This window comes from Schistocerca serialis, chromosome 2, assembly GCF_023864345.2.
Source record: "Schistocerca serialis cubense isolate TAMUIC-IGC-003099 chromosome 2, iqSchSeri2.2, whole genome shotgun sequence".
NCBI classification, from domain to species: Eukaryota; Metazoa; Arthropoda; class Insecta; order Orthoptera; family Acrididae; genus Schistocerca; species Schistocerca serialis.
Window position 1 is genome coordinate 447,949,574 of NC_064639.1, and position 288,358 is coordinate 448,237,931.

Genomic DNA, 288,358 nt, shown 5'->3' on the forward strand with positions numbered 1-288,358 from the left:
CACAATCCTGTCCGTCATGTAATTACCACACACTGGTATACTAAATTCATATTAACTCTTTGTGAAGTCTTCGCAAAAAGAATAGCTGAGGGCTACTTTGATGATTACACCACATGCTCCACGTGGTCAACTTGGTTTACACAAAGCGTACAACTCCACAATAATTTTGATAATTAAAATACATTAGATCGAAAAGCAATTGACAAAAGCAAAACCTTGAACTGGTTACTAACGTCTTACTATTAACCTGATGGGTCAAACAGTTATATAAGCACGTGGTACTGGTCTCGCAAAGTACACTCCACGTGGGTTGAACATAAAGAAAAGCATAAAGAAAAGTTGCTATATTGTAAAATATTGTCAAGACGAGACGTTATAATCACACAAGCATTCACATTTAAGATTGATGAACTTAGTTAGAGTTACTCATCAACACGTGGTTCCACTTTACTCACAAAGTAGTAACAAAGCAACAACCGGAAAATAATATGAACTTCACACGAGAATTACACTACGCTGCAATTTAAGATAACCTTAGATATTTTAGAGCTAAACCCGAAATAAAGATGATTAAATTTTCAGTTACGCTGAACTTAACAAATCCATTGTCCTACGGACTTAGCAGACACGCGCTTAGCCGGAGATCTTACCACTTCAGACGCTCGCCACCGCCAGACTGCAACTGCCTACTGCCGAGCGTGTTTCCTGAGGGTGGCTCACAAAGACAAACGGAAGGGGCCAGAGGGGCAGCTTCCTATACCAACATGACAACGGACGGACAGAACCATACTAAGGATAGAAACCTCTCTGCTTTAAGAAAGCGTAGCTACCTGTTCCGACGTTGGTCCTACTGTTCTCTAGCAGACAGCCTTGTCTGCTACCCTCAAGCATGCAACTACAAATACATTTGCTCATTCATACTCTCACACAGAAGGGAAGGGGGATGACAGTATCATATCATATACAGTATATAACAGAAAGCGGATGTAGGTTCCGTATGAGACTGTGTGACATGAATTACATATAAACTGTGTTTTAAAGTGTAGTAGTGTGACAGATCGTTCTTGTTTACGTGTAAAAGTAACACGTTCCACTACTCAGTCTCCTCCCAGATAGTCAGAAACGCCACAGTAAATTTAGAAGAGGAATTTACTCCATAAATGACAACAGATTTAAGAAATTAAACATGAAAGGAATCCAACAGAGACCTTTCAGACTGAAGCAACGAATGAAAATTTGTACCGAGGTCGGGATTCAAACCTGAGTGTCCTGCTCACAAGGCAGATGCCCTAACCACTATGCCACCTTGGCAAAGTGGCTTTGCACAGCAGCAAGCATTGAGGAGGGAGGCTTGCTAGTGTAGTCCGTGCAGTTGTACAAAACGACTGTGGTGGTACGGGGCAGTACTTACTGCACCGGCCTAGGAAGCAGGAGACCAAGTTCAATTTTCATACATGCATCATAGACGTTTGAGGCTTCAAAAGATCTCTGGAACCATACAGTTTCATACGATTAGTCACCTATATTCAGATATGACACGTCGTGTCACATGACACTTTCGGTCTGTCCACACACTTTTGCTGACAAGGTCTTTCCACGCTAGGGATCTGAGATTTGTCTCACCTTGGTACGGATATGAGAAACACGACCTGCACCGGGCGCTCGAAAGCTCACTGCTACCTGCTAAGGATGGCTCACCGAGTTTGTAGGTGGCAGTTCCTTGCTTTTTAAAGCTTCCACTAGCCGTAAACAAGAATTTTGTGATCCTACATAATGTGTGTTTCCAGTGTAAGCCCTGCTAAACATTCAGGAAGCATCTCGCCAATGGAGCAGCCTGTCTTCTTCTAAGTAATTATTTTATACTAAATTCACTAATGGAAAAAATCGCAACACCAAAAGAAATTCGGTACTAATAAATAAATACATTGACGGAAAAACTCAACACCAAAAAAATAATAGTTTAGAGTAATGAAATTTCGGGAATACATTTGTCCAGGTAATACATGTAGGTGATTAGCACTGTAAGATCAGGGATAAATACAAGTGCGAGATAAGCCACTGTAAATGGGAAATTCTGATACATTAATAACTAGTGTAACCGCCAGAACGTTGAATGCAGACATGCAAATTGCAGCATTGTGTTTTATGTCAGATTGTGAGATGGAATTCCATGCCTTTTGCGTTTGGTCGGTAAATACAGGGACGGTTAATGCTGGTTGTGGAAAACGCTTAAGTTGTCGTCCGATGATGTACCGTATGTGCTCGATTGGAGACAGATCTGGTGATCGAGCAAGACGAGGCAACATGTCGATACTCCGTAGAGTATGTTGGGCTACAAAAGCGGTGTCTGGGCGAACGTTATCCTGTTGCAAAACACCCCCTGGACTGCTGTTCATGAATGGCAGCAAGACAGGTCGGATCACCAGATAGACGTACAGATTTGCAGTCAGGGTGGGTGGGATAAGCACGAGATTTCTCCTGCTGTCATACGAAATCCCACCCCAGACCATATCCCCAGGTGGAGGTCCAGCGTGTCTAGCATGCAGACAGGTTGGTTGCAGTCCTCAACTTGCCTCCGTCTAAAGAACACACAGTCATCACTGTATGCTAAAGCTTTAACTACGGCGTTTTTATAAATATGGGTGGATATGATTATGGAATTGTGGAAATTTATGCTTCGGCTAGCGTAAATTGTAACGGATGTAAAATAAGCTTAACTATATTTATATATTTGTAATAATTCAATATTTGAATAAATATTTCAAACTAATTGTGTCTCGAAATAGCAGATTGACGAAATCTGAAACTTCATATCGTAATTCTTACAAATTAGCATTTTGTGATTACTAAGCAGAATTTCTTCAACTTAATGTATCCCAATTATTCTTGATTTTTTATTTTTAAATATGAGCATGAGACTGGTTATTTTTATTACTTAAATATCACACACAACTATTAGACGTGGATTAATTAGAGGCATAACTTCTTATCATTAACTAAAAGTAAATGAATTAGGTATTTCACACAAGCAACTTTTCAGTTTTTAGAACAAAAATTATTTTTATCAGAAAATGCCCACGATACTATCGAATACATAAGATGATCACTTCACTTCATAGTTTATTCTACTCTTTATTGCTTGAAATGAAGGTCAGTGGACTTGTTTAATTTGTGTTTTTGTAATCTGCAGGAAATTTCTGACTAGCTTCTCGCCTCGCGAGAGATTCAGAATGATTTAATTTAATGTTGTGAGTATCCCGTTGTCATCGTAAGAAAAAATGTAGTAAAACGACGTCTATAACATTTATAAATTGGGAATTTGTGATTGCTACTACGAAATGAAAGTAGAAATGTTCAATAAAACAATTATTATTTAACAAAATAAGTTTTTTGTACTGAAATCTAACATTTTGTGAATAAATCTCAACAGTTTTCAACATAACAAAGAATTGTACTGTATTTCGGCGAAATGCTTAGAAATCACAATGATCTTAGCTTAACTATGGCCCGAAAGAATAAAGTATTCATAATAAGATCCTATCAGAAGTCGCAATTGGCGACAATAATGGAATGATTAAATAAATTCCTTACAGGAATACAAGTATAGTTCATTTGAACAAAATGAAAGAAAATAGGAGCCTGTTAGCGTAAGATGCTGTCGGAAAGGCGCACGATTAAAGAAGAAGAAGAAGAGACAGAAAAGACGGGCACGCTTTCTTACATAGAACAAAACACAGATAATAATACGCCGCTCACATTATTCTGGGCGTACATATTCGCTGACTTCCAGGGCAGCTCATTGACTTATTGCTTAAATTTTATCTTTAAATCTTAATACTTCGACAGAAAAAGAAAACAGTATGTTATTACGTCGCGGGCAGGGCTTGAATTTAAAAACTATTTACCATATTTTGAAATTACTGTCCATCTTTGTTAATAATAGATTCCCTGATTAGTTATTGACAGGTATCAGTTACTTCAATTCATCATAATTATAGACAGGTATCAGATACTTCAGTTAATCATAGGGTTTACATTCCCTTTACATTGTGCACTGTTTAGCCCCTACTGGCTTCCTATCACTATCATGTGCACCCTCATATTTCGATTACGGTTTCGTTAGAAGAGCAGCTCTCGCCCACTTGGTTATAGATCAACGTCCAGGGCTGACTTAGACAGGGAACGTAGTTTAGTGAACTCTTAGATGCGAACAGACAGTTGCATTTGCTAAATACTGTGAGGTTTACCTTCGATTATTTGCACTTAACCATTTAGGGTCTTTTTGTGTTATATTACGTGTAGTGTTGCAGACTTAATCATTCAACAAGTCGCAAAGATAAGTAAATGTTTTTAAATCATTTGCGTGACTTTTTTACTAATTCGTTGGAGTGTTGTGGAACCTTCGCTTTCCTGCGCTGTTACCTGACCCTGGGGCATAGCTGTGTAATAGTGGCAGGGAGAAACTGTCTTAGCGGCGTACTGCACCAGAAGCCGTTTCAGGAACTCTCAAACTCGGCCTACCTTAACAACAGTGGCAACTGGCGACGAGGGTTTACGTAAGTGGCAATGGAAACTCGGCAGTGCTCGAGAGTGGTGAATTGTAAATTGCAGAGCAGCAGATCAACTAAAAAAACATTGCCCAAGTGCAATGCAAGGAAAAGTAACTATGCCAAGTACTTTAAGTTTTTTATTAAATGTGTTCAGCTAAGTGCAATGCGGTGACACACGATTACAAAATAAAACTTCAGTGAGGGTACGGTGGAAGAAACTCAACTTACTGAATTAAATAGAAAATAATATCATTTAAAAATTCTATTATGGAGGGGAGGGGGTTGGGTTGTTTGGGTGAAGAGACCAAACAGCGAGGTAATCGGTCTTATCGGATGAGAGAAGGACGGGGAAGGAAATCGGGCGTGCCCTTTCAAAGGAACCATCCCGGAATTTGGCTGAAGCGATTTAGGGAAATGCCGGAAAACCTAAATCAGGTTGGCCGGACGCGGGATTGAATCGTCGTCCTCCCGAATGCGAGTCCAGTGTGCTAACTACTGCGCCACCTCGTTCGGATTCTATTCTGAAACTGAGTTTATCTAGTACAATAACCTTTACAAAATTGACTTCTTATATGAGAAATATTACTCTTCCACGGAATTAGCTAATGATATGGTAAAGGAACGGTGAGTGAATGCCATGTGAGCACATAATTTTGCTTAACCTCATCTCGACAATCAAACTAACCGATAAGACTCAATCAAGAAAAAGCACACCGAAAATTTACGTTTCTCAAACTCATCATAAACTACGCGCGAGCAAACAATGCAGCGACAACGATACCTGAATATCTTCACTCTTCTAAAATCAATCTTTAAAACACCGTATTTCTAAAAAATCAACATCCTCTGCGTTTGCACTCGGTATTCTGCTAGTTATTTCGAGACCGCTCAGCAGCCCGTCCAACACCAGACTCTCTCACTTAATACTCCCGGAAGCTACACAGGCAACAGCAATACTACTGACCAAAAAGATCACAATGTTTGTACTAAACACTTCTGTGACGCAAAATATCGACTGTTAAAGACTTCTGTCTGAAAAAATATCCAATCTACAAGTGTGAAGATTGACTCATGAAATAAAAAGCGAACTCACTTCAGTCTCATCGAATACTAAAAATAAGCTATAAGCATTACACAGTAGATTGAGAAAAAGCAGTATGCGATTCTCAAATCGCTTTGAGGCCTTCCCCTGTTTTATGTGCCGGACGACAAACTACGTTCTAGTAGCTGTTATAGCAGATATTTTTTGCCCTAAAGTTCGGTACTCTTTTTCCCCCGACTTGTGCACAGACAGTATTCCAAGCTGTTCCCGCCGCCAGTGCGACAATAAAACAGTGGATCAGTAATGGTGGGAGAGAGGCATCCATCACGGCAGAGTGAGGAACGCTGCAAACGGGCCGCAGTCACGACAGACACACGCGCCGGCTCGGGGTGGCAGGCCGCACAGTCGGCGCGCGAGCTCCCGGCCGCAGGTACGTGCACAGGGGCCGAACACTTCGGCCGAGTCGTGTTGTAGGCAATGTGTGGCTTTGTTCGCAGTTTATGTAGGTGTGATACGCAGCCAATCGCTCTCTGAATTCAGTACGATTTGTTACACCACTAACTAAGTTTCGAGCGACCGCAGACTCATCATCGGATGGAGGTATTGTAAGATCATTTTCTGCGCCATGTTTAGTTTCAGGTTAGGGTAGCGTTGCTGGGGAAAATAAAGGAAATTTAGCTATAAAGTCCTGAAATGTGTTCAAAACAAAAAGATCGTTATATTTATGACGCGTTACATGTGATCTTGATATCCACGAGAAATTCATGTGTGTGTCAGTAAGCTGGCTACATGTACAGTATCTAATTGAATTTCCCACGAATAACAAAATGTCATCTAATGAAATTGTCCAAAAACACCACTATCTTTTATTTCGTACACATTTCGTTAAGTTATGTCTAAATTTCCCTCACTTTCGTCAGCACCATGACCATAGTGTGTAACTGAACATGATCAGAAAATAATTTTCCTGTAACACCTCCATCTGATGGTGAGCGTGTAGTGATTCGGAAACGAGTTGATTGTCCAATAAATTATTAAATTCAAAAAGCCATAGGTGCATATCACACCTACATAATCCGCAAATTTGGATTACTCTCCCAGTTAGTCATCCACGATGGATGTAGTGAATCCGCCTTTATACTGCAAAGCATCCCAATGGTGAAATAATGGCAGGTTAAAATTTTACGAAAGGATTTCAGAATGTAAGTTAAACATTAGTATGGCAGCCCAAAAAACTTTTATTGATGCTGCACCACACTAGAAAGTGATACAGATGCACGACGGTATTTTGGCACATAGTGACGAAGTCTCTGCAAACGACGTTTCTACCAGTCGTTCAATTCCTCCACAACAGAAATCCGCTCGTGGTTCACGGAGCCATTGCACAATTGCTCTGTGAACGCCCTCATCGTTGGAAAACCTCTTTTCGCCCAGATGTTTGTCAGCTTGCCGAAAAGATGGAAATTCCAGAATGAGCCATTTCTGTAAAGTTTGGAAGGTAGAAGGCGAGATACTGGCAGAAGTAAATCAGTGAGGACGGCGCGTGAGTCGTGCTTGGGTAGCTCAGTTGGTAGAGCACTTGCCCGCGAAAGGCAAAGGTCCCGAGTTCGAGTCTCGGTCGGGCACACAGTTTTAATCAGCCAGGAAGTTTCAAGATGGAAATTGCTTGGTGCAAGAACTGGTATTCCCGATCAGCACCACCGACGCCTGTGGGGCCTTAGTCTAATAGGTAGCACCGTTTCTCTACGGCTAGACGAGACAGTCTATTTGGTCCATACATCACCAGAATCGCAGGGTGGATCTGTGTGCAGTTTAGACGTTTCCTTCCATAAAAATCGTACTGCCTCACGTACTTCAACTTTGGAGTATGTTTCCCGTTGCTGTGCCATTTCACTCGCACCCTGTGATGCACCAGTTGTCCTCACAACAGCAGAACTGTGTGCGCTGTAAATCCTGCACATCAACTCTCGTCTGACAACGTACCACTCTTGTTGATAGTGGTCTTAGCGTGGGTCCACGAGTCCAACTTACTTCCTGAAGTTGTTACGTAATATAACTAATCAGCAGGAAGTGTCGTATTTTTAACTTGTACGTAACTATGTCTAGTTTAGAGCTTACTTATTTCGCAACTTTAGTACGTACGTCATCCCGTTTTTATATTTGTTGTGCGAATATATGCAGTTTGGTATGAAGTCGCATTTTAAAACAGAAATTTCCACATGTTTCAAAATATTTGTTAAAATTCTTTTTTCGATAACACTGAGTAATCACGTTAATTCTTGTTGTTTTGGGTCCTGGCACTGAGTGTTTGGTTATATTACAGACGCGCAGCTTTTTCGTGCGAATCGTTCTTCATCAGAAAACTTGAGAGGAATGTTATTTCTGCAAACACTCCACTGAATTCATCACCTAACACCTTTGTCCGCCTGTATTTCGTTCACAATAGCGTTCTATATTTTTGTTTAGTTTTCTCTACTCTTGTTGGGTGCTGAAATGTCTTAAACTTCTTGCTCAGTCCAACTCCCCCTAATTTTCTGTATTTTGCATGTCCTTCTCATCTGTAACACAGTGGTATAGCTTTGTTTTGATTAACAATTCGTGTTTTTAACATTTTGTTCTATAAAACAGTAGACGTACATATGAGAAATGGACGAAACGCAGGAAAGTAAGCGCAGTAGGCAAAAAATTATTCACCCTCAAGCGTGTCACACTGATATCGTGTAGCACGGGCTTTAGTATTGACAGGGGTCTAAATATGTTGGCCGGCCGATGCGGCCGAGCGGTTCTAGGCGCTTCAGTCTGAAACCGCGCGGCTGCTACGGTCGCAGGTTCGAATCCTGCGTCGGACATGTATGTGTGTGATGTCCTTAGGTTAGTTAGGTTTAAGTAGTTCTAAGTTCTAGGGGACTGATGAACTCAGTTGTTGAGTCCCGTGGTACTCAGAGCCATTTGCACCATTTTTTCTAAATCGGTTGCAGAAGGAAGTGCACAAATTTCTTCGCGTACATACATCGATATGAAAGACACACGTTGATGATTACATCACGTAGAGCTACTAAATTTCTGGTTCTTTCTCAGTCCAGTGGGAGGATTAAGCCAGAGATTCGAGCGTTCTGTTTTTTTTTTTTTTTTTTTTTTTTTTTTTTTGTAGTTTAGGTGACTATCCATGTACTCCAGATAACGACAGCTGTAGAAGAAGACACGGAAGTATTATTGTGAAATCCAAAAGAAGCTCTCCCCCCAGGCGAGAGTATTAAAATCATAGTAATAAAATGCCGAAGCATTCGCAACAAACGGCCAGAACTTGAAGCACTCCTCAAAAGCAGTGAATCTCACATAACACGAGGTATAGAAAACTGATTAAAACCTGATTTTGTTAGCAGTGAGATTTTTGAGGAAATGCATATATCAAAGTCTAGGCGCTCAGTCCGGAACCGCGCGACTGCTACGGTCGCAGGTTCGAATCCTGCCTCGGGCATGGATGTGTGTGATGTCCTTAGGTTAGTTAGGTTTAATTAGTTCTAAGTTCTAGGGGACTGATGACCACAGATGTTAAGTCCCATAGTGCTCAGAGCCATTTGAACCATATATCAAAGGAACATGCTACTGGGGAATGGGAGTGGTGTATTTGTCGCAATAGACAAGAAACTCAAACCCACTGAACCAAATTCACCTTTTGATGTAACCGAAAACTTTAAACAAAGTCTCAGTTCCCTTTTATATAAGTTCCCTAGTCATACAGTAATCATTGGTGGATATTTTAACAATCAACGACCGATTGAGAAACTTATAGTTTTGTTTAAAGTGGGCGTGGTAAGACATCCTCTAAAAGATAACTAAATGCCTTCTCTGAAAACTACTTACGACAAATGGTTCAGAACCCCATTCATGATAGATATATATGAGATCTAATGGCAACAAACAGACCTGACCTCTTTGAGGATGTCAATATTGAAAATAAGTGACCATGATGCAGTTGTAGCAGCTATGATTACCCATGTACGAAGAGTAACTAAAGCAAGTAGAAACATTTATATGTTCAGTAAACTAGATAAAAAAGCTGTAGTGACATATCTCAATGAGGAACTAGAAACTTTTAGCACAGGACACGAGCATGTAGAGCAACTATAGCTCAAGTTTAAGGTAATAGTTGCTCATGCACGGGATAATTTTGTGATCAGGAGGATCATTCATGATGGGAGGGACCTTTCATGGTATACAGACAGTGCAAAGAAACTTCTAAAGAAACACTGACTACTGCATGATAAGTGAAAAACGAACTATACTACCACAGGTAGAGAAATGCTGAACAAAATACATTTGAAACTTCCTGGCAGATTAAAACTGTGTGCCCGACCGAGACTCGAACTCGGGACCTTTGCCTTTCGCGGGCAAGTGCTCTACCAACTGAGCTACCGAAGTGAGATTCACTGCTTTTGAGGAGTGCTTAGCCACAGCCTGGGGGATGTTTCCAAAATGGCTGTGGCTGTGGCTAAGCCATGTCTCCGCAGTATCCTTTCTTTCAGGAGTGCTAGTTCTGCAAGGTTCGCAGGAGAGCTTCTGTGAAGTTTGGAAGGTAGGAGACGAGATACTGGCAGAAGTAAAGCTATGAGGACCGGGCGTGAGTCGTGCTTCGGTAGCTCAGATGGTAGAGCACTTGCCCGCGAAAGGCAAAGGTCCCGAGTTAGAGTCTCGGTCGGGCACACAGTTTTAATCTGCCAGGAAGTTTCATATCAGCGTACACTCCGCTGCAGAGTGAAAATCTCATTCTGGAAAATACATTTGGTTATCTGGAGAGCAATGTGTGAAGCCTTCAGTGACTACCGTAGCAGAATGTTGTCAAATAATCTTTCACAAAACCCAAACAAATTCTCTTCGTATGTACAGGCTGTTGGTGAAACCGAAGTTAATGTCCAGTCACTAGTGGATGAAAGAGGAATTAAAAAGGAGGACAGCAAAGTAAAAGCTGGAATGCTTAACTCGATTTTCAAATATTCCATTACAAAGAAAAAATGGCTCTGTGCACTATGGGACTCAACTGCTGAGGTCATTAGTCCCCTAGAACTTAGAACTAGTTAAACCTAACTAACCTAAGGACATCACAAACATCCATGCCCGAGGCAGGATTCGAACCTGCGACCGTAGCGGTCTTGCGGTTCCAGACTGCAGCGCCTGTAACCGCACGGCCACTTCGGCCGGCTACAAAGAAAAACCCAGGAGTATTGTCCCAATTTAATCCTCATTGCACAGAAAAGATGAATTGAATAAATATCACTGACAGTGTCGTTCAGGAACAGCTGAATTCCTTAAAACTGAACAAAGATCCAGGACCTGACGGAATCGCTATCGGATTATGTACTGAATGTGCAGCTGAGTTAGCCCCTCTCTTAACCATAACCTATCTTAGATACCTCGAAAGAAACGCCGTAGCCAATAGTTGGAAGAAAGCACAGATCAGACCGATCTGCAAGAAGGGTAGAAGACATCGTTTTATTGGTAGAATATTTGGGAAACGCAATCAGTCTAATAAGGAGATTGCTTACAGACTACTCGTGCGACCCATTCTAGAATGATACTCAAGTCTGTGGGACCCATATTAAATAGGAATAACAGGGACATTGAACATATAAAAAGAAGGGCAGCACGAATGGTCACAGGTTTGATTCACCTATAGAAAAGCGTTACAGAATTGCCAAAGAAACTGAACCGGCAGACTCTTGAAGATAAACTATCCCGAAAAAGCTTTCGTATTAAGTTTCAGGAACCGGCTTTAAGTGATGATTCTAGGAATATACTTCAACCCCCTGCGTGTCGCTTCCATAGGGATTGTAAGGACGGGATTAGATTTGTGAGTGAGTTTTATTAAATAACATTTTCAAGTTACAGGATCTCTCGAAAGCACAAAAAGGAGTTCAAAGGGTCTAAAATAAATACAGCTCAAGTGTAGACATAGCAAAAATGAGTACTGTAATTGTAAACTGTCGTAGCTTTGTTGGGAAAAGGTCATAGCCCCTGGCGCTAATAGAAAGCGCTGGAGCTCAAGTAGTTACAGGTAACGAAACGTGGCTAAACCCAGAAGTAAGTGCAGACGGAATTTTCACAAAGGACCTAAAAGTGTACAGAAAGAATAGATCAAATACGATACAGTTGGTGACGGTGCGTTTATTGCAGCTAGAAGTACTTTATCTTGTAACGAAATTGAAGTAGCTATTTCCTGTGAATTAATGTTTTGCAGGGTATACTTGACAACCGGAGTAAATTAAATTAATACTTGGTTTAATTTACCGACCTCCTGATAAACTTGATCGATGCTGAATAGTTGTTCAAAGAAAAGTCGATTATCGTCTCAAATAGATAACCCACTCATACAGTTATAGTTAGTGGTGATTACAGTGTACCGTCGTTATCTTGGTGAAAAGACATGTTCAAAGCCGGTGTCAGGTATAAAACATCGTCAGAAATTGTATCAAATATTTTCTCCGAAAATTATTTTGAGCAGTTACTTGAGGAACCTCCTCGAAGCGTAAATGGTAGCGAAAACATAATCGAAGTCATAGCAACAAGTAGTCCTGGCCAAGTAGAGTGCATCAGAGCGATAAAGTGATTGATGACCACAAGGTCATTCAAGCTTGAGCCGAGACTGAGCACCGCAACATCCAAAGCCACCAAAAATGCACGCAAAATGTATTTAAAAAAGCAGATCAAAATTCGCTACACGTCTTCCTCAGAGACACTCTCCGCTCCTTCCAAACTAACTGTTTAAGCGTAGACCAGATGTGGCTCGAATTCAGAGAAATAGCATCGGCGGCAACTGAGAGATTTATATCAAATAAATGAATAAAAGATTACACTGATCGCCTATGGTGCATAAAACAGGCCAGAACATTGTTGCAGAAGTAACGAAAAAAAGCGTGGCAATTGAATACAAAATCCCCAGGATTCTTGTTGTTTACTGAAGTTCGAAATTTAGCTCAGACTTCAATGCCAGATGCTTTTAATAGCTTCCACAACGAAACTGTGTTTCGACATCTGGCCGAAAATCTAAAGAGATTCTGGTCCTGTGTAAAGTACACCGTCAGAAAGACTCAATCAGTACCTTCACTGCACAACAGCAGTAGTAATACTACGAATGACGACTGCCACTAAGGCACAGTTTCTAAACACAGTTTTCCGAAATTCCTTCGCCAAAAAAGACGAAATAAACAGACCAATTAGGTTCGTTTCAGAGTTTGCTGATGCAATAGCTGCATACTTAGCAATCATATACAATCGCCCGCTCGTCGAAACATCCGTACCAAAAGAGTGGAAAGTTGCACAGGTCACATTAGTGCTCAGAAAAGGAAATAAGAGTAATCCGACGAATTACAGACCCATATCACTAACGTCGATCTGCAGTAGGATTGGGAAGATATACTGTCTTCCAGCATTACGGATTACCTCAGGGGTAACGGTCTATTGACACAGAGTCACCAGGGGTTCACGAAATATCGTTCTTGTGAAACACAACTAGCTCTTTATTCGCACGAAATAATGAGTGCTGTCGACAGGGTAACTCAAATACATTCAATATTTCTTTATTTTCAGAAGGTTTTTGAAACCGTTCCTCGCAAGAGACGCATAATCAAATTGCGTGCCTATGTAGTATCGTTCCAGACGTTCAACTGGATTCTGATTTCCTGTCAGAAAGGTCACAGTGCGTAACAAGCGACTGAAAAATCATCGATTAAAACAGAAGTGACATCTGAGTTCGAGTCTCGGTCCGGCACACAGTTATAATCTGCCAGGAAGTTTGATATCTGTCGTTTCGCAAGGAAATGTTTTAGGCCCTCTGCTGCTCCTAAATACAAACGATTTAGGAGACAATCTGAGCAGTGCTCTTTCTTGATGTTGTCATTTAGCGTCAAGTAAAAGCATCGGAAGATCGAAACGATTTGCAAAATGACTTAGACACGATATCTGTAGGGTGCGAAAAGTGACAGTTGTCTCTGAGTAAGTAGAAGTGTGAGGTCATTCACGTGATTACTAAAAAAACCGTTAAATTTTGGTTACATGATAAATCGCACGAATCTGTAGGCTTTCACTTCAACTAAATATCCAGGAATTACAATTACGAACAATTTAAATTGGTACTATCACGTAGATAATGTTGTGGGGCAGCCAACCAAAGACTGTGTTTTATTGTCTACTAGAGAGACATCGTATACTACGCTTCTTAATCATCTGCTAGAGTGCCGCTGCTCCTTACCAGATAGTCCAAAGAAGGGCAGCTCGTTTTGTATCATCGCGAAACAGAGGAGAGAGTGTCACAGATACGATAAGCGAGTTGGGGAAACGATCTATAAAAGAATTGAGTTCTTCGTTGCAGCGAGATCTTTTCACGAAATTTAAATTACTATCTTTCTCCCCTGAAGTCTAAAATATTTTACTGTCGCCAGCCTAAAGAGGAAGAAACGATCATCGTAAAAGAATAAGAGAAATCAAGGCTCATACGGAAGGATCTGTGTGTTCATTTTTTCCACGTGCTTGAGGGAGTGGAACGGTAGGGAAATAGTCTGAAGATGGTTCGAAGAAACCTCTGCCAGGCACTTCAGTGTGAATTGCAAAGTAGTTTTGTCGATGTAGAATGGTGATTGTTACGTTTCCTCCACTGTTACAAATAGATCCAAGACGTTTCCGTGGGCTTATTGTAACTTTTAACAACACAGTCGAGGAGTGATGATATGAATTAGTGCTAAACCAAAAGCTTATAAGTGCAGCCTTGTGAATATGGCTCTTCTAGTACTGAAACCGGGAGTGTCCACAGCATAATCATCACGAAGATGTGGAAGAAAAGGTAACTCTTGGTCACCGAGAACGTTGAAATACATTGAAGAGCCAAAGAAACTGGTACATCTGCCTAAATCGTGTAGGGCCCCCGAGAGGACGCAGAAGTGCCGCAACATGACGGGGCATGGACTCGACTAAGGTCTGAAGTGGTGCTGGAGAGAACTGACAGCATGAATCCTGCAGGGTTGTACATAAATCTGTAAGAGTACGAGGGGTGGATATCTCTTCTGAACAGCACGTTGCAAGGCATCCCAGATATGCTCAATAATGTTGATGTCTGGAGAGTTTGGTGACCAGCGGAAGTGTTTAAACTGGGAAAAGTGTTCCTGGAGCCTCTCTGTAGCAATTCTGGACGTGTGGGATATCACATTGTCCTGTTGGAATTGCCCAAGTCCGTCGGAATGCACAACAGACATTAATGGATTAATGTGATCACACAGGTTGCTTACTACGCGTCACATGTCAGAGTAGTGTCTAGACGTATCAGAGGTCCCATATCACTCCAACTGCACACGCCCCACACCATTACAGAGCCTCCACCAGGTTCAACAGTCAACTGCTGACATGCAGGGTCCATAGATTCACTATGTTGTCTCCATCCGCTCGATACAATTTGAAACGAGACTCTTCCGATCAGGCAATATGTTTCCAGTCATCAACGGTCCAATGTCGGTGTTGACGGGCCCAGGCGCGGCGTAAAGCTTTCTGTCGTGCAGTTATCAAGGGTACACGAGGGGACCTTAAACTCCGGAAGCTCATATCGATAATGTTTCGTCGAATGGTTCGCACGCTGACACTTGTTGATAGTCCAGCACTGAAATCTGCAGCAGGGGAGCCACTTCTGTCACGTTGAACGATTCTCTTTAGTCTTCATTGGTCCCGTTCTTGCAGGACAATTTTCCTGCCACAGCGATGTCGGAGATCTGATACTTTATCGGATTCCTGATATTCACGGTACACGTTCAGGGTTTGATGGAGATCGTTTAAACGCATTAATCCACAATGATCCACGTCAGTTTTACTTGAGAATTGGTATATGTGACGAACTGTGATCATTCCACCATCGTGCGACATACACTCCTGGAAATTGAAATAAGAACACCGTGAATTCATTGTCCCAGGAAGGGGAAACTTTATTGACACATTCCTGGGGTCAGATACATCACATGATCACACTGACAGAACCACAGGCACATAGACACAGGCAACAGATAATGCACAATGTCGGCACTAGTACAGTGTATATCCACCTTTCGCAGCAATGCAGGCTGCTATTCTCCCAGGGAGACGATCGTAGAGATGCTGGATGTAGTCCTGTGGAACGGCTTGCCATGCCATTTCCACCTGGCGCCCCAGTTGGACCAGCGTTCGTGCTGGACGTGCAGACCGCGTGAGACGACGCTTCATCCAGTCCCAAACATGCTCAATGGGGGACAGATCCGGAGATCTTGCTGGCCAGGGTAGTTGACTTACACCTTCTAGAGCACGTTGGGTGGCACGGGATACATGCGGACGTGCATTGTCCTGTTGGAACAGCAAGTTCCCTTGCCGGTCTAGGAATGGTAGAACGATGGGTTCGATGACGGTTTGGATGTACCGCGCACTATTCAGTGTCCCCTCGACGATCACCAGTGGTGTACGGCCAGTGTAGGAGATCGCTCCCCACACCATGATGCCGGGTGTTGGCCCTGTGTGCCACGGTCGTATGCAGTCCTGATTGTGGCGCTCACCTGCACGGCGCCAAACACGCATACGACCATCATTGGCACCAAGGCAGAAGCGACTCTCATCGCTGAAGACGACGTCTCCATTCGTCCCTCCATTCACGCCTGTCGCGACACCACTGGAGGCGGGCTGCACGATGTTGGGGCGTGAGCGGAAGACGGCCTAACGGTGTGCGGGACCGTAGCCCAGCTTCATGGAGACGGTTGCGAATGGTCCTCGCCGATACCCCAGGAGCAACAGTGTCCCTAATTTGCTGGGAAGTGGCGGTGCGGTCCCCTACGGCACTGCGTAGGATCCTACGGTCTTGGCGTGCATCCGTGCGTCGCTGCGGTCCGGTCCCAGGTCGACGGGCACGTGCACCTTCCGCCGACCACTGGCGACAACATCGATGTACTGTGGAGACCTCACGCCCCACGTGTTGAGCAATTCGGCGGTACGTCCACCCGGCCTCCCGCATGCCCACTATACGCCCTCGCTCAAAGTCCGTCAACTGCACATACGGTTCACGTCCACGCTGTCGCGGCATGCTACCAGTGTTAAAGACTGCGATGGAGCTCCGTATGCCACGGCAAACTGGCTGACACTGACGGCGGCGGTGCACAAATGCTGCGCAGCTAGCGCCATTCGACGACCAACACCGCGGTTCCTGGTGTGTCCGCTGTGCCGTGCGTGTGATCATTGCTTGTACAGCCCTCTCGCAGTGTCCGGACCAAGTATGGTGGGTCTGACACACCCGTGTCAATGTGTTCTTTTTTCCATTTCCAGGAGTGTATATATGCAGTGGGGAAGGTTAAAAAATCGGGTGTATGGTACCGCAAGGAACTTCCTTTTCGGATAAAAATGTACTCCGAACATGGCTTGACGAGCTCTTCGCTTCAAAAACACCTGATTTACACAGTCGCAGAACTGAAAAGTTAACAAGCGTTCAAAGACTGTTGTAAACAGTGAAGGATAATACGAGGGTAAGTCAATTATTATCCGCAATTTAGTTGTATTTTTGTTTATTTTGGTAGCACTGTCGTTTTACGTTGATGACGCATGCTTTGTTTATTTGTTGTTACATCTTTGCAATTTTCAAACTGCTAGGTTAGTTTCATTATCGCTGCCGTGTTGTTAATCATGGCTGTTCCACTGTCTATTTACACCAAAGTACGGGAAAAGTGTTTTGCCACAACGGAGTGTCTACGAATGGATTGAAAAATTCCGAAATGGTCGCACAAGTGTTACGCACGATGAAGGAGCTGGACGATCGTTTACCGCCACAAATGAAGAAACCATTGAGCGTTCACGTTAAATGCTTCTCTTAGACAGACGATTAACTATTGAAGAAGTGGAACATTGTCTGAAAATTAGTCACGGTTCTGCCTACGAAATTATCGACAACCGACTTGGGTTTCATAAAGTTTGTGCAAGATGGGTCCCAAAACAACCCACACAGTTGCATAAACAAACGCGCTTGGACACCTGCAAAAAACATTTGGATCGCTAAGGGAACGAAGGTGATAATTTCTTAGACAGGGTCATTACTGGTGACGAAACATGGATCCATCATTACGAGCCGGAGAGTAAACGGCAGAGTATGGAATGGAAACATCCAAATTCGACGTGCAAGGAAAAGTTCAAGACCCAGCCGTCCGCAGAAAAACTGATGCTTACCGTTATTTGGGACGCACGAGTTCCAATACTGAAACATTATGGGGAAACAGACACAACAATAAACAGCATACGTTACAGTGAGATGCTTACTGCGAGACTAAAGCCTGAAATTCGAAGCAAACGCCGAGGATTGCTGTCAAAAGGTGGTGTGTTGTTGCACGACAATGTCCGTCCGCATACGGCTGCCCACACTGCTGAAACGCTCCAGAAACTCAAATCTGAAGTACTGGACCATCCTCCAATAGTCCCGATCTTGCCCCTTCTGACTATCACTTGTTTGGTCTACTCAAACAGGCATAACTATGTCCAAAAATGGTGTTCTTGTAAGTTTCCTATTTGATTACAATAAAATTTTATAACTACTTTGGCGATAATAATTGACTTACCTTCGTATATTGCTGAGGACTAAAGTCTCTGTTAAATATATATTTCGTGTTTATTAAACGCTACGAATTTATGCACCGACCCAATACAATACTCAAGTATAAATTTACACTTTTATTCTTTGATAGTAATGCATTATTTGCTTTGCCATTCCATTGCTATAGCTATGGAGCTGATGTCGTACAAGTAACGTGAATTTCTCGTTAAAGTGCTGATTGCCACGTTACAACTTAGCTCGTTCCCGCCATCACTTCAACATAGTTGAAAGAGAAGCTGTCCCGTCCCGTAACACAATTTTACTATGAGTAATAAAACTCTTCCGTTGGGAGTCATTAAACAAGAAAAGAATGGAGGAGGACCCGTAGTGTCATTAGGACACTACACTAAGGTGACAAAAGTCATGGGATAGCGATATGCACATACAGAAATGGTGTTTGTGTAGCGTATATCAGGTATAAAACGCAGTGCATTGGCAAAGCTGTTACTTGTGCTCAAGTGATTCACGTGAAAAGGTCTCCGACTTGATTATGGTCGCACCACGGAAATTAACAGACCTTAAACGACGAATGGTAGTTGGAGCGAGACGCAGGGAACATTCCATTTCGGAAATCAATATTCCGAGATCCACAGTGTCAAGAGTGTGCCTAGAATACCAAATTTCAGGCATTACCTCTCACCTCGGACAATGCAGTTGTTAACGGGCTTCACTTGAGGACTGCAAGCAGCGGGGTTTGCCTACAATTGTCAGTGCTAACGGACAAGCAGAGCTGCATGAATTAACCGCAGAAATCAATGTTGGACGTGTGACGAACATATTCGTTAGGACAGAGCATCGAAATCTGGTGTTAATGGACTATCGTAGCAGACGACCGACGCGAGTGCCGTTGCTAACAGCACAATATCGTCTGCAGCGCCTCTCCTGGGCTCGTGACCATTCTGTTTGACCCTAAACGACTGAAAACCGTGGTCTGGTCAGATGAGACCCAATTTCAGTTAGTAAGAGATGAAGAGATGATGGTAGGTTACGAGTGTGGCGCAGACCCACGAAGCCATGGACTCCAGTTATCAACAAGGCACTGTGCAAGCTGGTGACGGCTCTGTAAAGAGGTGCAATTGAATCGATCACTAACTGGAAATGGTTATGTTCGGCTACTTGGAGAGCACTTGCAGCCATTCAAGGACTTCATCTTCCAAAGTACGTCACCGGGCCACAAATGTTCAAGATCGCTTCGAAAAACATTCCGGACAGTTCGAGTGCATGATTTGGCCACCGAGATCGCCCGCCATGAATCTCATTGAACATTTACGTGACGGTCATATCGTGCACAACATCCTGCACCGGCAACACTTCCGCAATTGTGGACAAATATAGAGGCAGCATGGCTCAACATTTCTGCAGAGGACTTGCAACGACTTGTTGACGCCATGCCACGTCGAGCTGCTGCACTACGCCAGACAAAAGGAGTCCCGACACAGTATTGGGAGATGTCCCGTGACAAAAGCTACGGTATACCTTTTGTCACCTCAGCGTGTACTGATAATGTCAAAGTCAAACATATGCTGGTAGACATTTCTCGTCCTACCGTGAGACATAAAGCGATCTCCTCATCCAGCATTCAAAAACGATTTACGTACAAGAAACTCGGTGCGTAATCTTTCGATTTATCTACGCATATTGTAAATTAGAATCACCCGTTGCGTTTTTTCTGTCTGTACGTGAAGGTTAATCTCAGGAACTACTGTATGGATCTTGGTAAGGTTTTCATTCATAAATGTGGGCATGGTGATCCAGAGCTTTAAACTGCGGCCTTGGAGGTCCCGAGTTAAGTCCAGGATAGGGGCGGCGGCTTTTCCTCGTTCCGTTACCTCCTGGACGGCTCTGGATCCACTCATCCTTTTAGCAAAAGTTGCACTCCTCCTGTAGTCAGGCCAATAGCCTGGTCGCGGTCTTGCTCCACAGACTTAAGCTTTATCTCTACCTATTAGTCAATAGAGTGACTGACTCACGACAAAAGTTTGTGTATGTACACTGGTTGACAACTGCTAAAGAACAGCTGACACTTTCTAAGGAACAACTGCCAGTTCCTAAAGAGCAATCGACTATTGCTACGGAACAGCTGACTAATGATAGTAGAAGGAAATGTAGAGGGCAGGATGTGTTAAATGTAGCGAAGCCTGTGTACGAACGCTCTATATGCATTCGATACATCATGCAGTACGGTGTTGGACGAAGGTTGTTGTAGAACAGATCAGTCTGACATTCCATGTGATATCGTAATATGTCTGTAAGACATCATTTTAGTGCTTACGATCATGAACGAGAAACTGAACGGCGCGAAGCCTGTCAGAGTGTCACTACTGTGGCCGCAGCAGTAGCTGTGCCCGAAAGTGTCATCTTGCGATTAAAAGACCGCTAAAGGTGGTAATGCTACGGGAAAGCATTCAGGTGGTCATAGACAGACCACTACACCCTAAGACGACCGACATGTAGCCCAAGGGACGAAAATGAATGGACCGTTCACTCCTAGACAGATAGCTGCATATCTTGCGACTGCTATTGGCACACGTGTCTGTACCAGGACTATTTCGCGTGATTAAATGAGACTGGTTCGTATGTTCGGAAGCCCGTTAAATGCATCTAATTTATCAATGTCATCGTCGTAAAAGAGTTTGTCGGTGTAGGGAGCTCCTCTGTTTCTGATGTCACCCGTGGTTGGCCCTGCCCTGGTCATCGGGATACAGTTTTGGTCCCTATAACCTGCCGCCTCATCCGAGAAACAACGGAACGACTCACGTTAAGCCATCGGGCCACATGAGTTTGCGACTCTCCTGCTCCATTCTTCCTATGGCCCTCCACCGTAGAGAGCCTGGTAGGCGTGTTGTCTGTGCCATACTGCACCGTCTGCGGGTATGTACACAGCGATTGTGGATGTGGGACTACCCGGCAAACACTACTCTGTTTGGTAGGTGCCCTGACGTCATCAATGGCGTGGTTTTCTGTTGACCGAAATTCCACCTTCCGTGCAGAAAACTATCGTATGGACGTATGTTGACAGTTTGTATGATTATATCGTGAATTAAACACAGGACGGGGAAACAGCGGTTTGTTGCTTTAATTTTGGACACCAGTGTACGTATTTGAAAGTCATATCCAGTTCGGCCGTGCTTCTTTCCATCCCGCTGCCGACTGCCCACTGACCGCGTCTTGGAAAACAGCGGCGGCTGCCGACGGAATTTGGTCCCGTCACCATACACCTGAACCACGTAACCGCTCTTTAAGCAGCACTCCGTCTTCAGGCCACAAGTGGCCCATCGGTACCATCCGACCACCGTGTCATCCTTAGTTAAGGATGCGGATAGGAGGGGCGTGTGCTCAGCACACCGCTCTCCCGGTCATTACGATGGTTTACTTTGACCAGAGCCGCTACTATTCGGTCGAGTAGCTCCTTAATTGGCATCACGAGGCTGAGTGCACCTCGAAAAATGGCAACAGCGCATGGCGGCTGGATGGTCACCCATCCAAGTACCGGCCACGCCCGACAGCGTTTAACTTCCGTGATCTCACGGGAACCGGTGTATCCACTGTGGCAAAGCCGTTGCCTAACCGCTCTTTAGAGAGTGGTTATACAGAAACGAGTATTAGATTAAATTCTTTAGTACGAAAGAGCCAAAAAACGGTAGTAGTTTTTCAAAGTAATAGTTAGTTAAAATTTTACAAAGAGTAGATCTTCGAAATAGAATAGCGCAAAGTAGTACAAAGGGAATCCAAGGAAGACATGACAGAGCTGCGTTTTGTTTTGAATGTAATATATAAACCAAAGCGCCGGCTGGAGTGGCCGTGCTCTTATAGGCGCTACAGTCTGGAACCGCGAGACCGCTACGGTCGCAGGTTCGAATCCTGCTTCGGGCATGGATGTGTGCGATGTCCTTAGGTTAGTTAGGTTTAAGTAGTTCTAAGTTCTAGGGAACTGATGACCTCAGAAGTTGAGTCCCATAGTGGTCAGAGCCATTTGAACCATTTGATAAACCAATGCGCAGCATTGTTAGGTCTTTTGAGTTTTGGTTTCAGCGGTGGTCTGTTCGCAGTTCTTCTGTGGTAGTCGACTTTTGGGGTTAGATGCCCAATTTAATTGCATTCTTAGAACTGGATTAGACATTGGAGTGGTGGAGAATAGATTATATTGGGATAAATTCAGAGACGGAGTCAATTAGAGGTAATTGGGTGTACGAACATTGATAATCAAGTGAATGGTGATTGTACGTGTTAAACGAAACGCAACGATCGTATACTTACGATTGTGAAGAGATTTATTGACAATACGGAAACCTTTATGTTGAATTAGGACTTTATTCGCTGTATGCGAATTATTAAAGAGTATTGGGACGGAAAATAGGTTGGACCGTATCACACTAGTATCTCTGCCGATCGTTGTCAAGTTGATTCCGCTAATAAACGAGAAGTAAAAAATAGTGCCCATTAAAAGATTAAACTTGTGCTGAACAGACATTGAAAGGATTCTAACCCACAATTAATATCGAGTCGTAAGAATTGAGAAGCGTAGACATGTAAGGCCGAGAGACATATTCATAATTTATCGGCCATTAATGACAAAAGACAGTTTCATGGGAAAGCATAGCTTTGGTGATAGGTACACGAAGGAATGTAGTACTGACTGACTGTTATCATACCGAGAGAATACACATTAGGATCAACTCTCCTTTCATTGATTCTCCGGTGCCATCTCTCATAAATTTAAGAACTTAATAGTGTCAATAAAACAGAAATATACGAGACATTCCCAGTGTTTACTAAATTCCACAATCAGCTAGTACATAGACAATAATATCTATGAACATTCAAGGGTTATTGAAGGAAGCTGACAAACCTTTTTACAAACAGATTCAAAAGGAATCAACGAATGCATACAGACTACTAAAGTAACTAAATCAACTCACTTAGGCAAACGAATTAGTAAAAATAGACTGGAACTCAACTGATATGTTACTCCAGAGTAATAAAAAAAACTGTCTTTGGATCCGTCATGGTTGCAAGTGTATGAAATATTTCTCGAAAAACGCGATCCATTTTCAACTGACTAGTTCACACGACTAGATTCACAACGTGATTCAGAGATGTATTATACCCGGCCCATACGGCAGGGAATGGTTCAAAACTAGCCGGGACAACCGGGACAATATATACACACTAACTTTTGAGATCAGTTCCGCTGCCGAGGGGCGGAGGGGGAGGGGGTGGCGGCGGCAACGGCGAAGCGATATCTGTGCGGTGGGTGTGCAGGCATAGCCAGCAGGTAGCCCCTTACGCCATGGGGTGGAAGGTACATTACTGGTCATTAAAATTGCTACACCAAGAAGAAATGCAGATGATAAACGGGTATTCATTGGACAAATATATTATACTAGAACTGACATGTGATTACATTTTCACGCAGTTTGGGTGCATAGATCCTGAGAAATCAGTACCCAGAACAACCCCCTCTGGCCGTAATAACGGCCTTGATACGACTAGGCATTGAGTCAAACAGAGCTTGGATGGCGTGTACAGGTACAGCTGCCTGTGCAGCTTCAACACGACACCGCAGTTCATGAAGTGTAATGACTGGCGTATTGTGACGAGCCAGTTGCTCGGCCACCATTGACCAGACGTTTTCAATTGGTGAGAGAGCTGGAGAATTTGCTGGCCAGGGCAGCAGTCGAATATTTTCTGTATGCATAAAGGCCCGTACAGGACCTGCAACATGGGGTCGTGCATTATCCTGCTGAAATGTAGGGTTTCACAAGGACCGAATGAAGGGTAGAGTCACGGGTCGTAACTCATCTGAAACGTAACGTCCACTGTTCAAAGTGCCGTCAATGCGAACAAGAGGTGACCGAGACGTGTAACCAATGGCACCCCATACCATCACGCCGGGTGATACGCCAGAATGGCGATGACGAATACACGCTTCCAATGTGCGTTCACCGCGATGTCGCCAAACACGGATGCGACCGTCATGATACTGTAAACAGAACCTGGATTCATCCGAAAAAATGACGTTTTGCCATTCGTGCACCCAGGTTCGTCGTTGAGTACAGCATCGCAGGCGCTCCTGTCTGTGATGCAGCGTCAAGGCTAACCGCAGCCACGGTCTCCAAGATAGTCCATGCCGAACTGTCTTGCAAATGTCCCCATGTGTTGACTGAGGGATCGAGACGTGGCTACACGATCCGTTACAGCCATGCGGATAAGATGCCTGTCATCTCGACTGCTAGTGATACGAGGCCGTTCGGATCGAGCACGGCGTTCCGTATTATCCTCCTGAACCCATCGATTCGATATTCTGCTACCAGTCATTGGATCTCGACCAACGCGAGCAGCAATGTCGCGATACGATAAACCGCAATCGCGATAGGCTACAGTCCGACCTTTATCAAAGTCGGAAACGTGATGGTACTCATTTCTCCTCCTTACACGAGGCATCACAACAACGTTTCACCAGGCAACGCAGGCCAACTGCTGTTTGTGTATGAGTTAGGAACTTACCTCATGGCAGCACGTTGTAGATGTCGCCACCGGCACCAACCTTGTGTGAATGCTCTGAAAAGCTAATCGCTTGCATATTACAGCATCTTCTTCCTGTCGGTTAAATTTCGCGTCTGTAGCACGTCATCTTCGTGGTGTAGCAATTTTAATGGCCAGTAGCGTATGTGTTGCTGCCGGAGTCCGCAATCGCATCTCGGAGAGTACACCCGTGGTGATACAGATTACACATTAGCCCATTTTTAGTATCAGTATCTGTATTTCTGTGGCAGGAATAGCTAATAGATGATGCTACAGCGTAAGGTGTCGGTGGGTGCGGTACTGCACAGGTGGTGGCGACCATGTCGCGGCCGGAGTCTCCGGAGCTGGGGTCTGTGTCGCTGTCGGTGACGGCGGCGTCGGCGTCGGAGGGCGAGGAGGGCGACGCGGGGGCCGAAGCGCCGCGGCGGGGCCGGCAGCGCGACGACGCGGCGTCGCAGCAAGCGGCGCGGCTGCTGCTCAGCATGCAGCGCGAGTCCGAGGTGCTGCGCAGCTTCCTGCGCTTCGACATCGGCGGCGCAGACTCGGACGGGGAGGCGGAGGCGGGCCGCGACAGCCCGGGGCCCGCGGCCAGGGCCTTCCGCCGCGCCGCCGCCGCCGCCGTCGCCGTCTCGCCCACCAGCTCCGCGCCGCCGCCCGGCGCCGCCTCCAAGCGCGTGAGTCCCGCAGCACGCGTAGCTGCAGTCGCGCCCAGCGCCTCTTCCAACTGTGTTTCGTATCCATTTGACCGAACACAAACATCTACTACTCATCTTCCGGTTGGAGCTCACTTGTATGTCCGTTTTTTGCTTACATAAAAATTTGTTTTTCAATAGGTCTGCTGATTCGGCAATCGCTACGCTCCTGGGACGCGGTGTCGGGCGTAACCTCAGCCTCGCCGTCGATGCACTCACCGTTGCGGATTGTATGTATTAGGGTGTTAGCCGAAGGCTCCTTGTGGCGTGCCAGTAGATTATAGTGGCGCCAACGGCCACACCATGTTGAATACACCGGCTTCGTCCGATCACCTAAGTTCAGCAACATCGGGCCCGAATGACTGCCTGGAAACACCGGTTGCTGTTGGCTCCCTGAGTGAACACAATTTCATCTTGTTCCGGCGTCCGCGTTGTCGATACGATTGCATCGTATCCACCCACTCATTTCGCTGAATTTACAGCATTTTCAGCGAGTTTTCTGTTTACATGCTATCAAATAACACGAAAATTCCTTTTTGCTCTCTGTACATAACGAATTTTACTTTTAAGAAAGGTATTTACAAACTGGAACAAAGAAGTTATAGGACATACTGGAGGATTAAAACTGTATGCCGGACGAAAACTCGAACTCGGAGACCTTTATCTTTCGCGGGTATGTCCTCTACCAACTTTTTTTTTTCAGTGGAACCTTTCCGGCACAGAGGGAGAGGCACGAGCAAAGTCGGAAGGTGTCGCAACTTGAGATCTTTCCACCATCTCCCGTTCCCTTTCTCTGGAACCAAGGAAAGCGTAGGGAATCAGGACTAGTAGAAGCACAAAGCAAATCAAGGACACAAGTTTTATTTTCTTTAATTTTTTCTACACCACCAGGCATAGAAAAAAACAGACATAACGTGCGGGAGGGAGTGTCAATTCGCACACTCGGCGGGATTATCCTTGCATATGGTTTCAGAGATGAACATTCCAAGGGCCAGACAATAATCAGTACTAAGAGTAGAAAATTCGTCAATCAACTGCTCACTGCAATAACACCCCAACTCCGGTGTGCGTTGACAAAAACGCTACAAACAAAATTACAGAAAAATTTTCTGATATTTGGGATTGTGGATTACTGCACAATGTCATTCATTAAGGAATTCCCAAAAATCAAGGACATTTTCTTCGCCATCAGCACACAAGTAGTGAACTGTGTGTCCACAAATCCACTTCATAAATCTCCTCTTGTTTATGCGATGTATTCCAGATCCGGAAAGAAGAGAAAATGAGGAGGTATCTGATCAGGAGTCGACGGGTATAAAGGCTAGTAGTGTTGCGCCAACAAACAGACACCTATCGCCGACCCACACACCAGGCATTGCTCTTCTGTGTCCAGAAAATCACAGGCGTCGTACATCGTGGTGTCTGGAAGGTGAATCCCATGGTGGACTGACCAGCACACTTGCTTCCCATTCACCATAACCTAGCATGCAGACTAGACTTCAGTGGCAAGATAACTAACACACACCTACCGCCAGACGGCACTCGAGTCGATGTGGGTGTGCTTACCCGCAATCACATTCGGTATCATGTTCTGCTGAAGAAAGTCAAGGACCACCTCATAGTGATAGCTCCGTTCGAGGAAAAAAAGCGGACATAAAAGGAGGGCAGCGGTACGTCTGAAAGCTGTGTGGAGGCTGAGAGATAGCATGGAGCAACGGTCTCACAACGGGGTGATGAGGCTTGTGGGACAATGTCAAAAAATGGCTCTGAGCACTATGGTACTTAACTTCTGAGGTCATCAGTCCCCTAGAACTTAGAGTTACTTAAACCTAACTAACCTAAGGACATAAAACACATCCATGCTCGAGGCAGGATTCGAACCTGCGATCGTAGCGGTCACGCGGTTCCAGACTGTAGCGCCTAGAACCGCTCGGCCACCCCGGCCGGCGGGATAACGTCGCCACAGCACCATCTGAGAGCTGACGAAAAAGGCTATCGCTCTATCAAGGACTTGATACAGGTCTAAACCGCCGGTGCACTGTGGCAGTGTGAGGGTCTCGTACTGAGTGTTGAACAAGCCGTGGCAAACGTACGAACCTAATGATGCCAGCATGCGTCGGACCATGGAGGGTGGAATGGGGAGTGTCTGTGCCATGTGGAGCATACATGATGCCAAATATACATTAACATATTGCGTCCCTTGCAGAAGATCAAGGGCACATAAATAATGATGTAGGAGCTCAGCTCGTAATTGAGACAGTAGGCGTCGGCCGTTGAGGGCAATTGTGCGCCGCAGATCACCCACGAAATCGAGTACTAACAATCGGATAGTAGCAGCTGCACCCAATGGAGCAGCGCTGACGTCAAGAAACCTGCACCTACAGCCACAGCAGTCAATTTTTGGACATTAAAGCAGCTACTAGAAGCTTCGCCGTAGGTGGTAACACACGCCAAGGACCCCCTGACCTCGGCATCACTACGAAGAACGAGGACGAGATCATCCACATAACGAGGGCAGCAAAAGACGTGACCACCAAGAGATTTTCCAGATAAGCATTGATGGAGGCCGCAGAGGAACAATTCCATGGAAAAAGCATAGGATAGTGCTGATAGCGGGCAGCCTTGATGCACTGAATGATAGATCAAGATGGGAGGAGCGAGGTGGCCATTGTAGAGCCAGTGAAGGAAACGCACTACGACGTCGACAGTAGTATCAGAGTTTCCCATATTGCGCAGCTCCCCTTCCGGATAGTCGTGACCGACGCAGTCGAAAGCCTGTCTGTAGCAAAGGGCGACCAAAAGCGACAGAGGGCAGTGCGGATGTTACCAGCACTGATGATGGGAGGCTGCTTCAACTCCACGTACCACGCCGTTCGTTTAAGCTGTGTAGTCAACAGCCGGGTAAAGACATGCCTGTCGCTGCTGAGCAACGTCAAGGGACGATGTACTCCGAGGCTTGTGGATGGTAATGGGGAAACCGTCGACCGTCGAGGAAATCGTCGGGGATCTGCACGATAGGTGACAAAATGTTGACAAATTTCCGTCCATGCCGGCGCCAATGGGGGACGAAATGTCAGGTAAAACTCTAGTAGGAGGCCGTCAGGACTGGCCGGCTTGCTAGAAACCGTCGTGATAGCATCACGGATTTTTCGCTCCCTGACATCGGCCAGCGTATCCATTATTGCATCCCAAAAAAACGAGCCAAAGGAAAGTCGGGAAACTGCCGCAATGGTGGTGGGTTGATGACGTTGCGCAGAGTACAGCGTAACATAATGTATGTGTAGCGCAAGCCCTCTATCACGTTGGTTATCTAAATGCCGTTCACCATCAGTCGTAAAAACGTTATCCAAAGTCTTCCAGTGGTGTCGTCTTGGCACAGGTTACCATCGCTGACGCTCTGGAGAATACTGCACCATAGTACATCCCCAGAGAACGGTGGAGTAGAAATCCTGGGTTTGTCACAGCCACGCCGCGACTCCCTTCTATAACCAATCAAGGCCTTATGGAGGCAGCCTTTGTGCAGAGGATCCACCATGACAAGGAAGACTGATATGCATTGCAGCATCAACGACAAGCAGTCCACATGTTCTCGATGATCAGAAGGCAGTTGGGTGAAGTAAGATACGTTTTGTTCACTTTCCATGGGCTCTGGTCGCGCCATAAGTTTTGGCGACAGAGATTGACGGCACAGCTTTCGGCGTCAGGTCAGAAAACGCAATGGGCTGGACTTCAGCAGCCTGCATCCCACCGACTGCGTTGCTGGAGATATAAAGACGATCGAGGCGACGGGAAGAATGGCTAGTGAAACGCCTAAACCTCAGATGATCATCATGAATATGCTCCAAAGAGTCCATAAAGTTGAGGCTCTGGACAATTGCCTCTGGCTCCAACTATGGAGAGTGACGTGGCAGTTGGTCTGTTAGCTCCTGGGTGGTGTTGAAGTCGTCTCCCATGATCAGTGCATCCTGCTGACCCAGGAAGAGAGGCATGAGCATCTCGGAGGAGAAAGTGGAATGTTCGCGACGGTGACCCAAACCAGATGATGCATAGACGTTAATAATCCTGACGCCATCAAACGTAAGTGCCATACCTCGGGCATCTGGGAGATAGGCAACTGCGTGAACGAGGATACCGTCACATGAGAGGATCACCACCCCACCACCAGTAGGGGAAGCACGGGGCGTGTGGCAGAAGGGTACATCACTGTGATAGGAATGGAGTCGACCCCATCAAGGGGTTTCCCTCATCCTGTGCACCTCGAGAGCGTCCATCCTCAGCATCGACGTCGTCTCCCCAGGAGGCAGACGTCTCACCACGCTGGTTCAGTGGAACAGTTTCAAAGATGTACCCTCATATAGAATCAGGTACAGGAAGGTGGGCAACTGCGTCAGACGAAGGCAGGCAAAGGCTGGTGTCCGTTGGTGGATGCTAGCCAGAAAGAGTGATGGAGAGATATGTTACGTCGTCCGGTACCAGGGCGTCGAAGGACAGTGCACCATCAGTAGAAGGATAATCATCCGGTGCACACATTCAATGAAGGCAGGTATGAGAAGGGATATGACGCTGTCTCGTCTGTTTCCTCAACGACCGTTTCTTCCTAAGATGCTGTTTCGAGTCGGATAGTGGATGGCTTTCGTACGACATGTGAAAAGTGGAGGTCGGTGCAGCTCGACGGCCACCGTATATTGGTACTTCCGCTGACGGTAGTGTAGGAGAGGCAGGCAAAATATTCATCACCTCGATGAGAAGAGTCGACGCCAGTGCCTACTGATTCAGAATGGATGCAGCAGGAAACCCCGCTGCGGACGCGTACGGTAGAGGTAACATAGTAAGCGCCGAAGGGGGAGCTATGTCTCCAATTTGTGTCTGAAGCAGTCTGCGTCGAAGGCATTCAAAAAGGGCATGGCCTTCCAACCTACAATCTGAACAAGTGTGTGGCTGGCCATCGTACATGAGGACAGCCCTGCAGCCGACAATAACTAAGCAAGAAGGCACGTGTTCCCTAACTTGAGTTTTTATCTAATGGATGATACTGTCGTAAAGCTTAAAGGCAGCTACCCGAACGTCCGACGGCATCTCAAACGGCAGTTCGAAAACTCTCAACCTTCAGAGGCCAAAACCAGCATGCTCAATCACTACAGCCCCTATGCGGCCGTCAGAGTATCGGAACTTGAGATCGTGAGCACAGCGCCGCACAACGTTGGTGCACAGCTCTTCATTCGCCATCTTTATACACACAGTGCTACTGACGATCTAAAAGTTAATCCCGAGAACATCTTGCGGTAGAGACGCATTTCGTCCCGTATAAACCGTTCGACTTCATAATATTTGGTCGTGCATGATCTAACGGGAAAGATAATTTAATCGTGGTTTGGCGGTAGGAAAGCGCCGGGATGGTCAATGAATACGAACACAAAGTCAAGCGGAAGTAAACAAACACGCGCTCGCTCGCAAGCAGCACAACAAGCGAGGCGCAAAGAAGGCGTGCTCGCTTTATTTACTGCCGAAGGGAGACTGCCGACTGGGCTAAAAAAGAGGCGTGCTCGCTTTATTTACTGCTCAGGGGAGACTGAGCTGCCCAAGCGCAAGTCACGACCCGTCCTCACGACATTTGATTCCGCCAGAACCTCATTCCCTATCTGAAGATCTTTGACGTTTGGAAGGTACGAGACGACATACTGGCAAAAGTAAAGCTGTTGTTTCCGTAACTTTCTGTGCTTTACAATTTAGCTGTTATTCTTTTAGTTTATTATCTGCAACCGTAGAGAATCTTATAGAAAAATCTTATCTGTACCGAAAGTTGTCCCTGCAATTTGAAACTGCGAAGGTGCAGGTGTAACTTGCAATGTACCACTGTTTACAAAATACGAAAACAAGATTGCGAACAGGTGAATGAATTCTGAGTAGGAGTTGTGAATCCTGTTTTGACTATAGCTTCGAGAGGTGTATCTGTGTGTGTCAAAACAATATGTAAATAGGAGACATGTGTTACGTTCTCTAACGTTATAAATAATGAACTACACACATAAAAAAAGTTTTACATCACCTCGGTTCCGAGAGTTCCGGAACCTATACAGAAAATTGGAATATGGATCAACATAAACATCATTTCCGCCCTTTTTATTGCTCGTGAAAACCACACATTGCATGATGTGCCACCAAACAGCGAGACCTTCAGAGGTGGTGGTCCAGATTGCTGTACACAACGGTACCTCTAATACCCAGTAGAACGTCCTCTTGCATTGATGCATGCCTGTATTCGTCGTGGCATACTGTCCACAAGTTCATCAAGGCACTGTTAGTCCAGATTGTCCCACTCCTCAATGGCGATTCGGCGTACATCCTTCAGAGTGGTTGGTGGATCACGTCGTCCATAAGCAGTCCTTCCTAGTCTATCTCAAGTATGTTCGATGGGGTTCATGTCTGGAGAACATGCTGGTCACTCTAGTCGAGTGATGCCGTTATCCTGAAGGAAGTCATTCACAAGATGTGCACGATGGGGGCACAAATTGTCGTCCATGAAGACGAATGCCTATCCAGTATGCTGCCGATATGGTTGCGCTATCGGTCGGAGGATGCCATTCACGTATCGTACAGCCGTTACGGCGCCTTCCATAACCAACAGCGGCGTACGTCGGCTTCACATAATGCCACCCCAAAACAGCAGGGAACCTCCACCTTGCTGGACTCTCTGGACAGTGTGTCTTAGGCGTCCATCCTGACCGGGCTACCTCCAAACAAGTCTCCGACGACTGTCTGGTTGAAGGTATATGCGACACTCATCGGTGACGCCAATCCTGAGCGGTCCATTCGGCATGTTGTTGGGTCCATCTGTACCGCGCTGCATGGTGTCGTGGTTGCAAAGATGGACGTCGCTATGGAAGTTGGAAGTGAAGTTTCACATCATGCAGCCAATTGCGCACAGTTTAAGTCGTAACACGACGTCCTGTAGCTGTACGAAAAGCATTATTCAACACGGTGGCGTTGCTCTCAGGGTTCCTTCAAGGAATAATCCTTAGGTAGCGGTCATCCAGCACAGTAGTAGCCCTTGGGCGGCCCGACGAGGCATGTCATCGACAGTTCCCGTCTCTCTGTATCTCCTGCATGTCCGAACAACATCGCTTCGGTTCACTCCGAGACGCCTGGACACTTCTCTTGTTGGGAGCCCTTCCTGGCACGAAGTAACAACGCGGACGCGACTGAACCGCGGCATTGACCATCTAGGCATGGTTGAACTACACACAACACGAGCCGTGTAACTCCTTCCTGGCGGAATGACTGGAACTGATCGGTTGTCGGACGCCCTCCATCTACTAGGCGCTGTTCATGCATGGTCGCTTACGTCTTTGAGAGGGTTTAATGACATTTCTGAACAGTGAAACGGACTGTGTCTGTCATGCAATATCCACAGTCAACGTCTGTCTTCAGGAGTTCTGGGAACCGGAGTGATGCAAATCTTTTTTTTTATGTGTGTATAAAAGAATATCAAAAGTACACAAAACCACAGAAACAACAGCATATGTTACTTAGGTATTTTTTCCGTTTGTGAATATCCTACTTGAAACTGAAACTCTATACGAGTGTGTACAGTTACTGTTATTTGATGGAAATCAAATAAAAAGACACACTGAAGGTGCCACAATTTCAGCACGGTATTTCCGAGTAAAAAAGAATAAAAATTGGGTTTGCTCAAGACAAAACATATTCAAAAGCACATTTACTAGTTATTACCCTGGGCAGGCTACAATTTAATGGAACAGAGCACAAATATATACCGAGCGAGGTGGCGCAGTGGTTAGCACACTGGACTCGCATTCGGGGGGACGACGGTTCAATCCCGTCTCCAACCATCCTGATTTAGGTTTTCTGTGATTTCCCTAAATCATTTCAGGCAAATGCCGGGATGGTTCCTTTGAAAGGGCACGGCCGATTTCCTTCCCTAACCCGAGCTTGGGCTCCGTCTCTAATGACCTCGTTGTCGACGGGACGTTAAACACTAACCACCCATATATATATATATATATATATATATATATATATATATGTGTGTGTGTGTGTGTGTGTGTCGCTTCAGATTCAGAAGTGGAACGTAGCAGGCAAGCAGATACATGCCGACAAAAGATTTGCACAGCGAGAATAGCCTGTGTGTGGTCCGGCGGAACGCTGGCCAGTGGAAGGGCAGCGATTGGCAGGCACCAGGCGAAACCGTCTGATCACTTTGGGGTAGGAGTCAACACTGCCGCTGGCTTGCTAGAATGCGCCACAAACTGAGCTAATGAATCACAGCCTTGGGTTTAAATTAAGTAATGCGTGTTGAATATATAAGATGCTTTTTGAATTCGAGACATACAGGCAAAGAGAGTCCGTCGCCCACCGAATCAACTGGAAAAAATAATTACCACAATTTTTCAAAGCGCCATTTAACGTAAAATGACGTTAAAATCTATAGCAGCGTGTAAGGACGTATCCGCCTCTGATTGTCTGGCACAAACGTAACTTGTGCGAGCTTTTTAGAAAACGATACCGAATATAAAAGCTACTTCGTCTTGGACACTCGTGAGCAACGTGCGGAGGGGCGGGTTGGACTCTCCCCATCCTTTAAGCAATCAATCCACCTAACTAGATAGGTTTCAGGTTTATCATTTCACTCTGCGATGGTAAATACTGGTTTAGCCAACAAAAGCAGTGGTTCATGAAAATTCGACTAAATACCTAAAACGCAAAGCTCACATAACTCCATTCCATGGGCGGTTGCTGAAAGCTAGTTAGACTATCGAGCATTCTGGAGTTTTAAATGACTCATTTGAAAAAAAAAAAGGTCTAAAATTTCCTTTAAATTGTTTTATTGTCTTCAAAACACAGATAATGGCTATCAAGTGCGTATTTAATATCCCTACATCATTAGGTAATGTTACTGACGTCTCTGTTACAAGTCCACATCCGAATACAGCCTATTTAGTCCGACCCGATATTTTAAACGTCCTAAACAGTCACTGACCCACGACTGCTTGCGAGTGAACACAGGCAGTCGTTCAGTAGGCCTCCTGTAAGGAGATGCTCGTTAAAATGTTTCGTTATCTGCACTAAACACGCCACGCGGAGTTTATGGACGACGCGAATCTCTCCTTAAATAAATCACTTACAAGGTTCAAATTTTCACAAAATATTCAATACAGTACTCGCTTTTCGTCAACTACAGGAGAACCAATAAAACGCGCGAATTTCTTTATTTTGATACAAATTTGAGCAGTGCAGTTTAACATAGGTGTTTACTTGAAGATGACTACCGAGCCACTATCTCGGCTCATAGATCTGAGGCACAAAGACCTACTCAAACGCTCGGGAAACGCTGAATTCCTATTGACTAGTACGTTAAGCAGCCAATCTGATCATCACGAGCTCTTCTATACTCGCGGTACTTCTTATGTCAGCCAATCAGATTACCACAACTAGTTTAGAATAGAAATCTCGTAATTCGGAAACTAAATAACATATAATGAGCTGGCCGAACGGTTCTAGGCGCTTCAGTCCGGAACCGCGCTGCTGCTGCGGTCGCAGGTTCGAATCCTGCCTCGGGCATGGCTGTATGCGATGTCCTTAGGTTAGTGATGTTTAAGTAGTTCTAAGTCTAGGGGACTGATGACCTCAGATGGTAAGTCCTATAAGTGCTTAGAGCCATTTGAAACATTTGAACGCATAATGATAACAAAATACGATTCTATTCCACAAAATAAATTTAATACTAAATCCCCCCTTTTGGCTGCCTTTTACAAGATCAAGCTCACTCGGACGTACGTCACAAATTCCCCTATTGCACGTCAACTTTCTCACGCATACATTTACATAGTTTTAATACAATATCACATTTTCATTTTATGTCCTCCATTTACTCTCTCAGTATCTCCAAATCACTCACAACCAAAATACGATGAAACGGTAATTTTCTAAATTATTTTAAATTAGAGTATGTTTTTGTATAGGCTCCGTCTTTAGAAAAACACAACTTTGTTTTTTAACCCAAACATGTTTCACTGCAGTTGCAGCATCTTCAGTGGGCTTTTATTTTTATTCTGTTAAAGATAAAGTGTGTTCTTTGCTGTTGGTATACATGTAGCTATTAGTTTTGAAATCGTAAATTACAGACATTTGAAAAACCACACCATGTGGTAAAAAGGTATGAATTCATAATTTATGTGTTTTTTTTCAAATGTCTGTAATTTACGATTTAAAAACTAATAGCTACGTGTATACCAACAGCAAAGAACACTCTTTATCTTTAACAGATTAAAAAATAAAAGCCCACTGAAGATGTTGCAACTGCGGTGAAACATGTCTGGGTTAAAAAACAAAATTGTGTTTTGCTAAAGGCGGACCCTATGCAAAAACATACATATTGTTAAAGCAAACACGTAAAAAAAGCGCTTCAACCCCAAGATGATTATTTTTAATTACTAAAGAAAATGCCAGAATATTAGATTATGTGTACCTATGCTCTTGGTTGTAGTTTCAGTTGATATTATACACGAACACATTACAGTCCCAAGCTTAAGTTTCACAATGCCAACACGGTTATTGTGTGTTTCAGGTAAAAACTGTATCTCCAAAAGTATTGAAGTTATTGATTTGAAATTTTAGCTGTATGGTTGTGTTATCCATAGAATTTGATACACTAAGTATGAAGAAATCTATTAGTATTTAATATTGCTGATCAGATTCATAGAGAGTATGTGTGACCTACTGCACGCAGCATAGTCACGTGGACGGCTCGCCCCGCCCAGTAGCCAGTGTCAGCTGTGCGATCGTGAGAACCAACGTCTGCTCTCCTCCCGGCACCACGGCAAGCTACGCTTTCACTGCAAGGTGACAACTCGAAATAGTTTGCTACGTTACAAACGTAAGTGCAAGACGTCTTCCTCAGCACTTGTGAGATGGTGGATGGGTTTGGTTACAGTGGCGCACAACACTTGCGAGATGTTGTGTATCGATTACTTTGCTCCATTGGCGTTGGTTTTACCTGTCCAGACGTTATTCGTGCCTCAGCTTTTTAGTACACATAATTAGCGTAATGTATGAGCAGTGCTTCTAAAATATTACTCAAAGTACATTGATGGTGGGGTGTGAAAACTGCAGTAATAACAGTGTCATCCTGAGTTAGCTTTGTTTATTATGGGTTAGGGACCCTGTGACTACCTTCACTTTTTTATTAGTTCCTGCCAATGTCATTCCCAGACTAGCGCTGACAAAAAGGGCGTTCCTGGCCGAGAGAAGTCTACTGGTATCAAACATAGGCCTTAATTTCAGGAAGAAGTTTCTGGGAATGTTCGTTTAGAGCACAGTATTGTATGGTAGTGAAACATGAACTGTGGAAAAATCGGAAAAGAAGAGAATCGAAGCATTTGGGATGTGTTTCTATAAACGAATGTTGAAAATCAGGTGAACTGAGAAGGTAAGGAATGAGACGGTTCTGCAAAGAATCGGAGATAAAAAAAGCATGTCGAAAATGCTGACAAGGACAAAGGACAGGATGGTAGGACATCTGTTAAGACATCAGGTAATAATTTCCATGGTACTAGAGGGAGCTGTAGAGGGTAGAAACTGTAGCGGAAGAGAGAGAGTGGAGTACATCCAGCAAATAATTGAGGACGTAGGTTGCAGGTGCTGCTCTGAGATGAAGAGGGTGGCACAGGAGAGGAATTCGTGGCGGGCCGCATCAAACCAGTCAAAAGACTAAAAAGAAAAAAAAAAAGGTCGTTCCACGTACTGTACCCAGAGCGTAGACTTTATCCGTTGTGCTGCAGGGCATAGAGGTGAAGGTGTAGGTGGCGGTCAGTTAAGGCTTGAGTAGTACAAGGGAGACCATGGTGCACTGTTTTCCGCAGGTTTTGGTATCTACATGCACATTCACAATACAAGAATATCATTTTAAACCTATAATGCACAACACTTACACAACCGCAGTGTTATGAGTTTAACGCTTCTCAAAAGCTTCTGTCTGTCTGTAGCTACACAAAAGATGATCTCTGTGAAATATTACAATCTTTCTGTTAGGCACAAGTCCATCGTAAAGCTATCCATGTAGAGGCAAACACCAAACGTAGTCTGTGTTCAGTGGGTATCTGATAAGCAATCTGAAGTGAATATTATACTGAGTTGGCAATGTGCGGACAGCTCTTTACCACTCCGGAGGCGTAAGAATTGCACCATATGCCGTGAAGTGGCGAAGGGAGGCGTGTCTCTGACACTTTGCTGTATACTCGCTGCCGACTGCGAGTATGTGGCGCCGCCTGTTGTGGGAGCCAGTACACAGTCCCTACCTCTGAGTTCCGGCAATATCAGTGCTGCTTTCAGCCGGCCCACTCCGTGTCTCGAGCAATATTCCATATGGGCCACGGGCTATGTTACTCAACGTAGTGAACTATACACCTGGCAGTAGCAGTAATTAATTTGTCGTGTGACTACGTACAACTACATTTCACTTCAAAATACTACAAGCCTCGAAAGTGATCGCGTGAAATGTCTTCGTGGCCAGCTGCTACAGTTTGCTGATAAAGCATTCAATTTCCGGAATGAATATTCATTCTGCAGCGGAGTGCATGCTGCGATAAAACTTCCTTTCAGACTCAAACTGTTCCGGACGGGCACTCAAACCTGGAATTTTACCATTTTCTCGTTAAGTGTTCTGTTGACTGAGCTGTCCAAACACGACTCATAACCCACCCTCACAAGCTGACGTCTGCTAGTACCTCATCTCCTACTTTCACAACTTATATCCCTTATTCCAGGAAAGTTAGCGCTCCAAGCTAAAGTTGAGAACTGTGAAATATGAAAGGTAAGAGACGACGTTCTGGCGGAAGTAAAGCTGCGGGGCGGGTCCTCAGTCGTGCTTGGATAGCTCAGCCGCTAGAGAGCTTGCCCTCGGAAGGCAAAGGTCTCAGCTTCGAGTCCCGATCCGGCACGCAGCTTTAATCTACCAGGAAATTTTCTGGTGTTGTTCTGCGCCTCGATGTGCTACCATCTGGCGTCTCTACATCAGAGTGCGGTTTACACAAGTATCAACAGTAAATACGAGGTGCTGCAGTAAGATCTCCATAATAACTGTTTCATTAATATGACAGATTAACATGTTTGTCGATACAACATATTGTAGTACAGATTCTTTGTCCATTTTGCGGTATCTACTTTTTAAATCTTTTGCCGAAGCTGCCAAAAACACGGACAATGCTAGATTTGATATTTCAGAAATTCCCTGGCGTACAGTCGTACAGCCCCTTTAGATTCGCTGTGCCTGTGCTTAGCTGATATGCCCTCTCGATTCTAAGTATATATCTCTTTAAAAAGAAAAAATTGCACAGATCTGACACGTACTATTACGAAAAACTTGTCAGTTAGGGATTTGAACCATACTGTCACTTGTCACTACGATGAGGACATTCATGCATGTCTCAACGGTTTTTATCCAACCGACAGCGGAGCTTCTGATTGTTAACATTCCAAGATACACGAAGACGAGCCTCATCGTTCACCTTGATAACCAGGCCATTTGTCATCACATAAGGTATATGTTCTGAAAATGTTGCGCGTTTGGCCTAAACCTGAGTCATTAGTTACTCAACCGAGGTCATTTTAATACAGAGAAAGTGCAAATAATAATGAAGTATTCACCTAAGACTACTGTCAGAGGGACGCACACCAGAAGACTGTTTACGAGCAGGGTGGCACGAATTAGAAAATGGTTCAAATGGCTCTGAGCACTATGGGACTTAACATCTATGGTCATCAGTCCCCTAGAACTTAGAACTACTTAAACCTAACTAACCTAAGGACAGCACACAACACCCAGCCATCACGAGGCAGAGAAAATCCCTGACACCGCCGGAAATGGAACCCGGGAACCCGGGCGTGGGAAGCGAGAACGCTACCGCACGACCACGAGATGCGGGCACACGAATTAGAGATGGGAGTTATTTAGCGTAATTAATAAAACAACACTGTTTTTCAGTCATACCTATTAAGGAAATAATACGTTCCAAGCTGGACCCTGGAAGGATTCATAAAAAATAAAAACATTTTCACCATTCGCTTCGTTAATGAATAGCAATGAGAAAAATTCCACTTCATATTGCCGTGCTTTTATTCTTGCAACTACAATTTTAGTAATTTTAAACATATCATATCAACATAACATATCATATCAACACTGATACACGACTGGTGGCGAGCCCCTTGCTGAGATGTCTACAGTGGCCGCTGTCCCTTTCAAAACATACAACAACTGGTTACAGACGGAGTAAATCTACGCTACAGTCACCAAAACGAGATACAATACCTCGTAACTACAGAAACACCCAATAAATTTAAGATTAAACGACGGAAGCTCACAGACATAGGTAAGTAAGTAACTCGCTTCTACTCAGACCAATAAAGGGCCGATTCTTTAAAGAATGGAACTCCCAAGTACAAAAAACTTCAAACGTCTGATTACTTTTCAAATGACTTAATATGTTAAATATCTGACGCTAAGCACGTAAGGGAGAAAAAGTTTAGAAAGGGTTTGAAGTTATGTTTAAAGGTTGTTGGAAGCGCTCTCATTATGAAACAGTGGATGACTAAAGTCTGGGTAATTTGCGCTCCATTTTTAACGAAAGCTAGTATTTCACACATCTCAATGTTTATGACGTATCTCTTGAAGTATGTACCGTAGAATGATATAATTTTGGAGGTACGTTCAGTGTTGTACGACGATACTGTCTGCAAAATTCGTTGCGAATAAATTTGGTGGCAAGGAAGTAATAAATTGAAATGTCGTGCCTGATGCTAAAGTTCTCCTGCAAGAACAACGAAAATGTAGTAAACGATAAACTTCTCCCCCTTCATCCTTTTGGGGGTGGCGTAAAGGGGAGGTTGTCACCGTGATATAGTTTCAAAAAGGTTTTAAACAATGTTTAAAGATTTATAAAAGTCGCTAAGTGCTCTGATCTCAAATACTAGATGAATATAGTGAGGATAATTTGCGCTTAGTGATTTATCGTACTTCAAGACGCATACAAAGTTTCTAATTGTAATACTTGTACTATTGTGTTAAACCTTTAGAATGAAATATTTAAAACATAATATTACCGCTGGAAGCCGTTAGATAGGCAGCTTGTAATTAAGCAGCGGGCCATGGTCTATGAAACATAGGACCATGTACCGGTTTAGTAACATAGACGCTCCTAATATAATGTATAAACAAACGATTTACACGCTTCGAGCTGCTGGAACACACGTGAACACCTTACTGAGGTATTTGTAAAAGTCGTCCTCAGAGCTCCGTCTCGCAATCTCCATACCCTCCGGATGTCCCTAAGGAACGCTCCATTGCAGCTGTTGCCTGCGACAGCCGTGGCTCATTTACACTGAGGTGACAGAATTCATTAAATACAGGGAAGAATCATGGGGCTAAATTCTAGGTGGAAGCGAGGAGATGTACTGGAAAATCTCCTTTCCTTCCCTTTTAATGTACGGGTACCTAGCGCTCCTAACGACCACTAGTACTGCTACTACTACTATTATTACCAAGACGACGGCCGGCCGCTGTGGCCGAGCGGTTCTAGGTGCTTCAGTCTGGAACCACGTGACCGTTACGGTCGCAGGTTCGAATCCTGCCTCGGGCATGGTGTGTGTGAGGTCCTTAGGTTAGTTAGGTTTAAGTACTTCTAAGTTCTAGGGGACTGATGACATCAGATGTCCCATAGTGCTCCCATAGTGCTCAGAGCCATTTGAACCATTTTTTGAACCAAGACGACGATCAGAACTACCACGACTACTACTACTACTACTGATGATAATAATAATAATACTCTCTTTTATTTACAAACGAAGTACCATATTGGACATTTGTGTGTTATTACTCGTAAAACAAGTTTAGTCGATGATCCTTTTCTTCCCTTAACTTTCTAAGACATCATCGTACTATTTCTCTCGGCTTTCAAGTATTCGCAGTAGTGGCTTCTCAGCTAAGGTACTAGCACGAGCTGATAAGCGATCCTGGGTGGCACTGTTTCTCAAATACGCTTTTACGCCTTTAAGACGAGAAAAATTCCTTTCACCTGAAACACTTGTTGCAAGAATGGTGGCAGTTAGACAAAACAGTTTGAAAGCTGCTAGAATAATCTGGTCGGTTTCATTCGCAATCACTCTTCTGATATTTTCTCCCAAACTAACAGAGTGAAATGTTTCTTTTTGCTGGGAAGAAAATGGTCTCTAGTTCTACACGCAACCGAGAGCGGCTGTAGGACGCACTATAATGAATCCAAACCGCCTACAGGCAAACGCAGTAGGCATAATTGGCGGACTGAGTAACATCACCTAATGTATGAAAGAGCAATTTATCACGATGTGAAAGTCTTGCTTCCCCAGCTTTGTTACAATATTATCCAATACCTCGATGTACACCTGTTTGTATTTTGACATCAATGGACTGCCAGTGCATTCATCCATCACTTCGCTTCTATTCAACGAAGCTTCAGGTTGCTTATCAGCCGAGCGTTTCGTGGGATTTACAAAGTCGATCAATTTAACTTCATTTCCTAAGTTTTTTTCGTGTAAGCTATTCATTCTGAGAGAGCATTGTTACAAAACTGTGCATCATTGTTTTTTTTCTGAAGAACGTTGAAAAGCAATTCAGTTTTTAAAAAAGTTTGGAAACCAGAGAAAAGAAAAACAAAGTCAAAGTATAGGAGGCTAGTTTCGAAGCCACAAACTTCTCATGCAGTCGTTGCACTAAAGTCTTGACTGTCAATTACTCCATTTAAAATCTCACTTACCCCCGGACGGTTCTTGAATGGCATATATTATACTGGCGTTACTGTTCCATTTCGTTTCACTGTCAGAAGGAATGCCTTTACTAAGATTACTGTCGACAACTGCTGTACGTTTGGAAGGTCGGTGGGAGAAAGCAGGAATACCCTGAAGCATGGATAAAAAAATCCTTAGATACTGGTATTATACAAGAAAAGTGCTCCTGCATAACTAAATTTAAACGATGTGCAAAACAGTGAGTAGAAAGAGCTTGGGGAGGGGGAATGGCAGTTTCACAGGTCATTTAATTTTCCTGCTAGAACGGAAGCACCATCATAGATTCGGACCACCCGTTTGTTCTTCATATCACAATTCTGAAACACGCCACTCATTACAGTGAATAAAGCAGCGGCAGTCCTAGCTTGGCTAACCTCATTAACGTCATCAAAACCAAAAAAATATTCTTGAATGCCGCCGTTGGAATCCACTCGTCTCAGAACACTAGAGCATTGTCTGAAAAGTCTGTTGCTTCGTCCACAATGCAGACATAAAACGAAGTTCAGTCCAAACTTGAATGAATATATTCACAAATCTTCTTATTAATACGTTCAATCAGTTCGTCCTGCATAGGTTTTTAAATCCCGGGAAATAGCCCAATTTCTTTCAGTTTACTTTCGAATCTTCGTTTCTGTTTAGCACAAGTTAAAAAATGGCTCTGAAATTTCAGAGATTCAAGGAATCTTCTGTCTCATCATGACCTCTGAAAGCTACCTCCCGCTTACACAAAAGAGTAGTGACGTCAGATTTTTCATGACTTTCTGTTAACTTTCACTTCATTGTTGTCTGATTTTCATCGGTTTATGATGTTCATTAAGTAGGTCTGAAATACTAAACACTTGTTTGCATAGTTCTTTATATGAAGTAAAATTACTTACATGATCTTTAGAAGAAGCAAGCCATGCTAAACCTAGATTCTTCAGATAGTCGAAACCCTCAACAAATTACACAGTTTTATGGTTTTTTTATGCTTACGGGCAAACATGGTGAGCAGAGTAATTTAGTTTTGTAGGGCTAACACATAACTACTTGTGCTGCTCATACCATAAACTTCGGAAAGCACTTGTCTTTTTGAAGGTGTAGCGCCGGTGTTTGGACGTCCTTTCTTCAAAATTTTATGTCGGTTAGCTTCACATCTCCTTGAAAACGAAAGCTCTTACTAGGAAGTAACGATGTCCTCACTCCAAAACGTGACCTCAGTCCTTCTGCAAGGCTGGGCTTCATTCATATTGCCTGCACACAGGACAACTAACGTAAGAGAGAGCTAGAGATTGCTACGACAGCCTGTACCCCTTCTGCTATTCCTAGCAGTGACATCAGTTTACACGGCAACCGAGCGTTTGCAGGCTGCCCTGCCTGGCATGAGTCTCGTTTCCTCGCCATATGATTCGCGCATCAGGCTACCTTATACATTGGGGTTAAGCTTTCGAATTTGATGTAGTCTCTACTGCTGGCGATTTGGGAGAAATAACACGAGCAATGTCTTTAACTCTCGCTGACAAAAGTGCACAAAGATTTATTGTAGAAACTATTATGGCTGCTGCTGCTGCTACTACTTCCGCCACGGAAAAGAGAGGAGGCCCAACGTCTGTTGCCTTCTCTGTTCAGCCGCCGCTGAAGGGATAGCGATATGCACATACACAGACGGCGATAGCATCGCTTACGCAACGCATAAAAGGGCAGCGCACTGGTGAAGCTCTGGTGGTTCATCTGAAAAGTTTTCCGTCTCGACTATGGCTGCACGATAGGAATTAAGAGACTTTGAACGCAAAATGGTAGTTGGAGCTAAACGCATGGAATATTCCGTTTCGAAAATCGTTAGGGAATTCAGTACTCCGAGGTCCACAGTGTCAAGAGTGTGCCGAGTGTTGTGTCGGTAGCTGGGCCGACACCGTGAAGTGGAGATGGCTGAAAATGAACTCTAGACTAACGCTGCAGCAGATAGGGCACGCACGGCTAAAGCAAACGGGCGTGAAGTCTGGAACATGAGAACTTACAAATGAATAAGAAGAAAAGTATGTAGATGCTTATTACTTATCTTTTAATTGTTCTTTGGAATACATCTCTCTTGAATACTCGTAAGCTATAGGCACTGATACAACTGGCGCCTTGCTAGGTGGTCGCTATTAACTTAGCTGAAGGCTATTCTGTCTCTCGGCTAATGAGAGAGAAAAGCTTCGTACATCTGGTCGGTAGCTAGGTTCTCATACAACTGGGCGATAGCTAGGTTCTCGTACAACTGGGGCGAGTGCTCTCTCGTATCACGAGACCTGCCTTGGTGGTGGCGCTAGGTCTGCGATAACAGTGGCGACACGCGGGTCCGACATGTACTACATGGACCGCGGCCGATTTAAGCTACCACCTAGCAAGTGTGGTGTCTGGCGGTGACACCACATTCCTCCCCCGCAAATCGGCGAACGGTCGTGAGATAAGGCTTCCGCCCGCCGTGGGGAGGACCACAGGTTGACGTATGCGATGAGGTGGGGAGCCTAACAACAGGCGAGGCCGTGCCACCCGCACCCGGCCATTCGGTCCGAGGGGAGCTAGGAAACGCCTGCAAAACTAGTCCAGGGTGCACGTCAACATGCGGTGTATGCGCCCGTAATGAGACAGGAGGGGCCGTAGGGTCGATCTCCATTGCGTCGGGGTAGCCGACGCGCGATGACGTCATGTGGTCCGGAGCGGTCGGGAGTTCCATGTCGGAGGACAGCTGGTCACGGGAAGCGATCGGCGGCGCGTGACCCTGGGAGGCGCTTGGCGGCTGCAGCGAAGCGTCTAATGCGGGCGGCGCCGGCGGGAGAACAAGCGGCGGCGGCGGCTGCTGCTGCTGCTGCTGCTGCTGCGGCGGCGGCGGCGCGTCGCCATGGGGCAAAATGGAAGGCAGCGTCGGTAACACCTGGGGATGAGGCGAGCCAGTAGATGGGTCCCCAGGGCTCTGACCGGACGGCACCGTCGCTGAAAGCAGACGGGGAGCGGCAGAACCCGAGCGACGACAGAGGCGCAGCTGATTGAGATGCCGACGCACCTCACCAGAGGCCCCCAAAACCAAATACATCGCGCGGCCGAGGCAGCGAAGAATGCGCCCTGCGAGCCAACGCCGTGAACCTCGATAGTTGCGATAAAATACAACGTCGCCTGGAACAAAAGCAGGAGTCTGCCGCTGCACAGGAACCAGATGCGGCGGATGCAGCAAAGACATCAAGGTGCGATGAGGACGACCGTGGAGCAACTCAGCCGGCGAGCGACCATCTCGGGGCTGAGAGCGATACGAAGACAAAAAGAGCAACAAGGCGTCCTCCCGAGAATGCGACTCTTTCAATTTCAACATCTGTGACTTGAAAGGCCGGACCAATCGTTCAGCGGCACCGTTGGACTGAGGCGAAAACGGCGCGGATGTCAGATGTTGAATACCATTGGCCTGGCAGAATGACTGAAATTCTGCGGACATGAATTGTGGGCCATTGTCGGAAACAATAGTCTGCGGAAGACCCTCAATGCAAAAGATAGCAGACAACGCTTGGACGGTGGCGGAGGACGTCGTGGAAGACATCCGGACAACAAAAAGAAAATTACTGAAGGCATCGACCAGAACCAACCATCGAGCATTCCAGAATGGACCAGCAAAATCAATGTGCAAGCGTTGCCAAGGGGAAGTGGCTTTTGGCCACGCAAAGACTTTCCGCGGCGGTGCGGACTGTTGTTCGGCACACGCCGGGCACGAAGAACACATATGCGTAATCGCAGCATCGATTCCGAACCAAGTACAGTGCTGACGAGCAAGTTGTTTCGTTCGCACTATACCCCAATGTCCTTGGTGAAGAAGCCGTAAAACAGAGGATTGTAACGAACGTGGGACCACGACTCTGGACTGATCATTATCAGAACGCAACAACAAAACACCACGTCGAACAAAAAGTCTCTCCTTGTGAGCAAAAAATCGGCGAACCAACGGATCCTCGATCCGAGACTTTGACAAAGGCCATTGCGTAGCAACAAAACGTAAAACAGTAGCAAGGACAGGGTCAGCAGCTGTGGCTGTAGCGACACGACAAAAATCAATCGGAAACGATTCGACCACTTCATCGGTTTCCGAATCAATGAACATGCAAGCAAGTTCGGAAGAATCGAATGCTTTATCCTCAGCAACAGGCAAACGGGACAACGCATCGGCGTTTCCGTGCTTAGCAGTGGACCGATACAAGATATCGTAGCGGTACTGCGAGAGGAAAATAGACCAGCGAATGAATTTCTGCGCTGTACGTGGAGGTACAGGCTTGGTCGGATGAAAAAGCGATGTCAAAGGTTTGTGGTCTGTGATGATGGTAAAGTGACGACCATACAAGAAATCATGGAACTTAGTAACACCAAACACGAGAGCCAAAGCTTCTTTCTCTATCTGTGAATAATTTCTTTGCGCAGACGAGAGCAATTTGGACGCAAAGGCAATAGGGCGATCAGGCGAGCCAACTTTGTGCGCAAGCACAGCACCGATCCCGAAATCCGAGGCATCTACCATCAACAAAAGGGGTTTCTGGGGATCGAATGGCGTAAGGCAAGTATTAGAAAGCAACGCCGATTTCAACTGGCGAAAGGCGCGTTCGCATTCCGTCGTCCAGACGAACGGAACACCTGTACGGCGTAAGCGATGAAGCGGAGCTGAAAGAGAAGAGGCATTGCGCACATTCACTCACACCTTGTGATTCTACATTGTTCAATGTTCTTGCGACCTCCTGACGCAATGCGTGGGGAACATTGCGCGCTCTGAAAAATTTCGGTTGCGCGTTTCCGTCCAGTTCCAAATGTGCTTCATAGTTTTTAGCGCAACCTAAGCCCGGTGCAAAAATGTCTGCAAATTCGTCACACAGCCGAGAAACACTGTCTGTAGGCACAGTCTGATTCACTGATAGGACCTGATTTACAATAGACATGTTAAACAACTTAAATAAATCGAGACCAAACAAGTTCACTGCAGAAGAAGAACGAAGAACGTAAAATGACACAAGTTTTGTTTGTCCCTTGTATGTTGCAAGAAGGCTGCACTGTCCTAACACAGGAATTGTCTGTCCGGAATATGTAGTTAGCTGAACATTTGCGGAACGCAACGGAGGTTTGCCCAGTTGTTTGTACGTGTCGTGATTGAGCAATGAAACTGCAGCTCCGGTATCGAGCTGGAATGGTATCACTTTGCCTTCAAAGTCTAAGTCCACAAAAAGTTTATTGTCCTGCTGACGACAAGAGCGACTGTTTTGTGCAATTGGAACAGACACTGGTACAGAATCACTTGCTAATTGACGTGATTTCCGGCGACGTCGACGCACAGTTTTTGTGGGACGATCACAGTTACTGTTAGAGAAAGTGTCACTGGACGAAGCGGAATTAACGACATGAATGTCCATAGGCGAAGGTCCACGAACCTGAGTGTCCTGGGTTCGATTCCGGCGCGAAGCAAAGGGCCTGGAATGATTGTGATTGTCTGATCTGAGCTTTTTCTGGCAAACACTTTGAACATGTCCTTTCTTATTGCAGAAAAAGCAAATAGCTTGGCGTGACGGGCAATGTTCACGCGAATGTCTAGTAGCACACCGCGGGCATGATTTCACTGCATTTGTGGGCTGGCGCGGCACACCTGGCTTAGCACGCGGCGGTCGCTGTGTCGACGTGCGCAAGGCCCGGTTACCGGGCCGCGCAGCGCGTCCAGCGGGCCGGTTAATGTTACACACGGCTGGCGAAGTTTCAAAAGATTCCTGAGCACAGTCAAGTGTGTCCTGTCTATCCAATATGTCTATCACTTGTTGAAGGGAGGGATTAACTAGTTTCAAAATTTGCTCCCGTATGCGAACATCAGAAACGTTCTGTGCAATTGCATCACGCACCATTGTATCTGAATAAGAAAGACCACAGTCACATTCAAAGGCACAGTCCCTAGTAAGTCCTTGCAATGTTGCGACCCACTCCCTATTAGTTTGACCGGCCGTACGTTTTGTACGAAAGAACGTATACCGTTTTGCAACCACATTAACTGTTTCTTTGAAATAGGCATCTAATGCAGACAAAATTTCCTCGTAGGACAGAGTTGCTACGTCTCGTCGGGGAAACAATTTCACTATCACACGGTATGTGGACACACCGACACAAGAAAGCAAAAACGGCTGCCGCTCTTTACCTTGAATTCTGTAGGCAGCGAGGTGAAAGTGGAACTGGCGAGACCACTCTTGCCAGGTCTCATCGGCTGCCACGTATGGTCGAAAGGGAGGTGCAACAGCGTTTAGTGGCAGCGGTAGCGAAGAAGCGGCGGCGGCCGCATCGTTTTGAATGGTACGTTGACCCTGGACGAGCTGTCCAAGGGCATCCAGTAACGCCTGCGTCTGCTGATTCTGCAAGCGATAAAATTCGGACAGTACATCTGGAGAATGTGGCGAAGCCATTACACAATTAAATGTAAGCAATCAGAAAACACTTTAAATCGTCGCCAATGTTGTAAACGAATTAATACAAACTCTTTTGCTCGTCGCCAATAAATGTTGTGTCGGTAGCTGGGCCGACACCGTGAAGTGGAGATGGCTGAAAATGAACTCTAGACTAACGCTGCAGCAGATAGGGCACGCACGGCTAAAGCAAACGGGCGTGAAGTCTGGAACATGAGAACTTACAAATGAATAAGAAGAAAAGTATGTAGATGCTTATTACTTATCTTTTAATTGTTCTTTGGAATACATCTCTCTTGAATACTCGTAAGCTATAGGCACTGATACAACTGGCGCCTTGCTAGGTGGTCGCTATTAACTTAGCTGAAGGCTATTCTGTCTCTCGGCTAATGAGAGAGAAAAGCTTCGTACATCTGGTCGGTAGCTAGGTTCTCATACAACTGGGCGATAGCTAGGTTCTCGTACAACTGGGGCGAGTGCTCTCTCGTATCACGAGACCTGCCTTGGTGGTGGCGCTAGGTCTGCGATCACAGTGGCGACACGCGGGTCCGACATGTACTACATGGACCGCGGCCGATTTAAGCTACCACCTAGCAAGTGTGGTGTCTGGCGGTGACACCACACCGAGAATATCAAATTTCAGGCATTACCTTTCACCACGGGCAGTGCAGCGGTCGACGGCCTTCACTTAACGACCGAGAGCAGTGGCGTTCGCGTAGAGCCGCCAATGCTAGAAGACAAGCAATACAGCGTGAAATAACCGCAGAAATCAGTGTCGAACGTACGACGAACGTCCCCGTTAGGAGCATCCACCAAAATTTGGCATTAATGGGGTATGGCAATAGATGAGCGACGGGAGTGCCTTTGTTAACAGCACAAGATCGCCTGCACCGCCACTCCTGGGCTCGTGACCATGTCGAAGGACCTAGGCGACTGGAAAACCGTGGGCTGGTCGGATGAGTCCCAATTTCAGGTGGTAAGAACTGCCAAGGGGGAGGTTAATATGAGAAAAAGATTGAATAATCAATGGAAGCATAACGTTCTACGAGTCGAGGCGTGCAATGTCAGAAGCTTGACAGTGGTAGGGAAACTAGAAAATCCGAAAAGAGAAATGCAAAGGCTCAATCTAGATATAGTAGGGGTCAGTGGAGTGAAATGGAAATAAGGATTTCTGGTCAGATGAGTATAGGGAAATATCAACAGCAGCAGAAAATGATATAACGGGAGTAGGATTCGTTATGGGTAGGAAGGTAGGGCAGAGAGTGTGTTACTGTAAGCAGTTCAGTGATCTACATCTACATGCATCTACATCTACATGATTACTCTACAATTCACATTTAAGTGCTTGGCAGAGGGTTCATCGAACCACAATCATACTATCTCTCTACCATTCCACTCCCGAACAGCGCGCGGGAAAAACGAATACCTAAACCTTTCTGTTAGAGCTCTGAATTCTCTTATTTTGTTTTGATGATCATTCCTACCTATGTAGGTTGGGCTCAACAAAGTATTTTCGCATTCGGAAGAGAAAGTTGGTGACTGAAATTTCGTAAATAGATCTCGCCGCGACGAAAAACATCTTTGCTTTAATGACTTCCATCCCAACTCGCGTATCATATCTGCCACACTCTCTCCCCTATTACGTGATAACACAAAACGAGCTGCCCTTTTTTGCACCCTTTCGATGTCCTCCGTCAATCCCACCTGGTAAGGATCCCACATCACGCAGCAATATTCTAACAGAGGACGAACGAGTGTAGTGTAAGATGTCTCTTTAGTAGACTTGTTGCATCTTCTAAGTGTCCTGCCAATGAAACGCAACCTTTGGCACGCCTTACCCACAATATTATCTATGTGGTCTTTCCAACTGAAGTTGTTCGTAATTTGAACACCCAGGTACTTAGTTGAATTGACAGCCTTGAGAATTGTACTATTTATCGAGTAATCGAATTCCAGCGGATTTCTTTTGGAACTCATGTGGATCACATCACACTTTTCGTTATTTAGCGTCAACTGCCACCTGCCACACCATAAAGCAATCTTTTCTAAATCGCTTTGCAACTGATACTGGTCTTCGGATGACCTTACTAGACCGTAAATTACAGCATCATCTGCGAACAACCTAAGAGAACTGCTCAGATTGTCACCCAGGTCATTTATATAGATCAGGAACAGCAGAGGTCCCAGGACGCTTCCCTGGGGAACACCTGATATCACTTCAGTTTTACTCGATGATTTGCCGTCTATTACTACGAACTGCTACCTTCCTGACAGGAAATTACGAATCCAGTAGCACAACTGAGACGATACCCCATAGGCCCGCAACTTGATTAGAAGTCGCTTCTGAGGAACGGTGTCAAAAGCTTTCCGGAAATCTAGAAATACGGAATCAACTTGAGATCCCCTGTCGATAGCGGCCATTACTTCGTGTGAATAACGAGCTAGCTGCGTTACACAAGAACGATGTTTTCTGAAACCACGCTGATTGCGTATCAATAGATCGTTCCCTTCGAGGTGATTCATAATGTTTGAATACAGTATATGCTCCAAAACCCTGCTGCAAACCGACGTCAATGATATAGGTCTGTAGTTCGATGGATTACTCCTACCTCCCTTCTTAAACACTGGTGAGACCTGCGCAATTTTCCAATCTGTAGGTACAGATCTATCGGTGAGCGAGCGGTTGTATATGATTGCTAAGTAGGGAGCTATTGTATCAGCGTAATCTGAAAGGAACCTAATCGGTATACAATCTGGACCTGAAGACTTGCCCGTATCAAGCGATTTGAGTTGCTTCGCAACTCCCAATGTATCTACTTCTAAGATACTCATGCTAGCAGCTGTTCGTGTTTCAAATTCTGGAATATTCCATTCGTCTTCCCTGGTGAAGGAATTTCGGAAAACTGCGTTCAATAACTCCGCTTTAGCGGCACAGTCGTCGGTAACAGTACCATCGGCACTGCGCAGCGAAGGTATTGACTGCGTCTTGCTGCTTGTGTACTTCACATACGACCAGAATTTCTTCGGATTTTCTACCAAATTTCGAGACAATGTTTCGTTGTGGAACCTATTAAAGGCATCCCGCATTGAAGTCCGTGCCAGATTTCGCGCGTCTGTAAATTTTAGCCAATCTTCGGGATTTCGCGTTCTTCTAAACTTTGCATGCTTTTTCCGTTGCCTCTGCAACAGCGTTCGGACCCGTTTTGTGTACCATGGGGGATCAGTTCCATCTCTTACCAGTTTATGAAGTATGAATCTCGCAATTACTGTTGCTACTATATCTTTGAATTTGAGCCACATCTCGTCTACATTTGCATAGTCAGTTCGGAAGGAATGGAGATTGTCTCTTAGGAAAGCTTCTAGTGACACTTTATCCGCTTTTTTAAATAAAATTATTTTGCGTTTGTTTCTGGTGGATTTGGAAGAAACGGTATTGAGCCTAGCTACAACGACCTTGTGATCACTAATCCCTGTATCGGTCATGATGCTCTCTATTAGCTCTGAATTGTTTGTGGCTAAGAGGTCAAGTGTGTTTTCGCAACCATTTACAATTCGCGTGGGTTCGTGGGCTAACTGCTCGAAATAATTTTCGGAGAAAGCATTTAGGACAATCTCGGAAGATGTTTTCTGCCTACCACCGGTTTTGAACAAGTATTTTTGCCAACATATCGAGGGAAGGTTGAAGTCCCCATCAACTATAACCGTATGAGTGGGGTATTTATTTGTTACGAGACTCAAATATTCTCTGAACTGTTCAGCAAATATATCATCGGAGTCTGGGGGTCGGTAGAAGGAGCCAATTATTAACTTAGCTCGGCTGTTAAGTATAACCTCCACCCATACCAATTCGCACGGAGTATCTACTTCGACTTCACTACAGGATAAACCACTACTGACAGACACAAACACTCCACCATCAATTCTGCCTAATCTATCTTTCCTGAACACCGTCTGAGACTTCGTAAAAATTTCTGCAGAACTTATTTCAGGCTTTAGCCAGCTTTCTGTGCCTATAACGATTTCAGCTTCTGTGCTTTCTCTTAGCGCTTGAAGCTCAGGGACTTTCCCAGCACAACTACAATTCCGACTGTTCCTTGATCCAAGCACGTCCTGTATTTGCCATGCACCCTTTGAGATTGCAGCCCACCCCGTACTTTCCCGAGGCCTTCTAACCTAAAAAACCGCCCAGTCCACGCCACACAGCCTCCGCTACCCGTGTAGCCGCCAGCTGAGTGTAGTGAACTCCTGACCTATTCAGCGGAACCCGAAACCCCACCACCCTATGGCGCAAGTCAAGGAATCTGCAGCCAACACAGTCGCAAAACCGTCTGAGCCTCTGATTCAGACCCTCCACCCGGCTCTGCACCAAAGGTCCACAGTCGGTTCTGTCAACGATGCTGCAGATGGTGAGCTCTGCCTTCATCTCGTAACCAAGACTGGCAGCCTTCACCAAATCAGATAGCCGCTGGAATCCAGAGAGAATTTCCTCAGATCCAAAGCGACACACGTCATTAGTGCCGACATGTGCCACCATCTGCAGCTGGCTGCACCCTGTGCTCTTCATGGCATCCGGAAGGACCCTTTCCACATCAGGAATGACTTCACCTGGAATGCACACGAAGTGCACACTGGATTTCTTCCCCTCCTTAGCCGCCATATCCCAAAGGGACCCCATTACGCGTCTAACATTGGAGCTCCCAACTACCAATAAGCCCACCCTCTGCGATTGCCCGGACCTTGAAGGCTGAGAATCATCCTCTGAAACAGGGCAGGCAGCTGCATCTGGCTCAGCCAGAGACAGTACATGTAACCTGTTTGTCAGACACAACGGGGAGGCTTTCTGATCAGCCCCCGGGGACGTTTTTCGCTGCCTGCCATGCCTTGGAACGACCTCCCTATCAACCACAGGCGAGGGCTCAGCCCCACTGCAGGCAGCAACCGGGGCAAACACAGCGGCAGATCTATCTGGGGACAGACGGGACAAGGTTGACATCCCCGTGATACCCAAGTCCGGCTCCCTCTCAGTGGGGCCCATTGGCAACAGCCTCAAGCTGTGCGACCGAAGTCAGCACCGCCTGCAGCTGTAAGCGAAGGGATGCCAACTCAGCCCTCATCTGAACACAGCAATCACAGTCCATTCTAATCGATGTTGAACAACAGTTACTGAAACACGAGTCCATGCCTAGATAACGCAAGGGAAACACGCAAAGAATGTATGAACTAACCTGTACAAATGCCTAATGACTGCGCTACAATCTGCCTGAATTTACGATTACAGTAACTAAAACTCGAAATTACACCTCCTATACGAAACTCACACGCAATTTAAGTAAGAACCTACGAAGTAAATACAGAAAAGAAGCTATATACGTATCTTTCTGCGCTGTCGATGTGCACCAACTGGGAGCTCAGGCCACACTGCTCTCTGAGAGCCTACTAGACAGACAAGTGCCACTGACGTACCAAAACAAAACAAATGCCTAACGACTGCGCTACAATCTGCCTGAATTTACGATTACAGTAACTAAAACTCGAAATTACACCTCCTATACGAAACTCACACGCAATTTAAGTAAGAATCTATGGAGTAAACACAGAAAAGAAGCTATATACGTATCTTTCTGCGCTGTCGAAGTGCACCAACTGGGAGCTCAGGGTTGTTCTTATCAGAATCGACAGCAAACCGACACCGACAACGATAGTTCAGGTATAAATGCCGACGACTCAAGCAGAAGATGAAGAGGTAAAGAAAATATATCAGGATATCGAAAGGATAATACGAAACATAAAGGGAGATGAAAATTTAATAGTAATGGGGGACTGGAATGCAGTTGTAGGAGAAGAAATGGAAGAAAAGGTTACAGGAGAATATGGGCTTGCAACAAGGAGAGAGAGGGGAGGAAGATTCACTGAGTTCTGCAATGAATTTCAGCTAGTAAGAGCAAATACTCTGGTCAAGAATCACAAGAAAAAGAGGTGTACTTGGAAAAGGACGGGTGATACGGGAAGATTTCAGTTAGATTACATCATAGTCAGACAGAGATTCCGAAATCAGATACTGAATTGTAAGGCGTAAGCAGGAGCAGACATAGACCCAGATCACAATATAGTAGTGATGAAGAGTAGGCTGAAGTTTAAGACATTAGTCAGGAAGATTCAATAAGCAAAGAAGTGGGATACGGAAGTACTAAGAAATGTCGAGATACCCTTGAAGCTCTCTAAGGCTATACATACAGTAAGAAGGAACAACTCTGTAACCAGTACAGTTGAAGAGGAATGGACATCTGTGAAAAGGGCAGTTACAGAATTTGGGAAGAAAAACATACGTATAAAGAAGGTGACTGCTAAGAAACCTTGGGTAACAGAAGAAATACTTCAGTTGATCGATGAAAGAAGGAAGTAGAAAAGTGTTTACGGAAATTGAGGAATACAGAAATACAAGTCGCTGGGGATGAAATAAAAATAGAAGTGTAGGAAAGCTAAGACGAAATGGCTGCATGAAAAACGTGAAGAAACCGAAAAAGCAATGATTGTGGGAAGGACTGAATCTGCATATAGGAAAATCAAAATAACCTTCTGTCACATTAAAAGCAGGGGTGGTAACATTAAAGAGTGCAATCGGAGATCCATTGTTAAATGCAAAGGAGAGAGCGGACAGGTAGCAAGAGTACATTGAGAGCCTCTATGAGGGGTAAGACATGTCTGATGTGATAGAAGAAGAAGCAGGAGTCGATCTAGAAGAGGTAGGGGATCCAGTATTAGAATCAGAATTTAAGAGAACTTTGGAGGACTCAAGGTGAAATGAGGCAGAAAGGATAGATAAAATTCCATCAGAATTTGTAAAATCATTGGTGGGAAGTGGCAACAAAACGAGTATTCACGTTGGTGTGTAGAATGTATCAGTCTGGCGACATACTATCTGACTTTCGGAAAAACGTCATCCATAAAATTCCGAAGATTGCAATGGCCGAAAAGCGCGAGAAATATCGCTCAATCAGCTTAACAGCTCATGCATCCAAGTTGCTTACAAGAATAATATACAGAAGGATGAGAAAGAAAATTGAGGATGCGCTAGATGACGACCAGTTTGGCTTCAGGAAAGGTAAAGGCACTAGAGTGGCAATTCTGACGTTGCGGTTAATAATGGAAGCAAGACTAAAGAAAAATCAAGAGAGGATCATAGGATTTGTCGACCTGGAAAAAGCGTTCGACAATGTAAAATGGGGCAAGATGTTCGAAATTCTGAGAAAAGTAGGGGTAAGCTGTAGGGAGAGACGGGTAATATACAATATGTTCAAGAGCCAAGAGGGAATAATAAGAGTGAACAACCAAGAACGAAGAGCTCGGATTAAAGAGGGTGTAAGAGAGGGATGTAGTCTTTCGCCCCTACTGTTCAATCTGTACATCAAAGAAGCAATGACGGAAATAAAAGAAATGTTCAGGAGTGGAATTAAAATTCAAGGTGAAAGGATATCAATGATACGATTCGACGATGGCGTTGCTGTCCTGAGTGAAAGTGAAGAAGAATTACATGACATTCTGAAAGTAATGAACAGTCTAATGAATACAGAATATGGACTGAAAGTAAATCGAAGAAAAACGAAAGTAATGAGAAGTAGCAGAAATGAGAACAGCGAGGAACTTAACATCAGGATTGATGGTCACGAAGTCAATGAAGTTAAGGAATTCTGCTACCTAGGCAGTAAAACACCCAGTGACGGGCAGAGTAGAGAGGACATCAAAAGCAGATTAGCGCTGGCAGTAAAGGGCATTCTTTGTCAAGAGAAGTCTACTAGTATGAAACATAGGCCTTAATTTGAGGAAGAAATTTCTAAGAATGTACGTTTGGAGCACAGCATTGTATGGTAGCGAAACATGGACTGTGGGAACACCGGAACAGAAAAGAATCGAAGCATTTGAGATGCGCAGAATCGGGGAGGAAAGGAATATGTGGAAAACACTGACAAGGAGAAAGAACAAGATGATAGGATATCTGTCAAGACTTCAGGGAATGACTTCCAGGGTGTTAGAGGAAGCTGTAGAGGGTAAAATCTGTAGATGAAGACAGAGATTAGAATACATCCAGAAAATAATTGAGGACGTAGGTTGCAAGTGCTGCTCTGACATGAATAGTTTGGCACAGGAGAGGAATTCGTGGCGGGCCTCATGAAGCCAGTTAGAAGATTGATATCTCAAAACAAAACAAAAATTCTGCGTTTACTTGATTATGGTGTCACATGTTAAATTTGCAGAAGTCGTATCCCGATCTGAAACAGTATTCAGTGCTTCTGACCAATCTTTAGTTTAGTTTGCTCATATGAACCACGTGTAAAGAATCTGTGCCCGATTGACAGTTCGAGTTCATTGTGCTTAGTGATAACTGGAGTTCAAATGAAATTGTTACTCAATTCGGAAGTGTATTTTGAACTTGAAGAACGGTTGTGTGAGCAGAGTCACTTCCATGTGTTGGCCGCACAGTTACAGGTGCCATTTCACGAATCGCGTTACCCCTCCCGCCGACGTTTCGAGTCCTCTCTGGGGGCATGGGTGTGTGTGTTGTTCTTAGCGTAAATTAGTTTAAGTGGTGTGTAAGTCTAGGGACCGATGACCTCAGCAGTTCGGTCCCTAAGGAATTCACACACACACACACACACACACACACACACACACACACTTCCACTTGTTACCGAAAGCATGAGTATAGGCGGGCAGGCAGTACCATTGTGTATGAGTCCTTCTCAGTGAGTTCCAAAACGAATTCTACTTCGAATAACTCCCCTGGATTAAACTGATAGATAAAAGTTAACAACTGATAGAAATACCTCTGTTTCGTGGCTTCTGAACTCCTCAGCTTACCCAAGTAGTACCTAAGGCGAGGAATATCATGTTCGAGGCCTCTCTGGAGTCATGAATGAATCAGGTAGATTATTACGAGGGCGTGCTGAGAAGTAATGCCTACGACTTATTAATGTGAAAACTTAAAGCGTTTTAAATGAAACAAACTTTATTAACATTCTACATATTTATTCTTCATGTCTAAATACAGTAGGACCCCGCTTATCTGTTTGCTATGGAACCGGGAGCATGATCGGAAAGCAAAAATGGATGGATTACTAGTGTAACACTTTTATTGAACCCGTAACATCTCAGTACAGTACAGAACAACTTTAGTTTTCACCTGGAAATACTGTTTGAAACATTGTTCCATGTTAAAACAGTAACGAAACGAAAAGAAAATGTCGACAAGCGAAAAAAATTTACACCAAAGTGTAATGTACAGTAGTGCCTGTTCTGTAAAATACGCCAGTGTCGTACGATACGGTGTTGTCACTGTGAGTGAACGTTTAACATGTGTACATACTGTGACGACTGCGATTCTACCCTGTCACTAAGTATCGCCAAAATACCCGAAAAGTACCGTGTTAACTAATGCAGTCAAAATCAAGTCGTATCTAAATAGACGTTTCTCCAAATTTTACTTCCCAACACAATATCTGACCCTGCATTTATCTCAGTTTAGCATAGAATAACCATATTAAATAAGATTTAAGGACATTGACAAAAAAATTTGCTTCTAATATCAATAAACAAAAGAATACCAAAGTTGAGTGATGAACCCACAATTTTACACGGCTCTCATTCAAAGTAATCACAACCCGTGTGGTATGACAGCTACTTACCTTTGAATTACCCACTATAGAATGTTAGCACCAATAGCAAGCGAGCTTCACTGTCATTGGTCGACGTTTAAGAAATTAATGGCGGGCGCCCTTGTCCAAATAGCAAAACATTACAATACTTCTGGTAAATGTTACGGCACACGAATTTAGACACATACCCTCCAAAAGTTATAAAAAATATACATGCAGCGGCAGCGGATTTAAAATGTAAAAAAATAAAAAAATGGGAATAATTAAAAGGGAAATGGCTACTGCTAATGAAAGTCAACACTGTCTACCCAGAACACTAAAGACTAACGTAATGTGAATGTCAGCCAAAAGGAAAAGTAATTACAAATTAAAATTGTTTGCAATAATTTTGAGTCTTTGAGAGGAGAGCGCTGCTTTTAAATCTTATCTTGTGTGTTGTGGCGATAGTCGCGATATTGACGGCAGCTGTCTGGTCCTGGTGAAACGCTGAGATCTGCTCCCATGGTCGTGTGATTGCAGCTGATGATTTTTTCCTCGTAATCGGGTGGGCGGTGGTATTAATTAAGCTGCAAATCTGATTACAGTGGCGTTTACCAGGCCACAGGCTGGTCGATGTAATTGTTGTTACATATGTCCGTATGTGCACAGTTTTAATGTTTCTGGCGCACACAATTTAAGTTTACTTATGCCACACACAGTTTATAAAACTTGCCGACCGCGAAATCTGTAGAAAGTCAATTCGTATTATGAGTGCCGCGATCGCGAAAAACCGTCCTGGGCGGGAATGTACTCACACTCAGAACAACTGTTACTGATTATAGGCGTCCGGTAGTTCATCGAAACGCGAATAAATACGTAAGTTCACAGTACTTGAGTGTACGAAAACACAGTCAAAATACAAGCGCAGTTCAATTCACAGACACATAGCTACAATACCGTCCATTCTCGGATGCATTGTCATAATTACTTCGTCTCACGGCACAGTCTCAGTATTTACTTCGCCCAGTTTCTACACTCACTATTATCATATCACGTCCTGGTATAAAACATTCATTAAAAACGTACATCGCTTGCCACTGAACTCTATCTTCACCAGCTCGTAAAAGTCACGACTCCCACAGTGAAACATGTGTCCGCCTCTCTAGCTACCCAACAACACACGCCCGCTTTGTTGGATCGACTATCGATATTGCTCTCTCTCTCAATACTCTCGCCCACAGTTTATACAACATCAAAGTAAATTACATATATCTTTACGCAACTATTTTCTACCAAACTTATTACAGTAAACGATAAACAACAAAAAATTAAAGCTTTCCATAATCAATAAACTCTAAACATATTTATCTACTTACAAAAAAGAAATAATTTCCAGTTACATATTACATCTAGAAAACAACTTTTATCTCTATATTACAGGACAAACTAAAAATGCTCTACAACATCAAAGATATATGAACAGACGGAAAATAAGGAAAAAAAACAAGGTAAATATACACTACTGGAAATTGAAATAAGAACACCGTGAATTAATTGTCCCAGGAAGGGGAAACTTTATTGACACATTCCTGGGGTCAGATACATCACATGATCACACTGACAGACCCACAGGCACATAGACACAGGCAACAGAGCATGCACAATGTCGGCACTAGTACAGTGTATATCCACCTTTCGCAGCAATGCAGGCTGCTATTCTCCCATGGAGACGATCGTAGAGATGCTGGATGTAGTCCTGTGAAACGGCGTGCCATGCCATTTCCACCTGGTGCCTCAGTTGGACCAGCGTTCGTGCTGGACGTGCAGACCGCGTGAGACGACGCTTCATCCAGTCCCAAACATGCTCAATGGGGGACAGATCCGGAGATCTTGCTGGCCAGGGTAGTTGACTTACACCTTCTAGAGCACGTTGGGTGGCACGGGATACATGCGGACGTGCATTGTCCTGTTGGAACAGCAAGTTCCCTTGCCGGTCTAGGAATGGTAGAACGATGGGTTCGATGACGGTTTGGATGTACCGTGCACTATTCAGTGTCCCCTCGACGATCACCAGTGGTGTACGGCCAGTGTAGGAGATCGCTCCCCACACCATGGTGCCGGGTGTTGGCCCTGTGTGCCTCGGTCGTATGCAGTCCTGATTGTGGCGCTCACCTGCACGGCGCCAAACACGCATACGACCATCATTGGCACCAAGGCAGAAGCGACTCTCATCGCTGAAGACGACACGTCTCCATTCGTCCCTCCATTCACGCCTGTCGCGACACCACTGGAGGCGGGCTGCACGATGTTGGGGCGTGAGCGGAAGACGGCCTAACGGTGTGCGGGACCGTAGCCCAGCTTCATGGAGACGGTTGCGAATGATCCTCGCCGATACCCCAGGAGCAACAGTGTCCCTAATTTGCTGGGAAGTGGCGGTGCGGTCCCCTACGGCACTGCGTAGGATCCTACGGTCTTGGCGTGCATCCGTGCGTCGCTGCAGTCCGGTCCCAGGTCGACGGGCACGTGCACCTTCCGCCGACCACTGGCGACAACATCGATGTACTGTGGAGACCTCACGCCCCACGTGTTGAGCAATTCGGCGGTACGTCCACCCGGCCTCCCGCATGCCCACTATATGCCCTCGCTCAAAGTCCGTCAACTGCACATACGGTTCACGTCCACACTGTCGCGGCATGCTACCAGTGTTAAAGACTGCGATGGAGCTCCGTATGCCACGGCAAACTGGCTGACACTGACGGCGGCGGTGCACAAATGCTGCGCAGCTAGCGCCATTCGACGGCCAACACCACGGTTCCTGGTGTGTCCGCTGTGCCGTGCGTGTGATCATTGCTTGTACAGCCCTCTCGCAGTGTCCGGAGCAAGTATGGTGGGTCTGACACACCGGTGTCAATGTGTTCTTTTTTCCATTTCCAGGAGTGTATATCTATTGCAAATAACGATGTCTTCACAATACCTCATTACAGTAGTGCACTGATACCCAAGTGATTAGCACTGAACTGTGCAAAACATGAGGAATCATACGGTAAAAAGTGTTCTGTTATAAAGCAGGACGAATACAGTCTTTTGCTTAGCAGATGACAACCTTGATTTTTCTGCGATGTTCCGCCGTTTCCTAATCCACAAAATGTCTATTGGGGGTAGGCACAGTGCTATTTTTGATGTACTGAAGAGCTATAACAATACATTTTCAACACCTGTCCGTGATACTTGAACCGTAGGTTCATTGCCTTCGTTGTTATCATCTTTCTCGTTCTCTTCGATTGTTCGAGTTACAGCGTCAATAATTTGGTCGTCAGTTAATCCTGCTCCTGTTGTGCAGTCAACGTCAGCTATACTGATCCGCTCACTTACGTCATTGGTTCAACATCTGGTGGTAAAGACAGTGTCACATATTTGCCCTTACCTGGTACCATAATTGAGTTTGGCGCACTTTAATATGAAAGAAGAAGACTGTCACTAATTTATAAAAGAAATGGTTGCACAGTAATACTTATTGATCAGTTTAAGTAAAAGTTATTTCATACTAAAACTGATCGAACTATCGCACCTAGCAGTGGTCGACTGTATAGTGGTCCATATCGCAGACGATCAGTCATCAACAAGTGTTGGAGCAGCGTAAACAAACACCGTAAGTGGGGTGGTCGGACTAAGCGATGATTCGGACAATCGCAAGTCGGACTAGCGAGGTTCTACTGTATTTCTCAACGGTCACCCTTGCGACGCACACATTTCTCCCAATGAGAGACCAGTTTGTTGATATTGTCACGGTAAAATGTTTGACATTTTTGACGAAGCCACAACCTCACCTGTGCTTGCTCAGCTTCATCAGTATCATAGCGAAGTCCTCGAAGGTGTCCTCTAAGTTCTGTAAACAGATGAAAATCGGATGAGTCCGGACCGAGGACTGTATGGAGTATGATCGATTACAGTGAACCCAAGGCATCGGACTTCTACAGATGTCTTAGCCCTCGTGTGTGGTCTGGCATTGTCATGCTGAACATCCATGAGGGTACTCCATGTATGGACGAACTCTTCGAATTCGAAACTCGATTACATCTCGCTGTGTCTCACGCACCGACGTAGTTACGTTACACATGGCCATGTTACACGTTACAGTTCGGAGCCCTCTAGCGGCAAGAGGGTTACCAATAAGTCAACATGAAGAATAATGATGTAAAATGTTAATCACGTTGGTTTTATTTAAAAAGCTTTAAGAGTTCTCACGTAAAAATGTGGAGACATTACTTTTCAGCACGCCCTTGTAATACAGGAACCATTTTCCGTGAACCTGCCCACCTTTCTCCTAACCCCGCAATAAGATTCATAAGCAGGTTTCTTCGCTTACCATCCCCCTCCACTTCAATAATTGTTATCAGTAAGGACTGATATTTTATTTAAGTGTTCAATGTAATCCTGTATGTTCAATGCGGATTGTTGTTTCCAGCAATAAACTTTGAGAATTAATGAAATCCGTTTACTGAGAGTAAATCTACCTCATGTCACTTTCTTCTCTCCTCCAAAACGTTATCCCTCCGTAAAAAGGTAGTGGAAAAGCTAGTGAAAGACAGTGGAATATTGAAAGATGACCTTAAGTTCACATAACCCAAGTGTAATGGAGTTCGATCACAGGGAGTGTTTCCCTTGCGTTAGTTCAAATCAGCGTTCGTTTTAATTAAAATTACGATCAACTCACAACATACGCACAGGAGTAAATATTCGTGATAACGGTGCATGTGGCTTCAGGTAACTCAGTTACCTATCTCTTTTCGAAACTGTAGACGTCTTACAACAGCTGTGAAATGGCGTCCAAAATATACTTGTGGCCATCAAAATTGCAACATCACGAAGGAAGCATGTAAGTAACATCAAATTAACATTAAGTGTATTGCATATTTTAATACGTACGTTTCAGTGCAGCCGCACAAAGCAGATTGGAGTAACGGCCTGTAAAATCTGTAGGTAAGAAAATATTGCATACTACCTTTCTCATCCATAAATCGCAATTGAATGTTGGTTGTTTGTGAAAATATTGTGTTTAAGAACGAGAAACGTCTTCCACCACGTGTCGAAATACGACTGTAGAAGAATCGTGGCCTTTTAATGGTGATTTTTATGGTTTCCGCGACATTTATGCGAATATGGAATCAGTTCAGGAGGGCCATTCACGTCACCAGGCAGTGTCTCAACGACCTCCCGCGACAAGCGCCTGAGAGGAGAGAGATATTGTTCGCTCCATCATGCGGGATCTCACAGCCATGTCGCAGTCAGGAAATGGGCCTATTTGCAGTTAGACCTTTATCGACACGGTCAGTGAGGCGACGTCTGATGCGCCACGGACTGTCAGCACGGAGAAAGCAGTAGCGACTTCCGTTGATGAGGCAGCAGGGACAGGCGCACCGGTAGTGGTATGTTCAACGACACGACTTGTTACAGAAGTGCTCCATGTCGGCATCGCAGACAAATTCCGTATCTGCTTATATAGTCAAGAGGGACGTGCCCATTTGTGCAGGCTCCAAGGAGAACGAATGTTAGATCGCATTAGTCGTCTTCATATGGGTCCAACACATGGCGTGATGTTATCGACGCTATTGGTTACACAACACCATCACCTCTGGTCTGAATAGCCAGTAATTTGGTCAGCAGGCGTTATATTTATGACGAGTTAATTCGGTGGCTGTGCACTATTTTACACGTCTTCGGGATGTTATCTTCCAAAAAAATAATGCAAGACCACATGTTGCCCTTGTTGTCCTGCCCTGCCTTCAGACAGTGTATGTTTATCTGCGTCTTTGTCAGGACGATATCCAGGCCTCTCACCCGGAGAAAACATTTGGTCGTAGGTTATCGAGAGACTGATACAACCCCATTTGCCATTCACTGCGTTTCATGGGCATAGGGTTGAAGCAGCATGTTATGGCTTACCTGTATCTGTCATCCAAGTTCAGTTAGGATCTATTCTCAGCTGGGTTGGAACCAACGTCGCTTCCAGTGATGGCAGCTCTGTATTCACACCATGTATACTCACAAACCAGCTACATATACAGGGTGTAAACGGTATAAGGCGCCAAAATTATACAGATGGTACATCTCGGTGTGCTTGACAAAAAAGTCTAATTACATTTTCTTGTATCATGTACATTATTTTTGTATTATTAAAACCTAATGTTCGTAGGATGGATAGTATACGCATTTCTGTTTACGTAGTCAACCGACAGTACACGGCGTACCGAGCTTATTGCCTTCAATGACGGAGCGGCCAGAGAAAGGCAACGAGCCGACCAGAGGACTGAAATCATTAGACGTGTACAACGACGTGGTGTGGTAATCAGGTGGTACCGAAAAAAGGAATGTAAACGGTTTTTGGGTTGTCAAAAATGTGTAATTCACTTTACGTGAATTGAATACAACCAGTCTGTTTCTCAACAAGTCGATAACGAAGGTCGTAGCAGTAATGACAAGCTAATATCAAACACAATGTATTTCCATTAGTACAAATTCAATCAATCACTAAGTAGATAGTTGTGCATTAATTACAATCAACTGTTTCACCTTTTTACGGCAATGCCATAACGAATACTAAATTCACTTTATTTTCCTTCTGTACAACAACATCGTAACGAAAAGAAAACCCATTACTTCGTTTCCTCTTACACCAATACTACAATAAATGTTCGATATGACCACCATTCGCTTGTACACATGCTTCATTACAGCGAACCCAGTTTCGTCGCACTCGTTCACACACATGCAGATTGGTTGGTTGGTTGGTTGGTTTTTGGGGAAGGAGACCAGACAGCGAGGTCATCGGTCTCATCGAATTAGGGAAGGACGGGGAAGGAAGTCGGCCGTGCCCTTTGAAAGGAACCATCCCGGCATTTGCCTGGAGCGATTTAGGGAAATCACGGAAAACCTAAATCAGGATGGCCGGACGCGGGATTGAACCGTCGTCCTCCCGAATGCGAGTCCAGTGTCTAACCACTGCGCCACTTCGCTCGGTCATACAGATTGGCCTTTATGGTATTGGCAGCATCTAAAATGTTCTGCGTCAATTCGTCCACATTATTTACTGGCTCAGCACAAACAAGTTCCTTCATATGGCCCCAAAAGTAAAAATCCAGTGGATTTAAATCAGGGCTGCGTGCTGGCCATCGACGTGGACCCGAACGCCCGATCCATCGTCCTGGAAATCGACTATCCAAAAATCTGCGTACTCTGTAATCAATGTGGGATGGAGCAACATCGTGGAGCAACCACATATAATGACGTATGCCTAACGGAATGTCTTCTAACAACGTTGGTAACAATGTTTCCTCTAGAAACGTTCGGTAATAGTTACCTGTCAAACGTGCAGGTAAAACATAGGGCCCAATAACGTAATTATCGAGCACACGCGCCCACACATTTACGGAAAATCGTCGCTGAAAATGTGTTGCCACTACGTGATGAGGATTGTGTACACTCCACGCGTGCATGTTGTGGAAATTAGTTGTTCCGTCGCGAGTGAAACACGCTTCATCTGTGACGAGTATTTTGTTGACAAAATCATGCTGCGCACTGTGTAACAAAAACCACTCTGAGAATTCACGTCGTGGAGGGAAATCTTGTTCTTCCAATGCTTGTACGTGTTGAATGTGGTAAGGCCTCAGACGCTCCTCTTGCAAAGTGCGATGAACGACAGTGTACGATATACCCACGTGGCGGGAGATGCTTCTAGTACTCTGAGGAGGATCCTCCTGGATGCGGTCCAGAATTCTTTCCTCAGCTTCCAATGTACGATCGGCCCGTTGCGGGCCTCTGCCTTCTGCGCGGGGCAGTAAAGAGCCAGTATCTCTCAATCTAAGGAAATTAAATACGTACTCGTCAGTTGTATTCTGTCATGATGTAACAAAAACGGAAAGCATATCAGAACAGAAGATACGTTTCGCATACGGACGAAAATTTACAAAGGTGCAGATGTAAATGCATAATAATCGTATACAAGTAGAGAATTACAATTACCCACACCTTTGGTGCACAGCTGCATATGTCTTACGTGCAGCAAGTCGTCGTTGTGGGAAGCGTTCTCAATAAATGCGTACAGCTGCCCTCGCAACACCTTTTGCCTCACCATAAATTAAATGCATATAGCATAGTTCAGCTATAGTAAACCTTTCCATCCCAACAGTTAACAGAGTTGCAATAACATCTGCACAGGTTACTCGCCTACTGTCGTCGCTCGGTGTATTACAGTGACGCAGCCACTCAGGCCGCAGTTGCCTATGTGTTTACGATTTACGCTCGCGATGTCAATACGCGCAGCGGGCAATAACAGGAACCGATTGCTTACGTACGTGCACGGCCAAGTATCTACTTTTCCAAAACCATTATCGTGAGACGAACTGTTTTTTTTTTTTCTGGGACAACCGTAGGAAATACGCAAACATGTTACTAGACTTTTTTGTCAAACATTGCGAGATGTGCCATTTGTATAATTTTGGCGCCTTATACCGTTTACACTCTGTATAATCATGTGTTCTTCATACAATACTACGCATGCACAATAAGTAAAGTTTCGGTATTTGCCATCCTTCCTGATGTCGGCATTTTAATGGCCAACATTGTGCAGGTTGACCCAAAAGTCCGTTAACATTTGAAAAGTAAACGTTCACGGAATAACGTAGACAGAAAGGTAAAAACTGACACACATACTATAAATGACTTCGGATTTTATTGAAACCAAAGCAAGTGCACAAAATGAACAACAGAAGTCGCTTCATATTATACAAAAGCAATAATTAGTATAACAATTAATTCTGAGCAAAGATGATGTTCCTCATAACGAATGCTCAAGATATCGTTAGTCATTGATCAACAATACTTGGTTGCCAAGAGAGAATGATGTGAAGAGCACTGTACAGCTTATCAGTAGGTATGGTGAGAAATTGCGGTCGGATGTTGTCTTTTAACGTCCCTAATGAGATCAAACGATCATGGCACACTTGCGGCTTAAGGTAAAACCAAAACCAATAACCACACGGATTGAGGTCTGGAGACCTGGGAGGCCAAGCACGACGGACGTGGCGGCCCAGCGCGCGATCCTCACCAAACGTTGTATGTATAAGGTGTACAATAATTAAGTGTAATAATTACGTGTTATTTATGGTTGTTCAAAGCAGAAAAATACGTAAAGATTTATTATAGGCTAAGTGGACATTTTATAGACTTTGACACGTTTAGCCAAAGTACTCGGAAGCAGCAGCAGCCGAACGAGGAAAGCCGACACGTGTGTTGACATTGGTCACGTTTCTGCTCAACGTGAGAAGGCCGATGACTAACGGAGTTTGTGCAGCATTAGTCAGCACTTCGACAGATCAGCGAACTAGCAGACGGGCAATGCTTCCAAGGAGAATAACGACCAGCGCAGTTGGCACATCAGCGGTCAATGCTCCAGGAACTGTCACCATACTGAACTCACGTGCTTGACGTATCTGGCGATACAGAGGAGAACGACAGGGCAATGCCCGACTACGCCAGCATAGAGGTAAAAAAATGGAAAGTCGGCACGTGTGTCGCCATTGGTCACGTTTCTGCCCAGCATGAGAAGTATAGATCAACGACCGAAGAGTCAGTCGCGACATTAGCAAAAACGCCGTATAAATACCTCCGACAAATGGGCGTAGCGTGGTCCTTTGAGAGGAGAAAGGAGAGAGGAAGAAACGACGCCTGGACAGACGGACCGATTGTTAGTCAGCGGACGTCATACTTCGCTACAACGACTTAGCCGGTACGCTGCTCGGCAGAAGATGTCGGTATCATGCCAATAGATCAACGCAGAAGATGCCATCCCATATGTTACCAGGAAGAAGTTCGTGTGGTACTTACCCAGGTGGCCGGTGAGGACAAAGGGACTGCGGTCTCGCCAAATGGGTCATCTGTGAACATAGAGGTTGATGAAGTCAGCCAGAAGACGCCGAACCTGAGGGTCACTCGTTCGATTCCGGGACGGAGCACTCCGCGCCATGACATAGCCGCTTGTTGATAACACAACGAGCGAATTCACAAGGAGGAGACCGCACCGCCGCCGCAGTGCGTCACGGGTATGGTACTGAATGGAAGAATAACCTCCGCCGTTGCAACACGAGGCGTCGTCGTATCAGCGGTCACTGGAATCTGCACGCTACGATTCCGACGCTCCGCAGGCGCGAAGAATTAAGCGAGTTAAAACACGTTGTATTACTCTGTTTAAAGGGTCTTATGTCTCAATAAATGACTGTTACTGGAACCAGCAATGTTTCACTCACACCTCACCCACTGAGCCAAGGAAAGAGCCCACTCCGCCGCCCACAAAGCGTCGCTTCCTTCCCGCCATTCCTTACAACATAATGACCTTCGCTCCCCTCTATCACTGACGCTCAATATCTAGTGTCACGAAACCCCTACACGCTACATATGCAACAGATCTTTCACACGTGCAACAGTATTAAGTGGAGCGCCATCCTGCATAAAGCTTACACCTGCCAGCAGGAGTTTATCAGCCTAGCTACGGGTGATGCGATTCTGCGACATAGCAGTATACTTCGCACCTGTGACGCTGATAGTCGGAAAATCACAGCATTTCCTAAAAGAAAAAGGGTCCAATCACGATTGATGTGATAAATCCACACCACAGCGTTACTTTCCCAGCCATGCGCTGTGGTTTCCACTACAGTTCTAGGATTTTCGGTAGCCCAAATTCTGCAGTTGTTGGTGTTGGCAGACCCTTGAAGTGTGAAATGGGCCTCATCGGCCCAAAATAAATTAGACAGCCCATTTTTGAAGTGTTTACACCGCAGATGCTTTACATGTCACAAAATCGGTGGCTAACAATTCACGATGACGCTGGATTTTGCACGAATAGCATTATACGGATTGTATTGGAGAGTATGCATTAGTGCTCTCAGAACACTAGTGCGTGGAATGCCGGTGCGGCGTGAGATTTCACGAGCGCTGATTTCACGATGCAGAGTCTTCACATGCAAAGATGAACCCACTAAAGACTCCATTTCTCCCTGAACTGTCCGAGCAGCATTAGTACTTGTGTCTGATCGCCGACTGACCGTTCAAATACCTTTCTTATGGTGACAGGGTAGTAAAGTTGCAGTAGCGGATTCTGTACTCTGGTAGTTAAGCTTTACTAACAATACCTTTTGTGGCAAAGTCAACATGCCGCGACTGCTAATGTATCTCACTTCCTCTCTTATTACAGCTCATTTTATACACTATTTTCATGCGGTGTCACTGACGTGTTGATGTCCAGTGCTATTTGATGACCGCTTTTTGCATTTGGTTTTGGTTTCAATAAAACCACATGTCCTTACAGCCATGTGGTTTACCTCTCTACCTAAATTATTCTGAGACTTTGTGTATTTTCAAAATTTGATGGACTTGTGGGTCTCCCCGTACTCTGATTTGTAACCGATACTGATGCAAACACTTTGTGGGAAGCATCTTTCTGCATCCGATGGTTCTGATGCAGTTGTAACATGACTGTCACATATTGCTGTGCGATAGTCTTTCGTTTTTCTGCCACTATATCGTGGTTATTTTATTGAGAATCCTGGACATATTTTCTTCAGAGGGAAGATTTGCGTTTTTCTCACGGAGAAGGTGCGCTCCCAGGGTGATCTGTAGTTCGCGTTCGTCGGCAGGAGGTGGTTGTTGTTGTTGTGGTCTTCAGTCCTTAGACTGGTTTGATGCAGCTCTCCATTTTACTCTATCCTGTGCAAGCTGCTTCATCTCCCACTACGTACTGCAGCCTACATCCTTCTGAATCTTCTTAGTGTATTCATCCTTGGTCTCCCTCTATGATTTTTACCCTCCACGCTGCCCTCCAATACTAAATTAGTGATCCCTTGATGCCTCAGAACGTGTTCTACCAACCGATCCCTTCTTGTACTCAAGTTGTGTCACAAACTCCTCTTCTCCCCAATTCTATTCAGTACCTCTTCATTAGTTATGTGATCTACCAATCTAATCTTCAGCATTCTTCTGTAGCATCACATTTCGAAAGCTTCGATTCTCTTCTTGTCCAAACTATTTTTTCACTTTCATACATGGCTACACTCCATACAAATACTTTCAGAAACGACTTCCTGACACTTAAATCTATACTCGACGTTAACAAATTCCTCTTCTTCAGAAACGCTTTTCTTGCCATTGACATTCTACATTTTATATCCTCTCTACTTCGACCATCATCAGTTATTTTGCTCCCCAAATAGCAAAGCTCCTTTACTACTTTAGGTGTCTCATTTCCTAATCTAATTCCTTCAGCATCACCCGACTTAATTCGACTACATTCCATTACCCTCGTTTTGCTTTTTTTGATGTTTACTGCTTGCTCAGTATACAGATTGAATAACATCGGGGAGATGCTACACCCCTGTCTCACTCCCTTCCCAACCACTGCTTCTCTTTCATGTCCCTCGACTCTTATAACTGCCATCTGGTTTCTGTACTAATTGTAAATAGCCTTTCGCTCCCCGTATTTTACCCCTGCCACCTTCAGAATTTGGTATTCCAGTCAACATTGTCAAAAGCTTTCTCTAAGTCTACAAATGCTAGAAACGTAGGTTTGCCTTTCCTTAATCTATCTTCTAAGATGAGTCGTAGGGTCAGTATTGCCTCACGTGTTCCAATATTTCTACAGAATCCAAACTGATCTTCTCCGAGGTCGGCTTCTACCAGTTTTTCCATTCGTCTGTAAAGAATTCGCGTTAGTATTTTGCAGCTGTGACTTATTAAACTGATAGTGCGGTAGTTTTCACATCTGTCAACACCTGCTTTCTTTGGGATTGGAATTATTATATTCTTCTTGAAGTCTGAGGGTATTTCACCTGTCTCATACATCTTGCACACTAGATGGTAGAGTTTTGTCAGAACAGGTTCTTCCAAGGATGTCAGTTGTTCTAATGGAATGTTGTCTACTCCCAGGGCCTTGTTTCGATTTAGGTCTTTCAGCGCTCTGTCAAACTCTTCACGCAGTATCATAGCTCCCATTTCATCTTCATCTACATCCTCTTCCATTTCCATAATATTGCCCTCAAGTACATCGCCCTTGTTTAGACCCTCTTTACTCTTTCCACCTTTCTGCTTTCCCCTCTTTGCTTAGAACTGGGTTTCCATCTGAGCTCTTGATATTCATACAAGTGGTTCTCTTTTCTCCGAAAGTCTCTTTAATTTTCTTGTAGGCAGTATCTATCTTATCCCTAGTGATACATGCCTCTACATCCTTACATTGGTCCTCTAGTCATCCCTGTTTAGCCATTTTGCACTTTCTGTTGATCTCATTTTTGAGACGTTTGTATTCCTTTTTGCCTGCTTCATTTACTGCATTTTTATATTTTCTCCTTTCTACAATTAATTTCAATATCTCTTCTGTTACCCAAGGATTTCTACTAGCCCTCGTCTTTTTACCTAAATGATCCTCTGCTGCCTTCACTACTTCATCCCTCAAAGCTACCCGTTCTTCTTCTTCTGTATTTCTTTTCCCCGTTCCTGTCAATAGTTCCCTTATGTTCTCCGAGAAACTCTGTACAATCTCTGGTTTATTCAGTTTATCCAGGTCCCATCTCTTTAAATTGCCACATTTTTGCGGTTTCTTCAGTTTTAATCTACAGTTCATAACCAATAGATTGTGGTCAGAGTCCACATCTGCCCCTGGAAATGTCTTACAATTTAAAACCTAGTTCCTAAATCTCCGTCTTACCATTATATAATTTATCTGAAACCTGTCACTATCTCCAGGTTTCTTCCATGTATACAACTTCTTTTATGATTCTTGAACCAAGTGGTAGCTATGATTAAGTTATGCTGTGTTCAAAAATCTACTAGGCGGTTTCCTCTTTCATTTCTTATCCGCAGTCCATATTCACCCACTACGTTTCCTTCTCTTCCTTTTCCTACTATCGAATTCCAGCTACCCATGACTATTAAACTTTCGTCTCCCTTCACTATCTGAATAATTTCTTTTATCTCATCATACATTTCTTTAATTTCTTCGTCATCTGTAGAGCTAGTTGGCATATAAACTTGTACTACTGTAGTAGGCGTGGGCTTCAGGTCTATCTTGGGCACAATAATGCGTTCACTATGATGTTTGAAGTAGCTTACCCGCACTCCTATTTTTTTATTCATTATTACAGCTACTCCTGCATTACCCCTATTTGATTTTGTATTTATAAAGCTGTATTCACCTGACCGAAAGTCTTGTTCCTCCTGCCACCGAACTTCGCTAATTCCCACTATATCTAACATTAACCTATCCATTTCCCCTTTTAAATTTTCTAATCTACCTGCCCGATTAAGGGATATGACATTCCACGCTCCTATCCGTGGAACGCCAGTTTTCTTTCTCATGATAACGACGTCCTCTGGAGTAGTCTCCGTCCGGAGATCCGAATGGGGGACTATTTTACCTCCGGAATATTTTACTCAGGAGGACGCCATCATCATTTAACCATACAGTAAAGCTGCATGGCCTCGGGAAAAATTACGGCTGTAGTTTCCCCTTGCTTTCAGCCGTTCGCAGTACCAGCACAGCAAGGATGTTTTGGTTAGTGTTACAAGGCCAGATCAGTCAATCGTCCAGACTGTTGCCCCTGCATCTACTGAAAAGGCTGCTGCCTCTCTTCAGGAATCACACGTTTGTCTGGCCTCTCAACAGATACCCCTCCATTGTGGTTGCACCTACGGTACGGCTATCTGTATCGCTGAGGCACGCAAGCCTCCCCACCAACGGCAAGGTCCATGGTTCATGGGGGGAGGAGGGGGGGGGGGGGGTTAGTGACTCCTGTTAGGAGGGACGAGTATCCCCAGGGAATAGAGTAGTTTGACGAAGTGTGGCTGCTGCTCGCTCCGTGCTCTTAGTGGCAGTAGCTAGAGTCTGTCCTCGCTGAGGTCAGACACCGCCGTGCCGCCACTGCCGACTCCACAGAACAGTTTTATGGACATCAAAGGACAGGATGCCGTAGCGCCGCCCGAGCAGTATAAGAATGTCGGTTGCTTTTGTTACAAGTTTTTGGCGTATCCAATCAAAAGAGTCGCCGCTGCCACCGTACTCAGCACAGAGAGGATGACCTATCGTTGGTCCGCTGCTCAGGGCCAGTGCCAAGGGCCAGTACCATACTCTTGTCTGTTAAGGTGCGGGAGTTTTTGCTCCACTCCTCTGCTTTTCCGTGAGGTAAGCGGCATTTTCGTTTGTCGGACTGTTAACAGGATTGAGTCGCCCCCTCCATGTGGAGTTCTTCTTTTCTCTCTTCTTTTTATAAAAAAATTGGGAGTTTTCGAGAATGAAGTTCCAGAGTTGTTCGTCTCTTCACCGCCGACTGGTGCTGATTGGCGCAATCTAGCTTATTTTGGGGAATAGCGAGTGTCCTAATCTCGCAACTTTCTTGTTCTGCCCCACAATTTCTGTTGCCTATTTCATTATAATTTTCGTTTCGTCTCATTAACCTTGAATTCGCGATCTGCCCAGATGAGGAATTGTTCCTACGTATCTCGATATAGTCTTTCATGTATTCCGGTACCACCCCTCTCGCCCAGACACCGTGTTGGTGTCATTTCGTGTAATTTATACAGAAATTTTACAGAACTTTGCTCTCTTTCAATTTTATGTGAACTGTGTGCAATGTAAAGAGCAAATAAAGATCTATGATATTCAAACTTGATTTAGATTTCAAGATACTTTAACTGTCTTAAAACTTTTCCATGCTTAAGAGGCCCACAGATAACAGATACAACATGTAGTATATTTAAGTTGTTGTTCTTGCTATGAAGGTTTTTTCGTTGTATGCAGCTGCCAAAAGTAAGCAACTGGTATTTGAAGTTAGCCGCGCGAAGTGGCCGCACGGTTTGAGGCATCATGTCACGGACTGCGCGGTCCCTCCCGACGGAGGTTCGAGTCCTCCCTCGGGCATGGGTGTGTGTGTGTCCTCCTTAGCATAAGTTAGTTTAAGTTACTTTAAGTAGTGTGTAAGTCTAGGGACAGATGACCTAAGCAGTTTGGCCCCTTAGGAATTCACACACATTTGAACATTTGTTTGAAGTTAAAAGAGAGACCTCATTGAGTTTCAAGGTGATTCACGTTATAACAACTAACCAGCCCACATGTCCTGTCTTGAATAGGTAAGGCGTACAAACGAGGGAATTTGCGGGAAAGAATTGTCTTATTTACAATGAGTTAATTTAAAATAGTTGTGAAAATACGAATTACTTTCTTTATTTAATCTTGTAGGGTTGATAAATTCGAAATATCTTTCACACAGCACGTTTTGATTACTTTCTTTATTTAATCTTGTAGGGTTGATAAATTCGAAATATCTTTCACACAGCACGTTTTGAAGATCTATTTCTGTCGGTCCTCAACGATAATTCACCGACTTTCTTCAGCTATCCGCACAAGCCGAGGTTTCGCTCCACTGCTGCGCGCAAACCAAGCGTGCTACGCAGCCGTACAATCGACTGCAGCTCCCAGGCCGGCCCTTAGTGGTCGATTGCCACGAAACTCACGTCTACGAGGATAGGGCGGCCACATTAGCTGCCGGCGCTGCCTGAAATTGCCTCCAAGGAAGAGAAGGAATGCATTACTATGCAGCTAATAACTACTTAACACGCCACATGTTGCACCACGTCTGTGAGAGCTTAACACCTTGAAAATTATAAACTTTTTGTTTTATGTAAAACTTATTTCCTAATATAATCTCTGCCTACATTTTTTTTTTATTTCTCGCAATTTTCTGAATTCCTGTTGTATTAGTGCCACATTATTTGTTATTTCTACGACGCGTGGTCATAAAATTTTAATTATCACCTAGACAAAAGGAAACAGCGCTGCAGTGATTCGTGCTAAATTGGTAGAAGTGTACGGCAACAATAAGTGATCATATAACATAGTTGTTAGATGGCTTATAAGCTTCCACTGTGGACAAATGAGTTTGGATGACGAAGAACGAAGTGGTAGATCACCTCCCAGTGAAGAACCGGGAAACTCAAGAGAAGTGGACGCACTGTTTTCCCAAGAGCGGAGTATCGCCATGTAGGCGATAATGAGAAAAGCTAAAATCAGTCATGAATCACCTTTCAACATCTAAACACGACATTTAGAACCTGACAAACGTCGCCGCCCGCTTGGTTCTGCGACTGCTCTCATCCACTCAAAATTCGCGCCTAATCGAGTAAGTAGCGGAAACATTGCAGCTGTATCAGGATAACCAGATGACTTCCTTAGCCGCCTAATGACCAAGGACATGCGCTGGGCGCATGACTATAATCCAGAGACAAAGGAGCAAAGGAAGCAGAGAAAACATGTGGAGTTACCTACGCCGAAAACCGAGAAGACCAACCATCATGTAGCAAGGTAATGCTGATAGGTTTCTGCGACTGTCAGGAACCGGTGCTAAGGGTTTATGCCCGTAAGGGGAAAATGTACAACTTTTTGTATAAAAATAAATAGTATAGCGATTGATGTGAACTATAACTGTACTGGACTGAACTGGTTGTCTACCTTTTACTTCTTGCGTGTCTGCATTGCAACCCTGGACAATACAAGTGGCATAACTAAGTGAAACTCTGTCTGATAAGAATGAGTTGCCAGAACTATCTCAAATTGTATATCTGTATTTGAACTAATATTTACCAAACTAATGAGAGAACGTGAAACTGTATCTTAAAAAGCTGTCCTGAAAACTCTGTATTGTGCAGTGCAGTAAACTGCTACAATGCGTGAGGTTATGATATGTGATTTGCAATTCCAACAGGCAAAATTAACAGAATAAAAATGCTTCATGAAATCACAAAACTAATTTTGAAAGAATAAGTAACCAAAAATGTTTCCCAAAAACACACCATTGTGAATGATTTAACTGTGTCCTGACTGTAATTTTAAACTGGCCCTGACAAATCTGTGTGGTTACCTGTGGCAACGGAAAGTCGGTACTACTCCAAGCGATGAACGCAAAAAGCATAGTGCAGCAGCAAACCAGCCAAATAAAGAAAAAAAGCCTGCGCAAGTGCAATGCAAGCACATGTAACCATTCTAAGTATACCATGCTTCACTTTTAAGCAACTGTGTTCCACTTAGTGCAATGCAGGAACACGTAATGCAAAACCCAAACTTTCTTGGGGAGACGATGGAGGATTCTGCATTTACTGAGTGATGTAAAAGAGAGTAGCATTCAAAAATTATATTGCAACTCTGCTTCCTTCTTTAACTATTACAACCATCTTTACAAAAAACTCATTACTTCTTCTTACAAATATGATTATCCCACGAAATTATTTAGTGAATTGATAAAGGAGTGGTAAATCTATAACTTCTGAGTGCAAGCCATGTCAACCAATAACTTTCGTTATTCCCTTATGAGCAAAACTCCAGATGCCAGTAATAGACTCATTCTCCTTCATTCTTTGGTATGTCAAATTGGGACAGAATGTGTTGTTTTACCTGCAGTGTTTTGATTGCCTTGTTTCCTCGAGATGGATGTTCGTTACGTCTTTCTTCCTCTGCATAATCAAATATTACTTTGATGATCGATGTGCTTTTTTTAGATGTCTCTTCAATGACGAGCTGCATGACGCATTTTTACGTGGAGGTGCACGGTAGTCATCATAAATACGTTCAAGACCTTCTTCCAAAAATTTTATTAAAATAGTAACAGTATTGGATTTCTTTTCTGGCGAAGGTTCATAGTCATCATAGCTGTTAACTTCTCACTGGGGAGTACTGTGTTCGGCGCTGCCATTAGCACTAAAATCTTGAGTGCTATTAATTGCTTTTTCGTCTACTAAGTCGTTTTCTTCGGCCACTGTTCTGTCCAATGTAACTTCAGTTGAGCAGTCAAATGACTATTCATGTTTCTGAACAGTCAGATTCACCGAAAACATTGCGAAAGTGTCATCATCCTGTGTACGCTTTCTTCTTTTGGATAACGCCTTCTTAACTTGGATGCCACGATATTTAAAACTGATAGTACTGACACACGTATAGTAAACATGTCAACTGCTTGTTGACGTAACTGACTGGCGTTCTAGCTACCCCTCCCCTTCCTCCGAGACTGCGAGCGCTGTTTTGAACAAGCCAAGAGAAACACACAGGCGTCGCTGGCGTCGTTAGAAACGTGAGGTGGGTCTGTGCACAAATATTTAAATACAGATTCCTGTTCGAGCTGAGAGATGTCAGTAGTGTGACCACACCTGACTCTCTCACTAATTTCTTACAGAATGCTACAGCAACGACAGTGCTACTGGCAACCAAAGATCACAGTGCTTGTACTCACAACTTTTGTGGCGTAACATATCGACAATTGAAGACTACTGTCTGAAAAATGTCCACAGTACAGATATGAAGTACGACACATCGAATGGAAACATAGTGCTTACGTCATATTCCTTGAATACCAAAAATAAATTAGAAACCTTATAACTGTCCCTGGAGCACATTACCGCAACCTCCTGATGAGGTTACAGGAAACTGCCAAGTTTGCGAAGGATATTAACCAAGGGATTTTTTCTGCTTCACGATAACGGCCCAGCTCATTCTCCACAGGACAGTCACATATACTGCTTCTTTGAGGTGTCAAATTTTGCTTTACCCTCCCGTATTCTTCCGACATCTCACCTAGTGCCTTCTTCCGCTTTTCCCAGATGAAGAACCCAGAATGAGGACAAGGTGAGTTTCGACGTGCAATGTTCCCTCAACGGCCAAAAATTCAGTCTTTTACAAGAAGGATCTCCACCAAAGCATCCATCGTTGGGAAAAAATTTGTTCTATTAAAATGTGAATATGTAGAGAAGTACACCATCGCCAGATCTCGGGGTTGCAGCTTCACTTTTTCGACGCAGTAATTTGGAACTTTACGAGAACCTCTCGTGCTTCCAGAGCGCAATCTCACTTTTGGTAAAACTTTGATATTGTCACCTAAGTTGACCAACGTTGTATCACATCATGAAGGTCTCTACGACTACGATGAAACTGATCCTCCTAATTTATTTTCGATGTTGTCGTCCTGTTGTTATTATGGTCTTCCGTCTGAACCTGATTCAGCTCTCCATGGTAGTTATCGTGTGCAAGCCTCTCCGTCTCTGTATAAGTACCGCGACTTACATCCATGCTAAACTATTTACTGTGTTCGAGCCGTGGTCTCCCTCAACAATTTATACCACCCATACTTCCTTCCCTTATCAAACTAACAATTTCTTGATGTCGCAGGTTGTGTTCCATCAACCGATCCTTTCTTTTAGTCAATTTCTGCAAGAAATTTTTTCCTCAATTCGAACTCTACAGCTCTTTGTTTTTAGTCGATCTATCCATCTAATCTTTAAAATTATTCTATGGCACCACATTTCAAAAGTTGCCACTATCTTCTTCTGCATCGCATGCCAACGTTTCATTTCCATTCAAGGTTATCATCCAGGCTTCATATACCTCGCAGCTCTTTGGCAATTTCAGTTAAGTCAATATCAATGCATAGTCTCGCGGCGATATGACAGAATAAAATCATCTCGTGCTTCCAGTCGCTTTACGTGGTTATAGATCCACGAACTTTTTGTCAAGAGTCCATCGGGCATTGTCAGTTGGAGACTGTCACTATTAATAACCTGTGTTTTAGATGTAAAAAACTAAGAGTCAAAGAAGAAGATGTCCTCGTTCGTAAGAAAATACAGTGTATCAGAAAAGTTATCTGAAATTTATATCTTTGTTTTACGTGAGACACATTATCTAGAAGTGGTCGATTTTTCGTTTTAAATAACAAATCTGATTCATTTTGGGAAACAGCTATACAAAGGACACTATATGGGGAAAATGGTCAACATTTATCTCAGTGATGAACCTCAGCCATAAAAAAGGAAAATTGTTTTGTATCACTCCAGAAACTAATTTACAATATCTGTAAATGATTGCAAATCAAACTGTAAGTGACAAATATTTCCATCAGCTGACTCCTCAGTCATATGACAAGGGTTATCAGGATGGCTGTAAGTCATTTCATTGCAATGACTGAATAACAGACACAGGCAAACAACTACTCGCAATAATTTTTGAAAAAAAAACTGTGCATAGTAATGGGGACGATGTTATTGTCGATGTGGTCATCATTCCGGAGACTAGTTTGACACATCTCTCCACGGTAATTTTCCTACGCAAATCTCTTCGTCCCTGTATAACTACTGGAGCCAATATCCGTCTGATACTGCTTAATATAGTCTTCTTGTACAATTTTTACCGTTCACACTTCCCTCCAGCATCAAACTGACGATTCCTTGGTGTCTCACGGTATTTTCTACGACCTATCCCTTATTTTAGACAATTTATGCCACAAATTTCCTTACCCACCAATTCAGCGCGTCAGCTCGTAATGAGTACTTCACTCCAGCTATATAATCTCCAGCTCTCTTCAGTAACACCATATTCCAAAAGCTCTGTTCTCTTCTTGTTTGAATTGTTTATCGTCCACATTTCTCTTCTGTACAAGGCTCAACACGACACAAATACCTTCATAAAAGTCATTCTGACACTTAAATTTATATTCGGCGTCAACAAATTCGTCTTTTTCAGAAATTCTTTTCATGCTGCTGTCAGTCTGCATCTAACATCCTCTATAGTTCAGCCATCCTCAGTTACTGTTCTACAGCATATAGCCAACGAGTGTGAATATCGTCGTCGATAACGAGTCGTTCCTTCACGTCTACAACAATGAATGCTTTAATTTAGTTCTGCCAACAATGTTTTCATCTTTTCACGACGATCAAATTCCAGCGCGCCGCTTACTGAATCTGCAATTAAGTTCATCGCAAAAACCAACTGTACAGTGTTAATATATATGTTGCGCATGCAAGCGCCATTTCATAGCTTCGGCCGCAGGTTCTATGTTGTAGTCGATAACAAGTAAAATTTACAGCCCCATACCAACCGCTTTCCACACCACCCCTTTGGGATCGACGTCGCCTTTACCGACGGTTATTGCTACTGATTCAGTAGCTTGGTTTTCTAGTTCTGGCACTGCCAAACCGACAGAGTCAGAATCATAACCATCTTCGTGACTGAATGAAAAATTCAAACTTGTATCTACCGACGTTTTTCACTGCTTCTGCTTTTTGGTGCCAGAACATTTGTCCTGTCTCCAGTCTTTCCAAAATTTCTCATTTCCTTTTACTGCCTACATTATTAGTATCTGCGCCTCTTTTTCTGGCCTATCACAGTTACTGCTGCCTGTTTTACTCATTTCTTCTGCAGCCCTATTATTTGCCAAATTCGTTCTCCTACCTTCTCTGACCCCAGTCGGCAAGAATTTTAATTTCCCGGCTGCAGCCTCGATTGGGATTCGTTTCGCAGCCCACTGGCTTTATGCCTACTGTCGTCCACATTTTCGTTTCGCTGCTGATTCCTGGGATTGTTGGGTATTTGGTGATATTCCTTCAACTCCCTATAGGAATCGTGCAACTCTCGCCAATTCCTTTCTGCCCGGCAATAATTGTTCCTTTGCGACCTGTTCCCTTTCCTTCTGTGGCACATGGCGTCACCCATGTGCTCCACAAAATCAAGACACCCTTCTATCGACTCGGTCGTGCTATGTATTAAATCAGTCGAAAATATTGCGGTCTTTACCTTATTTCCGCGATCGCTACCTGGTGTTGATGAGAAGGCGAGCGGTGCGAGCATTGCGTGACAGCTGCTGCGTCGCGATTGTGATTCGAACCCCGGCGTGTGTGTGGGCGTGCTGCCGGGAAGACGGCTGCCCCGTGCTGCTGCACCTTGCTGATTAGAGCCTCCACGGCGGGAAAAAAATCGTGGCTCTTTTGGTCTGGATTTCACTCGCCACCTGCACCTACTCCTTGCGTCTAGTTGCTATGCATACTGGGTGAGACCACGATAGCGGCGCCTCGGTAATTAATCATTGACGAAACGGCTGATAAATTCTTTAGCTCGTCTAAGTCACTGCGGTCGTGATTGCACTGGTCGCTGTATATCGCTCTCAATAAATTGTTACATTAATGACTTTATATATCTAGACTGAAGCGGCCTTGGTATAAATTTTCACCCGGTACTTCAGTCTATATGCGAGGGTTGGAACTTGAATTGTGGCAACTATTTATTTACAGCTCGTACAAAATAGACACATGTTTCAAAGTTTTACTGACCTTCAAAGTAGTCACCAGCATTGTGAATAATCCGCTGCCAGCGATGAGGTAGTCGTAGGATACTCTTAGCAGTGCCTGTTGTGTTGACAGTTCGAGCGGTGCGGTCTATTTCCCGACGAATTTGTGGCAGTTCTGAATCTAGTGCCGTGAAGTGTTTGCTTCAGTTTAGAAATCGAGTTGAACTCACGATGGCTTAAGTCAGGGGAGTGCGATAGGTGGTAGCAACCCCATCAGTCAAACAAATCAGTAACAGCTTGCACTGTAGGTGCTTGAGCATTGTCCTGCAAAATGATGGTCAGATCCTGCAGAAAGTGTCATCACTCCTATCTCCAAACTGGTCGTAGATTGTGTTCCAAAACAGAACAGCATAGGGGCACAAGTGATGACACTTTCTGCAGGACCTGACCATCATTTTGCAGGACAATGCTCAAGCACGTACAGTGCAAGCTGTTACGGATTTGTTTGGCTGATGGGGCTGCTAAGTGCTATACCACCTACTGCACTCCCCTGACTTAAGCCCTCGTGAGTTCTACTCGATTTCTAAAGTGAAGAAAACACTTCACGGCACTCGCTTCAGAACTGCTATAAGTTCGTCGGGCAACGAACTGTCAACAACAACCGCGGTGGTCTAGCGGTTCTAGGCGCTCAGTCCGGAACCGCGGGACTGCTACGGTCGCAGGTTCGAATCCTGCCTCGGGCATGGATGTGTGTGATGTCCTTAGGTTAGTTAGGTTTAAGTAGTTCTAAGTTCTACGCGACTGATGACCACAGATGTTAAGTCCCATAGTGTTCAGAGCCATTTTTTTGTCAACACAACTGGCACTGCTAACACTATCCTACGACTTCCACATCGCTGTAACGGGCTATACACAATGCTGGTGACTACTTTGAAGGTCAGTAAAACTTTGAAACACGTATCTATTTTGTACTAGCTGTAAATAAAAAGTTGCTATTATTAAATTCCAACTCTCGTACATAAACTCACATCTGTATGAGATCACTAAAGTCTCTGAAATCGTGCCATTTAACACGTCACTTTAATTCTCACTGCTATGCATAATCAGGAGAATGATTCTGTTGGATCGGATATACAGGGTGATTTTTTCCATTGTTAGACGAGAGGATACGGAACAAAACAGGTCTAAAGAGCTTATGTCCGGAAATGCATGGTTTTCATGCTAGAGCCCATTTAGTCAATCATACATTGTTACGGAGACTGCGGTCTAATACGAGCTGTACCATGCAGCCACAGTTACATTATGTGTGGAAAACGGTTTCCATGTGCCTCAACGCATGCGTGTACGCGCTGTGGCATGTTCTGTCTCACACGTTCATATCGGCCAGGCAGCATCCGAACAGCGTCAAAGGCAGCATGAACACGCTGCTCCAGTGTCTCCACATCTGGAATGGGCTCTGCATACCGTACACTTTTGAGATGGCTCCATAACGAGAAATCGCACGGTCTGAAATCCAGTGAACAAGCAGGCCATGCAACTGGATCCCCTCGTCCCATCCATCGACCAGGGAAGACAGGATTGTGATGTGCCCGACGTTAACGGCGAAGTGGGCTGGAGCACCATCATGCAGCGGCCACATAACCCTTCGAAACATCAATGGCACTTCTTCCAGTAGGGTAGGCAAAGTCAACCACAAGGAACATCGATAGTTGCAGGATGTTAAGCGACGTGGAAGGAAGACTGGTCTCAGAATACGGTCGCCAATTATCCCGGGACACACATTCCGGCAGGACCAATGCTGATGATTCACCTTTACCATACCATGGGGGTTCTGCATACTGTCCCACAGATAACTGTTATGAAAGGTGAAAGGTGGCCTCAGCTATGAATAGACGGATGACACAAATCCCAGGATCGTGGTTGCCTGGTGAAGAAATCAGTGATAAAACTGCTCCCAAAGTGGAAAGTCTGTCGCTAGTAAGCCCTGCACACGCTGTAAGTGATAGGATAGTAACAATTGTCACTGAGAATGTTCCACACAGTCGTCTAGCTTATCCTGTAATGGCGGGCCAACTCCCTGGTACTGACACGGCGGTCGCCTTCCACAGAGTTAATCACATTTCCTCCAAGTCTGGTGTCCGAACATTTCGGGTTTGTCCTTTATGATTTCCTGCTTCCTGAAACGACCCTGTCTCAGACAGACGGCGAAACACTGTTGTAAAAATTGAATGTTGTGGTGACTGTCGGCGGGGATAGGTCTCCTGATACAACCTTGCTGCCCGCCGTCCGTTGCCATTTGCTATTCCGTTAGTAAACACCATGACGGCAAGCTCTCGTTTTGAATACGGAACCACTGTGTACAACGCTGTATCACATCTACTACAAGGTGAGTCAGCAAGAGAAGTGAATCGGACACAACATTACCAATTACTATAGCAGAGGAGGGCGCTAGGGCTTGACGTATGCGAAACAACACCACTCTCCAGGAGGAAACCATGCGAACTAATACTATGGCTGCGTGGTAGAGCACATATTATGCCACAGTCTGTGTGACAAAGTATGATTAAGTAAATGGTCTCTAGCATGGAAACCATCCATTTCCGGACATAAATTCATTAGAACTTTTTGGTTCCGTAACCTCTCATCGATCAATCCCAAGAGTTTGTACATGGCGGAAAAAATCACCTTGTATACAAGGAGCGGGGGCGAGGGGGTATGGGGGGGGGGGGGACACAAAAATATAGAAGCATCAAACAACAACACATTACCGTGCCTAGTATGGTGCAGGAAAAGTGTTGACTTTCAAAACCGCTTCCAGTCGTCTATGGATAGATAAATACAGGTCCTGTATTGTTTTCAAGGAAATTTTATACCATTCTTCCAACAAAATAGAGGCTAGTTCAGCTAACGATGATAAAGATGGATAGCAATCGTGCACCATTCAAGCTAGACCACAAGGCACAATAATATTGAGATCTGATGACTGCAGCGGCTAGGGGAAATGCGGCAGTTCACCCTCGTGCTCAGAAAACCAGTCTTGGACGATGCGAGCGGTTTGAAAAGGGGGATGTGTCGCCTTGGAACACACCATCACCACTGGAGAACAAACATTGTACCATGGGGCGATCAGGCAAAGTGGTCATATAATCATTTACAGTAATGCGGCCTCGCAATCTAAATGACTATTCTGCAATTCACTTTTAAGCGCCTGGAAGATGGTTCATCGAACCACTTTCACCTATATCTCTAGCGTTCCACTCTGAACCAGTGCTAACATCTCGCTCTGTAACAGCGCTAACATTTATCATAGGTTCCGTGTAATATCAGGCTAAGGCTGCCCAAATCATCGCCGAACATCAACCATGTTCCTGTCTTGGGACGTAAATTCTGCCAGAACTTGGAAATTGTGGGAAACAAAACTCATCCGACAAAACGACTTTCTTCCATTGCGCCGTAGTCTAGGTTTAATGGCTTAGCACCACGTTTTCCTGTTACGGGCATTTGCATCACTGAGGAGTGGTTGTGGCATTCCAGAGCGCCCTGTAATTCCCAGCTTATAACGTTGCTTTCGTGTGCATCCGGTGCTGACAGAGTTTGCGAGTACGGCATGTAGTTCTGCAGTGACTTTTGCGACTGTCGTCCGCCTATTTTTCGCCACAATCCTATACGGTGACCGCCTCTCACGATCACTTCACAAACAACTTCGTCCGCGTTGTGATTTAGCGGGTAATGTTTCCCCGCTTTCCCTCTATGCAGCATAAATATTCGATACAGTGCCACATGAAACACCAAACGCTTAGGTGCTCTTGATTACGGATGCAATCACCATTCGAATACCAATAATTTGCCCACGTTCAAATTCACTTGGCTATGACATAATGACTCGCAGCTACACAGAACACTATTCCAATATATAGCGGACACTGCAATGGTGACGTTCTAGGTCGTATACAACAGTGAAACTTGCAGGATTGGCTAGCGACTGCATTTATGATCATGCATACATCACTCTCCGTGTCTCCGTCCAGTCCCTGTACATATGGCGAATAAATAATTTTACGCAACTGCATGATGAGCGCTTTCATTTGGGAGGTCGATCTTCTCTCTGCTATGAGAGAGTTCCGAGGAAAGAAATGAGCAGAGGCAGCTGCAAAGAGACGACAACAAAGCGAAAATCAACAGTTTTGCAAGTCATTTATTCACCTATATGAGTTTACAACTGAAATTTTTTACTTACGTACGTTTGAAAATTAAATAAAGGAAGTATCTATTCCTCGTTGAACGCTAAGAATGTACTCTTATTTCAGTCGTTTAACTTACTATAGTTCAGACCAGATCATTCTTATCATTTTTCTTAGACCAGTTTGCCGAATAGGTGTCGTCAAGTTCAAGCAGTTAGTTGAATTCGAGAGAGCTCCAGGAACATCTACTGGTAATATTGAGTCAAAAATCCCACAAGCAAAAAAGAGAAGAGGACGTCAAGCAGTAATGACTCAGAAGCTTCCTGCTGCCATTGATACGTATGGAATCAGTGACAAGAAAGCAGTTCACATCCTGATAGCTACAATCAAAGCTCTAGGTCTACATATACGAAGGTTGTCCAGAAAGTAAGTTCCGATCGGTCGCTAAATGGAAACCACCGGGAAAATCCGCTAAAGCTTTGTACACATGTGTTGAGCAATGTCTCTAGTATGCCCGTCGATCGTCTCGCGTCGCTTTTTCCAGTTTTGAGTGAACAGTGAGCACGTAAAGATGCGTAGGGAATAGCGTCTCCCGCCAAGTATGAGGGCCTGGCTAGAGATTTCGTCTGTGTCACGCAGCCCACATAACACAACTGTCGAGCAGTTCCTTCTTCATGCCAATTCTTGGCCGCACACTGCAGGGACAATGAAGACGCTCCTGCAGCGTTTCTGATGAGAAGTGTTTGATCATCCACAATACAGTCCGTAATTCGCTCCCCCTGAGCGCCGTCTCTGCTCACAAGAACCGCTGGCTATAAAGACAAAACTTTTCCACAGACAACGAGCTGCAGACCAGTGCAGATAACTGGCCCAAATCACAGGCAGCTGCTTTCTAAGACGAGGATATTGGAAAGCTGATACAACACTACGGCAAAACTCGAAGGTGGAGCGGCGATTATATAGAGAGTAGGTGGAAGGTGTACCTAACTGTTGCAAATAAAACGTTTCTGGTTTTCACTGCGGTTTCCATTTCGCGGCCGATCGGAACTTACTTTCTGGACAACCCTCGTAGATGATTTTTCAGTGAACAGTTCTGTTCACAAGTTCCCAGAAAAACTCTCGGAGGAAAAGATTATTGAAGTCAAGAATAAATTTAGGAGTAAGAATTTGCAGGCTGCTATTGCCCATTGGAATGGAAAATTACTGCCAGCATTAACAGGTAACAATACGGTAAAAGGACTTCCATTGTTTCAAATTCTGGTACTGAGCAACTTCTTGGAGTGCCTGCATTGTGACCTGCGATTGGAAAACAGCAGTCTACAGCTGTGTTTGAAAGTTTTATTGAATAAAGTCTTCAGCTCTATATTACAACATTAGTTTTTGACACAACAGTATCAAATACGGAAATTTTAGATATTCATATGTTGCGATTGATACCCTTTTACAGAAACAAGACCTCTTGTATTTGTCTTGCTGGCATAACATATGTGGAATCATTCTGAAAAAGTACTTTTGAGGAAAATACTCACTGCAGAAACACAAGTCTGAAAGTAAAAATCTTTAAAAAAATTTCTAAATGCTTGATCTGTGGTGTTAATTAATTCCGAGCTGGAACTCAGTACTTAAAAGCCAAGAAACACTTGTATGAAATTTGTGCAGCCTGTATAGCTAACTTTTTGAAATAGTTTGAGGGAATAGCAACCTAGATGGAATTATAAAGTATTGACGAGTGGATTTCAACATTCTTTCAAAGGTTGACTTTTTGATGTATCTCATGTAGCTCTCCAAAACTGAAAGTCATTTATCTTATCGGTTTCCTGAATGGGTCCTCTCTGCATTCTTTGATCGAAATCTGTCTTTTGTTTGAAAAATGGGAAAGGGCAGTGACTTGAACCATGAGACAGAACCATCAAGTGAAAACTAAAAGAGTTCAAGCAGCAGTCAACAGAACCCCGATTTCGTCAGCAATGGAATCGGACCATTTGTTTCTAACAAAACAAGACTATTTTGTACAAATTTTGACTTGAGTTACATAAGAGAGATGAAAATAAACATTTCATCGCCGCTCTACGTGAAGTCATTAAACTGAAGGTTGTAAATAACCTTGGAAGGAAGCGGTATCAAGCTCATGGAGGGCTGCAATGCATGATTTACATAAACTGAGCAATATGAGTTTCAGGTTGTATCCGAGTATCGCCCTAAGTTTCCAAAACACAAATATGTGACTTTATCAAAGACTAATGGTTTTTGAGAGAAAAAGAAGTATTTCATAATATTTGACTCACAAATACTGTTTGCAGTAGTTACACAATTAATTCTTGAAGGTAATACTACAAACATCATAATTAAGTTGAAAGGTACTGTTTTATCAACAACTTCAATATGATATTTTCAGATTAAAGGTAAATGAAATTTTATATGATTTTTTCACTTTTTTTCGTGTTGGGGCCTAGGAGCACGATTTCACATTTTGCTATACAGTTTTAATTATATACAAGTCATTTTCTAGTGCAATAGAACCAAATTATGGTGTAGCACGAAGGAAAAATGAAATCTGAAAAATTAGGGCCACCCTACATCACATTCATAAATTCTCAAAACTCGCTTCCAGAAGATTGGGAGCTCCGTTGGAAATAACGAACAGCCATTTAACAAAGAATGTATGTTTCATTACATTTTTAAGCTCATCATTTCTGTGTAATACATCAAATTAGATTTCTGAGCAGGCACCCTCAAATATAAAACCAACAGATCATAAAAGGACACACCCAAGTGTGCTACAATATATAACGGGCAGTCAAATGAAAACGAGACAGATGGAAATTAAATAAATGAACTGTTTATTATTTGAAAAATAATCGCCATAACTGTTAATTCATCTATCCCATTGTGAAACAAGACGGTCAGTGCCTTCATGAAAACATTTTTGCTGTTCCCTACAACAACCGTGATTATTCCTAGGCTTGCGCCTCTTCGTCTGAAGCAAATCGATGGCCACGTATGTCTTTCTTCAGAGCTGCAAAAATATGGAATTCGCGTGTGGGGACTACACGGAGGATGTGTACGGGCTTTCAAGCGAAACTTCCGCAACGTAGTCGAAACAGCCTGGACAACGTGTGAGCCCGCCATTTCGAACTACCCCCTATAATATACGGAGATCAGTTAACTGTCTGTGTGGCTTGCCCGAGTCACGATTAGCTAAAGTTGAATTTTGTGCACTTGCGCTCTGTCACCAGACGTTTTTGTCTTCCGCGAAGGACGAGATTTAGCTGCTAACGTGTCCTCGTTTTTACAGTAGAAACAAAGATCGTAGCGCGTAGACCACTGACGTATAATCAGTATTGGATAGAAAAGTACTGAAAAATGTTGTGCTTCATCTTAAATGGGCTTCATCACATCCGAAGGAGAAAACTAAAGACTAACGTAATACCAGGAAAACTGAAAGAAAGGAGACCATAAGATGTCTCAGGACTAAGATGACGATGCCTCGGTCATGCACATTGATATTTGCTTCAGCGAATCGTCAAGGTCTCTCCCTTTTGAACTGCATTCTCCAAGAAGTAGTAGAGAAAGAGAGAGACAGAAACCTCAGTCAAAAATTGCTCCTGTTCAGAGGAGCATGAACAGGTTGAGAAAATTTGTAGAGGAACTGAAACTGTTAGCACAGAGAACATCGCTGTACTTGAATCTCCACAAAACATATGTTGAACCTACTGACGCCCCTCCAGCGAACAGAAGTCCTCAATAAGAACATACCATAGACGAAGTGGGTATCTAAGTCAACGATTCATTAAGTCGTTGAACAAAAGTGTGGAAACACCGCGAGAAATACATGCTTGAACATAAATGCAGATGCTAACCAAGGCTGCAGGTTGCGGTGTTGTATTTGACCATGTACGGTACCTTTGCAATGTCCTCAATATACTCAATACGTTGTTAAGTGTCAGTAGTGGTCATAACGGTGTTCTGTGTAGATGTGAGTGCGTTATGTCGGAGATGAGTGCATTCGAATGGGGACAATTTGTTGTTGCTCGTATGGTGGGTGCATCCGTAACCATGGTAGACAAAGTATTTGGTGTTTCAAGAGGCACCGTAGTGAAAATTTATACCGCATACAGGGGAACAGGAAGAACATCAATCGTTAAGTCAAACGTGGATAAGTGTGTGTGTTGAGTGATCGTGACGATGGTCACTAAAGAAGATTCTGACGAAAAATAAGAGGACGATAGCTACAAAAATCAATGTAGAACTAAATGTCCCTCTCACGAACCCGGTCAGCATCAAAACAACATGAAGGGAGCTCCGTAAGCAGGGTACTGCGGGAACACCCAGGCATTTCAGAAACATATATAACTGATTCTGAAATGCCTGGGTGTTCCCGCAGTACCCTGCTTACGGAGCTCCCTCAGAAACATATATAACTGATCCCCCCCCCATGAACCATGGACCTTGCCGTTGGTGGGGAGGCTTGCGTGCCTCAGCGATACATATAGCCGTACCGTAGGTGCAACCACAACGGAGGGGTATCTGTTGAGAGGCCAGACAAACGTGTGGTTCCTGAAGAGGGGCAGCAGCCTTTTCAGTAGTTGCAAGGGCAACAGTCTGGATGATTGACTGATCTGGCCTTGTAACAATAACCAAAACGGCCTTGCTGTGCTGGTACTGCGAACGGCTGAAAGCAAGGGGAAACTACAGCCGTAATTTTTCCCGAGGGCATGCAGCTTTACTGTATGATTACATGATGATGGCGTCCTCTTGGGTAAAATATTCCGGAGGTAAAATAGTCCCCCATTCGGATCTCCGGGCGGGGACTACTCAAGAGGATGTCGTTATCAGGAAAAAGAAAACTGGCGTTCTACGGATCGGAGCGTGGAATGTCAGATCCCTTAATCGGGCAGGTAGGTTAGAAAATTTAAAAAGGGAAATGGATAGGTTGAAGTTAGATATAGTGGGAATTAGTGAAGTTCGGTGGCAGGAGGAACAAGACTTCTGGTCAGGTGACAACAGGGTTATAAACACAAAATCAAATAGGGGTAATGCAGGAGTAGGTTTAATAATGAATAGGAAAATAGGAATGCGGGTAAGCTACTACAAACAGCATAGTGAACGCATTATTGTGGCCAAGATAGATACGAAGCCCACGCCTACTACAGTAGTACAAGTTTATATGCCAACTAGCTCTGCAGATGACGAAGAAATTGAAGAAATGTATGATGACATAAAAGAAATTACTCAGATTGTGAAGGGAGACGAAAACTTAATAGTCATGGGTGACTGGAATTCGAGTGTAGGAAAAGGGAGAGAAGGAAACATAGTAGGTGAATATGGATTGGGGGACAGAAATGAAAGAGGAAGCCGCCTGGTCGAATTTTGCACAGAGCACAACATAATCATAACTAACACTTGGTTTAAGAATCATGAAAGAAGGTTGTATACATGGAAGAACCCTGGAGATACTAAAAGGTATCAGATAGATTATATAATGGTAAGACAGAGATTTAGGAACCAGGTTTTAAATTGTAAGACATTTCCAGGGGCAGATGTGGACTCTGACCACAATCTATTGGTTATGACCTGTAGATTAAAACTGAAGAAACTGCAAAAAGGTGGGAATTTAAGGAGATGGGACCTGGATAAACTAAAAGAACCAGAGGTTGTACAGAGATTCAGGGAGAGCATAAGGGAGCAATTGACAGGGATGGGGGAAATAAATACAGTAGAAGAAGAATGGGTAGCTTTGAGGGGTGAAGTAGTGAAGGCAGCAGAGGATCAAGTAGGTAAAAAGACGAGGGCTAGTAGAAATCCTTGGGTAACAGAAGAAATATTGAATTTACTTGATGAAAGGAGAAAATATAAAAATGCAGTAAGTGAAACATGCAAAAAGGAATACAAACGTCTCAAAAATGAGATCGACAGGAAGTGCAAAATGGCTAAGCAGGGATGGCTAGAGGACAAATGTAAGGATGTAGAGGCTTACCTCACTAGGGGTAAGATAGATACCGCCTATAGGAAAATTAAAGAGACCTTTGGAGATAAGAGAACGACTTGTATGAATATCAAGAGCTCAGATGGAAACCCAGTTCTAAGCAAAGAAGGGAAAGCAGAAAGGTGGAAGGAGTATATAGAGGGTCTATACAAGGGCGATGTACTTGAGGACAATATTATGGAAATGGAAGAGGATGTAGATGAAGATGAAATTGGAGATATGATACTGCGTGAAGAGTTTGACAGAGCACTGAAAGACCTGAGTCGAAACAAGGCCCCCGGAGTAGACAATATTCCATTGGAACTACTGACGGCCGTGGGAGAGCCAGTCCTGACAAAACTCTACCATATGGTGAGCAAGATGTATGAAACAGGCGAAATACCCTCAGACTTCAAGAAGAATATAATAATTCCAATCCCAAAGAAAGCAGGTGTTGACAGATGTGAAAATTACCGAACTATCAGCTTAATAAGTCACAGCTGCAAAATACTAACACGAATTCTTTACAGACGAATGGAAAAACTAGTAGAAGCCAACCTCGGGGAAGATCAGTTTGGATTCCGTAGAAACACTGGAACACGTGAGGCAATACTGACCTTACGACTTATCTTAGAAGAAAGATTAAGGAAAGGCAAACCTACGTTTCTAGCATTTGTAGACTTAGAGAAAGCTTTTGACAATGTTGACTGGAATACTCTCTTTCAAATTCTAAAGGTGGCAGGGGTAAAATACAGGGAGCGAAAGGCTATTTACAATTTGTACAGAAACCAGATGGCAGTTATAAGAGTCGAGGGACATGAAAGGGAAGCAGTGGTTGGGAAGGGAGTAAGACAGGGTTGTAGCCTCTCCCCGATGTTGTTCAATCTGTATATTGAGCAAGCAGTAAAGGAAACAAAAGAAAAATTCGGAGTAGGTATTAAAATTCATGGAGAAGAAATAAAAACTTTGAGGTTCGCCGATGACATTGTAATTCTGTCAGAGACAGCAAAGGACTTGGAAGAGCAGTTGAATGGAATGGACAGTGTCTTGAAAGGAGGATATAAGATGAACATCAACAAAAGCAAAACAAGGATAATGGAATGTAGTCTAATTAAGTCGGGTGATGCTGAGGGAATTAGATTAGGAAATGAGATGATTAAAGTAGTAAAGGAGTTTTGCTATTTGGGGAGCAAAATAACTGATGATGGTCGAAGTAGAGAGGATATAAAATGTAGGCTGGCAATGGCAAGGAAAGCGTTTCTGAAGAAGAGAAATTTGTTAACATCCAGTATTGATTTAAGTGTCAGGAAGTCATTTCTGAAAGTATTCGTATGGAGTGTAGCCATGTATGGAAGTGAAACATGGACGATAAATAGTTTGGACAAGAAGAGAATAGAAGCTTTCGAAATGTGGTGCTACAGAAGAATGCTGAAGATTAGATGGGTAGATCACATAACTAATGAGGAAGTATTGAATAGGATTGGGGAGAAGAGAAGTTTGTGGCACAACTTGACCAGAAGAAGGGATCGGTTGGTAGGACATGTTCTGAGGCATCAAGGGATCACCAATTTAGTATTGGAGGGCAGCGTGGAGGGTAAAAATCGTAGAGGGAGACCAAGAGATGAATACACTAAGCAGATTCAGAAGGATGTAGGTTGCAGTAGGTACTGGGAGATGAAAAAGCTTGCACAGGATAGAGTAGCATGGAGAGCTGCATCAAACCAGTCTCAGGACTGAAGACCACAACAACAACAACATATAACTGATGCAAGTGCCTGTAACGGGGAAACGTGGTGCCGAAGCCACAAAAACTGGACTATGGAACAACAGAAAAATGTCACTTGGTAGGATGAGTCTTCTTTCACACTGTTTCCAGCTTCTGGCCGAGTTTACGTTCCAAGAGTGAAATAGGGTAGGCATTCGGCGATGACTTGGGCAGACATGTCGTGGTGTTCCATGGGTCCCATGAGTACTTTGCAAGGGCGCATTACTGTCAGCGATTGCGTATCCATTTTTGCTGATCAGACCCACCCTTGGTACAATATTTGTTCCCCCATGGTGATGCTGTCCTCCAAGAAGACAGGGCCCCTGTTCATACAGCTCGCATAGTTTTGTGAACACGTGGATGAGTTGTCGCATCTCCCCAGGCCACCAATTTCACCAGATCTCAATTTCATTGAGCCTTTGTGGTCTACGTTGGAGAAAAGAGTGCGCGATCGCTATCCATCTCCATCATTGTTACGTGAACTAGCCACTTTTTTTCAGGAGTAATGCTGTAAGATTCCCTTGAGGATCATACATGACAGGTATTTATCCACTCCGAGACGACTGGAAGCTGTTTTCAATGCCGGCGTTTTTCCTAGACCGTATTAGGCTTGGTAATGTTTTGTGTCTCCACATATTTGTCCACTCCCTGCACTATTCCACGACTATCTTTCTAACATCATTATTGAAGCAGTTACTATTTCATTGTAACGTTATACTGTCTAACATCTGTCATCTAATGATCTGATTTCACAACTGTTTCAACAATAGATTTTAGGTTTGAGAGTTCCAAAGAAAGCATTAGAAAATGATTATCTGGAACAGGGCCAAGGAATATATTGTCAAAGATGACTCCCACTAGATGAGTATTTGCATGCCAAACGGGCACCGATTGTGCCCGAGAAGGAGTTTATTAACTGAGGACGATTATGTCCCACAGTGGTAGCCCATAAACTCGAAAATTTTATAATTAATTTTATAACTAACATAATCGACTTGAGACTCTGTACATATTTAGCCTGGCACTAACACCTTCTGCTATTGCTTTGGGCTACTCAGATACTGGCCATGCTTTGAGTAGTGTTGTTCACTCCACAAGTACTTTATAATACAGTTGCAGCTAATAAACTCTTTTTCGCGCAGAATTGGTGCCGCTTCGGCACGCAAATACGTTACTCATTTACTGATATGAAATGGTGGTCTTCGCACACTCACTTGTCTTTTAGCTTTTTCCGTACCCACGTTACCTATCGCGACACAACTTGCTATGTCTTACTGTTTAGAGGGGTTCGTTATCTATGGATACTTCCTTACACTCCCGAGGAAATAGTATGACATTGTCGGCTGAGAACTTGGAGGACTGCCGTTAGCTAAGGAGGATTTCAGATCCTTGTTGGTTTGTTTCACAGTGGCAATGCCGACGTGTTGTATAGTATTGAACTGGGGACCTAGAAACGACGGAGAGGCTTCGTCCCTCAGTGGTTCACAACCCCACAACACGCTACAGCAGTCCACCCATCCCACCGGCTTCCCACACCGAACCCAGGGTTATTGTGCGGTTCCGCCCCCCCAGTGGACCTCCCCCCCCCCCCCATCTCCCCGAAAACTTTTCACACATGATGAGTGTAACCCCAATTTTGCGTGGTATAGTAACTATGGTGTACGCGTATTTGAAAAAGGTGTTTGCGCAGCAATCGCCGACATAGTGTAACTAATGCGGAATAAGTGGAACCAGCCCGTATTCGACGAGGGAGATGGAAAACCGCCTTAAAACCATCCACAGAGCGGCCGGCACACAGGACCTCACTAATCCGCCGGGAGGATTCGTGCCGGGGACCGAAACGCCTTCCCGACCGGAAAGTAGGGCGTTAGACCGCACAGCTAACGGGACGGGCGCCGAAGTGTTAAGTGATATAAAGGATACCAAATCATATATTTTTATTTCGATTTATTGTATAACCTAAGCCGATAAGGTGTTTGTGAATATTCTTAGCGTGCTCTTCGCATGCTGTTTTTTTCTTGATATGTTGTCTGCCGTTGGGTTTTGCGTCAAGTTGTTTTTTGATGCTTGACAACTACTTATGTCACCAGTTGTGATAGTACCTAGGCGGTAAATATGCATTTTACTGCACTTCATAGATTACTGTGTGACATTTTACTTTAAATGAAGATAAGTCCTCATAGATACTAGGGGTTTCCTCATCTATAACGTTTATATAGGATTTTATATTAAAATAAAAAACAATATTTTGTTTCAGCAGAGCTTCTGATTGTATGCTGTCTAGTTCTGATCTTTTTCATGTTTTTATATTCCTCATCTAAATCTGTGGTGTTAAATAGTTTTATGACTAACAAATATGTTAGTCATGTTGAATGAGAATGGAGGGCAGTGCATCAGATTTCGGGAATCATATTTTTCCTTTTAGATCGCAAATTTAAACTTTTTAGGGACATTCGTCTTAAATTATTTTAGTAAGGGTGTTCATGACCTCAGTGTTGGACTCTCAGTTCATACAACCAATCAACAATTATCATTAGAGAATGTAGTAAAACTGGACGTTTATCATTGATGACGACCGCAAACCAATGCGAAATGGCAGTAACTGATGTTTAGTGCTTTTCGTTATATTTTCATGTTATTTAGAAAGAAATTAATAATGCGGTCAGTAAATTGTGACCACTTACGACATGAATGTTAATGTGTATCAGGTAGCAATTCTGTTTTAATTCTTTACGTCTGCTCCTTTCATTTTATATATGAAATTATCGACATAAATAGGTAGACAAAGATCACACAATCTTTGCTTCTTACTGCGTTCAAGTAGATTTTGAATGTGGTTTACGAGCACATCGGTTCCACAAAAGAGGTTTCATGGATAGTTACATGCCGTGCAAGAAGAAAACCAGCAGAACCACGAACTGGTACAGTATAGTTTCTTCCTTCTTTATTCTCTTCGCTTGCCTCGGAACTGTCATATATTCAGACCACGTGCAAGGAGGTTTCGTAAAACTGATACGTTGCACGTCGTTACAGTATGCATGGTACATTTTTTTTATTATTCTTTCTTGTTATTTCACATACTTGACCCTCACGGGTGGGGATGGACTCGCAGAGGTCCGACATTCCGCTCTTCATCCAAAGATTATATTAATTTGACAAGATAAACGTCCCTTTTTAAACATAATAAATGTTTGATGCAATCACGATGTGTCTAGTTTTATGATATGTGATGATGGGGATGTGAGTGCTCCAGGTGCGGACAGAATTGTTCCAGAGGTTTCTGAACAAGGGAGTGTACGTGTAAAGGGATTGAATAGATGGATTGGTGGTGTCACGTCACGGGTGGGTTTTGTTGAGTATAGGTAAGGGTTGGAATGTTCAATGGGTAGGATGGCTGAGGGAAGGACATGATTGATAGAATCAGTGGGTTCCATGGGTGATCAGGAAATGTTCTCTGTTTCCAGGTCGTCGAAGTAGATAGGGTAGGATGTAAGAGTGGGTAGATCAAATTAGGGTGGGTAGGCAGTTAAATATGAAGTGTGCCTTGTTAGGTGGAATACAGACTGAGATGCTAGGGAAAGTTGTTGTGAGGACGTTGGAAAAGATGAATGTATTGTGGCGAAGAGGCCAATATCATCAGCTCTGGGAGGACGGCAGAGGGAGGTATTTCAGTGGACTGGGCTGTCAGCTGGTCGGCTTGGGTGGAAAAGGAAATGACGTAGTAGGCAGGCAATGTGTAGTGTGTTGTTGGTAGGCTGGCTCGGCCGCACCAGCGTCGAGACGCCGCCCCCGCTCGCAGCCGCTGCCGGTGCCCATGGAGGGCGGGAAGAAGCTGTCGCCCTTCCAGCAGATCATGCGGGAGATCAAGATGAAGCGCAACGCCGCCAACTCGCGCGCCTCGCGCTCCAGGAGGTCAGTGCTTCCTGTTACCTTTCTTCTGCACTAGTCTAGGCGTCAGTAGTTCCTCAGCCTCGTAGACAGCTACTGCTAATTTACAGCCTCGTCTGTTTCTAAGAGGATCAGAAAACCAATACATTTGTGTGACAGAAATGTCTGTAGATGTCTTCCAAAGCGTATGATTTACCACCTGTCCTATCCGTTACAGCCAATAAGATCAGTGGATGAAATATTAGACTGAAAAGGAGCAAACTAGACGCTTCGGAGCACTGTAGTTGATGTAGAGCTGGTGCCAGGTGACGGTTCAGCGTCAAAGCCGTTGTGCTGAAGAGTTTTATATGTGCCAGGCTGCATAATGGAATCAGCGCAGAACTGTGGGTCGACGTCGAGACATTATAGAGTGGCACAAAGAAGCTATCGTGTTTCGACGTGGCCACGACCTCACCGTGAATGAAGTTGCCCCAGATACTGGTGAATATTGGTGGACTTCCCAGTGACACAAGAATGAACTGTCACTCGCAGCCATGTAATACGTCATGTAGAAAGTTCCTACGTGACAGGGATGGTAGACGAGGGTCAACATTGACCATGAAAATAAGTTTCAACGCCGACAGCAGTTGCTCCCGTCAGTGAATGCTGGTCGATCTCAGCTAGTTTTCCAGCGAACGCTACGAAGGGAATGGCTTTCTCTGGACATTTGGAGTCGGATACCTCGCAAAAGGCGACTTCTCACAGCGGCGTATAAAGCTGCACTTCTCCAGGGGTCCACACAATACACACATCAGGCATTAGCTAACGGGAAGCGCGTCTTATGGTCCTGTGAGTCGCGATTTTGCCCCTTTTCAAATGACGCAAGGCGTCGACTGAACAGACTCTCTTCCTTGCCTAAATAAAGCCATTATCGTAGCCAGAGGTGTTATTACAGGGTATCAGCGTGATTTTTTGTCCGTTGTGTTTACTAAACTCCGCCTTGAAACAAAACTCCGCAAGGGGAAATCAAACAGTGTTGCCAGCATTCACTTCTACTACTATACACATGAGGAAGTAAATGGGACCAAAAACATTCAAAAGTTGAGGTCCCCGCTATAGTTATACAGGGCCTCAAGTCCCGAAGGAGTCCATCTCAGATTCTATGAAGAACTGACGTGTGAATTAACTCCAATATTAAGCATAATTTACCGCAGATCTCTTTACCAGAAGGCTGTACCCTTCCTTAACCACAATTTATTTCTGATAATTTGTCAACTTCTGCATTGGGCAACCTTTATGGCGGCCCAGTTGTCAGTTAGTCTAAGGGAGGGAACTTGTTTGCGTCATCTGTCTGCGACTCATGTAAACTTTGTTCTGTATGTTATTGTGTTCTAACTGTTTGTGAATTTTATGAAGCGGAGTTTGGGCACCAGGCTACCATTTGCGTAAAACGGCGTGGAAAACTACTTAGAGGCCACATTCAGGATGACCAAAGTACTAGACCTGGAGTTGTCTACCCACCGATCCGATTCGATATAGATACGACACACGCTCCCATCCCGCATGCATCGTCATAACAAGCAGAACATGGAGATCGAAAACATTGATCATACCCATGCGATTGGTAACAGTGAACTTGTATTCTGAAGAAAATGACAGCACCAGTTGTACTTTTCTTTTCTTTTTAAACCACGACCGGTTTCGGTTCCCAAAGCAGTTATGTAGAAGTATAAGTCAGGCGTCCTCAGAGGGCACAGGAGGTTGACTGCTTTAAAGAAACAGAACAGCACAACAGGTGCTGAGACATTTTCATCAAAACCATTACCACACTTGCGGAATAGTTACCAAGTGTTCCACAATCTGTATAAGAACCTACGTAAACTTTTAGTTTCAATCGATATCAATAGCAGTCACGGTAATGTATAACCAAAAATGTTCGCTCTTAGAGGCATTCTGCTGTCTAGTGTGGACACCTTTTCTGTTCCTGGTGCACTCTTCAGATTTAAATCCTTTCAACTGGTTAGGATTAATTTGGAAGATGCTGTGCAGCCAGGTCAGATCATCATATCAGACGGCTTTTTCGGAGGTAGTTCTTAACAATCTCACCTAACCCACGCCACACAGGCACGAAGCAGAGGTGCCAGTTGTGATCAGCAAACACCGTATTAAGGGAGAGTAATTACGGCTAATTTGGGTCTCCTTTATGTGACTGACCGATACAAAAGCTGTTTTTTAAAGTCTTGGATCATATAGACAGCAAAATAATTGCACCTACGCTCTATATTCAGGTAACTTATAGTGTAACTCCTAGTGTTTATCACTATATAAGAGCGAATTAACATTTTCTCTATGTGAATTGCTACCCTTCCTTTCAACCTCTATTGTTCTGACGCGTGTAATTTCTAATGGGTTTTCAGGCTAGTAACAGCTCGAGAGGGAGTTGTCAAGAGGAGAGCGAATGAAACTTACGGGCCCATTCTGCGGTATAAGGCATGAAATGCTAGAAGTACGAATATTGTGGACAGTACTGAAAATCTTAAGTGTCGGGTGGAACGAAAATTATAGATGCACGAGGGCACTCTGAAAAGTAATGCGTCCTAATTTTTATGTGAAAACCCTTTAAATAAAACTAGCGTTATTAACAATCTACATCTTTGTTCTTCATGTCTACATATCTGCAGAGCTCTGCAGATAGATGGCTCCGATCATGGCGGTGTGTAACGTAAGTATATCAGTGCGTGAGAAAGAGCGTGCTATAATGGAGTTTCGAATTCTGAGAGTTCGTCCACACAAGGAGCACCCTCTCATTCAGCATAACAATGCCAGACCACACATCGAGCGCTGCGATATCTGCAACAATCCGACGGCTTGGGTTCACAGTCATCGATCATCCTCCATAAAGTCCCGACTTGGTCTCATATGATTTACATCCGTTTCCAAAACTTAAAGAACGCCTTCGAGGACTTCATATCGATAGTGATGAGGCGGTGCAAACAGAGGCGAGGCCGTGGCTCCGTCGATGAAGTCAAAGACTCTACAGTGACGGTACTAACAAACTGGCATCTTGTTAGGACAAATGTATTCGTCGCTCGAGGTGACTAAATTGAGAAATAATTATGTAGACATGAAGACCAAAAATGTACAATGTTAATGACGTTTGTTATGTTTAAAAATCTCTAAGAGGTTTAACATAAAAATTCGGTGGCAGTACTCTTCATCACGCCATCGTAGTAAAGACCCTGATATGAAATCTAAAGGTGAAACGTAGTACTGATCCGGAACTCATTGGGTAATAACGGTCGCGTTAGCTGAACGGCCAGGTACGGAAATTTCTATGATAATATAATGGTAACATTAGACTGACTGATGAAATAATGTGATAATTAGAAAAGAGATTCAGGTGTTGTAGAGTGGGGATTAAGGTAGGTGTAGAAGGGAGGGTCGGTGACTGCAGGAGAGAGAAATGAACTGAGACACTAGTGTATAGAATGGGATGTATTGAGCACATAGGACCCGCAGGAGACACCATGCTAATGCCATGCGAAACCGCGTGTATGCTTGATAAGGGCCTCAAAAGGGCGAGGAACAGAGGTCAGAAGTTCTTCTGAAATTCAATATGCAGCTGAAATAGTTCCCTGGTAATTAGATCATGTAGAGCTAACAAGTTAGAGGGATATTGATTGCTATACTTCACTCTCTTTTCCAAATAGTCCCAATCTATTTCAGTGAGAATTTAGAGGCCTAGCTGAGATGCTGTAGGAAATGTAGGTGTACGTCCAACCAGGAATCTATGCGCGCATCGCTATCAACACGATCGTTGTCATCTTGGAAGATGAAAGCGTCGACAGCATACCCATCCTGTCTATTTAGAAGAAAGATCACCAAGAATGGTGAAATAAATAAACTGGTTCATATTGATGGTAACCTGAACGAGTGGGCCTAACTCATGGTACGGAAAACACCCCCTTAACTTCATAGAGTCCGCAGCTCTTGGTCTTGCGGTAGCGTTCTCGCTTCCCGCGCACGTGGTCCCGGGTTCGATTACCGGGGGGGTCAGGAATTTTTCCTGCCTCGAGATGACTGGGTGTTGTTGTGTCGTCTTCATCATCATTCATCCCCATTCCGGTCGGAGGAAGGCAATGGCCAACCACCTGCACTAGGACCTTGCCCATTACAGCGGTGCGGGTCTCCCGCATCGTCGACTACGCTCCTCGGAGTATGGGACCTCATCATCATCAACATGATAGAACCACCTTCAGCTTGAACTATATATCCTGTACAAATTGCGGGATCAGTGCAACATTGGACTGTGCTGGGCTGTCTGCAGGGCCAGTTCGAGAACATTTTACACACACAAGTGACATAGTATTCGTCTCCCCCCCCCCCCTCCCCCTCTGACGAGTAGCCTGCCCTTGTGCTTTTTCTCAGACTTTTAAAAATTTGCACTCGGACGCCTCTGGCAGTCTCCACAGTTTGGCACCCCAAACGGCCGCTTGTGTCTCTCTCTCCTTAAAGCGGCCCTGGCCGTCAGTGTAGTCGACGCCTTGCATCATTTGACGCGTTGGACCGGACTACACGCCTCCAGTCAGCTAATTTCCAGTTTCTGTGATGTTTGGCCCATTGAATACTTGCAGCTTCATGTACCGCTCTGATAAGTGACGTTTTCTGAGGTTTGCCGCTGGGCACTTGGTTGAGATGGCCCTGACAGCAACAACATCAGTCTCGTCTGAAACTGATCTTCATTGAGAAGGTATAACAGCCGTCTCCGGTCACTGTCGATTGGGACATTTTAGCAACCAATGTTCTTACTTCGTGTTACGTGGCTAAAGTGGTACACTATATATTGTAGACACTTTTGACAGTCTGCGTTGACACACGTACTAATCCTGCAACTTCGTTCAGGGTGCGCTAATAATTATACGCAAACGTGATGGCTTCTTTCTGCTATTCTGATACTTCTTCTCCTCCTCTCACCTCACTGCACTGATTCCATACAAACCACAAACGCTTGGCAAACACACATCACTTATGACTTTACTGCCATGATGTACGTCTGGTAGCAGTTTTACAACACCTACAGCGCACCAATGCGACCAGTGTGCTGTTTAATCGGAATGACTAATACTTTATTGGTGACCCTATGAAGAAGAAAGGACAAAGCAAAGGAGGAGAGTTCTGATGCGAAATAGCATACTTATGGATGCAAGAGCTAATGCTGACAAGAAGGTGAACATAGGGGTAAATTTGTCTTGGAGAAGAACCCTGTTGAATTCTCATTAGAACAGGGTGTGCATGCTTTATACGTGTAGGTTTAATAAAATGTGATGGTATATACGGCCAGCAAACCAGAGTTGGGAATTAGAGGTGAAACGATGGGATTATTGGAGTTGGGTGCTCACTTACTGCGGGATATGAGGAGATGTTGAGTGTGAGAGTGGAGGGATGAGACATTAATGAGATGATGAAGGATCTCTGTAGTGGAAGGAAAACGAATTTGATGGGTAAGACGGAGTTATGTGTACGCTAAAAATCGCAGCTATGTCGTAGAGTTTGAAGTACGGAGAAAATATGAGATAGCAACGGCTGTGTGTGTACTGCGCTATGAATCAGCTATATCGGCTTATGTCAGACGGAAATTAAGGGCAGTTCCAAACTGAAGCTAATGCATCAGCGGAAAAAAAGAAAAATGAAGAAGAAAGAAGAAGCAAAATGGCGCATTACTTGAGGATGGAGACACGTATCTGGTGCAGGGTATGAGGATGGGAGAGAAAGGTGCAAGAGGTGGCCCTCGCTCTCTAGAATGTTGCGTACAGACTTTTTATTCAATCCCGAATTCTCACGTATTTCTAAATATGATTGTCGGTGAATCCTACTGTAACGCAGGCTTAACATCGACTGTTGGAACAAGAAGCACTGTGACTTTAGCAACCAACATATAGTAAATCGTATTTGTTTGGTTGTCAGCCTGCTGGCAGTCCCACGCTTCTCTCTGTCGCTGCCTCATATAAGCCTTACCAAGCTGCATGAAGGAGTCGTTCCAACGCCGAGCACAAAGTAAACTTGGATGTACTATAAGTGCACGACACCTGTCTTAGATGCCCTAAACGACACCCACTTCCCCTGCTGCACAAGGTAATTACAACAAATGTTTAATATTCCTCTGTAGACAAAGAATAACTATCAAGGTTTGCTGAAAGTATATTCAGTTTTACACTGGAGAATGGTAGTATAAGACTTTGAAGAACACATGACTGTACTGCGAAGGTGCTGAGATACCCACCCGCCAAAGACGCAGACCCAGAATGGGCACAAAACTGACCAAAAAATACGATAAAAAGAGAAGGGTTGAGAATTAACCCGTAGAGGTCGTGGGTTCTATCCCATTTCTTTCTATCTTCTGACTATGAGAAGAAGCCTTTTTGTCGACCCACTACCGTAAACGAACACTGTTGTCACAGTGGCATGTCGTACAAACAACGTCATAAACAAACGACTGCTATTGAACAGAAGTCTTTCGCTAACATGGTTCATGTGGCAGCAGTGCGCTTGATTCAAACAGCGGATGCCTCCACAGCTCGCGTTGTACTACAGTGGAGTTCTTGCTGTTCCTTCGCTACGGTATTATAAGGTCACAAGGGACGGCGAGCGGATGCTGAGGCAGATTTTCTGTTTGACAGAAGGCTTTCTATTTTTGCCGGTTTCTGCCAACTGAGAACTATAGCAAGATGCGACAGTAGAGTAAGTCAGGAAAAGTGGTGTAGGGAATTTGTAATTTACCTATTGCTCGGGCCAGTACTGCTGCTCCGAAGTTTCGAGCGATACTATCTGTAGCGTAAAGAAAAAGTGTTCAAGAATAAGAGTTCTGTGATTAATTAGTAATATTATGGGAGTTCATGTGCTGGTGTGTTTAAACTGAATCAATTTTGTAAAAGTTCCCTCCATAAAGTGGTAGGTATGCTCTTGGAATCATCATTCACATAGAAACTTTCGGTATGACTTCTGCAAACAAATGTGCAGTCTAAGTTAATGACTTTACACTATCCTGTCATGCTACATCTTTCTAATTATTCGAATTTGATTTTAAATTTAAATTCACTTTCAACTCTATTCTCTGTCTTTCTTCCCACTTTTCCAAATTTCGTTTATTGCAACAACATTATTTCTGAACAAGTATGATAGTTATTAATAGACTAGTGCACAAATATTTTTCATTAGTTCATTAGACACCTATGATATCTGGAGATACAACTGCACTGGGTTGTTGGGCGTTTACACTTAACTTCATAAGTATTTGGTGACCATGTCCTTTACATAAGGGAGTCAAGACTCTGAAAAGAGAGACAATGTGTTAGAATGCAACAAACAGACCCACAAAATTGGCTAGAAATATTCGCCAGCTAAAACTGAACATGTATTATCACATATACTTCTGTTTGATGTTAGTAGAAAGAATATAATACCAAATTACTCAAGCCGTATAACATTTTCTCCTCCATAAAATGGTCAAAGCAAAATAGAAAGAAACCTGAGGCAAGGTGATTATCCATAGATAGCTATATTCCGTTCATTTGAGTTGAACCTTTATGTAAATAAGTGTATGTTCTGTTGCCAGTTTGACCAGCAAACTAAAGATGATAAATAGCTTGTGTGGTCCAGTATGGGTGAAGACAGATGGTCTTATCAACAGAATAAGACACAACTGCTGAACTTAACTCCAATGACATAATCAATGAGTTTTCTTCGCTCCAAGCAAGGGAATTCAAAGTAAAATTGTTATAAAAGAACTGTGCCCGGAATGGAATATTTTCTCAACTATTCATTTCTAATCAGTAATTTATGCACTATTAATAATTTATGAGGAGCAAAGAAAATATGTTCTTTTTCATGCATCAAATTAACATCAGTGTACTGTAGCTGACATAAAGAATAAGATATAGCTTTCGAATATCTCTCAGTTTGAGAAAGTATATACAAAAAAATTTGTGTTATAACCACTGGTTCAGAATTTTCTTCAAATTGAAGATGACACAACGGATCCTAAATCGGTCGAAAATTTAAAATATATGTGACTTAGATAGACAATAAAATTTGTCACATAACTATTCAGTGCATATTATTCATAAAACAGAACAAATGTAAGTTATCAATGAAATCGAATGGATTTCTTCTTCTACTAGCTTAATTTTTCTTTCCTTTTCAGATAATTAATTTTCATTATTCTTGTAAAATTATAGTATATAAACAAATTTTCTGTTAATATCTTATACTTTTACTATAAAACTCGCTGGATATGAGGATCCAATTTCAAGCTGTTAAATCAAAAACAATACCCACAATACTGATATCAAAAATTGTGCTTTGCTTATACTAATGAAGTATGGTTACCTTTCACATACCAATGCAACTTTTAATTATTGAGTGTATAACTAACAAAAGTTTGATATGCAGTAAGTTTTATATACTTCTAGCCAAGTTAAGATCTTAAATCATGGCACCATCTCACATTCACCAAATGAGCTATACCCAAAAATAGAAATTTTACACTTGTAGACATGTTCCTAGAATAAATTTCAGTTTAACCTCTGAGGTGCTTAAGATTTCTAAACATGCCCTTAGATAGGCAACTAGTTGATTAATTCTGATATGCATAATGGTATTTGGTATGTTTGTGCTTCTAGGCAACTTTTTTTGACAACAGTTGGCAAGAATGAGGAACAAATGAATGATGATATCCATGTGTTGCTAAGCTGTGTTTTCCAGCCAAGGTGTCTATTGTCAGCTGTTCATAGCTTCTGTGCTTCTGATATTTTATACTCCAATTTATAAATTTATTCTGTAATATATCTGAGGTAGAAGTTATTTCGAAGTGCTGTATCAGATTTCTTTTCATGAGGATACAATAGTGTTCTGCAACACTGTGCCAAATATTTTGAGGTTATGGGAAGAAGTGTGTTCGTTCTCCAAGAAAAAGAGGAAGAGTAAGGGGTTTCCTTACTGAAAAGACTTACACACAACAATCAATAGCCAAAAAATTAGGTATTTCACAAATATCAATAAAGAGAATTTTAAAAACCTGGAAATGGTGGCCAAATAAATGATTTAAACTTCTAGAATGGAGAGAAGACGTGAGATTCTTATACTTAGCACTCAAAAGTATATAACCACTGATCCAAGCAAAGACAATGTGTCAGCTGTGATTAAGATATTTCCTAACAAAGGGAATTACTCAACATCAGTTTGAAATAAAGGCTAGCTTGAAAGAACAGTAATATTACATCTTCCATGGCAGAAGTTATGTGTTCTTTCAAAGATTTCAATTGTTTTGTAATATAAAAAATGTTTATTAATGCAATTTAGTTTTATGATTACAGAAAGTAGAAAAATCCTTTTCATTGTTTGTATTACTTTGGAACTCTGTAACACAACAGCTGGTAGTGGTGCCTTATTCCTTTCATCCTGTATGCTTCACCAATGAAAGTGTCTTGTCAGTTGTAGAAGAGACCTACCACTATGTGAGACAAAGAGGTGGACAGACAAACTATGAAAGATCCCACAGAAAGTATGATGTAGTGGGTCATATGATGGCATGGTTGTGGGAAAATATGTATGACTGAAGGGACAATGAGATACGATCACTGATGGGAGCAAATGGACCATTTGTATAGGAGAGAAAGCGTGCATTTTTATGCAGATTCTGGCGATCTGTCAGAAATCAAACAAAGGTTTTATTTTTTGTTTTACTGGAAGGGTATAGAGATACTTGATTAACCTGTAATTCACCCAAAAGAAAATCTGAGAAAGATCAAAATAACAACATGGAATGAGATTGGTTCTATGGTCTGTCAAATTTGATTTGAGGACAGTGGTGTCATAAAAACATAAAAACTTTAATAAATGTAATATTGAGGTGACAGTAGTAGTAGTAGTAGTAGAAGAAGAAGAAGTTGCTTATTGTTGTTGTTGTTTTACTCATTCATGGATTACTTTTAAAATGATACTGGACAAATCTTCATATTACAATTTAAGATAAGAAATAAATCATAGTTCATGTATATTGGCATTACACATACACACAGTTCTTTTTTGACAAGGGTGGGACACATAATCAACCATGGCTGTATAGTAGGAATCATCTCAATATTTTCTAAAGTAATTCCAGAAAACCACAAAAACCCATGTCAGGATGCCTGTATGGAGATTGGAGTCTCCGTCCTTCGAAATACAAGACCAGTCTGTTTACAACAGCTCAACCTCATTCGATTTATACCTAGTGTACACTACTGTTTTCAGAGAAGTCACTTATTAATGCAAAATTGTAGATTCACACTGTCCATTCATTTCTCACTACTGATCACGTCATACACTATGTAACACTACACACACTACCAGTTGAAGTCAGGACGATAGTGACAGTGTTTGGTTTCTATTTTGTGTACTGTAGTTTCCCATTTGTTTGCCTGAAATATTGAGTCAGCTTCCCTCTATAATGAGTTGATGTTGAACTCAGAAGAATAAGGCACTGTTCTTTCACATTGCAGAGTACTGGGGATAAGGTTTGCAGAGAAAAAAGAATTGCAGTGGCAATGTCTTAAGTGAAATGAAGGAGATGTTTTATTATTATTATCATTACTATCAACTTGCGTTACATTTATTTACAAAAATTCTGCTCTTTGTTACTAAGTAATACACTAATCCTTCACTGTGTAGAATGTATGACACAACAAGTATTTTTTAATTGTTTGAACAATGCCTTTAATATCCTTGGACGATTTGTTGAACAGTTTTATTCCTTGGTATAAAATTCCATTTTTAGCTTCTGTTTGTTCTTTCTTGACAAATACAAAGTACACACTCACAAACAAACAAACAAACAAACACACACACACACACACACACACACACACACACACACACACACACACACACACACACACACACACACACATGCACACACACACGAAAAATTGATACACCACACTCTGCAAAGATTCACCATTTTACAGACAAATGTAACACCAGGCGAAAAGCAACACAAACAGCTAAGAAGCATGTGTGTGTGTGTGTGTGTGTGTGTGTGTGTGTGTGTGTGTGTGTGTGTGTTTGTGTGGGTGGGTGGACTTCATCTGTTTGTGTTGTCTTTTTTGTAAAATTCCATTAATGTGTTAAACAGTGTGCCCTTCCAGAGGACCCACCCTAAATTCTCTACCATAGGCCCATCATCAACTTCTGAAACGCTCCATCCTATCACCTAGCCCAACAGACACATACACAACTAAAAAAAATGTACTCCTTTGATAATGGAAAACACAAAGGAATTAACTGACAGAACCAAGAACATACACATGCTAGACATAGCAACCCTCATATCATTTGACATCACATCACTGTACACTTTTATTCCACTAAACGAAACAATCAACATCATCACACAAAGACTACAACAACTAGGAAACACAATGAACATACACATCAATGAAATAACAACCACACTCAAGACCATAACATCACAAAATTATTTTGTGTTCAACAAAGAATTTTATTCTCAACATGAAGGACTGCCGATGGGATAACCAATTTGTGGCCTCCCAGCTAAAATTTATGAACAACATGGAGAACACAATCTTCAGATACATAATAAAACCACAAAACTACAAAATTATTTACTGGTACTGTTATGTCGCTGACATAATATGCCTGATTGATGAACCTCATACACACATAGAACAGCTACACAATTAAATAAACAACTTACACCCAAAAGTTAACTTCACATTAGAAACAAAAACTAACAACTCACTACATTTTCTAGATCTCACCATACAAAAAACAAGCAACACACACAACTTCACAACATTCAGGAAACTGACAACCATGAGCAGCACCATTCACAACCTATCAAACCACCCACTGACACATAAGCAAGCAAGGTTGACATTCATGCTCCATAGATTAAACAGAACACCCATGAACAAACAGAATTACACACAAGAACTAAACACGACAAAACAAATAGCAGTAAAAATGGTTATGATACCCATAAGGTAGACAAGTTAAATCAAAAAATATGTAAACAGTACAAAAATAAACATACCACACACATAAATCCTCACCCGACCCAGAACAACACAAAACATAAACAATGACCACACACAATACACAACAGAGCAACAACCCACACACAGAACGAAATGGCACATACTCACCTACAATAACAAAATTGTTCACAGAATGGGTAACATATTAAAGAAACAGGGATTCCAAATATGATACAGGACAGAGAACACAACACGGAAAAACATCAGAACACAAGAAACACCCACGGATAAATTTAACAGATCAGGAATACATGAACTCACGTGCAACACTTGCCAGTCAGTGTACATAGGACAAACATGCAGAAACTTCAAAACCAGATATTCAGAACATCTCAGAGTTTTAAAAAGCAATAGCTCCCATAAAAGATTTGCTGACCACCTTATAGCCCACAAGCACCACCCAACTACAAGAGAAAAAGACTCAAGAATACTGAAACCCAGCCACAGCCTATACAGCAAACTGACCAATTGGGGAAACTTCCACATACAGAAGGCAATAGCAGAAGGAACTCAGGTCATAAATGAATACGCTACACTCTGCAGGGGCACACTATTTGACACATTAAAGGAACTTTACAAAAAAGACAACACAAACATATAAAGTCTACCCACCCACACCCACACACACACACACACACACACACACACACACACACACACACACACACACGAAAAATGGATACACTATGCAAAGACTCACCGTTTTACAGACAAATGGAACACCAGGCAAAAAGCAACAGAAACAGCTAAGAAGCGCACAGAAAACACACACATATACAAAGATAAAATGTACACAAAATTCAAATTCGGCGCCAAACTGACTGGTGAACAAATGAACACTGACTGGGCTGGGACACACAACAACCACAATAAAACTGTGTTTTGGTGAAGTGCAAAGTGCTTTTACGGCCTTATTTGTGAAATACGTGTTATATTTACGTATGCATCACGACACCTCACCATGATGCTGAGAATGAAAGGTCTTGCCACACGTAAACGTAAGTAAAAACGAATACAGGCGCAAAATATCGCGACAAACAAAATGCGTTTAGATGATAGGTCAACTCCCAACAAAATTTCTCATCGACATCGTTTGGTTGCAGATGACAAGCTACCTGTAATAAGTAATACACAAGTCGTCCTGAATAATCATACACACCAAATGTAAAGGTATTAACAAAAAGAAACGAATTATTGTTTGAACTAAACATCCACATGAATTTGTAATCATTTAATAAAAATGTTCACATTATAGATTAAATAAAACGGGAGGCCACTGATGATGGCACAGTGGTGCTAAACATGTTTTGGAACTTGGAAAAAACGGTGTTTTGCGTAACTGGAGGACCTTACATCCTACAACGTTGTTCTTGAACTGTATCTGCTAGGTATGGTCGGATCCAGTCATTAGGTACACCCCTTATTCTTAATGATCGTATTGTCAGCAGTATCGAAACATTTATGGATATACTTGTACCCCACTCATCCTCTTTTAATTCTACTGTGGATGACAACATACTTACATCGCTTCAAAAGGAAAACTATGATTCACGTAAATGGTTGTATTTTTTGACGCAGATCATTAAGCTGTCTTTGATAACAGATTCTACAATTTTTGACAGTGTTGACAGTGAGGAAATGGGTGTGTAATTTTCTGTCTTTTACATAGTCTTTCTTTAGCAGACACACAACACTTACCTGTTTTGAATACTGTGGATATGTATGACTCATTTATTATGTTTATCAAGGTAGTTTGTATGCGCTGAATGCATTGCTTCAGCAAACGGATTGATACTTCAATCCAGGCTGCTGAATTTCTGTTTTTAATGTTTCCTCTAGTTTTACTGACTTTATGCTCTGTAGTAGGTAACAAGATCATTGTATTTAGTGTACAATTATTTACCTGTGTTATATTTCCTTATACGAATTTTTGTTATAGGTTCTCTGGAATAGTTGAAAAATTCTCAGTCAGAAAATTTTCTGCGCGGTCTGGATCATTTATTTACCTTTTTGTTTTGGTTCCCACATGCTGCCTATAGAATTAGAACGCAGACTGCTTTGCTTTTATCCAATGCAACGAATATTATTTCATTATTAAATGTCATATTTACAGTAGTCAGCACGTTCATATAAATATTTTCGTACATATAGTAGAACTTTAAGAACTCTGACTCATTATTTCTTATGGAAGTGCTGTGCTGATATTGGAGGGATTTTTAATGCCTGATGTTGTTCATTTGTTTTATTTCATTTATTTATTTTTAATATATAGCTACTGATGTGGGTACTTCTAGAAAAAAAATTCAAAGTTCAGTTGAAATAAAGTTGATTTACATTGGTTGTTCTATACTACCATGCTCTCGTAGTCACTGAGAGGTATACAAATGGAACTGTGAGTGTGCCCATTTTGGGAGACAGCTACCTTAGTAGATGTACGCAGGTCTCATTGCTCCTCGTGGAACTAATGGCAATATGTCAGTATATTGGCTTTTCTAGCTTTATTCTGTAACAATGTTCTCTACGCCAGCCTAGTGCCTGCTACGTGGCTGGAGCTGCGGTGTGCTTTGCGGGCAGGTCGCGGCGCGTGGTGCAGGAGGAGGAGTACACGGACAAGGACCGCGCCGCGGCCGCCAACATGGGCTCCCGCGACATCAAGCAGTCGCTGCGGCTGAAGCGCAAGCAGGAGCGCAGCCGCGCGCTGCAGATACCCGAGGAAGCGCGGCCCGGTGCGCTGCTCGCGCTGGGCAGCCGCGAGATGCGGCGCGGCAACCTGCGCACCGCCATCGGATTCGTCCACAAGGTCCGACGCGAAGCGCGGCTGCGCGTGCTTTTATACACACGCTTATTCCTTAAGCCGACGGCACACGGACCGTGTATCCGAACGTTGAGCGTTGAGCGTGGCGAGTTTCTGACGTCTTAGCGTGGAATAGCACGTTCGGGAGTCTTTCCGAACGTGCAGGGCAATATCTAGCATGTCAGATATTGTGAGCGTGCTTCTGAGCGTTGACCAATGAGGTGGCGCTACGCCACCTACGTCACATGCACGCCACCTCCCTTCAGCACAGAATTGTGAGGCGCCATATTGGCATTCATTTGAAGCCTATATGTATATATGCCGTTTCTGAGCACCAGCAACTTGAGAGTCACTCGAAAAACCGGTTTTTAACTGTGCGATTCGTTGCAAAAAAATAATGAGAAACATCATATTCGTGACAAAAGAATTACTGTGACTTACGTATTATGAGAGTACGCCATTTTAAGACAGTGACACTCTGAGGATCTACCAAAAACACATTGTTTTTGGAACAATTTGATGTAACTAAATTTCAGTTAGTAACATAGCTAAGATTAAAGCTTCTAGGATTTCGAAACACGTTAGCATTGGCGATAGCAAATCTGTTATCTGTTTGGTGCAGTGTTTGCCGGGACGGTAGCTCAGCGTGCTCTGTCAGAGGGTTAGCAGCCCTCCGTATTAAAAAAAAAAAAAAAAAAAAAAAAAACTGAGTTAATCGATCAACAACGAACTTAAAGGGATTTCCTTCGACGTCCGCCCCCAGCAGATGCAACGAACGAAAGCGAACAAAATGAGATTTAAAAAAAAAAGTGAGTAGCGTAATTGACTTAAAACGTGTTGCGGCATGTGGTGGTGGTTCGCGTCCCGCCACATCAAAATATTTTTTCCTAACATTCCCGTTTTTAATAGGTTCTGCTGCTTTATTATTAGTTTAATGTAAGTATATACTACAATATTTTATGTTATGTACATATAAATTCACCTTTTTTTGAGAAGTGAGTTTGTCCGGTTGGGTTAATCTATAGGACAGTTTGCGCTATCTGCCTAAAGATATTTTGTTCCTTTTTCTTTTAAGTTTCGCGGTTCACATTTTGTGAAGATCCTGCTTCTGGGTAGGAAGAGTGATCGAGTAAGAATGATTTTAGGATTTCACGAAAATGTGGGAATGATAAAATAATGTTTATCTCATGTGGAGAACTATTGCAAATTTCTGTCGCACTGTTTGTAGTGGTACTTTTCTAAGCCTGCATACTTATTGATTGGAAATCGTACTTTCCTTTTTGTCTGAAAACGTGTACATGGACATTGGAGTTTTTGTTTGTGTATAATACATATAGAACAACGTGACTAGCATATGGACAGTGAAGGAAATGTGCGTTTTAATAGAGCTAATGTAGGAATTTTACGCGCGCCCGTTTGGTAAACAGTGTGATTTTCGAACTAAAAACATCCCGCAACTGTCGCAGGAGTGCGTTGGGATCGCGGACACCACGTTGGGTCCCACGTACCGTGTGTACAAGTCGCATCGTTTGTGAGCGTTCAGTAGTACGTTGAATTCGGCACGCTCAACGTTGACGTTCACAATACACGGTCCGTGTGCCGAAAGCTTTAGTACCTACTCGAATTCAGAAGATGATTCTACGAACTCTACCAGACATATAGATACATGACATATACAAATCGACAGAGCATCTTTTCGAGTTTCGATTCGTAATACAAGACGTGACGTAGTTACAGAAGTCGCCACTAGGGGACAGGTTTGTCAGAACTTGTAGCCAAATTATATGCTCCGTACTTTCGCATCCAGTTAGTTCACACCTGATGATGGGCGACGCATTGAAGTGATTTCCCAAGTGAGCTGTACTAGCGCCTTCTCCCGTAATTCGTGTCAGTGACTTGAATAAATTTCGAGCAAATATTGATGTTTGCTCCATCACAACTGCTGTCCACACTGAGCACCCGTAATGTGAGTCAAAAACTTGGTCAGATGCTCTATCCGTATTATGTTTTTATTTTCTGATACGTAATGTGTTTTTCACGAATTCGTCTTGTAAAATCCCGCCGATACTTTTTAGTAACCCTCTACTGCTGCCATTAAGATTCCAATGTCAGAAAGGACAGGTAATAACGGAATTGTACATATTGTGCGTGCACAGTATAGCAGGAAGAATACGTAAGTGATTCGGTTGAATACAAGGTACAAAATTTAGTGTGCAGGACTGCCATTTCTGGCAGCAGCAATAGCTCTAACCCAGCTGGGTATCAACTCAAAATGAGCTCAGATATCATACATGGTTAGGTCATTGCAAGCGCTTAGACTGTACGCCACACCTCATCAATCCTAGTCGGAGGCGAGTGGTAGATTTCCAGTCACTAGCCAATCCTTGGTCAGACGTTCTCAGTTGGTGAAGGATCTGGGGAACGTCTGGCCAGGGCAAAAGCCGAACATCATCTCTATGGCGATAAGTCAAGTCAGCACAGGCAACATACTATCTCCTGTAATCTCGTTGAGGGAATACGTCACGGAGATCTCGAAAATAGCGCACTCACGCAGACCTTAACACGTCAGAAAACAAGCCCTTGCTGTACAAATTACCAGCTATGCTAACAAAAGGCGATGGTTTTATATAGTCAGTGGCACTCCATTCCGTCAGGCCAGATGCTGTGCGCGTGTGAATGCAGTCTGCCAACATTCACTCTCCTCAGAGCCTCCACATGCGGATTCTTCTATCACGACACTGTACGCCGATGTGGGACTCATCGGAAAACATGGCGTGGTGCGACTACTGTGTCCAGCATTGGGCTCTTGCGCACCACTTGTCGGCAGGCTTCAGTCTGGTGCCCGTCGAGTGAAGCCACAACGGTGGCCTCGCTGAGGACGGGTTGTAGCGCTTCAGACATTATTGCGTACTCCGTTTGGACATTTGTTTTTCTACAAAAAAATTCCACATCTTCACTTGTGATGTACCGCGTGACTGTACCATCCTGCAATACTGAGCGAACAATGTGCCTGTTCTCTAGGATGTTAGTTGCATTGGGCCATTTAGACGCTGTATGGCGTGAGCTGGGATCGTTGTGAACTCATCAATATTCCATACCCACATACCAGACCTGTGCTCCCGACCAACTCGAGCAGCAGTATTGTGAAAAGAGAAATTGCTCTCTTCATAGACAACGATCCTGCTGCTGTCGACCTCCAACGCGTGCTACAAGATGTTTGTCATTCTTACACGATCTTCTATCAAACAAACCACATTCAAACAAGATTTCGGAAAGAAATATTCACTGTGCAATATTTTATTCTGCATACAGAACGTAGATACTGTCCCTCCTACATACTTTGTGGGATTGCCCTGATGTGCTAAATAGCTGCGTATCCAATCACATAGTACAGTTCGTGCGATGAAGAAACACAGACACCGTGTGTCATTCTCTACGTTCATTTATCCTAACTTAGAATGTGTCTTCCTTTCTTCATTCCACTAAAAATTGTCACGGTGTCTTCAGGCATCATATCTTCAGTTATAATACTTCAAGTCAAATAACATGTTGCAATATTAATGGCTTGCACTGTAGATGTAGGCACTTTTATGTCCATCCGAGTACTTTCGAAAGTCATACTGACTATCCTCTGATATCTTGTGTCCTTTCACGTATCAGTGCAACAATTAATGTTGTTTGGGATAATAATAATGATAATAATAATTATCATAATAATAATAATAAAAGTTATAATAGTAACTGTAGATAATGGTAAAGGAAAGATGACACGGATCGAAGAAAAAATATCCATATGGAATTACTGAGTTTTAAGAAAGAGGAATGCAGATACACTGATTCATCAGGGGGCTTGGGCACGGGAGAATGTCCGATGGTAAAACGTGGTAATTATTTGTAACAGGGTGAAGTGTGACTTTCAAATCGAGAGAAAACAATGTTGTTTTCTAATCGATAAGTCATTAGGTTCTTCTGAAGCTGTAACTGTAAGCCCCATGGTATTATGAGGAAGATACATCAAGAGTAGGTCAACTTGATTTGGAAAAGACAGCTGTTTGACTGAAGGAGACGGAAAGGCTTTCTGCTCTAATGGGCGCAAGTGATCTTGCCGTGCTGTTCAGCTAAGAGCCTTTGGATGAAGGAGAGATATGAAGAACTATGTACCTTGATCGGAAGGTAAAACAGTAAATGTACAGACATCTCTACTCAGCGTGGGCCTCTGCGGCCAAAGTCAAATAAAAGTTTTCCGGGTATGTCACCGCGTCATATTACAAATAACTGTCACTGATGAAACCAACGCTTCGCCCATGGTTACAACAGAGTCCACTACAGTTTGTCATGACTGCTGTACTGAGAATGACATTCCGTCACAATTTTTTAAAAAAGTTTATATTGTTAGTCTCTTGTGGGAAAAGAATTGGGAAACTTAATTGTAATTGATCCCTGTGGTGGAGCTGGTGGGGATCTGCTGTTGTCTACTGCCTCACACAGTTTCTGGCATAATTTTCAGTCACCGACGAATGGTGTGTTAACTCCTGTTCTCTTCATGCAGAACACAGACAGCGTGGCGGCGGTTCTCACTGGTAACACTTGCGTCCAGTCGTGTTGAAATGGTGTCAATAATTTGACCAAGGCCGCACAGACGTGAGTTGTACACTAAAATATTTTCATCTTGCCGGAAAGCTGTAAGAACATGGGGGGGGGGGGGGGGGGGGGAAACAGATTTTCCAACTATAAAAACATTCGCACAGCAGTTATGAATGGTTCAATGACCAAGAAGAGGATTTATAACGTCGAGTAATTGAGCAGTTCGTAGAACGTTCCAACCACTGTATGTGGAAACTTACTGACTGCGTTGAAAAATAGTGTCATGTGTGTGTATCCCTTTTTAAGTGTAGTGCAGCATTCAATAAAAGTTATTTGGTCTACATTATAATGTGTAACTTAATTTTGAAGTTCGTCGTACCATTACGCTTCTTACGCCGTGTAACTGGCTGTGAGTAGTTCACCAACAAGAGGGGCAGCTTCATTACCGGTGTGGTTATGGGTACAGCCATACACGGTAGTTCTTTACTACCAGTCTATGACGTCTGCTGGTCGATGCACCTTACTGCGCAGATTCCATAAAACCGACTTGCTATTACACTTCACTCCATGACACAAGTCAGCAGTTGAGGTTGACATTACCGCCTATCACCAGTTCAGCACAACTACAGCGTGTAGTGAGCTTATCAAGAGATGAAGGTAGAAACAACGGTGTGGTTGGTATCAAGTTAACTGGACTGGTAAACAACATTATGTACTTCAGTACGGATAATGTGGTGTAGGATTCGTGTTGAGAGGCTAGGCAAATGCAGAAAGTGAGATGGAGTGGATGGCATTCAAGGATTTGAAGAGGTTTGTGGGATTTTGAGGATGTAGATATCCAGGTGACATTTCCAGACGAAATTTGGAACTGATATGGCTTTTGCTGATGTACAAGACGGTGAGAAGGTAATGTTCTAGTGTTCCCAATTTATACAGTGTTATTCGTAATAACCTCTGGCGTTGCAGAAGACAACTGCGCGAAAAGTACAAGATATACAGGAAGAGTACAAAGTTTCTATTGGTAATACGCGCCGTGGCACAGTTACTGGGCGCTCCAGTAGCGGGCAGGCATATCAAAACACGGCGTGTAATTAGTCGATACGTGCGTTTGGTCTCCCTGACTTCCCTAAATATGAGTCAAATATAACGGTTCAGCGACATTTTGATGCCAAACATCGGGTGAAAGCTCCAGCACACGAAACAATCCACGACTGGTGCAACAAATTCCGTCAGACTGGCTGCCCTTGTGGTGCAAGGCAAACGGGAGAGGCAGGGCAGCCAGTAGAGAAGGTGGAGCGTGTGTTGGAATTAGTCTTCAGGAGTCCAAAGCAATGGACGACACTTGCGAGCTAGAGAACTGCAGATACTGCAGTCAAATGTCTGGATGATTCTACGCAAACGTCTATTTGTAAAAGTATGCCTGCTGCCATTGCTAAATGCGTTGACTATTTTGGACAATGAACTTCGTTTTAACTTTTGCCGGATTTGTGTTGGCTGATGAAGGAAGACGACCTTTCGCAAAAGCTGGTATTCAGTAACGAAGCCAAGTTTCAGTTGTCTGAGAAGTGAATTGTCATAATGTGCGTGTTTCACGAGTGTGGATATGCTGTGGTAAACGCACGTGCCAGAATTATAACAAGGCAGTGGAGAATTCATTCTGCAACAAGACGGTAATCCACCATAGCTTTGTTCAAACCTTCATGATTATCTCATAACTGAAGTTCTTCAGTATAGGATGGCCCTAAGTGATCCCAATGGTTACGTGACTTAACACCATGTGATTTCTATGATAGGGCTATGTCGAAGATAGTGTATTCCTGCTTCCACTCACACGTCATCAGGAAAAGTTACAAGGAATAATAATTAATACAATCGCTGGTATCTACCGTGACATGTTGGAATGTGTATGGCATGAGTTTGACTATCGTACTGACGTTGGCCAAATCACGTATGGTGTCAATGCTGTGTACCTGTAATGCGAGTTCAAAACTTGTAGAGTTGCTTTTTCCATTCATATGCGTCTATTTCCTGTGTGTCTTGTAGTTTCTGCACTGACGTGTTCTGGAACCCCAGAGGTACTTATGTACACTCCTGGCCATTAAAATTGCTACACCAAGAAGAAATGCAGATGCTAAACGGATATTCATTGGACAAGTATATTATACTAGAACTGACATGTGATTACATTTTCACGCATTTTGGGTGCATAGATCCTGAGAAATCAGTATCCAGAACAACCACCTCTGGCCGTAATAACGGCCTTGATACGCCTGGGCATTGAGTCAAACAGAGCTTGGATGGCGTGTACAGGTACAGCTGCCCGTGCAGCTTCAACACTATACCACAGTTCATCAAGAGTAGTGACTGGCGTATTGTGACGAGCCAGTTTCTCGGCCACCATTGACCAGACGTTTTCAATTGGTGAGAGATCTGGAGAATGTGGTGGCCAGGGCAGCAGTCGAATATTTTCTGTATGCATAAAGGCCCGTACAGGACCTGCAACATGCAGTCGTGCATTATCCTGCTGAAACGCAGGGTTTCGCAGCGATCGAATAAAGGGTAGAGCCACGGGTCGTAACACATCTGAAGTGTAACGTCCACTGTTCAAAGTGCCGTTAATGCGAACAAGAGGTGACCGAGACGTGTAACCAATGGCACCCCATACCGTCACGCCGGGCGATACGCCAATATGGCGATGACGAATACACGCTTGCAATGTGCGTTCACCGCGATGTCGCCAAACACGGATGCGACCATCATGATGCTGTAAACAAAACCTGGATTCATCCGAAAAAATGACGTTTTGCCATTCGTGCACCCAGGTTCGTCGTTCAGTACACAATCGCAGGCGCTCCTGTCTGTGACGCAGCGTCAATGGTAACCACAGCCACGGTCTCCGAGCTGATAGTCCATGCTGCTGCAAACGTCGTCGAACTGTTCGTGCAGATGGTTGTTGTTTTGCAAACGTCCCCATCTGTTGACTCACGGATCGAGACGTGGCCGCACGATCCGTTACAGCCATGCGGATAAGATGCCTGTCATCTCGACTGCTAGTGATGCGAGGCCGTTGGGATCCAGCACGGCGTTCCGTATTACCCTCCTGAACGCACCGATTCCATATTCTGTTAACAGTCATTGGATCTGAACCAACGCGAGCAGCAATGTCGCGATACGATAAACCGCAGTCGCGATAGGCTACAATCCGGCCTTTATCAAAGTCGGAAACGTGATGGTACGCATTTCTCCTCCTTACACGAGGCATCACAACAACGTTTCACCAGGCAACGCCGGTCAACTGCTGTTTGTGTATGAGAAATCGGTTGGAAACTTTCCTCAGGTCAGCACGTTATAGGTGTCGCCACCGGCGCCAACCTTGTGTGAATGCTCTGTAAAGCTAATCATTTGCATAACGCAGCATCTTCTTCCTGTCGGTTAAATTTCGCCTCTGTAGCACATCTTCGTGGCTTAGCAATTTTAATGGCCAGTAGTGTATAGCCCTGTACAAGCTGAGGGAACATTGTGCTCTTATTTTGTGTGTCACAAGAAATGCAGAGACGAGGAGTACGTGGCGGTGTGTGAGGCGTCGGTGTGTGGTGCCGGCAGGCGCTGGAGCTGAACCCGCGCGACAAGAACGCGCTGGTGTGCCGCAGCAAGTGCCACCTGCTGATGGGCGAGCCGCAGCTGGCGCTGCACGACGCAGAGGCCGCGCTGCGCATCGACAAGAACTTCGTCAAGGGTAACCGCACGACCTGTCTGCAGCCCGCTCTGCTGTGCCAGGGGCAGTCGATAAGTTGTAATTGTCACCTCGAAAAAATAAAATTACGTAATTCGTGGTTTTCTTTCTTTGCCGAAAGTTTCAGCAGCCCTCGTACACTCTGAAATCTCTGCGCCACAGTACCGGAGCGCACCATCAGAGCACCTATAAAAAGTGGAGCGTCGTGCGGTGATTTCATTGTCACATTTGAAGTAACATTGCAACAAACTAGTGCTGAGTTGGTGGAAGCGTATAGCAAAAATGCGCAGTAAACTCACACAGTCAGTAACGCAGACGCTTCCAGTGTGGTCAAACGAGTCTTTAGTGGTGTAGAATGAGGTGACAGGCCATCTCTCTGAGAAGAACCGGGAAATGCAAGAGAAGTGGAGGCCGAGATATCAAAGACCGCCGTAGAATACTCGGAGCGATAGTGGAACACTCGAAAAATCAGTCGTGCATCAGTTTCCGACGTTTTCCACATTTGCGACATGACAGACGTCCCGTTCGCTGGGTTCAGCGATTACTCAGGTCCGTTGAAAAAATCTGCTGAAAAGACGCAGCAGTGCAATTCTTGCAGCTCTGTCGGGCCTATCTAGATTACTTGTTTAGCTGCCTAATCATCGCTTACAGGTGCTGAGTGTATCACCATGACCCCGAGACAAAAAAAACAAACCGATCTGGCCGAGCGGTTCTAGGTACTTCAGACTGGAGCCGCGCTGCTGCTACGGTCGCAGGTTCGAATCCTGCCTCGGGCATGGATGTTATTGATGTCCTTGGGTTAGTTAGGTTTAAATAGTTCTAAGTCTATGGGACTGATGACCTCAGATGTTAAGTCCCATAGTGCTTAGAGCTATTTGAGCCATTTTTGTGCAAACCAACCAGTGGAAACAAGTCGACTCACATCCGCCGAACTTGACGAAGATCCAACCATCATCGAGAAAGGTGATGCTGAGACTGTCGTGGTGTGATGGTGACGGATATTACTCGTAAGAAATAAGCTATTAGAGAAACATGCCACCGAAGTTTTCTGCAGAGGTTAGGGGAGAGTGTCTAGACGAAGCGTCACAGAAAGCTGTCTAAAGGGATGTTTTGATCCATAATAACGTTCCTGACAGTCTGCAACAAGACACAGTCATATATGCTGCTTCTCTGGACAATCAAATTTTGCCTCACACCCCCTTCACTCCCCTGGCCTTGTATCCAGTGACTTCTTCCTCTTCTTTCGGATGAAGCAACCAGTGCATGGCAGGCATTTCCAGAATGACGAAAAGGTGAGTTTCGACGTGTAACATTCCCTCAACAGCCAAAATACAGGCTTCTGCAAGAAAAGTCTGCGTCAGGTTATCCATCCTTTCCAAAAAAACTGCACCGTTCAAAGGTGAATATGGAGAGAAGAATAACATCACATCAAATTACAAGGTCACAGTTTGAGTTTTTCGAGGCGACAATTAAAACTTTGCGACTGGCTCTCGTAATGACTTGTGCTGGCCATCAGAGTATCCCAGACGTCATCCTCCCATTCGTAGTGGCTACAGCTCCTTTTCCACTGCACATTCTTACCGTTGCCACAACCACTTTCCAATGCTGCGATTCCTTTGATTTTTTTTTATTTTGCACGTCTACTCCTGTAGCACCACGGTCATCGAACGAGTCCGTACATGAATGTAACATCAGAAACGATTAGACAAAATAAAATTACACGAATCCTACGCAGACGATAGGCTGCGAGTAGGTATTAGCATAACCAACAATTTCTCCAGGAACTCTTCGACAGAATAAGATTGAGAGTTTAGCCTTGAAAGAGCGAGGACAACCGCTAACATTTTTAAATTCTTATGGTGCTTACTGGAAATAGACGCAGCAAAATACTGCATGCTTTCCTGCACATGAGTCAAGGAGATCGATCCACAGGCAGATTGACTTTCTGCCTAGTATTAACTAAGTGAAAGCTGTTAATTCTCAGGAATTAGCTCATGTTGTTAATAACAAACTACACTACACTATATTGAGAGGCCAATATCAAAATGCCCAGGTTCCTGAACAAGGGTCGGCAGGACGCTCGCGAACTGACATCACATACTCCTCTAACTGCCCGTTTCTAAGCCAAAAATAGCCGTTGCAAATGGGAAGAGTTACCCCAAATTACAATGTCGCATGTTATGAGCGAATGAAAATAAGTAAAGTAGACTAATTTTCGTGTTGCACTGCTACTTATTGTATGTACTGTTCTGTTCTATATAAATAAAAATGTAAATATTAGTTTGTTCAAAATCGTATATCTCCGAAAGTTCTCCATCAATTGCTTTCAAATTTTGACAAAACTTTGCGTTCGAATGCCAGCTTGTTTTTGTATACCTAATTTTAATACGTGTAATATATAAATAAACTTTTAATTAATAAAGGGTAAAGGTTATTAACAAAAATTTTCAAAAGTTCTTGCCTAAGTTACTTCAAATTTTTACACAATACCCTAACGCACATTCACACCAACATAGGTTATATATCTTTAAGCTATATGATATATAAATGTACATGTAATGTGTAAAGGGGAAATACTGTTACCAAAAATGTCAACAGATACTCGACCGATTTAAATGTCAGCAGATACTCGACCGATTTACTTCAAATTTTTACCTGATACTGTAATAAACGTTTGGACACGTGTATAGTGAAAGTTTCTCAGCAGACAGGAAAGTTTTATTTGTGGTTTATCGGCTTACGATTAGAATATTACCGCAGAATCTGAATTTATAATAACAATAAAGAAGGCTCAATGTCAGAGAGAGCGGTGAAGAAGAGAGGAGTGCAGGGGTTAGAGGAAACGGATGTAGAAATGGGAAAGAAGGAGATGGACAGAGAGAGGGGACAGGTGGAGATGGAGAGATGGGGGAGGAGGGGATGGACAGAGAAATGGGGAGGAAATAATGGTCAGAGAGAAACTGCTGAAAGAGATGGAGAGTGAGGGGGGAGGAGAACATAGAGAAAGGGGGAAGGAGGTGATGGACAGAGAGAGCGGGAGGAAGGGGGGACAGAATGAGATGGAGAGCGGCTGGTCCCACCGGAGGTTCGAGTCCTCCCTCGGCCATGGGTGTGTGTGTTTGTCCTTAGGATAATTTAGATTAAGTAGTGTGTGAGCTTAGGGACTGATGACCTTAGCAGTTGAGTCCCATAGGCTTTCACGCACATTTGAACTTTTTTTGAGATGGAGAGAGGGAGGGGGAGGAGAAGATGAACGGAGAAAAAAGGAGGACGTGATGGACAGAGCTAGGTGAAAGAGGAAGGGGAGGACAAAGACGGGGAGAGGAGGACAAGGACAGAGAGAGGAGGGAGAAGGAGATGAGGACGTATATCCAATTCTCTTACATATTAGAAACATGTCCTTTCTCTTTTCTTACTTTTCCATCTAACCAGACTGGGCCACTGCAACGCGCGGCCGACTACAACTAGTTCCATATATAGAAGCATTCAATTTTTGAACAATACCCACAACACAGGCTTTCCATGTCATCTGCCATCTATCTGAACACCTAGAAATTTGAACTGTTCAGACTCTCTAATCACATGCCCATTGTCTGCTATCAAAATGACAGTTTTATTTGAATTGTGTGTTAGAAAATAAAAATGGAGCCTCACTGTGATTTAGAGTCAATTTACTTTTTGCAAGCCATGAACTTATGTCTTTAACTGCACTGTTTCATACATTGTCTATATTGCACTCTACATCCTTCATTATCAGCCTCACTGCTGTGGAGAGTGACTTTTTGCTGTCTGTTCTTGAAGTATGAGGGGTAATGTTCTCTTAGTAGAGTCCTGATCAAAGTCCGTTACCAAACACTGAGCGAGTAGTCGCAGTAGTCAGTAGGCTGGACGGACAACGGTCCAAATCGGCATCCGACCATCCAGATTTAGGTTTTCGGTGATTTCCCTGAATTCCTCCAGGCAAATGCTGAGATGTATCCTTTAGAAGGTCAAGGCCGGTTTTCTTCCCCATCATTAAAGAAACAGTTAGAGCTTGTGCTCTGTATCGAATGACCTCGTTTTCGACGGGACGTAAAACCTAATCTTCCTTCTTTCCTTCGACACCAAGAGAAGTGATCCATTTCCATAGATATTCATGGACTCTTCTGAAATAGCACAAGTTCCTCGTCGTAGAGTGTCCAGACTCTGAAATTGAGGAGAGCAGAGCAAATATAGATGGAATGAAATACGTTTCAAATTTTTCTTTACAAAGTAGATTCCGGAAGCATTGTCCTGCTTAACTCTCACACCTTTACAAAGATGAGTGATGTAGTTACATGTGCCACTGACATTCAGAAACAGGTAAACTCGCTAAAAATAATACGAAGCTCTAGGGCTCGATGGAATCCCTATCACATTCTACGAAGAATTTCTGCCACGGTTAGCCCATCTTTTAACCATAATATGACGTAGATTCTTCGAACAGAACATTGTGCCCAGTAGTTGGAAGAACGCACAGGTCACATCCATCTTCAAAAAGGCTAACAGAAGTAATCCACAAAACTACTGTCAAATGTCTTTGATATCCACCCCTTGTAGAATATTGAACTCAAAGATAATGAGGCATCTCGAACAGAACGACCGCCTACAATCAGCATGGACTCCGAAGACATTGGTCATACGAAACCCAATTCGTCTTTTTCTTACGTGGCGCCCTAAGAGCCATGGATCGAGACTGTATGGTGGATGCAGTACTCCTTGACTTCCGAAACGCAGTTGACTACAGCAGCATTTATTAATGGAAGTACAATCACATCGGGGATCAAACGAAAACTGTGACTAGATTTAAGATTTATCGGCAGGGAAGATGCAGCAAGTTATTTTGGAAAGTTATCAAAAGATGTAGAAGTAACTTCAGTAATCCTCGAGGAAACTGTGTTATTACCCGTGCTGTTCGTGTCCTGGAACTCGTAGTGTCGTGAAAAGGCGAGGATCAACACGAAAATTTCGCTGACGATTGGGTGTCTAAACGGTAATCTGTATTAAAAAGGCGCGCATGCATTTCCACGGACGTGTTCGAGACAGCAAGGAGTGTTACCTGCCGCTGTAACTCACAGAGGTAAAGCAGATTTGCCTGCTGACGAAACTCGAACGCACCGAGTGTAAGGTCTCGTTCCGTAGTCAGCCGTCGGAGAGTTCTGCATTGTTGGCGCGGGCTTTCGAAACTGTAGATGAGATCGTGGCCCGATGCAGAAACACGTTCTTGTCACCGTTCTCGTAACTATCTTTGGCACCAGAGATCCATCGAAAGTTCTTAATAATCAGGCAAGTGTGATTTGGCGCAATGCCACTAAATTTATATCGGAAGAAGCTAAAATCTCATTACAGTGCGTACTTTAAAAGATTTCAGGAACCACTAACTATTCCAGTCGCACAGTAAAGAGAATAAAAGAGAGGGAAAACACAGCTACAAGTACGTCCAGAAAGACGTAGAAGAAGGAGATGATAATTTTATAATTAGGTAATAATTTGGTAATCAGGCAAGTGAAACATCACTTTTATGTCACACGTGTTCTTCGTCTTATATTTCATTTTTTGTTTTAGAGGATTTCCTTCTGGAAATGTGTAATCAGACTTGTTCTACTTTGGCTGATTATTTTTTATGCAGGTATTTCTTTTTCTTTACTCTAATAAGAAATTGTTGACTTCGAATGTCTACATTTGTCAAAGTATAGTCGCATTTACATAACATGTTAACATCATCGTTTGTGGACTCGCTATGTGTAGCTTACAAGTTACGCTAGGTATGCATTTATGTGTGTAGCTTACATCTGTCGAATTGCGCTGCCCTTACTTCTCCGTGGCTGTTCACAGGGGAAGCCCCACAACACTTCTCTTCTCTCCCCCCCCCCCTCCACCGTACTACACGGATTTGGGACCAGCAGATTTATTTTATTTTCCCGTTTAAGGGATTCCTGAAAGACAGTCAGTCTGCGGGTATACCGATCATACAGAATGCTAGTAGGAGGAGGAGGGGTTAGTGTTTAACGTCCTTCGACAACGAGGCCGGAGCATAAGCTTGTGTTTGAGAAGAATGGGGAAGGAAATCGGCCATGCCCTTTGTCAAAGGAACCATCCCGGCATTTGCGTGAAGCGATTCAGAGAAATCACGCAAAACCTAAATCTCGATGGCGGGACGCGAGTTTGAACCGTCGCCCTCCCGAAGGTGAGTCCAGTGTACTAACCACCACAGAATGGTGAGGCATATCGTTCGATTTCAAAAGACATCTTCGCTGATGGTTAGATCAGCTATATAGTCTTCGCTAGTAGTCCATTTTGGCCAACAGAGATTACTTTGAAGGTGAGTGCATTTGTTTTGCTTGTATTCTTCATTTTTCTTATGTTAAGATATCATGCTGAGATGTTTTTCTTTTGCAACATGTACAAATGTAGCGCACGCATTGCAGTATCAACATAATTGTGGTGTTGCAAACCACTGCTGTAACCCAGTGGACGTGGCAGTATTCAGTAGTTGTGTATGAATGTGGGTCCAGGTGCCACGTAAAGTACAATGACCGCAATTCGTTATCTGTTACACAACAGAAAGATCATCTTGCTACGCACCATCCTTTGGTACTGATGGCTGAAATGTATTTACGTGTTGATCTTTTGAGGCATAGTAGTGTGGCAATCAATTATGGTCTTGGCTGACACAGACATGACGTTCCAACAACTACTGACAAGTATCGACCGTCCCTCCCTACCACTCCTAATATGCTGTCTCTGATATGCTACGCAATAATCTTAAACACTTTATCTGGCAGCGAAGAATGTCTGTTACTCGTTCTTTGCACCTGAAGCCTAAATTCACTTCCAAAAATGATAAGTTATTGTTGTCTACAACGTAAAAATCATTTATCTAGAAACTGAGGAAGAGTGATTAAAAACATAAGCAGTTTATTGTTAACATTTCGTGATTACTGCTTAGCTTTATTTGATTCTACTGCAGACTGGTTATCCCCGTTGAGTATCACAGTTTGTACACGTGTTGGTTCAAAATTTGGATAACTATCTATCCACAAACTTCTCCTATAGTAAAAAAATAATTACTTTCATCTATTTCTTCTGCTTCACAGGTGCACGTCAACAGGATATGAATTGCACACCTGCATGTCACTTAAAGTAACAAGCAACATTTTAAAAAAGCTGCATGCAGTCAAAGGTAATTAACGCTTTTGTAAAACCTAAATTCTAAAATGGAACGTATTTAAGATAAAATATAAAGTTTCGCTTGGAGTACAAGTTATATTAAAAGAAAATGCTTCAAAATACATAAAAATGTTTTCCTTTCGCCTAGATGCTCGCATTAATATCTGTACATTAACGTAGCTAACAAACTTCAGTAATTTCTTCGCAACTGTTTCCCAACTCCTATGTGAATCGAAAAGATTCATCCTATTTCTCAAGACTTTAAGTCTAGGTTCTAATTCAAATGAGCAAAAAACAGGCAAAGTTTGGATTTTTTTTTTTTACAGTGAAAAGACATACAAAGGATCTATTTGGGGATTATGCTTTATCATACTCTGAACTTTATTTTAGATTTTCAATACAAAAAAAAAGAAAATGGCGCCCTTAATTATAGTTTTATCAAGGATCTGTGAGTTTGAAGTATGCAGAGTTCGTGCAATGTAGCCGCTCAAGAGTTTTCTGAAATCAAAAATGGATAATATCATTCCATACTACATTAAATTTATGGGAGCTTATACCTAACCACGATGTAATAACCTTAAATTTAACGATATGGTATTAACATTAACTTTTGATTTTGGGTTTTTTCACTCTTTATGGCTTTACAAAAATAGTTAATATTAACAAATTTCGTATCGTATACGTGTAAGTTCCCAAGAAAAGTGCTTACTTTTCGTGGGTCAAAGGTACAAGTTAACAGATTGAACCGTTTTAATTTTATACTACACGCAGTATCATTTTTCGAGAAAAACCTGTTTAAAATTTAGTGAAAACTTTTATACGTATTATTAGTTCAATTTGCGCAAAAACTACATGTTATTACATATATTTGATCTCACTAAACACAAATCTGAAGTTAGATTTTCAAAATTCAAAAAACATAATCGAATATGTCGGACCAAAAATTATGTTTTGACCAATTTTGACCAAAATTTAACCAAAAAAGAAGAGTTTTCGTTACTTACGTTTAGTCTGAAATTCCAGGACCTTACATCAAACCTTCCTCTAACTCGAATTAATTCTGGAGAGTAATTCCCTAGTTCTTCTTGCCGAGAAAAGCCGATCTGGCGGAGCTGAATACGCTGCGTTCGGCAGCGTGCACACGTTGTTCGTCAGCTGTTTCGGTGAATATGTTTGCATGCGTACTGCAATATAAATAATTTTGTGAACGTGCGTCACGGCACGACAAATTTTCTACCCGAGCCGGGTGTCTCCGGTTGAGAGCGTGTCACGGCGGACGTGACACTGCTTCAAACAATGGGCTGTAGCAGCTTTCGCAACGCGCGGACTAAAAAATCTTTTCGTCCTAATAGTCTAAACACACATACCTTTCAAAAAATCGAATTTTCGACTGTTTTGAATGAGAACTTGACCTTAACTTGTACACGAATGAAGACAAAAACTGGAGGTTAACTTACGCACAGGACAACAAAATTTTATTTTCAAAAGATTTATCCCATTTTGCAAGGGTGTATCTTTCACATAGATGCACATATGACATCGGGGCACATTTTGCAATTACGTATAGGACCAAAGTTATCATTTATCACTCAAGGATAGTCAGTGTGCCCTTGACTCAAAGTACGACAAATGCGCACTGACTGCAGTCAGACTTATCCTGTACTTTGTAATATTTATGGCTAATCGGCCGTGACATAAAACCACATAGGCAACACAAACTGCTTCGAGATACGTCGTGATCACGCGATGGGTACGTGAGTGACAACGGGTGACGACAGAGAAGGTCCGTGGCAGATCACGTGAAAAATAGAGAAACAGGTTTTCTCGTCTCCCATCGGCTATCCCTTAAAAGGAAGGGTTGTCTTTTGTGGCCTCTGATCGGCTGTGGCCTCTGATCAGAAGTAGAGTTAGGACGATAAGGTCTCTCTGATATGTGTATTGTGAGACAGTGCTTTTGTATTTCGTGCATAATATTTACAATGTGATTGTGGTGAAGTGTAGTGGCTCACTTTGCACCATGGTAATAAATTGTTCTGGCAACCCTGAAAATTGCGATGTCATTCGGCAGCTTTAGAAAATCCTCAATCCTCATTACATTCATAACAGGTGTAATCGACAGACCTACAGCCTCGAGAGATCCTCTACAACAGGGACCAACGATGACAAAATACAACAAGAATAAACAAATCTTTTGCGACATGTCCCTGAAACGAACGCGACCAACCATAACTCCCACGTGAACTATTAGGCTGTAACGACAAGTCAACATCGTCACGTTTTCGAATGCAGTTTCGAGTGGAAATGCTGCAACTTTTGTATGTCTGGAGTTACTGCATTCTATGCTTTGCTATACGGCGATGCAGTTCCCCCAAAGTTGTTGGGAGGCACAAAGACGTGCTCATTCCAATGCCCACCTTCTCAAAAATGTAAAAATGATAACAAAAAAACACGTGCAGTAAGATCAGGCGAATTCACACAAACAACCAGTGTCTTGAAACTGCTGGTTCCATATCGAATGCTTGAACTGCAGGATGTGTATTGCTGGATTACTGATCAAAATCACGCCGCGCAATTTTGTCTCAATTGACCCTGTTGAAAAGGAGAAAGCAATGCACATTTTGTTGCTGTGTTATTGCCATCTCGACTCGACGCGCTTTGCATAAAGAACGAGGGAGTCCTCTAGCGGAGGCTGCGTGAACCGGAGACTTACAAGGGGCACTAAGGTAGGATTTTTATTCTAATGTGCAAGTTAAAATTAACGCTATATTTATAGCTACTGTACAGTAAATATTGCAACAGAATCGAGGGCTTTCGGTGCATGGTTGCTGTAAGTTATTTGTCTTTGTTTATTGTGTAGGGAACAATCAATTCATTTGTCACAACATTCTACTAATCATCGTACTTCTGTTTAACAGTTTATGCAAAAATGCAGACAGAGTTTAAAAAATGTTTCTTGAATTTATAGACCAGAGCAGCGCATCACATTAACTACATTTAGATCCGATAAACAACCAATACTGTTCATAATGCAACCACTTGTATACAAACATTAAATTCCACATTAACTAAACAGCGTGAAATTAATCATTAATCGAAGTTTAATTCGTGTTAACTCACTCAGATATTCCAAATTCAACTCTTCCCAAGATGTAAAAAATTATTACAAGTCAGAATGTTCGCTAACTAGGACAAACATGTTGGTTTAAAACTCTCCAAGTTGCGACAATTATTACAAGCTGGTAGTACTCGCTAATAAGCAGAAATTTGCATGTTCACTCGAACTTTTCCCAAAATCTTCTAAGTTTTCGCGACCAAAGTGCGAAGTTTCACAAGTCCCCAATCTCGTGGTGGTGGTGTGTGGTGTGTTGGGGATTATGGGCGCTCAACATCGAGATCATCAGCGCCCACATTAAAAGGAACGAATGTGGACAGACCTAAGAAAACTAAAGCACACACTCAAAGAAAGCAGGAAAAGAAGGAAAATGCTACATAAGAAAGTAAAACCTAAGGAAAGGGGAAACATAGCAACAAGAATGTCACAGGAAATTGTTATTGGCTGGCCACTTACATAAAATATGGGCGAGCTTGTCACACAGTGAGCAAATTAAAATCCTCTCCCTAAAATCTTTGTAAAAACATTTGACAGGGCACAGAACTTTAAAACTTTAACCACATTTGTCCGAGTGTTGCCTAAAAGAGATGGCAGGTCCGCTGGCAAGTCAGCCGCGACCCGCTGGTCAGAAAATAAAACGCAATCCAATAAAACGTGGCGCACAGTGACCTGGACGCCGCAAGCACCACACATTGGAGGGTCCTCTCGCCGGAGTAGGAAGCCATGCGTCATAGGGCTGTGGCCTATTCGAAGCCGAGTGAGGAGAACCTCGTCCCGTCGATGGGGCTGAAAGGAAGTACATCACACACGCGTTGTGGGCTTGACTATACGGAGCTTATTGTCAGTCACTTCCAGCCACTCATCCTCCCACCGACGCATGACCCGTGAGCTCAACAGCGAGGTGAGTGCGTGCAAGGGGATAGCACACTGAGATACTTGTGGGGCAAGACACGCCTCCTTGGCTGCGAGATCTGCCCTTTCATTCCCAGCAATGCCAACATGCCCCGGAACCCAGCAGAAAGCTACAACCTTCCCCAGTCGCTGTAGTCGGAGGAGGGCATCCTGGATGGTCTGGACAATTTTGTCTGCCGGATACAAACGTTGCAATGAGTGAAGGGCACTGAGTGAATCAGAACAGACGAGAAATTTAGGAGAGGAAGAATGTCTCATGTGCTCCAGTGCCCGCAAGATCGCAAACAATTCTGCATCAAAGACAGTAAAAGTCTGAGGCAGTCGGACCTTGAGGACACGATATGGAAAAACAACTGAGCAACCAACAGAATCCCCTTGTTTCGACCCATCCGTAAAAACAGCTACATAGTAGTGGTGCTCAGATAAAATGGCAGAAAATGCTGCATTAAAAACGGTGGCAGGAGTGCAATCTCTCTTGTACTGCAATAAATCTAAAATCACTCCGGGCCTCTTCAGCAACCAGGGTGGCAGGCGGTTAAAACCCTGGATTTGGGGTTGTATAGACTCCACGCCGAGGGACTCCAATACACGTTGCACACGGATCCCAAACGGCAATGTAGCCCGGGGACGGCGGGAAAAAAGGCGGTCCAGAGGTGGATGGGCAACAGGATGGTGAGCAGGCGATCTGGGAGCTGCAAGAAACTTACAAGCCTGACGCACCAGCAGGAGCTGCCGCCGGAAGGTAAGTGGCGGTTCGCCAGACTCAGCACAGAGGCTGGGTACGGGACTGGTCCGATAAGCACCCGTGGTCAGTCGGATCCCAGCATGGTGAACAGCGTCAAGGATCCGCAAATAAGACGGCCTCGCTGACCCATATACTGTGCACCCATAATCCAGCCGTGAACGCACAAAAGCTCCATAAAACTGTAGGAGACGCGCCCTGTCCGCGCCCCAAGACCTGTGGCTGAGGCACTTGAGGATGTTCAGTGCCTTCAGCGTTCTGGCTTTCAAGTCACGTAGGTGTGGCAGCCATGACAACCTGGAGTCAAAAATTAGGCCCAGAAACCGCACTGTGTCTCTAAAATGTAGTACATTATCCCCCATATCCAAGGCAGGCAAAGTAAAAAGATGGCGAGAACGATTAAAATGAACACAAACACACTTTTCGGCAGAAAACCGAAAACCCGTCTTTGCAGCCCACTCCTCTAACCGCCGCACTGTTAGCTGCAACTGACGGCTCACGGTTGCAACACTGGAGGAGGAACAGAAAACAGCAAAGTCGTCCACAAATAAGGAGCACTGTACTGGACTCCTCACTGTAGACGTTATACTGTTGATGGCTATGGCAAAGAGGGTAACGCTTAAAACACTGCCCTGGGGAACACCGTTCTCTTGCTCAAAGCGATCAGACAGTATGTTACCAACGCGGGTCCGAAAAAACCGCTGAGACAGGAAAGACCGAATGAAAATCGAGAGGCGGCCACGAAAGCCCCATTGATGCATTTGTACAAGTAGTATCATATGCCTTACTGATATCAAAGAAGATACCGATACAGTGATGCTGACGGAGAAAAGCCTGCTGAATAGCCGACTCTAGGAGGGTCAGGTTGTCGACCGTGGACCGAACTTTTCGGAATCCACACTGAAAGCGGCTAAGGAGCTGTCTGGTCTCTAACAGCCAGACCAGACGTCGGTTAACCATCCGTTCCAGGGTCTTTCCGACACAGCTTGTCAAGGCGATACTACGATAACTACCGGGACATGTGCGGTCCTTTCTTGGTTTAAGGAGAGGGATGAGAATTGCCTCCCTCCACGAGGTGGGGAACACTCCTGTCTGCCATATGAGATTAAAACATTCGAGGAGAATTTCCTTTGACGCCGCTGGCAGATGTCGAAGCATGGAGTACCGGATGCGGTCGTAACCTGGTGCAGTGTCAGAAGTCTCAGTAAGTGCCGATTCAAGTTCCCACATGGAGAAAGGGGAATTGTAGGCCTCAGAACTGTTCGACCGAAAGTCCAAGGTCGCTCTTTCGACAGTCGCACGGTAGCGACGAAACGCTGGATCCTGATTTGCAGTGGCAGTACTTTGTGCAAAATGCTCTGCCAGCGTCTGAGCAATGGCTCTGGGTGTCGTTTGGAGGCATCCCTGGTTCAGGACAGCAGCTATTGGTAAACGGCTATGTTTACCGGAAATCCTCCGGATGGCTTCCCATACTCTTGTGGAACAAGTGGAACGGTTGATGGAGTCCAGGAACTCCTGCCATGTCCTTTTCTTGCTCTCTTTAATGACACGCCGTGCCCTGGCTCTCGCGATTCGAAAGGCGGTAAGATTGACCGCTGTTGGGCGGCATTTAAATCGGCGAAGAGCCGCACGCCTGTCCCGGATGGCTGAACGGCACTCTTCTGTCCACCAAGGCACAAGGCGCCGCTTAAGAGTGCCAGAAGGCTGTGGTATGGACAGGTCAGCAGCATGATGGACCACAAGCGTGATGTGATCCACCCATTCCTGTACGTTATTGTGGCGGTCAAAGACAGCCAACCGAGTGAACAGTGGCCAGTTAGCCCTGCCAATCATCCACGATGGTGGCCGCTGCTCCAGCAATACACCATCCAGGAGATGAATGCGGATAGGGAAGTGATCGCTGGAATGAAGGTCGTCAATGACCTACCAGTGAACAGAGTCGGTGAGGGTTGGAGAGCAGAAAGATAGGTCAATGGCTGAGAATGACCCTGTAGCAGTAGAGAAATGAGTCGGAGTACCTGTGTTGAGGATGCACAACACTTGAGATGTTAGGAGGCTCTCCAAAATTCGACCTCGAGCGCAAAGAGAAGTGGAGCCCCACAGGACATGATGGGCATTGAAGTCTCCCAGGAGGAGAAATGGGCGAGGGAGTTGGTCGATAAGATCTGTGAGAGCGTCTAAGGTCATTGCATCCAGAGGGGGTAAATAAAGGGAGCAAACGGTAAGCCTCCGAGGTGAATGAATTTCAACTGCAACTGCTTGCAGGTCAGTATCCAGGGGGAGAGCAGAGGAGTGGTGGTCATTATTGACAAACACAGCGACTCCGCCTTTGGCCCTTTCTCCAGTCAGGTCATCTTTGCGATATGACGTATAGCCCCTTAGTACAGGAACATCAGATGGTTTTAAATGCGTTTCCTGTAAACACAAGCACAGGGGGCGTTGCCGTGCTAGGAGGTTCAGTTCCTCCACATGTGCCCGGAATCCATTCATGCTCCACTGTATAATGGGAGCCATCTATCAGGGTGGGAGTACCTTCATTCTCACTTTCTGTCGGGGAGGAGAGCCCACAACAGGTGGAGGCTCAGTTTTGGGGCGAGATGATTGCCCCAGTCTGACATCAACCTCCATCGCCTCAGAAGAGGAGTCGAGAGAGACGTTAGAGAGAATGACATCCAAATCAGGAGACTGTATAACTGTAGTCTCCTTTAGTGGGCGAGTCTTCACCTTTGTCTTTGGCTTCGATGTTCTGGCCTGAAGTGGCATTGGAGCCAAAACCTCAGAAGCAGTAGGGGGTGTAGCAGCGCTGGGCAGTGCACAAGACTGGACCGGGCAGGGGCAGGAAGTTCCATGATGTCAGCTACCACGGCCTGGTCAGAAGGCCGGGGGCCAGGGGGGAGCAGCAGGCTTCACAGGAACGGCAGCAGCACACGTACATTGACAAGCGCAGGTGCTAGTGCTGACAGTAGCAACCTCCGTTTGTGTAGCGGCATCGGTTTTCAAGACTGGCTGTTTGAGAACGGAAGAAAAGGAAGCAGCGAACGTGGGCGGCTGCAGGGACTTGTAGATTTTCTTCGCCTCACCATACGGGATGCGTTTTGTAGTTTTTAGTTCCTGGATCTTCCGTTCCTCAAGGAAAACTCTGCATTCCCTACTCCACACAGGGTGATCCCCAGAGCAGTTGACACACTTGGGAGGAGAGGAGCAACCAACTCCCTCATGGGCGGCCTTACCACAATTCCCGCAAGGGGCTTCCCCTCTACAGCCGAGAGTAGTGTGTCCAAAGTGTTGGCATTTAAAACACCGCATGGGGTTGGGGTAATAAGGCCGTACACTGAGACGTAGGAAACCTACCTTCACATGCTCTGGCAATTTGGTGGTGTTAAATCTAAGGATAAATGAGTTAGTCTTTATGAGAGCACCATCCACCCGTTTCATAATGTGTTGCACGTCGACAATTCCTTCCCGGGACCATTCAGCCTTCAGTTCGTCTTGGGGAATGTCAACGAGATCTCTGCAAGTCACAACACCCTTGCTGTAGTTCAAGGTGTTGTGAAATTCAGTCTCTATCGCAAACTCCCCAAGAAATTGTGCCTTCTGAAGGTTCTGGACTTGCTGGAAGCTAGATGTTTCAACCAACATGGTGCCATTTCGCAAGCGCTTTACAGATTTTAATGTGCCAGCAATACCTTCTAAGCCCTTCTGTATATAAAATGGCGAAACTTTTTCAAAACTCCCATCTTTTCTTTTAATTATGAAAAACACATTCTGCGAAGCAGCATGCGTTCTGTTACTACTACCTGAATCAGGAGGACTGGCTACACGAGCCCTCTTGTTGGATTGGGTGTTAGAACCCACCAGCGGTCCACCCTTTCCGCTGGCAGGAGAAGAACAAAAGTTCGAGGGTTCCATCTCGGTCCCACGAGCAGCTATGGAACTAGAAGTCCACCTAGACAGAGCCCCGCGTGCCTAGGTAAGCCTTATACAACTGGGGCGCGGCAGGTGCCCCAGAGGTTGCCCGCTTGCGACTGTTCCACCCCAACAGCCATGCATCTTACAGGCGCGCAGCACACCGTAAGATTGAGGGGTTTTTGTAGAGGTTTACCTTCCTCGCAATCCAGGCGATCAAGCCAAGATTACCATTCCCCGCAGCACACAACGTTCCACCGCCGCGCCATGCGGTGGTCGCTGAAGCATGTCCAGGGGTTACGGTGACAGGAGACTGGCGGCGCTGACCAGTCCCCAGCTCAGGACCCCGGCGTCGCCAAGCCCGTACTCAGCAAAAGAATGCTGAGCCCCTGGCGGGCCCAATCTCGTACTTACCTCGACTTACTCGTCTCTAATACAAACACAACATTACTTTACTCTACCCCTCAAGCTCAGCTGTTTTTAGACCAAAATGCCAGCTGGCTGTTTAAGCTCTCGTATTGTCATCGCTAAAATTCATATACATTATCTATCATACATTTCAACAAACATTTATGTAATGCTAAACGCACGCTGAGGTGACAAAACTGTACATATAGAGATGGCGGTAATATCGCGTACACAAGGTATAAAAGGGTAGCGTATTGGCGGAGCTGTCATTTGCACTCAGGTGATTCATGTGAAAAGGATTCCGACGTGATTATGGCCGCATGACTGGAACTGACAGACTTTGAACGCGGAAAGGTAGTTGGATTGGTTGGCTGGTTGGTTGATTTGAACGAGGGGACCAAACAGCGTGGTCATCGCTCCCATCGGATTAGGGAATGATGGGGAAGGAAGTCGGCCGTGCCTTTTCAAATGAAGTATCCCGGCATTTGCCCGAAGCGATTTAGGGAAAGCACGGAAAACCTGAATCAGTATGGATGGACGCGGGTTTGAACGGTCGTCCTCCCGAATGCGAGTCCAGTGTGCTAACTACTGCACCACCTCGCTCGGTAATAGTAGTTGGAGTTATAAGCATGGGACATCTCATTTCGGAAATCGTTAGGGAATCCAATATTCCGAGATCCACAGTGTCCACAGTGCGCCGAGAATACCAAATTTCAGGCATTACCTCTCGCCACAAACAACGCAGTGGTCGACGGCCTTCACTTAATGACCGAGAGCGGTAGCGTTTGCGTACAGTTTTCAGTGCTAAGAGACAAGCAACACTGGGTGAAAGAAGCGCAGAAATCAATGTGGGACATACGACGAATGTATAACTTGGAACAGTGCAGCAAAATTTGGCCTTAAGGGGATACGGAATCGCATATCCCCGCAATGTTAAAATAAGCCTACCATAGGGAACATTTTCTCACAAACTACTGGAGACAGAGAGATAAAATTTTTACTGAATATGCATTGATATGTTATAACAATATTGAAACAACTGTTTATTGTTAAAGTATTTTCTTACAGGGATATTTTATATTTATTTTTAAGTAAATTTTTTCCATCACTTTTTTCTAGATTATCATCCCTAAGTCTTTTGTAAATCAAGTAATTAAAAAATCGTTGTTTCAGTGTGTAAAAGAGACCCATGTGACTAAGTCATAAAAATTTCAGACCTTTAGGTTCACCAGTACCTGAGATAATGTTCCCAGAATAAGTAAAAAGCAAACTTACCGGAAATGGAGAAAGAAGATTAAAACATTCCCGATGCATAGTTAATACCCCCTCACAGTCTTCGTAATCATCTTCAAGTCTTCTTTTCGCACCCCTCTGTAGCTGTCTCGCTTTTTTCACTAATTTCTTGATTATATTGTCAGCAAGCCTTAGTCTGTGCTGATCTAAAGTCAACATAGCACGTGTTGTGCGGGAACGAACACGCAAACCCAACTTTTGAAGTGCCTGGCATTTTGTTATATTCCCAAGATTGAAGGTTACCACAGCATCATACACCGCAAAATGTAGTGTATTAATTCCGACAAACACTGTTTTTGGGAGACGATGCCATATCACACTATTCAAGCACTCGTTGGGATTCTGCGTTTTTCCATGAAGACATTTCATCAGAAGGCTTCTGTCAGCCAGATCTCTGAAAATGGGCTTTATATCTTCCATGATGGCTAATGGTAGACTGTGGTGGTGAATGTATTTCTCTCCATTTGTTAGTCCCCTATTGTATTTACACCAGCTCTTTTCACCTTTGGGGCACAAATCATGTTCTCGATGCTCATCTGTGGATGCGATGTGAAATACAAAGCCCATATAGCTTTCCTCATTTCTTCAAGATTGCCTGTATTTTGCCTGATTGCAAGGCCATAGCAATTCTGAATGTGGTCTATTATGGAATCAGTCAATCTTTCTTTGCCATGCAACGTTTTCCCATCATCTTGTTTTTTCCCTTTCATAACTGATATTAACCTTCTCAGCCTGGCACCCATTATCTTCTGCACATGTCCTATACATTCAAGTTTGCTTATACACTCCTGGAAATGGAAAAGAGAACACATTGACACCGGTGTGTCAGACCCACCATACTTGCTCCGGACACTGCGAGAGGGCTGTACAAGCAATTATCACACGCACGGCACAGCGGACACACCAGGAACCGCGGTGTTGGCCGTCGAATGGCGCTAGCTGCGCAGCATCTGTGCACCGCCGCCGTCAGTGTCAGCCAGTTTGCCGTGGCATACGGAGCTCCATCGCAGTCTTTAACACTGGTAGCATGCCGCGACAGCGTGGACGTGAACCGTATGTGCAGTTGACGGACTTTGAGCGAGGGCGTAGTGGGCATGCGGGAGGCCGGGTGGACGTACCGCCGAATTGCTCAACACGTGGGGCGTGAGGTCTCCACAGTACATCGATGTTGTCGCCAGTGGTCGGCGGAAGGTGCACGTGCCCGTCGACCTGGGACCGGACCGCAGCGACGCACGGATGCACGCCAAGACCGTAGGATCCTACGCAGTGCCGTAGGGGACCGCACCGCCACTTCCCAGCAAATTAGGGACACTGTTGCTCCTGGGGTATCGGCGAGGACCATTCGCAACCGTCTCCATGAAGCTGGGCTACGGTCCCGCACACCGTTAGGCCGTCTTCCGCTCACGCCCCAACATCGTGCAGCCCGCCTCCAGTGGTGTCGCGACAGGCGTGAATGGAGGGACGAATGGAGACGTGTCGTCTTCAGCGATGAGAGTCGCTTCTGCCTTGGTGCCAATGATGGTCGTATGCGTGTTTGGCGCCGTGCAGGTGAGCGCCACAACAGGACTGCATACGACCGAGGCACTCAGGGCCAACACCCGGCATCATGGTGTGGGGAGCGATCTCCTACACTGGCCGTACACCACTGGTGATCGTCGAGGGGACACTGAATAGTGCACGGTACATCCAAACCGTCATCGAACCCATCGTTCTACCATTCCTAGACCGGCAACTTGCTGTTCCAACAGGACAATGCACGTCCGCATGTATCCCGTGCCACCCAACGTGCTCTAGAAGGTGTAAGTCAACTACCCTGGCCAGCAAGATCTCCGGATCTGTCCCCCATTGAGCATGTTTGGGACTGGATGAAGCGTCGTCTCACGCGGTCTGCACGTCCAGCACGAACGCTGGTCCAACTGAGGCGCCAGGTGGAAATGGCATGGCAAGCCGTTCCACAGGACTACATCCAGCATCTCTACGATAGTCTCCATGGGAGAATAGCAGCCTGCATTGCTGCGAAAGGTGGATATACACTGTACTAGTGCCGACATTGTGCATGCTCTGTTGCCTGTGTCTATGTGCCTGTGGTTCTGTCAGTGTGATCATGTGATGTATCTGACCCCAGGAATGTGTCAATAAAGTTTCCCCTTCCTGGGACAATGAATTCACGGTGTTCTTATTTCAATTTCCAGGAGTGTATTTACACTGTACCCATATGGTTTGCTTTCCAAAACTTCTTTGAATGCTTTAGAGACACCATCTCCCAGATACTTAACATAGCGAACATTATACCAATCTGAAGAGCGATTAAAAATTTTTTTTTCACCCCATAAACCTCCATGCCACCACTACTACCATAATAATTAGCAACACAGTCATCTTTATGTTCATTTGTCAGCCTGTCCATGCATCTACAGTATATAGACATTATCGCAGCATCAATAGCCTTGCCAGTGTCAACACTAGTTGCTCTTACAACACCATTGTTGGAGCTGTGACCCCTTTTTTGCTACGTGCCATCAAAAGCTACTGTGTGGTCACGACTGCCATCATTTTCTTTCACTGTTTCTTCCACAGCTACCTGCATTGACTTCTGTGCTACATCTTCAACTGCAGATCCTAGTACATAGTTGTAAGAATCAAACTTTGACGGTATACTTGGATGATTTAGAACACCACATAGCATATCACCAGCTGCTTTGCCCTTGCCAATTGCTCGCAATCCATAAACTAAGCTAATATTTACACTATAAAGTTCAGTTTTCTTGTATCCGTTATTTACAGTTACTGAAACAGAACTTAGAAACTTACAGCTGCACTTACAAACACTGCATACTAAATTAAACTGGGCAGACAGGTGAACATGGAGTTCTACTTTCAGAGAAACGTTTCCTTGACATTTTTGCTGCACACACTGTTTTCAAGAGCTTCGCACAATATACTCATATCAATGAGTTCAAAAACTTCTTCTCCTTTATCAAGTAAATTATATTTCTCTTCCAAATTCTTAGTTTCTTGTGAGAAGCACTGTTTTCATTTGGAGTAAGTTCGTTCGGCAAATTAGTAATAAGTGGACTCACATTTTCCAACAGTGAGGATGAAGAACTGCCTTGCTTTGCTAATGAATCATCATTTCTTTTCTTTTGCCAGTTCACACGTTCCTTAAACACTTTTGCTCTAGCTCTAGGTATTTTCACTGCGAAAAATGAAGCACTAAATAAAAAATAACTCAACAACAACAACTTCCATATAGTACACTGTTTACAAACAATCCCGTCACAAAGTCAAAGAGTATCTCGAGGAAACCAGAGGGAAACATTTTCGGACAAATAGTGTATAAAGAGTCGCTGGAAAGCAGGATGTTTGAATTCATGTCACATAAATGTACTGCCAAAATGTTGATGTTCAGCCATTAGAGACGTGTATAACTAAAGCGCAATACCCGATCTCACAAGTCTATAAAAATAAAATAGTTATAATTCTAGCAGAGCAATATATGATACGTCATTTTAAAGAGGAAACTTGGAGGAATAAAATACGTTAATAAAACTAAAATCGATTTTTTAACCCAAAATCCGATTCCGTATCCACTGTGAACTAGTCAGATGAGGCCCTGTTTCAGTTGGCAAAAGTTGATGTCAGGATTCGAGTGCGGCGCAGAGCCCACGAAACCAAGTTGCCTACACGGCACTTTGCAAGCTGGTGGTGATGTCATGATAGTGTGGGCTGTGTTTACATGGAATGGACTGGGTCTTCTGATCCAACTGAACCAATCATTGACTGGAAATGATTGTGTTCGGCTACTAGGAGACAGTCTGCAGCCGTTCATGAACTTCACGTTCCAAAACAATGATGGAGTTTTTATGGATGACATTACCCCATGTCACCATCTCACAATTGTTCACAATTAGTGTGAAGATCATTCCGAACAATTCGAGTGAATGATTTGGGTAAGCTGTTCTCCTGACATGAGTGCCATTCATCATTTACAGGACATAATCGGGGGGTCAGTTGGTGCCCAAAATCCTACACCGACAACGCTCTCGCTATTACAGACGGCTGCAGAGGCGGCAGGGCTCGTTATTTCTGCAGGGGCCTCCAAAGATTTGTTGAGTCCGTGCCACGTCGATTTGCTGCACTACCCCGAGCAAAATGGGATCTGACACAATGTTAGGAGACATTCCATGACTTTTGCCAATTCATTGTATGTACAAAGTATCAGACTGGCCTGAAATTTTTCTCAGCTTTTCAATAACGTCTTTGGTTTCTAGCTGAGTCAGTTTTCTGATAAATTGTCAGCATAAAAGTTAGTATACAGTATTTTACTGTTTAAAAATTATAAATATTTAGAAATAAATACATGTATATATAAATACCTTAGTCTAATTTGCTGTACTGTCGTTACTTTGGTCAATTTATTATTATTTTGTGAGAGATATTCTGGCATATAGTTCAAAATATTTACAAAAAGTATACTGCTATGTTCTGATAGGGCTTCTCGAGCTCCATTCATTGACGCTTAGTTTATCAGAATTGTCCAAGGCGTTGGAAAGATATTAATTTTTAAAACTAATTTTATTTGCAAAACTTAGATAACTGATAACTGAAAAACCACTAATCTGATTTAGAGCGCATTTACACGCATTCACTCGTCTTGTTTTTTCCTTTTCTGTGGACGTGCTTTGTTATTTTCTGGCTGTCTTGGATTGAGTTACTTCTGTCATGGCGGATTGCCCCTCCACACTCCTCTCCAATGGCCGAGCGCCACTGGGTTTTTCCCAGCTACCAAGCGAACCCAACAGTTTAGCTGCTGCACTCGTGCAGCTGTAGTATTTCTTATACTTTACTTATGGCCTTAAATTGCATGAGAAGCATAAACCGGCTTTTTATTTTCTTCTTTTTTGTTTTCTCGCGAATAAGGAAACGTCTTCACACATGCTCTTTCAGTTCAGTTTCATAAAATATATACAGGAAAATAAAGATGGTTATACATAAAAATAAATGAATATTTGAAACAATGGAAGTACTTAATTGCTATTGACAAATATCCTATATTTTTAAAATAACTAGAAATAAATTTAAAAAATATTTCATTACCTTACGGAAGCACCATTAACTCGAAAGAAATATGAAAACAATTATTTTCTCAAAATGTTATACCATTGACAAATAAATACAGCATCATAAAGGTTTATAGCGTTGACACCTTAATACAACCTAATACTGCAATAAAAATTAATACACACCAAAGGGATAGAAATATGAAAAACTTCTACTTTCTGTCTCTACAAAACTGCTATCAACTCTCAACCACTTAACCAACTATTAGTACTGCTGCTGATCTTAATGCCTCTATGAGTAATATCGGTAGACTTTTCTTGTTCATTCACTGGCGTTGATCTAAACTACAGAATGTTTCCAGAATGAGAAGGTAGGAGACGAGGTACTGGCAGAAGTAAAGTTGTGAGGACGGGTCGTGAGTCGTGCTTGGGTAGCTCAGTTGGTAGAGCACTTGCCCGCGAAAGGCAAAGGTCCCGAGTTCGAGTCTCAGTCCGGCACACAGTTTTAATATGCCAGGAAGTTTCTACAGAATGTTGTTTCCACAAAAGGATGCGCCCTCAAACTGTCGCTGCCGCCATCTACTGTCGGCTGGATTCCTTGGGCGTACGGCAGTACCTCAGCTGCGTTTCCACTGTGACACTTGATTCCGCTATTCACTGTAACTTCTTATAACCCGTGTTTGTGTAATCACTTGCAGCAAGCGGTAGACACTCTTGAAAACTGTGCATTTCCATTCAGTTGTCACAGACTTCAGGTACCTTCTCTCAATGTGTACAGAAACTCGTCTTTACGGAATGGTGGCCTGTTGATGTGCGGATGGGCTTTTGAAATCCTCCTAGGTCCTTCTGGATACAGCAGTTGCTGTACCATTACAGATGCGCACGGACGACTCGTTCCTCAGCGCTGCTTTTGGATCCAAGGTCCTTGATACCTGACTATAGGTACTCGCTACGTCCTCGTACAGCACACAGACCCGGAATATGTGCACTTTGGTGCCCACACTTTCTCAGTCACAACTATAATTTACATTGAAAGGCAGCAGGCCACTCACCTTTCACGTGATTTCTCATCAAATTCTGCAAAGGGTCTTTTCTCTATCCATGTTTTCTATTTTATTGAGTTCGATATTGAGCATGCCATTGCGTTTAACCACCTTTCTTAAGCAAGAATGATTGCTAGATTGTATGAATGGGTGTAACTGCAAGCTCACGCCCTCTAGTAAATTCAGGTGGACTTTCTTGGTCATCGACCTGAAATTCCATTGATTACAGTAGAATTGTCTTCATTGATGGGTCATACTTCAAATTGACCTCCAGTGACCAGCGAAGAGGTGTGTGGAGACGCACGATACAGCGATGGGGTACCAATCAAACTGTTGCCCTGCAAACGGCCCGACAACCAGGAGTGATGCTATGGGGTGTCATTTCATTTCATAGCAGGACCTCTGCGATTGTCATCCGCGGCCTCCTCCCAGAACAGCGGTACTTCGACGATATTCTACGGCCCGTTTTGTTGTCCTTTGTGGCAAGCCACCCTGGGCTTACATTTCAGCAAGGTACTGCCCGCTCGCACACGGCGAGAGTTTCCAATGCTTGTCTTCGTGTTTGCGAAACCCTACCCTGGCCGACATGGTCGCAGATCTCTCCCTAATTGAGAACTCATGGTGCATTATAGACACGGCCCGTCAACCATCACGGGATTTTGACGATCTAGCGCGCCAGCTCGAGAAAATTTGGCACGATATCTACCAGGAGGACATGCAAGAACTCTGTAAATCAATGGCAAGCCGAATAGCAGCTTGCATAAGGGATATAAGTGTACAACGCGTTATTGATTATCTCAGTTTCTGAAGCTGTTTCTCTTGAATAAATCATCCCGTTTTTGAAAAATTAAATCATTTTCTTTGTCTGTACATGTACATCACATCTACCGTTTTCCGTCCCATTCGGATATTTCCTTTGTGGTTCGTCTTTTTTCTCTTAATAAATTATTAATATCACATTATTCACATAAATCTTAACCATATACTGAATAAATGTGTGTTTAATACACTGAAATAGTCAATACGTTACCTTTAAGCCACGTTCCTATGTCGTTTACGTGAACCACGACCAAGGAAGCGTTTCAGCAGCATTAGATCGGATGGTGTTCCCTCTTGGAGTTCCAACTAAAGCATTATTTTGCCCAACTGTGTTGTAGTCTCTGTGCGTCTAATAACGTCTTGCGACTGAGCGCCAATTTCGTCATCATCACCCCTACCGTCTATGTCTACAAACAAATAAACGGCGACAATTTCGGAGACACCGTTATGGTCATTTGGCAGCTAGTCATTTACGTCTATAACACCAATGTCTGAGAGTCTTCAAATCTTTGCAAAAGTCTCAACATCAAATTCAGCTGCAATGTTTTTCAACTGTTTATCTGTATTCATGGTGTGCAATGCTTTTGACTGTTTTTTTCATCTTCTTTCTCTTTGATGTCACTTTATACTCCGAACAAACGTAGGCAATACAGTTCTGTCCAGTACAACTGACAGTTGGTCCGAATCTGTTCGTGACGATTAGTTTCACTTAATTTTAATAATTCCCGTCGTAGATTGTTACCGCCATTGCGTATAGATTAATGAGGGCCGCATAAACGAGGTTCCGCTGTATCCTTCCTACTTCTGTTTGATTGCCTCTGTTTAACCAATACTGGGCTCCTTTGTTTTTGATTTCCAAGTGCAACAGGCATAGGCTCACAATTACCAGTAATACATCATTCAGGGGCAAACAGTGGGCCTCCATTTATTTCTCGCTGCACTCTTGTGACTAATGAAGCTAGCTTCACAGGCCCACAGATCGCAGCTTGGGAATCCATTAGTCGGAATAGTGCTACAGGGTATACTACTGAGATTAGTGGGAGCTTACCGTAATTCGAGATCAGGAGTACAGGACGCCTGGAATGGTTAAAGAAAGGCAATTACAGTTCAAAAACAACTCTCTCCTAAAACTGCCAGGCTAGAGCGTCCGCGATTTAAACGCAATATTACTATAATCGTCCGCAAGTAAGAAGGCTGCTGCTGATGCGCTCTGCACAGTTAGAGGCGAAGAATACTTTGCTCCGCTACCAGTGTGCTCTCTGTCCCCGACCCACTCCACACGGCCCATCTTTTGCCTACCCTGCTAACTGTCAGCGTTGGGGTAACAGCCACATTGAGGCTCTTTATCTGCTTCTCACTCTCCGTGCAAGAATTTATGTTGTCGGACAACTGTCGCTGTTGCTTCTTATTGCAATAGTCGATTTGTTTGCTCTAGACTAGCCACCAACATCATAGTAGGTAGGAGCCTCCTCCACACCTCGCACTCTGAAATCCCCACTACAGACACGTGTGGCACCATGGCGCTACTGGCTAGAAAGTCACGTGGTACAATGCCCCTTGTTGCTACGCATCGCCCCACTACCAGTCCTCGTAAGTGCCAGCCACTACAATTCCGTGCAGATTCACGCATGTTCTTAACGTACCCGGTGCTAGAAATATGTTTCCTGTCACACGAAGTAGTTGGTAGCACTTGACAGCAGCGCTGACCCAGTGTCCCTGGCGTGGCAGCTATCTTCCAGAAGGCGGAGGCGCTGTACAACACGGGCGACTTCGAGCACAGCCTGATGTTCTACCACCGCGGACAGCGCCTGCGCCCAGAGCTCGACGCCTTCCGGCTGGGCGTGCAGAAGACGCAGCAGGCCATCCAGAACACCATCGGTGAGCTGCCTTGCTCCCTCTTATAGGTCCTCTTTCGCCTACATCTGGAACCTTCATCTGTATTCTGCACGCCACCGTACCATAGGCTAAGGCGGGAGGAGTGACTCTGGGATACTCTCTTTATTCCTTGCTTAATTCTAAAGCATTTCTAGAAACGATTGTCTACGATTCTACTTAAACTTTTAAAGCGGCTGAATGAGGCAAGAAACCCTGCGGCTTTAGCAGATACTGCAGAGTGTCGAGAAATCTCTGTCCCCTTACGTCAAAACATTGTCGGAGTCATTTATAAGTTCCTCCAAGGCTCCATAAGATACCGCGTAAAAAATACAAACATACAGACAAATAACACTTATCAGTAGATACAGCATCTCTCCGAGTTTCTATTCGTAATGCGCTCCGTAGTGTAGTTGCACTAGGGGGCGGGTCTTTCAGAATACGCTATATGATCAAACGTATCCGGTCACTTAGCAATGAAGGTTAATGTGGAGTGTGTCCACGTTTCATCTTCTTGGCGGCTTGAACTCTGCTGGGGTCAGTTTCATTGCGGTATCTGAATGTCTGCCGAAGAACAGCAGCCCATTTCTTCTTCAGAGTCGAACCCAGAGCAGGTAGTGGCAATGCATGCTGGGATCTGGAGCGAAGTCGACATTCTGACTCATCCCAAAGGTGTTCCATTAGGTTTAGGTCGGGACTCTAGGCATACCAGTCCATTTTAAGACTGTTATTGTCCACAAACCATTGTTGTCCACAAACCATTGCCTCACAGGTGCAGGTAGAGTACATTGTCACGCTGATACAAACAAGCATCGCCTCCAAACTGTCCCTCTATTGCACACAGTACACAACTGTGTGAAATGTATTCATATTCTTCCACATTGAGCGTTTTCTTAAATCCAATAAGGGAGCCACACCCTAACCACGAAAAACATCAGCTCCTCTATACTTCCCTGTTGCCACCACACATGATCGCAAGTAACATTCTCTAGACATTCTCTAAACTCAAACTTTTCCATTGGATTGCCACAGAGTATAACGTGATTCGTCAGTGCAAATCATGCGTTTCCAGTCATTCATTGTCCAGTGGCGTTCCTCTTTACCCCGACTAAAGTGTCGCTTAACACAGAAGAAATGTGTGGCTCATGAGCAAGTGCTCGATCATTGTACCCCATTCTCTTTAAATCCCTACGCACACAACTGTGCTAGCTGGTCTGATGGTAGCATTTTTGAATTAACGAGTTATTCATTCCACTGATGTCAAGCTATTTTTTACAGCCATCCGTCGCAATGCTCGGCAATCCTTGCCTGTCAGTGCGTGAGGCCTGTCTAGTCTTGCTTCGGCTGTGGTTGTTCTTTCTCCTTCCCACTTCACAATTACATCAGCCTCAGAACGATTGAAATGTCCCTGACACTTTCTTAGTCAGGTGACGTCTAGTGACAAGTCCAAGTACGAAATCACTAAGCTCTCCTCACCAACCTGCCGGCCGCGGTGGTCTCGCGGTTCTAGGCGCTCAGTCCGGAGCCGCGCGACTGCTACGGTCGCAGGTTCGAATCCTGCCTCGGGCATGTATGTGTGTGATGTCCTTAGGTTAGTTAGGTTTAAGTAGTTCTAAGTTCTAGGGGACTGATGACCACTGATGTTAAGTCCCATAGCGCTCAGAGCCATTTTGAACCTCACCAACCCACTCTGCTGTTATAACGCTACACTTCCCGCGACCTGTTACACTAGCGAGTCTGCCTCTTGTGACATCTAGGGTCAGTTCTGTATTCGATAGGGCTGTCGAGATATTTTTGATCAGTGAGTCTCTGTAGACAAATCATCATTTCTGTGTTGTAGCACCGAAATAGCTCGCACCGACAGATAGGCAACCCAATAAACAGATTTCCAAAGTGACCATCCATCGCCCCTTCCCAGGCAATTCATGTCATGACTGTAATGAATTTCATTCATGTATTAATGTTCGTTACATCACAAACTGTGCCTATGCTGAGCACCTGTAGTGCGAGTTAAAGGCTTGGAGAGATAGTCCATCTCTTTTCTGTATATCTTTTAGCTGTAACACTGTCAACTTCTGAGATTCCAGAGGTACTTATGAATAACCCTGTATTGAATACTGGAGTACTTTCATACAGAAACTTATATCAGGCTGATATGTAAGCGCACAATGATGCTTTACAGAGAGATCAATGCGATTCCATGGCCTCCTTGAGACCTTTTGCGGTATCTCAGTAGTTACGCTTTGAAAGGCTTCCTCAACACTTCTGCGCAGTACTTGATTATCTTGAACCACCATTGAGCCGCATGGGACTTGATTATTTCCCATAGCGAGTTGTCTGAGATGGTGCGGTCCGGATTTTCCGGTAGCAATTTCAAAGGGTTTTAAGGCATTGCTTAAGCACGCCCAGTCCACTGGCCTCATAACTGTGCATCAAGACGCACATGCGTCTTACTATTAAAATGCGCAATCCATAATCCGCTTGTCTTAGACCTAAGATGTTAACCTCATGTCCAAATAAGAATTCCCATTCACATATCATTAAAAAAACATGATCGTAACAGAAATCAAGATGACATCCCAACCGATATCAAGCATGTGGTGAGTGTCTTTCCAACTCTTGCACGTAATAAGAACTTCCTCAGCTCGATACTCCATGCCATTCTTAAATAATTCACCGACAAACTTTGGTCTAAATCCTTTGATTGCGAAATATTTTTCTAAAGTGGTCGTAAACAGTTGAAAACGATACTTGAAGTACGGCTGCTCTCTTGCGAATGGATTTCGTTGGAGGCCGCTCACTGAGCGACGGCACCACAGGTTTCCAGCCGCGTTTTCTTACGTTAACAACGTAGCGTGTTTCTGACACTGACTGAAACAAAAGCACGTTCTCCCAATCAAGCTGGTTTGCTTTACCATTTGGGATCTTACCATGCGATATCTAAGCACACTCATTATCTCTGTCAATCTTGGCACTGTGTGTGGACATTTGCGCATCCCACACACGCCACACTCCTCATTAGTGTAACTGTGTCCGCTCATATCTGCCATTACTTCACGATGAAAACAAGGCAATAATCAGAACAGTTATTTTCGTCAGCTTCAAAGTAGGGATACCAATAAAACAGCCATTTATTTCCTCAACTGCACGAAGTCAAGATACATACTGGCACTTCTCACCGCCCTCTGCATCCACTCACGGAAATGTAAGATGATGCACCAGTCCCACTTTTACTGAACTTCGTGCTGACGTTAAAGTACCATTCTATTCGAAATTAAAGTTCGTCACCAGTGTCAATATGGGATGAATACACTGGCACGAATACACTCTTGTATTGCTTGTGGCATGAAAATAAAACAGTCTCTAAACGTCAACTCGAGTAATTTCTTGCCGTACCTGAAACACATGTGAGACAGTTCACGAACATAGTTGGCTGGAAGTGGATATGAAGTTATACATCTTCCTCTCGAATCCAAGAAATACTCTATAGGTGGAAAACTTCGGAACCTGGCAAGTCAGTCAAGGATGCGTGGATTCCTCAAGACGTCTGTGTTGAGAACTGCATTATGGGGTCTTGCATTATCCTGGTGGAATGTGGCATATGTTACGCTCGACAAGGAGGATAGAACAACGTGGCTTATCATTATTGCTATTATTGACAGCCTCCCTTCAACAGTTACCAAATCGGTCCTGCTGTCAGATCTCACAGCTCCCCACAGCATGATTCCTGGAGCTGGGAGGATGTGGCTCTCAAGAATTGCTGCTTCCTGTGATCTCTCACCAGATCGTTCAAGGGCACGTTAACGTGAATCTCGCTGCCTCAAGCAGTAATTTGACTTATCGCTTGACGTCTCACAGAATGCTACTCAGTGTCCCAATCGACTCTGGCACTTTATCATAAAAATCTGCGTCGGCTGATGTATGGTATCGGCTGTAAACGACTCACTGCATCTCGACATCTGGACCCAGCTTCCAGTAATCTGTTCCCAAAGATTCGTGGCGACACTCTGAACATAAAATCTGGGCGGATTTCAGCTGTTGTCATTCATTCAGAACCAGTCGAACAATCCTACGATATTGCCGTGGTGTAATCCTTCTGGAAGTACCGTGCCTACTGTTCTAGCTGCACCTTTGTACCCATCCCATCTAGTCGCCACTCGTTCTGCAGTCGGTGGACTGCAGTCGTTTGTCCGTGCGACTTGGCGGTATGATGTCCCTATGTCCCTCATGCCAGTGATTCGACCATTCTAACACCTGAAACAAGGCAATAAGCTGCACGTGCCTGTTCTCCAGTCATGTAGCGCTGCGATCCCCAGCTGAAACGTTCCAGTAATGTTGGACAAACCCGGCATCCAATATCCACTCACACCATTCTTCATCTGCAGAAACGATTTTTTTTCTGTATTGGAAACAAGCTCGCGTAACGACTAAATCGCAATCGACATATCCTACAGACATGTAAATAGTGGAGCATCAATTTGATAGCGTCCGATCTGTGTGTTCACGGTTCAGCACGTCCCATTTCAGCCAGTGTAACCTGGGTGTGTTACTTTTTCAGGACGTTCACGATAAATTATACCGGTCGACGGCGCTTTCGCTACTGTTTTACAGTCGTGGCGTAAGCGAACCCTTACAGAACTCTGCCGAAATAGGGTGCCTTGTGTTGTCTCTGTCACCTCGTCGTATAGCCGTTAACGCTGTTCCAGCAGCCAACACAAATTAATCATGACCATAATTATCATCCCCCCCCCCCCCTGCATCACACCGTAGTTTACTATTTTTCTCTGCACAAACAAGACCCGTCAATTCTTACTGAGACTACACTCAGTTTTACACAGTCAAGCGATTGTAGCGGTCTCTGAAGAACGTGGCCATGGCATACAGTGTATGTATTCAGTTATCTCATCTATGGATCCAAAATCATCTACCAGAAAGATGAAATGCGGTTTTCCCCTCTGGAATAGAGCAAAACTGTATATGAATTCAAGGTTGAAAAGATGTCCTCTCCAGGAGTTGTAACCTAAATAAACTGCATGGGGTGCAACACTGCGCAACATACAGTCGTAGCCGGCCGCGGTGGCCGAGCGGTTCTAGGCACTTCAGTCCGGAACCGCGCGACTGCTACGGACGCAGGTTCGAATCCTGCCTCGGGCATGGATGTGTGTGATGTCCTTAGGTTAGTTAGGTTTAAGTAGTTCTAAGTTCTAGGGGACTGATGACTTCAGATGTTAAGTCTGATAGTGCTCAGAGCCATTTGAACCATTTGAACCATACAGTCGTAGATTGATGAACTGTGCAGTACAGTTGGCATGGTTGCATAATAACGTCTCAAACTGAGGAGACAGGGGCCATCTTGGTTTAGTCCTAGGCTGTTAAGAGTTGTTTAACCAGTCAGTCATCTCATAGAACGATGTCTGCGAGTTGCACTTTACGCTAACTACAACAAAAATTAGCTTAAAAATCACATTTTTCAACTTGTGTTATGCCAGTCAAAATTAAAAAAAGGAAGCTGTGAAAATAATCCAATAAATCCATAACATTATAAAATGTTAACTTTTGTAAGATAAAGAAAGTGTTACAGATGGCATCAAAGTTGAATAAGCTTCCTAAGTTTTCAAAAATGATTCAAATGGCTCTCAGCACTATGCGACGCAACTGCTGAGGTCATAAGTCCCCTAGAACTTAGAACTACTTAAACCTAACTAACCTAAGGACAACACACACATCCATGCCCGAGGCAGGATTCGAACCTGCGACCGTAGCGGTCGCGCGGTTCCAGACTGTAGCGCCAGAACCGCTCGGCCACCAGCGGCCGGCTCCTAAGTTTTATTTCCTGTTTCTGCACACTGAGTAGTGATTAATCAGTAGTATTTTTGGGACTGATCGTTGTTTGTATCCAACAGGATTTCCTCAATCAACCTCGTTTTTTTTCTGTTTTAGCTTTTTTCATAATCAGTATCAAACTAACATTATTAGATCTGTTCGTATAGCATAAATCACTGTGCGCCAGCTTCCGAGACACAGGGGTGAACCAGAGCCGGATCTAATCCGCGTATAGGATTAACAACCCTGGGCTGCACATTTACTTGTCGTAAGTCGCCAGGGTACTGCACGAAAGTGAGAGACGTTAATGTGCCCCATATTTTCACCTTCTGTCTGTTAACAACATCGTTCACGAAAGTTGCTTTATTACTACAAATAAATTACTCGCCAAAATCATCCTCCCATACGCTGTTCCATGCGAGTAGAGGGCTGAAACGGATTCTGTCCTCGAGTTCCAAAGCTTGTAGCAACTCCAGTCAGCAGCGGTTCTGTTTCAATCTTGTCTGTAAGATCTTCCGAACGTCGTTTGTACAGTGACCAGCTCGCTTCTTGCTCTGTTTGGAGACTACTGCAAACTGTCACCAAATGGAGTTGGCACTTTGGTGCGTCCATGTGAAACCTGTTTCTGAAGTGTCGTTGTATTAGTGTAACAGATTGGCATGAATGAATTTCATGCAGAGCATACGCTTTCTTAGCACCTTTCCCACATATTTACTAACTGCTGCACTCTGGTAGAAGAAGCCGCAAACTTCTGCAACAAAACATGTGGCTGTTAAATTTCAAAATACTACGTCGAAAAGCACAGCTATAGTACATAATTGAACAAATCTGTAGTAACTGTGTATTATGTCACGCGCTTTAATACAGTGGTATGAACATAATCACGCATACACTGACTGAAATGGAAAGTGTTGCACCGTAAACACCAAACTGATACGACTGTTTTTTTTATGCCTTTGGGGATACGTTCCTTAAAATTTCATCCTTAGGTGGACTTATTTTCAGTACAGAAAAAGTCAGTCCTACAGATGAAGAATAACATAAGTACATGATGGCTATTGGGTCTGACTAACGTTACTGGAACTTTTCTGGTGGAGCTGACACTACGTCATGCAGTGGTTAAACACTGGACTCGCATTCGGGAGGACGACGGTTCAAACCCGCGTCCGGTCATCCTGATTTAGGTTTTCCGCAATTTCCCTAAATCGCTCCGGGCAAATGCCGGGATGGTTCCTTTCAAAGGGCACGGCCGACTTCCTTCCCCGTCCTTCCCTAATCCGATTAGACCGATGACCTCGCTGTCTGTTCTCCTTCCCCAAAACAACCCAACCCAACCACGTCATGCACAGAGGACGAGCACGTGCAGTTTACGGACTTTGAGAGAAGTGGAACTGTAGTGGGCGGCGAACGCGCCATGTACGGTACGCAAGCCTACATAGGACCACGATTTGCAGCTTTGGCATCAGCTTTCAGCGGGACTCAGCAGCAGAAACGTTTTCCTCAAGATCGTGGATAGATTGATTGCCGAAAGATCGAATCATGCCGATTTTAGGATGCGGCAGCAAACCCGAGGAACCTATCAAGTATTATTAGGTCGGGAAAGCCTACGAAGTCACATGGTAAACCCTGTTGTCAAACCTATGAAGTGGAAGGTACCAAACAGGATTTTCCAGTAGGATAATGCAAGACCGCACACTGTAGTTCACACCACAGATGCCTTGAGGAATGTACCGTTCATCGATTGACCTGCCCAGGCTCCTGATCAGTCAGCCAAACGTATACTAAGATACCAACCTCCACAGAGCACTATTCAAGAACTGAAACAGCATATGTTTGAAGTACTTTATGGCAAGAAATTCCTGAAGATGATATTCGGAGACTGTTTGCCACAATGAACACAGGGCTGTCTGTATTCGTGCTTGTCGGGGTTACACCTGTTTTTAAGTTGATGATCGATGTCAGTTTCAAAAGGAATGAACATGTCATTTAATACGCGGTATGTGGAGAGCAGTTCCACAAACTCTGATAAGAATCGGACTGGCGCTTCGCGGTGTAGCATCTCCCTTTCCCGTCAGTGTACTTTGTGTTGGTGACGTACAGGACAGGCGCTGACTGGCCCCGAAGCGAGACGGGCTCTGCGCTGCCAGTCGGCCCGGCGGCCGTCCGAGGAGGAGGCGAGCAGCGGGGGCGGCGGAGGCGGCAGCGGCGCCACCAGCACGGGGCCCGCCTCCAGGTCCGGCTCTGGGGCCAGCGGCGGGGGCGGCAGCCGGTCTAGGGAGCGCGCCAGGTCCCCCAGCGGCCGCCGCCTGCTGGGCGAGCTCTGCGTCGACAAGGAGTACCTGGAGCAGCTGCTGCAGAACCCCGGTCTGTGCGCCTCGGCCACACGCCGTCCGACACTTGTTTCAGTACAGTACAGCCGTATGGCGTTGTCCGTGTCTGCAGGGGGAATATTTATGGGGTGTACATTCAGAATTTTTGTCGCCGAATTACACCGACTGCTGGCTGGTGGAAGGTCTGTCCGTAAGCTCTCTGCAGATTTTAAATGCCATAACATCACTAATATCTACCGACCGTTTTGTACACACGTTTCGTAGGAGTCTTAACAATTTGCATTCGATAGCTGGAATGTACCTGGCTTAACCCTGTTGTTACCTTTGGATCAATACGAGCCGGAAAGTAGTTTGTTCTTCCATATAGTTTTTATATTTAAATACTAGCGCCAGACAGTGAATGACTTCGTATTACTGTACATTCTACGGAGAGGTTCACGATTCATGTTACACACTCCTAGAGATTGTAGAAGGGACTTAGTAGATCAAGTTTTACGTACAATCCTATGTCAGAAACGTCATCCAACGGCGCTACAGAGCGTCAAAGTTTAGGCGCCAGCGCCTGTAAATGTATGTACATACAGGATGATTCAGTAATGATGTTAGAACCTTTCTTGCATGATGGAGAAGGGGAAACGTATCAATCTGAGGTAAGTTTCCCTGTACCGGGCCGGCCGGAGTGGCCGAGCGGTTCTAGGCGCTACAGTCTTGAACCGCGCGACCGCTACGGTCGCAGATTCGAATTCTGCCTCGGGCATGGATGTGTGTGATTTCCTTAGTTAGGTTTAAGTAGTTCTAAGTTCTAGGGGACTGATGACCTTAGAAGTTAAGTCCCATAGTGCTCAGAGCCATTTGAACCATTTTTTTTCCCCTGTACCGGAAACGTACGAGTCGAAAGTTATAAGTTAAAACTGTTCTGATACTTCTGACAGTGGAATACGTGTAATGGTACTGTTGTTGCTAAGATTGTAGGGTAGCGAACTTTCAGAGGTGGCAGTACGGTCCAGAACAGAAAAAAATGTCCAGTAAACATTGGCTCTAAAATGCATAGCTGAAGATCTATGAGCAGTTGTTCAATAGGGGAGATGTTTTTCACAGTAGCGAAGATGAACCAGTACTCATAGCTCCTCATATACGCATATTAGAGCCCATGTTTACTGCACTTTTTTTCTCGTTTTGCTCCATATAACACCCCTGGAAGTTGCCTAGGCTACAATCTTAGGAACAACACTACCAGTACATGTATCCCACTTTCAGAAGCATCAGAGGGGTTTAGCTTATGACGTTCGACTCGTTTGTTTCCGGTAAAGCTACCCTTACCCCAGATTGATACATTTATCCTTCCCCACCATCCTAGAAAGTATGTAACGTCATTACGGAATCACCCTGTATATACTTACATTTACAGGCGCCGTAGCGATCTTGAATGTCGTTCCGTATATGAGTTCCTAGGTAAAACATGATCTACTAAGTCCCCTCTACAACCTCTAGAAGGGCGTAACTAGAATTCTGAAATACTCTGCATATAGCTTAAAATTCAAATGAAAAAATAGGGCCTGTATGACTCAACTGTTTAAGGATTCACAACATGTGTCAAATGCTAGTGGTAAAATTTTATTTCTGTGTCTTTCAGACATATGCACGTTTTTATAGTTGAAATTTGAAAAGTTAAACAACAAAGCTGCTCGCTCTTTATGTTCAAACTATCAAAGCTACTAGTAATGTTTCTTCAACTGCTGTTTGTTGCATTCCCGAAGCTATTTTACTCAATAATGCTTCAGTGGCGTTTCTAAATGGTTTCCTTGTACGCCAAAGTGAATCTGTTCCGAAAAACTTCAAATTGTAGTTTTGTCACACTTTGAAATATTTTTAGCTACGAACTTCTTTTGTTTTTATTTCCCGGTACTATTTTTGTTCATTCTTTTGGAAGATAAAATATTAAGCACTCATAAGCGTTCGCCATGTCGTAGGAACTTTATTATTACCGTAAAATAAACACAGTTAGTTTCAAAACTGAATAACAGGGTAAATTATGCAGATTGTCATACACAAATTTTATCTACAAGTGGGCATTGCTCGAAATGCATATACTTTCAACGGATTGACTTAGAGTACACACCGACGCTACCGAATGCATCCAGTATTTCTCTCATAAATAAGGCCAAAATATTTTGTTTCCCGTACACTGTGTCACGACATTAATCAACACATAAAGCATCTGTTACTTCTATGATAACTGTCATTAGATCTTTCTAGTACTAATTTACGAAACATAACTTTTCCTCTTTTAACGAATTTCAAGTTGCAACAGCAACAGTTCAGCGCAATTGCTGTTACTAATAAATAAATGTGTGAAAACAGGGCAAATATTTGTTCGGTCATAGCGTAAAATTTAAACAACGCCGTTATGCCAAATTCGTGTGACTATTTTGGTTTCATGTTGACGACACGTGCAGTACGCTACGCCCTCTCCATAGATATTCCCTCCCTATGATTATTTGCAAGGAGGACTGATGGACAGTTATGCACGATCCCCCTGATAGGTATGAACTAGCTACGACAGAGTTGCCATTCTTCAGTCAATTTGTTATACAGTGTGGTCAGTGGCAGTCTGAAAAGCTTGTAAGGGTGTTGCAGGGTATGTTGTGCTGAGAAGTAACTGTCAAGAAAAAAATTCGGTACGCTGGGCCGTTTCCGAGTCAATTAGCATTCAAGTTTGGCAATCAGGCTGTTCCGAGGGCAGATTCAAGCGGCTCACCAGACACAATTTGTGTTGGTTGTACTCATACGTAGATGATGGCGCACGAGACAGCTCACCTTTCGGCTCGTGTTCGATCCTTACTAACGCCCCATGTCCAGTTTCTGTATCGCTCTCTTGTTCGCTTTTAGGAAAACAAATGAAAGATACGTTTGACGACACCGTCTCTGCCGGGCCGCAGAATTTGCGCGCGCAACGGCCAGATTTACTAACTTCCCTATTAACTCGGAAACGGCCGAACGTATTGAATTTTTTTGTTAATTATTTCTCAGCAAAACGTACACTGCAACACCCTTAAAAGTTTATCACGCTGTTTCTGACCGCCTGTGTAACATTTCTTCATTAACATAAAATATTTAAAGAAGATAAAAAACAAAAGATGATAGTGATCTGATGTAAGTTCTATACTGCTTGTCAATAAATTTGAATCAAACGATAAATTTACTTTTTGTGCGTGTACAGCGTAATAGGAAAACTAGATGATTAAATTGGTATGTGATTTGTGGTTGTACGGCTTGCAAACTTTTGTACACAGAGCTGCCACCTCTGGCATCAACGACAGTTCCAACCCAGCCAAACTGAGCATGGATAAAAGGTACAAGTGTGTCATTCCATGCTAATTGAACGCAATGCCCGAGTTCATCAGTCGCAGTAGCTGCTGTGAGTTGGCGTGCGCGGGTCTTAGAACACCTCTCCGTGTGAATATTGTCTTGCTGTAGACTAGCCCATTTCACGAATCAGTGTACAGTACGTGGCAAGACCATGCGATGTTACATGGTCGAACGAACAACATGTCTTCTGGGCCGCTAATCGCATAGGGCCACTGAAATCGTGCTGCTGTCATGAGCCAAACCTCAATTGGTCCTGATGTTCGAATATTCGATATCAGTTCTCGGAAACACCAAGCATGTGTTAGAAATGGGTTTCTGAATTGCCCAACTCTACCTGGGAAACCTCAAGGGATAAAACTTTGATCTGTAATGGATGCGTAATACTGCGACTGTGATTAATGAAGATTTTTCAGAATTTACTGCAACCAGTCAACTTTTATGAAGGTTTAATTTTTATTTTTCTATGGCGGTTTCAGGCTGCCTGACGGCTCATCTTCAGACGGTACATACACGCATTTCCTCAGAAAACCCCTTTCATTCGCAGTGCTACCCACAATTCTCTCTCTCTTTGCAGATACTCAGACAAACCCCAACACCATCCTCCCAAACGCCACATAACTTAATATTATGATTAAATGAAGCCATCAACATTCTACATTCTGATATCAAGTTCACAATCAATATATAATGTGTGTTAAGCGAGACTATACCTGTTAATCGTAATTCCAGTACCAAGAAATATATACAAGTAGGAGTATCATCTTGAACTCTAGTTTTAGAGCTTTTATAAATACCTTATATTAATTATGTAATAATGAATACATGTTACCTTTATAATAATGAATGTAATTTAAATCGATAAAATTAATGTGCAACTTTCGAAAATGCGAGAGTTGAGCAAAGAAAATATCTCCTACAACACAAAATTTTGAACATTAGCTTTAGTCAGATTCTTTGGTTTGTTTACATCCTGTAGTGGATGGAGTTGCCTGTGGCACAGTTTGTGTAGAGTTGTGTAGTCTACATAGTATAATCTATTTCTTTGAAAGTGACTTACGCACGAAGATAAAATTCATGGATGCTAATACCGGCAGTCTCTCCAAGCGACCTTATGATGTAAGTAATTCCTGATATCCCACCACATTCAGTGCTTACTTGGTACGATTCTTCTGACTTGCCACAGCCACATAACGATTTGATAATGCTACAAAGAATCACTGTAGAAGCTAAGTCACGTGTAAAGTGCTTCAAAAGTACACTTTCTGTGGCCAGCCACAGCTAGTTATCAGTCTTCTTATGGTGAACGTCTACGACACAGCTCATCAGCATGCATTTAGTAGAAAACGCTACATTCTGTAGATTTACTAACCTCCTGTTTCTCAACAACAGAAATTTGTGTAATTTTCAAATTTGTATTAAAGTTATCGTATTGGATCAGTTTCCCAGTTTCGCATAGAATCTCGTATTACTTTTTCTCGTGACATGACGAAGACTCCAAAGCCATTGAGATAACAAATTCTGTCTCCACAATCTCAAATGAAAGTAGCACCATACTAAGGAAATAAGCATAGGGGAGCAGATGCAGGAATTCTGCACCACTGTTCGTAGCAAGGTCCTAGTAAAGTTGGTTTGCCGTTGCCTTCCTCTGGCCTGATACGAGGAGTCAAGTGTGTATCTTTGTCGTGTGCATGACTATGATGTGTGCGCGTGCAGTGCAGTGTAGATTTTCTGTTGTTATGGACGAACAGAAGGGAGAAGGTGAAATTCAGGCCCGGCACATAACCTGGAATAGCATCATGGGGACGCCAACCTTAAGACCTCTTCCGACAGACAGATCACCATCATCGGTACCACAAGCCCTCTCTTCATGAGAAATTGCAGGGAAGTTTGGAATTTAATCCAGGATATTGGCGCAGTCCGCAGCTTGTGGTCTCGCGGTAGCGTTCTCGCTTCCCGAGCATAGGGTCCCCGGTTCGATTCCCGGCGGGGTCAGGGATTTTCACCTGCCTTGAGATGACTGGGTGTTGTGTGGTCTTCATCACCATCATTCATCCCCCAATGTCAAACCACCTCCACTAGGACCTTGCTTACAAGGGAACCTCCCCATCGCACCCTCCTCAGATTTAGTTATAAGTTGGCACAGTGGATAGGCCTTGAAAAACTGAACACAGATCAATTGAGAAAACAGGAAGAAGTTGTGTGGAACTGTGAAAAAATAAGCAAAATATACAAACTGAGTAGGTCATGTGAAGATATGCAACATCAAGGAGACTTGGACTGCAGGAGCGCCGTGGTCTCGTGGTAACGTGAGCAGATGTGGAACGAAAGGTCCTTGGTTCAAATCTTCCATCGAGTGACAAATTTAATTTTTTATTTTCAGTTTATGTGACAAACTCTTATGTTTTCACCACTTTTTTGGGAGTGATTATCACATCCACAAGAAAACCTAAATCGGGAAAGGTAGAAAAATCTTTTTACCCATTCGCCAAATGTACAAGTTAGGTGGGTCGACAACATATTCCTGTCATGTGACGCACATGCCGTCACCAGTGTCGTATAGAATGTATCAGATGTGTTTTCCTGTGGAGGAATCGGTTGACCTATGACCTTGCGATCAAATGTTTTCGGTTCCCATTGGAGAGGCACGTCCTTTCGTCTACTAATCGCACGGTTTTGCGATGCGGGCCCCAAACACAGACACTAAACTTATTACAGTGAACAGAGACGTCAATGAACGAACGGACAGATAATAACTATGCAAAAATAAAGAAAGTAAAATTTTCACTCGAGGGAAGACTTGAACCACGGACTTCTCGTCCTACACCTGCTCACGGTACCACGGGACCACGGCGCTCTTGACCTCACATGATCCATGATGTTGCCTATGTGACCCATGGACTACTCAGTTTGTATATTTTGCTTATTTTTTCACAGTTCCACACAACTTCTTCCTGTTTTCTCAATTGATCTGTGTTCAGTTTATCAAGGCCTATCCACTGTGCCAACTTATAACTAAATCTGAGGGGGGTGCGATGGGGAGGTTCCCTTGTTAGTACGGCGGTGCGGGTCTCCCTCATCGTTCCCTACTCTCTGTCAAGAAGAAATGACATGATGAACATAATATTGGTTCAAAGTCTGGTGATCAGGAACTTAACGCCACCGCCTCTTCTCTCCTAGCCGGCCAAACACTGGCAGTGAAAAGTTTCCACAACCAGGATTTGAACCGGCTTATCTCCGAGTCGAGAGCCACCGCACAGGCGGCGTTAGCGACTTGGGCTGCGGAGGCGCGTCTCTCCACATTTTGCGCTTTTAAAATCAAACACAATAATTTTGATACACAAAGGCTATCACACGACAGATGTTTCGAACGTACAGACGGAGTCGGTCCTAATTTTTCCTATTACGAAAGTTTCAACGAATTAACGTAAGCTTTTATTTTGCAGATATAAACAGTCTGCAGCCGAACGGTGCCAACATCATAGCTGCTGAAGCTGAGGAGGCGGTCTCGTTTCTAAAAACGCGGCAGGAGTTCTGGCGACAACAGTACCCAATCAGCATTAACGCATCGAAACTGAAGACACACAGAAACTAGCCTATGTTTTCAACAATCTTAACATATCTCTCCAGTGCAAAAGAAACAAAATTATTGGATTACTAAATGAATTAACAAATAAGTCAAATTTGTCATACAATTTTCATCAATAAATTTAATATCCATGTTGAATATACCTGGCACTATCAACTTTCATGACTCTATGTTTATCACCTCGCTACCTGAAAAACATGGTTCCCTTTCTGTGTAATTGTCACCACTATGCAAGTGTTTACGAAGACGATAAGGGTTTGTTGAATGCAACTACCAATAAAAGATATAAAACAAATATTGTCGATGTACAGCGCATACAGAAAAACTCTGAGTGATTAATGAAACATCTCCTACTTTCTTACCAGATCATGTAACTTTTTACTTGTAGAAACTAACCAAACAAAAGTATAATGTCTGTCATTACTATTGTTATTGTTGTTGTAGGAAAAAAGGGTTCCAACTTTCATGTAAACTACTGCTTACTTTCATAGCTACAAACTCTAACAATGACAGAAACAAAATAATAGTCAATTGCAATTCGCATCCTCTCCGTCACACTGTAAGGAGCGGACAAAAAGTTTCCGTTCGAAGGCCGTTCAGTGTGGAATCGGTGTGCCATCGGTGTGTCACTCATGCAAAATAACCGCGATCGTTGAGACAATAGTGATCATCCCACCGATCCACCAAGTTGAAGACAACCATTTGCTAAAACGCCGAGTCCTGCTGCGTAAAGATGTCGGTAACTGCGTGCATTACATCCTCGTCCCACGCCTCAAGGCCCTTTTTAAGGGACCAATGGAGTGATAATTGCATGGGGAGAAATCAGGAATGTAGGGCGGGTGTTCGAGTGTCTCCCAATTGCGTTGGCGTAACATCTGCGTTACGACATTTGCGATATGCGGTCGTGTGAAGCAGCACCCCAATCCACAAATTCAAAAGTTACAAATTCGTGTTTTTATGTGTCTTGTTGGTATCTGAGAAATTGTAGTAAAACCTTTCTTGTGGTATGCGACAGACATACTGCTCCATATATATTCTTCATTTTCTGATGAATATCAACCGGTGTTTATCCTCCTGTAGCGAAGAAAAGAATGACAGCACGCTGGTCCTGTTTGGGCGTATTTGGTAATGACGTCGCCATAGTTCACGTTTTCACGTTTACCACTCGCATGTCGAAAAGACGCGAATGTCACACTGATCACTTACCGAAATGTCGATCCTTATATACCTGCATCGGAGTCACGCTATGCTGCGTATATGCTGCAGAACACCATAAATGGAAACTTTTTGTTCGCCCCTTACCGTTTCTCCATTAACATACAAAAATTACTGCATATTAGTTGGCTTCTCTGGTGAGTCATTCGTCTCGTCGGCAGGGAGACTTTAAAATGTCCCATCCCAATCTCATATTTGGCCATCCTGAGAATCATCCGACTCAGATGATGAGAAGGCGTAATCACTTGGTCAGAATTTCATAAATTTGGAACACGTTGTTGTAGTCCTACGATTCTTGTCGATATCATCTTTGTATGGAGAAGTTTCGTATTGACACATAGTTTTCTTCTTCAGATGTTACTTCTTCAGCCATGTAAGAGACTGGAGGTAACTTGTCACCAACTGGAGATTCTCATAATAACACAACTTCAATGTGTGTAATTCTGTATCGTATCTTTGTTGCAGATTTTTAAAACAGGATCCGAAAATGGATAGCACTGAAGTTCTGGAATGTTCGCTTCTGCCATTCTTCAAACTTATTTGCCTGATTATTTCTTAGTAAAATCGAGGATTTTGCAAATGTAGAGCAATGTGTAATAAATTTCCTAAAGTACCCCATTAGTCTGAGGAAATTTTGTCTTGGTAAAATAGTTTTAGGTTTTGGAGAGTTTTAAAGAAGAGAGTCGAATGCGTCCACACCGTACGATATATCCAAAGAACGCCGGCCGGGGTGCCCGAGCGGTTCTAGGCGCTACAGTCTGGAACCGCGCTTCCGCTACGGACGCAGGTTCGAATCCTGCCTCGGCCATGAGTGTGTGTGATGTCCTTAGGTTAGTTAGGTTTACGTAGTTTTAAGTTCTAGGGGACTGATGACCTCAGAAGTTAAGTCCCATAGTGCTCAGAGCCATTTGAACCATTTTTATCCAAAGAATTCAATAGTTTTCTTCAGAACTGCCATTTTGTAAAATTTCAAACACGTATTTGGACCAAACCTGATTCTATAGCTCCTTGACCAAACCCCACATGAACTTGTCAACAACTTCTTTCTTTACTATCCGCAATATGTTGGTTGCTCTTCTCTCACAACAACCTTCATTCTGATATCTGTGTACTTTGCCTTTGTTTGGATGTAATTAGTCACTAAGTCATCAATATGTTCGTCTGTTTCATTACTAACAGAGCTTTCAGTATCTAATTCTGGTTTTTCTGCTTCATAGATACACATAAGATGAGTTTCCCTTTGTGGATTCCTAGCACAAAATCTACACTTGTTTATTAAAACTGTAGTTGGTTTGGAAGATCCTTCCCAACCACCATATCTAGTTACATTGTGTCTATAGAAATCATATAAATATGTTTCCACTTTCACATGGTCAATGTCAACAGTGCTTCTAAAATACACTTGCACAGAGAGAAAGTTTTCACAAATCGTGCACCCTCGTAGCATCCATAGTCTGATAAACATTTTGTCGTAATAAATTAAAAAACTGTCACAGTCAACTAGCGCCCTCACCTCTCGCTTACTTATTCCATCATTTCAAAATTTAGAAGTGTCAATACTCTTCGGAAAAGCATTGGCGTTGATTGTCGCCTTTTGGTTATTCTTTTCCTTCGCGCATTCAGATGAATTGCGGCCAAACTTACTGCAACTAAAGCATCTCTTTCCCTTGTTATTGTGATTGTAAACATTTGACCTGCTGCCGCTGGCGCCACAGTTGAAACACTTTCTATATGAATCGCAAGCTGTGCTTTTAGTGTTTCTGTTACATGTGTCTTTAAAATCATTCTTACTAAAATTTTCGAAATTTTCGTTACTGTAACTTCTGTTATTTCTTTCGGCAGTGGCTACACAGCTCTTTCGTAATCCCTTGTAGTTTCCGTAATTTTTTCCACATTTCCAGCGCCTTAAAGTTGACGGTTGTGCCTGCATCATCTACAGTCCTGTCAGCCAAATACCAGAACAGCGATTTGTTATCAATATCAGCACGGGAGGCAATATCTTACGTTTAGAAACTATTCGTGTAGGCACTACTCACTTTCTTCTTTCGTCGAGACATCAGTTTGTCAGTTAGTAGATCTCTGTAGCACTTATCTTCGTGTCGAATTCTTCTTGTAAGGTTGCTTCCGTGAAGCCACGACTTCAGACACTTCTCGCTCTGAATGAAAAGCTTAGCCAAATTTTCAAGCGTATTTTTTTGGAAATAAGAACTTTTAATGGGTTCTTACCCATTAAAAACGCCGTTTCCCTCACTGCCGTTAAACGGCTTAACAGCACTCTCAAAGTCACGAAATGACAGAGAAATTTTGCAGTCAAAATTGCGTTTCGTTTTTATTGTCTGTTTTTGAATCGGAATTTATTTTTCTTCTTCTCCAGTAAACTGAGTCTTGTATCGCTACTCATTCGGACCGTATACTCTTCATCATCACTACGCTGTTCACATTCCATGCCATCAGTTATTTTCAACTCAGGTTTGCCGAGATTAGATAAATAATAACAAATTTCTGTTGTCATTTCATTTTTTCTCCCAGTATATATTTACAACATATTACAGACTGCTCCCAACTGCCCCTTTGAAAATGACGCTTCAGTAAATGGTGTCTTAGCTTCAAGTTGTCCAGCTTTTGATCGAAAAGTAAAACCAGCAAATTCTCTCAGGCGATTCAGATTTTTCTGTCATCTGGAACTGTTTAGAAAATTAGTAAATTAATTTATGTGAAGTTTTAATGGCTTTAATCGATTCAGTCGTTATATTTTTATTGACTTTCTCCACTTCGGCTTATGTTACCAATTCTGGATTTTTATCAACTTGATTCACTTTTCGCAACGTTCTAAACTAGTCCACATTAATCTTTTGTAGCGTCTCAGAATTAATAGGTAATTAAACCTGTTGTTGTGGGTTCCAGCTTGGCGTTCCACGTTGTAATTTGTTACGACTAACAGTTTTTTTTTTCGTCAAAACGTATAAAAATTTTCCTTGGGTCATTCTTCTATTGCTAATCGTCATTAAAAAGTAATTCCTCGCCATAGATCCAAACCCCACACAAACACAAGTCGCTACGTCGTCGCAGGCGAAACGGTGTTTAGAGAAGTTCGTCGTAAACTCCGCAGACAGACGGCCAAAACTGTGTCGTTACTCGTTCATTGGATTGCTGCGGGCTCTCAAAAGTTTTAGGAAAATAACTCTTCTGGATTTCAAGTAAACTATTTCTTACTTTTGCATTTACAAACTCAAATAATGAATTAACAGAAGAACAGTCCAATATACCTCGCATTTTATCCATAAAAATACAAAAACTACTGGACGTTAATCGATTATTCTGGTGCTTCACTCGTGTAGTCAGCAGGAATATCTTTAAATCTGTCATGCAAACCTCACATAATTATTTGTATTGGGTTTGTCTAGCCATACTCTTAACAGATTAGTGCAAATATAAAAAACATTTGTACAGAAAATTCACAGTAAAAAGAGTTTGGAAAATGATTTAAGATTATTTTACAGTATCCACATGGGCACACTACATACATGTAATGAGACTTAACATGATGCCAACTGTAGACCAGACAAAAAATAGGAAAGATCTCAACAGAGATTGAGGGACATACACCTGTAACTTAAAGTGTTAATTTAATAACTGATTATAAACAGTATTTCATAAACACACGAATAAAATCAAGAAGGGTTCTGTTCATCATGACACAATGAAACTGGAGAACTTGAAGGGGTACCTTCTTTGTCGGAAGATTTTGCGGTAAGCTGTTTTATTTTGCTTAAAAAAACTGCTGGAAGAAATCAAGAAGCTTACATCATCTTCTACTTTCTTTTTTAGTCACATACAGGGTTTTTTCATCGTTGCGTATGTGATTGAGTTGAAACTTTATTGCGACGCATTCGTATCAGAAGCTTTCACACCAGAGGGACTTCCCAGTTACTAGTTGAACTGCGGCCTAAAACCTTTATTCCATACTGAGAGGTGCCGACACAATACCCATTCATCCTCCGCCAGTTTCCATATTCATCCTGAAAACAGAGAACGGTCGACTGAAGTTCGTTTTATATCGTCCATGAAAGGCGTACTTTTTGTTTGCAAAAAACTAAGTAGAACATTTTATTTTTTTTATCTTGTGCTTACGGTTGAGAGTAAGTTGAATCCAAGTTTTTGATCTCCAAACCCCTCCGGACAACTTTTTGTGACCAAAAAACCACGAAATTTTGGCAATTTTGTCATGTTTGCGCCTTTAACTCGGAAACTATGCATACTGCTGAAAATGTTACGATTACCAAAATGAAGGAGCATGACATTTTACATTGAATGATCTATTTAACTGTCAAAATCGATGCAGCAGTTTGGGCGCAATCAGTTGTCAAAATTCGATGATTTTTACCAACGTGGCTAAAAAGTCGGCTACAACTCCTGCAACTCAAAATCGATTACTCCAAATGAAAAATGTCAGGTTATCAAAATTGTAGAACATGAAATTTCATGTTACAAAAGCATCTAGTTTCTCAGTTTTAGATACTATCAAGCGTTCATACAACTGAAAGCCAAAGTATTTCCATTCTGTCGTCATTTTTTTTTTTTTTTTTTAAGAAGTTATTCAGTGAAATGAAATTTCCTGTGGTCCAGTGGGAAGACAACTCTCTAATGAGTGTATTTGTGTTTTCTATGTAAATCTTTTCAATTTTCATCGTTTATGCGTATTTTTAGTCATTTTTATCTATGCCTTAATTGGTAAGAGTGGGTTGCCAAAATGGAAACCAAATATATAGTAATGACCAATACGTATTTACATATAAATGATATAAAAATCTATGCAAATGAACAAATAAGACGCCATGACAATATTAAAAAACACAATTTAATTAACTGAGATTCACATTTTACTAAATTTCAATTCCATCGAAGTCGTTTGGGAGACTGCGGCTGGTCCCGGTCCAACATCCGATCTTCGAGATCCATTGCAGCACCTTCACCAACTTTCTCATCATGGAACATATCTTCAGTCTCTTCCCCATCCTCGTAGACCTCAATTTCAAAGGCGTTCTCGCAAAATAGCCCGCAACAGCATTTGCACGTCAAGGAGCAGTTCAATCCAGATTTGCGACATCCACATACTGCTGTGCATCCTGTTTTGCATGCGCAGGAAACCATCTTCAGTAGCGTGTGTGGTGCCGCATCTTTCGTGATCTTCACAGCAAAGAAGCCTGATAAGTTTTTCTTCCAGTCCCACTGAAATGGGTCAGTTTCCTTCCCCTGCCAAGATTGCACCTGGTGATAGGATAGCAATGAGTGCCACTTTGCTGCGTCCAATGTTGGCGGCAGCCCTTCAAGTTTGAAAGATTTTCTGGGGGCAGACTTGACAAGAAGCTCGTACCTGAGCTCGTCCAAAAGTGTCGCAGTTGGAATTCCCATTCATTGTCAACATCAGCTGTTCTCCTGCCTGTACTGTTACATCTTAAAGAGACTGAGGGTTTAACAAATTCAGCAGCTTGCGCTTTGAGGTATGGCTGTTGCTCCGTAAGGTTTAGTAACTTCTCTTTTCCTTGGTCAAAAACAGGGAACGTGGTATCACATCCTGTGAAGACATTGTTTAAAAGGGCAAATGCAGGATCGAAATTGAAAGAATTACTGGACTACCATATTCCTGCTGATTTTCCTCTTCCCAGTACATGGAAGAACGAGTTGAGTTGTTTCGTCGACCTGTTAGGAGAACAAGCACATCAATATCCTCGTTTACGGTTGCCACACTATCACACTCAGTTGCTTGGGAAATAGATGATTCCACAATTAATGAATCCACATCTTCATCTGCCTGTAGCACTGGAGTACCCCCATCCTCAAATTTCCTCATGAGTATCAAAATCAAGCAGCTCTTTTTTTTTTTTATTTGCGAGAAACTTCTCCTGTGCAACTGCAGCATTTGTATCTTTATCGAAAATGGTATGTGATGAAGAGCCTTGTGTCTTTAGAAGACAAGACCGTTCAGAAGACTTTGTTCCCCTTTGTAAAGCATCACTTGGATAGCTATCGAATATAATTGTGATTTCGGATCTGTAGCGCTTTCTAAAATAGGTTTCATGTTTCATTCGGAAGACTTCAGACCTTTTTTAAATGTTCCAAACAACCTTATGGAGCAGGTGACCACCATCCACAACAAAGCTTTTTCTTTTGGGTCCTTCATTCTGTTGGAGAGGTGTGAATGCATCATAATTTTGTACCGTTATTGAAGCCGTCTTATTGAAGTTACACACACACACACACACACACACACACACACACACACACACAAAGACACACACACACACACGGACACACCTGACTACAGTCTCTAACAGTGGAAGCCAGAGACTTTGGTCATGCGTGTGTGAGTTGCGTTTGTGTGTGTGTGTGTGTGTGTGTGTGTGTGTGTGTGTGTGTATGTGTGTGTGTGTGTTGTCTAATTTCGACAAAGGCCTTGTTGGCTGAAAGCTCACTTTCTGACAGTCTTTTTGTTGTGTCTATCTGCGACTCGGCACATCCTTTCATAACATTGTTACATTCTATCCTGGCTTTTCCATTGTTTGAAAATTGAAATTATTAAATTTCGAAAATTCTAACAAGGAACCTTGAAAATTGACATATCTTCTGTATATTTGCTAACAATGCTCTTAGTACTTACTTAATTTTCTCAGAGTTGCAGATTAACATTTAAACTCCATTTAATAACATTACTCATTCTTTTTAATCCTTTCACAAAATGTTCCTGCGTCATGCAAAGTAGGTGGCTTCCTCCTTACATGAACCTTTCAAATTATTTGGACTTAGTTTCTCCAACACAAAGCAGGTTATTGAGCAACAAGTCCCCTTCAGTGAACTACTCCTACTTCATATTCGTGCAACGGAGATCTTTTGCAAAAGTTCGTTTTGAGCTGTAATGAGGTCTTCCTCTACTCTCATATATTCATCCACTGGCTCCCACGACAGTGCTGATTTACAGATCATTCCATCTGTAATGCATAGAATGTCTTGCAAGCTTCAGTCTTTTTTCAGCAACAATTTTGTGTATGCTGCATTAACTACTACTTCTCAAGACATGATCATCTGAAACGTGATCGTGATAACTGATCAAATTTCACCTCAAGCATCGCTGGTGAAAAACATTGCGCTGTGCTGATTTTATTGGCATTTTTCAGATCTCACGTGCATGTATGTTCATCCCTAGGATCATACTAAAGTACAGCCGAAGATTTATAGACCTGCTTACAGAGACTAATTGCCAAACAGACCGCATTCGTTGGAAGACGATAGAATCTTTCCTAGTTTTGCTCCCAATATCTGCATCTACATCCCCATTATTATAGACAAGGCTGCCGAGGGATCGAAATCAGTCAAAAGCTGTAGTACAGTTTAAGTAGACACATTTTCACTTGTTATACACATTTTGTTTGTCTTACCACTTATTTTTAGCCCTGCAGAACTGGTCACTCCATCCAGATAGTAGAAATTAGTTGTAAACTTCGAGGTGTTTCTCCCAGATGAACGATGTCATCAGCAAAATTCAAGTTTCTAAACCTAGACTGCTCATTGCAAGTTATGTTCATGTTGGAGTTTTCTCATCATGAAATCTATGACTAATATGAAAAGTAATGGTGATAAAATGCATCCTTGTCTGATGCCTGTCAGAATGATAAAGAAAGGGACCTTCCCATCTTCTGTTCTTATACAGCAACTCAAGTCTAGGTACATGTTTCTCGAAACATCAGCGCGATGGTCAGGAATTCCATATACAGTTACAATGTTCCACAAAAAGTCTTGATGTATACTGTCAAAAGCTTTTTTAAAAAATTGAGAGCACATATTATGTCAATGATAAATGGGTCACTAAAAATGAGCTGGTCATCTGTTCAAACATGTTTATACCGAGGTGTTTCAGGCAACCCCATCTTCCAAGCATGTGGCAGATAAAAAAATAAAGTTTTAAGCACAAGCATAAGTTACAAAAATTGTTATGCATAACGATACGGAAAGTATTACATAAATATTCACAAAATAATCGTACCACACAAAACAGTGTGATGAAGCCTGTAAGTAGAGGAGGAGTTGAATAATAAATACTAAGATTTCTTATATATAAAAAAACTCATTCATTTATTAGTAACCCACCTTCAAAGAATTTGTATATTACCTAAAGCATACATGAAACCAATTTTGTCTTCTTCACAATATATTTTCTTGAGCTGTCAAAAAGGTGGACACATATATGTTTCAAGATTCTGAATAAATTCATTCTTGAAGATTTCATAAATTTAGGACATCTTCTCATCGCCCTCAACATAAACAGTGCTGCCTGTGTGATCAAAGCAATGTTGCCATATTTCTGCATGCCATTCCATCACTGACCCACCAGTTTCTGTGGTGGATGTGCATTAAACATACCATGTTTTTTTGAGTCTTGGTACACTTTACTGTTTTGAATGACTGGGACAAAGCAACGACTGTGGAGAAGGTTGTTATTACACATCCGGCATTCGTGAATGTGATGAATACAATATCCTTAAACACAAATGGCCCACACTCATCACAAAAGCCTTGTGTGTCCGCGATGATGTCCTTGGTCTGAAGTGCCGTCATGAAATGTCTCGGATGTGAAGCAGCACCTCTACTTTTATAAAAGTAACAGTTGGTGGGGAATAATTTATCACATAATCATTATATCATTGTACTATATAAGGGGAGTCAAACAATTTCTAGCATAACAAACAAAGAATGACTGAAATTTCATAATACCTATTTACTTTTCAATATAATACCCGTGTACACTAATACACTTGTGGGCACGTTCAGATAACTTTTGCAAACCATTCAAATAAAAGGTCTTTGATTTCGAGTCCAATCAAGTATTCACAGCAAATCACTGCATCAACATTGTCAAATCATTGTCCTCTGAGGTCTTTTTTTAGGTTTGAGAAAAGAAAAAGGTCTGATGGCCAAATCTGAAGAATATGGAAGATGACATAATAATTTGAAACTGCAGCCATGCAGAGTTTCCAACAATGCAAGGGATTTGTGTGCTGGCGCATTGTCCTGTTGCAAGAGAACTCCGCACGCCAATTTTTTGTGCCTTTTTATCTTTATCTCTTCTCTCAAATGGTGCATGAGGGTGCAATAGTATGATGCATTGATATTTATGCCATTTTGCAAGTAATCCACCATAATTACCCCTTCAGCAACCCAAAAGACTGATGTCACCTTACTGGCTGATTTTTGCAAACAGAATTTTTTTGGGATGGGGTATGAAGGATGTTTCCATTGCTGTGACTGTTGTTTTGTCTCAGGATCAAGGTGGTGAACACGTTTCATCCATTGTCACATACATTTCAAGAAAGCCATCTTCATCCGCTTCAGATTGGCAGATGATTTCTTCATAAAACTGCACATGCTCTTGTCTCTGGTGGAGGAGGAGGAGATTAGTGTTTAACGTCCTGTTGACAACGAGGTAATTAGAGATGGAGCGCAAGCTCGGGTGAGGGAAGGATGGGGAAGGAAATCGGCCGTGCCCTTTCAAAGGAACCATCCCGGCATTTGCCTGAAGCGATTTAGGAAAATCACGGAAAACCTAAATCAGGATGGCCGGAGACGGGATTGAACCATTGTCCTCCCGAATGCGAGTTCAGTGTGCTAACCACTGCGCCACCTCGCTCAGTTCTTGTCTCTGATCTGCATTCAGGTCTTTTGGGACCCACTGAGATGAAACTTCCGCATTCCCAAAATATCCATAACAATGTCATGAGCATGCCTATGGGAGATTCCAGACGTGGTTTCTATGTGCTGCAATGTTGTTCGACGAGCCTGCAAAATCGTATCATGAATTGCTGTCTCTGTTTCATTAGTGGCAATGGTGACAGGCCTTCCACTCCTTGGCGCTTCTTCTGCACTTGTTCTTCCACATTTGAAGTCTGACACCCAGTTTTTCACTGTTGCATAAGACATAGCACTGTCCTTAAGTGTATTCTGCATGTCCTCCACAATTTTTTGGGTGTCACTCCCTTCAAATGAAGATATTCAATCACAACATGTTTATTGATTCTCTTGATATTCACTGTTTTGCATATGCTATGATATACAACACATCCTAGCAGCAAAACTAACAAAGCTAGAGCCACCAAATTTGACTTTCATACCCACAAAGGGTGGCCATAAAAGTAGGTGGTGTTGTTTGTGGGAGAAATTATCTCTATCTCAGGCTAGAAGCTTTTCAATTGCCCCTCATATACGTCATTCAGAAAGCACAGAATGAGGTATGTGACGTCTGTTTACAACTTTCAGACAATTTAACTCACATATCAAGATACAATAACATAATTGTTTACAAAACCAACAAATTACTTACATACTAATTTAAAATCAAAGAGAAATTCCTGTGACTAAGCTTAATGTTTTCAGACTTGCAGCGGTATTATGTAAAACTGCACACTGAATGAGGCATTCACTTGGATTCTAGACGTTAAAGAAAGCAGTAGATTTATTAGAGAAAGTATGTTGTCAATCAAAAGTATTGTTGTGCATCACCATTGTGTAATTTCTGATTTAATGGAAGTTTAAGTCAATAATACTCAAGAAATAACATTGGAACTGTTCAGAATTTTGTAGGGACTCAATCATACAAAGTACTGCAGTGCCCTATAGATCACTCAGATTAATGCAAACTGGATTGGTGGTATGAGCCTACACAAATGGTAATGCTTATTTGAAAGAAGATTATAGCTCTTCCCAAAAGTATTTAATGAAATCCTACTTGCACACCTCCCATTCTTTTTCATTGTCATTTTTCATTGTTTCATTGTCATTTTTCACTATCAGAGATCATCAACAGATTATGGCTGATCTACAGTGAGTGAGTACTGACATACAGTAAGACTCAGATTTCACCAGGAGTTTGCAGCATCATTGACAAGCAGCCAATGTCATTTTTCAGCAAGTTGTAATATCACTGCATTACTCAAAAGAAAGATATGTTTTTGCCATTTAGTAAATTATCTCAAGAAAAAATAGTGTACCACACTAGCTATGGATGTTAAAAGCTCTTTTCAAGAGTCTTCTATGTTTAAATACCATTGACTGTTTCCATGTAAAGAACTTTACATAAGAGCAGGAGCTGAAAACCAACCAATAATTAATTTAATTGCAGTTAGTGTCATTTGAGACATTTTATCATGCAGCAGAAATGCATACACTGAGGTGTATGGAGGGGGATTGTCTTATGATTCAAAATCAGTATGGATATCTATCAGCCCTGATTTTAGATTTTCATTTTGTTTTGAGCAATGAATCATGATGGGAGCTAATTCTTTAAATTTCTACGGCCTGAGCATGCATCTAAATCCATCAGTCTAATAGTAATAGCAGCAAAACCTTGCATACATGTCACACATTAGACCAATATTGTCACTATCTCAGAAAGCTTCAGATTATCCCATGGGTAAAATACAGAAGACAGGTAAACACTGATATTAGTTACCTTACAATTCTCGAATATACTGGAATCCTTCTTCACATTTCCCTCCCTGTCTATTTGTAGTGCCAGAGTAATGAATGAAGGCATTTCTAGCTGAAATGCTGCTTTAATGGCCCATGCCTGTCTGGATTTAATTGTTAGAAGTGAGTATTTGTACCATTCCCATGAACATAAATTTAGTGGTAGTTGATTATGTGCAGTCAGTATACACAAAATTTCAGACACTCCTCATCTGTTATAGAAATATGGTGCATTTTCCACATCAATTTAATAAACACAATTTTATTCTCTTCTTGTGCTCCTTGAATGTTTGAGTTATTATCCACCACACTTTGAACTAGTGAATCAGTGCTTTTTTACCATTCATGATGATGCATCTGTTATCTTCAAAGAATCTCATAAGCATTTTGAGTCGGATACATACACTAAAGTGATCACCTAATAATCTGTCTATGACCCATTCTGCATTCTGTAGACAATTCAAGTCTGAGGTTGATGCAGGAATGTATATTTTGAGGGTTGATGTGATTCCCAATATGTCTTGAGGGGTCGACATCAATTCCATTAAGTTTGTATGTTATTTCTTGAAACAGGAAGGTGAAGGCATTTGTGAAGGCATTATATTTAAGTCATGATGCTACTGCTGTACAGCTTCCATCATTCAACATAAATGTTTCTTCCAAGCATAGGAAACTGGTGCTCAAAATCTCGAGTGTTGAATGAGACTCCTTGTCTTGCAATCATTATCAAACATCGTCAAAGCGAAAGGCTTGTGGCGAGTGATCCACTCATCATACTGAACTGGGGGTGTTATATTGAGTGACATCATTTTGCACTTTCAGTTCTATCAATTTAAGAAACTGACTTCTCCCATGTTATCACATTGCACTTATGTTGCAAAGTGGTAAACTGACAGCTGTTTCATACCTTAAACACATGTTGCCCCTGCTTCAAGTGAAGCCATACCACAGTTTCTTTTCCTTGAAAATCAATTAAGATTCCCACACTCATAGTATGAACAACTTGAGGTGGTCTAATGCCTGAACAGTCACTGGGAAGTATAATGGTCTGCTCAGCACCTCAATAAGTTTATTTCCTGGTATGACTGTATGGAGGAATCCACATATTAACCTGTTGCTTGGATATAAATCTACTGTGATATTGCGCTTGACATGGATCACGCTAATTGGTGCTATATTCATTGCTTTGTCAGTATTGTTCCCCAAAACTTGATTAATTGAGAAACCCAGCAGTGGTCCTATTGAACGTCCCTGGATAAAGTCTGTTGGTACAGATGATCTGTCTTTTAATGGTGGAGTGCATTATATCATGTTTAAACCACAACTGCTGGGGTGACATTCATGCTGCTTGTTTTATGCAATCATTTGGAGAAACTGAAGTCTTGGTAACCCAAAAAATTGTAGAAAACATAGTTGTTGACAAACTAATGATGTAATTCTTCGGGAGGACATAAGTCACCACATGAGTCAAAATATTATATGGTATTTTCTTTAACATATTCAGATATTGCAGGAAGACCTGGAAATCCTGTGAGTGCTGGAACCAGAAATGGGATAATTCCACTACATGTCTTATGGATTGGCTGAACACTAGGCGTTTTAACAAGTCTTCTTCTTCCTACTCCTTTCTACTTCAAGACACTTTTAGCTGCTGCTGCTGCTGCTGCCACTGCAGATTGGATACACTTTTTAAAACTTGCCATAGGCTTTTTCTTCTGCTTCTTTAGTGTATGGTGAGATGTATTTGTAACATGTGGAAAATTCACCCCGGTACCTCGCTTAAGTTTGGCATGCACTGTCCTATTGTTGTGGCATTCAGTCGGAAGACTGGTTTGGTGCAGCTCTCCATGCAGCTCAATCCTGTGCAAGACTCTTCATCTCCAAATAACTACTGCAATTTGCATCCTTCTGAATATGCTTTCTGTAGTAACCTCTTAGTCTTACTCTACAATTTTCATCCCCTCCCCCCTCCCCCCCCCCCCCCCACACACACACACACAAACACTCATAATTCACTCCAATACTAAATTCTATTCAGTACCTCCTCATTAATTGTGTGATATACCCATCTAATCTTGAGCATTCTTCTGTAGCAATACATTTCAAATGCTTCTATTCTCTTCTTGTCTCAACTGTTCATCATCACTGTTTCACTTCCATACATGGCAACACTCCACACAAGTACTCTCAGGCTTACTAACACTTACATCTATATTCATTGTTAGCAAATTTCTCTTCTTCAGGAATGCTTTTCTTGCTATTGCCAGTCTATACATTTTATCCTCGCTATTGCAGACAGCATCAGTTATTTTTCTGTTCAAATAACAAAACTCCTCTACTACTTTAAGTATCTTGTTTCCTAAACTAATTTCCTCATCATTACCTGATTTAATTTAGCTATAGACCATTATCCCTATTTCACTTACTTTGATGTTCATCTTGGATCCTTCTGCCCGCTCCATTCCACTGCTCTTCCCAGTTCTTTGCTATTTCTGACAGAATTACAATGTCATCGGCAGACCTCAAAGCTTTTATTTCTTCTCCCTGAACTTTAATTCCCACTCCAAATCTTTCTTTGGTTTCCTTTACCAATTGCTCAATGTACTGTTTGAGTAACATCAGGGATGGGCTGCAACCCTGTCTTACTCCCTTCTCAAACACCGCCCCTCTATTCTTATATCTGCCATATGGTTTCTGTGCAATTTCTGTACAAGTTTTAAGTAGTCTTTCACTCCTTGTATTTTATCTTTGCTACCTTCAGAATTTCAAAGCGAGTGTTCCAGTCAACATAGGTTTGCCTTTCCTTAATCTACCATCTAAGATACATTGTAGGGCCAGTATTGCATTGCATGTTTCTACATTTCTCTGGAATTCAAAATGATCTTCCCTGAGATTGGCTTCTACCCGTTTTTCTATTCTTCTTTAATGAATTTGTGTTAGTATTTTGCAGTGATAACTTATTAAACTGATAGTTTGGTAACATTCATACCTGTCAGCACCTGCTTTCTTTGGTATTGAAATTATTACATTCTTCTTTAAATCTGAAAGTATTTCACCTGTCTTATACATCTTGCACACCAGATGGAATAGCCTTGTTATGGCTGACTCTCCCAAGGCTATCAGTAGTTCTTATGGAATGTTGTCTACTCCAGAGGCCTAATTTTGATTTAGGTCTTTCACTGCCGTGTCAAAGTTTTGTCACAGTATCATATCTCCCATGTTGTTATTATCTATGACCTCTTCCCTTTCTGTAATACATATGTTCATCTCCCCTGTATAGACTTTCTACATACTCCTTCTAGCATTCAGCTCCCCTTCTTTGCTTAAGACTGGTTTTCCATCTGATCTCTTAATATTCATACAGCTGTTTCACTTTTCTCCAAAGACCTTTTAATTTTCCTGTAGGCTGTATACATCTCTCCCTTAGTGAAATATGATTATAAACCCTTACATTTGTCCTCTAGATAGTCCTGCTTAACTATATTGCATGTCCTGTTAACCGCAGTTTTAGACATTTATATTCCCTTTCCCCCACTTCACTTTCTGCATTTTCATATTTTCTCTTTACATCAGTTAAACTCAGTATCTCTTGTGTTATCCACAGATTTCTACTAAGCCTTGTCTTATTCCTATTTGATCCTCTGCTGCCTCTATTCCATCTCACAAAGCTACCCATTTGTCTTCCACTGTATTCCTTTCCTCAGTTCTAGTCAATCATTGCCTAATGCTCCCTCTGAAATGTTCAACAGCCTCTAGTTCATTCAGCTTATCCAGGTCCCATCCCCTCAATTTCCTACCTTTTTGCAATTTAGTTTTAATTTACATTTCATAACCAATAAATTGTGGCCAGAGTCCACATCTGCACCTGGAAATGTCTTACAATTTAAAATCTGGTTCAAAAATTTCTGTTTCACCATTATTACCATTATATAATTTATATCAAACCTTGAAGTGTCTATAGGTCTCTTGTATATATACAGCTTTCTTTAATGAGTCTTAAACCAAAAGTTAGTGATGATTCCTCTTTCATTCATTTCTCCTTGTTCATATTCACCAACAATTTTTCCTTCTCTTGCTTCTCCTACTATCAAATACCAGTCCCCCATCACAATTAAATTTTCATCTCACTTAACTATGTGAATTATTTATGTTATTCCATCATACCTTTCTTCAACCTCTTCATTATCTGTGGAGCCATTTGGCATGCAGACTTGTACCACAAGGTGGGTGTGGGTGTCATGTCTGTCTTGGCTACAATAATGTGTTCACAATGCTGATGATAGTAGGTTATCCACATCCCTATTTTTTTATTTATTATTAAACCTATTCCTGCACTACCTCTATCTGATTTTGTACTGATAACCCTGTGCTCACCTGACTAGAAGTCCTGTTCTTGCTGCCACCAAACTTCAATAAATTCCACTACATCTAAATTCAACCTATCCATTTCCCATTGCCTTATCAATTGCAAATGCCACAATATGTTGGCCCATGTCAATGTCTCTTCTTTGATATATTTGCTTGGCTTTATCAGCTAGAATTCAATCAGCAGCATGACACTGTGCCAAACCTTGATTTCCAGTGCATGATAAAACACATTCCTTGCAGGCCTTATCTAGTAGATTAATCCCTCTAATACCATGAAACAATCCCCTCTGATGCACTTCCTTGCACTATGTTATGCTCCTGCTCTGGGGCCAACTATTGTATGATGATGGAGAGCCGACTCATTTCATTAATTGTTCCCTCAACATCTTATGTCACATTCTATTAGAAACACAAGTTCAGAGCTTCTCTGTAATTCTTCTAGGTAAAATTTTCCAGAAATTTCTTCACCGTTGCCATCTTTTAAGATCTAAGTTCCTGTGTTAGTTTGTAGCACTTTGGAAACTGCAAATATCACTCCTGACCAGTTTGCCAGGTAAAACAGTATGCATCTTATATAGTCCTATGCAAGGTTTTCTCAGTTATTCTTCTAGGTAAAATTTTCCAGAAATTTCTTCACCGTTGCCATCTTTTAAGATCTAAGTTCCTGTGTTAGTTTGTAGCACTTTGGAAACTGCAAATATCACTCCTGACCAGTTTGCCAGGTAAAACAGTATGCATCTTATATAGTCCTATGCAAGGTTTTCTCAGTTATAGCAACTTTTGTATTTACTTCATTGATTAACCTGAGAAAGATTTCATTCCTTTCTTCCTGAGCTTCTCATTCTGCAGTATTTATAGGAGTGCTTTTTATATTTCTTGATATTGTTTTTTATCTTCATGGAGATCTACAGCATCTCCCAATACTTGTATTTCTGTAGTATGATGTTTAAGAATTTTGTTGATACATCCAATAGAGTTTTTGAGACACCTGTTCATTACTCCAATTGTTCCCTTGATATATGGCTCACACCACTGGAGTCTGTCATTCAGCTGTGACACATTGGATTCATGCATCTCACTTTTTGTAGTTGCTGCCTTGATAATGCTATTCAATTATGTTAATCTCGTGCTGGTTGCTTCTGTTTTTCTATAAACATATAAATGACTGTTTGCCTGTGCATCATCGCCATAGAATGTGCATATTGCATGAGTGCAAATATGTTCACAGTCTACAATATACCAACACAATTAACTACTGATGCACTATCTGTTAAACAGAAACTCCTCGAAGTTTTGTCTGTGTTGCCTGTCACTCATTTTGTCATTTTATTGATAACCATAATGCCTTACTGCCTACGAGTCCAACAGTTACCACGTGTGGTAATAAATTCATTGGATGTTATGTCAATATCTACAAGTGCTTCATAAATATGCTTTAAATTCATATTGTACAGTTTGAAAATGATAATAACGTTTGCATTATCCATAACTCAGCTGCATTCGAATCCTGAAACATGTCTGGCTAACAAAAAAAGACATCAACCTTCATATGGCATCTTACACATAATAGTTCTGTATTTGATCAAGGTTTCCACTGAAACATTATCAAGTATGAATACACTGTTAGGCTTTACTTCTTCAAGCAGTGGAATGTCACTGCCTTTGCTGGATGTCTGGTAGGTTACTCCATTGATGTGAGGCACAATGTCATATAATAGCTGGTATTTTGGGTGCAACAGGAGTTTTCATATATGTGTGTGTGTGTGGAGGGGGGGGGAGGACGGGAGTAGGTGGAAGGGTGGGTGGGTGGGTGTTCAAAGTGGCCCCCTCAGGGTGTGTTTTAACAATGACAGAAAAACATTAGTCTTCCCATGGCCAGATGGTTCAATAATTATAGCAGGAAGGAGTGATCTATTCTGCCAGGCACTTAAATGTGATTTGCAAAGTATCCATGTAGATTAGATTCTTCTTCCAGTTTTTGATATCATTGCAGAACGAGTCAGTTACTACAAGGCGGGGCTATTTTGTCCCCTCAGTCTTGGTGAGAATTACATGTTTGGATAAGCATACAGGGGATTTTATAGGGGACACACATGTACCTATACCCGTATTTTTTATTTATAAACTCTTACATATAGCAGATTATATGTACAAACTTAAATACAAAAACAGTTCTGTGCCTATATATAGCACAGTTTGTTCACACATTTCTACGTGAATCGTAATGTTGCATGATGATTTCCTGCGATTGATGAACAGTTTTGCATGCTAACTCCCATAGATTTCTGCATATTTTATCATACAATCAGTAGACATATGTTTGCCAGCTTTGTTGACAGTCTAAAACATGTTTCATCACATACCTAGTATAAAGTGTTCTTACAGACAGGTGCTCTCTCTCTTAGTAAACAGTTTAATTGTTCATAAGTAGTCCTCAGATCAGTGAGGAAGAGTGAGCACTTCTGTGGAACACACCAGCAATTTACATTGGTGTGTCACATAGGCAAATTGCTCAACCAGAGATAATATGATTTTGATATCACTGTGTGGGGAACTTTTGAAAATCATCACTGAATTGGTTGCAGGATCCAACATCATCCCTTACTGACACACTGATTCCCGCTGTTGTCTGGACTGAATGTCACATTAAACTGTGTTAATTTCATGTTGGGCAGCTTCTCCTCACATGAGGCCTATCTTGCAGTGAGGAATGTTGCTATGCATTTTAATATGTTTAACCTTCGAGGATTCTCACAACACATGACTTTATTAACCACGGTAAATATGTATATTAGCAACAGTGCATGCAACTTTAAAAAAGTTATTTTATATCATCTTTGCTAAAGATAAATACCTCCCACTAAATTGACAAATGAAAAAATGTGTCTTTCTTTCTTAAGTTTATTTTTAAATTTGTATAGATACCACAACTTAGCAGTCTGCTAAATAGTTAAGAGCTTATATTATCTCTTATTTCACATCTGAGTACTGGCTACCACCAGAGCAGCCCTCCCTCTATGGTGTGTGTAGGTGGGCAGTGGCATTTTCTCTTGTTTGACAGCTACCTGGGACATATCAACTTCCAGTGGTCATTGGCTAAATGCTTGTTTAATGACCTAAGTGTGGACAGGACAGCTGTGTTGCACAATGTACACACTAAAATGTGTCTTTGGAAACATTGTTATAGTTTCTCTCCAGCCAAGTGTAGCTATAAAACATTTTAATAATAGGATGGGGGAAAATAAGAACAGTTTTGTAGGATATATGACTACGTATTTATTTTTATACATTGCAGTTATTCTGTTCTACAATATTTTGCAAATAATTGGTTTCTGTATGTCTTAAATTCAGCCTGAATTCTGTTCAACCTTGTAGGAGCAATTATATATGCGGGTAGTATGCCAGTATACTCTGCTTGTACAGATTTTATGCTTATGGGGACAACAGTAGCCAGATTTGATAGTAGATGAATACAGGCATTTGTACTCTGTTGTAATTGACTTTTATCTACAATATGATTACATAAATAGTGTACAAAGTCATAGAATGCACCCCTGATATATGGATGCCAGTGACACACTGTCTGTCAATCACTAATGCACAGTACAGTTCCCGTGAACTAATATCACATGAGTGTTTGATGTAAATATGTGTGTGTCTCCTGACATTCATTCCAGCACTGCTTCTCCATACATATTGACTATGGACACCTTCCTTCCATATGGATATCAATTGGTGGATGGGATGGCTCATATTCATGTGTCACCTCCTCTCAATGTACTCCATTATAATCTACAGATGCTCCCACTCATAGCACATAAATTGCACTCTTGTATCAGGCTGTTGGACATTCTTCACTTCAGTTAATATGTCAAAGTCACTCTCAGGTGCCAGGCCTGCATTCTCATATTTTGATTCACTACCGGTCTCATGCTAGGTACTGGCACATAACGGTATTTTGCAATGATGTTCCAATTGTGCAGATCTGGAAGGCCAGCTATGGGCTGCTGTGCAGACATTAGTAAGTCAAACACCTGTGTATTCTGGTCCAGTATTTCTGTGGCTTCCATTAATATGTTCACCATCCACATCAGCAAAACTGTGGATGCAAGCTCCATGTAGCATTCTACAGATGGTTCTACAGTCTATAAATCAATACAACAATAGTTTAAAACACAGAACAGTTACTTTTAAGTCCAACACCACCTGCATCCATGGACAGTTCGTTTAACACTCCTTTTCACAGACACAGTCCAAATTACTGCTCTTCCATCTTTTCACTTACTGAACTTATTAAAGCCACAAATGCTAATACACAATTCCATTATCAAATGTCTCCTTCTGCTGTTTTTTAACACAGATTATATTTATTACTAATTAGGCATAACATGTAAAATTAATTTCAAGTAATTTATTACATTATACAAATTTCATTCTAAATTATCATCAGAGTATATTTAGATGTAATAATTTACAGTTCCAAACACAAATACATACTGCAGTAATTCCAAAAAGGAAGAATACATTCAAACAGAAAGAATACATACTACTGAGATATGGAATAAAACTCTACCAACTATTGCTGTGTTACAATGAAGTACCACATTTTAAAAGAACTTAAACACTGCTGTTTCACCAAGGCACATGTCATACAGGCAATGATGTTACTGACTGTGTCGCTGAAAAATGCATATAGCACAGGCTGCCCATTCTATGTTTCGCAATATGTTTTGATATTAGTAGAAGTAGGAAGATTAAGGTACCATGTCCTGTCAGCTGATGAGGGGATTAGAGCAGAGCACAAACTCAGAACAAAGATAGGGTAGGGTAGGAAATTGACCATGTTCTTCCCAAAGAAATAATTGATTATGAGGCACAACATGACAACATGGATAACCTAAATCTGGACAGTGTGACATGTATTTGAAATTATTTTCTACACTTGTAGTGCTTTAGATACTGTGCCACCTTGGTTTATGCTGTCGTTAGAGATATTTGGAATTTTGGGTAATTTTGTAATCATAAATTATATTTTTACCTCACTGACAATTAATAAGACATGATTACTCAACATACAGTACATGATACATTTCGAATTCTACATATTTTCTTAACTGTGTCATTTACTGTAAACAGCAATCGTATATAATGCTGAAATGACACTTTCGATTATGGATGCAACTATGCATGTGAAAATATTAACATCTTGAAAGAACCATAACAATACATACAAATTTTAAAAAGTTTTCAGTAATGAAGAAAAGAATTAAGCAAAATAGACATTAATGTTTCATTAACACAGAAGTCATTGTGTATGGCTAAAGGTTGCCAGGTGGTCAAGGTAGGAGAGGAAGCTGTTCATTGTTCTAGTTGAAAACTAGATCAGGTTTTCCAGAAAGGGATTTGAACTCTGTTCTACCAGAACACAGATCGAGCATGAAAACAGGAAGAAGAGAAACTGAACTGTGATAAAAAAACAAAATAGAAACAGTGAATGGTCCAAGGACAAGAAGTGCAATATGGAGCAGTCAGAATTAGCAACAGCATCGTGCTTAAGTGGTGATGGTGTTGGTCTGCCACACAGGTGAGATGTGTTCAAACCTCCCACTTACCAATTTTTTTTCTTTTTTAATTTATTTCTCTGTATTCAAATTTGTGTCATGGCGTAGTGTAACATCCATTTGCAACAGCAAGGTGTAAAGTAGGGACCTATAATGACAGTTGATTCTTCACACTCCTCTATTAGTGGCCAAAAGGAAATGGCTTTTGTTAGGAACCGCAAATGTTTGATGAGAAGGTGACAAGTCAATTGAATCCTCCACTGGAAAACATGTCTGGTGTGTCATATACGGCATTAGTGACAATATGTGTGCCACATGATAGGAATCTCTTATCAACACACCTAATTTGTACACCTGGTGAGTAAGTGACATATGCCTCCTTACCCGATTTAGGTGTCCGTATGCATGTGAATGTGATCACTCCCAAGAAAATGATGAAAACATAATAGTTTGTCACATAAGTTGCAACAAATGAATGCAACAGTTTCACAATAATACACTTTCTCTGTGTTCTATCAGAACATATGTCTTTAACATTTTGAAGTTTCATTTCATTTTGGGAGTTTTGACTCAAATTCCTTTGTTGTAACATAGTTCCCACCCATTTATTTGTTGTTTTCATTTCTGTGAGACGTCTCTGTGGTATTCTCCCTGCTCTCACTATTCATCAAATGGTTCAAATGGCTCTGAGCACTATGGGACTCAACTTCTGAGGTCATTAGTCCCCTAGAACTTAGAACTAGTTAAACCTAACTAACCTAAGGACATCACACACATCCATGCCCGAGGCAGGATTCGAACCTGCGACCGTAGTGGTCTCGCGGTTCCAGACTGCAGCGCCTAGAACCGCACGGCCACTTAGGCCGGCCACTATTCATCACATTTAATTGAGATGGTAACATTTTCTTACCATGTGACTCATATTCTATAAACAATGTATAGTATGACAACTAGCAACACTACAGAAAGAGAACAAACATTTCAGTGACTGGACGGACAGTTCATAATATCGTGAAAAATAAATAAATAAATAGCATATGAGAGTTTTGAACGCTGTTGATCTGGTTTACAGTCCAACACTGTGACCACTTAACCACAATACTGCGGCTGCCCTACCTCTCTCGAGGTAGAGTTATTAAGCTTGGACAGTTCACTGTTTTTATTTTGCTATTTTTTCACAGTTCAGTAGACCTTCTTCCTGTTTTCTTGCTTGGTCTGTGTTCAGTTTTTGAAGGGCTGTCCACTGGGCCATCTTATCCCCAAATCTGAGGGGAGGGGGGGCGGGGGGGCAATGGGAAGTTTCCCTTGTAAGCACAAAAAAACATAAAGCAGTCCTTAACCAGTTGGTTTGTTTGCTCACTAAAGTACTTCACTAGCTTGGTCCTACTGCAGGTGGTATGGTTTTTCCTTCCTCCATCTTTTGAACTTAAACTTTAAAGTGAACTCCAAATTATGGTGCAAATTGGCCTTTTACACAATAACAAAAAGTGCAAGAGGCGCAAGCAGTGACGAGTGACAGATAAAAATCCTAAGACTGACTGGGTATTGAACCTGTGACCTTTAGATTTGTAGTCAGACACTTTACCATTGAGGAAAAAAACACATTAAATTGAGCTTCTTGATTAGTTTACATATGTATTAACTCCAATTTACGTGTTACCCAACTGGACCCTAATGAATTTTCCACAGTGTGTTTCATACCTTGTATGACTGTTAATGTCTACTTCTCATGCTAACATGCCATTATATCTTAAATCTCTTTATATGAGTCTGTTAGATCAGAATTTCAAATAAGATGTGAATAACTTTGTGATATTTTTCAGTCCAGTATTCTGAACAAAAGGGTTCCAGCTAAGCCACGCATTGTTGTTCTGAGACTTTCCCCAGAGGCACAGTTTGGAAGTACTGTGGTTCACTCAGAAAGGGGCATCCTGTTTGAAGACTGACTGGCAGCTGAGAGATGTTGCCAAGTTCCTTCAAGAACTGAGACACTGGAGCAGGATAAAGACTTTCTCATTACAAACAGTCAGATCTGCTGTTAAGCTGTAGTCTCCTTGGTGAATCAGGAATGCAGAAACAGAGACATGGGTGCATTCACAGGCGTTTCTCAAGAAAATCCAGCATGTGAGAATGCTTGGGAGCAGTGCTGAGATTGCACACACTAAGCCAACCACAGGTGATGGAAAGCCCAGCCTTGGGGTTCAGAGAGTTTTTGAACTGGGACAAAAACTCTGGCATTCTGTAACCATTATTAGAAAGATGAAGTTATCCTGCACCAATTGTTTATTATAGCCCACCAATAGCAAGATGATGTGACAAGAAATTCAGCTTTCTGACAGACAAGAGTGGCAGCAGGATAACAAAACTGAGTAGGACATTCAGAAGTGGATTCTGTTTCACACAAGGCAGTCAGTCATTCTGTTTCAGATGGATCATGTCACTTCATGTCAGTTCACTGTCATTTTACCTGGAACACTGATCTGTGACTCTCATTCTGGAAGTTGTGCCACTCTCATTCTCATTGAGAAGACCATGTTGACTCTATAATCTGGATGCATGTCAGTCTGTTCTTTACTTGGTTTTCGAACTTTAAGTCAGATTCCTGTATTCGTCCAATATCCATTGCCATTTTGTGAGACTCTCAGTTTCCATTCTGTTTAGAATGGTTTTCTTTCAGTCCAGTACTTGGATCAATGATCATTTGAATGTGTATCTGCTACCTGAGTTACATGCCATTTCTGCAATCTAATTACTGCAAACGAAAGGTGCAGCATGAGTATCAGGAGACAGCGAATGGCCATTACAGCCAGGTCAATAGAGCAGCCCTCACTGCTGGGCAGTGGTCCACCTGGAGAACAATTACACAGGGAACAGCAGGCAAAGCACGGATTTAGCTTCTCTGTGTGTCTCCAGTAAAACTGGAGGTACACAGAGATGTGGATATAAAAGTCGCCAGCTGTCTAGTAACGGCAACATGACACCCACTGGGAGCTGAATGCATCAGGCTGACATCATGCCACATGCCAGCCACCTACTTTCACTTGCGCAGCTGGCTTCATCATGTGGTGAGATAGTATTGTCGACCCCCCCCCCCCCTCCCACTCTTCCTCTTCAGTTATTGAGTTGTGTCTATGTCCAATCAAATTGGTCCTCTGAAATTTGTAATTGTAGTTTATATGTTACACACAAATGAATAATCATAAGAAGTACTGTTACACCCTACCCCTGTTTTTAATTTTTGCTACATGTTTGCAACCCAATGTGGAAGTGTCTAATTTAATTTGCATACTTCATCAGTTTACTACTGTTCTGGCACACTGTGTGAGATCATTTCATTTAATTTACATATCCTATCACTTTTACTATAAATTGGAGGCTTTTTCATCTATCACTTGAGTTGTGTCTGCTAAGGTTGTATTTGCCCCTTGATTAATATGTATGTGTCGTCAGCAAATAAAAGTTTTTGAAACGTGGTTTATATCCATTGGAAGACCATATATGTAGGTTAAGAATAAGAGTTGGCGCAGCTCTAATCCTTATGGCACTCCACATGTCATGCTCCCTCATTCTGAGTTTAGTTTCATGCTTGTGACACAGTCTGTTCATAATACCTTCTGCTGTCTGTTAGGTATATTAAACTACTAAGAAGGGTACCATTAATGCCATAGCATTTTACACTGCCATGTAAAACTCTGTGATCCACTCAATCAGCGGCTTTGACAAGGTCACAAAATATGTTTTGTTCTGCTGGCACTTTATTTATGAGATCTCATATTGCTTTGCCAGCAGCAAATTGTATATAAAAGACAAACTGAGGGGCTGTTACCAAGTTCTGTCCAGTTAAATGAGTCATTATTCTACTTTGGGCCATTTTCTCAACACTTTTAAATGACTAGAAGGAGTGAAACAGGTCTGTAGTTAGAAGTAGTCTGTTTTTCTCCAGTTTTGTAGATGAGCGTTACTAAATATTTAAGACCACCAGGAAATACACACTGAATTACTGGTTGACTATAAAGATAGTTTAAGGGTAATACTTTCAAAATTAGAGTATTCTCCTAGACACACTACCAAAGCCGACAGAATGACTAGCTTTTAGTGATCTGGTCCATTTTTTTTAATCTTCTTCAGTGTATACTGTCCATTTACACATTTCCAGCTTTTTTGTGAAATGAACGCATTTAATTGACCACCATCAAGTCACTGTGACTTCTGTAATACAAATCAGCTTAAGGGGTTAAGCTCATCCAAAGGAGAGGCATCATCCAATTATGTGATAACCAGAAATGTGCAACATTAAGTTGCAAATCATGTGACCAGGGTTCTGCTATAACAGTATAACACACAAAAATACACAAAGGATAACAATCAACAGACCTCTCTCATTTGTGTAAAAGTGCGCACAAGGCTTGCACACCACAATCATCAAGATAATCTGTTTCTTAAACACTTCTTTATCTGTAATTCACCTGGTGCCTGGAACAGAGAACACAACCTTTTCATAGCACACAGACTGCCATTGACTATTGCCATATACGTACAGCCAACAAATGGGGAGAGAAGAATTTTAGTTAGGGAGGGAGGGGAGGGGCAACAAGAAACATCTCCTTTATCCAGTGTTGGAACTAGATGCACTTTCATTATCTTCATCAACTTTAAGGAATATGTCTGTGAGCCTGTTCATTCTTCAAAAGAAATTGTACTCCCCATTTGTTGAGGGATCTTCTTACACTCCACTGTGTTATCCACCTGGCTTTCTTCAATGAGTCAAAGGTAATGCCTGTGATGGGCAATGAATTTCTTCTTCTATCATTGAAAAGAAATGGACAAACTACTCAAATGCAAAACATAGAATTCACTTACACTAAGGCTACTACAATACTACACACATTATTGTTATTGGTAGTGAACTATGAATGGCTGTGGCATGACATCACATACTAGCAGCTTGAAGTCTTCAAACATCTCCCAGTTCAGAAGCTGGGAGACCCATACAGGAACACAATATGCTATCATCAAATGAAACTACATAATAAGGTGACTACAAACAAAAAGGTCTAGGGATTAAATGAATGGACGTCAATTAGTTCTGATTACATATTAAACATTTAACTTGTCATGAATCAGTTTTTGTTCCTTGATATCAACATTTATTGAGTTTACTTCATTAACACTCAGATTAAGTGTAGGACACTCCCTGCATAAATCATCTGTAGTTTCCTTGTGAATTTCTGTTTTTGTTGAAGCATTGGGAACCTTCTCTTTAATAGTTATGAGAAATTTTACCCTGGCTTGCTCTACTGTATGATAGCGTGATCTGTAACATTAACATTCCAATTTCTAAACAAGTCATGTCAATCAAAAGAGAGGAAAAAACAATAGCAGCATTGTACATTTATTTCCTTTAATCAGAGTGATAATTCTTATCTAACAATGATATTTTTTCTTTAACTCAAATTAGACTCTGTTTTCTAGCTTTCTTCCTCCCTTACAATAATGCAAATTCTAGGATGGAAACAATGAACAAAATGATAGGAGGCGACAACTCGCCTATAGGTGGGTGACGCGTGTCACACAGAACGCAAACAGTGAGACTCACAAAACAAAAACAAACACACACCCATGCGTGCATGCATGCACACACACACAGACACAGACACACACACACACACACACACACACACACACACACACACACACACACACACAAGGTGGGGGGGGGGGGGAGAAAGAGAGAGAGGGAGAGAGAGAGCTGAGAGATGAGAAGGAGGGGAAGAAAGATGAAAGAAAATTGTTGGTCAGGTGATTATAACTTTAGGATAGAGGAGGCCACAGACAAATGGGGGGGGGGGGGGGGAGGGGGGGTAAAGAGAGGTAGAGGTGAGAGGGAGGAAGGAAGCAGAAAAAAGGGAAAGAAAGATGGCAGTTAGGGGAATATAACTATAAGGCGTAGAAGGAGTAGAGTGGAGGATGAAGGAAGAGCAAGGCTTAGGACAGGGTTTAGGACAGGGGAACAGTGAAAATGAAGCATGTGCTGCAGTGATAGTTTCATTTGCACAGTTCAGAAGAGTTATGACTCAGGTATTGAAGCAGTGTGGACATAAAAGAAGCAGGAAGATTAGGGTTTAATGTCCTATTGAAGACAAGGACCTTACACACTGAGTACTATCTCAGGTAACACAAGGAATGGGGAGGAAATTGGTCATATCCTTTTCAAAGGTGCCATTCCAGTATCGCCTTTATACGGTGTAAATATTGAGGACTCGATAGGCAGTTCATTAACTGCCATTCTAAATGAGAGGCAAGTGTAATAACCAATGTGCTGCCTTGCTTGGAGGCTGCTGCTGTTGAAGTCACTGGTGTTGTTGTGGTGCAGCAACTGGGTGGTCAAGTTTGTTGTTAGCCAGTTTGGTACAGCCAGTCTGTAAACTGAAAAGTGAGCATGAGAGATCTGCACTTGCTATACCTGTCCATCTCAAGCAATACCTACAGGCTGTTTCATAAAGTTGTACCACGTCTTGTGCAGTGCATCTTGTAAATCAGTGATGGCACAATGCTCAGACATGCCTGTTTTTAAGACAGGTGATCAAGTAAAACTATGCTACCAATAGGGGATGACCTACAGTGTGCAGGACTGGGAACATGGTCAACATAGGACATCTTACAATACTGCACAGTGACAGAATACATTCAAAGTAAAAACTCTCATTATAGCCTGTGTTTGTGAAGGCAAAATGGATTTTGTACTAAATAATCCCTCCCTGTTGACTCTAAGTCTTAATGACACACACTAATGTGAAAAGAATCAGCAAAAATATTCAGTAAACATGAAAAGATCTTGGCATGGCACAGATATGGTACCATGATGATATGTTGATTTTCTTACACTGATAGATTGCATGTGATAACGTGAGCCCAGTGGCATTTTAATGTGCAGAATAGTTTTGCTCATATGGTTATTTAAAATTTTGATGCTGTGCGTGGCTTGTTCAGATGAATAAGCAGGAGTATGGAGCCATCATTGAATTCCTTATTTTTGATAGTTATTACTAGAAGAAAGTCATCCAAAGTTGGTGAATATTTATAGCGATTATAGTTCAACAATAAAGAAATAAGAGATTGAATTAAAAAAGAACAGTCATATTTTTCTTGATAATGATTCACGTGAAGGATATTTAAATATGATATCATGGTATGATATGTTATTTCATGATTTTTTGTTAAAATAGCATAAAATAGCACATCAGAAGTAAAAGGGCATGATAGGCATCTCATTTACTGAATGCTGTTGTACAATAAATGCAAAAAGACACTGATTTGCAACTTTTGAACGACATCAAAGACTCATCTGAGTTATCGTATTGTGCTGATTTGTGGCAGATACAGAAAAACCTCAAGGAGAGTGCGCTAAAGATATCTTGAGCTACCTTTACTTTTACCGTAATAAAAAATAATCAAGTCACATGCAAAGCTTAAGGAAATTTTGTTTAAACTGATTAAACATATACAAGACAATGCCATCTTATGATATAAAAAAGTTACAATTGTGGTTCTCTTCCTTAAATGATGAATTCTAGGTGAGTTGATGCATGGAGCACTTAACACTTAACAGAAAACAGCATTAACATTAGCTTTCGAGCACTAGCTTTTTTTCCAGTAATAGCATACACATTCAAACACACCACAGAGACACCCCAAATGCACACTCCCATGACTACGGCATTACTCTTCCATCCTAAAATTCATCATATCACATGTTACAGCCATGTCTTTGTATGCCGCAATGTTGAAAAACTTCTTTCTCCTGTAGCAAAAGAAGCAGGTAGACAAGCAAATGTTTTGTATAGCGTATGCGAAGTAGGATAGTCAGATACAGGACAAACAGACAATGCTTGCATAACAGAATCACAATCAACTGATCACTCTCACTCTTGACTAAACTTCATACTTGCACTTGCTACAATTAGGAATTTTTACTCACTCATTCTTCAGTCTTAATATTTCTGCTTCTGAATGTAAACTAGCTTCCTATTGGGCAAATAATCCATATTTATAATGCCATGTATCGAGGGTTCTCTGTACAAGAAAACAGTAGAATAATCATGACTTTTCTCAAACAAATGCCAGAAGGAATAATATATCGAATCACTAGAATGGCAGCGACTTTCTCTTAGGTATGTGTTAGCTATCTATGTGCCAGACAGAAATGTATAAAATACGAAGAGGTGGACGTGTATGCTATGTAGGAAAGTACAACTACTCAATTACTCGAATCAGTGGAGTCAACTGATGAATGAAACAAATGAATAGCATGCAAGCTGAGTGGTGGGGGCAGCGCGGGTGGCAATGCGGATGGCCGCACAAGGGGGGGGACGCACACCCCACATCCCCCTCATGTATCTGCCATTGTGATGAGATGTTGATTCTTCATTTCATATCCCCATCCCTACAGAAATTATGACACAAAAACACTAAATAAATAATTAAATAAATGGTTAATTTTGGAATCACTCTCCATGAAAATGTTCAACAGAGTGCACTGATCAGAAAGAGAAGAAAAAAAGAGGATGGAAGGAGGATTAGAGTTTAACATCCTATTGATTAATGAGGTAGCTACAAACAGACTGAAAGGGGACTAAGGCCAAAAAATAATTGTACTTTTCAATTGAAGAACACTGAGTCTTCCTCTCTTAGGCTGAGTACTTTTCATTTTGCCTTCGAAAAGGCATATATGGCAATTTTATGTGTGAAATAGCAACATTCAGTACCAGTCAGTCCTAAACTGTATATTTACAGATATGAAGTGAGACCTATACAGGGTGGCACATTGTTGTAGGTATTTACCTAGGTGATGAAACTGAAAGTAGTCTGAACCATAACAAATAAACTGACATTATCAAATGTTGACAAGTGAATAAATGGAAGTGATCACAATATGTTCTTATAAACATTCTGTTATCAGGCAAGATCATGTATTTGTGTGCTATTTTGGTAATAATTTGCATCATGCATTAGCCATCATTACAGTTATACTGACTAGCACCCATATTTTAAAACACTACAAACATTAAAACTGCAAACATATCAGCGCACACTCCGCTGCAGAGTGAAAATTTCATTCTGGAATCTATGTTTTGCCATTTAACATTATGACTATTGTGCATTAAATAAAATAAACATTATCACTTCAAAGGATTAACTTTCTAACTACTAACATTGTTTACCAGAGCTTTCTTCAACATATGTCACATATCATCCATCAACTGATTTCAGTTTACCTAGGAATTATCATTTCTCCATTGTTCCAGTTTCTCAAGGATTTGTGGTATTGGCTTCTCTTACTTAAGCAGTGGTGAATGACCAAAATTGATAGCACAGCTGTTGCCTGAGTTGAGTCCAGAGCTCAATGAAGGCACCATGGATGCTTCTGAGCTCACAAAAATGACAAAATCTGCAACTGATCTACAGATCTCTATAACAGCCTCCCAGTAACTTGGATTACAGAAGTATGCCACCACTTCCACATATTCTGCCTGAAAAGCAAATGTATCTTAAATGTGAGGTGCAATAAGGATGATCAACTACGAGCAGTTCCTCAAGGTATCGTAAGCCTTTTTTTTCATATATACATTTTTTATTCTTCTTATTTAGTACTTCATATCTCCCTGCCAACACTGTAACTACACAAACATTAATTCTTCTCTCTAATGATACTACACTTGGTTTGCTGGACAAGGCAGTCAGCTGGAATATGCATGCATTGTTTCACAGCTTGCATCACTTCAAACCTTGTGGAATCTCCATATAATTTTATTTCTTGTACAATACTTTAGCCATTTAATTCCTGTCCATTCATACAAACACAAATTTCTTTCCAGCGTGTCAGTTCTTTCCCCTTTTTCAATTTGCTTCATTTCAGACAGAGCCTGGGCTATCATATGATAATGTTTACATTGCTTCACGAGTTCAGAGGTGCTCTTTTTCTGTATTATGTATGGTACTGTTGCGTGTCTGCATAGCTAAAAATGCTAATTGGCTGACAGTAGCAGCAAGTCTCATTGACTAACTGACTTAGCAGGAACAGGAACTTTCAGCTATGAAATAAGCATATGTGTTGTGCCTATGGAGGTAAAAATAAGGGGAGTTATTATGATGTCAATAACTTGAACCCAATGCGTGCCATCTTGGTTGTCAGAAAACATTACCTTCAGGTGTTTTTCCTCTACCCAAACAAGGAGGATACTAACCTCCTTGGTCCAAAACAGAAATCACAGAATACACCGAGTTCAAGCACAGAGTCAAGAAAAATTTTCCAACATAAGTGCCACAACACTGAACACTCTTCATTGTGTTCTTTGTTGCAAAGTGTTTTGTCTTATGTATAAAACACAAATTTCCCAGAAGAAATAAAATGAAGAAATAAAATGAAGGAAAAAATGGTAGCTGGCTGCAGTAAGAAGCTTTGTTGGTCGAAATATTAGGAACCAGAAGATTCCTTTTGTAATCCCTACATAATGCTTTTTTAGTCAGCAAGTTATTTACTTCCCTCTTAAGTAGTTCGTGGTGAGTCATTCAGTGTTGTTCCTGCTTATTCCAAGTTTGTATTTGAGTTACATCTCCCTCAATGTTTATCTGTAAATCAAGTTTAGAACAGTCAGCTGTAAGTTTGTCATATACTGAACATGTGTCAGTTCTGGGGTACCCATAACTTACATTGTGATTCATCACAAAAATCAGTCAATATTATTAACAGTGAAAATAATTGATTTTTGACAATACAGTGTAACTAGATAGATAAAAAAAATCTACTCACCAAGAGATGGCAGAACAATACACATATATTTTTTTAAGAAATGTTTTACTTATGCAAACTTTCAGAGACAGTGGCAGAAGGGTTGAAGGGAAAGGATCTGGAGAGATTTAGGGAAAGGGGTGGAGTTTGGAAAAGTCACCCAGAACCTTGGTTCAGGGGTGACGTACCAGACAGGGTGAGAAGGAAAGACTGATTGCTGGGGACTACACTGGACGAAATTTGAAAACCTGAGAACTCAAAGGTGGAAGATGGGGTAGTATGCAAGACAGACATTACTGTTAACACATCATGCATTAGTAAGAGTGAAAAACTAATTGCATTGTACATAACAGAGGTGAGAGGGGGACAGTGAAAAATAGCCTGGTCAGAAAATGAATAATGTGGAAAACTAAAATGAAGTGAAGAAAGAAGAAGTTACTGTGAAGAAATACTGAGACAGTAAAAATTAACGTAAATTAAGGGCAGGTGGGTGCAAGAACCAAGGAGATGTTGTAATGCTAGCTCCCACCTGCAGAGTTCTGAGAAACTGGTGTCTGGTGAAAGAATTCTAGTTAAAAAGCAGATTTCCCGGACCATCACATCCAATCCTGGTACTGCTGATCTCTCCAAACAAACAGCTTCAGACCACACCACTTGTCACTCAGTATTATCCTGGTCTTAAATGCATCGATCAGCCACTTCGACAAGGCCAAGACTTCCTAAAATCATGCCTTGAAATGAAATCCATTCTGTCTGAGATTTTGCCCACTACATGAAGAATAGCTTTTCAGCACCCTCCCAATCTTTGCAATATCCTTGTCGACCCTTTGCTCCTTCTGCACCCATCTCCCTACCCTATGACTCCTACTGCTGTGACTGTCTGCACTGCAAGGTTTGCCCTACGCACCCTCCTTCCACCACCTATACCAGTCCTGTAACTGGAAAAACATATACTATACTGTGAAATGATACATCATATACTAGCTGTTATGCAAACACTGTTCAGCCTTTTACACTGGCATGTCTACCACCAAGTGAGGCAGAGGGTGTATACAGTGTGAAAATTATTTAAACCGACAAACTCAGGGTCTCTGTAGGGGACATCAAAACAAATATTTTTCCCTAATGTCATTTTTTTCCTATGAAAAGTATTTAAACCGGTAGAGGAAGATTTCTCTGGTGACAAATTAATTAAACCAACAAACACTTTTCCATTTTTTTATGACCAAGAGACAACACATTAACACAACCCAATTTCAATTACAGTAGATTTTCAAAAATGCCTCCATTGACACGTAAACAAAGGTCACACCATCAGATCATGTTCTGTCTGACACGGGCAAAAACCCCAGGAGTATCCTGAATTGCTCCTGTTGCTGCTACTTTCCGGGCAACCAGATCCTCTTCTGATGCAACAGGAGTTGCGTAAACAGGGTTGCGCATCTCTCCCCACACAAAAAAGTCCAGAGGGGACATATCTGTGGATCATGCAGGCCATGGTACAGGACCACCTCTGCCAATCCACGTTTCTGGGAACTGTCAGTCCAGGAATCGACACAGACAATGATTGAAATGTGCCGGCACCCCATCATGTTGGAACCACATGCGTTGCCTTGTAGGGAGCGGTATGTCTTCCAGCAATTCTGGCAATGCTATGGTGAGAAAATTGTAATAGTGTCTGCCATTTAATAGCCTAGGTAGCAGATACGGCCCAATTAAACTGTCCCCAACAACTCCGACCCAAACATTAACAAAGAACCGCACTTGATGAGCACTAGTAACTGTGGCATGTGGGTTATCCTCACTCCAAACATGCGAATTGTGCATGCTGAAGACTCCATCACGCCCAAACATTGCTTCTTCAGTAAACAACACATAGGATGGAAATGTATGATGCATTTCACACTGTTCCAGGTACCACTGCAAATACTGTGCTCTGGGTGGATAATCAACTGATTCCAGGTTGTGGATACGCTGTAAGTGAAATGGATGTAACAATTACTCTCGGAGGACTGTTCTTACATTCGTCTGATGCATCCCCATGTTACGTGCAATTGCATGAGTGCTGATTGAAGGATCCTGCTCCACATGCTGCAAGATAGTTTCCTGAAATTGCAGCGTTCGTACCAAGAGACAGCGTCCCTGTCCAGGTAATCTGCTAAATGACCCAGTCTCACGCAGACATTGGTACACTGCAGCAAAGGTCATATGATGCGGGATATGGCAATTAGGATATTGTTGTTGATAAACCCACTGTGCAGCTCATCCCTAGTGGTGCGCTACGTACTACGCACCAACCATATCAGTGTACTCACTCTAGGCGTATCGCTCCATTAGTAAACAGAGACAACGCACTACTACACTGGTGGACAGCAGTTGCCTACAACTGAAGAACGTAATACACCCTCTAACAACTGAAGATCGTAATAAGTACTCTATCAACTGAAGAGCATAATATGGCCTCCAACAATTTAAATAATCCTCATAGGAAAAAATGACATTAGGGAAACATATTTGTTTTGATGTTCCCTACAAACTCCCAGAGTTTGTCGGTTTAAATACTTTTCACCCTACAGTGGCAACATATAACAGCCTGTTGTAGAACATACTCTACAGCATGACAGTCATGACCTCAACATCTGTTTCATTACATGGGCCATCAGGAGTCTTTCCTTCTCATCTCATCCAGTAAGTCTCATCTGACCTGGGGTTCTGGGTGACTTTTCTGAACTCTATGGCTTTTCCTAAACATCTCCAGTTCCTTTAACTTTACCCCTCTTCCTTCCCCTTCAACCCTTCTGCTGGAAGAAGGAGCCATTGGCTCTGAAAGCTTGTCTCCTGCCAGTGCTTGGTGAGTAGATTTTTATCTATTCCGTCAACATTATTTGTATAACACAGGGCTTGGAGGATTTTTCTCTTAATACAAAAGGCATAACGTTAGAATATTAAGTTTTTCTCATAAATATAGTTATTTGTTATCATTAGTGCTACAATGTGATTTGTGGCCTCTGTGACTGTATATGTTGATGCACTTTAAACATGGTTTCTCCCTTTAAATTTGTTTGGTCTAGCATTATTTTTCCTCTGGTCCCCATATGTGCTTTCCCTGTAGTAACAATGGCTTTTAAAGAGTAATCAGACTGTTGGCGATGCCATGGAATGCCAAGAATGCTGAGTGACATACCTGAATATCGAGCAATGGAAAATCCAGGATGGAATGTAACAATATTGGCAGTGTAGTTTCAGTTCTCTGAGACTGCAGACGTGTGTGCAAGTTGCGTTTGCATGAGTGTGTGTGTGTGTGTGTGTGTGTGTGTGTGTGTGTGTGTGTGTGTGTGTGTGTGTCTATTGCTGACAAAGGCCTTCATGGCCAAAAGCTATTATTGTGTGAATCTTTTTGTTGTGCCTATCGTGACTCAGCATCTCCGATATATGGTGAATGCCATGTATTTGTCCATCTCTATTAATATGGACCTTATAAACACAGGAAAAATCATGACATGCAGCTTCACCTGAAAATTTTCTTTGGTCTTCTTCACATCACAGGGTTTACAATTACAATTATACGTCCAGTCAAGTGAGTTTTGTATATCATAGCAAGTCATTTGATTGAATTCCTTCATTAATCTGCTCCTTTCTACAAATAGAACATTCTGAAAACATCTCAAACGTAATCACTTACAATTGTCGCCATTAATGTGACTCATGGCCTGCAATCTTTTTGAAGAATCAGAAATATCCCCCAATACTTTTCTTTTTCCTGTACTTGTATTCTCCACAGGACTGGAACATTCATCTTCATTTTCCAACATTTTTGATGCCTTCATTTCACATAAAAAATAACTTTATGCCCAATCTCGGTAAAGATAACACATGAGTGTTTCTGCTCAACTCACTAAGGAAAATTTCTTTTCCAGCCTACTTCGAATGCACTGTATGGTGCTATTTAATATCCGTCTTTGCTTTTTACTAAACAATGTAACAGTTCGAACTTTGTTTACAATGTGTGAGTGACTGGCAAGTATTGTTGGAAAGCCAGTAATGTGAAGCTACAGCATTATAAGATGAAACATAAAAAGAGGAAAGAACAGCTCTAAGGAGAAAATGAATCTTGATCTATGTTTCTTAGCTGTGATCATTTTCCCTAGTACATCAAAACTTTAGCTCTGATTTTCTGGCACCTTGACTGGTTTTACATAAAATAACCCTGGCCACAGTATAATATTTCCATTCCTTAATAAGATGGCATTATGAATGAAAATTTTAATTTTGATTGACTCTGATCATTATTAACACTTACCATTCATATATACATAATACTCCTTATTACACACATTCATCATTGTGTCTGACAAGTACATTGCATCAAATATGATCTTCTGTATGATGAATGAATGAATACATAAAAGCAGTAGTTGCTGTCATCCTAATATAATCATTTGTTTTGGCTTATATATTTTAAAACCTCAAAATGAAATTAAAAAGTAAAATCAAGTCGATTATTCCTGAAATACTGACAGAGAGACATCCTGACAAGAAATATTTTGGGGAATGAAGCAAACAGGCTACTGTTAAAAAGATGGGATAATTTGGTGTGACAACAAAATGTGAAAGTCCATGCTATTAATTAAATATTTAGTAAAATACATTGAAACAACTGTTTAAGAAGCATGTATGTGTTACAAAGGTTAGGCTATCATTACTAAAAAGATGAATTACATACTTGCTGAAGCAAAATATCCATTTTACAAGGTCCAGGCTATTGAGACCATTCCTTTATTCACAATGCAGTCTTTTGTATTGCCTAATATAGGAGGTATTAGTTTAAATGCTCATCAGTACCACAGAATTGCCTAGTGGTGACATTTATTGAATTACAAATTGCTGGATCAAGCTTTCAAAAATTATTTTATCATCTTTTTGCTATTCTGAGCCACATACTGAATGACATTTCATAGGTAAGATTTCAAAGGGAGAAGATGTGTATACTACAATAACACTGATGCACTGACAGTCTAATAAAAAAAGAGCTCAGTTCTATATACAGGTATATCTTTATGCAGTTCTGTTACTTCAACATTTCAAGAATGTTTCACTTTGCTGACATTCAAACGTCCTGATAACATTCTTTGCTTCTTCTTTCCTCACTGTACTTAGTTCTGGGATAACATCAAGATGATTGTGAATATTATTTGAAAGTTGAAAATGTAATGAATATGAATCTGTCCAGTAAGCAAACAAGCATTGTTTTCAAAATTCTAGCTCCTACAAATATCAGTCCAAATACAATAAAAGAGGTACCAGAAGGCGGGTGTGCTACGAACACTACCTCTTGCTCATTAGGTGCTCCATGGATATGCAGATTAGACTGATGCCGAATCTATTACCCCAGATCATATAAAATAACAGACTACTCCCATGAAGCTAAAAGATTACTTGAAAATCAACTATTGCACATACCAGAAAACGTTATTCACTAAGTTTCTGAAGTCGTCAGGGGTCTTGCCTATTGTTTATAGTTGGAGGACCTGGGCATTTCAACTGAGTAATTTACCTTAATTGTTGCTGAAAGATGGAATTTTATCTGGTAAAATAATATTTATTACAACAATGTATAAAAGTTACTCATAGAAGTTATAAAAAAATTTTGAGAATGGATTTACATCATTGAAATAGAACAATGATAAGAAAATGAATGATTGTTAGGGTGACCACCAGGAAGATGCTGGACAATTATTGCTGAGATGGTGCCCAACACATAAAGGACAGGGACTATGCTTTCAACGGTGAATGCAAAACTTTAAAATTACACCAAAAAGGTATGAATTCGAATAGAACACACAACAGATCAATGACTACAGGAAGAGATCAGAAAGAAATAAAACTCCTGTGAATCAAGAATCAGATTGTAGAAAAACATCTATACCAGTGCATGGAACAAGTTAGGAAGACTAAAAAACATAAAACAGGAATGAACTTCTTTTTCATCAATATATCACAGTTTCTGCATTAAAAATGTGATCTTACTGTGATGACCACTGAGTCGGTTGCCACCAACTACAGCCACTACTAACTGTTGCCACGAGGGGTAGCTGTGCGGTCTAAGGCGCCTTGCCATGGTTCGCACGGCTATCCCCCGTCGAAGGTTCGAGTCCTCCCTTGGGCATGGGTGTGTGTGTTGTCCTTAGTGTAAGTGAGTTTAAGTTAGATTAGGTAGTGTGTAAGCCTAGGAACTGATGACCTCAGCAGTTTGGTCCCATAGAACTTACCTCAAATTTCCAAATCTGCTAACTGTTGCTGGGCTGAACTGATGTGATTGTGAATTATGGATCTCATCATCCTCCTGATTAATCATCACAGGAGCAAGTAAGTTCAAAGTGAAACTTTAAAGAACTGGCAGAGGGATGGAGTCAATAAAGACACTATGAGCACAGAGTTCACTGTAGCGCCACCAAAAAGTTGTTCGAATCATAATATCCATATGAATCCCAATACAACTATAAATGCCTCTTTGAATTTTGGCAGCCTTCTTTCAGACATCGGAAAGGCAACCTGCACAATCTTTTCTAGCAAATCCCAGGAAGGACGTATACGCTCTTAAAATCATGGACCTGAAAGTCAGGGATCTGAAGGTCTGTTCCCTACCTCCCATCATAAAGTTAAAATGTGTCTGCCAATAAGATGCATATATTTGGAAATGGGAAATGTGCGTTGCCCTGTTCCCGTGTCCAGACTTGTTTCTCAGAAATTCTGGTAGTTTTGTTGGGCTTCGCACACCGTCCCACAGGAATGTCAAAGTTTGGAAATTTGCTTAAGAAAATGTGTTTGAAAACCACACACAGCAACATAATGGCAAGTGGATAACCCCGAGACTCCACACAAAGTTTACTAACAAGGTAGAGTTCTCCCCCCTTCCACAAGTGGTTTCCTGTTCTGGTACACCATTCTTCTGTTCCACCACTCAATGTTCGCAGAAGCTTAGGCACGAAGATAATCACTGCGAAGGTTCGACTATCTATGCTATACACTAGCGTGAGACCCTGCACTCTCAATGACCAGCAGTTCTTCCAGAATGTGCAAACATCCGCTCATTTTCACCCCATGGAAAAGTTCCCATAGTCAAGACCAGATGCATTTAATATAAGAAACTACTACTAGAATTAATGTTAGAAGGGTGGGTTATCTACACTGCTCCACACTATCCCCTATCCGCTCACGCAGTACAGATGGGAAGTCGGCATATAAAACTGAAACAGAAAGTAAATGAAGTTAGAGTGTCTCGTATGCAAATTCAGTATTGAAATTGGATAAAATGTGAGGACAAAAGCTTGAAATAGACCGCCGCCCCGCGCAGAATTTGAGAGAATTATGAAAGCATATTTTAACAACACATACTTCTTTTCTTGATTCTTTAACATCTATAAACAAAAAGAAGTTACATTTTCGTGGGCAAATGCGTCATATTACTGGGTCAGATTCGCACTGAAGACCAGAAACACGTTTGATAATGAATTTCTAAAACTATGTAATTAGTGTCAGCACAGTAACATTCGCTATTTAAAACAAATGTCGTGTGCATACCACAGAAATTACGAACAAAAAGTAATCATAAACACTCTCCACGTATACTATAGCTGGCAAATGTTTTGGGTGCAATTTCCAAGAAATGGTGCACTTCGAAATCGCGACCTCACTACGAGCGATATGTTTGGAACCCACGACTCTCGAGATGTTGCCAAAAGAGACGACAAAGACGAAGGTACTGGAAACACAGTCGCCAAAAACGAGAGAATAACGGCACCTTTTTGACTCACAGAAATTTATCAAAGAAATGTGTAATATCACTTACATTACTCATGAGCGCTATCGTCATCGTGCACAATACCGCGTCTGGTGTTGGCACCACCCCTTTTTCCCCATAGCCAGGACACACCTTTGAAACATCTTTTAGAATGTGGGAGTCTCACGGGAGAGAGATTTAGCAGATAGCTGCAAGTTGTGAAAATATAAAAACTGAAATATTTACTTTCACGCGACGTTCCACTACTCTTACGCGACGTTCCGTTGTCGAAGCAGACAATAATATCCGTATTTCCCGCTTCGAGAGTCGAGCTTTCGATACATATATCGCTCGCAGTGGGGCCGCGCCTTCGATGTGCACGGATTCTTGGAAATTACTGTTTTGGGGCATCTAACATGGAGGCATCGGCTTCAAAACAACATACAGCGTCAATCTGTAGCGCCATTTCCCCTCTATTGTTGCGGCCCTTTCAACAACTTCTCTGGCGGTCTGTAGGAGAGCAGAAAGCGACCGAATAGGAATAAACCTTACTGGACTTAACAACATACCGACTAAAGCTAGCGCTAGAGGCAGATTTAGTCGTGGACTGCAACTGGTGTTTACACAGGAGAACTGAATTTCACAGATTGAGGAACCATTTAACACGTATTGCATCTGACGCGTTTCCATGGCGGCATCTGTTTATAGCGTTACCGGGATACGTAAACAGATGCCATAGGGGAGCGCTGTTGTTCACGTTTCCCGGTTAACCACAGGACAGGTCGTTTTAGCTACTGTAGTGGCATCGCTGTAAATTAGACAAATATAACTTTATAAAATCAACGGTTCAAGATGATGTCGATTCCAGAAGACCCAAAGCTGGCGGCTGCGCGAGAAAGGAAAAGAATGATAGAAGAGGAAAGGAGGGAGCGCATATTCAATGCGAGAAAGAGACTGATTGGCGTAAGTACTACAGGAATCCTAATTTTCTTTTATTAATACACAACTGCATTTCGCTAATCTAATGGCAGGTTATTTACATATGGCAATTATAGTTTTATTAGTAACCCCACAGATTGCTCCCCTACATCGATAATGACGATCGGACAGAAAGCAGTTTGATTTTCAGTGGTCATTCTTAGCTTCCCACAATCAGCAAAGCACTGTCTGCTCATCTTTAATTTGCTTGTTGGATCGGTAGAAAACGAAAACACGATCAACAAATAGCGTTTATCAAACTTTGCGATGAAACACATTGCAGTGCAGCACTATCTGTATCACTGTCGACTTTTTTATCTTTTTCATATATTGTACAGGTGTTTCATATACAATATTTACACAGCACTGAGATCACAATGAATATTGATCGTGTTAATATTGTTGTTACAGTAAAATGTGCACTTGTAAATCAGATTTTAGTTGCATGCTCAACAGTCTTTCACAGATGATTGGTAGCGTCTTATTGCACGCTGGTAATGTCGTGTGAAGCACTGCATGTACACTCCTCTAGTGTCATTATGTCGTGTACACGCTGTATCTAAGACGACAGAGACCGCATGTCGACTTCCGTGTTCGTTCGATACGCTAAACTGCGGTAGCCATATTTCCAGACGAATTAAAGGAGCAGGTTATTATATTCCTCAACTGGTATATTCACTGCAATTTTGGATGCTATTCATGTGTTTATTTTCTTTGAATATATGAATTTTGGAAAAAAATGAGTTCATAGTATGCTTTGTAAATAGTAAATTGAGAGTTAATACCAATAACGGCACTGTGCTGCAGTCTGTTCAGCAAAGTAATGTGCTGGAGGTTCAATGTTCGAAACTAGTTGGGATCAAAAAAATTTTTAATGCGAAAATTGCCTTCGAAGTAGCAGCATGCAGCGTGGTGCGGAGTCGGCGCAAATGACAGATTATCTTCACAAATTATTCATTTGTCGAATTTAAAAGACTCAGTGTCTGACGCCAAAGCATATCCTCCACACTGTCAACCAATTACAAATATCATTGAAGAACTGCATCAGTGTGTTTGAAGTTGTCCCAGTACTGTTAGTTTATTAGCAAGGATTATTGAATCTGACCTCCAAACTGACTTTTGAGGTTTTAAATCTCACCAGGGAGAGAGACTGGTGCCGGATTGACTTTTGTCGTGTGACATCAGGGAGGTCACTAGAAACAACTAATGCTAAATTTAACTTCTCATTTAGTTTCTGTGTACATGATGGGTGCAGCACTTTTACTGCAAAAAGATGACCAAAGAGCTTGTTTCTCAATTATCAGTCTGAAGTGACTGTACTGTGCTGACAATATATGTAAATGACTTTTTATATCTGGAAAATGCAAAGTTTTGTTAACATTACTCATTCGACATCCAACACATTTTTAAATTTGCAGGAGTACTTTCATTGCAGTTACCAAAGGACAATGAATACTAGATTTGACAATTCTATTTTCGAGGAAAATAGGATGAAGATATTAAACAAGGTGAAAAAATAATCTGTGGTATGTTATGCGTTTCTACAATTATAAGTTGGATGTCCTGGCATACTACTTTTCTTAAACACATTGTCATTAGTCGTGCCCAAAGCTTTTAGGATTCTGATGAATAATGCTAACAAAACTTTGCATTTTACTAATGTGATATGCGTAACTGGTCGACAATATGGAGAATATACTTCGGCGTTAGACATTTCTGCCTTTAATTTTATCAACTGAATCATTTCTGAAGGCAATTCCGTACTTTCGTTGGGTTTAACGTGGACTTCTCTTCACGCTGCTACTTGGCGGCGATTTTCGCACTAAAAAACTAAAATTAATCATCACGGGTATCTATCACAGGACCTCTTTAACCGCATGACTTCATTCAATTGGCTGTGCCACTGTCACGTTGATTCGTAATTTCCAAATTTATCATTTACAAGTCATATTATGAGCTCATTTTTTTTCCAGAAGTTTGCAGGTTCACATTTTCAAAGAAAATAAACATCAATAGCTTCCAAAATTTCAGTGAATATACCAGTTGAGTATATAATTAGCTGCTCCTTTAATTCGTCCTATAAAATAGCTACCACAGTTTAGTGTCTCGAACGATCACTTAAGTCGATACGCGATCTCGGTCGTCTTCGATACAGCGTGGACACGTCATAATGAGGTCACGTGTGACATCACCAGCGTGAAATAAAACTCACCCCAGCGGATCCCATTACAGCGGCAAACTAAACAACAGTAAATGACAGTTGTTTTCGTTTTTTATCGATGAAGTAAAGTGTGAAAATGTCACATACTGTAAGTGCCATTTTTTCACAAAACTTTTTCAGTATTATTGTGTTCTCGGTACTTTGTTGTCTGTCCCTAGTTTTGTTCCAAGTGTCAGATTATGGAGAAAAATTGATTGTCAGATGGCGTATGTCTCCATACCAAGCAGTGTTCCTCTCTAGAGTTCCAAATGCCTTGTGTCAAGGTCCCTCCACCTAGGCTGGGAGTGGTTAGAAGAGTATTTTTGTGCGTTGGGACAAATTTTTGAGGTGCAACAGACATTTTGCGGTTATAGAGACACAAAGAAAGGTAAGCAAGGTCTTTGTTCTGCAAGATTTGCTCCAGTTTGTTGAGTCAGATAAAGCTATGAATCCATTCCACTTAAGTCCAGTGCATACAAATGTTTTCTTTGATTTAAAGATGCTGCTGAAACATTGTTACGCAGGCATGTAAGACTTCAAAATGCAGTATGGTCAAAGTCACACACTCAGTGGCGGTCGTTGTGTAAGAGCATATCAACACCCTGATGTTTGACATCTTGCGGATTTATTGGTTAGTTTTCTTTGAATGCTGTTAAACGTAAGATGTGGTAATTTGAAACGCATGGCACTAAATCTACCGCGCTATGCTACATTGCTACTCCTCTAGACTCCGTGAAACTTGGCATTAAGGTCGCGAGCACACCTTCAGTTGGCGCGCGTTTTAAGCTTTTGCACATGCGCAACTGGCATGACATATTGCTTTAGGGGCCTAATACATACGAATTTGATAAACAACTTTACACGGATCACGGCCTGCACAGCTAGTCCTTACCACTCAACTACAAGTTTACGTCAAATCCACCAGGTGGTAGCATACTGCAACAGACTTTTATCCATGTTCGCTTCGCGTAAATCCCGCTAGACAGTGCCACATTCCCCAGTTATGCCAGGTCACTTACTATATAGTAAAATCAGGTCAAACATCAGAGTATGAGCCGGCCAGAGTGGTCGTGCGGTTCTAGGCTCTACAGTCTGGAGCCGAGCGACCGCTACGGTCGCAGGTTCGAATCCTGCCTCGGGCATGGATGTGTGTGATGTCCTTAGGTTAGTTAGGTTTAATTAGTTCTAAGTTCTAGGCGACTGATGGCCTCAGAAATTAAGTCTCATAGTGCTCAGAGCCATTTGAACCATTTGCGCCATCAGAGTATGTCGTAGATATAATAGGAAAACATATTTTGCGGGATTCTGAATGAGGTTTTGGATTTTATCATAGAGTAATCCATTTGAGACACTGCGAACCATAAAATACATCATCGTCGATTGTGAGACTGTAGCAGTTATTTATACTTGTGACATCCGTTGATCGTATGCTGTGTCAAGATAATCTGTGTTGTAGGCCCACAATGTATATATGAACATTCTCGAAAAGATCACTGGTTTCTCTCATATTCACTTGTATGTGAGATCGAAGACGATGTGTTTTTTTGTCCCTATTTACCAGGAAAAATTATCCGCAAAGGGAATAGGGATAACAAGACCAGATTCGTTGACTGAGAAAGTGATGAAATCGAATAAGTGTGACGAGAAGCGCACATATGAAAAAGAAGTATATAATAAGCGAAGCTATTGTGTGGGTGCAACATAAAATGTCTGATTTTCAGCACGGAAGTTAATTATTAATTAATACATGTGTTAGGGGTTTTGACCATTTGTCCGAAAAAATAAAAAAGCACAAAAACTTCCACTTACACAAAAATGCAAAACAGAGAATAGCGAAAACTAATACTATTTCGTTCTTGCCCTAAACAAAATTCGATAATAACAGTTTTCTTTTTTCAACACGTTATGGGTATTATTATTATTTACAGTGGATGTAGTTGTATAAGTATGTTGATAAGCTTAACTGTTACACAGTAAACAGTTTTTGATGTTGCTGAACAATAGCCATACAACATTTTTTAAAGGAACGCCCCACCATTTGCCTGTTCTATTGTTTATTTAGGTACATCCCAGGTTTTGGCCTTTTATGACATTTTCGAGTATTTGCGAAAAGCAAAAATTGCATACAATAAGGCCACATTAAATTTCTAACATGTAAAATATTTTAAAAAATTAATGTAAAATGGTGTATAATTACGAAATATGTACTTACATTTTATGTCTTTAACATATATCGCAGAATACTTAACATGTCAGTCTCAAAGTTGGCCATAAATTAAGAAAAATATTAGCTCCCCACGAAGTGCCAGATGTAAAATCACCATCTTGTAACAGATCAGCAAATAATCGTGGGGGCACGTCATATTTAGTAAAGACAGGCTTATGTCGGTAAATTAAAGATGAGCACGTGTCCTTAAAAAGTAATGATAGTGAAATCAAAGCGTATAAGTAATAGAACAATGGTATACTAAATTGACAAAGTGTCATAGATATATGACTGTTAGTGTTAAATGTCTTCAGGCTATAAATAATTATCTTTGTGGTGGCACTGTGTACCATCATCTTTCCAATAAGCTTGTATACGTCAGATCGTCAACAACTGTAAGTGAAAAAAAGAGCATGCTGAAGTGAACCTACATTAAGTTGGTTAAGGAACTAAAGTCTAAAAGGAAGAAACCGAAATAAAGTTCAAGGACAGTGAATCACTTATAAGAATATATTAAGTGTCTTTGGAAATGGAAATGAAATCGATAATACAAAATACGAATGTTAACAATAGGAATTAAAAAGCTGGGTTGGAGGGGGGGGGGGGGGGAGATAGAGGGGTAAATGGATGCTGGCTGAAGACGGATGGGAGAGATGCAGGAATATGCATTGTTAAGCCAAGACGTAAGGAAATTAAGACGGTTAATATTAGATTAGGTTGGTATAGCATTGCTGGGAGGGCGGAGAGCGAGGGATGAGAGAATAGGAGAGAGAGACCAGAAGACACGGGAGAAACGGATGGACGGGGATTGGTGGATGGTCCAAGGTGTTTGGAAAACATGAGAGTACAGTCACAGTGAAATATTTATGAAATATAGTAAGAGTAGGAAAATATATAGCATCATAATATGCTTACGGAAACGTAAAAAATGCATTGCACTTGTATAAAATAGAGCAGTTGCCCCTTAGTAGGAAAAAGCACCTAATGAAAGCCATTTTAGTATTATATGGCATAAATAGATTAGTGTATGTGTACAACCTATCTTAATTACAACAGGTGCAGATCTTATTTATTACAAGGATGTAAACTAAGCACAGGAAGATGACTAAATTTCCAGCCTACACATTAATTTTGGGTACACAACAAGATGACCTCTGGTTTCAATAGCCGGTAATCTGAGCAGCAGGCATTAGGTTTGTGACATGTTAATGCTGGTGGCTGTGTTCTGTCTTCGAAGTCACCGTGATGTTATCTGCCAAACTGGGTAATTGAACGGTATATTGATAATTTTTACTTATGGACCGTCTGACAGCAACTGAATAAAACACAATTTTAGTGCCATACGCGTTTCGCCTTTATTTTCTGCAAGGCATCATCAGTGGCCTGGAATATGTACATATGTTAGCCATTTAATTTGCATATTTGTCACTGTGCCTATAGGTTATAAACAGTTCTGGTGGATGGTATTTCCTATTAAATAGTAATGTTTTGAACTGTACTTACAGGTTGCGTGGACAATTTCTTACATATTACGTTCCTGTTCCATTTTTGGTGTTGTTGTTCTTCTTATGAATGCCAATTTGCGGTTTTTTGCCCGCATTCCACAGCACTATGAACTGAACGCTTGTTTCAATGCAATGTTTCGGTTTCTGTTGCCGACTGTCAAATGTTTTTGCAAAGATCAAATGTTATTGCCAAACTTTCGAGTGTAATTATTGAAGTACCTGTGATCTGTTCGTGTATGCGTGTGTGTGTGTGTTATGGTGTGGTGTTTTTTTTTTGTATGTGTATTTTGGTGTGGTGTAATTTTTTTTTTGGGCTGTGTGTGTGTGTGTGTGTGTGTGTGTGTGTGTGTGTGTCCAGATGGTGTGGGGAAGAGTTTTCTTGGTTTTCTTGTTTTATGGTATCATTTCCTTTATTAAGTGTAGTAGGGAGCCTGTGCTGATGTGTGTTTGTTCATTTATCACATGTTTGTTTTCTGCTATGGCTTTCTGGATGTGGAAGTTTTCCTGCGTTTGTGTAAGATGTTTGTCATGGTTGCTTATTCTCATTATTTTCATTTCTTGTTCCATGTTTGTAGGATGATGGTTATGGTGTTTTAAATGCTCTGCAAATGTGGAATGGTTTGTTTCATACTTCCAACATCTGATATGTTCTTTGTATCGTGTTTCAAAATTCCTGCATGTCATGCCTATGTACACTGCATCACAACTTTGCCATTCAAGTTTATATATTCCTGATTGTTGGAATTTGTCCCTCTTGCTAGCTGGCTGGCTTAGTTGTGATTGGGTAATTGTGACTGGGTAATTGAAGATGGCATGTTGTCTGTGCTGCCCTGACATACCTCAAGGCTGAGGGTGGTCAGCTGATGCTCTGGTGGGCACGTTCTCCAGGTCTCTCACCAACTGAAAACGTCTGCTAATGGGTCGCCGTGAGACTACTACGTCACCATGTGCCAGCCACTAGGATGAATGTAAACTGACATACACCTGAAACACCAATCAATGACATGCCCATAACTTACATCCAAATTCTGTTCGGTTCGACTGGATGACCAGCCTGGTTGCAGCTGGTGCTGGTGTCATTGCCAGTGCTGGCAGCTATATATACTACAGTTCGCCCCCAGATCAATTACTAATTTGATAACATATAACTCCTACCATACTGTACAAGCATAATAAGCAAATTCAAGTTTCTTGCTAACTTCCTATGATCCAATTAAAATTACTTGATAGTTGACGTGACACTTGCCACTGGAGTATTGCCATGTCGGCTGCCGCTCGGTTATAGGCGACACACAGACAAGGCGGGTTACATCGCAGGTACTGTTAAGAGCCCTGTACATGTCCAGTATTTATTGACAGTACTGGTTCTTCATGTCTTCAATATATTGAAGCGACTCTACCCAGTCAATTATATTGTCAATACTGTTAGTTGGCAACGCTATCTTACAAGCTTAAGACGTCGAACACCAAAAAATAAAGCAGTTACCGCAATTATTTTAGCAATATCTGTAAAAACAACGAAAAGAGAAAATAGGTCCGAGAATGGCTGAAAAAAGGAACGACTTCTCGTGTTTTAATTCACTGAATAATATCATAACCACAGAAACAGCAGACTCCGTGAACTATTTTCGTATATATCGTGCATCTTACCACAAATTATTACTGTTGATGCGTCACAAAATACAGAAGCAGAATTCTTTAATCCGAGAGGCAATCGCAATGAACGAGAGACCGGGTGTAACTGAGATTTCTGGCAACAGGCAAGTCATTCCAGTGCTTGACGTTTAGTCCTGTGGTATCAACAAACACAGTTAACAAAACTGTTATTGAACCCTCGGAGTGAATTATATCTGACGTACAATGATATATTCAGGTATATGACACGGTGACCAAACAGCGAGTCATTGGTCCCATCGGATGAGGGAAGGATGGGGAAAGAAATCGACTGTTCCCTTTCAAAGGAACCATCGCTGAATTTGCCTGAAGCGATTTAGGGAAATCACAGAAAACCTTACTCGGGATGGCCGGACGCGGGGCTGAACCGTCGTTCTCCCGAATGTGACTCCAAGCGCTAACCACTGCGCCACCTCGCTCAGTACCTTTGCCACTGTGGAGTACCATACCTTCTCCTTTGCCGTCACTCCGACCTTTCATAACAGTATGACCCGCATTCACCCATTTTTCATCGCTCCAAATAATGTCCCCGAAATTACTGTCTTTTTATTTGTGCCCTTTCTTTCGGTAAACATTTTACGGGCTGAAATATTTTCGTATTTAAAACCGAAACTTCTGCAGAACGGACGATTTGCTGCATCAGAAAGTTTGCCCTCACGCAATGTTCTAAGTTAGCATATGTACACCGATATCTGTTGTGATAATAATTATATATATGACGCCGAATCGCTTCTTGTGCGAAAGGATCCAGATTTGTTAAGCGTTTCCGAATAGCCGTCTTCTTGCCCGGCGTATGAAGAAAAAAGGGCCCTGCTTCACTTCATTTCTTCTCGTAGTTTTTTTGACCCGTACAAAGTACGGTCGATTCATTAATCTTAACCGCGGCTGCGATTTGAGTGACTATTTTGGAAACCCATAAAACAGACAGGTCTCCCCATTTTCCGCCTTCCTCTCAAAATATTCCCCCACAGTGCGCACGAGTTGTCGGGATTGTCCTTGAAATACCATTCTTTGCCCACCTACTTTCCTGGATTGGATTGGATTGTTTGGGGGAAGAGACCAAACAGCGAGGTCATCGGTCTCATCGGATTAGGGAAAGACTGGGAAGGAAGTCGGCCGTGCCCTTTCAAAGGAACCATCCCGGCATTTGCCTGGAGCGATTTAGGGAAATCACGGAAAACCTAAATCATGATGGCCGAGCGCGGGATTGAACCGTCGTCCTCCCGAATGCGAGTCCAGTCTGCTAACCACTGCGCCATCTCGCTCGGTGCTTTCTTTCCTGATCTGTTTGCATCCCGAATCTCGGTTCTGTCCCTTCTCTTTCGCATTTCGTCAGATACGACAGCCACGCCAAAAACAGCACATCCACAACGATGGTGACGAAATACGCACGTTTCTTACCACTAGCCATACAATGGAAGTGGACTTGACCGTTTGTTGTGTCCGTTTGGCAACGGCAGGCAGTTCAGGCGTAACGCTGAGCGCTCTGGTTGGAGGAAAACCACCTCCAGTTGGTTCAAATGGCTCTGAGCACTATGGGACTTAACATCTGAGGTCATCAGTCCTCTAGAACGTAGAACTACTTAAACCTAACTAACCTAAGGACATCACACACATCCATGCCCGAGGCAGAATTGGAACCCGCGACCGTAGTGGTCGCGCGGTTCCAGACTGGAGAGCCTAGAACCGCTCGGCCACACCGGCCGGCCCACCTCCAGTGTGTGAAGTGTCAGCTGTCAAGTAATTTTAATTAGATTATAGTGTTGCTAATTTTAATACCCAGAAGCGTTCTCGGTTTTTCCTACGAAGGGAAATCCTTTCGATTTCTTCACAAGGCACTTGTGAAGAAGAGAGTCCTGATTGTTTTGGTATGGTGCCACCAGATTGATGAGGAGGCTTTGGAGAAGCAACTGGCTGAGATGAAGGAGCGCAGAGAGGCGGAGAAGAGGGAGAAGGAGGCGTTCGAGCGTCAGTGCCTCCACCATGCCCAGGTTGGAATGCTCATCGAGAGGAACATCGAAAGGGTAAGTACCACGGCAGAGTCCTCGTTTTACTGGCTTGCTGCCACATCTGGCATAGACCAAGACAATATTCTTTTTAAATTTTTTGCAGCTTTGTTTACATTAGTCACCCACCAGCTTACTACAGTTGGAGATACAAACGATGGCGGTCGAGTTTAGGCTCGTTCTGCGTGCCCACATCACGCATTCTTCAACAGCAAATGAGCGTTAAGTAATCTCCGGAGCGTTCTTTTGTGAATTTCGTACCCAGCATTAAACGTGATCGTAGCGAATCATATGGCCAATTTTTATTCCATTTGTTGCGAGTTGGCATGGCTGATGGTGGTAGTAAGCGGAAAATTTACACAAGCAAGTGAGAAACATGATTTGAAGAAAACGCGCTTACATCAAGCGTATACGCGTACCGCAACAATGCAATCCCCATCCGTTTCTCGAGCTGCGCGGGCCGCCATCGTTCGTGAATCGGACTATAGAGGCTACAACAGATCGTGCAAGACATGATTCCAGCTACTATAATACTCTGTTCACAGTTACTGTAGCACTGAGCTACGTCAGTAGCAGGCTAATGTTGACGCGGGAAGCACGGCACACATTCAGCCAACCCCACGAGGCGTGTAGCCACAGCAAACGCACAGTTGCCTTTCCTTCACCGTTGAAATGTGTTAGAGATGTTGCTTTATTAGTTGTTACTTTCGTTGGTTGTGTGATAATAACAGATTAATTATAAACTTAGCGACCTGTTCTTACAACGAACCAAACGGGCGACGCGCGACTGGAGTATCACGTAACAGCAATTAACTCGTGTCAGAAATCTCTTATAGAGATCGAGTTTGAAGCAAATGGAAGTATGATTTTTTCTTAAGATTTTGTATACATAATGTGTCCATCTACTTTCAATAACAAAAAGGTTTTTCTCTGGTCGAAAATTCGGTAATGTCATCAGGAAAAATATTTTCGGAGACTTTCCATATATGCTCTTGTTGCTGTAAATAAAACCAAAATGAAGACATAGCGAAGCTCCTTCAGAACACCTAGCTTGCAGTTCCATCTTTGTACACTGAATAGTTCGTAAGATCACCGATGGTAGATGGTGATTATGCGCAAATGTGCTACAGCACACTGTAAATATCGCACTAAAACTATTTCGTTTCTCTTCGCATACAAGCCGGAAGTCGCACTAACATTACGTTATTTGTCTCTGAATGCGAGCCGGTGCAGTAAAATCACATTAGTTCTCTATGAATGCAGGCTGGTATGCAAATAGAATGAACGAAAACATGTTTCGCAGCGCTCTTTCCGTGATAACTGGATACCATTGGCGAAAGTTGTTCCCACGCTACAAACAACTCGAAGAAGGAACGCAGCGGCGTGTTTTCGACTCCGCATGCTATATAATATGACGTCATCCCTGCCGGTGACCGCCGCCTTAGCTGGCTAGTAAAGTGCTTGTCTCCCATGCAGATGGCCCGTGGTCGCTTCACGGCCGAGTTCGAGATTTTCTCCGCTCGTGGACTGGGTGTTGTGTTGTCATCATCATTTCATCCTCATCAGCTACACGCGAGTCGCCCAATGTGGTGTCGACTGAAATAAGACTTGACTTGGCGGACGAACTTCCCCGGGTGGGGCCTCCCGGCCAACAATGCCATCCGCTCATTTCATTTTTTTTTATCTCTGGAATCAGAAAGGGTGTACATATTCCCTGAAGAATCTAGCTTGGCGCAGGTAGGAGTCCAGAAAAGATGAATTGTGGTTCCCAGGCCAAATGGATAACATGTTCAGGAATGTTCATTCGCACTCCTCAGTGCTGCCGTCCACCTCGCGTCCGCTGCCTATTACATCAATGCAAATAAGAATCGCCAACCTCTCTCCGACCCGCAAGACAGGTCTAGACTCCTCACTACTTCAAAGTAGTAATTAAAACCCCGTACCCATCGACTTACATTCAGAAAAACTCCAAGACACGAAACGGGTAAAAGTTTATATACTGCCTCTAGCTGGCGCTTAGCCACTTCCGCTGATAATTTCTACAAAAACAAAACAAGAAATACTAGGTGTGCTAAAAACTAATGCCTCTGAATTTTTAATGTGGAAGCTCTTTAAGTTTTTCTTAAAATAAAATTAACGTTATTAACATTATATGTCTTTATTCTTTGTTATCTACGTATTTGTAGCCATCTGCCGCTAGAGAGCTCCAAACTGTGGCGCGTTACATGGCGGTGTGTAACGCAACTATGTTGGTGTGTGAGGAACAGTGTGCTGTAACCGAGTTTCGAATTCGAAGAGTTGTTCCAAACATGGAGCACCGTCTCCTTCAGCATGACAACAACAGACCACACATGTGTTCTGGTACATCTGCAACAATCCGACGCCTTGGGCTCACTATCATCCATCATCCTGTGTACAGTCCCGACTTGACTCCATCCGATATTCATCTGTTGCCAAAACTTCCACATCTACATCTACATGAAATACTCTGCAAATCACACTTATGTGCCTGGCAGAGGGTTCATCGAACCACCTTCACAATAATTCTGTATTATTCTACACTCAAACTGTGCACGAAAAAACGAACACCTATACCTTCCTGTGCGAGCCCTGATTTCCCTTATTTTATTATGATGATCGTTCCTCCCTATGCAGGACGGCGTCAACAAAATATTTTCGGGTTTGGAGAAGAAAGTTGGTGATTTAAATTTCGTCAGATTTTTCCACAGCGGAAAACGCCTTTGTCTTAATGGTGTCCATCCCAAGTCATGTATCATGTCTGTAACACTCTCACGCCTATTTCACGATAATACAGGGTGGAGCAGAGGAAACACATGTTTTTTGAACCGCTAGTACGCGGCGATGAGAGGGGGTATTGACCTTGAATCAGTGTTGGCAGACTGCCCATACAGTGCAGTTTCAGTCGCTATGGAGCATTGGAGCGTAAAGCATCGTGTGTTCGTTGTCGAGCAGTACTTTAGAAACAATCATTCTGTCGTCACAGTTCAACGTCTTTTCCCTCAAAATTTTAGAGTTGGACGTCGATGTGCAGTGCCTGATCGAAATACTGTACTCCGATGGGTTGCAGCGTTTAGAAGTACTGGATCTGTGATGAAAAAGAAACCACTTGGTCTTCCTCATTCAGTTCGTACTCCAGAAACTGTAGACCGAGTGAGAACGGCAGTTATTGACAGTCCAAAGCGATCGGCTAGACGACAGGCTGTGGCGCTGGGTATGTCACGTCGTTCACTTCACCACATCTTACATGATGATCTTAAGTTTCACCCGTACAAGATCATGATCGTCCAGCAGCTTAGTGAAACGGATTATGTGCAGTGCAGAGAGTTTTGTCGCGTAATGGACGATTTTTTTTACAGAAGATGCAGATGCTACAGTCTTCGTGAGTGATGAAGCACACTTTAATGTTGACGGTTATCTGTATGTTCAAAATCGTCGGTATTGGGCGCTGGAGAACCCACATGAATTACACCAAAGACCTCTCCACGGTTTGAAAGTGACAGTGTTGTGCTGCAATTCAAAGAAGAGGATTGTTGAACGCTATTTTTTTGAAGAGTTACTGTGACATCAGTGTGCTACGTTAAAATGTTAAACAACTTTCTTCATCCAGAACTTGAAAGGCGTCAGGTGAACATGAGAGAAATATGATTGCAGCAGGACGGTGCCACAGCTCGCACGGCGAGAGCATCCATGGAAGTGGTTCGACAAATGTTCCCAGGACATGTTATTTCGAGATATGATGACATTTACTGACCCCGTCACTCACCCGATTTGTCGATATGCGACTCCTTTTTGTGGGGATATTTAAAAACATAAGTCTACATGAACAAGCCTCGCACAGTCGATGACCTGAAGAATTTCATTTGTCGGGAAATTAAAGCCGTACCGAATTAAATGTTGGAGAGATCCACGCATAACTTTTGGGAGAGGATCCAAATTTGTACCCAGCAAGAAGGACGACATCTCCAAGATATTATTTTTCGAACCTAGTTAAAGTATGTATATTTCAAAATTGCATTAAAAAATCTATCACTTAATGCTTGTTTTTATTATTTTTATCAAATCGTGTCCCAGTCATTCAATAGTGAAAAACATGCGTTTCCTCTGCTCCACCCTGGACAAAACATGCTGTACTTCTTTGAACTTTCTCAATGTAGTCTGTTAATCCTATCTGGTAACTACCCCAGACCACGCAGCAGTACTCCTAAAGAGGATGGATAAGTGTAGTGTAGGCTGTCTCCTTACTAGATCTGTTACATTTACTAAGTGTTCTGCTAATAAAACGCAGTCTTTGGTTTGCTTTCCCCACAACATTTTCTTTGTGTTCTTTCCAATTTAAATTGTTCGTAATTGTAGTTCATAAGTGTTTAGCTGAATTTACTGCTTTTACATTAGACTGATTTATTGTGTAACCGAAGTTTAACAGTTTCCTTTTAGCGCTCATGTGAATGACCTCACATTTCGTTATTTAGGGTCAACTGCCAATTTTCGCACCATTCAGATATCATTTCTAAATCATTTTGCAAGTTGTTTTGATCTTCTAACGAGTTTCCCAGGCACGAGAGCATCGTCTACAACCAACCTTGTCAAAAGCTTTAAAACTTAAAGAACACGTGCCAGGACTTCACTTTGCTAGTGATGAAGCGGTGTAGGCAGAGATGAGGTTGTAGCTTTGTTAACATGTCAAATATTCTACAATGACAGTATCAACAAACTGATCGCTCATTGGAAGGAATGTATTCATTGCCAGTGTGATTATGTAGAGAAATAAATATGTGAAGAATACAGATATAGAATGTTGACAACGTTTGTTTTATTTAAAAGAGTTTAAGAGTTTTGACATAAAAAACTCAGAGACGTTACTTTTCAGCACGCCCTCATACTTGAAAGTCAACAAATTAATGTCACACAGAAACACCGCAGTTAATGGTTCCATGGAAATAATTGTAATTTATTTAGTTCAATTAAACCTCTACATTTTGTTACAGGCCACCCCCAAGTTACTGGTGGATGCATGATCTGTGCATACTGGAAAACCCATAGCACTCCCTTAGAAAACTGGAAAATGCGCAAAGCAAAATCCACACCAGCACACAGGATTAAACCTTTGAATGCTTGTAAGCTTTCTGTGTGGGAAGAGTTAACGCCTTAATTACATGCATCATCCCCCGACTTTAGAAACTACCAGTAAAACCTACCGCCGAATCTTTAAAGAACTGAACCCTCATGCATAAAACAGTTTCAAGGGTCTGATTACTGAGTTAATACCTGATGTTGAGCATTTAAATGAGTAAAAGTTTAGAAAAAGTTTGATGTTATTTATAATGTTTGTTGCAAGTCACTAAGTGCTCTCCTTCTCAAGTGCTGGAGAATATAGTCCGGGTAATTTGTGAGCTACATGTTACTCTGCCTGAAGACATCTACACGGTTTATAACTGTAAGAAGTACCTCTTATTGAGTAGATTATTACGTCATTTTAAATTTTTATAGTCAATAATTGCATTAAATATTTAAAAAAAATTTTTTTCTTCCTCCTGATCCGTTAGACTGACATCCTGCAACTGGGACTGTGCACTGGGTTAGCCGATAACAGTTGGAAGTTTAGGTCTGTTCTGCACACCTACGTCATGCATTGTCGGACTGCCAAGCAGTTAGCGTTTGGTAATATTCTGAGCACTCTGCTGTAAATGTTGTAACCAATGCGAGCATTAAAAGCGATCATAGAGAGTTATTTACTGACTTTCTATTCCATTTGTTACGAGTTGTCATCGCTGATAATGGTTCTGAATAAACAAGTGAAATACATAATTTGGAGGATTCTCGCTTTCTTTAAGCTGAAGCACAGGTATGCACATATCGCAACTGTTGCTTGGAAGTGGCAGCAATGGAATCTCTGTCTGTGCCTCGACATGTGTGAACCACCATTCTTCATGAATCGGGCTATAGTAATATTAGTAGACCTGTGTGAATAATTCACACACTGTCCTGATCAGTCAGCAATAGGTAATACAGTAATGGAGAAAAAAGTAAATGCAAATGGTATATTGTGAGCTACATCTTTCACATATTTACACAATTGTGCATAAGTATTGTCGGCGCTGGTCTGATGTGGTCGAGCGGTTCTAGGCACTTCAGTCTGGAACCGTGCGACCGCTACAGTCGCAGGTTCGAATCCTGCCTCGGGCATTGATGTTTGTGATGTCCTTAGGTTAGGTAGGTTTAAGTACGAGGGTTGTTTTTTAAGTAAGGGCCGTTTTTATTTTTAAAAAAAGATACAAATACTTTTGTAAAAAAACTTTTATTTTCTGATTCTACACACTTTTACCTATTTTGCTACATAGTTGCCTTGTTTATTTAAGCACTTGTCATACCGTACAATTAAGTATTTAATTCCCTCTTCAAAGAATCCGGCCACCAGCTCTGACAGCCAAGAGTTCACAGCCACTTTCACTTCATCGTCGTCATTGAAGCGCTGTCCGCCAAGATGGTGTTTCAGGTACCGGAAAAGGTGAAAATCGCTAGGAGCAAGGTCGGGGCTGTATGGTGCATGGTCCAAAACTTCCCAGCCAAAAGAATCAAACAAATCCCAAGTCTTTTGAGAGATGTGAGGCCGAGCGTTATCATGCAGGAGCAAAAATCCTTTTGTCAGCATGCAGCGCCTTTTGTTTTCAATTGCTCTGCGGAGCTTCTTTAGAGTTGCACAGTAGGCATCTGAGTTGATTGTCATTCCTCGTGGCATAAAGTCCACTAGCAAAACACCGCGCCGGTCCCAGAACACAGTTGCCATAATCTTGCACTTTGACAGCGTCTGTTTGGCTTTGACCTTGACGGGTGAGGTTGTGTATCGCCATTCCATCGATTGTCGCTTACTTTCGGGAGTGATATGGGATACCCATGTTTCATCTCCAGTGACAATTTGACTCAACATGTCATCCCCTTCTTCCTCGTAACGAATCAAAAAGTCCAATGAAGTGGCAAATTTCTTCCCTTTGTGGTCCTCTGTGAGGAGTCTGGGTACCCACCGAGAACACAGTTTCTTAAAGTTTAGGTTTTCAGACACAATTTTGTACAAAACCGATCTAGAAACTTGTGGAAATTCCAATGAAAGAGTGGAAATTGTGAATCTTCTGTCCTCACGAATCTTTGTTTCGACTGCAGCCACTAAATCATCAGTGATCACACAGGGCCGGCCTGAGCGTTCTTCGTCATGGTCATTTTGACGGCCATTTTTAAACTCTCTAACCCATTGACGCACTTTATCTTCACTCATTGCATTCAAGCCATAAACTTCTGTTAACTGACAATCAATTTCTGCAGCTGATAGGCTTCTTGCGGTAAAAAAATGTATCAGTGACCGTATCTCACATGCGGCGGGCGATTCAATAACCGTAAACATTATAAAGTAGCACAGCGATGCGTACACGTCAGCTACAGAACTGCAACTTGCATCAGTGTGAATGGGAAGGATGCCGGCAAGTGGCGAGGTAGCTTGTTGCGGCGTCCGCACGAACTACGGGACTAAACGCGCGAACGGCCCTTACTTAAAAAACAACCCTCGTAGTTCTAAGTTCTAGGGGACTGATGACCTCCCATAGTGCTCAGAGCCATTTGATTGTCAGCATCAAGTACTGTTTGCAGTGTCACCATTATTTAGCTGCAACAGGCTCTGTTGGGTTTATTCTCTATTCAGTGTTGTAATGCAGTATCAAAATCTATAATAAAGAAGCCAGTATAAGTATTACAACTCCTGCAGGAGATTGGAAACTTCCTACCATATGATGTACCTGCCCATCTATTTTAAAAGGATATTGACCACTGCCAGTAATATGAACCGAGTTAAAGTGAACTGAAGCAAATGCCAGACCACTGTTAAATTTGATATTTTTTAGGTAGTTCTTAATATACACACATCAAAATAAGTTTTGCATCAGCCCAGTTACCAGAACTCCTGAAGATAGATGTTAACTATGGATATTATATAATGGGCACAGCTTCTTTGATCAGCCCAAAGATGTAAGCAACCATGCATGAGCAGCGCCTATTAGATGGAGGGGGTCCAACAGCCAATCAATTCCAGTCATTCCACCACTTTTGTACAGTTCGCCATTTTGCACTGACAGTCAAACCCTGCAAAAGTCGCCTACAGATCGTCAAATACGGAAAGACACTTGCTCAATTACGCTGCTCTGCCACTGAGTACGGAAGCTTGAATTTAGAGCACAAAACCGATCTCCAACCTGGCAGTAAATCATCGTGTACTGTGTCGATGTAGTAAACGTACGATTCCTACCCTGCACCATACAAACTCGCCCCTCTTGCATCATGCATATAGCTATCGACTGCCAGCCACTCGTACATATACCACGAAGACAGAAGCATAAGCACATACTCCTCACTGCACTAGATATTTCCCGCAAGGTCGGGTGGTCATCCACCACAGCCAATGGTCACAAGTCATCCACTCCCGATGTGTGACCAGGGTGCCCTCAGCTGACCGAACTCACTCTCAGAACAAAGTCGAGGCTTGGTTCCCCTTGGCACAGATGTGTCACCGTTTCTGGTCCTGACCAGCTTTCTTGCTTGTTTTCTATGCCAATCTCCAGACTCTAGTATTTCAAGAACACATGTATTTTCACATTGTTTGCCAGTATATTATACCATTTATGTGATACTTCTCGATATCAGGCACATAGCAATACCGCTTGCATAGCAGTATCACTCATAAATCTGAAGATACAGACTGGAAATTATATCTCTAGAAACACGAAACCTTACCGAGGTGGAGCATGGTGTAAACCACTCTGTAACGAGAAACTTATCCTGTTTGCGAAGACGTTTACATGAAAACTCGAAAAAAATACAGGAAACTGATACTTCCACTTGCGAATACCGATGCCAGTGATGTAACAGATTCCAAATCATCCCTATAATTTACAAAGTCAACTAAGGTGTTTCTCATGTCTAGAGAACCAGGAAACATGTCTTCCACCTGTCTTTCACCTGTTAGATGTGCACACCACAATCGATGTTCTCTCAACTAAGTAAACACGGGAAACGTGAAGAAGCAGTCAATCAGATAATTTACATGGGAGAGAATAGTGGTCAAGCGCAAACACATGTCCATATTGAATCTTCTCAAATTTCCATGCGATCATGAAAGCTGTCCAACACATACTAAGTATTAGTTCGCTATTCGGCCGTCTAGAGGACGACACGGTTAAGTCAGCTACATTCCTGCGTCCTAATAGGCCTCTCCATTGGGATAGCCCCTACCGTTAGCCAGAAACGTGAATCATTCCTGCCGCAGGCCACCGCCGACGAGCCATGCACCCCTAGATGGAATTATCCTAGGAAACCAGTGAAATACATATTTGATTGCTATACTTACAATTAAATGATACGATCATGGTCTCAATTGGACGATATTCGATAATGAGCGAAGTATCAGAAATACACCCTCCTGACGGATATGGCCCTGGAAATAGAAATATTTGTACCATTCTTATGACATGACATACTTTTCCCTTTGCTATCACAGTATTCCACGTCAGATCCATACGTTCCTTACGACTGGACATAGTCATTTCCTTTGGACATGTCGGAACACACACACATACTTTATAAGCCTGATGTTCATGGCGTACCTATCATGCACTCCCTACTACTAAGTATAATACTTCGCCAATAACTGATTGCTGGCGATACCAAATAATATTGAGAGAAAATTAGCGGTGGATGGACATGTCTCATAAGTTTTTCTTGCTAGTGGCACCACTGTGTCTTAGAAAGAGAGGCGTAATCATCGTACAAACCGCCAGATGTTTAAAAAAACACGATTGCAACGACCATATTACTATCACAATCGGTCTTGGTTCTACTGGTGCACACAAGTATCCATATTAAAAGCTATACTGGCTTTATAAATCGTTGTATGTCATGACCCCCAAATGAAGTGGCTTTTCCAGACAAATACCGCAACATTAAATATAGACAGTGATTGCCGGATTGTATATTATCAGACCAACAGTGCGGTTACACGACGGTGCAACCTTGTGATAAAATCACCGAATTTAGAAAGTGATTCGGCTAAGGAACATGGTTTGAAGCTGGTATTTGGAACTCCTCACACTGCTAGATATGTCTTCAGTATTTGTAACGCATTCTGTCTTGATGTCATATCAGAGATTTGGTCATATATCGACTGGGTTATAGGAGATGGTTGATTGAGAAGGATCACAAACAGTTGATGGTGTGCTGATTGAGGTCGTAAGAAATGTACATTAGCTTTTCAGATCTCTAGTGCTACGCTATCCGCTAGAAATGCTTTCTGGGATTTGGAATCAGGTCTCCCCATTCAAAAACATACCTGCGTTGGATACTATGGAGAAGTCCTTTAATGATTACAGCTGCTAGTGGATCATATTTCTGGCACTCCCATATCTCGAAACGAGTCACCTTTTTCGAACCTATCTGCTACAGTAAAATTTCAGATAGTCCCTAAGGCTCTTGCAACTGCTGCCATTTCTGCAGCTTTGTGCATGTAATCGTTCCAATTTAAGTCAGAACTGAGCAGAAATCGGAGAGAGCTGTATGTACCACCTTCAGCAACCCATGAAGAAACAGAGTGACCTGAGTCAGTGCGACAGGACTGTTTTTTGACCATTCAGTGGAAATGGGAACAAGTTGTCATAGGTCCGCCAACAGTGTACAGTGTGTACCTGCAGTAGACCCAAGTTAGCATTCGAGTGTCAATCTGCTGCGCATTACATCTGGAGTGATGTTGGGATGCAGATCCATAATATTCCACATCCGGGATAGGGTTTGAAGGTAGATCCACCCCACACCCAATGTGCGGAGTGATGTTTGGATGCACATCCACAATATATCACATCCGACTTAGTATTCAAGTGTTGATCTGCTGCACACTTTATATCCAGACCGATCTTCAGAGGCAGATCCATCACACATCGCACCTGGGATAGGGCTCACAGGTGGCAACCATATGTTTTGTCCAAACACATGTTCTGTGATCGAAGCTGGGTCCACCAGTGGGAGGCCGGGTCCTGGGAGCCATCTGTGACACATGCTTAGACACAGATATACAGAAAAAAGAGCATGTGCTCAGCAAATGTGGAATATGTGGGATGTAGGCATCTGGATGCATTCGAGTACACTACGCCTCCCTATCAGAAAAACAGCGCATTTGCGCTAGGTGTTGGCAGCTGTACTACCTGTACTACATTTACTTGCAATTTTAGAACATAGAACGAGAGGTTATGTCATGATAGAACTGACATAAAATCGATAGAATTGCGAAAAATGACAGGAAAATACGTATAAATTGAGGGAATATACACCAAAATGCAGAGAATTAAGGAGGTACTTGCATGTCTCTGGTTGATGCAGAACAATTTGTGCATGGGAACAAGTATGCAACAAGAAGAGGAATCCGAGAAAACGTCGACATGCAAGCATATGGCTATGTACTTGATATCAAGAAGTATCGCATATGGTGTAATATTCTGGCAAACCATTTGAAAACACATGTGTTCTTGTAATCCCAGAGTCTGGAGATTGGTGTAGAAAGCAAACAAGCAAGCAGGTCAGGGCTAGAAACAGTAACACCTTAGTGCCGAGGGGGGCCGACCCCAACTATGTACAACAGTTCTGAGAGTGACTTCGGTGTGCTGAGTGCGCTCTGGTTACGCATCAGGAGCAGATGATTTGTGACTGTCGGCTGCGGTGGATGACTGCCCAACGTCATGGGAAAAATCTAGTGCAGTGAGGAGTATACCTACAGTGCATGTGCTGATGCTGTCTGTCTTCATGGTATATGTACAAGTGTCTGGCAGTCTATAGCTCTATGCATGATGCAAAAGGGTCGATTTTGTATAGCGCACCTCCATTCATTTGCAACACATCGTTTGTGCTGGGACGTAGCAGCTCCTACATAGTGACGAGAATGTTTACCATTTCTGAGACGTATGTTGAAAGCAGGAAAGATAACACATGGTGGATGGGGTGCCTCGTTAGGACCATCCGGAAGAATGCAATCGGTGTTATTCTGGGCTATTTTCATAAACAGCTCCTGTTAGGACAAGAATTTCCATACAGACAAGTTATGACATCGCGAAAGTTCCTGCAAAAGTGACCATTTACTATTTCTGCAGCACTTTACTATTTATAACATTGAGTATAACATTGAGATCCTTTTAACTATGCGGGTGGGACATTATGAAGACATCTCTTGCTTGACGCTGGACTTGCAGGTAGACGTCAGTCACAGTAAACACATGTGCAGCCGGAGGCATCTCACATGTTCCGTTAGGATCGCTAGGAACAATGCACTCTGTTCTGTTTTGGGATGCATTACAACAGATTTCTCTAGTGCGACCTCTGATGTCAGTGTAGCTTTGAGAACCTTTTAGCTATGTCTGCGAGGGTGAGTCGATCTGCAATTAGGTCTTCGCTGGACTGCAGGTAGAGAGGCATCACACCAGCAACTTGCAAGTCCAAAGGGTGACTTGACTCATATTTACATAGGAATGTGATGTCAGTATGACACTCGAAGAGTTCGAGCTGTATACCCGAAAATAGGCACGACTTTTACCTACTGACTGTATGCGGTAGCAGCATTAGAGCAATAGCTCACGTACCTGTATTCACCCCTGCATTCGTCTGTCTGGCGGTGGCTTGTGGTGGCATCAGCAAATGTGCAGTTTGGAGCCTATGATACATTGCAGTTGATGATAGTTCGAAAGCGTTTTTTACGTGCAATGAGTGTTTGTGCACTGCATTATTTTCGGCTGTTTAAACACTGTGAGCATGTTTGCAGAGCCTTTACATGCATTTTTTTTACAATTTACGAGTTGTTTGCGTGTCTGTACATCAGCGTACTGCATTATTTCGGCGATCTATGGGTAGTTTGCAGCTCTGTAGCATGTAGTTTGCAGCTCTGTAGCGTGTTCAATGCATTATTTTGGTAATTTACGAGTTGTTTGCATGTCTTTACATCAGTGTACTGCATTATTTCGATAATTGATGAGTAGTTTGCAGGTAGGTAGGCTATGTAGCGTGACTCCAAGCACTTCAGAGTGAGTGCTTTGCATCAGTGTAATAAATGAACTATGTGAAATCCATCCCTAAATAAATTGCTCCAAAATAAAGTACACTCCTTCCTCTCTCCAACAGCCCAGCACAGGCTGAGTCCTTTCCCCACCAATTCCTAGGATTTTTTCTGCCTTGTGATGACTGGGTGTTGTGTGATGTCCTTAGGTTAGTTAGGTTTAAGTAGTTCTAAGTTCTAGGGGACTGATGACCATAGATGTTAAGTCCCATAGTGCTCAGAGCCATTTGAGCCAATTCCTAGGAAGAGGTGGCGTTCGGACAGCTTAGGTTAGTGGAGGAAGCCCAAGTGACCATTTTTCCCACCATTTTGTTAGGTTAGTGGAGATAGCCCAAGTGACCTTTCTTCGGCCAAAATTTGAACTTCCCGCCATTTTCTAGGGGAGACGACGGGGGAGGGGGAGAGGGGAGGGGTGGGTGTTAGGTTAGTGGAGGTAGCCCAACTGACCTATTTTCCTGCCAATACTTGAACTTTCCGCCATGATGTCATTGTGACGTTGCCATCTTGGATCCGCCATCTTGAACAAATTTGGCAATAATGGAGAGTGGGGCCATATGAAGGTTGCCCTGTTACTAACGAAATCTTGAAAATGATGTCTCGGTCATTAATTTTGATAAGGTAATACAATGTAAGCTTTCACGGCCGGTATTGTCTTCACTTCCGGGCTGATAGGCCGTGGTCAAAGTATAAAACTCTCTCCTGACGTTTCGTCTCCGACTGCGGGAGACATCCTCGGAGGTAAAGCGGCGAACTGCCTGATAAGGTAATACGAGAGATATGGCACACTGAAAAAAACACCGTTTAGAAATAATATAGATGTAGGTATCAATCCCAAAATACAGAATCTGCCCCGGAGGGCGGATGACTAGCCTCGTACAATTGTGAGACTCCCAGCTGATTCGTTCTTTTCACGAGCTCCATATTGCTCCATGAAATTGTTTCAAAGTTCAGTCCTTTCTGCCAATCACCTTCCGGAGCCAAATGCAGGCATTTCAGTTGGCCATTTGCTGCTTTCACTTGTAGTACTACTATTTAAAGGACTGCTTCCTGGCAGGACTTTCAAAAAATTCTTTGAACAGGTGTTGGAAGACACCTGCATTTGTGAGGAAGTCATCAACCCTTAAGTCAGCCACGAAGGACTCGACTATAACCCACTTACACCGATTATGGTAAAATTAGCCCATCGACTGCAAGCAGAGTGGAAGCGCCCATCCCATTGACGCCAGTCGCTTGCTCTGGCGTCCACAACAGCGAGCAAGATGAGCACACAGGCCTGGACAGGCAATGGCATTTTATGATTTTTCTGACGGCATGCGACATTGACCAGCATCCTGATAGCTAGTTACACGTTCCACAGACCATGTGAATGGTTCTTTTATCGAAATGATGTGAGACTAGTTGGTTTCGAGATATGTATACATGATTAGTGTTAACATTGATGAACGCATTATTTTGTCATCCTGTTCATACAACTACACTTAAAAACAAGGCTTTTCTTCCTTTTCTTAGCGGCTACGGGCTTTTAAGTAGAAATTCGTCCATGGAATAGCAGTTGTCCACGGGAAATCATTTTGGGCCACATTTAAAACATGATTTGCCACCTGTCAGACATCTTACTTTATCAGACAAATGAAAAAAAAATGTTTGTTTCTGTATATTGAACTCCTTTCTGACAGCTTTCATAGTCGGTAATAAATTTTCCGACTAGTGTTGTAGTCATGGACATCTGGTCTTCTCAAATTATGATGGATTATTTATGACCAATTTTACTAGCGAATATACACAAATCAAAAAGCTTTGCATCACCCCAGTTCCCAGAACTCCCGAAGATAGACGTTGACTGTGGGTATTGTATCACAGTAATACAAGTAATGCAGCGATACTGTGTCTGCAGAGGAGAGCGCTAAAAACAAAAGAGACAGATGTATATAGGTAATCATTACACATATACTTTAATTGCAAACTTCACTTTAGTATAAACAACACTGCGTGATAAGAAAGTGAACCTTACAGAAGGAAAGGAGGGAACGAATTCATTAACGTTAACAATAATCGTGTATACAAACCCTCTATACTGATTCTTTCCACATCATTAAAAAAAATCGTTCAGATGAACTATGGAACATGTAACTAACTAACAAACTGGTTCAATCGGTATGTGGTTTCATTTAAATGATTACAAAATCAGGTCAAATTTACAAAGAACTTGATGTACGGGCCTGGTTATCAGTGTGATGTTGCAACCCTTCTGGCGTGGATGAATGCACTGATTCAATTGGAAAGGGTGTCATAAGGCCATTGTACGCTCTCCTGAGGCAAGATGGCCTATAACTGTTGTAAATGGTCCTTGATATCCTCGTCACTGGCACTGAGATGGAATTGTGTCCAAGCACGTCCCAGCCACGTTCTATAGGGGACAGATCTGGGGATCTTGCTGGCCATGGGGGGGTACCTCAACATAATGCAAATAGTTCATAGAGACCTTTATCATTCTTGCACGACCACTGTGCCGTTGAAAAATACCACCACGAAAATATCACGTGAGAGGTAACACACGTGCACGCAGGAGGTCCGTGACATACCATTGTTCCGTCGGTGTCCTTCATCACTACCAGCGGTGACCGGAAGTCATACACCATGACACCAGGACTAACACCACTGTGCCTGTCCAAAACATTGGAAGAATGGGACCTCTTCCCAGGTCGCCTCCATACTCGCCGACGATGGTCATCCAGAGTGGGGCAGAACTGAGGTTCATCACTGAGCACAATGCGATGCCATTCACAACCAGTTTATGCTTCCCAGCCATGGTACCACTCCAAACACAGTCGTTTGTGTTATGGTGTTAACGGAATGTGCATATGACATGGTATTACCCTAGCTCGGCTGCTGCTAGTCTCTGATCAATGGTGCAGAAAGACACAGAATGTGACGGGAGTCCATTACTTGTTCACAGATGGCTAGCGAATATATGAAGGCGTTGCGGGGTGCTTGGTGCACAATTCAGTGATCCTTTCTTGTGGTGCTGAGGCTTGGCTGACCTGAAACATGCCTGCCCTGATGTTCCCATGCAGTCCAACATCTGGCCTCTGTAACATCCGACTGCCCCACAAATCCGAATATTGCGCGATTCGAGCGGCTGGCCAAATGAGATCCCTTTTAAATTTCTGTCAGGTACTGATAATGCTGTCTCATACTTTTGCGCGATCTAACCATGTGCTTCACAGTGGTTACTCAACATCTGACGTTGTTCACAGTCCTTATGTTCTCTATCGGGCCTTGAAACAACAGTAAACACGAACAACACTTCTGCACTCTGGTGGTCATTCTACCTGTCTTACCCGCCGATGCTACATACGTCCAAGCAGTTGCATTGACATCCGTCCATGTCTTCTAACTGCTCCTTCCCCTTTTTTGTCACGTAGTATATTTTTATGACTTCACTATTTCTGTTAAACCAATAATTAAATATGTTACATACAGCGTCAATCAGTTTATCTTTCACATTAAATCCATACATATTATAAAAATTGATGTGTGTGTGTGAGAGAGAGAGAGAGAGTGTATGTGCGCGTGTGCGTGCGTGCGTGTGTGTGTGTGTGTGTGTGTGTGTGTGTGTGTGTGTGTGTGCGTTCCACATCTTCTAAGCCACTGAAGTGCTTCCAACCAAACTTGGTACACAGATTCTTTACTGTCAGGCAACAATCGCTGTAGGGGTCAAAACCATCTACCTAACGTATTTCTGGAGATATGATGTCATAAAAAATGAGATGCGTGAAAAACTGCCGCATCATGTTTGACGTTTAAATTTATTACTCCTGTGCTACTGACTGTATTCGCATTAATTTCGCCGACATTATCCACTTATGCTGCTGAATGTATAGTATCAATTCCAATGCATCATTGTGTGAGACGTATTTCAAGAGATGTGACGTCAGACTCAGACCACTCTGCCTGTTTCTGGATAATATAAATGTTGTAAAACTTGTAATTTTTATGTTTTTCGAGTTATCTCAAGCAGTTTGTCTAATTTCAACTGGCTAAATGGCTAATATTTGCCGAAAGCCAAATAAATAACAGAAACGATAATCAAAAAGATTCTGTTCGAGGGCTGTACAGTCCAGAATTGGTATGCCAATCAGGAAAAATCGCGGTCAACATTGAAGCAATCATTCCAGTGACGCACCAGGTTGAAGATACCCGTTTAAAACAACTGCCATCTGCATATCCTCGTCCAACAGGAAGCGTCGACCCTTCAAGGCCTTTTTTAAGGGATCGAAGGCGTGATAATAGTTCGGTTAGAGATTAGTTCTATAGGGCGAGTGCTCTAGTGTCTCCCACTTGAGTTGTCATAATGGGGTAATGGATGAGGCTAGGCTCCCAAATCGACCAGCATCTTATGTCGAATTACGGCCAACACCGAACTTGGCGCACCATTCCACAACAGTGGTTTTTGACAGCCATACTGTCCCATACACATTCCTTATTCTCCATCTGATGTCTACCACTGTTTGTCCTTCGGCAACCAAGAAAAGAATAACAGCTTGTTGGTCCTATTTCGGCGCATTTGATAAGTAACGTCGCCATAGTTCGTATGTCCACATTTGCCACATGCACTTTGGAAGGACACGAATGCTACTCTAATCCCTTGCCTACATGTCGATTGCTTATATACCCACATCGAAATCGCACTACATTGCGTGTACGCTGTAGCAACGCCCTCAAACGGAAACATTTTGACTGCCCCTTATAACAGAAGTATGGCGCTACCCCCACCAACATCTGCCTCTGTAAAGCCTAGTTTACACGACGATACTAGGTTGCAGGCAACTGCGCTACCGGCCACTCCGCATGCGCACCGCGCGTTTGCACAACTCGTTGGTGAAACAACACTTTCGGCGTGCTCCAACTTTGGCGACACTAGTTGCATGAGTTTTGAGGTTATGTCTGTTCGTAGAGGGTAGACAAACTGAAATATGAAGTTGGGAACGGAGAACAATGATCGCTTTTTGGATATCTATGCTTTGCATAGGTGTTTGTAGGGTTTCAGTGATGCAAATTACAAAAATAAGCAACATAATTGCTGCCACTGAGACCTTCATGTGCGCTAATAACATAGATGGTTTGACAATATCTGAGCTGCAGGGCAAAATATATTGACTTAGGAGCACATATACAACCGCATTAAGAAAAATACAAGCAAGTGTAATTCTAGATGTGGCAATGCTCTCGTCTACAAGACTAAAATCCCATTGTTCGAGTTGGCCACTCTTTGTTAAGGAATATTGTTGACAGCAGGGAAGGCTATACAAATTCAAGAAGCGGCATTCTTTATTCAATATTCAACTATTTAAAACGTCGTTGCAGTACTCCCCATTCACATATAGTGGAATATGAAAATATTTCCACTGTACAAATTTATTTTCAAGAGAGTAGTTTGCAAACCATTCTCTTCTTAATGCGGCCTGCTTCGAATAATTATTGCCGCTAATGTTAATAATATTACTGTTAATGTTGATAATTATTGTTGTTAATGAAATAGCGTTATTATCAACTAAAACCGTATCTTAAAGCATGCCAAGTGTTCTCGATTGTAATGCACACAATATGATACGTAATTTCCGTTCTGGCGACAGTGCTTCATGCATTACAGTACCTTTACTCCTTATTGCATAATTAACCCTATTTAGAGGAAACGTGGACAGTTCTGATGGCAATCTAAGATAATGAAAAGAACTTCTTGGATCTTCTGTTATAAATTATTTCAGCAAGGATGCTGAGCAACCAAGCTGATGTCTTTTCTTCATCCAGTCACGAATCAAAACACGTTTCTTATTTTTTTCTTATGCGGCAATTCCACGCAACAAGCTTTAACTCCATCACAATTCATGTGACGTGCAGCTGCAAAAACTATTCCAGACACGAAGTGTATACTGGTGTCGCCGTGTCTACAGTCATATATGAAACCACTTGCGTACAACTCATTCCACGCAATGAGTGGCGCAACCCAATGTCGTCGTGTAAACTAGGCTTAACCAAGGCTGCTAACGCACAATAGTTTGGTGGTGTTCAGTTGAAGACAAGCTGTCCGCAGTCCGGTAATGGGACGTTTCCATTCTCAATAGTTAGGTCGACCAACAGTACAAAGGAGGTTGCGTACAGTTCATGAACGTCAGACTTGCATCAGTTCCCTCCATTAAATTTCTAGACTCTCGTCAGTATCTAATCGAGTGAGGGATTGTGACACTGTTGATGGCGATCCATGCTTCGAAAGGGAACATTTAGCCCAGCACTTCTTTGCAGCTACTCGAGAGGAATAGGTACAGAATTTCATAGCAATGCAAACACGACAAAACAGTTCACTCCATCAGCACAGTCATCTGTAGTAAAACAGATAACCATTAGATACTTGATACACAAGACGCAGAAATGGTGCCAGTTAGAAATGATTGCATCACAGCGTGAGATACACAAACACATAAAACATGCAACACTGCGGGAATTAAAATTAAATATTAGTACAGTTGCCATTTAAAATGTGTTAGTAGAATGTTCACATTCCTTTTCCTAACATTTCCTTCAGTTCAGAAGTCTGTCATGAGTCCATGCGAGCCTGCACTTCACTCACAGTAGCTGTGTTGATTATTGAGGCCTTCAGTCGGAACACTGGTTTCATGCTGCTCTCCACACTAGTTCAGCCTCTGCATAGATGCTATAACTTACATCCATTTGAATCTGCTTACTCTATACGACCCTTAGTCCCCCTCTGTATAATTTTTATACCTCATACGTCCTTCCATTACCAAATTCACGATTCCTTGATTTCTCAGAACGTATCCTACCAACCGATCCCTTCTGTTAGTTAGGATGTCCTATAAATTTCTTTCCTTCAAAATTCGATTAAGTACTACACGTTTGTTATCCGATCTGCCAATCTATTTCCACCGTTCTTCTTAACACCGCATTTCATAAGATGCTATTCTTTTCTTATCTGAACTGCTTGTGGTCCACATTTCACTTCCGTACAAGACAACTCTCTAGAGAAATACCGTGACAAAAAAAAACTTCCTAGCACTTAAATTTACTAGCGAGCTAGCCAGGCTTCCCACGAATAGCACCAAATATCTACGACTGCACGAGTTGTCTGGCGTAATGGTAATACATCTTCACGTTGGTGAAAACCGTATCAAAATCCATATACTAGTTCTGAGATTAGCTTTCACACAGAGACAGAAAAACCCAGTGGAGAAATTTAATTAATCATAGTTCAGCCACTTTGCATAAAATACTTACAAATTATTTACGCAAACCTTCCAGCTGAATCATCCAATCTATTAGTGAAAACAATATTAAAATCCATACAGTAGTTCCTGAGATTGTCCTTCAATCACAGGCAGAAAAATGTGGTGGGGGACTTTAGTAATACACTATGTGATCAAAAGCATCCAGACACCTGAATGAAAATGATTTACAACTTCGTGGCGCCCTCCATCGGTAATGCTGAATTCAATATGGTGTTGGCCCACCCTTAGCCGTCGTGACAGCTTCCACTCTCGCAGGCGAACGTTTAATCAGGTGCTGGAAGGTTTCGTGGGGTGAATTCTTCTCGGGTTATCAGCCGAGTGGTGGCATCGTCTTGTCGCAACGTTTCAATGAGTTTCGTACCCATCATCTTCTGGCGAAGTGTCGGAATGCTGTCTCACTCTCATCTTATACTTTCCCCTCTTTGGGGAAGTGTGTGGGGGAGTTTGTTGCCTTACGGCGTTTACTCCACTGTGTACTTGTGTGTCTGGTTATTTCTGTAGTTTTTGGTTGTCTGCATGATGTGATGAATGTTCTGTGTGTGTCTGGTACTTGTCTGAGGTTGGCGCGATGATTGGTATTTTGGGGGAGGGAAGAGGATTAGGAACTGGATATAGGGATGTTCTCTTCGACTTAGTCATCAAAGATCATCATTGGACGTTTGTGCTTATCGTGGGACATGTCATACTGACCTAAGGAGTGGATGAGGTTATTTCCAGATCTGGAAGAGCTCTTGTAGAAAGCCCTTGCCACATCTAGGAATCTTTCTTTGAGGAGTTGGATTTCAGCAGCGGTGTGCAGGTCGTCTGTGGGGAATCCCATGGGTAGGTGCAGTGCCCTCCTGAGGGTGCGGTTCTGCAGCCTCTGGAGTTTGTCCAGGTGCTGCTTCGCCACATATCCCCAGACAGGGCATGCATACTCCATTACTGGCCATATGAGGTCCTGATAAACGTTCACTCCTACAGAGCAGGGAAGAGTGCTGGATGTGCTGAGGACTGGGTATAGTATGGACATTCTGGCACAGACCTTCCTGTGGACCCTAGTCTATGTGGGGTTTCCATGTAAGACGAGAGTCCAACGTTATGCCAAGGTTGATGACAAACTACCTCTTCATGCTCTTCATCCAGGGGTTCTGCCACTTGAAACTGCTTCTCGAAGGAGTCAGCAAGGGTGTTGGCCTTTTCAGCATGGCTGTAGGCCAGACCCTGCTCACTGTGCAGTGGCGGCATCCTAGCGTGTCTTTTTGTGAATTGCTTGGTTGCTTGCCATAGTGTGTGATGGTCTACTATGAGAGCTGTGAGGCGGTTTTCCATTGCTGGTTTCTGTGATCATTGAGCGCTACATTCAGCTCTCTCTGTAGATGATTGAGCAGCCTCCTGGTGGCCTGATTTCTGGTGATCTTCTACCCTTTTGCCACTCTGTTCTTATGTCGAATTTGAGCTAGTGAGTGTTCCGGGAGCTGTATTTGCAGGGGCAGCTCGTCCCTTTGTGAGGGGGGGGGGGAGGGTGTGACCTCTTCCGGTGCCTGCAAGATGGCTCCTGTTAGATCTTGTAGCGCTTGTTCTACTGTTTCGGCAGTAGGTGGCAGAGTGCGAGCGATATCAGAGGTGACAGTTTCTCAGTATCGCTCCCAGTCTATACATTTGTAAGACATCTGGTACTGTGGGAGTGCTACCCATTCTCCCACATCGACCTCTAGAGTCACTGGGTTGTGGTCAGAAGACATTCTGTTGACTGTTCTTGTGGCTACAAACCCCGCATTCCTCCTAGTGAGGGCTATGTCTAACGTGTTGGGCCTACCTCCATTTTTTGGAAACTGTGTGGGCTCGACCGGACCCCATGATTCGAAGTGGTCATCGCACGCTAGTCATTGCAGTTTGGCACCTCCTATGGATGTTACTCTAGAGTTCCAACCTGGGTGTTTGGCATTGAAGTCACCTCATATTGTGAGTTTGCCTTCAATTTGCCCTAGAGCAGCTATGTCTCCCTCGTATATTTCGCCTTGTGGGGGTTGGTAGATTGCAACAATTGTTAGGGGTCCGGTGGCAGTGTTTACTTCCACCACCACTGATTCAATTTTATTGGTAGCTGGGAAGAATACCTGGTGGTGGGGGATATCTCTGCGTTAGGTTGGCCTGTCCTTACGGTAGCTAACGTAGTTGGGGATTGTCACTTTTATTCCCAGTTTTAGGTGGGTTTCCCCCATCATGCATATGTCGATGGAGAACTCCTTCATGAGTTCTCTGAACTCTACCTCTTGATTAGCAATGCTACCTGAATTAAAGATGCACACTGTCAGGCCTTGGATATTTGGTCATCTATCCATGATGGGGTTTTGAAACTACTGAAGAAGTTGCAGAGGGGAGCGACTGCTGGACTGCTGCCTGAAGGGCAATGAGGATCTGGGTGTTCTGCTTCTGGGTCTCCCTGAATCCCTTCATCATTTCCGTGATGAGGTTCATGGTTTGGACCATAATGCCTAACAACTGATATGAGGGGGTGCACTGAGTGTGGGGTTCCCTAGGGCTTCCTCTGTCTTGGTGGACCTGGTCATTATTGTTGTGTGTTTCCCAATGTTGTTCTGGTGACTGTGTTTGGTGTTGTGGTGATAGGGCTACGTTTTCATGGCTTCTCAAAGGAGAAACCACTTCCGCATATGTTGCCCTTGGTGTGTCTGGTCTTGATGTTACCCAAGCCTTGTCCATGTGTGTTGATGTGTTTTGTTTCTGTGTGTGACTGGTTTGGGTGGTGGTGTTTTGTTTGTGAGTGTGTGTGTGTGGGGGGGGGGGGGCAGCCTTTGCGCCCTTTGCCTGCTGTGACTGTCTGTTGTGGACCTCACAACCTTGGTAAACTGCTGTGTGGTTTTTGCCACACAGTGTGCAGTTATTTGTGGGTCTGTGGGGTTTAGTGTGCAGGACCTCGTGTCATGGGCTTCAGTACACTTCCAGCATCTTATCGCCATGGTGGAGTATGCAGCGATATGGTTTAGGCCTTGGCACCTGAAGCACAGTACTGTCTTGTTTTTACGACGCAGTGGCTTGATGGTGACAGGCACAGCCAAGACCATTTTTATCTTCCTTTTGTTTTGAGGGATATCTGGTAGTGTGACCTGGAATATGGGCCACTTACTTTCAACTTTCCCCATCTGCTGGACAGCCTTGACAACGTACCCCCTTGCAGTCAAGTCTGTTTTGATTGCCTCAGGGGGACAGTCGTCTTGGGAGGTCTCTGATTACAATATTTTTGTTCCGTGTTTTTGTTGCAGGGTACGTGTAGTGGGGTATGTTTTTGTTTGTGAGAAGTGTTTTGACTGTGTTGGAGTGGTCCAATGTGTGAAGTATTATTTTTATTTTGTCACCACCAGCAGGTTTTGCCTTAAAACTGTCTCCCCCGATTTCTGTTTTTAACAGCTCAAAGAGTTCCTCGTAATTCCGAGGGAACTCTGTGACAATCAGAGGGAGTTGGTGGGTGACTTGTTTCTGTGTTTGTGTTTCTGTCATGTTTTGTGTTGTCTCTGGCTCATCAACCACCGCCTGAAACCTGTTTGGAGTGGCTTCCACTCCCCGGGCTGCCGGAAGCTTCGCCTGGCGAAAGGTTTTCTTCGCCAACACGAAACCATCCGAGTCCTGCCTGGTTACATGGTTCCTTTCCAAGGTGATGGTTTCCTCGTTTCCTCGTTCCCTCCCAAGATCGCAAGAATATTAAAGAAGCACGAAATAATGACTATCTTTCACGCATCGAAAAAAGTCAAAGATATACTTGGATCAACCAAAGACCAGCTGGGTTTGCAGACGCCAGGCATTTACAGTATTGAGTGCGAATGTGGGATGGAATATATCGGGCAAACACAACGATGTATCTCCCAGCGCTGTACTGAACATATGAGGAATGTACGACTGGGACAGACAAACAAGTCTGCGGTAGCATAACGTAGCATTATCGAGAGACACACCTTCAAATTCGACAAAACGAAGAAGCTGTGCAGCGCCAACGGTTTCTGGGACTCGATCTTCAAAGAAGCGGTGGAAATATGTTTGCACGACAATTTAGTAAACAGAAATAGCGGTTTTCAGTTCAGTGCAACGTGGACTCCCACAATTGGCAAAATACGCCAGGAACGCACCGATCCGAAGGCATCGGCGTCCGCAGACAGATTGCATAGCCACCGAGTCTCGACGCCTGGCCGAACCGCGCCCTCAACCCCTCCCCCCTCCCCCCCCCCCCCACCACCACCACTACCAAAGCAGAACCCCCTTCCGGAGGAACGTGATTGGCCAGCCTACAGAGTAGTGGACGGTGACCAAGCTGCTATATAAATATGCAGAACCACAGAGTAACATATACAGAGAGGAAGCGCTCCCCCCCCCCCCAAACCACTGTCCCTGGGGTGTGCTTGTACTTCCGTTAGACGACAGGAGATGTCAGGTGGGTCGCCTGCTTAGTTTCGAGGGATCACACTAAAGGTTCTTCAGCAACAGCCTCCCTGAAGTCAGAGGGCAGCGTGGTGGAGTGACAGAGGGGAGAGACCGAGAGAGCTTAACTGCATCTGTATAGGCAGCAACAAGGTTATTACATAGAAGATTGGGCCAAAGCATTCGGCAGCGAGCGCTTCCGCGTGACGTCACTGTCGAGAAGAGACGATTTTTCACATCAGCGCATGGCAGTGTTCCGCATAAGCCACCATTAATTTACGAAACTGAAGGGCGATGTAGTGAGTTATAAGTTGGATTGAAGCTTACCTCCACAGGAACTTATCGTTACTGCTTCCTACGGCAGTGAAACGCTCATATTATCTTTCTAGTAATGACAGATGTATAACTACGTATTATCGATCATCTTGACGTATACATTCTACTACTCAAGATTTTCTATGAGGTAAATTATAACTTGGCATCCTTCAGTCGTAATTAAGTATTATACATTTTTAATAGCACAGAAAACGCAGCAGTCATGAGAGCTTTCAGTTTCTAAACGCAATTTTTTCGTCACAATCGGCAATAGTTTATAACATTTTTTTCGTGCCCATTTTAAGTAGAAAGGAAACGCTATAATTCCTTTTACTTGTCATTCCTACGTTTGATGATTCTGAAGCTTCAATATTAATCGCCTTACTACAGCAATTTAACAACAAATTAAATACTTTAATCCGATCTGCAATGAACTGCAGAAGCTCTCCTTGTGTGTGCTCCTTTCTGCAGCTGTTTAGCCCTCATTGTCTTTGCTGATGTGTTGAGGTGCCTTATCCGGATGAAGATACAGTACTGATCTTAGCGTAAATTGCGAAGATGCCCCAGAGCTTATAGGATCTTTTGATACTACTATTATCTTGTCACTATGATCTTCAAGTGATTGCTCTATGGAGTCGGATCTGGAAGAAATATATCCAGTGATCTAGTGGAGATCTTTTTGCGCCTCTTTCGTGACCAGCAGTATACAGACTGCTTCCAGGCTCCACATAAACCACATGCCACAACATCCTGTATCTGGCTACATAGTGCTGTCAGGTCACAAAATGCGTTTATTCCCTATACTACGGAAGACATAACGAGGTAAAGCCGTTTCTGTAATATAAGGGCCAAATGGTAATATTACAGAAGTCTTCCCTTTAAATTAACTACTCGTTTCTACACAGTAAAGATAGAGATGACAGACTAGTTTTTACCGACTATGACTAAAATGACAGGATGGTTTAGTAAAACTGTCTCTACGAAGCAACTGTGTCCACCAAAAAAAAAAAAAAAACCATACAGGAGGTAGAAGGGGCAAGTGTTATAAAGAAAAATCGTTTTCTTTTTCTTTGAGGGCGGATTGTTCGAAGAATAAGAAAATTTGAATATAGTAAGTTACTTGTGGAGGGATGGGTACATGGACGTGCAAATCAGAAAAACGTTACATTGTGATTAAGAAGAAGATCTATTTCATCACATCACACAGAAACTGACATCGATTTATAATATATTATCCATAGATATAAAATTCTTTAGCGCCCAAAACATCGTCTGAGGAAAAGTCGGAGCTTCCACGAAAAACCCTTCAGATCTAAGCAAAATCATGTGATAGATATAGTACTAAATATAACTTCTCAAGAAATAAAGGAAATCAAAAGAGTTAACAGACGTGTTGGACAGACACAGCGGTTCATTAATAAGCAAACCGCAGAGAGAAAATAAACACAATAAACTATAATGCATAATAAGGAAAATGAAACTTTAGCTTTGCAATAACAAAGTTATGGCCTGAATTTATTTATTTACCCTGCGAAGTTTGGACGCTTTTGAGTCTTTTGCTGGATACATTTCGTTTGAAATCCAAAGTAGCTCCTTCCGCAGCCATACTTTACAAAGCATTTCTTAGATATATTTTCGATGCATTGAGCATGGATCAAGCTGAAGCCATTGAGGATACAAACGTTCAGTGTACTTCATCACTGAATTCACAAGGCTGCAGTTTACGCCAAACTGGTAATGGACATTTTTTAACACACTGTTGAACACTTTTAAATTAGATCTAACTATGGCAGTCAGACTTTCTGAAGGGGCTCTTAATCGCCCCAAGTCCTCTGCGGACGTTTCATACGCTTTATGAAATATATAGAGTTCATTCACAACAGAGTCTTGTTGCCTTTAAGTAGTTCCGACACACAATAAAATTTTTTGGCGCATTTATGTGCCAGCTAGTCTGCTAAGTAGCGCACTGCACAGTCCTCCACAGACGCTGGCAACCGTAACTCTTAATTCAGCACCGTGCACAAGCTCAGGTGCTTCATGAGCAGCTTCTTTCGAAACATATTTTTCGCAGTCTCCATTCATGCTAACGTTAATTGCCGCAGAGGTCACACAATCGTTGCCTTCCAGCACAGAATAGCCCTCATCGGGCTCACAGTTTGCTGATTCAACAGGTTTCATTAGTGGCGCTACCACTATGTGCTGCAAGTCTCTGCGGAATTCCTGGCAGCTGGGATTCCTGTTGGCACGTGACCGTTGGCAGATTACTGAAAATACATTTTCTATGGGGTCTTGGTTCCCCCGCAATGTTAAGAATAACTCATAGCCATCGCTTTTCATGTCGTTCCACAGCATTAACAAAGCACGAATTGTGTGTTGAAGGCCCGTATAACATGGAGGAATCTCACAGTTTTTCTGGGGAGGGTTAACGACCCTCCATGTTTTTAACCAATCCAGGGAGTCCTGTAGATAATCCTCTAACCAACTTTTTTGAGTGCTTAGAGCACAGGCGAATGGTTTCGAATCATAGAGGGTCTTGCTATTCATTGCATTGAACAAATTGTTCAGTCTTGCTAGAAAGGAAGCTGTATTCAGTGCTGTTTTGCTCTGAAGCTCCGACATAGAATATGCTGATAGAATAGCGACCGAGATAGAATGACTGAACACTTCTGTTGCAAGTTGAACACTCATTTTTTCAAAATTATTTGGACTGATGTGTTTGTGACTGAGAGAGCAGTAAATTCTTGCCTTGCCGCCCTTCCTATATAGTTGATACATTTTGACAATGTCTTGCCAAGACACAATACCATTCGAATCAGTTTGGATATCACTCTACAGCAAACGGTTTCAAGTGCTTTTTAGGAGATGACACACATCGAACGTAACGTATAAAACATTGTTGCGAGAATGATAGAAAGGTTTTTCCATTGTAGCACCGAGATCACGCACTAATGAGTGGTTATTGGACCGTTGGTCACAAACAATGCAACGAACCTTTAAACTAACAGTAAAAAGTTTCTCTAATCCAACGAGGAGCAGCTGTTTCATTACATCAGATTTGGTCTGTTTACAAGACGTAAAATAGACAACAGGTAATTTCAATTTTTGGCGCAGCCCACGAACAAGGAACATGAGAGCCTGTGTTGCCATCTTAGACGTACGTCAAAGGCTACCAAAATCTTCATAGCCCTCAATGAAGTTATACTTAGCGCAGTAGCTGATACACTTCCTCACACTCATTTCGTCGAACACCAATACACAATCTCGGCAACTTTCGTCCATTGTCTTCACTTTTCCTACAATATGTTCGACTGGGTTACTTTCTGTGCCCGCTATAATATCCATTTCGTCGAACACCAATACACAATCTCGGCAACTTTCGTCCATTGTCTTCACTTTTCCTACAATATGTTCGAATGGTTTAGTTTCTGTGCCCGCTATAATATCCATTTCATTAACCCATTTCTGAATAATTTTTTTCGGAGGTAGTTTCATTCCAACTTCTCTTCTTGAGTGGTCATAAGCGGCAGAACTTTTATACAATAAACCCAACGACAGCCGTCTCTCCGCCTCTGTCCAAGGAGTGAAAGGCCTGAAAACAATAAATGCGACCGTTTAATTCAGTTATTAAGAAAGTTGACGCAAGGTAATGTATTTGACGTCATCGGAGGACGTTACTTACTAGTGTAGAAGCTGCATACCAAATAATGTTCCACATTTTGGAGACATATGCTTAAACAGCCTCTGTTGCCACAGCTTTTAGATCAGGCTTCTTCGTGGCAAGATATCGCATTCTCTACAGTTTTTTTCCCTCTGATTTGCCAATTTTAACTTTTGCTCATTAATTCTTTGTGTCAGCTTTCGTTTTCTTCGTGTTAAATCTGTTGGCAGCGACGTATCTGGCGCACTGTGGACTGGCTCACGGGCAGGTGGCGAACAGCTTCCTTGTTGGTGCATTTCGTAATCGCTGTGTTGTCTACTGTTGTCTTCGTTTTCTACGTCTGCAGGCTCTTCCAGAGGTTCTGGATTTGGCACACCGTTACATACTTGTTTTGTTTTCAACTCATTCATAAAAGTACTGTCAGTGAAGTGAAGAGAACATAGGAATTGCCGGCCGCGGTGGTCTCGCGGTTCTAGGCGCTCAGTCTGGAACCGCGCGACTGCTACGGTCGCAGGTTCGAATCCTGCCTCGGGCATGGATGTGTGTGATGTTCTTAGGTTAGTTAGGTTTAAGTGGTTCTAAGTTCTAGAGGACTGATGACCTAAGATGTTAAGTCCCATAGTGCTCAGAGCCATTTGAACCATTTGAACATAGGAATTTATGTACTGCAAGTCAAACAATGAATAGTTCCCACTGCACAGAATCCACTCTTGACACCTGTAATGTAAAGGTGAATTAGTAAGGCGAAATCGCATCTGGCTAACTAAATGAAACTGAGAGATTAATAGATGAAAGTGCTTGGAAATTACGGAGTCTAGATATGTGGTTATTCATCAGCACCCTAGTAACTACATTTCACTTTTTAATGCTTTGTAAGAGAAACAGCAGATGCACCAATGTTTTAAAGAAATCGCTTTGCTGTGAGAAAGGAAAATATTTTTCGAAATGGGGGACTGAAAGAGAGTTCCCTTCGGGTAGTAAGTAAAGAAGTTGTTCAGGAAGAAACAACGGGACAGTATGTTAGTGAACGGACGTGAAAACAATTAAATGAAGTTCAACGATAAATGAAAGATATATGGCTCTCGAATGACACATTATCATACAGCACCCATGAGGAATGTGCAAAAAAGGGAGAAGCATGAAATGCTAAATGTTTCGCTAAGTTTATAAATGCTATTCACAGTGTCTAATTGGACCTGGAATTAAACGTAACATACAAAATAATACCTAGGAGCGACAATTACAGGATGAGTAAACGGAATTATGCAAGTTTTGTTGGGGTTATTGATAATGGGAGGCATTGGTTCGTTGATAGCATGCAAAAGACTGCAGCTTGTTCGCAAAACAGAGAATTTTCAGAACTTTTATGAAACATTACTCTATCTACAAAATTGCTTGAATATTATCACTTAATTGATGGCACAGGATACTCTTGCTTCTACCATTATGGTCTCCTTCCATTCGATTAAGAAGTAGTGCGGGGAAAGCACGACTGTTTATATGGCATTCTATGTATTGCGAGAAACGTAATTATATCCTCATGATCCTTACTCGAAAGATATGGAGGCAACAAGAGATTTTCAGATTCATTACTGAAAATTAAGAGAGATCTTACCAAGGTTAGAGTGAGTACCCAAACCATTTTCTTCTGATTACATTACAAGGATGGTTTGGTAAGTGTGGTAAATTTCATGAAGAATGGAACATTTTTGTTGAGCCTGCATGACTGGTAATTTTGATTATTCAAAGTGTCATACAAACAGTTTCAATAAAGTCAAGCGTCCAGTTCATTGTTGAAATCCATCTGAATTGTTCAGTCTATCGACTACGACTGCAGTTGGAGAGATCAGAGTTTCGTGCTGTTATTAAACATGTTGATTTGAAGGATTGGACTGCCGCACAAATCAGAACTGAATTGGATTAAGTTTACGTGAACTCTGTTCCATCACTGAAGACTCTTTACTTTTGGTATAATGAATTTAAACTTGGTCGGCAAGCACCGAGGACGAAGCGTGTTGTGACTGTCCAACTGAGGTAATCTCAAAGGAAATCCAGGATATGGTAATGCAAGACTACCAAATAAAACCTCTTGTGATTTATGAAACTGTCGGCATATCAACTGAGCGACAGCATAATATTCTGCACGGAGATTTGACTATTAAGGAGCTGTGGTGCCACGATTGCTCACAATCTATCAATAGCGTATCCAGCGCAACACTTCAACACAATGCCTGACGATGTTTAATCAGATCCGTAAGTTTTTTTGCGGCGATTTGTGATTGTCAGTGAAACCTGGATCCATCGTTATACACCAGAGTAAAACGGCAGTCAAAACAATTGACAAATGGTGGTGAAAGAGCTCGGAAGAAGGCAAAGACCATTTTGTACCTTATAAGGTGATGGCCACTGTTTTTTGGGATTCCCTTGGAGTAATCCAAGTAGATTACTTCGAAAAATGCAGAACCATAACTGGACCCTTAACCCTTGTTGACCATTGCCGGGTTACTTGAACTTGCGTTGGCTGAAAAAAGAGCAAGATTGATACGCAAAGAAGTGCTCTTTCACCAGAATAATGCCCCACCCCACACATCACAGATACCAATGGCGAAAAGATTAATGTGTTTCCGAGTGCTCGGCGAATTTCTACTTTCGAAAAGCATGGATTAAAGAATAAGCACTAAATTTTGCTTGAAATATGGAATACTTTGCGGCACTGCATTCGAAATGTTGACTGCGTCTTTCTGCGAATCTACTATGAGTGAGACAAGTCTTTGCAAATCGTATAAACGTTACAAATAGGTTGGAGAAGAAGTTGAAGACGACGACTGCTCTAGGTGCCCTAGCACATCTATTATTGACGAGGATCTGGAACAAATAAAGAATATGGTCCTAAAAAGGTTGTTGATGATGTTGGCATACCCTTTGACCCTCCACAAGCAATTTCTTCGGATGTTTTGAGCATGAAACCTGTAGCAGTAAAGTGTGTTCCGAAATTGAATTTCGACCATAAACGACGTCGCGTAGACATCGCTCAGGAATTGCTGAATGAAGTTAAGAGCAATCCAGAACTTTTAAAGAAGGTTATAACAGATGACGGAACATGGGTATACGGCTATGACGTCGTAAACAAGGCCCAATCGTCCCAATGGAAACTGCCTGAAGAGTCAAGACCGAAACAAAAATTAGAAGTTTGATCACATGCGAATGTTCTTCTCACTGTTTCCTTTGATTACAGTGGAATAGTGCATCACGAGATCTTGTCTCGCGGTCGTAATGTCAATAAGGAATGCTACCTGGAAGTGATGCGCTGTTTTCGTCAAGCAATCCGAAGAAAACCATCAGAATTGTGGCTAAAACACAGGTCGAAATTGCGTCACGGTAACAATCGCGCTCACACTTCAATGCTTGTTCGAGATTTTTTGGCGAAAAACAAAACTGTTACGACGCCTCAGCCACTGTATTCGCCGGCAAGACCCTTGCGACATCTTTCTATTCCTGAGGCTGAAGAGAATAATGAAAGGACGTCGTTTGTCACCGTTGATGATGAGATAAAAACGGAATCGCTGAAGAAACTGAACACCATAACGAAAAGTAAGTTCCAGAAGTGCTTCCAAGATTGGAGAAAGCGCTGCCTGACTAGTGTATTATATCTGAGGGGGAATACTTTGAAGGAGACGAAGTTGATGCTGATGAATAAATCAGGATTCTTAAAAAAATTCCCATTACTTTTTCATCGCACCTCCTAAATCCCTCAAAGGAGGCTATTTCGAAAAGTGAGTTGAAGTGTTTGTGACACAAAACACTTTTCTTATTTTCTTATCAGACTTATCAGACCTCCTTTGTACACTCACGTCGCAAATTATCGCATAATCTGCGAAAAGTGTAAGGTTGCAACTGATGTTTTCTGGTAATTTGTTGTTGTAAGACATGAATAATTTTGACCCTATTACACTTCCCTTGAAAAATGACGAACGAGTTTTTTCTTTAGGCACCTACGAATAAAAATTTCTCTGTAAACTAGCCATTTCAGAAACTTTCACTAATGCCGAGGGGCTATTTTAAATTAAACTGTGTTGTGTGATCGTGATGACTCCTACAGAGCACTGACGAAGGCTGCACTGTAGCCGAAATCCAGATCTGCGTTAAAAGATACGTATATACGACCGATACTGAGAACCTTCCTATCCTTATCGAGAGTTGTTTCTCAGGTAATATCATAAAAAATGCTGTTGCTCATGTATGACATACGGCAATGAACGTACGAAGCCGCATAAGCAACCATTCTTTCCACGCTCTATCCGTGAGCGGAAAGAACACTTAATAGTACAACAAATCGTTACGATGTTAGTATGATACAGTGTATAGGTAACGATAACGTTAAGTATGTAGCTGCAGCTCCGTTATAATTTCCTGCTGAACATCGTATAATTACTTTCAACGCTGATGTGAAGACATTAATCTGCAGTCAGTGTAGAAAGCTCTTTTAAAATGTAAATTTTGTGTGTTGAGAACTCTAGGGCTTGCACTATTTTACACACAGACCCTTCATCAGTGAAAACGACTTTTTTGATTCCACTTAACTTCATTAACTCGACCTCATATTTTCATGCGGAAAAAAAAAACAAAAAACAACAATCCCAGCAATAATTTCATAATTTTCGGACTTTTTCTTTTGCTTGTACTATGAAACCTCACATCATACCAAATTTTATGATTCTAGGTCAACGGTAAGTACCCTATAAGTTTTGACGAGTGACCTGTGACGTAAACATTTCTTTTATATAAACTGCCGTATCTTTTGCTTGCGTTGACGCAGTAGCTCAATTTTTTTACATAACGAAGGGACCGTATACCGTAGTGTGTGACATAAATTTCCACTAATTATCTCTACCCATTCTGAAGAAAAACGTGTTTTAAGGGTCAGACAGACGGACGAGAAAGTGAGACTATAAGCGTTCCGTTTCAACCGGTTTAGGGACGGAATCCTAAAAAGTATTATGATTGTAAAGGTTGTGTATCTGTTGGGGTAGTGCAAGACAGAATGGATTCTCACTCTGCAGCTGATACGAAACTTCCTGGCAGTGTAGAGTCTCGGTGTGGCACACAGTTTTAATCTGCCAGGGAGTATTAGCACAAGACAATACTCATTCTCAAAGCAACAACAGCTAAAGTAATACAATTTGTTTAAACGTACCTTTTCTCATCTTTCACAGGGAAAGGAAAGAATTTCATCGCCGTGTCTTTCCGGTTGGATCCGCACCCCTTCCTTATACGCACAATTTCTTCCTGACATGACGCATAACAGATTCCCAAAAACACTTCCAGAAAATACTCGGCAGCGATAACATTACCTTCCGCAGCGACTAAATGCCTGAGAACACCTGGATGTTACCCTGTGCCAGCATTTGAGGGAAAGTAGTAGTGGAGATTTCCACTGCCACGGCCTCGTGTGTGCAGTTAACTGCTGCCCGCTAGAGGTGGCAAAAAATAACGTAACTGATAGAAATAACCGGTTACTGAGAAGTAACGGTTACTGCGATAACCGTTCCTCTGATTCTGGCAGTTATTTCAATAACTGTTTAGTGTCAACAGTGCCTCACGCCATCTGTTGACCGAAGATCGTACTGCGCATTTGGAGGCGTTCTATAGACCATGGGAATAACTGTGAGACTGCGCGCCATCTGTTGATAAGAACTGTGTACTATTTCGTGGGTCTTCGTTACTTTTAGCATAAACAATTAAATAAAGTTAATGTCCGAGCCGTGGCTGATAGGAGCTGCAGTACAGGCATTAACAAGTACGGTCGTTCCCTTAAGCCACCGCCTTACGTGTTAATTTAGCTTGGACGGGTAGTACAAGGAAAGTTACTAAGGAATTCGAGCGACTATGGAAATAACTGTCAGAGCCGGTATTCTCCTCTGGCAGTTATCGTTATTGGCTCGTAGTTCTAGTTCTCTGGTAGTTATCGGGCTACCACCACAGATAACCTGGAAGCTGGTAACGGAATAACTGTGTGTCTAGACGTTCCTGACTCTGTGACTCCAGTTAAAGGTCGTAGTTCCAGGTGATATTTCCAGAGAGGATAGTAACTGGAGCGAACAAATATTTTCGTACTGCTACGGAAATAGCCGCTGGCCATCAGGAATGACAAATAACATGTCAGAAAGTATAACATAATACAGTGGAATATAATAATTATTATCCTCATATTTGTCAGGAGATTGTCAAAATACGTGAATATATCACAGTAACTGCTAATATTTACAGAATTGGTACACTGACAGAATAAAACACAGTTACGTACTTTTAATAAATTTATCGTACACAGAATACCCGATCTTGACTGTTGCAACCAAGTGCTGTCAAAACTGAAATATAGCAGAATTTTTACCTAAGCTGGTCTATCAGTCTCTGTTACGATATTCATCTACAGAGTAGAAGGAGGGGTCACTGGAAGCGTCTGATTCCACCCGTCTGCTTCGACGTAAAGGTGTTGTGGTGTGTGAATGTCATTACGGCACCGTGTTTATGAGTTGGTTTTTGTGTGTGTGTGGGGGGGGGGGGGGGGGGGGGCTGTCGATCTAGGTTGCAGTGCCGGAATTTGCTGGTGGTAATTAATTTTTTTTTTTTTTCTAGCTGTGATGTTTTGTGTATTTATGAAGTATTGAATGTGATTTAATTTATGTAGGGATGATTGATTTGTGGACTTTTGGGATTGTGGTTTTATTTTTCGCAGTTGTAGGTGTTGGTTTTTTGGCATCAGTAGCTGTGGTGGACCTATATAGGTCACCGGATAATGACCGATTCCCATTTTCATAATTGTGTGTGTTGATGTTTTAGTATCGTCATCTGAGGTTGACCTATGTAGGTCAAGGGAAATGTCTGATTCCAATTTTCGTACTTTTAGTTGTGGGTGTTGGTGTTTTGGTATGGTCACCTATAGTTGACCTATATTGTTCAAGGGAAGTGTCTGATTCCTGCAGATTTTTGTTGGTGTAGCAGAATGCTGTATTTTTTTTTATTTTTGTTCTTCATTTTGTGTTTTGGGATCATGGTGTGTTTTTTTTACTAGCTTGTCCTCACCCTAAAGCCCCCAACTTCCCGCAGTTGTCCCATTGGTTTGATTGTATTTTTGGTGGGAAATGTTATTGTATTATTTATATGTATCTTCGTGTTTGTTGCCATGTGTATGTAGTGACGTCATAGACACACTTAAAATAGACATTTCCGGCATATTGATGATGGGTGGAATCCGACACTTATGTATCAAATAGTCATTCAAACACACTGTAAACCGTGCCTTATCTGAAACCAAGTTTTTAATGGTTGCTGACTTGCTGGCAGCTTATTGAAAATGCATGTTCCTGAATATTGGACCCCTTTTGGACCAAGGTAAGTAATTTTAGGTCTTTATGTAGATTGCTGTTCCCATTTCTAGTACTGATATTATGTATTAAGCTATTGGTTGGAAATACTTGTAACAAATTTCATTAAGGAATAAATATACTAGGAAGCAGTGGTTAGAATACAAAGTTCCTTGAACAGGTTCCTACATGATGTTCTTGAATTGATACCACAAACGATTTTTATTACACGCTTTTACATGCGAAAAACTTTTGCTACGTTTGATGAGTTACCACAGAATATGTTCCCTTATGAAATAATAGAATGAAAAAATGTGGTATGCCCTTCCCAACTGAATTTATTATCGAGTTGTAGTCCCAGAAATGTAACACTGTCAACCTTTTCGATCTGCATGTCTTCATATGTTATAAACATGCTGTCGATGGAGAAATCGAGCAGTTTGCAAATCTGACATAAAACTTGGATTAGCGTACTCACACTTTCCCCAATAGGACTAGCTTTTACAGCACAGGAGTAAACGAATCTGTCACATTACGTATATTTTTTGTTGTATTACAAGGCTGTACACTTTATTCCATTATGTGAGCAGCACAAGAAATTAAGCTTCGAATTTAACCTACAGTACTCAGTTTACATATTAATTCATACTTAAAAACGCACGTTGTTAACATTTTACTTAAACAGTGCTTTGGCGAAGTTCCGCGTACTTTCTGTCGCAGCTGCGAAGATAATATTTCTAATAGCGACCGATAACCTACAAACATATAATCTGAAACACTAATAATCGTTCTAACATCAACTAAAATGAACCCGGAGTTAATAAGCTGAGGTTATGACACGATTCATACGACATTCCTGCTATTTCACACTACTCGCAGATATACTGATAACTAAACTGATGGATTCCAACTATGTCGTTATTTAACTGTCGGAGTTATCGGTATTCGCTAGCGAAAAATAACTTGGCAGTTATTAATAACCGTTAACGATAACGGTTATCAAAGAATAACTGGAACTGTGATAACGGTTACTCCAGAATAACCGTTTGGCCCACCTCTACTGCCTGCTGCCCGGGCAGTTTCGCACCCCAGCGCCATTTGCGTCATCTGCCAGAACTGCTGTAACCCCCCCCCCCCCCCCCCCCGCCCCGCCCCGGCCACCACTCCTTCCGCGCCCCGTCCCACACTCTTTTCCGCGTCAACGGGCCCTCACGGAGGAGGTTGCCTGTCTGAATATCTTTGTCTGTGGCAGAGAACAGCATCCTGACACTTCGCCAGGAGATGATGGGTACGAAACTCATTGAAACGCCGCGACAAGACGACGCCACCACCCGGCTGATAACCCGAGAAGAATTCTTCAGTGGAATACGCCGAGAAAGACTGCAATCGCATAGGTTTCTTGGGGAATGGCAGCCCACTGTTCACGAGTGCTGGACGGAGGAGAGGTATAGATGTCGGTTGGTCAGGCCTGGCACGAAGTCGGCGTTCCAAAACATCCCAAAGGTGTTCTGTGGGATTCAGGTCTGGACTCTATGCCGGCCAGTCTATTACAGGGATGTTATTGTCGTGTAACCGCTCTGTCACAGGCCGTGCATTATGAACAGGTGCTCGATCGTGTTGAAAGATGCAATCGCCTTCCCCGAGATGTTCTTCAACAGTTGGAAGGAAGAAGATGCTTAAAACATCAATGTAGGCCTGTGCTTTGATAGTGTCATGCAAAACAAGGGGTGCAAGCCCCCACCATGAAAAACACGACCACACCATAGCACAACAGCCTCCGAATTTTACTGTTGGCACTACAAACGCTGGCAGGTGACGTTTACCGGTCATTCAACATACCCACACCCTGCCATCGGATCGCCACATTGTGTACCGTGATTCATCACTCCACACAACGTTTTTCCACTGTTCAATCGTCCAATGTTTACGCTCCTTACACCAAGTGAGGCGTCGTTTGGCATTTACCGGCGTGATGTGTGGCTTATGAGCAGCCGCTCGACCACGAAATCCAAGTTTCCTCACCTCCCGCCTAACTGTCATAGTACTTGCTGTGGATCCTGATGCAGTTTGGAATTCCTGTGTGATGGTCTGGATAGATGTCTGCCTATTACACATTACGACCCTCTTCAACTGTCAACGGTCTCTGTCAGTCAAGAGATGAGGTCGGCCTGTACGCTTTTGTGCTGTACGTGTCCCTTCACGTTTCCACTTCATTATCACATCGGAAACAGTGGACCTAGGTATGTTTAGGAGTGTAGAAATGTCGCGTACAGACGTATGACACAAGTAACACCCTATCACCTGACCACGTTCGAAGTCCGGGAGTTTCGCGGAGAGCCCCATTCTGCTCTCTCACGATGTTTAATGACTAATGAGGTCGCTGATATGGAGTACCTTGCAGCAGGTGGAAGCACAATGTAACTAATATGAAAAACATATGTTTTTGGGAATATCCGGATACTTTTGATCACATAATGTATGTACAGATGTTAACAAATTTCTCTCTTTCGTAAACGCTTTTCTTGCTGTTGCCTGTCTGCATTTTATATCTTCCCTATGCGGTCTTGTAAGTTATCTTGTTGCCCAGTTAGCTAAACTCATCGACTACTTCTAATGTCTCGTTTCCTAAACTAATTCTCTCAGCATCACCTGATTTAATTCGACTACATTTCATTATCCTTGTCTTGCTTTTGTTGATGTTCGTCGTATATTCTCATTTCAAGACACTGTGCATTCCATGTCCTTTGCTATCTCTGACAGAATTACAGTAACATCGGCAAACTGCAAAGTGTTTATTTCTTCTCGCCGAAATTTAATTCCTATTGCTTTAATTCCTTTACTACTTGCTCAGTGTACAGATTGAATGACGTCGGGGAGAATCTGCAACCCTGTCCCATTCCCTTCTCAACCACTGCTTCGCTCTCATGAGCTTCGACTCTTATAACTGCTGTCCTGTTTCTATACAAGTCATAAATTGCCTTCCGCTTCCTGTATTTTACTCTTGCTATCTTCAGAATTTCAAAGAGAGTATTCCAGTCAACTTTGTCAAAAACTTTCTCTAAACCTGCAAATGCATATGACTGCCTTTTTTCAGTCTATTTTCTAAGATAAGCTGTAGGGTCAGGATTCTCCCGCGTGTTCCCACATTTCTCCGGAAAACCAACCGGTCTTCTCCGAGATCGGCCTGTACAGTCTTATCAGTTTTTGGTAAAGAATTCTTGCCAGCATTTTGCAACCAAGACTTATTAATCAGAGAGATGGTTAATAGTCACACTTTTCAGCATCTTCTTTCTTTTGAATTGCGATTATTACATTCTTTTTGAAGTTTGAGCATATTTCGCCTATCTCACATATCTTATATATAACATGGAGTATTTTTCGCAATCATTATAATGGAATTTCGTCTACTCCACTGGTGTTGTTTCGACTTAAATTCTTCTCGAGGTATTAAGTTTTGCAGTTCGTCTACTTCTATTTACTCTTACTTTCAATAGTACTGTATTCATGTTTCTATTTTTTGTACAGACCTTCATGTGTGTATTCCTTCCATCTTTCTCCTTCCATCAGTTAAATTCAATATCTTCTGTGATATCCAAGAATTTCTACTAGGCCTTGTCCTTTTGCCTGTTTGATCCCCTGTTGTCTTCATTATTTCATCTCAGCAAGCCACCCATTCGTCTTCTGCTGTATTCTCTTTCACCTGTTTCCCCCAGTCCACATTCCCCTGGCAGTTTTCCTTCTCTTGCTTTTCCTTCTACCGACTTCCAGTCCTCCACATCACAATGAAATTTTTCTGTATCTTAACTATCTGAATAAATTATTTTACGTAATGGTACACTCTTTCGATCTCTTCATCATCTACAGTGCTAGTTGCCAAAATTCAAATGGTTCAAATGGCTCTGAGCACTATGGGACTTAACATCTGAGGTCATCAATCCCCTAGACTTAGAACTACCTTAACCTAACTAACATCACACACATCCATGCCCGAGGCAGGATTCGAATTTGCGACTGTAGCAGCCGCGCGCCTTCGGACTGAAGCGCCTAGAACCGCTCGGTCACAGAGGCCGGCTGCTAGTTGCCATACAGGCTTGTATTATTGTGGTTAGTGGTGGCTTCGTGTCTGTCTTGGCTACGATAATGCGTGTACCATGTTATTCACAGTATTTTACCGACATTCACGTTTCCTAATTCATTATTAAACTGACATAACCCATACTCGATTTTGTGTTGAAAACTCTGTACTCACCTGACCAGATATAGTTTTCAGTCTACCACTGCATTTAGCTGTTTCCCACTGTATTTATCTTCAGCCTATTCACTTATGTTTTCAAAGTCTCTATCCTACGTGCCCGTTAAGGGATCTGACATTCCATGATCCAACCCGTAAAATGCAATTGGTTTTTTTTTCTGATCACAACATCTTTCTGAGTAGTGCCTGCCCAAAGATATAAATTTTACATTCATTTGCCGAGTTTTCTTCCAGTGTTTTAGCTTCATAAACGTAGCACATCCTATAAAATAACTGACCTCGTAGCATTAACCAACATTATCTTGCTATGTTGGTACGGCGAACTGGCGAAAGCAAGAGAAAAGTACACGTGTTATATTTACTAGAATATGCAGTTCTAGCGTATGACTTAATGACGGTGGTATGATGTTGGATAAAATACTCCGGAGGTAAAATAGTCTTTCATTTGCCTAATATTGAGTGCCTTGCGCTGTAGTGGTTGTTTATATGTAGCGCAAATGATGTCGTTGCGACTAATGTATGTATCTGAACTCTGTTTTGGCCGTGTACTGCTATATGTACACTAGTAAAGCAAGTAGAGTTCTACTTTGCGGTCCTAGATAGGCCAACTGGGCCCGCCGCCTCATCCTCTGCCGCTTAGGTGGTCGGGGTCATCAGGTGCAGCAGGGGCTGGTGGTGAGCACACCGCTCTCTCGGTCGTTGACGGGTTTCTCGTTCTTAGAGCCGTTACTGATCAGTCGAGTAGTTCCCCCGTTGGCATCACGAGGCTCAGTGCTCCTCGTCCTCGTTCCAGTCCTCCCACAAAGGAAAAAATCCCTGGCAGTACCGGAAATCGAAGCCGGATCACCCGCGTAGCAGTCATCTGCGCTGACCATTCAGCATCGTAGGCGGACTGCGTGTATGCTACTACTTCCTTAAAAAAATTAGGAGTCTACAGGTTTGTCTCCCTTGAGATGGAAAACGACGATAAATGTTAATGCCACTGGTTAAAAATCTGTCTGAATCATGAAAATTTGTTGTCGATTGTCCTTGTGACCTAGATAATCAACAATAATACTTATTACATTCCGTTGAATATGCTGAAGGTCTGATTTCTACCCTAACACTCAAATACGAAATTTTTTATTTGCACTTTAATGTATTTTGTTATTATTTTCGGTGAACTGGAGCTTAATAGCTTTCATTCACATTCAGTTAATAGCACATACTGTTTTTTTTTTTAACATTGAATACTGTTATGGAAATACATCTCGGCAAACTACTTCAATCGCAAATATAACACTTCTTAATTTTTGTACGGTTTATCATTTAAATATTAGGTCTACAACTTTGCTTCCGCCTTTTTGCAATAGACGTCATTGGCGGCAAGTGGGGTTCGGGTGGTTGGTCATATGTGTAATACAATAAGCTTAGGCATTTGTAAACATAATGCCATAAAAATATTAGTCGATTTGTGATTTCATCATAAGGTTATTCTCGATTAAGTGCGTCAGATTACGTACCCATTTCTCGCCATTTGCGGGAAGGTTTAGTTTTCTGCTTTAACATGAAGAAATCTGCGGCTATGGCTCTTAAAATGCAGAGTAAGACCAATGGCGAGGGAACTATTAGTGGAAGAACGTGCAGAGAATGTTTCCAACGTCTTATGATCGGTGATTTTGATATCGAAGACCGGCTTCGCGGTGGAAGACAGAACGTTTTTGTAGCTACTGAAACAGGCGAAGACAGTCACAGGACATCCTTATCGAAAACAATTGATGCGTTCGAGCCCAGCACTGAAACACAAACTGCCACAATACAGCGATAGACACGTAAAGGTAATTTTGCAGCAGGTCAGTGCTCGACCCTATGTCGCAAAACCCATCAAAATATACATGAAAACGTTGAAATTAGAAGTCCTGCCCCTCCCGTCGTATTCTCCATACGTTGCTCTGTCTGACTACCACCTTTTTCGATCAGTGGCATGCAGTCTGGCTGACCAGCACTTCCGATCATACGAACATGTGCGAAATTGAATAGATTCATGGATCCCCACAAAAGATGCCCAGTTCTTCCGCCACGAGATTCGTAAGCTATCTGAAAGATGGGAGAATGTAGTGGCCAGCGATAGACAATACTACGAATCATAATTTTGTTGTGCGTTTTTCACAATAAAGTCCCGAGCTTCCAGAAAAAACGGCGGAAGCAAAGTTGTAGACCTAGTACTTTTTTCAGTACTTGAAAGAAAGTGGTTTAAACCTTCATCAAGATGCAACTGAGAATAAACTTCTTATGAATATTTCAGGAAATATGCAAAATTCCGTTACTACTTTTTATGTTCAAAACCACTTCCACTTGGATTATTAAACACCAAAGAATACAATCCAGTGCCTCGTATTAAGGCTTCAGGTAATACAATACATGTCGCTGTCAGAACAAGAGCCGGCCGCAGTGGCCGAGCGGTTCTAGGCGCTTCAGTCTGGAACCGCGCGACCGCTACAGTCGCAGGTTAGAATCCTGCTTCGGGCATGGATGCGTGTGATGTCCTTAGGTTAGTTAGGTTCAAGCAGTTCCAAGTTCTGGGGGACTAATGACCTCAGATGTTAAGTCCCATAGAGCTCAGATCCATTTGAATCTTTTGAACCAGAACAAGAAATGAGTACAGTGTTGACAACGTCCAGCTCAACTTTTAATGATCGTTTTATTTTATTATATTAATGACCGCCGGAGGGGTTTTTGCGCAGTCTCGGGCTTCTTCCTGCAGGTGTCAGAGCTCGGATCATCTTCGCGACATCCGTGCAACAGAGGAAAACAAAACAAGAAACACCGGTACACTTTGTAGTTTTAAACAATTATTTCTATGAAAAATCTTTAACATCAACATACAAAAAAATGGCTCTGAGCACTATGGGACTTAATTTCTGAGGTCATCAGTCCCCTAGAACTTAGAACTAATTAAACCTAATTAACCTAAGGACATTACACACACCCATGCCCGAGGCAGGATTCGAACCTGCGACCGTAGCGGTCGCCCGTTTCCAGACTGTAGCGCCTATAACCGCTTTGCCACACCGGCCGGCTTCAACATACAGTATACTAAATGTATTACTGTACTGTTCATCGTGTAGGTGGCAATTCTTCAGTGGTACAGTACGAAAATCTGTATCACTATGCACTGCGCATGTTAAAGGAGTTAAATACACCGTGCTCCATAAAACCAAACGAAAAAGCACTGCGAGACAGTAAGTGATCGATGGTTATAATGCCTTGGTGGATGTGGCAGGAGCGGCGCAGGCTGAGCGAGGAAATCAACAAGTTCCGCGCCGAGCAGCAGCGGCCCGAGACGCGCCGCGAGTTCGACCTTTACGACCCGGAGGCGCTGAAGAAGGCGCGCCCGCCCTGCGAGGACGACGCCGAGCCCTGCGGACTCGCCTGCGCCCAGAGGTCGGTCCCTCAAAATACGCTAATGGTTAGCGTTTCAGCGCAACCGCACAAAGCAGGTAGGAGCTACGCAATCTGCTTTCCCCATATAACACATTATAAAATGGAAACTAATTCCCGCACGAGTACCAAACTTGGTAGCATTAATGTATTGGGTGCATGATTTCCATGCTTCACAGTGCCACCGTCCAGTCCCAAATATGGCCACTAGGTGCCGTGATCAGTCATCTTGATTCATAGTCCCACACACGTGACCAGTCGCAGTGCACTTGTTGACGTGTCAACATCAGCTTGGACAAATGGAGCAGAACATTATTGGTGAAAATCTGTTATCAAAACAACAGTAATGCTGCAGCTGCACTTCGAGAATATCGCCGGCTAAAAGGTCCTCTTCCTCCAGCTCCTGTGTGGAGCATGATGAAAAAATTCGAATCGACTGGAGAACTGGGCGTCGCTCCGGGAAGAGGCCGACGACCGGTTGCACGACAGGTGGCTGATGAAATCGCTGTTGCTATGGTACACAAAGCTGCGCCCAACTCCAGATAGTCAGGCAGTGCGCGTGTTGTAATCACGACAATTGAACATCCTGCGGTCCACTACACGGAAGGTGCTTCGAACCATTCACAAATAAGAAACTTCCTGGCAGGTTAAAACTGTGTGCCGGACCGAGACTCGAACTCGTGACCTTTGCCTTTCGCGGGCAAGTGCTCTACGATCTTTTTTTTTCTTTTTTTTTTAAATCTCATTTTGTTCTATATTGTTCGTTGCAATTGTTCGTGGCGGACGTCCAATGACACCCGTTCAGGTTGTTCGTTGATCCGTTCACTCAGTTTTTTTATTACAGAGGGTAGCGAAACCCTCTGACCGAACTCGCTGAGCCACCGTGACGGCGTCCATCTGAGCTACCCAAGCACGACTCTCGCCCCTTCCTCACAGCTTTACTTCTGCCAGTATCTCGTCTCCTACCTTCCAAACTTTACGGGGCGTGAGTCGTGCTTGGGTAGCTCTGCTTGGGTAGCTCAGATGGTAGAGCACTTGCCCGCGAAAGGCAAAGGTCCCGAGTTCGAGTCTCTGTCCGGCACACAGTTTTAATCTGCCAGGAAGTTTCATATCAGCGCACACTACGCTGCAGAGTGAAACTCTAATTCTGGTAACATCCCTCAGGCTGTGGCTAAGCCATGTCTCCTCAATATCCTTTCTTTCAGGAGCTAGTTCTGCCAGGTTCACAGGAGAGCTTCTGTAAAGTTTGGAAGAGGAGACGAAATACTGGCAGAAGTAAAGCTGTGAGGACGGGGCGTGAGTTGTGCTTGGGTAGCTGAGATGGTAGAGCACTTGCCCGCGAAAGGCAAAGGTCCCGATTTCGAGTCTCGGTCCGGCACACAGTTTTAATCTGCCAGGAAGTTTCATATCAGCGCACACTCCGCTGCAGAGTGAAAATCTAATTTTGGCATTCTCAAATAGTATCCGTACAAGATTCATATCGTACAGCACCTTGCACCACAGGACGCACAACGACGTGTTGACTTCGCTCTCCACTTTCTCGCAAGGATTCAAGTTGACGAGGGCTGGTCCTGGACCATCCTATGGACAGACGAAGCTCATTTTTCTCTGACGGGTGAGGTGAGCACACAGAATTGCCGAGTGTGGGGACCTTCACCTCCAGTCACTGCGCATCAAGTTCCTGTGTATGGTGAGCGTGTCACCGCCTGGTGTGGCTTCACGGCTACGTTTATCATTGGCCCATTCTTTTTTTAACAGGTTGGCGCTCAAGGACCAAAGACGTCCCGTATCACTGCCCAGCGCTATTGCAATATGCTTCGCCAGCATATCATACCCGCCCTACAGGTGAGAGGTGAATTGAAGAAAAGTGTTCAAATGTGTGTGAAATCTTATGGGACTTAACTGCTAAGGTCATCAGTCCCTAGGGTGCATTGAACTCAACAGTTTTCATGTAAGATGGGGCCCCACCGCACATCGGTCGTGGAGTTCACCTGCTTCTCTGAAACACATTTGGAAACGATCGAATTATCAACTAATCGTTTCCAAATGCTTGGCCGACACGATAACCTGATCTCACTCCTTGTGATTTCTGGCTGAGGGGCTACCTGAAGGACAGGTTTTACCAGGGGAACATTCACACATGTGCTGATCTGAAGCACAACATATCAAGAGAGATAGCCAGCATAACTACGGACATGCTACGTTCTGTTGTGCAGAATGGAATCCTGGGTTTTGATACTCATCTGGACACTAATGGGCACCATATTGAGCCCTTTTGTAGCAGTAATGGTACTGGTATGTAACGGTATTACGTACCGTAGCAGCACATTAAAAGTGCTCAGTTGAACTGATTCTGCATTATTTCTCTTCTCTCCTTGACATTAATGCTACCAGGTTTTGTACTCGTACGGTAATTAGTTTCCGTGTTATAACGTGTGAAATAGGGGAAGTTTAATTATAACCATCCGGTAGATAGAATTTTCAGTGCCAGAAACAAAAGACTGTTGGTACCATTGCCTTACGCACCGTTTGTTGAGCCTTCCAGAAGCTCCTAAGAGATGTACTACCGCAGGAGCCACGCCCTAAGGCCATTCCTAGACGGAACTAACCCGCAGTTCAAGGTGCAGTCCAAGACTAGTTGCTACGTTTTTGAAAAACGTCACTTTATATTCACAGCTATAAAAATTTTGATTGTAATTATTTAAAAACATGTGGTACATATCTGAAATGTTTCCTGGTTGTTTAAATTGTATAATACATTACTGAAAATTTAATACGTTATTAAAAGATGTATTTTACTACAAGTGGCGATCAAAGAGTTTCCGTTCGAAGGCCGTACAGTCCAGAATCTGTTTGCCAACGAGGCAAACTCGCCGTGGCAATCGTCCCAGGTTGAACATACCAGACTGGTAGAACAGCGTGCCCTGCTGCGTGACGAAGTCAGTAACTGCCTGCTGCGCGTCCTAATTCGACAGGAATCGTCGACCCTTCAAGGCCTTTTTTAAGGGGCTGAAGGCGTGTAATCGCGTGGGGAGAGATCAGCGCTAAAGGACGGAGGTTCGAGTCTCCCCCACTTGAGTTGGTGGTGGTTATTGGGATGTTTAAGGGGGACTAAACAGCTAAGGTCATCAGTCCCACACCACTTGAGTTGGTATAACTTCTGCGTCACGTCATTTACGATATGGGGGCGTGCGTTATCATGAAGCAGCAGCACCCCTTGACGCACTGTTCCACAACGGTGCTTTCTGACAAACATGCTGTCCCATACACATTCTTCAATCTCTGATTTCTACCGGTGTCTGTTCTTCGGCAGCTAAGGAAAGAATAACAGCGCGTTGGTCCTGTTTGGACACATTTAATAACAACGTCGTCATAGTTTATGCTTCCACATTTATTGCACCCACGTCGCAAAGACATGAATGGCTAATGCCTACATGCCCGTGTTTATATACCCGCATCGGTGCGCGCTACGTTGCATATACGCTGCAGCAACGTCCTCAGACAAACTATTTCATCGCCTCTTATATATCTTATGGGACCGCTCCGTCTCAGAGCGTTTAACTGAGAGCCACTCATGCATAGCCACATACATACCTACACAATACTCATACACGTATTTCTACAAAATTTCAGTTGTTCCTCCTTGAGCGTCCAGATTCGTGCTGTCATTCTTATAGATTGCTTAATGAACCCTGCCAGCCCACTGCGTAAAAACTCAGTATCACACAGAAAATGTACACACACAGTCTACAAGCCGTCCAAAGAAGGTCGAATGGCGAATGTCGTGACATCACATGTCATTGGCTTGTCAGGGCGTGTGGTGTGTATTGCGCACCTCGTACCCGGATCTAACCTAAAGTTCACTTAAAATGACATTAATTCGAATCCACACTAATTATACACATTTCCAAATCCATAACTCCTGTGTATACAGGTGGGTCACTAACTATTGCCACGAAGAATAAGAGGCGAAAAGTTTGTGGGACAAAAGTTGCATGGGGCAATGGGGGCCATAATATGATGGTTTTCTGTTGCTAGGTGGGGTCACGTCAGAGATATGAAGATCAACTTTGTTTTTTTAAATGGGGTGCTATAGTTTGGTATTTATTTTCTGATAGCGGCTGTCGAGACGAATCCAGTGATGTGTAACGTAAAGTCTTTGAAGGTCAACGAAGGTCAAGAAGGTGGCATGAAAGTCCATCTACAGAAAGTGTTCGAAGTGATGACCATTGGTCTCCATACAGTGCTGCAATATTCTTATCATGGATTGAGTGGTATTCCTTATCACATCGGCACTTATCGAAGCACATGCTCTGACAGTTCTCTCTCGCGTATCTTCAGGTGTAGTTGGAACGTCTATATAAACCTTTGTGACCGTTGATCTTCAAAGACCTTACTGTTACACGCCATTGGATTCGTCTCGATAGCCGTATAAGAAAATAAGTATCAAAATATAGCATCCCATTAAAAAAAAAAGTTGACTTTCATATGCCTGACGAGACCTCTTCTAGCAACAAAAAACCGACGTTGTATTATGGACCCCGTTGTCCCATGTAACTTTTGTCCCACAAACGTTTCAGCTCCTGTCATACTTTTGGAGTTATTCTAGGTGGTAATGGTTAGTGACTCACCCTGTATACTTATCTTCTAGTCTTTTGTTGTCCAGAGATGAGCTCACAAAGCCTTGTAAGTTTATTGAGGTGTTTATATATATATATATATATATATATATATATATATATATATATATATATATATATATATATAAACTTCGAATAATGATTGTTTAGTATTGTTCTGTTTGTGACGAAACAAGCGGTGTACCGTATGAGAGATACAGAGGCGAGCGAGTGTGCCGGGGCTTACCCCAGTTCACTGCCACCGCCACGTCACCATAATGCGCCTGTGCATAGCATATAAACTATTGCCCCAAATCTAAGAATGAAATTAAAAATGAAAGTAACTTTTCCAAACTTTGTCAATACATGCTTCAGTATATTAATGTTTAAACTGTTAAATCTCAGAGTGATCAGATGAATATATTTCCCTAAATATGTCGTTTAAAATTAAAAACAAGTGGCGCTAAATAATAAAGCTAGAAAGCCAAAAATTGTTCAGAATGGCAAATGTATATCAAAATCAACTGTCACAAGTCTCAACTTGATTGGAGCAATAATTTGGACAAAATCGGTGTTTTTAAGAAAAACTGAAGGCGCTAAATATTAGACTTAAAAAGATGAAAATGGGTATAAAACGTCAGTTTGGTACAAAAACCTTAACTATGTGGCTCCATTAAGCTACCTCTAATAGTTTTCCAGTAATTTACTGAAAACAAAATTTGGCACAAAAACGTCCTTATTTGTAATATATTAAGTATCATTTATATTAATGAAAGAAAGCTCTTATTACAGCACCTGATAAAACCCATTAAATAATAAAGCTATAACAAGCTTCAAGATCTTGTTGTAAGTAACAGTCAATATAAGGTCTCTTAAAGTTATCGCTCAGAGGTGATGTTCTACTGTCGGTTCCGTTCTAAACATTCTAGCCAGCAAAGTTTGAATGTAGTCGAGCTAAAACTTTTTCTGTAATTAAAGCCAACTTAACTCCTTTCGTATAAAAGTTACGAAGATCGTAAATTGTTTCATAACAGAGTTATTAAATAGTATGTGTGCGAGAAAGCGGCGATTTAGATGCCGCTACCGGGCATAGAGCGGATGAATGCAGATGTTCCTTTCGTCCGTCCGCTGCGCCCATCTATAAATACGGCCTGAGAGGCAGTGACACACACTTCGCACCCAGCTACCAATCGGTCCGCCTCAGTCAAACTCCGGCTTACGCGCTGCCTTGGGTGACGTCACAGCCAGGCTGCAACCAAAAGTATGTTTTCGGCATAAATAGGAAGTGAACTAGCAAGGACTGTACACCGTCCTGGATCGCTTAGATTTCGTGGGAGTAATTGTTAGTTTGCCGCCCGTAATATTAACAAAACCACGTGGCAAGTGCTGAAATTATTTTCCACTTTTGCGGCAAGTAATTAACTTTGATGATTATAAGTCAGGGCGAAATTCCATTTAATTGGAACTTACCGTAGAGGTAGCGTCCGAACTGCTTGTAGTGCTGTTTGTGATAGAGACATTATTATTATTATTGTTATTATTATTAGGACTATTACAGTGTTGTGCGTGTGAAATTTTATCAAATATAACAATCTGTTAGAACTCAAAACTTTGGTTTATAATCATAGTTCCTGATCTTGCTGAGTAAACAGAGAGTAGAAACGTTCCTTTCAGTGGGTACAAGAGGAATGTGGACTTGCAGACTGGAAACTATGGTCAGTATGTTCTCCATCTCTTATTTTCTACTTTCCACCCGCCGCCCCACAACAAAAACACGAGATCGATGCACTGAAATATCTCTCTCCTTCAGTGCGTCAGCTTCACCTTAGTGAAAAACAATACAGCGCCATGTTGAGAACATACGTCCATCTGTAGCTCCCAGAGCGGCGGGAGCGGCAAGTGTCGTGTCTGGGTTGCGTCGAAGCGACGCCAAAAAGGCGCATTAAGTTGCCGCGAGCACGGACCTCGGTAGCAGTTGACTCAGTACGCCACGAAGGGACCCTCGGAAATCACAGCATACTCGTAAAAAGACAGCGACATATTTGAGACACACAAGAATACAGGTGTCATTTCTGCTCATTTGACTCACAGAAACGTAAACCATACTCTTGAAGTTCCTAACCATAACCTCGGAAATCGCAAAATATTAATAAATATAGGTAAATATTTGTGGCAAGTAAGAGTACAACTGTCACTGCTGCTCATTTCTTTTGCAACAATTTAATCGTTCTGTTTTTAACCAAACTGAAGTCACAAAGTCTAACAAAGTCACTCCAGAGAGAGACCGCTCTTGTGTGTAAATAACATCGAATATTGCAGAATATACATCTATTACATTAAGAAGAAAGTCCCAGAATCTGTTACAAAAACGGAGATGGAAAAAAAAGACTGTAGCTGGGACAAAAAAAAAAATGGTTCAAATGGCTCTAAGCACCATGGGACTTAACATCTATGGTCATCAGTCCCCTAGAACTTAGAACTACTTAAACCTAACTAACCTAAGGACATCACACAACACCCAGTCGTCACGAAACAGAAAATCCCTGACGCCGCCGGGAATCGAGCCCGGGAACCCGGGCGCGGGAAGCGAGAACGCTACCGCGCGACCACGAGCTGCGGACGCTGGGACAACAACCTACTTCGTTTGACTCCGTGACTCGATGTCTGTAATCACTACACAAACTTTCAGAACAGTGTAATTCATATTACGATATCCTGGAGACTTTCACTACCAGTCTGTCATTAAGTTACATTTAAGTACAAGAAACTGTGCGAAGAATGATGTGTGCGATAAATCTTTAATTTGCCATTGCCTTGAAATGGCGTACTATCAGAGCACACAAGTTATAATACAAAAACAACTAAACGGCGAAATCCAATACGGCGTCTCCAAAGTTTTCATTTCTCGACTGCTGTCGAGTTTCGTTGTCACATGAAGGAACACATCACTTTGACATATCGTGTGAAGCCTTTCAGCACAAGTGGCTCTCTTCAGCTGCGGCTTCTGCTTTTATTGTAGTGGCTATTAACGCTATTCCCATGGTGTCATGCAGGCCGTCTCTCAGAATTACGACGTGTCTTACGAGTCAAATTGTCGTCGTAGAAATATGAATTATGCCGAAGGTCATGAGTTCAGGACCAGCCGCCAACTTATCGTCGGTAAGCATGCTTTGTGCACCATTTGCGCCCATGGGGCGTTCCGCTCGCGAGGTTGTACATGTTAAATTCATCTCCGAGTAGCGTTCGCAGTTATGCTGCTAATCATTCAGTACGCAGTAGACTGAGAGCTATTTAAGGTGATACCGGACTACTTGTTTGAAGTGTCCTGCCAGGGCTTCCGTCAGCTTTCATGCTAGTGAGCATAGTTCTCCATATTTTCTGTCCCCGCACTGCCGGCTGCGGTGGCCGAGTGGTTCTAGGCGCTTCAGTCCCGAACCGCGCGACTGCTACGGTCACAGGTTCGAATCCTGCCTCGGGCATGGATGTGTGTGATGTCCTTAGGTTAGTTAGGTTTAAGTAGTTCTAAGTTCTAGGGGACTGATGACCTCAGATGTTAAGTCCCATAGTGCTCAGAGCCATTTTTTTGTCCTCGCACTCCCCCGTAGTTCAGGGGCTGAATCGTTTTAATTCAATGCTTTTCATACGAATGAGTGTTCTCCAGTTTATATTCTTGTCCTGAAGCAAGACGCTATAGGCACTCGGCCTTAAAAACGTATCGTTATACTCGTGCTTCAGGCTACCTCGCCAGTTTATTGTATCTTACTGGAAGAGTTTAGTGGATTTTACTAGGACATACGCGTTTTCTCTTGTCTGTAGCTTCCCTCTAACATCTTATCCATTATGTTAATTAACTATCAACTGAACCCCCGCTAGAAGAGACTTAGTTCGGTGCCAGACACGGTCAGGACAAAAACCGAGAGACAGGTGAATGACAGACCTAATTACTTGCAGGGAAGCAGAGAAATCGTCTGCACAAGTAATTATTTTGCCACATCTCTTCAGATTAACATTAATTAGTATTCACAATATCATCTGTAGCAACCAACAACCGCTACAGGTTCACTTCTAAAAGACAAACCAAACGTGGAAACTTGAGTCACACGCAGAAAGCTGATACAGGTCAAATATAAGGAAAAAGACGAATATAGAAAGGGTCGTATAATCTCAATAAATTTTATTTAGTGGCCGAAAATATCTGCTATGTTACATTAGAAAGAACGTTTATTATGCAGGATTTGTGTTATAGCGAACGAAGGAGTTTTTTAAGATGCTGCAATCGATTGAGAATACATCGATTGGGTCACAATCGCTCAGTCACAGTCGATCCCAGATTTATGGAAAGAACGACAAGTTTCGCAGAATTAGATCACCAGGCTTAAATAGCTAATAAGAACGCTTTGAATTAAGACAGGGAGTGCTTAAATTAACTGAATTAATGTTCTCGCAACTCTGTTTCTCTCTCAGTTTACATGGAGTCACATGGAACAGGCATGGCTTAAACAAATATACAGGGTGTTTATAAATGAATATCGGGGTTTTAACTCTTTATAATATTTATTACATTAAACTTACAGTTATAAATGATATGTCAAATGAAAGAACAACTCAAACAGTTGTGTTTGGCACCAGTGGTTGAACTTCGTTGTACATAAGCGCTGGATAGGCTGGATAGACCGCAAGGGGCCCAGTGACAGGGCTTGCTTTGCATGGCCTCCACGTTCACCCGACCTGACGCTATGCGATTTTTTCCTTTGGGGCTTCATCAAGGATCGTTTGTACGTGCCTCCACTACCAGCAGACCTCCCTGAGTTAAGAAACCGGATTGAAGCAGCTGTTGCTACAATCACTGAAGACACGCTTATCAACGTTTGGGAAGAACTCGGCTATAGACGTGATGCGTGCCGTGTGACAAATGGTGCTCACATTGAACATTTATAAGGTTCTTGGTAAAACTGTTTGAGTTGCTCTTTCATTTGACATATCATTTATAACTATAAGTTTAATATAATAAATATTATAAAGCGTTGAAACCCTGATATTCATTTATAAACACCCTGTATTTTATAAGTGCATACGTAAAGCGATTCAGGATAAGATAAAATAATGTGACATATCATTTAGAACTGTAAGTTTAATATAATAAATATTATAAAGCGTTAAAACCCCGATATTCATTTATAAACACCCTGTATTTTATAAGTGCATACATTAAAGCGATTCAGGATATGATAAAATAATGTGAAACGGTCAAAAGCTATCGGGCTAGTGAGCAAACTTCTCCATGTTTTCTGTCCTGGCACTCTTCCGTGTAATGGTTAAGTGTTTTTCATGTTTCCATATTTTTGTACAATTCTTTTATATATACTCGAAATAGATACATAAAGGTTCTGTATGGTTTTCAAGGGACTCTGATACTATTATCGCTGAAAAATAGTGGCAAGTTCAGGTAATGATGACGGAGTTCGATAGCGATCACGCGCCCTACTCTTAAGTAGACCACAAACGGTCAGTAAGACTTGGTGACTGTAGTGGCCAGGGGAGATGCGACAATTCATCTTGGTGCTCACAAAACTAGTCCTGGACGATGCGCGCTGTGTGAACAGAGAACCTGTCATCTTGGAAGACAGACATTGTACCATTACGGAACAAACATTATACCATCGGATGGTCCTGATCAGTCAAAATGGTCAGATAACCCCTGGCAATAATGCGACCTTGTAGAGTAACCACGGGATCCATGGAATACCACGATATTGCTGCATAAGTAATCACCGAACCGTCGCGATAATTCGTTCTTGGGACATAGAGGGAGCTTCACATTTTTCTTGGTTGGTACGCTCCCGGCAGTTAGATGGTCGGATCTATCTTCCTTATCTTCTCATGACCATAGAAAGACTACCACTCATTTCTCCACTCTTCTCTTAGACCTTAGCTTTCAGGGTCGAGTTGGCCAGTTTACCCAGATTGGTTAACTAGATTTTAGACGGGTCTGTGGTAAGTTGAATGTTTTAATGAATTTCTCTGAATCTTTTGAGTTTCGTTCATTCATGTGCTATTGCTCATTGTAGTCGGAGATTTGGAGGGGTAGTATTCGCTATTACTGACTATCACGGTATTGGTGTGGATTTAAAACGTCTTGTAATGATCCTCATTGTGTTATTTAGATGGATATCTATTTTCTTGATATAGCTATTTCTGCTCCAAACAGGAGAATAGTTTTCAGCGATAGAATACATAAATGCTTGTATTATATTTCTTAAGGTGCTCTCATCGGATCACCTGCTACCACTATCCGATTTCCTTAATATATTGTATCTAGACTGAGCTTTTGTGTTGTTAGCTCTAGATGTTTACTAAATGTCAGGGATCTGTCGGGAGTCACAACCAAATATTTGGGCTTTCGACTAATGTTGTTGCACATTACATTCAACACTCTGTTTACCATTCTGTTTGTCAGATGGAATGAGCTGACTTGTACTTTCTTTAGGGTTTGGACAATGTCTCCACTTTTTGTAGTACTGGTCAATGCTTTGTAGGTCGTTAGTAAGAGTTTTCTCACCTTCTTCGAACGTGTTTCGTTGAGTTGCTATTACTAGGTCGTCGGCGTAGTTGAACTTTACAGAACCATTGGTGACTATGTGGTTGGTGTACTAGTTGAATAAAAGTGCGGCCAAAACAGAACCTTGTGGACTATCGTTATTTTGGTATAGGAATTACTTGAAGATGTGACTTTAAGACTAGCTATCACCCGGAGTGCCTTATGAAATACGGGGTGTGGCTATAAAATAACGATACTATTACTGTAAAACATTTCATTTCAAAAACATACATACTTAGTTATTGCTACCCTCAACATATTACCCTCCTTAATCCCCATTGATGGAAACAGTGCTGGAAGCCTTCTTCTGTGACCTACTTCATAACGCGTGTATCTTTGTCTTTCACTCCTTCAACGGACTGCTGTCTTGTTCCTTTTAATGCAGATTTGAACTTGAGGAGTAGATAAAAGTCACATGGTGCTAGGGCAGGCGAATAAGGTGCGTGGTCTAACACAGGGATGCTGTACTTCGCTAGAGACCTATTAACAGACAATGCGGTATGAGTCGGTGCGTTGTCTTTGATGCAGAACCTATGGCATGTTCTTCCACAATTCGTGTCGTTTCTTACTTATTTTCTGACGGAGATGAGCAAGAACCTCGGGATAGTAATTTTGTTTAATAGTTTGACCTTCAGGTACCGACTGAAGATACATAATTTCAAGAATATCGAAAAACCAATTATAATCGTTTTGAATCTTGATTTGCTCAATCAAACTTTTTTCGCTCTCGATGAAGTTAGGCCTTTGCAATTCATGGACCGGCACTTAATTTCTGGATCGTAAGTGAGAAACCACGTCACATCACTCTTTCCACGAAATTAGGATCATTCTCCATGGTATTCGAAGTGCCAGTACAAAATTTTCACGAGCTTCTTTTTGTTCGATCGCGAAAATTTTCGGCACCAGTTTCGCACACACTTTTCACATGTTAAAATGGTTATGTAAAATTTGCTTTACGCATTCTTTGTCAGTTCCTACAGTTTCTGCAATTGGTTGAATACTCTACCGACGATCAGATCGAATCAGCTCGATATTTTCATCCGTTTTTGATGTTGAAGGCCGTGCCGGGCGTGAGTCATCTTGAAGTCTTCTCGGCTATCTTGAAGACGCATGAACCGCCCAGAAAATCGCGTACGTGTTACACCGTCTTCTCTATACACTTCTTCCAGAGAAAGGTAGGGTTCAGTAGCAGATTTTCCAAGTTTCATTTGAAACTTTACGTCAATTCGTTGCTCTGTTATGGTACTTACCGCTTTTCCGACAAACTAAATAAACAGCTCTTATACAAATGAAGGCTACGGTCACACTGATATGTCTACAGACATCAGAGATGCCACATTCGACTGAAAAAGCTTCACACTTCACAGACATTGATCGTTCATCTTTGGTGCAAGCATACTTACACTGTGACAGCTTCAGTCCCGTTCTTAGAATATAAATATCTATGGAGAGAGCATTTGGATACGCAGAACGAGAATTCTGTCTGGAACATCTCCTGCAGCTGAAGTCACATGAGTTTGGGACGGCACATTTTAGCCCGAATAGCGCTTAACGTCTTCAGGATGTTATTGCTTCGCTCCTATAGTTGTATCACCTTCAGAACTACCGTGAAACAATGTATACGCTTTTTATAGAAACGCAACAATTTGATACCAGTAACTGAAGTTGGCTTAAAGTTGTGAAGAGCAATGGTATTGTGCTTTTTCGCCGAAGTATCGTAGCTCAAATTCCACCTTATTTACTTTTTTTCGGTAACGGGATAAGGAATGACAGCCAACAAATTTTTTTAATGTTTTCTATTGCACTTACTGGCATTGTCGAATCTCTGTTCTAATTAATTACGTTACAATGACACTGTAGACGGCGCTGAAGTGTCACGAAAAAACAACACATTTGGAACTGTGAACTGTTACAGCAAATACAGTAAGCGATCTGCTCCCCCTGCTTGCAGTTTCTCTTTATTTACCCTGGTGCTTTTTATAGACAAGTAAAATGTCTATAGTATAATGTAAAGACATGAAATTAGAACCACGCTCCTTTTTGAAATAGTTATTTATTCATTCCATAAACCGGTTTTCGAAGCTTTTCAGGCTCATCTTTGGATCTTGCACAGGAAATTACATAGCTATTTCAAGCGATATCTATAACATCTTGCGGCAGCTCATCAGAAAAGTGAACCCCAAAAATAAATAAATAAATAAAAACTAAAAGATCAGTGCTTGAATTTTGGAGGTATAGAAGAAGTGACAGCCAACAATATTTTTTAGGTTTTCTATTACACTGATTCACATTGTCGAATCTGTTATAATTAATTACATTACACTGGCACTGTATAGGAAACTGTCTCATGCAGAAATACTTAAATACACATAAGGGTTTGAGAATCTACAGAAAGTGGGGGAAATTAATCAGACTGTGATGTATAAATTTTATCTGCTTATGAACATGGCACGAATATGTATACATACACTGACACACACTTGCAGAGTTATCCAGCACTTGTTTCGTAAACACATGGCCATAATATCTCAGAAATTATCTCTACAATACAAGACTTTGTAATATCGTGTCTCCATACTTTTCAACATATAACGTGCCTCATATCAATATTACATTTACAATTATACATTTGTTGTACATACCTATGAAAAGTAACTGGTCCTCCTTTCACATACTTCTCTTGACATCCGCAGCGACGACATTACCGCACCGTAGCTGTTACTAAAACCCAAACGTGCAGAAACGTATACAGGGTGTTCAAAAATTTCCGTTACAGACTTATAGTACTTGAAGAGGGGAGTGAGTATATAATATTTTGAACAGGAACCCATGTGCAGGAACGTCATCCAGCGACGCTGCAGAGCGTCAAAGTTATAGGCGCCAACCCCTGTAAATCTATGTATATAGAGGATGATTCCGTGAAGATGTTACAGGCTTTCAAGGATGATGGAGAAGGATATATATCGATTTGAGGTAAGGTTCCCTTTACCGAAGCGAAAACCTTTCACCTTTCTGATACCTCTGACAGTGGAATACATGTACCGATACCGTTGTTGCTAAGGTTGTACAGTAAGCAACTTTCAGAGGTGATAGTGTGGACCAAAACAAGAAAAATGTCTAGTAAACATGGGCTGCAAAATGCATACCTCAAGAGCTGTGAGCTCTTGTTCAGTAGACGAATGTGTTTTACACTAGCGAAGACGAACAAGTGTTCGTAGCTTCTCAGGTATCGTTTTTAGGTCCCATGTTTATTAAACATGTCTTCTTACTTTGGTCCGTACTACTAAATCTGAAAGTTATGAGGGTCACTCCAAAAATACAGTTTTCATTCTGCATGTGTGAAAGTTTTACAGTGTGTAGATACACCCTTCCCGCTTGTTTTCATACTTAGTTCAACCTGTTCTCGTGAGTGGCGCCGTCACAGCATGTCTTCAAGGTGGCTGCTACACTTGACGTTCGTCAGAAGCAACGTGCCGTCATAGAATTCCTGTGCTTTGAAAACGAGACAGTGGGAAACATCCACAAAAGGTTGAAAAAGGTGTATAGAGATGCTGCTGTCGATCGCAGTACAGTTAGTCGGTGGGCAAGCAGGTTACATGATGAAAGCGGGCACAGCAATATTGAGGATTTTCCTCGCAGCGGCAGGCCTCGTACTGCACACACTAGAGACAATGTGCAGAGAGTTATGGAACCACCATAAATTCTGATGCATATGTGACGACACTGAAGAAACTTCAAGCTCGACTGAGTCGTGTTCGACTACATCGGCAAAAGCAGGATGTTTTGCTATTGCACGACAATGCACGGCCACATATCAGTCAAAAACCATGGAAGCGATCACAAAACTCGGATGGACAACACTGAAACACCCGCCTTACAGTCCTGACCTGCCTCTATGTGACTATCATCTCTTTGGGAAACTGAAAGACTCTCTTCGTGGAACAAGGTTTGAAGATGATGACTCCCTTGTGCACGCTACCAAACAGTGGCTCCCACATGTTGGTCCAGAATTTTACCGTGCGGGTATGCAGGCGCTGGTACCAAGATGGCGTACGGCAGTTGAGAGGGATGGAAATTATGTGGAGAAATGAAAATATTGTTCCTAAAGGATGTATCTACACACTGTAAAACTTTCAAACATGTAGAATAAAAGAAGGATTTTTTTTTAAAAAAAAGTGTGCATTTCTTTTGGAGTGACCCTCATACCTGCCCTGCAATCTTAGCAACAATAGTATAGGTACAACACTGTCACAGGTATCAGAATGGTTTTCGCTAATAACTTTCGACACGTCCGTTTCCGGTACAGGGACGCTTAACTCAAATCGATACATATATCCTTCTCCATCATCCTTGAAAGTTTGTAACATCATCATGAAATCACAATTTATATACCGGGTGATCAAAAAGTCAGTATAAATTTGAAAACTGAATAAATCACGGAATAATGTAGATACAGAGGTACAAATTGACACACACACTTGGAAAGACAGGGGTTTTATTAGAACCAAAAAAATACAAAAGTTCAAAAAATGTCTGACAGATGGCGCTTCATCTGATCAGAATAGCAATAATTAGCATAACAAAGTAAGACAAAGCAAAGATGATGTTCTTTACAGGAAATGCTCAATATGTCGACCATCATTCCTCAACGATAGCTGTAGTCGAGGAATAATGTTGTGAACAGCACTGTAAAGCATGTCCGGAGTTATGGTGAGGCATTGGCGTCAGATGTTGTCTTTCAGCATCCCTAGAGATGTCGGTCGATCACGATACACTTGCGACTTCAGGTAACCCCAAAGCCAATAATCCCACGGACTGGGGTCTGGGGACCCGGCAGGCCAAGCATGACGAAAGTGGCGGCTGAGCACACGATCATCACCAAACGACGCGCGCAAGAGATCTTTCACGCGCTATCTGTCGGACATTTTGTGAACTTTGTTTTTTTTTTTTGTTCTAATAAAACCCCATGTCATTCCAAGCATGTGTGTCAATTTTTACCTCTCTATCTACATTATTCCGTGGTTTATTAAGTTTTCAAGTTTATACTGACTTTTTGATCACCCTGTACATACATTTGCAGGATGCGGCGCCTATAACTTTGACGCTCTATAGCGTCGTTGGGTTAATTTCCGGACATGGGTTCCGATTCAATCTATTGAGGTACTCCGTCTACAAGTCTTAGAAGTTTGTAACGGGAATTTCCGAACACCCTGTACAAAACAAGGAGGATACGTGCAATATTCAAGTTTCGCTATTACCGCAAATTGTACACAAGCAGCGCCGTCCCAGAATCACTTGACTAGCCCGGTGTGATGTTGATCACATACGCAGTAGACTAAGTTCACTCCATACTGTACGGTCCCGTTGTTTTATAGCCGCGCCTCGTATAGGTTGTAACGCGTGTTGTGTGGCGTGTCCGCGACGCAGGTTCGCGGGCGAGGACGAGGGCGGTCCTGCGCGGCGGCGCCAGCAGAAGCTGCAGCAGCGCGCGTGGCTGGAGCAGCAGAGGGAGGAGGCGCGTGCGGCAGAGGCGGCGCGCCGCGAGGCCGAGCGCCGCTACGCAGAGGCCTCGCGCAACCGCGACGCGCTCGCCACCGACCTGGGCAGCCTCGAGGAGCGCCTGCGCCGCCAGCTGGACGCCGCCACCGCCAGATACAACAGGGCGCTGGTCAGTCTCTCTTAATAACTGGCTCACCAACGACCACTTTACGAGTAGAGTTGTAAAACTACCGCCCGCGTTCTCGCTTCCCACGCCCGGGTTCCCGGGTTCGATTCCCGGCGGGGTCAGGGATTTTCTCTGCCTCGTGATGGCTGGGTGTTGTATGATGTCCTTAGGTTAGTTAGGTTTAAGTGGTTCTAAGTTCTAGGGGACTGATGACAATAGATGTTAAGTCCCATAGTGCTCGGAGCCATTTGAACCATTTGTAAAACTACCGTAGGCTATCCTAAGTAAACGGGACTACGGTATTTTTCCTAGTAGCTTCGGTCAGTAAGATCGTAACCGCGTTACCTCTATGTCATGTGTGTTGCATACCTATCAGGCGTTACCTCATTTCAATTGCTTTGTTTGCATATGAACTCAGTCTCTTACTAGATTCCCATAGAAACTGGAAGCAGTGAACGGTCTTCCCCAGGGAAGCGTCCTGGGACCTCTGCTGTTCCTGATCTATATAAATGACCTGAGTGACAATCTGAGCAGTTCTCTTAGGTTGTTCACAGATGATGCTGTAATTTACCGTCTAGTAAGGTCATCCGAAGACCGGTATCAGTTGCAAAGCGATTTAGAAAAGATTGCTGTATGGTGTGGCAGGTGGCAGTTGACGCTAAATAACGAAAAGTGTGAGGTGATGCACGTGAGTTCCAAAAGAAATCCGTTGGAATTCGATTACTCGATAAATAGTACAATTCTCAAGGCTGTCAGTTGAAAGTACCTGGGTGTTAAAATTACGAACAACTTCAGTTGGAAAGACCACATAGATAATATTGTGGGGAAGGCGAGCCAAAGGTTACGTTTCATTGCCAGGAGACTTAGAAGATGCAACAAGTCCACTAAAGAGACAGCTTACACTACACTCGTTCGTCCTCTGTTAGAATAGTGCTGCGCGGTGTGGGATCCTTACCAGGTAGGATTGACGGAGGACATCGAAAGGGTGCAAAAAAGGGCAGCTCGTTTTTTATTATCACGTAATAGGGGAGAGAGTGTGGCAGATATGATACGCGAGTTGGGATGGAAGTCATTAAAGCAAAGACGTTTTTCGTTGCGGCGAGATCTATTTACGAAATTTCAGTCGCCAACTTTCTCTTCCGAATGCGAAAATATTTTGTTGAGCCCAACCTACATAGGTAGGAATGATCATCAAACTAAAATAAGAGAAATCAGAGCTCGAACACAAAGGTTTAGGTGTTCGTTTTTCCCGCGCGCTGTTCGGGAGTGGGATGGCAGAGAGATAGTATGATTGTGGTTCGATTAACCCTCTGCCAAGCACTTAAATGTGAATTGCAGAGTAATCATGTAAATGTAGATGTAGATATACAAAGGGCTGTGGAACCTATGGAATGTCCGCCGAGTGGGGCCAGCGTGTCCGACTGTCGTGTAGCGGGACCAGGTTTGATTTTCAGCCGGGACGGCGATTTTCTTCGCTCAGAGTCTGGGGGTTGTGTTGTCGTCGTCATCATTTCATCATCGACATGCGAGTCGCCCAATGTGACGTCAGATGAAAATACTTGAAACTCGGCGACTGAGCTTCCTCAAATGTGGATTCCTGGCTATCAGTGCCGTACGATCATTTCATTTCACCTATGAGACATTTCTGTTCTTCATAGTTATCCCTCTGTTCTTGCTTAAAAATAAACAGTATATATAGAAAAACTTAAACTGTCGATGTTTAATTGAGGTTTTATTCGACACTTATTGATTTCCAATGTGAAATAGAGGGACGTTGTAGCAAAAATAAAAAAATAAAAAAATCAGATTTATCATGCAGTTAACAGTAGTAACAGGAAGCTCCTGCTTTTGATCATGATGAAGAACGTTCGACTGAGTACAAAATAACAATAATAATTATATAGATTTTTTACCTTTGTGCATGTAAAAAGTACTTGCATCAGAAGTAACTGCTTTGGTTGTGTATAGCAGCTGTAGTTACGCGAGCAGCTAATTTTTATTACTTACAAAATGCAGTCTGTATTTTCTACAGATATAAAATACACAATGGAGTAAATGCGAATGTTTTGCGGTTCTAATAATATGCAGAACAAATAAACAAAACACAAAGCGTAGTCTTTGGCTCCCAGTTTCTCTTTCACACATTTATTTACGTTTCTTTCAAAAATGGTTCAAATGGCTCTGAGCACTATGGGACTCAACTTCTGAGGTCATTAGTCCTCTAGAACTTAGAACTAGTTAAACCTAACTTACCTAAGGACATCACACGCATCCATGCCCGAGGCGGGATTCTAACCTGCGACCGTAGCGGTCTCGCGGTTCCAAACGGCAGCGCCTAGAACCGCACGGCCACTTCGGCCGGCACGTTTCTTTCCCCAGCAGTTCTACCAACACTAACAATAATCCTACTATTTACTAAGGCACTTATGTACTGTACCAAAACTACCGAACCATAGTTTTGGCAGAGCACAACTCTAGTCCTGTGTGTTACTCGGTGAGTACTTGTGTGCGTGATTTATGGAATATGAAATATATTGGATGTCATCATTTTGGAGAATTTTGTTCTGCGGTCATGTGGATTTATTCCTATGTTTCCAATGACGGTATAGGGTATTTATGGTTCTGTCTTTCAAAAAAATTTTGTGAGTTAGTCTCAATGATCTGGGGGATTTTGGCAGTGCTTAGGTTTGTGTAGAGCTCTCTCTTTGCTTGGTGCTGGCTATCATCTGCGACCCTATATCTGTTTTCGATTCAAAGAACCTTGGTTAGGTTTGTGTCAGAGGCCAGTGACCATACTTCGGTACCAGTTGTGATGGTTAGTCTCTTGCTTTTCATTGGGGGACAAAGTCTAAAGAGCATGCTGGGCCCTTTACTGCAAATGTCAGTGACATAACCTTTGACTGTCAATCTCCTCTCCAGTTTTTATCCTCTGGTACAGAATGTTGTTTTTCCAGGAAAGGATTGTGGCACTGAAACGGATAACCAAGTCTCTTTGAGTTCTCTTAAAGGTAAATAACACTCCATGAGTCTTGTCAGTTATCTAGCAGTTGTTCGCCTACTGTTACACAAGTCTTAGGTGCTGCTCGAGATATTTTGCTAATAACTGAAGACTCGAGCTACTTCTGTAGAATACAGTGTCATCTGCAAATATAGAAAGCTGACCTCTCGGCTATCTTGGGATATCATTTCTTAATACAGAGTAGAGTATAGGGCCCAGAACTGAGCACTGCTAGACTCCATCTTCAGTGTATGTTATAATCGTATTGCTGCCAGTTCCCAGGACACACATATGGGACATATCAGATGTATTCGCAGTTGCTAATAATGACTATCATCAGCTGTAGAATGGAATGTCGACGATGAAAATTTGTGCCGGACCGGGACTCGAACCGGGATTTCCCCGTTATCGCGAGCGGTCGCCTTACCATTTGGCTATCCGTGCACGACTCACGGCCAGACTCAAACTTCCACATGTCGTCAAGCATATGTCTACGCTCTGTACTCGGACATCCATTATGAACCTGGTTGACGACATATGGAAGTCTGGGTGTGGCCGTGAGTTGTGGCCGGATAGCTAAATTGTGAGGCGGCCGCTCGCGATAAGCGGGAAATCGGGTTCGAGACCGGGTACGGGGAAAAATTTCCGTTATCATCATTCCATTCTACAGGTGCTGGTAGTGATTATTCGCAATTTCGATTTCATTTGATATGTTTCGTAACGGTTGTGGTCGCCGCAGTGCATCATCATCAGAATAACACAGGCATTGCAATGTCGTACACATACAGAAGGTTTTTTTTTTTTTTTTTTACAAATGATGCTATTACCATTATAATACGACGTGCGCAGCAGAGCGCCCTTCTTGTGGAGCAGGAACGTAGGCTACGAGTTACGGAGGCTGTGACAAATGGCTCATAGTCCACATGGCACCGAGAAGCAGGTGGCGCGCCAGAACGAGCTGTATGTAAAATCCATCGGCGTCGGCAGAAATTTCTGCAACGGGTGGAAGGGGGCAGCAACACTCTGAAACTGCCGTTTTTGATATGACTGAGTTGGTCTATTTCGAGATTCGTCGCGCCACATGAGGTAAATTCTGTTGGTGCACAGAAAACTTATTGTATCCCCCAGAATTGATACTCAGCCACTCAGTACTTGTTACAAGTATATTAATATTCATACTTAAAAAGTAAGCATGAAGACGCGACTATCTTCACAGTAGACCTTTTTATGTTCTTCTATTACATAATTAATCCTTGTTTAAGCATGAGCAATCTGTTTTTTATTGCTTTCGAAAAACATTTATACTTCCGGTACTTGATCTAGGTACAGGAAATGGTACGTACGTGTTATGTACCAAGCTGTACTGTAAATTACGGAACCTACAAAGAACATGCACCTAACATAGAAATACTCCAGAATGACGTAAGCATGCCGGCCGAAGTGGCCGTGCGGTTAAAGGCGCTGCAGTCTGGAACCGCAAGACAGCTACGGTCGCATGTTCGAATCCTGCCTCGGGCATGGATGTTTGTGATGTCCTTAGGTTAGTTAGGTTTAACTAGGTCTAAGTTCTAGGGGACTAATGACCTCAGCAGTTGAGTCTCATAGTGCTCAGAGCCATTTGAACCATTTTTTGACGTAAGCATGTGTTATACATAGGAAGTTAGGTATTACATTCATTACTACAATTCATAAATTGGAGCAATAAGTTCAAATGGCTCTGAGCACTATCGGACTCAACTTCTGAGGCCATCAGTCCCCTAGAACTTAGAACTAGTTAAACCTAACTAACCTAAGGACATCACACACATCCATGCCCGAGGCAGAATTCGAACCAGCGACCGTAGCGGTCGCGCGGTTCCAGACTGAAGCGCCTAGAACCGCTCGGCCACAGCGGCCGGCGGAGCAATAAGTCTAAAGCACTTGTGACCAGTGGTGATGACTTCACAACAAGTGGGATAAACAGTAACATTAACTCATAAGTACCTAACATGCGCAGAGGTGTCTTGAAACAGTCATCTGATTTAATATTTCTAATTGTCGTTGAAGAATACCAGTTGACTTAAAAACTTAGGTGTGATGACTCTGATAGTACCTACGCACTGCAGATCACAGACAAATCTTTAAACAGCTTCTGGAAACAGCAATTACCTATACTATACTTCTCTGAGACATGTATTCGTAAAAATGGAAATGATCGTATGGCGTCAGTGACCGGAAGTTCCCAGGCGGGAAGTTCGGCCGCCAAATGAAAGTCTTACTGAGTGCGACGCCACATTGGGCGTCGACAATAGAGATGAAATGATGATGAGGGGAGCGCAACACACAATTCCTGAGGGGAGAAAATCTCCCACCCCAGTCGGGAATTGAACGCGGGCCACCGTGAGTGGTAATCCAACGCGCTGACCTTTCAGCTAGTGGGGCGGACGTGTATTCGTAGTTAAGACGTAAAAGAGATCACTTCCTAACACATTTTGTGAAATATTTTCAAGAACAATTATTCGAAAATAACAGTCGCCTTGCAAAGAACGGTAGATGGAAGCTACTTACATTTTCAAAATGAATGCAGATGTATGTATAGTGGTGTGTCTTTTCCTTACCATTCTTCCTTCCACAGCATTTGTGTTTCTGTACCACGAGATATAAAATCTGTATTTTTTTACATTTCATGACGGTCTGGGACGCAGACGTCACAAAAGCTCGAAATTAAAGCCGATAATCGCTTTATGGTAAGTTGTATTTGAAGTAATATTGCTGAAGAGTTTTTTATTACTCTTTTTCAGTTCCTGTACAGTGCAACGTGATATACGCGAAATGCGTTAGCACCAAAACTGCTGTCACGTTTGTGCTTGTGTGTAGCAATCAAGCCGTCGTATGCAGGCCAGCACTCGCTGTTTACGCAGCTCGTCTTCTCTCGGCCCTCAGCCCTCTGACTCCTCTTCGCCTGGGAGAGCACTCGTCACAGTCTTATGGGACCGGACTTACGCGTAGGCTGCACGGTCCTGGATCTATGATGCTGAGAGGATAGGGAGTCTTCAGTCGCCGCTTGTACACTATCTGATCGAAAGCATTTGGACACCCCTATGTTCTGGAACTGACCGTTAGACGTCAAGGGAGACAGATCTGCCACTGTAAAAGGAGGCAGGAAGTCGAGGCCCACGAGAAGACAGAGCGCGGCGCCTACGTCACGAGGGTACACACGTACCCCTCGAAAAATACGGGCCCCGCTACGTACTTGTGACGTCACACTAGTCGGCTTGTCGTTCACACTTTGCGAACGCCCGGCTTCGAGCCGGGCCCACAGAAAATCAATATGTTTTTGAGAAGGTACCCACTGAAGGTCTTAACTTTGTCATATGCTGTCGAGAGCTTGCAGGCGTTGAAACGCGCAGTCAAGAATTATTAAACTCGTATCTAACTGTTTCTTGCTCCCCGCCGTTGACAGCTGCTGGCACTCGTACGATACACAGTATCACGTGCTGTGATGTTCGAGCCACGGCCAGCCTTCCTCGTGGACCTCGCCTCGGCAGGGAGCACTGTGTCGTCAATAGAGAAGCAGTAAGAGCAGAATTGGTCGTCCAGGAGAACTCAGCGACTTCGAGTGTGGTCCAGGCATTTGATGTCACCTGAATAACAAATCCATCAGGGCTATTCCAACCCGTCTAAAGCTCTCCAAATCGACTGTGGCTGATGTAATTGTGAAGTAGAAACGTGCAGAAACACTCGCAGCTAAACCAAGACCAGGCAGGCCCCATGTAATGACGGACAGGGACAGTCGACCACCGCAGAGGGTGGTTGTAAAAAATCACATAAAATCAGTGGAAGGGGAGAAAAACATGAGATACAACGGTCGAGCAGCTCCTTATATTCCTCACACTTCTGTAATCAGTGCTAAGCGACGCTTGGCGTGAGGTGAACAGCGATGCACTGAGCAGTGGGTGGCTGGAAACAGTAATGAAGCTATACCCTGTGGCAAGCTGATTGAAGAGTTTTGGGTTTGGAGACTACCTGAAAAACTTTACCTGCAATCATGTCTAGTGCCACGAATGAAGTATGGAGGAGGTTGTTTCGTGGTATCGGAGTGTTTTTATTGGTTAGGCTATGGTCCCCTTATTGCCCTTAAGAAAATGCTAAATGCAATTCAAACACTATCCTGAAAGCGAAAATTAGGACAAATCAGGTCAATAGATAGAGAAAAGCTCATGCTTGGCATAAAAACAAACGTGTGATTCCTTCACTTACGTTATCAAAAATCAATACTAATTCTCATTTCACCACCTATTGATGGCACTTCAAATAATTACATTATTTCACTGAAAAATCTGTAGTTACTGGTATATCACAGTTCATAAGAAAGTTCCGCATGTTCACTATGTGGCAAAATACTCTTTGCTTTGCGTGCTATCATTTGCCGAAAACTCGTATCGGTATCTGAAACCGTTTTTGAGGTATGAAGGTATTATGAATCACTTTCATTCTATCGTTTGCCTGTGCCATCGGAAGTGAGTGTTCCACATACAACCTATCTTCTCGAGACTCAACAGGTAGTTATCGTCTCAAGTTTAAAGAAAAATTCAATATATTATATACATCTCGCACACAGAAATGTATGATCTAACATCCAAAACGTTCAAAATCGTAGCGATCCGTATTTTTTATTGCAAATTATTCAAATTTCGTGCTTTACCTTACTTAATATAGAAACATCATAACAACAACGCCCAGTAAGGAAATTATACGCATTTCATCATGAAGCTGGCGAATGATCTATGAGATGTGAGAGAATCATTTTTTTTAGGTTCTTTAAAATCGTGTCCGAAAAAGTTGCCGTGCAGCCGGCATGCGCACGCTTCCATTCCCGCGGTGTAGCCGAAGCGGGGATAGAATCTTTCTCTCATAACAGCTGAAGCGTACTACTCAGTAGATGACACAACGCAGGCGGTCAGCCTTTCAGAACAGAAGTGTGGGCTTATTCAGCACTGAGAACGAGAAAGTGTTTCTGCACAGGGGCCAAGTTACCTTGCATGAGTTACATTGTTGTTGTTGTTGTTGTGGTCTTCAGTCCTGAGACTGGTTTGATGCAGCTCTCCATGCTACTCTATCCTGTGCAAGCTTTTTCATCTCCCAGTACCTACTGCAACCTACATCCTTCTGAATCTGCTTAGTGTATTCATCTCTTGGTCTCCCTCTACGATTTTTACCCTCCACGCTGCCCTCCAATACTAAATTGGTGATCCCTTGATGCCTCAGAACATGTCCTACCAACCGATCCCTTCTTCTGGTCAAATTGTGCCACAAACTTCTCTTCTCCCCAATCCTATTCAATACTTCCTCATTAGTTATGTGATCTACCCATCTAATCTTCAGCATTCTTCTGTAGCACCACATTTCAAACGCTTCTATTCTCTTCTTGTCCAAACTATTTATCGTCCATGTTTCACTTCCATACATGGCTACACTCCATACGAATACTTTCAGAAATGACTTCCTGACACTTAAATCAATACTGGATGTTAACAAATTCCTCTTCTTCAGAAACGCTTTCCTTGCCATTGCCAGCCTACATTTTATATCCTCTCTACTTCGACCATCATCAGTCATTTTGCTCCCCAAATAGCAAAACTCCTTTACTACTTTAAGTGCCTCATTTCCTAATCTAATTCCCTCAGCATCACCCGACTTAATTAGACTACATTCCATTATCCTTGTTTTGCTTTTGTTGATGTTCATCTTATATCCTCCTTTCAAGACACTGTCCATTCCATTCAACTGCTCTTCCAAGTCCTTTGCTGTCTCTGACAGAATTATAATGTCATCGGCGAACCTCAAAGTTTTTATTTCTTCTCCATGAATTTTAATACCTACTCCGAATTTTTCTTTTGTTTCCTTTACTGCTTGCTCAATATACAGATTGAACAACATCGGGGAGAGGCTACAACCCTGTCTTACTCCCTTCCCAACCACTGCTTTTCTTTCATGTCCCTCGACTCTTATAACTGCCATCTGGTTTCTGTACAAATTGTAAATAGCCTTTCGCTCCCTGTATTTTACCCCTGCCACCTTTAGAATTTGAAAGAGAGTATTCCAGTCAACATTGTCAAAAGCTTTCTCTAAGTCTACAAATGCTAGAAACGTAGGTTTGCCTTTCCTTAATCTTTCTTCTAAGATAAGTCGTAAGGTCAGTATTGCCTCACGTGTTCCAGTGTTTCTACGGAATCCAAACTGATCTTCCCCGAGGTTGGCTTCTACTAGTTTTTCCATTCGTCTGTAAAGAATTCGTGTTAGTATTTTGCAGCTGTGACTTATTAAGCTGATAGTTCGGTAATTTTCACATCTGTCAACACCTGCTTTGTTTGGGATTGGAATTATTATATTCTTCTTGAAGTCTGAGGGTATTTCGCCTGTTTCATACATCTTGCTCACCAGATGGTAGAGTTACATTATGCTCTTCAATAGTTATGTGTATCGTATGTATCGTATGTATCGTATTCGTTATGTGTATCGTATTCTTCACAAGGCGAATCTCTGTTACATCACAACACCGTCACACTGAAATGGGTTGCTCTGTTATTAGACTGTGAAGGTCAAAATTCGTTTGACTCTACGGGTATCTTCACGTTGCAGGAAATGAGGAACATTGTAATGAAAATTTTTAATGAAAAATAGATACAGGGAAACTGGACTGTTGTTTCCCTGAAGCAAGATGAAAGCAAATGATATGAAATACATGCTGCCTGCCGAAAGTGTAACGGTTCTAGGGAGGCGCTTGGCTGGAATTTCTCCACGTTTGCTGCGTTTCTATGTGGTGGATGCTAGTATCCGGTCCGCAACTGTATAATCCATGTCGTAGGAGAAAAAAAATCCAACGAACAGCTACAGTTTTTTTTCTTTGAATTTCATTTGGAGACAGGTTTCGAAAACTTACATTTCCATTAGCAATGCAGAGCAAAGAAAGAAAATTTGTTATGCCAGTAATGAAAGATAAAAGTGTACATTTATATTTTCCTTTTTTCATAAACTTTTTCCTTCTGGCGGAAAATAAGCAAATGAATGTCATACAACACCAAATCCGAAATTGAATCACTCTGAGGTCAGATTCCAACAGTTTTTTTTATTCTTCTGTTAATAATACATCAGTATTTTTCAGACACTGCTTATTAAACTAATAGTTCGACAATATTCACGACTGTCAGCACTAGCCTTCTTTGGAACCAGAATTATTAAATTCATCTTGAAGTCTGAGGATACTTCGTCTGTCTCATATATCTAGAGCACTAGTTGGAATAATGGCATCCTGCTTGGCTCTACTAAGGAGCTCAGTTATTCTGAGGGAGTGTTGTCCACTTGAGAGGTCTTCTTTCGATTTATATTATTCAGTGCTCTGTGAAATTCTTCTCGAAGTATCATATCTTCCACCTTATCTTTATCTATTTCCTCTTGTTTTTCTATAACATTGGCTTGAAGTTCATTTCTGTTGTAATTAAGCAGTATTTAATTGACATTTAGCAGGAACCAATTATGTACAAAAGAGATGTCGCAATACACATAGAGAACTAGGCCAAGCGTAGCTTGGCTACCTTTAAACAGACTGGGGCCCGTGGCGGGCTCTGGCGGTGATCTCTCTCTCTCTCTCTCTCTCTGTCACACACACACACAAACACACACACACACACACACACACACACACATAAACACTTTCTGAATCGCCCTCTGCGGACGACAGAACATTGCCGCAAGCACGGTCTTTTGAAAGTACGCATACGCATTACAGCATTCCTCCTCTCTTAGGGAAATCAAGTATTCTTGAGACGTCTGTGCAGTTCTCTTCGTCCGCTGGGCCCTAGCTAAGGTGGCAAGCTGCAACGGGAGCGCACGGTTTGAAGTGCTTCAGCCATGGACGCATTCTATGCCCACCTTCCCGTGTCAAACCATACGGCAGCACCGGCGACGTCGAGACCGTTCTATGTCGAACTCGGGCGTCGTCTCTGGTGACAGTCCTCATGGTGTTGATGATATAGGTATCAGTGGTTGCTCAGGAATGTGTGACGGAATACATGACGATGATGTCAGAAGCTGGTTTGGCCTCCGAGGATGATTGCTCTCATCCGCACGGGAGTTGAGAAACGGCAGCAGCAGATGATGTGATGCCCGGTGTGGATGGGCTCGGAGGTGGTGGTATGAGATCTGGAGGCACGCGGCCGTTCACGTGAAGTCGAAGCTGATCGTGGTCCCTCGAGCAGAGGCCGTCCCCCTTGTGGATGTCACAGAGGTGCCGCACCCAGCATCTGGTGATGACAGCTGGAATCCACTTAGGGGGACGCCCGAAACCATGGGCACAGACAGTCACACCTGGCTGGAACAGGCGCGGCGGCTGCACAAGATGTCCACCAGGTGGAGGACGCAGTTGGAGCCTGTGGAGTAGCTCCACCAGGCGCTTCTCGCCAAACGGCGAAAGGAAAGAAACCGATCTAAGGCAACATCGGATGCAGAGCTGGCAACATATCTTTCATGTGAAGTTTGAACGTTCGCACTAGGCGTTCCGCCTCACCAGTAGATTGTGGATCGAGCAGCGGCGCGAGGATGTGACGGGTAGCACGGGAATTGCAAAATGCCGCAAACTCTTACAATGAAAATTGCGGACCATTATCGGACACTAACATCGTGGGCAAGTCTTTGAGCGAAAAAATTTTGGACAAGGCTGCGACATTAGCAGCTGTGGATGTAGAAACACTTATGGAAAACAAGAACATGCGTCATCGACCAACAGCCAATAAGCGTTGGGAAAGGAGCCAGCGAAACCCACTAGTATACAAGGAGACAACGACGCCCAGGGAGCTGCTTGGGGTATCGCACACTGTGAACACGAGTCATCCAGGTGGGTAATATCACTGTGCGAGCCGGGCCAAAACACGTGTCGATCGGTCTACGCTTTCCTGCAGGATACATCCCAATGATCTGCATGTAATAAACGGACAATGTGCGACCGAAGCACTGAGAGGATCACTACCAGAAGGGCCGCGTGATCCATGTCTGAAAGCAGAACGTCATCCACAACACAGAATCGATGTCGAAATATGTAATAATTACGGAAGTGGTCGGACGCACGAGAAGGTGGTGACTCTGGCCAAACACGTAGTACGAATGCTATGGCCTTCTGCAAAACTGTTTCCGGAGCTATGGTTTTCGGGATCCATGTGCTAGTAACAGGAAAACCGTCGTCAACCATCTGCTGTGCAATGTGAAAATATTGCTCTGAGCACTATGGGACTTAACATCTGAGGTCATCAGTTCCCTTGAACTTAGAACTATTTAAACCTAACTAACCTAAGAACATCACACACATCCATGCCCAAGGCATGATTCGAACCTGCGACCGTAGCGGTCGCGCGGTTCCATACTGTAGCGCCTAGAACCGCTCGGCCACCCCGTCTGGGTGCAATGTGAAAACAAAGAAATTCCTTCTGATCAAATCCTGAATCCGAACCGGCCGGCATCGGCATTAGCGTGTTGATTCGTAGGGCGGAAATGAATCTTGTAGTTGTAACGCGAAAGGAAAAGAGCCCAACGTTGAATCTGATGTGCCGTTTTACTTGGTATAGACGCAGAAGGACTGAATAAGAAAATCAATGGTTTGTGTTCGGTGACCAGGTTGAATTTGGTACCTTAGAGACAAACGTAGAATTTCTTCACAGCATATACAGTTTCCTTATACCTGAGCCAGTGCCACCACCAACCCGTACTCTGAAGCGTCCGACTTAGGTGCCAAGTGGAGGTGTGGCTAGTACGTCACTAAGCAGGGAGCCGACTGCATAATGGTATTAAGAATGACAACATGATTTCACAGGCCGGCGACCAGGCATGTAACGGCTGCGTGATTGTCGCTGCCCAAGGGAAAAATTTATGGCAGTAGGCGACTTTGCCTACAAAAACCTGAAGTTCTGCGACTAACGTAGGGCGTCGAAGCGACGCAGTAGCATAAACATGTTTATGCAGGAGTTCGAGACCCTAGTGAGAAATTTCAAACCCAAGATAAAAGATAGAAGGTTGAAAAAAATTGACATTTCTCCAGTCGCTTGGAGCACAGAAAAAAAGAGTAAGGAGATTTTGTAAATGTTCCTCAGAGGAGGCACCGGAAACTAAAATGTTATCCAAATAGTTTGCACAACCTGGCACAGACGCTGTAAGTAGTTCCAAAGAAACGTTGAAAAATAGCGGGCGCGCTGGGAACTCCAAAAGCCAACGGCAAGTATTGGTGCAGTTCCAAAAGAGGTATTGACAACTAACATACGTTGTGACTTTGTATCTAAAGAGAGTTGTCAATAGGCATCTGACAGACATTGACCACCTGATAACTTTGCAAAGAGTTCGCCACGGCTTAGTATCGGGTATAAGACCATCATAGATTGTGCGTTCACAACAACTTGAAAATCGCCACAGAGGCGTTAACTGCCCCGACTGTTTCTTTACTACAACTAAGGGGGTGCACTATTCACCTGATGCAATACGCTGAACACAGCCGGATTCCATGAGGTCATTTATTTCCTTTTTGACTTGTTCCCTGAGTGCCACTGGAACCAAGTAGGCCCGGGAAAAACGAGGCCGAGAGAAAGGTTTCATGGTAAAGTGCGCTTGAAAGCTGTTGGCACACCAAAATCCAGGAGAGAACGAAAAGGAAAACTCAGAACACAATACATCTAAAGGTGTATCAGGCACTTATTCAGACACTAATTCACTTCATCTGAAATAGTAAAACCAAACAATTTAAAAGCATCTAATCAAAAAAGATACTCCATACAAGCATTATCTACAACAAGAAATGTGAATGACCAGACTACTGACTTGTAGATCATTGAGGCAGAGAATTGGCCGGGAATAGCAATACTCTGTTTATTATCATTTACTAAATTTCGTG

At 42.7% G+C, this 288,358-nt stretch overlaps 2 protein-coding genes across 2 annotated transcripts in view; both read left to right on the top strand.

Moving 5' to 3' along the window:
• The first annotated feature begins 25,227 nt into the window (after positions 1-25,227).
• Positions 25,228-161,912, top strand: LOC126456068 (outer dynein arm-docking complex subunit 4-like). The gene is made up of 7 exons (XM_050091823.1): positions 25,228-25,365; positions 97,125-97,282; positions 111,907-112,132; positions 120,314-120,446; positions 146,655-146,804; positions 154,722-154,985; positions 161,764-161,912. The coding sequence occupies exons 1-7, from the start codon at positions 25,228-25,230 to the stop codon at positions 161,910-161,912; spliced, it is 1,218 nt and encodes a 405-aa protein (XP_049947780.1).
• A 42,073-nt stretch (positions 161,913-203,985) lies between these two features.
• The window catches only part of LOC126456069 (RIB43A-like with coiled-coils protein 2), a 136,685-nt gene continuing 52,312 nt past the window's right edge, over positions 203,986-288,358 (top strand). The window contains exons 1-4 of the mRNA XM_050091824.1: positions 203,986-204,096; positions 213,580-213,720; positions 257,412-257,572; positions 274,214-274,454. Of these exons, the coding sequence (XP_049947781.1) occupies positions 203,986-204,096; positions 213,580-213,720; positions 257,412-257,572; positions 274,214-274,454 (654 nt within the window). The remainder of the gene's footprint in view (positions 204,097-213,579; positions 213,721-257,411; positions 257,573-274,213; positions 274,455-288,358) is intronic.

Coding starts and splice junctions, on each gene's coding strand:
- LOC126456068 (XM_050091823.1), top strand. CDS start 25,228: ATGCAGCGCGAGTCCGAGGTGCTGCGCAGCTTCCTGCGCTTCGACATC. Junction 112,133..120,313: donor CCATCGGATTCGTCCACAAG/GTCCGACGCGAA, acceptor TGGTGCCGGCAG/GCGCTGGAGCTGAACCCGCG. Junction 120,447..146,654: donor CGACAAGAACTTCGTCAAGG/GTAACCGCACGA, acceptor CTGGCGTGGCAG/CTATCTTCCAGAAGGCGGAG.